The sequence below is a fragment of the Misgurnus anguillicaudatus genome, chromosome 8 (genome assembly GCF_027580225.2).
Source record: "Misgurnus anguillicaudatus chromosome 8, ASM2758022v2, whole genome shotgun sequence".
NCBI lineage: Eukaryota > Metazoa > Chordata > Actinopteri > Cypriniformes > Cobitidae > Misgurnus > Misgurnus anguillicaudatus.
In genome coordinates, this window is record NC_073344.2 from 29,999,421 (window position 1) to 30,256,540 (window position 257,120).

Sequence of the window (257,120 nt, forward strand, 5' to 3'; positions counted from 1 at the left end):
ACACACAGTTCCAGCAAATAAATCAAATTTACTTGCTTCTCATTAAGACATATATTCAGCAAATATTTTATATATTAAATCATTTTAATGTTCAGTTCAGTTCAGTTTATTTCAGCACATTTAAACATGGCCACAAGCCAACCAAAGTGCTGCAAAGATATAAAAACCGATAAATACACACAAAAAAAAAAACAGGATAAAGAAGCACAGAAGTCTATTAAGAATATCCTTTAAGAAAATAAAAACGTCAATCTAATCGAAGGCAGCACAGAACATTTGAAGTCAAGGAGGAAGCTGATCTAATATGAAGTGAGAGTCTGTTAAGGTTGGGCAGTTTTTAATTGAGTACAGGGAATTTTAAGGAGTTTTGATTCCGATCTGAGAATTCTGGAAGGGAGTATGTATAAGGAGAATTTTAAACGAAATCATAACATTTATAGGAAGAAAATGTAGAGATTTCATAAGAGGGGTGACGTGGTCAAATTTCCTCTTTCCCATCAGGAATCTAGCCACAGCATTTTTAGCGATCTGTAGACGAGCCATTTGGGATTGCAGAATGCCAAAGTAGAGGGAGTTCCAGTAGTCCAAGTGAAACGTGATGAGGGTGTTTTGGCATCCTATCTTAACTTTTTTCCCTATCTCGTCAATTAAGAGAAAAAAATTGCATAAAAAACGTGTTCCTGATGAATTTTTATGTTAATCTGCAATACCGTGATTATCCACTAGATGGTGGACTTACCCAATTTATGAAAAAAAACTGAAGCCAAAAACGTTATTTACTAATTTTAAACTCTGTTTATGTTTTGATAATCATTCTGAATCTGATCTCTAACAAAATTCATTCACAAAAATGCAATTATTTCAGCTTCCTAAAAAAAAGTTATTTTTAAAGAGAAATATGCCATATTGAAGAGTGTTTGAGCAGAGAAAAAAAATTAGATAGGATGAAATGTTTTTTCCATTTTGTTTGTTTGAAAGCAGAGGGTCTGTTGTTTCATTTGATATATGTGTAAGTTTATATATTCTTTAGAAGAAAATTTTCCTGGAAGGCATTTTGTGAATCTTTTGTGAAAATCACAAAAAATGCTGGTGAGCAACTTTTCAAAAAATGGCTGGCTGGGAATGAGTTAATATTTCTCAGTCCATCTATTAGAGAATTGTGGAGGTCTGAAACACAGCTGGCCACATTTTCTTTCTTTCTTTCTTTCTTTTTTTTTTTTTTTTTTTTTTGAAGGGGCTTCTTGACCTTTGACAAGGAGGCTGAAGGTCCCCTTATTTCTTGATGATCATGTTGTTTTTTATAGTATTTATTCTATTTGTCATTATTGCCATTAAATATGTTTAGTGGCATAAAAAAATGTATTGGCATGAAACTATTGTCATATGTCAGAGCAAGTTACATTATGATTAAAGATTAGGTATTACGGAGCCCCTAAGGGGACATGGAGCAAAAATTAAATAAAGTTTAGTTTTGCGTACGCGCGTGAAACTTTCGCGTGCAGACTTGAAACTATTGCGAACTATGCGAAGGTTTCACGTGAGCACACGGAACTAAAAGCGATAGTTTCACTTGCGCACGCGATAGTTTCACGTGAGCACGCGAAACAAAACTTTTACAAAAATTCAGCACATGAAAGCTTCGCGTGAGCACATGAAACTAAACCTTACTTTTTTTTACTCCAATGTCACCTTAAGGGCTCGGTAATACGTAAATATACTAAAACTGTGATAAACTACTAATAGCCTTAAGGCAACATCTCATATAATAGTTCATTCTTATGCAAGCAACAAACCCTTTACTTAAAGACTTCTTGTACTTCAACCGCAAACAACCATAAACTGAAAAATGTATCTAAAGCCTTAACATTCCTTAAAGACAAATTAACCAATATATTCAAAGGACGAAGGGATGATATTTCGCTCTCATGTAATTGTTATGGCCGTGAGTGCAGAGGAGGACAGAACGATGAGAGAAAGTGCATTAACATCCATATGACCCCTTAAACCCTCTGTGGCCCACTTCAGCGAGCTGTCAGACACAATACCATCAACACATGATCCAGCTCAACTCAGTGATTTGATCAAACACAGCCCTGTGGATGAATCGAAAGCCAACTACAATCACATCTGAGAGGAGCAATCCAAGAAATCCTGCAGAAGGTTGGAGAAAGACAAATGACATCATTTCTCTTTAGTCACACTGAGTTAGTGTGTAAGTGTGCATGCATGAAACGGTGAGATCATGACTTTAAGCACTGAACTAGCGACACACCCAGACAATCACACGCACTCTTACATACACCATCACTTTAAAACATTCTTTACTTCATCCACACAATAATCCAGCATGCATGCAGTTTGGACGTCTCTCATTGGCCAATATGCTTATTGTGTGAAATACTTAATTGCATAACATAAATATTCTGTCTAACATTTGAAACTTCATGGGGGGAGCATACAGTATATTTTTTGCCCTAGAATGCAATAAGTAGCACGCTAGGTTTTGGATCAAAGTCAGAGAAAAAAAGTCTTTAAAAAGTACTTAATTTTCTTTAAGTATAATATAATGTATTGTTGATTCTTTTGAATAATTTTTTTGGTGCAAATTATGGCACAACTATGTTCTGTAAGATGTTGTACAGGCATTTTCACATGCGATACTGTAGGGAATGTGTTTGCTTTGGCTTTATTGTGGCTTTGTGTTTACATTCTCTCATGATTTGAAACATTCATACACACGTTCAGAAACAAATGTTCACGCACGGTTTCTTTCAAGAAACAAAACCAATAGAAATTCTCAATCAGAAAAGCTTCAAACTGTCTTCAGATCTGTGATGAATTGTAAACAGTGTAAAGATGGCAAGCTTGTGGTTGTCAATCTTTTTTTATGATTGACTGCTCATGAAGATCTGTTTTAAATGAAAGTTTAGAGAATGGGGTTATTATCCTGCCAGGCATTTTTAGTAAACTTTATCACGCAATGACTTGCTGCAGAAATTATAAGGTTAGTTTCAATATGCATCTGACTGCATATTATATGATTGACAGTTCAATCTACAACGTCCAGCAGCACTTGCACATTTACTCTCTTTAGATCTAAAATGTCTCATTTTGGACTGACATAAGCGCATGGGCTTATTGTGATGGACTGTTTCTGATTTCCAATTTTCCTCCAGTTTCTCATGTCTCAGGATTGTAAATGAGTCTTGTGTACTGCAACATCTTACATTTTGCATTGCATGTAGGCTAATGCATGCATCATTTATAGATCCAGTAATATTTCTTTTTGCTGATGCATTGAGTGTGTTAATAGTGGAATCTATATTACAATGTGTATGCCTGAAGGTGTCATTTATCATACATTGCATCATGTCTGAGACAGCATTAAAATACATGCAGTAATTGCAGTGTTTAAACTGCACACACCTGCATCAGTTCCCTTGAACCAACTTTGAACCATAAATTAATCATATTAAATCCAATAATCAAACATATTTTTAAATTTGGATTAATGGGTAGTTAATCAATTTACCAATTTTACACAACGTTTTCAGTAGGTTGTCACATATATAATGCATAACTTAGCTTCTGTCTTACCTTAAAAATACGTTAAAATACCTAAATAAAATATTTAAATATTAAATTCATGTTGTTTTTGTTGCTTTGATTCATGTTGTGTTTTGGTCACGTAAAAGCGAATTTATATTATATTTAATTATAATAAATCATTGTTATTCATAATTAAAACCACAGCCGTGAAAAAGTTAAGAGCCAACGTCAGCAATCACTTATTAATATTCAAAATTAACGCTCGCTCACAGCCAGGATTGGAAGCAACAGCGGCAACTGATTAATATTCAAACGTAGCTCTTGCTCATAGGCCGGTTAGGACGCAACGGCAGCAACTGATTAATATTCATGAGTCGAGTAGTGGCAGTGTAGATGGACTCGATCCGCGTCCCGGACCGGTCGGCGCGAGAGCAGATGCCTTCACAGATTTGAGGAGAATTTTCCTGATCACCCGAGACTGAATTACCAGAGCCAAGATCAGACTGGAAAGGTAAGATCACTGTTGTTGTGCGATTATTGTTGCAGGCAGAAGTGTGCCCTCGGTGCATGTTGTGTTACGTTAGTGAGTTGCAGAGAAAGTTAAGCAGGTTCAGTCTGGTTACTTACGTAGTGTGAACGCTTTTCTTTATGAATGCTGATGAGTTGCATTAAACGCGGTCGTTGCAAACCACCGGAGAGAAATTTGGGAATTTTTAAGTACCAACTTGCATTCAACAAAGATGTTATTGCAACGATGCACGTGCACATATACACACATATTGTGTATTTATTTGTTTATTTATTTATTTGAAGATAACTTTGATGCATTTGCATTGATGCAGTTCTGTGAAACGTTTACGCTTTTTAAAAAGACCCTGAAGATTGGGCAACACAACCTCATGGATATAGCGAACCAAAAGTTTTGTTTAGTTTTTTCTTTTATTTAAGCATGGCTTCTATCAGCGTAATCGTGTGTTGTTGTTTTTTTTGTTTAATGCCCGTTTTTTAATGCAAATGAATAACACTGGTTGATTGTACTGTAAATATACGTATTGTGATACTGTAAGCGACCACAAGGGGCGCCAGTGAGTCTCCCTTTATTATAATTCTGGCTCTGACTTTATCATTTATCACCTGTCAAGATTTACAAATAGTCTGCAATGGTTTTATTACACATAGCCTATACTTGATGAGCATTAGACCCTCTTTATATAAATCATCTGATCTGAGAAATGCCTGCCCTGAACCGAAATTCATTTGCAACACTGTGACATTCAACATTCTCATTAATAATATAAATCTCTGGCCTTGCCATAATTATTTTTTGTATTTGATCTGTTTTTTCATTTGTTATCATTCTTAACTGAAGTGTGAAGTGTGTTTTGTAAAGTCTTCTATTCTAATTATTTTTTATACAAACTTCCTCTTTTTCCGTAATACTTCTTAACTAGCAGTCGTAGGGATTATATAAAAACCCCTATATATATATGAATCTACATCTGGACTTTGATCAGCACTGATTGGATGTGATTTGGGTTAAGTACAGAGGTTATTGGTTAAAGAAACATCCCAGATGTTGACTCTCTAATGGCCATCAGCACCGTTTTGTTATCAAACATTTAAAGGGGCATTTTAAAAGTCTGTTACATAAATTATTTCTGAAGCAAGAAAAAAGCAAGTTAATGATTCATGTTGTGTTAAACGAACAGAACTGACCAAATAGTCCATAGTGTTGTGCAATGCAAACCTCCTCTTGCATCTCTGAGGAAATGTTTGTCACATGGTGTGTTTACGGTGTAAGTGACTCTATTGAATAAACTCAATAAACTATTGACATTACCAAAGAAATAATGCTATGTCATCCCATACAATTTTTGGCAGGTACACAAAAGTGTATTGCGGCAGTCACAGTGTATCCTATTTATCATAAATGCTACATTTTTGGCTAATTTCCTCAACACAGGGTAAGCAAAGGTACAGTTTAAATGCATTTAATGTTTCAAAATTATTTCCTGCACCGGCCTATTTATTGTTGGATTGTCTATATAAGCTTTACCCAACCTTAAAGGGATAGTCCACCCAAAAATGAAAATCATGACATTAATGACTCACCTTCATGTTGTTCCAAACTCGTAAGACCTCAGTTCATCTTCAGAACACAGTTTAAGATGTTTTATATTTAGTCTAAGAGCTTGTTGGCCCTTAATTAAAAATCTTAGTATGGTATACTGCCCATGTCCAGAAGGGTAATAAAAACATCATAAAAGTAGTCCATGTGACATCAGTGGGTCAGTTAAAATGTGTTGAAGCATCGAAAATACATTCTGGTCCAAAAATAACTAAAATTATGACTATATTCAGCATTGTCTTCTCTTCCTGACATGGCTGACGTGTTATCTGGTGCGCCCCAGCTTTTTTTTGTTTTTTTGTGCGCCCGGGCTTCATTTACAGTCTGAGGGAGACGCACGCTGTAAGTTTAAAAAAAACTTTGCAAACATGTCTGAGGATAACACATCATCCGTGTCACGTGACCTTAGTCTTGCGCGTGCGCCCCACAACAGACACGGAAGAGAAGAAAATGCTGAATAGGGTCGTGATTTTTGTTATTTTTGGACCAAGGTGTGTTTTCGATGCTTCAACACATTTTGACTAAGCCCACTGATGTCACATATTGGACTACTTTGGTGATGTTTTTGTTGCCTTTCTGGACATGGACAGTGTGCCGTGCGTGGATTTTCGATGAGGGGTCAGCCGGCTCTCGGACTAAATATAAAACATCTTAAACTGTATTCTGAAGATGAACGGAGGTCTTATGAGTTTGGAACAACATGAAGGTTAATGACATTATTTTCACTTTGGGGTGAACTATCCCTTTAAATATCACATTAAAACAAATCAACTTTTGATTAGTCACTTTACCTGTCAATCAGAAAGTCACTTCCTGTCTAAGTGGGTGGTTCTTGGCCAAAATCAGCTTCAAAGGGTACCAGACTTTACTCCATGAGACTGCCACAGTTCATTTCCACAGAAATGAATGAAACACCACATTTTTTTATTTATATTAATTAATATAAATACAACACATTTCATGCATGTGCTTTGTAGGCTGCATGACACAAAAAAGTACAAGAACAGAACTATTAAAATAGTAGTCTGACGGTCACCTTTTGAAAAATAATACTGAGGACTTGACAGTTCAATTAGTATCCTAGACATGACCCTTCACCCCTCCCTCCCCCCCTCTCTCTCTCTCTCTCTCTTATTGTCACTAAATTGAAGACATGGAGTTTAGGAAAAACATGCCTTGCGATTTTGAACAAGGATGTTATAGAAAACTTGTTCTTAGAAGGTGTTGTCAACCCTAGGTTATTTCAGGGACATTATTAAACCCACTATCTTCATTTAAATAATGACAATATGCTCTGAGCTAGATGCTGAAAACATGAAATTATTTTGTACGATTTGAGGATTGAAGGATTTCAATCTTCTCTTGGAGATCATTATGAATCTATAATAAACCCTGAATATACAGTAGTATATTATCTGTATAGTATTGAGAAACGTTGGTCATTATTAATGGGCCTTTTGTGATATTTCACTTCTGTTTCCAATTTATATTTCAACGTGTAATGTTGTTTCTAAGAAAAAAATATCTATTTTTAAGGACAGTTAATGAGATTCACAGGATGGTAGTGAATGTGTATAGATTGATCTTACAATCTTACAACTATTTTTCTTGGTTGTTGTTCACCGCAACTAAAAACTTCTAAAGATAATGAATACGTCGTATGTATATGAAAATCGTGCATACGTGTCTTGGTGAACAATGTAGAGATTATACATGGACTCAGAGTAGGTTATAATGGGATGTAATCAGGGCAATCAGAGGATTATCAAGTTGTTCACCTAGATGAACGATTATCAAGAAACCGTACGAAACTACACACAGATTTAGGATAATTATGACAATTAGGGCTGCACAATAAGAACAAAAACCTTTTAGTTGCTGATTATTTCCTTTTATATGGTTATTAGGATTGTAACAATATATCCATATGGAATAGAGATGAAACGGTATGAAAAGTTATAGTGCCCAAAATCACCACGTTTATCGATATCATCATGGTTTTGCGAACAATTTCTAGAAATGTAAAAAATAGATCCAAACCAAATTTTAAATTGGTAGCAGCGAAAAGTCTGTCGGGTGCTGTTTAAATATCGATAATTTGATCTATATATCCCTGAATCTAATCGAAATTAGGGATGCACCGATATGGAAATTTTGGCCGATACGGATAACCGATAACTCTTTATGTTTGGGGGGCGATAACCTATATATATATATATATATATATAGGCCGATAAATATTCATATTATTTTCACAATGAAAAACTCCCAGACCGCGGACATCTTGTCTTTGTGCTAGACTAGCATACTCTTCTAAAGCCCGCAACACGTGTCATCTTCATGCTATGTCACAGAAAGCACCAATCAAAACTCCACATGGCCAGCAATGGGCAAGTGAAGTGGTTCAACAAACCAAAATAATCCATCATTTATCGGCTTTCATTTATCGGCCTAATTTTCCTATCAGACCGATAACCGATAATATTAAAAATAAGCAGTTATCGTCCGATAACGATATGTCGGCCGATATATCGTGCATCCCTAATCGAAATCATGTTGCAGAATTTTTTGAGCTATCAGAATTCGGAAAGATGATCCTATCGTGACAAGATGTCCAATTTACACCCCTTATTGTTATTGTGATTAATTTGTATAAACAACATTCAATTGACATTAAAATATTATGTGTGTGGAGTAATCGTAGAATGTTGTAATACACACTTTTATTTAATCACAGTAGCCGTAATTGTATTTTTAATAGTTTCTACTACATCTTCATCCCTAATAGGGAACACAACCGGGCTAACATCAACTCATAATCCTTTTATAACCTTCCCATAACCTCAGTTTTTACCTCAGACTGCTTTTACCGTAATCTAGACCATCGGCTTAGTGCTACATCTCCGGTTTGACCGTAACAAATCTCTGCATACTACTCTTTCTGTTCTCCACTTCAATCTACATCACCTGTGGTCAAGAAGTTGAGGCAAAGATGCCCAAAAGAGAGAAAGACAGCATGATGGATAAACTGGGAGTAGACCGACACCTGTAATGGGGAACTGTGGGTTTTCCATATCGACTGGCTCAAGGTTAAGCGGGAGGGTGAATGGAGGGATTGGGTTGGAGGTGTTGTGTTTGGGGTTTGTGTAAACCACAGGAACTGAAGAGGAAAGCTGACAACAGTGCCAGGCTTGTGTGAAATGGGTCAGGCTAAATGTTTTAAATATTAAAGAAAATATTGCTGTTCCCTATGCACGGGGCCACACAGTGACGTGTTCTGTCAGGCACAAGACATTCATTGAGGCGTCTCGTTGAGGTGGGGTGTGTTGTGTTTTAAGGGGGTTTTACCCCTCGAGGGCCTGTGCACCATGAGACTGGGTTAGTAAAACAAGCAGGTCTTTTGTAAGAGGAAGGTGTTTTCTTAACAAGAAAAAAACCGATTCCTTCTTTCTCTAAACTGCCCTGACTGCTAGGGCAGTCGTAGCCTAATGGTTAGAGAGTCGGATGGTAACCCGAAAGTCACCAGGTTAAGTCTGCTCTAGGTGTGTGTTCACTACTCACTTGGATGGGTTAAATGCACATGTAATTGTGCATTCACAACAGATGCGAATGAAGGGAATAGATTGTGATATTTCGCGCATAGTTGGACGCTTGAACTTTTTGAGCTCGCTGCATCCGCGGCTGAAGTTCAGTTCATTCGTGTAAGAAATTTGATTACCTGGAATTCAGAAGTGAATATGTTCAATTTGTCGGCTTTAGATAGCTTGTAATTTTAATATGGGTATATATTGTTCCCACCAGATTGTCCGATTTCCTCACTCACTTTCTTCTAAGCAAGACCTTTTTATTCCTGTTTCTATAAGGAGTATGTGTCGTACAGCTACGGGTGTCCACATACAGCGACAATGATTTTCTCCTTGATTTGTGTTGTATTTCTGCCTTAGCTTGCTACGTCGTAATCACGTCACTACTAGAGCAACTCCTGATTGATTAACACTAAAGTTCTGCAAAATATCGGCAAAACTTCAGATTTTTGAACTTGCGCGATTCAGGGGCAAACACCCGAAACGCTTAATTCGCACTGCGTAATTTGCAGGAGCGCAAACCTTAGTAAATTGCTTTACGTGATTCATCTAAATACTCTCCTCCTAGAAATTTTGCGTCTGAAAGGGAAACTCCTTCAAATAGATAGGCAATAGTCAGTGGCAAAAATATCTATGTCGATGCCTTTTCAGAGCTAATTTTTCTTTATTTGTCTTTAGTAAATTCTGACAGTAGTTTCTTACGGCAAAAGAGGCGCTGGCGCAAGCTGTTAGTAAATCTGGCCGTATAGACAAACCTACATAAGATTCGTTATGTACACTGTAAAAAGTTGGATCAACTTTTACAATGACTTCAATTGGTAACACCTAAAAATTTTAGTTTTTTCAACTTAAAATTTCACTTTAGTTTCACTTTAGGAAAAAAGTTTAAGTTGAAACAACTAAATTTTTTCGTGTTACCAATTAAAGTAGTTTTTAAGTTGATCCAACTTTTTACAGTGTAGAGTCGTTTGTTGATTCGTTACAAATTTCATCCATTGCCGCTCGAGATTGTTTCAAAAGTTACGACTTGGTGGTGAGATTCATACCTTTTTTTATATTAGTTCACAAGAGATTCACAAGTTTTATTTACATTATGATGTATAGTGTGTTCACGAAACGTTGATTAAAAATAAGTATTTACACAAAGCACAAATGGAGAATTTTTAAGGAAACTTTGTGACTTTTTCACCTAATTACAATTACCGAAAGCTAGTTATTATAGTTTATTAAATTTTACATATGGATAGTTTTATAACAAAATCTCATTGATTACCCTTAAAATGCCTTCATTAACCAATTGATGCCATGTGGATTACTTTTGTGAGGGATGGATGCACTTTTTTGGATGCACCATTATAAAGCTTGGAAGAACCAGGACATTGTGCTTCAGTCTTGAGCAAAGTTACTTTTATAAGTAATGTATTACAATATTAAGTAACTCCCATAAAAGTAACTAATTGTGTTACTTAGTTACTTTTCATGAAAAGTAATCCTTACGTTACTTTTTAGTTACTTTTGCGTTAATTTTTCTTGTCTAAGACTTGATCTCTTTCAGGCCTTTTGACTGAAAAGTTCTGCATTCAGAAATTGCATATTTTATTATGCACTGTCGAGCTCTGGACTTCAATCTTCGTCTCTGACTCAAACTGTTCCCGCACAGGCGTGTACGCATAGAGTGTATAATGTGATTACTTTCAGTTTTATTCAGTACATAATTTTTTTCGAAGTAATTAAACTAAAAAAAGTAACTTGCTCAAATATTAATGTGTACATTTAAAAAGTAATGTGTTATTTTACTCGTTACTTCAGAAAATAATATTATTACGTAATATTATAATAATAATATTTTATTTGTAAAATGCACCTTACTTGTAATGCATTACCCCCAACACTGGTGCTCGTCTGAAAGATAATGGGGTAAATTTCATTTCTCGGTGAACTATCCCTTTAAGTGCAGAGGTACAGTGAGTTCAGTGTGAGGCAATGTTTTTATAGGGGTGGAAAAATAGAGCTAAATTCATTACGTTAAAATAGCCAGGCCCAAAAGTTGTACATTTAAGTCCCAGTTGGTGTGACTCAACGGTAACTGTAGAGTGACCGAGCTCTCCAATGATCAAAGTATCCTTGATTAAGAAATGAATGATAAGTGAAGCCATATCGAGTTCTGAGAGTCTTAAGTTGGAACCTAAGTCACTGTGACCCATGTGACCTGTAGAGTAACTGAGATTTCCAGCAATTATTATGTGCTTCTTGATTAAAGCACCCAACCTCTGCTCGCCCCAAAGCCTACTGCAAATCAAAGTGAATGAAAAGTATCCACCAAAAATATCTGTTGTTCTTGCTCTGCCGTGTTGTGTTCCTCACCGCAGGTTCAACTTTCCTCTCCACATTCATCTCAATCCTTGTATGTCGCTCAAATTGGTTTAACATGTATCTCTCTTGTTGAGCGTCCCACTGTTTTGTCTGTTTGTGGAGCTTTGCAGAAGATGAATGGCGCTCTCGCTGATAGCTTTAAAGGTTAAGAAAATGTCAGAACAGCAGTGCTATTAGTCTCCGGTGCTCTGACGGACCCTTGAGGGGGCCATTGACTTCCTCTCGAGATTTGGGCCATGATCTATGTGTCCGGGTAATTGCTGTCTTGTTTGTTGCGTGCGATGGTTACACCAGGCCCTCTCTTGCTCTTTTCTACCATCAGCCATCTGGTTTTAAGATTGACATTTAATTTGGTCACTTATTTGGTCCAAGTCATGCTGGGATGTGGTGGCAAAGCAGATTGGCCGGTGCAAAATGGGAAAGAGTTTTATGTGATTTTTTTGTAAAGTGTTTCTTGTTTGCTGAAATGTAGGCAGTTGCTTTGGATTGTTTGTTTGTAGAGCATTTTTTTGCACGTTTGTGACCCTGGAAACCAGACAAAACCAGTCATAAGTCACACAGTGTATAAATACATATATAGCTCAAAATTAAACATTTTATGCCAAAAAGCATTAGGATTAGGGATGTCACGGTACCAAAAATCTAGTAGTCGGTACCAATACCACAAAAAGTACACGGTACTCGGTACCTAAGTCGGTACCACAGTGTGTAAAAAAAGAACAATTATACTTAAACATTTTTTTTATTAAAACATTTCAACATTATAGAAAACTTTTAAGAGCTTCTGTTTAGGTTGTCTGTGTTAATGATTGTTGACTTTTCTCCTGACTCTCCTGGTGTACATCCTCCTCTGGCTGATACTGTCAAAAAGAGAGAGAATAAGAAAGATATTTTATTTATTTAACATACTGTCTGTCTGACAATGACTAATAAATCAGCTAAAGCTACAGGTGCTAAGGTGCACTTATAAACACACGCACGTGCACATACATACACATACTCTGAATGCAAGCATTAGTTTAATATCACTCACATTGTTGCAGGATGAAAATAGTTATTAAAAACCCTTAACATTTTAATACTTCATCCAGTGACATTAGGCTACATTTTGCTGACAGGATGACTAAATGGCAATGCATGGTCGCCCATTTATAGATAGTTTATAAAGTTGCAAATGCAGTGTCATTACAAATAACTGACTTACACAAAACATTAACATATAGCATAAAGTTAGCTGGTTACACGGCATTAATGACAGCTGCCTCAAACAAACATAATATTGGGTCTGGGTTTCAAGTGTAAAATTAAAGTTTTACAGTTTGTATATAATGTTAATGTGAATTAAAACTTACCTCGAATTCTTTAAAGAGATCGGGGCATCTGTCTTTCAAGAGCTTTGCCAAATTCTATGTTTGATAGCGACAAACTACTTTAGGAAACTACTTTAGAGAGATTCCCGTGTGCTCGTGTGAGGCGTTCTTCCTCTTCTTTAACTCTTGTGGAGCGTCTCATACACACGCACGTATATGCTGCCTCCATCAGTCCCGGAAGAGTATTGCAGCCTCGGTACCTCCGGTACCAGAGAAAGCAGGTACCGTCATGTTTAAAATTTTTTTGGTATCGACTTGGTACCGAAGTATCGGTTCTCGTGACATCCCTAATTAGGATATTAAGTAAAGATCATGTTCCTGAAAACTTTATTTATCATTAGTAATATGTGTTGTTAAGGACTTTATTTGGACAATTTTAAAGGCGATTTTCTCAATATTTAGATTTTTTTGCACCTTCAGATTACAGATTTTCAAATAGTTGTTTCCATTTTTCAATATTTGCAAAAAAACAAATGCGAATTAGGTGCTTGTTCATCATGGTAGTTGGAAAATGCATTTAGTTATGATTAGGCAAGTTATAAATTTACTAGCAGTGCAACTTGTAATTGCCAAACTGAATGCTATGCAAAGAAGAAGTAATGCAGCATTTATGATGCAGGCACTAGCAGCAAGGGCATTGCGACGACGTCGAGCCCCATATAAGGGAAAGACAACGTCAGCTGATACAGCTAAACGAGCAATCACATGAGTTTAATGTTCGCTACGTCAGAATTTATCCGGCAAATGCGTTTCCACCTCCGATTATTCGCATTTACTCTTTTTCGCATAAGTAAAAAAACCTTAAAGGAATAGTCTACTCATTTTCAATATTAAAATATGTTATTACCTTAACTAAGAATTGTTGATACATCCCTCTATCATCTGTGTGCGTGCACGTAAGCGCTGGAGCGCGCTGCAACGGTTCGATAGCATTTAGCTTAGCCCCATTCATTCAATGGTACCATTTAGAGATAAAGTTAGAAATGACCAAACACATCAACGTTTTTCCTATTTAAGACAAGTAGTTATACGAGCAAGTTTGGTGGTACAGAGTGAGGCGTGGCGCTTTTCTGAGCGGATTTGGGGGAGGAGCTATGTTTTGTGGCGTAGTGGCACTTTTGGGAGTACTTCGACTCGCCTGAAAATTCCGCTCCCCTTCTCACTCTCATAATGGGAGTGGGAGGGTGTTACTGCGCCGAGTCGAAGTACTCCCAAAAGGCTATTACGCCATAAAATATAGTTCCTCTTTTAAATCCGCTTAGAAAAGCGCTACGTTTTATTTTGTACCACCAAACTTGCTCGTATAACTACTCGTCTTAAATAGGAAAAACGTTGATGTGTTTGGTCACTTCTAACTTTATCTCTGATTGGTACCATTGAATGAATGAGGCTAAGCTAAATGCTATCGAAGCGTCGCAGCGCGCTCCAGCGCTTACGTGCACGCACACAGATGATAGAGGGATGTATCAACAATTCTTAGTTAAGGTAATAACATATTTTAATATTGAAAATGAGTAGACTATTCCTTTAAGCAAGCCAGCATTTTTAAAAAAAGTTGCCAGCCAGCACCAGCATTTTTCATGATTTCCACAAAAGTTTTATGCCTTACAGAAAATGTTCTTCTTAAAATATATAAACAAACAATATATCAAATGAAAGAACAGACCTTCTGCTTTCAATAAAATAAAATAAAAAAAACTTTCATCCTACCTTCATTAGTTCTCTTTTTATCAATTTGGGTAGGTTTCTTCAAAAACACCTATATTGGCAGGGAAAGAGTTTTTTGAATTTAAATTAGAAATTTTTCAGTTCCATGACTTGTTTCCCATCGGGGTGATGGAAACCCAGCTATGGTCTGTTCCATATGGATTTAGGGATATTTCATTCACTTATTATAATATATGCTCATGTATAATCTATTCTGCATTATGAATCAACATCTATATTGATAGATAGGTCAGTTGTGTCTCATGAGTAAATCATTCATCCCATGTATTTTGACGTAAATTTCTGCGGTAACAATAACTTCACACACATTTGTCCAAATAGGAACTGTTTTCGACTCTCTGAAGATGTAAGTCCAATGGGAGTCTTCATTTTAACAAAAGTATTTTCTTTTTACTGTTTTCTCTCGCTATCTCTCAATCTCTAAAGTATCGTAGGTTGTGTATTTTCTGTCTGAGAACGTCTCTGAGGATTTTTTCTCTCTGGCAGAGAGCTGAAGCCTGACAGGAGCCCACCTGAGGGTTCAAAATTGCCCCATCATTTAGTTTCACCTTCTGTTTTTGTTTGGTTGCTCGCTAGAGGATAAAAGATTGCTCTTCAGTGGACTTGACTTAGTTCTCAGTTATGTTTTATTCATGTACTGACTTCAGATTCTGTATCAGATGTTTTATTTTAACCAACATAGACACAAATGAAATGTTTAGAGTATGGCAATTAGCATGGATTATTATAGCGCAGATTATTTGTGTTTGAGTTCACATTGAAAGAGTTTGGATTGAAGACTTTGGTATATTGCGAAATCTGAGCTCTTTTTTGAAGTTCCAGATGGATAAATATGATATTACTGTTATCTTCTCTCAAAAGAAACATCTCAGAAGCTGGAGAAAAGTTCTCCATTTGTGATATATTCATAAGATCCTATATATTTTTTTTTTTGCTGTGGATCCCAGTTACGAGTGGGAGATGATGGACTTCTGTATTTATCTGATCACCTGAATTGTGCTTCATGGACCTGAGCTCTCCGTTGAATGTTCAGCTTTGTGAGGTGCACAAAATAAGCTTAAATAACAACTCTGTATATGAACCAAAAGACTTCTGTTCTCCTGTTCTGAAAATATCAAACCACGGCGTGCACAAACACGGAGGCATTTTATTTAACAGGAGTAATCATTTTATTTTTAAAATATCCTGTTTGGGGAAACATTCCCAAAAATTACCTGTTTTCAATCTTGTATTCTTTCTTTGCAAAAAGTTCCTACAGAGAAGAAACATTGTACATGTCCAGCATGTGTTTTCAGAACGAAGGATTTTTAGAAAATAGTTCAAATTTGTGAGGAAAATAAAGTGTTCTGGATTGAGTTTATGTATTACATCATGCATGTCACAGTGAGATCATGTTGGCTAAATCTGCTGTGTTTTTCTTCAGATTGTGCTCTTACATGACTTGCAGTCCTGGCATGTGTTCAGATGTGTTCAGATGTGTTTATAGTTAACCCAGCGAGAGGAGACACGCCCGTGAGGGGCGGAGCCAAGACTAATTAACACCAGATACTGAGTGCTAACACTCTCATATCATAGTGTAACATGTATTTCAAGCATTTTTTCTAGTAGTATCTCTGTTGTGTTGACATTAGTGTTTTCTGTTTAATGTAGATTTGGGACTGAAATGGATTTGGTTGGTGTGTATTAAAGGTGCAGTGTGCAACTTTTAGAAGGACCTCTTGAATGAAATGCAATATAATATGCATAACTATATTAATAGGGGTGTTTAAAGACCTTAGAAAAAAAACTGTATTGTTTTTATTACCTTAGAATGAGCCATTTACACCGTGGGTCCCCTTACATGGAAGTCGCCATTTTGCACCGTCATGTTTTTACAGTAGCCCTAAACGTACAAACTGTTTACTAGAGCACGTTTTGTTACTATGTTATCTCAGATGACGTCATGTTTGTCCTGTGGCGGATACCGTAGCTTCTCTATGCGTTTTGAAATGGAGGAGTGAGATGTGGACTCAGCTATTGGTTGCAATTCACAATCTCACCAATAGATGCTGCTAAAAATCTACACAGTGGACCTTTAATGTATTTTTTATCTTTTGTGTAAATCCTAGATAGCTGGCCAGCTTGTCCATGTCCAAATCAAACATAAACATTTTGTGCTATTTTTTTCTTTGCATACTCTCTCACTGTATTGCACAACTAAAGAACGCAAAGCTAACATTAAGCTTATTAACTCGTTCCCCGCCATTGACGAGTCAACTTGTCAATTAAGAGAAAATGCTTTCCTGCCAATGACGAGTTTTTACGGCAATCTGTAAACGTATAAAACCTGAAACCAGCCCCTTAGGGCAAACAGTAGGAACTCTGTGTATGTTTTGATCAACGTTCTGAATCTGATCTCTAACAAAAAGTCCTTTTACAAAAATGCTATTATCTCAGCTTTTTGCTTAAAATGTGGTTTATTGAAAGAAACCTATGCATATTTGAGAGGTGATAAAAGAAAACCAATTTTTTTCATTTGATATATTATATGTTTATATATTTAAAGAAAGGCTGGCAACTTAAAAAAAAATGCTGGCCAGGAAAGGGTTAAGCTTACATTTCTGTGTTGCGTCAACAGATATGTCATGTAAGATCACAATCAATGTGTTTTTGTCCATGTTTAATAGTTATGAAGAGTGGATGTTTGGTCCAACGAGCTTGTGAGTTAAAAGTTGGTTTTAGTGTGGTTTGTTCAAGCTGGTTTGGTGCTGGTTTTGCTAATGGATCAGCATAATAGTGAAACTGATTGACCACCATGATGTTTGTAGTGAAGTTTGTAGACTACAATGTGTTGCTGGTATCCATAAGAAAAAAGAATCACATATGAGATCTCCTTAATATCTCGGCTATTTCTCCAAGACATCAATGAGATTAAATGGGAAACAAATTAAAACTTTGAAAATATTACAAATGTCTCCATTAGCATTTCAGAAGAGATCTCAACAATGTTATAAACTGAGCCAAGATCTGCCAAGTCTGCAATCAAAAGTCAGAATTATTGTAGACTCAAACATTTCTCAAAAATGTACCCAAATTGAGATTATACATATCAAAGGTCTCATTTCATACTAATTTTATTTCTCTAAAAGAAATTTCAGGAGAAACATCTGACACAAATTTGAAAAATACTTGAAACACATCTGACAACACCATAAAATCTCCTGGGCTATGAAAGAGCAACCATTGAGCAAAACAATATTTCTCTGAGTAAATCTAGTGAAGTAACAGAGACTTACACGTTTATCATGAATTTATACTTTGTTAAATTTTGTAGACAAGAGATCCTGGATAAAATCAAATCATTGTTCGTCTCATTCATCTCATATAATCTCCGTTCACTGAATTAAGTGGCCCAAATGAATGGAGACATAGATGAATGGATGAATAGCTGGATGAATGAGTGAATAGATTGATTTCAAGAGAGGGAAGTACAAAAGTTGAACTCAGGATCAACCTCCCTGTTGTGTATTGTGTTGTTTGTCGGTCCTTTGTGTGCGTGTGTGTGAAGGGGGTTGTTACATACAGAATAATGACAGAGTAGATCGAGTGAATGTTTCGTGATCTCTTTTCACTTATTCTAACTGCGAAATGTCAAATTTGAATTGATTGAAAGGAAAATTGCAGATGAATTATGGGATGCAGTGGGGGAGGGGCTGTTACCATAGAAACAAGACTATTCAAAGTTGTATGCTTAGGTAATGAGTGGGCAAGGGTCTTAGCGGCCCCCAAAGGTATTTGAGCAAACTTAAACTCTCTGAATGTCATTGCTACTCTTTTATCTAATGCAACACAAATGGTGTTTATTAAAATAAAGAAACACGAAAAACCACAAGCAACTTATGAGGAATGTTTGTTAAGAATGAAATTATAAATGAATGAGAATAAGTTTGTGTACTATTAATGAGTTGTACTGTTTTAAATATTTGGGTCATATCCAAGTTTTTGTCCCCTAAAATTTTTTTAATTTGCGTAAAATTTATTTTGTCGTCTACACTGACTAAAGTCGTGTATGGCCCTGTCCCAAATGGCACACTCTGGACTTGTGGACCTCCTCAGAGTCCACACTTTGTTGACATTATGTAGTGCAGACCTTAGGGACCCTTGACGCAAGTCCACGAGGGTGCACCAGAGTCGTATTTTGGGACAGACTCGAGCATCACGCCGGAAACAGGAAGAGAAGTTGTCCGTCGGTGTGAACTCCCATCTGTCATCTGATTGCTCTTTCGCGAGGACTTCTGGGTTGGTAAAGTGTGCGAAGCCTGCTGCAGTGCGGGCTTCCCCGAAGAGCGTAAAAAAACAAATGGGACACCCTACGGAATTGTAGACTAAGCGAACATGCGCAATTTAAGGCCACAAGACCAAAAGTCCACATGAAGTGCGCCATTTGGGACAGGGCCTTAGTGCAGACCTGAGGGACCCTTGACGCGAGTCAACGAGGGCACGCCGGGTTGTATTTTGGGACAGACTCGGGCGTCACACCGGAAATAGAAAGAGATGTTGCCCATCAGTGTGAACTCCTCCCATCCGTCGTCTTATTTGTCTAATTGCTCTTTCGTAAGGAATTCTGGGTTGGTAAACTGCGTTCAGACCTGTTGCACCGAAGACCGCATTATGGGTTCAAAGGGGGCGCTGATGAGCACACTTTGGAGCGTAAAAATGACAGATCGGACACCCTACAGACTCGTAGGCTAAGCAAGCATGCGCAATTTAAGGCCACAAGACCAAAAGTCCATATGAAGTGCGCCATTTGGGACAGAGCCTTAGCGCAGACCTTAGGGACCCTTGACGTGAGTCAACAAGGGCGCACCGGAGTCTTATTTTGGGACAGACTCTAGCATCACGCCGTAAATAGGAAGAGATGTTGCCCATCAGTGTGAAATCCTCCCATCCATCGTCTGATTTGTCTAATTGCTCTTTCGCAAGGAATTCTGGGTTGCATCAAGTGTGCAAAGGGGGCACTGATGAGCACACTTTAGAGCGTAAAAAACAAATGGGACACCCTACGGACTCGTAGACTAAGCGAGCATGCGCAATTTAAGGCCACGAGACCAAAAGTCCACATGAAGTGCGCCATTTGGGACATGGCCTTAGTGCAGACCTTAGGGACTCTTGATGCGAGTCCAAAAGGGCACACTTGAGTCGTATTTTGGGACAGACTTGAGCGTCACGCCGGAAATAGGAAGAGAAGTTACCCATAAGTGTGAACTCCTCCCATCTGTCGTCTAATTTGTCTAATTGCTCTTTCGTAAGGAATTCTGTGTTGTAAACTGCGTGAAGCCTGCAGCACCGAAGACCGCATCAAGGGTGCAAAGGGGGGTGCTGATGAGCACACTTTGGAGCGTAAAAAACAGATGGGACACCCTACGGACTCGTAGACTAAGGGGACATGCACAATTTAAGGCCACGAGACCAAAAGTCCACATGAAGTGCGCCATTTGGGACAGGACCTTAGTGCAGACCTTAGGGACCCTTGACGCGAGTCCACGAGGGCGCACCGGAGTCGTATTTTGAGACAGACTCAAGCACCACGCCGGAAATAGGAAGAGACATTGCCCATCAGTGTGAACTCCTCCCATCCGTCGTCTGATTTGTCTAATTGCACTTTCGCAAGGAATTCTGGGTTGGCGTTCAGACCTGCAGCATCGAAGACCTGCAAAGGGGGCGCTGATGAGCACACTTTGGAACGTAAAAAGACAGATGGGACACCATACGGACTCGTAGAGTAAGCAAGCATGCGCAATTTAAGGCCACTAGACCGAAAGTCCACATGAAGTGCACCATTTAGGACAGGACCTTTGTAGACACAAGACTGTCTTATGCCAGTCTGTAACTATTTTACGCTTCAGCATATTAGTGTCTAATTTTGTACGCATCCATTCGTACGTTTTCTTACACTTTGCTTTTGACCAAGTGACGGTGTCACTGCCACCTCATAAAATAGATATGTTTTGCGATTAAATAAGGTTGGTAGGCATAAGGTTTTTACTAGATTTTTTTACAATATTTTATTTGTTAAATATTACTTTATAACACTAGTTGTCAATTATACACAATTTCTATGTAAGTAAATAGTTAATCTTCGAAAGGTTAAACAGTAGGGCTGATGTAATAGATTAGTTAATTATGGAGAAAACCACCCAGCCATATGGTATATGCATGTATCACCCATCTGATGTATACCTTTACTTAAAGACAAAAAGTATCCAGTCTTTCTGGTGTCAGATGTTTAGTGGACCAATTCTCATAGTTAATGTGATGAATTACATCTGTGTGAACTTTACAGAAAACGATGTTAGGTCTGAGAAAAGTTACAGCGTATTTGTCTTCAAGCATCCCTTAGTGTGATATTTCATTATGTAATGCAGAGACATTTATACATTTTTAGGTGTGACTAACATTTGAATACTTTGCGTATGAGAGCAGTGCAATTTTAACACTCGCGTCCCCTCCGTCTGCATGCGTCTAACACGCACATGACCGTCGTGCCCTCAGCAGCCTCCCTCCATTGAGAAAGTTAACAGTTTGTTTTTCACAGGACTGAATGCTTCACTGCACACATCACTGAAGAGCCCCCCTTCACGCTGGACCAGCCCGTCCGTGAGAGGCTCACCAAAATAATTTCACTCCCCGGTTGCGTAAAACAAATCCGAAGTCTCTGCGGGATGCCGTCTCCTGATATGAATTCTTGGTGACACCTCGGTCTTGGTGAGTACGCTGCTGTTTTCTCATCTGTTCACAAAACTGTCCACTTACTCTAAACCATTTCATCCTGTTGCACTCTTCATTCTTTCATCCTGGAAGCAGTTTTGTCCACATGTCTCTGTTGTCTTTGTGTTATTTTGTATCGTATGAAATTTCTTCTTCTCTCCACACTTGCATCGGGATCTTTTGTCTTCTCTTTTGGTCTCGGCGCGTCTATGTTGAGATATTCTGATAAACAGTTTGGCCGTCATCTCCAGACCTCCCCATTGTGTGTCCAATTCTCTTTGTTCTCTCATCCTATGGCGTTGCCCCCTGTGTTTATGTGTGTGTGTGTGTGTGTGAGTCTGACAACCTCAAGTGTGTCTGTCTGGCTCTGAATAGATGGAGATACTATGCGGGAATTTAGCAATATTGTTTATGGTGTCACGTTTTGTTTCTTTACATTCGTCTGTCTGTCAATCAGTCTCACTTCCCATTCTTTGTCTTTTCTGTTCAATTTGTTTGGGATTAAACCCAATTAAATTCAAATTATATGTTTAATTTATATTAAAATTGATGTTATTGTACATTTCTGTCTGTTTAGTGCAGTTTACCCATGTAATGTATCTTGATTCATTTTTAAATTCAGGTTTAAATGTATACTTCTATATATATTTATATTGTTTCATTTCACTTTGGTTTCACTTTATTTTAAATGGGTTCAAAATGAACACACTTTTGTTGTCACATGTTAACAAATACAAACATACATAGAAATTTACTTACACAACAACATTTTCTGCACTTCAGTACAAATATCTAAAGATTCTTAAAATAATAAGTCTAGTTATTAGACAAAAATATACAACTTAAGTGAATTTGTGCTTAAAACAAGCAAAAAATCTGCCAATGGGGTAAGAAAAATTTTCTTAAAAGATTTTTTTTCTTACCCCACTGGCATATATATCTATACACTGCAAAAAAAAAAAAAATTCTTAGTATTTTTGTCTTGGTGTAGGTATTAGACCAAAAATATCAAATTTAAGTGATTTTGTGCATAAAACAAGCAAAAAAATCTGCCAATTTTTCTTGAGAAAATATTTTTTTGCTTACCCCATTGGCAGATTTATACTAAGTGTTATATTCACAAAATACTAAGATTTTTTTTTTATTTTCAAGAAAAAATTTCTTAGTATTTTTGTCTTGTTTTCAGTTAAAATATCAAAAAATTCTTACATTAAGATGCTTTTTCTTGATGAGCAAAATGATCCAAGAAAATAAGTCTAGTTTTTAGACCAAAAATATCAAATTTAAGTGATTTTGTGCATAAAACAAGCAAAAAAAAATCTGCCAATGGGGTAAGCAAAAAAATCTTGAATTTTTTTTCTTAAACACTAAATTCAAGAAAAATCAAGAAAAATTCAAGAAAAAATTTGTTTACCCCATTGGCAGATTTTTTTGCTTGTTTTATGAACAAAATCACTTTTTATATTTTTGGTCTAAAAACTAGACTTATTTTCTTGGGCCGTTTTGCTCATCAAGAAAAAGCATCTTAATTTAAGAACTTTTAAAAAAAAATTCTAAAAACAAAACAAAAATACTAAGATATTTTTTTCTTGAAAATCATTTTTTGCAGTTTATTGAATTGTTTTAAACACAAATTTACTTAAATTGTATATTTTTTGTTTAAAACTTAGATTTTCTTAGGTCATTTTGCTCATCAAGAAAATGCATCTTCATTTAAGAATTTTTTGATATTTGTACTGAAAACAAGTAAGAAAGTATTTTTTACAGATTGTGTTGGCTTGTTTGTATAAAAAGTGAAGTAATACTTCATTAGTTTTTCAGAAAATATATAGTAAGAAATCCTAAACAAATTATAAACAAAGTATGCAGAGTTAATGCTAATATTAAAGGGATAGTTCACCCAAAAATGAAAATTTTGTCATTATTTACTCACCCACATGGTGTCTCAACATTGCTTGTTGTGCTGAACACAAAGAAAGATATTTTGAGCAATGTTTGTAACCAAACAGTTTGGAGCACCAGTATTTTTTTCCTACTATGGAAGTCAATAATGCTTTAGAATGGCTTGATTATAAACATTGCTCAAAAATGTTTCCTTTAAAGGAATTTATACAGGTTTGAAACAACTTGAGGGTAAGTAAATGATGACAAAATGTTTGTTTTTGGGTAAATTTAATTTCTAGAAAATCTAAACTATCATAATAAATAAAATTTAAAGCGATAGTTCACCCAAAAATGTTTTAACAAACTGGTTTTTGCTACTGTACCTTTAAGGTTTTCATATTTAAATGATTATGATTGTCAAACCTTCATATTCCGGCATAATTCATCAGGGTGGGTCAAGTTATGGTTGTGATGTCATCAATTTTTTTGTAGTACTATAAAACTAGTGTCAAAAATGGCCTAGGTGTGTGACTTTGAATTGAAAATATTTGAATGTCTCTGCATAAGTATGTTTGTAACCTGTTCATGACCCCTATTCACTTCCATCCATAGTATTATTTTTTCCTACTATGGAAGTAAATGAGGCTCAAGATTGGTTTGGTTACAAACATTCCTCAAAATATCTTCCTTTGTGTTCATCAGCACAAATAAATGTATCCAGGTTTGTAACAACATGAGATTGAAAAAACGATTTTTGGTGAACTATCCCTTTAAGGTTCTGAAAACTTTAGTCTACGTGTGCACATCATTGTCCATTATTGAAAGGCAGCTGTTGATGTACAGCGATAAACAAATATGCAAATATATTATACGCAGCTGTGTCCTGGTATTGTATTGTATTCAAAGCCTTCAAAGTTAATTTAAACGTTCGCTTTCATCTGCTTTAGTTTCATTAATACACAGATTTATGTGATCATACACTGTTTGGGCAGATGCTTCCATCAGACTTTCTTTACGGCACAAAGGAACTAAAGATATTCAGAGAAAATGAGAAGATTGAGAGAAAAACGAGTGAAACGTGAAAGGAGTGAGGATGGACGCGGTGAAAGGCTCGTCTTGTTGCCGTGCTGTTTAAGATTCTGTCCGGTGCGCGAGTCCTCGGTCAGGGCTGAACGAGAGCGCTCGGCTTTGGCGCACGACCACGTGCTCGCTCACAACGGCTGTGTCGCTCAACGGACTTCATTCACGTGCTAAAGAGCCTTCGCTTTGGCAGATAGTTGGCCGGTCGCACAGAGCGGCCTTTCACACTGAGACGGTGAAGAAGTGGAAGTCGTGTAAAAAATAACATCTAAAAGAAACTGTTTCAGAGATACAACAAATATCTGTGAAAACATGGTTTTTCTGAACTTGGTTTTCGTTTTGGATGGCCGGGTTGGCGTGATGGTCGGCTGACTTGCTTTTGAGTTCAAAGATCCAGAGTAGGGCTACAGTTCATTCTGGGTATCTGTTTTGGGGATAAAGGTTTTGGTTGTCTGACCCCTTTTTAGGGCTCTGGGGAATTGAAAGTGGCCAAGCTGTCTTGGGCAAAAGTGAGATATTATCTAGTTTTTAGGGCAATGAAAATGTTTTTTTTTTTTGATCAGGTATCTTCATCAGAGAATTTGGCAAATTAGCTGTTTATGCTTGTTAGATTTTCAATCTGGTACACAACACATGACAGTACAAGCTTGTCACACTGTGCATTTACAATCTGACATTTTCGTGTTATTCTTGTATATGTTTAGGGGTCTAGAACAAATTTCCATTAAAGTATTTTAAAGTAAACCTATAATGGTTCTGAGATAGTATAGATAGTTCATCGAACGCATGTGTGTTGTCATGGTTAGAACAGATGTGTTAAAAACAACACAATCAGTGTTAGTTTAGGCACAACACACTAAAGGAGGTCGCACACGGACGCGCAGCTCAGCGCCGCGGGATGCGTCGAGTCCCGTCTAGGACAACTCGGAGGTATTGTAAACCGGAAGTGCACATTAAATAGCGTGAGCTTAGTCAGATAGCATCTACTTCAAAATATACATTAGCAGCCAATGTTCATCGTTAATGATTTGGGACAAATATGATGTCATTTAATGTTAAACTATGTGCCGCTCTGTGGCGTGACAGGGATTTAAGCAACTTCCTGAGTCAAAGCTGGGCGCCGCGGACAGGCGTCACCTGTCGGCACCGGGGTGCGTATACTCATAGAAAACAATGTGTTCGATTAATGTAAAACGGCGCTGAGCTGCGTGTCTGGTGTGAAACCCCCTTAAATGCGTTGTCCCAGAATCCACACATCTCTGTCTTTAACACAACTTGTGTTATATTTTAACACAAAATCAACACAAAATAATACATAATGTGTTAAAAGCTTAACACACAAAGATGTGTAAATCCTTTTTAAGAGTGGCGCGCCTTAAACGAAGTGAGCTTCCGGTCCGTTGTGGCCTTGCACACACTGCATATTAATTCGGTTGTCACTTCACTTTTTAATCCTGTTCTGTACACACACAGTTCAGTAATTTACGGGACTGACAACCACATTATACAACCGAAATGACTCTCTCAAAATGCAGGAAGTGACCATCTTTACATTTTTTTTTACAGAAACTCTGCATAGTGTGTACATAATCGAACTGAACAACTAGTTGTTGAAGTATTTAAACGTGCATCATGGATATGTCATGAAAAAATAAATGCCTATAAAGGGAAAAAAGTCTTATGGGCGGTGCAAAAAATGGCAGAGGGACGAGCGTTTGCTTTCCAGTGTTGCCAGATCTTGCACAAAAAAAATTTGCGAACAAGAAAAATAAACGGAAATAAATTGAAATGCTTTACCTCAAAGATCAAAATATTGGGACCGGCACCTTCACACTTTAATAATATCAAAATTTGATTGCTTCATGAGCCAAAAGCCATAAACGGTTAAGCTCCACAACGGTATGTAAGCAAAAAAAAGACATGGCAACACTACAAGACAAATGCGTACAACACACAACGCCAAGAAGGAGGTTTATTGCAAAACATAACGCTGTAATATTATTTTGGTCAAAGCTGAATGATAAACACGCGAGACAGCAGAACGTTGCTATTGTTACCTCTGTGTCAATGATCGCATTTTCCGGAGTGAGAAGCTTTATTTGGGGATTTACTCCCGCATTTTAATGTGGTTGTCACTCCCGAAAGTTTGTCTGTCTGGCTAGTGGCTAAACTGATCTCGGAACAAATACTTTGTCGAAAATAAAAAATTTGGTTGGTTAAAGAAGAGAGGAGACGACGAGCATCTACTGCTGAAACCTTAGGTCTATAGATGGTTTCATCGGACACACTTGTGGTGACGCGATTACGCATCTGAGCGGAACTTAACCTCCGGTCTTTGTAGGTTTAATGGTCTGACTAGTTGCTAAACTGAACTCTGGAACAAGTACCTTATTGAAAATAACAAATGTTTTGGTTTGCTAAAAATGAGGGAAGGCGGTGATCATGGATTACCGCTATTTGATTGGAGGTTTGGCAGCCGATATGTATTATTAACATAATATAGTACACATTTCACACAGTAACGTTAGCTCAGTGTCGTTTTTAATACGCTTTAGCTATGATTTGAATTAAGGTAATCTACTTGTTGTTTATTTTGCTTATTATCAGAAATAAACTACTCTAAAAGGACTATATTATTGTTATTTATTCTTAGCTGAGTTTACCGGATGTTACGTGTGTTCCACGAAAGCCGTTTGTTTATGTTGTTACTGCTATACATTTTTACACTTCAAGAACTTTTGCAAAGTAGGAAGCCAAACTTAATAGTGTTTAGATGCGATTATTCTGTAACATCTGGACTGGATTGAAGGCTCCAGCTGTCTCGGCGTACCTGAGTTCACCTTGAAACATCTCTGGTGATTTCAGCTACATATTTTCGCTTTTCTTGTCTTTCTCACTCTTGCCTGGATCAGTACCCAGCAAGCAATTTTGGCTAAAACCAGGCTAAATTTGGGCTGTCAGTGAAAGTCTAAAAGACGTCTACCATAGCCCAAGAAAACATGATACGTATAGTTTTAAAACAAATGAAAGCAAACACCTTGCACACCTGTTGACTTTGCATATATGTTGGAATATCATACATCTTCAAGTTATTTTGGCAAAAATGTCATGTAACCAAATTCAAGGTTATTCAGGGTAGTAGTGGGTTACTTAACTGGACTATATTGAGTCTATAGTTAGCTGTCATTTCAATGTCTCGGGTTTTGCTTGCTGAATAGTTACATTCCATTACCCTTCATAATTGTGCAAATTGAAATTGGGAGTTGAAAATTGGCCTAACCCTTACGAAAATTAACCATGGTTTTACTACAAAAAAACATATTTTTTTGTTTTATCTGTAGTAAAACCATGGTTTATTTTCACAAGGGTTAGGTCACAAAATAACTGGTTTTGACAGCCATGGTTTTCAAAAACCATACACTATAATTTTTTACACATTGTTTTGTGTTATCCTACTTTTTAAACACATTTTGTGTCATTTCGTTTTGATTTTGTGTTCAAATAAATTAAAGGGACAACACAATGTAGAGTGTAGTTAAACCATGGTTAGTGTAGTAAAACCATAGTTTTGCTGATAGTAATCAATACACCAAAAACCATGGTTCCTACACTTTTAACGCAATTAAACCATGGTTACTTTTTGTAAGGGAATAGAAACACGTCAATTTCGCAAAACTCCCAAACAGTATATTACAAAAGTTTTTGCACCCACATGAGGTGGTTTTTCAAGCTTTTTATAAGGTAATACGTTGCGAAACTACAATCTGCTTTGCTAAAAAAAATTGGCTAGCGCAGTGGCTGCGATATACGTAAACCTACCAACATCAATCGCCATGAGCATTGGAATAACTTATCGCAAGAGGAAAAAATTACTTTTCAATCCCATAACATCGCTTAATGAAAACGGCGTCATTTCGCAATAGTTTTTTATTGATATTTAGAGAATATTGCAAAAGTTTTGCGCAAATCTGTAACCAGGCTAGTGTTTTGATGTTGCAGGGCTTGTAAAGCATTAAGACTGTGTTTATCTGTGACCTTATACTACAGATTAGCATTGAGTCTTGTGTTTATAGCAGACATTTTCATGGATTAGTTGCCTTTCGCTAATGTGCTCAAGAAAAGCCTCTGAGATCAAAAAGGGAATTTCGGTGGAATTTAGCTCTACACCCTTCATATTTGCCATCATTATTCATGTTACACGCAAAACTTCAAGGGGTTCATCATTGAATCATTGCATAAGCTATGATTGTAACATTTTAACCCAACCGTCAGTATACCCAACCATTGTAAGTATATGTGGCAAGACAAAATTAGAAATGTAATATAGCATTATTGTGAAATATTAGAATACCCTTATGAAAAACTCAAAACAAAACTCAAAAAAAATCTGGTATACTAACACGCATTCTTTGAATTTTTCAGTCACAATCTAAATTAGTTAGATAAGTTTATAACTCTCAATGACCCTGTACTAAGATAAGAGTTGTGTGTGATTGTTGTTTGTGTTTATGTATGACTTGGCAACAAACTTTGACCTCATTTATTCACTCCTCTTTTCATATCTCATCTATTAACCCAGCAGTAATGGGTCCAGACGGGTCGGCCCACCTAGTCTATCCATTGTCTGACCCTGGACTCCCTTTGGGTATATTTGTCATTGCCATCACTGGCTTTCACGGCCCTCACTCACTCTCTCGCTCTATGTCAGCACTGATGAGACTAAGAAGGTGGGCATGAATAGGATGAATATGGGGGTATTAGGGGGATTTGGGGGATTGAAGGGTCTTTTGCTATTGAGTTGCATTAGACACGGTTGGCGCTGAGCTGTCCGCTGCACCACGTCGTACCCGGAGCCAAAAAAGAGCAACAGTCTGCCGGCATGAAATCTGTGCCCGCCAAATAATGTTTATGCGTTTATACTGATAAAAAATTCAATATGCACTTTGAATGCAATTTAAGTCGCTTTAGATGAAATCAGTACACACAGGAAGTGTAAAATCGACATAATTTTGTGAATGACAGGTGTTTAGATTCTGTGTATATCTTTGAAGTTTTCTGCAAAGTTCTGCGTGTCCATATGGGCCTGTTGTAAAACATCAGACCGGACGATGTTTGCCGTGTGTTTAAGTAAAACCAAGACAGATGCTTCATTGGTTTCAGTGGGACGTCAGGAAGTGTATGTTTAAGTGTGATTAAGCATGTGTTTTTACATGTGTGTGTTTACCAGAGGGCTAACAGGGAAGTTTGTGTTAACTTAAAACTACATCAGGCTTATGTAAGATCTCAGATGAGTGTTTACATGATGATTTTAGCTGTGCTGCCACACGTCTAATGGAAAGATTAACTATCAGAGGTCTGTAAGGTCCTGGCGGGACACCGCAGGATCCTGTTGATTTTCATGACGAGCTGTGAGTTTATTCAAAACCTCTTTCTCTGAAGTTTATTGGCCTGTTGTTTCATGAATGCATACGCTCCTCCTCATCTGATGGTTATACCAAAATCAATGTCATGTTTTAGAAATGCATTGATTGTATTAAAACAGCCACAGGTTTTGGATGAGCTCCAGTCATCTGCACTATCACTGATGAGAGAAGAGAACTGAAGGTTAGAAATAAGAAAAATAACACATTGACAGGAGACTACAGGAGAAAAACAAAGACATCTCTCAGCTTTCCTGTTATAATGTATATGGCTGTTTTCTTAAATATCTGTCGGTCTGATTATATGTCTGTCTGACTTGAAAAGTAATTGTTTGATTATCTAGCTGTTGGTCTGTCTGATATCTGTCTGTCTGTATGTATGTCTGATTATCTGTCTGTCTAATTATCTGTCTGTCTGTGTGATTGATTGATTGATTGATTGTCTGTCTGTCTGTCTAATTATCTGTCTAGTTATCTGTTTGTCTGTCTAACTATCTGTCTGATTATCTGTCTGACTGTCTTTCTAATTATCTGTCTCTGACTGTCTAATTGTCTGTCTGATTATCTGTCTGTCTGTCTGTCTGTCTTTCTATTTATCTGTCTCTATCTGTCTGTCTGTCTGTCTGTCTGAATATCTGTCTGTCTGATTATCTGTCAAATTGTCTGTCTGTCTGTCTGTCTGTCTGTCTGTCTGTCTGCATATCTGTCTGCATATCTGTCTATTGTTTGTCTGTCTGATTATCTGTCTGTCTGTCTGACTGACTGACTATCTGTCTTTCTAATAATCTACCTGTTGAATTGTCTGTGAGTCTGATTATCTGTCTGTCTGTCTAATTATCTGTCTGTCTGATTATCTGTCTATTTGTCTGGTTATCTGTCTGCATGTCTTATTATCTGTGTGTTTCTTGCTGTCTGTCTGTCTGTCTGTGTGTCTGTCTGTCTGTCTGTCTGTCTGTCTGTCTAATTATATGTCTGATTATCTATCTGCCTGTCTGATTATCTGTCTATATGTCTGATTATCGGTCTATATGTCTGATTATCTGTCTGCCTGTCTTATTATTTATGTGTTTCTAACTGTCTGTCTGTTTAATTATCTGTTTAATTGTCTGTTTGTCTGACTAATTATCTGTCTGATTATCTATCTGCCTGTCTTATGTATGTGTTTCTAACTGTCTGTCTGTTTAATTATCTGTTTAATTGTCTGTCTGTCTGTCTGACTAATTATCTGTCTGCCTGTCTTATTATCTGTGTGTTACTAACTGTCTGTATGTCTGATTATCTGTCTGTCTAATTATCTGTCTGTCTGATTGATTGATTGATTGATTGATTGTCTGTCTGTCTGTCTAATTATCTGTCTAGTTATCTGTTTGTCTGTCTAACTATCTGTCTGATTATCTGTCTGTCTGTCTGTCTGTCTTTCTAATTATCTGTCTCTGACTGTCTAATTGTCTGTCTGATTATCTGTCTTTCTAATTATCTGTCTCTGTCTGTCTAATTGTCTGTCTGATTATCTGTCTGTCTGTCTGTCTGTCTGTCTGATTATCTGTCTTTTAACTTATCTGTCTCTATCTGTCTGTCTGAATATCTGTCTGTCTGATTATCTGTCAAATTGTATATGTCTGTCTGTCTGTCTGTCTGCATATCTGTCTGTCTGATTATCTTTCAAATTGTTTGTCTGTCTGATTATCTGTCTGTCTGTCTGACTGACTGATTATCTGTCTTTCTAATAATCTACCTGTTGAATTGTCTGTGAGTCTGATTATCTGTCTGTCTGTCTAATTATCTGTCTGTCTAATTATATGTCTGATTATCTATCCGCCTGTCTGATTATCTGTCTATATGTCTGATTATCTGTCTAAATGTCTGATTATCTGTCTATATGTCTGATTATCTGTCTGCCTGTCTTATTATTTATGTGTTTCTAACTGTCTGTCTGTTTAATTATCTGTTTAATTGTCTGTTTGTCTGACTAATTATCTGTCTGATTATCTATCTGCCTGTCTGTTTATCTGTCTGATTATCTGTCTGCCTGTCTTATTATTTATGTGTTTCTAACTGTCTGTCTGTTTAATTATCTGTTTAATTGTCTGTTTGTCTGACTAATTATCCGTCTGATTATCTATCTGCCTGTCTGATTATCTGTCTGCCTGTCTTATTTATGTGTGTGTTACTAACTGTCTGTATGTTTTATTATCTGTCTGATTATCTATCTGTCAGGCTATGTTTACATTAATGCGTTTATCCTTTAAAACGCGTTACTTTTGCTACGTTTACGCCTTTCATCTACACTACATCACCGTTTTCGACCCTCATAAACGGATTCGTTCGCAAACGCTGAAGACCCTGTTTTAGTTTGAGAACTCAGACGTTGCTCTGAGTGTAAATGAACGTAGACGGAGTCTTATGTAAACGAACAGCTGATGTTAACGTGACAGCGCATCATTTTCAATGAAAAAATATTTTTATTCAGGTAAATGGAGGTTTGCAACGGAGGTTTTGCCAAAAATAGTAGGCTAAACATCTACCAACCAGCTATTATAAACGCTATATCGGATTGTTTTAACATGCATCCTTATAGATAATGACAATGTCTGTTTTATATTAATGTTTGAGTATTGTTGGGTTTAATGTGTTTATGTTTTGTTTAAATTTAGTTAGCTTACGAAAGATAGACTGTAATTTTAAACGCCATATAGGGCGTTGCAAAGGCCAATATGAAGGGAGAATTGTAATGGGTCAGACATTATTTTCCAGTTTAATGTAAGTTTTGTTTGCTACTTTAAAATGAATTTCGTTTCAGATAAATTGTCTCTTAATTTTAATCGATGTTTTGTTGATAAGTTTTGTGAATATAAATTAATAAAAACAATAAACTCAACGTCATTAATATAATGCTTGTTTAGGCGCTTGCGCTTTTATTTGTGTGTTGCCACCGGAGGACGTGCACAGACCTCGCACACTTATAAAAATTAATGCAATAAGCATTTCGGGTAGGCTAAAGCAACACTTCACCTCTTACTATGTTTGATTGAAGTTTGCATTTGCTGAAATTTATTTTTGCTTTAAGTTTGCTATACTGTTTAGTACTGTTTACTTGAATGCTTTCTTTTTAAATCATAAAGACCTTTCTGTTTAGTTATAAAATCAAAATTAGCCTATTAATCATATTAATATGTTGTAGGGGGGATAGAACAGTATAAGTGTTTATGTTTTGTTTAAATTTAGTTAGCTTACGAAAGATAGACTGTAATTTAAAACGCCATATAGGCGTTGTAAAGGCCAATATGAAGGGAGAATTGTAATGGGTCAGACATTATTTTCCAGTTTAATGTAAGTTTTGTTTGCTACTTTAAAATGAATTTCGTTTCAGATAATTTGTCTTTTAATTTTAATCGATGTTTTGTTGATAAGTTTTGTGAATTTAAATTAATAAAAACAATAAACCCAACGTCATTAATATATAATGCTCGTTTAGGCGCTTGCACTTTTAGCTAACCTTATTCTGTGTTGCTAGCGGAGGACGTGCACGGACCTCGCACACTTTTAAAAATTAATGCAATAAGCATTTCTGATAGGCTAAAGCAATACTTCACCTCTTACTATGTTTGATTAAAGTTCGCTACTGTTTAGTACTGTTCACTTGAATGCTTTCTTTTTAAATCATAAAGACCTTTCTGTTTAGTTATAAAATCAAAATTAACCTATTAATCATATTAATATGTTGTAGGGGGGAGATAGAACAGTATAAGACTTTCCCAAACACATTTCTATAGGTTCAAAAATAGTGTCTGTTATAGTTGCCAGCAAAGGACCCATGTATGACTTTTTGTCAATATCGCACACCCCCTAGGCTGCGTAAACGCGCAAAGGTAAGCTATTATTAGAGTAATAAGTTATTTTACACTTTTATGCGCATGCCCAGTTACATGATTGGTCATGTTTCATGCGTTTATGGTGGTGTATAGTGTGGATGAAGATTCTTTTTAAAATGCCAGTATAAACGAGGATCGTTTTCATTTTAAAATGCCGTTTTAAAACGCAAATGCTCTAATGTAAACATGGCCTCAGTCTGATTATCTGTTTGTCTGCCTGTCTGATAATCTGTGTGTTTTTACTCATCTGTCTGTCTGATTATCTGTCTTATTATTTATGTGTTTCTAACTGTCTGTCTGTCTAATTATCTGTCTGATAATTTATTTGTCTGTCTGTCTGCCTTTCTGATTATCTGTGGGTTTCTAACTGTTTATGTCTGTTTGATTATCTGTCTGTCCATCTGTTTATCATGTTGTCTTTTTGTTTGATTGTTAACATTTGTCTGTTTAGTTACAGTTTTGGAGAAGCTTCTCAGAATTTTGTAGTTTCCGTAGTTTACAGATTGTTTTGAAATGGTTCATTTACGGTCATGCTGGCCTTTGGGAAAACTCTTTGTTCAAAAATAGAATCGGACACAATTTTATCATTATTAGCTAATGTCTCATATAATAAACTTTGTCTTTAAAATCATCATCTCTCTTCAGGACCCTTGCCTCATTCCAAAGTACAAGAGTGCCTGATGCGGTAACCATGACAACATCGCCGCCACAGATGGAGCGACTGTGCTTCACAGGACTATTAGTACACCTTGTCCTGCTATCTTTCGTCACATCACAGACCTCATCATCTTCACCGACCTTTGACCCCAAGTCTTTGCCCTCTCTACCTGAAGAGTGTCAGAGAAAAATGCACCCGGTTACGTCCTACACAGGTGGGTGTAAAATACCTCATTCTTCTCCGCCCTTTATATCACTCACATTCAAAGTCTACAATCTGAGCTTTTAAGATCTTTTCCCAAAACATCTTGCTTTTTTTGTTCTGCATAATCAGATTTTTTTACTGTCAACCAAACCCCAGTAAAACCAGCAAACTATATCTGTTCTAAGGTTGAAACTAGTCAGCTGTCAGCCTTAACAGTCAAACCCGTGTGTTTTCAGCAGGTTTGAGCATCTGCTGTTCAGATGTAAAGGTCTAACACAGCTGTGTGTAATGTCAGGATAAAGCAGATGTTGAAGCTTACTGCTATATAAGCAGAAACACAAGCTGCTTTGTGTGTTATACCACTAAAACCTTAACAGCTTTGCTAGACTATGTTGTAGACATAGTGTCTAATGTGAGCATTTGTGAATTAAAGCAAAACCGAGGCAGATGTACCTATACACCTTATTTAGTCTGCCGCCATGTTGATTTCAAACAGAGGCTGTGAGGGATGGATGTCCAGAGCGTGCGCTTTAAACCTATTGTTTGTATCAGGATGCTGGTCATTCAGCCATCAAAACAGAAAATACATAGTTTTTAAAATGTATACAGTAACGAAGATAACCCAGGGTTGGGCACATTGTGAAAAGCCCTATTAAGAGTTGTGTGTCAATGATTTTTGGGTAATGCAGTCTGTGCTACTAAAACAGTGTGTGCAAAAAACCCGATAAAATGCTTTTTAATTCTCATTGGATTTCCCTCCTGTGCTTACATCTGTCAACGCTGCTGTCTCACCGCTAACTGTGGTGTGTGCTCTGATCTTCTGTTCTGTAGCTCTGAGCCCGTGGATGTTTTCTTTCTCGCTACCTGGAGTGAACGATTACTCGCCCCTCACGCTTGACCTCTCCAGAAACCAGCTGATAGTTGGAGCCAGGTAATACATAGACACAACGCACACATACAAGGTTACCTCATCTAATGTGTCTGTCATACCTAAAACATCTTTTTCTGTGTAGAAACCATCTCTTCAGGCTGAGTCTGAGCAATGTCTCTCTCCTGCAGGTACGATATCTCTCTCTCTCTCTCCATATTCTCCTATCCGTATGTGAATGCAGTCATCCTCATTTGGAAATGGATATGAAGCAGCTGTTTAGATCTACTCATACCAGACACACACATACAAAAACAATCACCTGTAGCACCACAAGTCGCTTTGGATAAAAGCGTCAATAAAAATGCTTAAATGTAATGTTGGTATTGACGCATACACCTGTGTTGTTCGTATGCAGCTCAACAGTATTATCCTGATTCAACCCTGGACCACAAAACCAGTCTTAAAAGGATAGTTCACCCAAAAATGAAAATATTGTCATTAATGACTCACCCTCATGTCGTTCCAAACTCGTAAGACCTCCTTAAACACAGTTTAAGACGTTTAAGATTTAGTCTGAGAGCTTTCAGACCCTCCATTGAAAATCTATGTACGGTATACTGTCCATGTCCAGAAAGGTAATAAAAACATCATCAAAGTAGTCCATGTGGACATCAGTGGGTCAGTTAGAATGTGTTAAAGCATCCAAAATACATTTTGGTCCAAAAAAAAAAAAAATTACGACTTTATTCAGCATTGTTTTCTCTTCCGGTTCTGTTGTGAACCGCGTGCACGAGACTGCAGTGACGCTGCTGACATATGACGCTGCTGATGTACGACGCTGCTGACGTGTTATCTGGTGTGCCCCAGCTTTTTTTTTTGGCGCTCGAGCTTTGTTTACAGTCTGAGGGAAACACGTCATCCGCATCACTGCAGTCACGTGACTTTAATCTCGCGCATGCGCTTCACAACAGATGCGGAAGAGAAGACAATGCTGCATAAATTTTTGTTATTTTTGGACCAAAACGTATTTTCGATGCCTCAACAAATTCTAACTGACCCACTGATGTCCACATGGACTACTTTGATGATGTTTTTATTACCTTTCTAGACATGGACAGTATACCGTACATAGATTTTCAATAGAGGGTCAGAAAGCTCTCAAACTAAATCTAAAACATCTAAAACTGTTTTCCAAAGATGAACGGAGGTCTTACAAGTTTGGAATGACATGAGGGTGAGTCATTAATGATATTATTTTCATTTTTGGGTACACTATCCCTTTAAGTCACACAGGTATATATGTAGCAATTGCCAACCATAAAATTATAATTTTTTTAAATGCCAAAAATCATAAGGATATTAAGTAAAGATCAAGATTACCATAAATATATCCAAAATGTATCTATCATTAGTAATATGTGTTGCTAAGGACTTCATTTGGACAACTTTAAAGGCGATTTTCTCAATATATTTTTTTTGTATCCTCAGATTCCAGTTATTTCAAGTAGTTAATAGTATCTCAGCCAAATATTGGAAAAGCTTATTTATTCAGCTTTCCGGTGATGTGTAAATCTAACTTTTAGAAATTACCCTTTCAAATACTTTGAAATAGACAAATAGTTTGCATCGACAAAGCGGTTTATTAAGGTTAATTCAGATTTTTCACCCTGTGGTTTTATTTTCATGAAAGTAAAGCACATTTGCCCCTCAAATTCTCACAAAAAACTCATATACCTTTTCATTACAGTAGAATAAAAAATATTTTTAATATTGCACATAAAAAATATTACTTCCTTTAACTTATGGTGGTCTTCATCATTGTATTACAGCAATGAGAAACAGCACTGAAAATCATTGGCGGCCAATGACTTCTCTTTTAAAATATGTGTTCGTTGTGTCATGTGAACCTATGTGCCTCATGTCAAAATAAGTGCCTGCTGCACACGCGTCGAAAGTGTTTATGATAAAAGGGACGCTCACATTCACAAAATACTCGCAAGACACTAACTTAACACTAAATTCTGATTACACATGAGATTAAGCAAGTATCTGGCAAACGTAAGCGTCTCTTTTATCATAAACCACTTTGAAGGGTCTGCACAAGCACGTATTTTGACATGACGCGTGATGCACATAGGTTCACATGGCGTGCTGAACACATATTTTGACATGATGAGGCACACACATAATGGGCTAAATACATGTTTTGACGAGCTTTGCATCGTGCGCCCTCGAAAGCAAAGTCACTGGCCGCTACTGCTGGGAATACTGGAAATAACAAAAACAATATAAAGTCTTGATGCATGATGTTAATAAGAACATTGGAGGGAAACTTTGGAAAAATTGTCCTGAAATATGCATAATAATATATGTTTATAAGTGTGGAAGAGATAATTTTTAAGTCTTGTGTCATGATGTTTGTGTTGGTTGCCAAAAAAATAGCAAACTTATCTGAAATAGGGTTTCAACTGGCATATATTTTACTTTGAAGAATGATTTGCTGCATGTGGGAATGGTGAGATACTTCTCCGTTTATGTGACATAACCATTGAAGGCTTTGAGGTGTTGTGTGATATTTAAGAGGGACTTCACTGGAGCCTGTGAAAGACCCTGCCGGCGAACTATCCAAACGTTCACGGTAAACGTAAGAGGGTTTCAAGCCTGGGGACAGATCTCACAGGAATCTGTCAGAATCCAGTGATTTAGGGTGATCTCGTGACCCTGTGTCCACAAGAGTGACCCACGGTCACCCTTTTGAACACACACACACTCCTTTTACGATGCACTCCTGTATCTCTGTTCTGCAAAAGATCCCTTAAATTTCATTCAGGATTCACAGGATACATAGAAAAACGGCCCAGTGCATGAATATCGTAGATTCTCAAGGATGCTCGTAAATACTTAAGCAACCACTTTTATGTGTTTTAGAAAATCAGCCATGATATCAGTAAGTCAGATTGTGTGGTTGATTTATTATATTTAACCTGAAATCTTTTGGGTTAAATGAAGGGTCTGGTTTAGACAAGATCTAAGCAGACGCAGAGAGAGAGATAGAGAAAGCAGATAAGAGCGTTTTAGTCGAGGTGAAGGGACCGTGCCTGGTAGTGAAGATCTCAAGTGTGTTCGAGGAAAAACACAACCCCTCTCAGGATCCAGGGGTAAACAGATCTGACCCCTGACATTTCCATTCATCTTCTCTTCCAATGAAGCGTCTTTCATGTGTTGTTTAGTGAGGAACAGACAGATTGATTTTTGCTTTCTGAACTCTTGCTCTTGTGACGCTTAGCTTGCACAACAGTAAACAGAGCAGATGTTAGTTTTGTCCGAAATGTGTTTATTCGGCACCTTTTGTAGTTTGGTGTGTTTAGTCTGATATTTAACCTCTTACTAAGATGTTCCTGATAACTCAAGATTTTTGCTCGAATTAAAGTAAAAAATATTTTTTTTTAGGCTAAAGCAGCGGTTTTCAAACATTTTGCATTAAATAAAGAGCAAATAAAAACTTTTGCATGTCCTGCGTAGGAGATGTAAAGAGTTTTTATTTGCTCTTTATTTAATCAAAATGCAAAATGTTTGAAAACCACTGCTTTAGGCTAAAAAATAAATAAATGTTTTACTTTAATTCAAGCAAAAATCTTGAGTTATCAGCTACATCTTAGTAAAAGGTCAAATATCAGACTGCACACACCAAACTTCAAAAGGTGCTGAATAAACACACTTTTTTCCTGGAAAAAAAATCCAGAATGTCTCAGAAGAAATATCAATAGTGTCACAAACTGAGCTCAGATTTGCCAAGACAACACTCAAGTCAATATTATTGAAATCTCAAACATTTCTCATCAAATTTACACAAATCCGGATTATTTGACCTACCGTACTTTCCAGACTATAAATCGCTCCGGAGTATAAGTCGCATCATTCAAAAATTTGTCATGAAGACGAAATAACATCTAAGTTGTAGTGGACTATACATCGCATTTATTTAGAAAATTATTTCTCAAAATCCAAGTCGAAGAACAGACATTTAATCTGGAAATGCAAATTATTCAACTAAACAATAGCACTTAGAACAGCAAGCTGGAAAGGTGTCTGTACGTTAAAGTAATATTATCATTTATTTACACGATACACAATAGCATACAGAACTTACCTGGAAGGCTGAATAGGCTAAATTAACCAAACAAGTGTCAAAATTAATTCATGCTGACTTACAAGGCGCACCTGACTATAAGACGCAGCACTAGCCAAATTATGAAAAAAAAAAAACGATTTATAGTAGAGAAAATATGGTATATAATCTACATAATTTTTTACAACCAAATACTTTTTACTTAACAATTGTCTCATTTGTTTATTTTTATATTTCTCATAAGCAATGTTAGGATAAATATGAAAAAAAAAACACTTGCGCAGTGTGATATATATTTAATGCAGTTGTGTACTTACATTATAGCAAAAGTTCCCAAGGATTTTTAGATTCCAGAGAAATTCCTGTTTTAAATAATGACTCGTCCCTTGTCTCCCTAGTCATTTTTGCCCTTTTAGTTATTTACAGTTTTTCTGAATTGCTAAAACACATTTTTAGAAACCATCACTCATTTTCTCAAAACCTAAAACACAAATCCCAATTTCAAACAAAATTTAAAGAACCCCTGACTCTTCCAGCAAAATCAAACAATTCCTTCAAAACCATTTCACTTGTACTCAAAATCAAACTAAGCTTTCAAATCATACACACATAAGTTTATAATATAAAACACTACAAAGCATCCATTAGACACTACCTTAAAAAATGGAAAACACAACATCCAGGACATCTGCTTACAGAAAAATACATGTTTATTGTACATAACAACACACTTGACAAATACTGTTAAAATCTATATTACTGTAATCACAAGTTTAGTTCAGTGAATATAGTGACTACTTTACTCTAAGTACTGCAAGTAATAGTAAGTTTTCAATATTACTGTAAGCAGCACTTGTATTTTGTAATAAGTCAGCAATCCAACTGCAAATTTTGCCAATTGCATCGTCTCTGGTGTCCTTTTCTTCCTCATACTCTTCATTTGCCTCTCAGACTGTTTCCAATTCACACAATTGGTAAAAATATAATTAGATGAAAGTGTCTGAAGAATTTTGAGTTACTCGATGATAACGGTGTTGTAGTTGTGTTCAACTTTTGCCTGCCTGTGTTTAGCATTTATAAAACAAGTGCATTGCAGTGTGAAATGTGTGTTTTAGTGAGAAGTTTGTGTTTAGAATTTTTAACAAATAGGTTTAGGCCACTATAAATTTGGTTTAGAGATTGGGTTTTAGTGTTTTAGCAATTCAGAAAAACTGTAATATCCGTGCTATCCTCAGTTTCCAGTTGTAGAAACTAGGGCAACACGATTGACAAACGCGAAAGTGGCGGTTATAAGAACTCGATCAAATCTTCTGAGCTTTGAAAAATAAACCACTGACCAATAACATTTCTCGTCTGACTTAATACATATGTATAATGTTCAAAACATTTTCTATGTCCTTGAAATAGGCATCACTTTCTTTAAGCAAAATCTAATTTCTTATTTCTTTCTTGTGATCTTGTGGCTAAATGTGAGGCGGATGTGTTGGTTTGTCAGCTGTAATGTGTGATTCTCTGGCTCTAAAACGTCCTCCAGCGCTGTTACTAATGTGGAAAGAGATTTAACGTGACCTCTCCATCTGTTCAGCATCCGTTGGAATTGTCACTATTGTTCATTTGGTGCCTTCAATAAGGGTCACGGCCAAAACAAATACACAATAGTGTGTGTGTGTGTGTGTGTGTGTGTGTGTGTGTGTGTGTGTGTGTGTGTGTGTGTGTGTGTGTGAGAGAGAGAGAGAGAGAGAGAGAGAGAGAGAGAGAGAGAGTCTGTGCTAGATCATTACTTGTAAGGTGATGACAACACAGATAAACATGACAAAGCAGTCTGTCAAAATTAAGAAAGAAACAGAGGAAGAGTCTTTAAAACAAATGAAACAACATGAACAATGACAGCTTACATCTTTGTACTTAAAATAATTTATTTTTAAATATTTATTTTTTATCTATCATGACTTCCAATCAGTTGTAAGTTGACTTATTTACAAATGCTTTTCCAATTGGTTTGACTAAATAATTGAGGAAAAAACAAACAAAAAGAACTTTAAGATCACCAGTGTTTCTTTAATGTGATGTTTACATAGATATACACTGCAAAAAATGATTTTCAAGAAAAAAAATCTTAGTATTTTTGTCTTATTTTCAGTAAAAATATCTAAAAAAAAAACTTAAATTAAGATGCTTTTTCTTGATGAGCAAAACGACCCAAGAAAATAAGTCTAGTTTTTAGACCAAAAGTATCAAATTTAAGTGATTTTGTGTATAAAACAAGCAAAAAGATCTGCCAATGGGGTAAGCAAAAAAATATTGAAAATTTTTTAAAACACTGAATTGAAGAAAAATTTGCTTACCCCATTGGCATATTTTTTTGCTTGTTTTATGCACAAAATCACTTGGTCTTAAAACAATTAATATTTTTTTGGGCTGTTTTGCTCATCAAGAAAAGGCATTTTAATTTAAGAATTTTTAGATATTTTTTACTGAAAACAAGACAAAAATACTAAGAATATTTTTTCTTGAAAATCATTTTTTGCAGTGTACTGTATTATTTTCATCTGCAGTATGATTGTATCAGCTGATAGATCCATGTGAATTCAAGACAGGATTGTATTTATGTATGTTTTGTTAGCTTGATTTCTTAAAGGATTAGTTTATTTTCTAAAAAGAAAAATCCGGATAATTTGCTCACCACCATGTCATCCAAAATGTTGATGTCTTTCTTTGTTCAGTGGAGAAGAAATTATGCTTTTTGAGGAAAACATTGCAGGATTTTTTTAATTTTAATGGACTTTAGTCCAACATTTAATACTTAACTCAACACTCAACAGTTTTTTTCAACAGAGTCCCAAAGGACTACAAACAATCCCAAACGAGGCACAAGGGTCCCATCCAGCAAAACGATTGTCATCTTTGACAAGAAAAACAACAAATATACACTTTCAAAGCACAACCTCTCGTCATGTAGATCCGGTCGTGATGCGCCAGCTGACCTCACGCAATACGTCATGACGTCAAGAGGTCACAGAAGACGAACGCGAAACTCCGCCCCAGTGTTTACAAGTGTGGTGAAAGAGGACCGTTCCTACGTTGTTGTATGTCAACTGATACTAATTAATGTCGTTGTGTCAGTTTATTGTTTAAAATGGTCCACAAATGTGCGTTTTATATATGTAACACGTGACCTCACTATACGTCACTACGCATTTACGTTAGGTCGCGCTGGACTGGACCTAGACGAAAAGTTGTGGTTTAAAAGTACATATTTTTTATTTTTATTGTCAAAAATGACAATCGTTTCGCTAGATAAGACCCTTATGCCTCGTTTGGGATCGTTTAGAGTCCTTTGAAACTCCGTTGAAAAAACTGTTAAGTGTTGAGTTAAGTATTAATTGTTGGTGTCTATTAAAGTCCATTAAAATGAGAAAAATCCTGCAATGTTCCTCAAAAAACATAATTTCTTCTGGACTGAACAAAGAAAGACATCAACATTTTGTATGACATGGTGGTGAGTAAATTATCTGGGTTTTTCTTTTAAGAAAATGGATTATTCCTTTAATGTTAATGATTTATTCACTGCAGGCCACTGAGTGGGGCGTCGATGCGAACACCAGGAGATCTTGTCAGAGCAAAGGAAAGACTGAGGTGGGGCGCAAGAAATGTGTTTTCTGGATGAATGTGTGCTATAAAGTGTATAAAATACGAAAATATCTCTTTCTTCCCTTTGGTCCTCATAGGATGAGTGTCAGAATTATGTTCGTGTCCTTCTGCTGAACGGCAGCCGCTTATTCACCTGCGGGACAAACGCTTTCATGCCCGTCTGCACGACTCGCTCCGTTACTGACATCGCAAACGTTTTGGATTCTGTCAGCGGAGTGGCTCGATGTCCCTACGACCCGCGGCACAACTCGACAGCTATGATAACCGAGAGCGGAGAGGTATACGCGGCCACGGTGACCGATTTCTCCAGCCGGGATCCGATTATTTACCGCAGTCTGGGGAATATGCCACCTCTGCGGACAGCCCAGTACAACTCCAAATGGCTTAATGGTAAATGATTTATGCCAGGCATGTCCACTCCTGCTCCTGGAGGGCCGGTGTCTCTGCAGAGTTTTATTCTAACCCTAATCAAACACACCTGATCCAGCTAATCAAGGTCTTACTAGGCAAACTAGATACTTTGAGGCAGGTGTGTTGAGGAGAGTTTTAGCTAAACTCTGCAGGACACCGGCCCTCCAGGACCGACTTTGGACACCCCTGATTTATGCAGATTAAAACAATTAGGAAAAAGAGTCATTTTAATTACAATACTGTATATAACTTTTTTTGTACTGTAATACAGCAAAAATATTGTAATTCTAATATTTAGACACTCCCTACTGGTCCCCTAGCCTGATTTTAGCTGGTTAAGCTGGTGTAGTAAGCTGGTTTTTAGAGGGGTTCTGGAAACTTTAGCTGGTCTAAGTAGCTGGAATAAAAGCCTGACAAAGCTGGTTAAGCTGGTCTTCCAGTTTAGTCAAGCTGGTGGGTCAGCTGGTTTTAGCTGGTGGGTCAGCTGACTCACCAGCTTAAACCAGCTTGACCAGGCTGGAAAGTTGGCCAAACTGGTTAGCTGGTCTTAGCTGGTTTAAGATGGAAGTAGCTGGTATAAGCTTGTCCTCCCAGCCAGGTCTTCCAGCCTAGTCAAGCTGGTGGGTCAGCTGGTCTCCAAGCCTGGTTTTAGCTGGTTAAGCAAGCTGGTTTAAGAGGGGTTTTGGACACTTTTTAGCTAGTCTTAGCTGGTCAGGCTTAAAGACCAGCTGACCCACCAACTGGGCTATGCTGGTTGGCTGGTCTTAGCTGGTTTATGATGGAAGTGGCTGGTATAAGCTTGCCCTTCCAGCCTGGTCAAGCTAGTGGGTTAGCTGTTTTCGGTTGGTGGGTCAGCTGGTCTCCAAGCCTGGTTTTAGCTGGTGTGGCAAGCTGGTTTTAGAGGAGTTTTGAACACTTTTTAGTTAGTCTTAGCTGGTCAGGTTTGAAGACCAGCTGACCCACCAGCTTGGCTATGCTGGTTGGCTGGTCTTAGTTGATTTAAGATGGAAGTAGCTGGTATAAGCTGGTCCTCCCAACCTGGCAAAGCTGGTCAAGCTGGTGAGTCAGCTGGTTTTAGCTGGTGGGTCAGCTGGTCTCCAAGCCTGACCAACTAAGACCAGCTTGACCGGCTAAAGAAGTTGAAAAACCCCTCAAGGTGGTCCTGTGACCATGTCTTTATTAGGATTATTGTTAGACGTCTCTCTTTCTCTCTCTGTCCCAGAGCCTCATTTTGTCTCGGCGTATGAGGTGGGCCGCTTCACCTACTTTTTTCTGAGGGAGAACGCTGTTGAACAGGATTGTGGGAAGACAGTCTTCTCTCGTGTAGCCCGCGTGTGTCAAAATGATGTCGGAGGTCGTTTTCTGCTGGAAGACACCTGGACCACCTTCATGAAAGCCCGACTGAACTGTTCTCGCTCTGGAGACGTTCCCTTCTACTACCATGAGCTCCAGAGCACCTTCTACCTCCCCGAGCAAGACCTCATTTATGGAGTCTTTACCACCAACATGTGAGTGAACCTTTGATGTTATTAAAAGCAGTCTCTTGACCGAAATGTTTTTCGTGATCTTAAATACCTTTTGATATAAAGGAAAATGTTTGAATGTTTTAAAAGCAGCCAGTTAAAGCTTAGACTAGATGGGATTTTTATTGCTGTCCCTGACTACATCTTCTCATTTCTTCTCACAGAAACAGCATTGCTGCATCAGCCGTGTGTGCGTTTAACCTCAGTGCCATTACACAGGCCTTTAATGGGCCGTTTCGTTATCAGGAGAACCCCCGGACCAGCTGGCTTTCCACTCCTAACCCCATCCCAAACTTTCAGGTAAAGAAGCGAAGTTGCTTTATGCTGAAGACCTGATGCTGTATTTTTAATGAGATGCTGTTTGTGTGCGTTTATAACGCTCATCTTCTGTTTCACATCATTTTATAATCTACTGATAGATGACTTGTTTATCACGCTTACCTCGCTGTGGCGTTCATAGAACAGGTTTTATTGCAACCATTTGACATAATGTATAGTAATGAAAAACAAAATGGCAGCCTCCAATTAAAAGATATTTTTTTAAGTTTATTAAAACTGTGACATTTGTACTGTTTTTATTTTCACATTCATATTGCCAATCCCAGTGTTAATCTATTAAACCATACATGGGTACCTTTTAACCTGCGCATGGTTGTGACATCATCATTACTCTCTGTCTCTGACCTCATCTCGGTTAATCTTTCCGTCAGTGCGGGACAGTGAATGATTCGGGTCCGGGTTGTAATCTAACCGAACGCAGTCTTCAGGATGCTCAGCGACTCTTCCTCATGAATGACGTGGTTCAGCCCATCTCCACAGATCCTCTGGTCATGCAGGACAACATCCGTTTTTCCAGACTGGCTGTTGACATTGTGCAGGGGAGGGACACTTTGTTCCACGTCATGTATATCGGCACAGGTTAGCTTTCCGCAAAAGGGATATGCTTAAAAAAAAAAAATTTCAGCTTGAATCTATATTATGTATAATCATTAATTTATCGGGATGATGTACAGTCACCTGATCATTTCTCTTGTTTTAAGACCCTGACAACCTTGTTGGAATTGATTTAGCGATAAAGACGATTATAGCGATTATATTTGTTGCGGAGATACACAGCACTGCATTGATATAGTCATAACAGTTTCTTTCTCCACCAATCAGAACGCGGTACCATCATCAAAGCTCTGTCCACGAGCAATAAGAGTCTACGTGGATGTTACCTGGAGGAGATGAACGTTCTCCCAGAAGGCGTGCGAGAGCCGATACTAAATCTGCAGATCCTTCAAAGCGACCGATCTCTGTTCGTGGGACTTCCCAGCAGGGTGTTAAAAATCCCACTGGAGAGATGCTCCAACTATAAAACCCAAGAGTAAGTCGAACTATCAGGGGTTACACAGTCATTTACTTTCTTATCCTAACTCATTGTCAGGAAAAGCTGGGAAACTAACCTATACTTTTAATTTAAAAATTATATATATATTTGAGCTACAGCAACTAAACCCCCACATCATCTAGAATGACAAGTAAACATGAGGAATAATTGCTTTTTCAGATTTGTCAGCAGACTTTAACAGAGGTCAGGTCGTCTTAACATCAGACATGCGCAATGTTAGTATCAATAGGAAACTCTTCCAGTAATTTTTCAACCAAGCTATTTGCTGTAGCTGATTCGCTGTCATTTTGACAATAGATCCTATCTACGTGTCCTCTAAAAGGATAAATGCTCTTAAATGATGACAGACTTGTTGAAGCATTTGACATGACCTTCTCAGTCGCCGCTGCCCTTGGATTCAGACAGAAAGTAAAGCTGAGAGATAAATTGAATGAGGGTACTTATGAGCAGTCAGAGATATTATGTCCTTTAATAAATCCTCTGCTATTGGTTGAGAGACAGACGAACTAGGTCATTTAAAAAAATCACTGCATCCTTTTCTCTGACGTTGATATAAATAGAACGCATATAAATTGTCTAGCGCCATTAAAATATATAAAGCATGCTTCACATTAACCAGGAAATTACCACTTTCGCATTACAAATGAAGTAGGAGATCTGTAATGTAATCGCATACGAGACTTCTCTGTAGACTAAAAGGCTTGTGATAGCTAATGTGCCGTCTTTGATGTACTAATGTGCACTCTGAGGCACTAATGTGCACTCTTTGGGGTACTAATGTGGACTCCTTGAGGCACTTATGGGCACTTTTTGAGGTACTTATGTGCACTCTTTGGGGTACTAATGTGCACTCTTTGGGGTACTAATGTGCACTCTTTGAGGCACTAATGTGGACTCCTTGAGGCACTTATGGGCACTTTTTGAGGTACTTATGTGCACTCTTTGGGGTACTAATGTGCACTCTTTGGGGTACTAATGTACACTCTTTGTGACCAATATGCACTCTTTGAGATACTAATGTGCCCTCTTTGATGTACTAATATGCACTCTTTGGGGCACGTATGTGCACTCTTTGAGGTACTAATGTGCACTCTTTGGGGTACTAATGCACACTCTTTGAGGCACTAATGTGGACTCTTTGGGGTACTTATGTGCACTCTTTGGGGTACTTATGTGCACTCTTTGGGACCAATATGCACTCTTTGAGATACTTATGTGCCCTCTTGGATGTACTAATGTGCACTCTTTAAGACAGAGGCACTAATATGCACTCTTTGAGGCACTAATGTGCACTCTTTGTGGTACTAATGCACACTCTTTGAGACACTAATGTGGACTCTTTGAGGCACTTATGTGCACTCTTTGGGGTACTTATGTGCACTCTTTGGGGGAACTTATGTGCACTCGTTGAGGTACTAATGTGCACTCTTTGGGGTACTAATGTGCACTCTTTGTGACCAATATGCACTCTTTGAGATACTAATATGCCCTCTTTGATGTACTAATGTGCACTCTTTGAGGCGGAGGCACTAATGTGCACTCTTTGAGGCACTTATGTGCACTCTTTGGGGTACTAATGCACACTCTTTGAGGCACTAATGTGGACTCTTTGGGGTACTTGTGTGCACTCTTTGTCACCAATATGCACTCTTTGAGATTCTAATTTGCCCTCTTTGATGTACTAATGTGCATTCTTTGAGGCAGAGGCACTAATGTGCACTCTTTGAGGCAGAGGCACTAATGTGCACTCTTTGAGGCAGAGGTACTAATGTGCACTCTTTGAGGCAGAGGTACTAATGTGCACTCTTTGAGGCACTAATGTGCACTCTTTGGGATACTAATGTGCGCTCTTGGAGATACTAATGTTCCCTCTTTGATGTACTAATGTGCACTCTTTGAGATACTAATGTGCACTCTTTAAGGCATTTATGTGCACTCTTTGATGTACTAATGTGCACTCTTTGAGATACTAATGTGCACTCTTTAAGGCACTTGTGTGCACTCTTTGATGTACTAATGTGCACTCTTTGAGATACTAATGTGCACTCTTTAAGGCACTTATGTGCACTCTTTGGGGCACTTATGTGCACTCTTTGGGGTACTAATGTGCACTCTTTGTGACAAATATGCACTCTTTGAGATACTAATGTTCACTCTTTGATGTACTAATGTGCACTCTTTGAGGCAGAGGCACTAATGTGCACTCTTTGAGGCAGAGGCACTAATGTGCACTCTTTGAGGCAGAGGCACTAATGTGCACTCTTTGAGGCACTAATGTGCAGTCTTTGGGGTACTAATGTGCCCTCTTTGATGTACTAATGTGCGCTCTTTGAGATACTAATGTGCACTCTTTGAGGCACTTATATCCACTCTTTGAGGCACTTATATGCACTCTTTGGGGTACTTATATCCACTCTTTGAGGCACTTATATCCACTCTTTGAGGCACTTATATGCACTCTTTGGGGTACTATTGTGCGCTCTTTGGGATACTATTGTGCACTCTTTGTGACCAATATGCACTCTTTGAGGCAGAGGCACTAATGTGCACTCTTTGGGGTACTAATGTACAGTACACTCTTTGAGATACTAATGTGCCCTCTTTAATGTACTAATGTGCACTCTTTGAGACAGAGGCACTAATGTGCACTCTTTGAGGCTCTAATATGCACTCTTTGGTACCAACATGCACTTCAGAGGTACTAATATGTACGATTAAGGTACTAATATATGCACTCTTTGAGATACTAATGTGCCCTCTTTGATGTACTAATGTGCACTCTTTAAGACAGAGGCACTAATGTGCAGTCTTTGGGGTACTAATGTGCCCTCTTTGATGTACTAATGTGCACTTTTTGATGCACTTATGTGCACTCTTTGAGGCACTTATATGCACCCTTTGAGGCACTTATATGCACTCATTGGGGTACTAATGTGCACTCTTTGGGGTACTTATGTGCACTCTTTGTGACCAATATGCACTCTTTGATGTACTGATGTACTAATGTGCACTCTTTGGGGTACTAATGTACAGCACACTCTTTGAGATACTAATGTGCCCTCTTTAATGTACTAATGTGCACTCTTTGAGGCTCTAATATGCACTCTTTGGTACCAACATGCACTTCTGAGGTACTTATATGTACGATTAAGGTACTAATACAAACTAAGTTTAGGCGGTGTACTTTTTGAAAGGTTACCACCCCAGTGACAGCTGGGACCATTTTTTCTGACAGTGTAGGATGATTACCGGTCACCTGTCATCTGTCTCAAAAATTTGGCTAAAAATAGTTTAATTATAGATATATTCTTTCTAAGAAGGTAGCTGTCTATGTAGGAGACAGACAGCAGGGCAGCTCACTAGTTTTCAGAAAGAAACTACAGTATTCTGTGTATGTCGAGTCAGAAGAGGTTTTCCAGGAGATCTGTCAGGTTTAATAGCAGGAGTGGTTATACATACGTGTGCTGTTGACAGGAGACTGGCAGTCATTTACAGTCACAAGAGGGTCTATATATGAGAAACACAAACTCTCTCTAACCTTCTGTTGCTGCTGATGCTGATGTTGAACACACACACAGGTATGTAAAGTGGATGCAACATAAGAGGTTGTTTTTGGATGTGCTTTCTGACAGGAACGTGTTTGTGAAAGCCGCCAAGTGTTTAGAATATCAATGTAATGGAAAGACACGTTTCCTCGCACGTACACATACACACAGGTGGCAAAAGGTCAAATCTTTCACCGCAATGAATTTTAGAGATGATTAATTGAGCAAAAAATTGACGCATTTGATTTCAAGATCATCATAACTGAAAGTCCTGTTATTTAATTTTAGTTCTTATCTATTGTGTCTGATTAAACTGTAAAGGTGCAATCACATAAATCACATCTTTTATAACCTTTAATGTTTTTGAGATTGTTAAGGACTCAATGTCTATGGGATTCCTTGTGTGTGCAGTGGGGGATAAAGAAAGTCATTAGCTAAGATAAAAACAAAAAGTCAATTATGTAAAGTAAATTAGATTTTGCACAAAGAACATTAAGCCTATTTTTAGGACTATTAAGTTTTAAGCACCATTAAGAAACACATTTCCCTCCTTCAGATTCTCATCACTTCAATGAAATCCAGTCTAATTACTGTCATGCAAAAATATTGTAGTTTTGAAGTTTTAAATAAAGATGTTTATACAACATAATGGTAATTGTAATACTAGATTTAATTTATGCTGTTGTCACAATGTCAAAAATGTTTTCTTTTTTACACGTGTGCATCTTAAGAATTAACATTACATCACTAATATAGGAAATTGATGCAGTCTGAATGCATAAGACATATTAAATCTAAAGGCTATGATGTCAGAATAAATCTCTGCAGTTGCTGTCAAATGTTTTTCCTTTAGCAGTACATGATGTGTGATGTGTCGTCCTTATAGATTTACATTACAGGTCAGATTCATTATCAATACACTTACAGATCAATCATAGACGGCAGCGCTTAATTTGCTTAGATTAAAGACTTATTATGGAGAACGTGAGGTTACGACTCTCTAACCATTAGGTCACGACTGACATGTGCTAGCAGTTGCCAGATTTACTTCAATTTTGTGTTCCCCATCTACAGGAAGAGCTGTCATGCCCCGTCAATCAAATCCCTTCCATTGGAGGAATGCCCTTATAAAGCTATTGTTTAATTAAAAGGCGCAAGAAAACAAACAAATGGCAAATGTTTTGGACCCACCCGGGTGATTCTCACGAAAACTTGGTTTTAACAATGTCAAGCATGAAAATGTAAAAATTGCTTAAATTTACTTTTTTTCCCACCAGACATTGAAAAACAAAGTCTGGAGTAAATGGGAACATTAATTTTAAAACTTTTACTTATCATTTAACACTTTTTGTAACATAATTAAAAAAATTAGGCCTAAAAAATCTCATTACCGCAACAGTCAGAAAACATCAACACTGACATATTTTCAAAATGACATGACAAACCTGAAAGTACATGATGTGGAGATTCTGCACATGCATTTAAAATCAAAGTATTATGCTTCTATTAATTAAATTAACATTTAATAAGCATCTGTTGCGGTAATGATAATCAAAAAGTCGTGTAAGCATTCTGACAAGTCAATATTTCAAATTAACTGTAAAAAAATGATCTTACCTGGTAGCCATCTTGAAGTAACTGGTCCATGTGCTGGGTCACTCAAAATCAAACTTGATTAAAATTCTGGATGTGTGCTTAAACTGTTTTCAAAAAGTGTTGCGGAGGATGAGAACATCAGGCATGGACACATCATTTTCCTAATTTTTCTTCATTATTATTATACATGAATATTCAGTAAATGTTTTTTCTGTCATCTAAAGTAGTCTAGCAAAACATCCATTTATTTTTTTCTTAATATTTTTGTGTTAATTTGATTAAATTACAACATAACGCATGTTCAAACACAGCCGGACACATTGCGGTAATGAGAGTTTCAGCAGAAAATGAGATAAAATTTACAATTATAAATTCTTATGTTGAAATCACACATTGTTCAAGGTAGAACACAGTATTGTGTTAATTCTGATGCTTTTTAATGTTACTATATTACACATTTTAAAGCTAAAATCATTAGTGCCGTGGTGTTTCAATGGTTTCGTGAGAATCACCCACCCACATTTTTTTGGAGTTTGACGCCTATGTGTATAAGACACCTCCTTACAGTAGTTTTATTGAGGATGTTGTCATAAATTTATGACCCTGTGTTTTTGTAGAGACTGTCTGGGTGCGAGGGATCCATACTGTGGATGGGACCGGAAAGAGAAACACTGTTCGACCATCGAGAACAGTTCAAACATGAGTCAATGGAGCCAGAACATCACAAAATGCCCAGTGAGTGACAGAATGATGAATCGCCAGTTGAGATCTCATGAATATTTTATCATGGACACCTGTGAACAAATAAAGATGTTTTGATTTGTTGATCTCGGAAGAAAACACTGTTTCAAACTGTGCTCAGATTTGCTGGGATACTGGAGAATCGGCAATAAACAAAAATGATTTAATTATCAAGTCATATATTTTTTAACAAATTTTTCTAAAACCAAATTATTTAATATATGCCATCTGCATTTCTATTCAATTTAATTCTATTCTATCTCTAATTTATTTCATTCTGTTCTATTTTATTTAGGGATGCTCGGATCAGGATTTTTGCAGCCAATACGATTACCGATTTGTCCGATACGATTCCGATTTTTTTTTTGCTGATATGCAACCTCTTTGATGACTGTAACTTTTAACATTTTTTCTAGATAAAGTAAATCCACAGATGTTTCCTTTGTTATATTACTTGCAGTAATTAGGTATATTATTGTTTTAACAGAGAATCAAATAAATAAGCACAACAAATATTTATTCTGCAAAGAGATATTTAATATCTCTTTAAAAAGGTTTATAATGAAAATAAAACACTTCACAGTCTTTACTGTATGAGTTAAATATACACGCATTCGTATGAAGTATATCAATTTCATAGTCAAGAGCGGAGAGTGATTTTATTGAGAAATTAATTAGGTTACTGAAGCTTTAAGACATGAGAGAGATTGCTCTGATCATGTGCACTGATGACAGGATGATGTGTGTGCGCGCAGCGGGTGTACACGGACAAGAGCAGCTGTGAGGAAAATTAAAGTTTAAACGGCCAAAACTTTAAAACGCATGCAAATAATTAGAGCTGCAACTATCGACTATTTTTTCAACCGATTAATCGATCAATTATTTTTTCGATTAATCGAATAGCCTAATGATTTTTATACATATAATTCACCAACAAATTATAAATGTAACTTCTGCCATTAATGCCAACATTTTATTTAAGCATTTTCTCCATTAAACAAATACACAAATTTTCAATATGAAAAATAAAGTAACAGTGCCAAGGAAAATATAACAAATCAGATAAAAACAAGTCCAACATGCTGTGTTATGCCATTTCAGTTTTATACAGTATGTGTATTATTTTGTCTCTGCTTAAAGTATTCCCACACTTTTGAACGGATTCTGGCTTTTTGGATAACACTTATATCACCCGCTTGGAGCTGTAGCCGCCTTCATTTAAAAATGTAAACAGTGTGGCGCATCAACGCATTTCTGGCAAATCGACGTAATTACGTAATCGACTACGTCGACGCGTCGTTATAGCCCTACAAATAATAAACTTTCTGCATGAGGATGCAATTGTCCGTGATAGATATGTGTTATATATGCCGTTTGATGGGGATGTGAAGACGCGTCACGCTGTTGACCGGAGTGCATCCTCATAGAAAATACGCATATCTCTGGCAAAGCAACGTGAGCAACAGGTAAAAAATGCTCGCACGAGGTTAAAATTGTCTCTAATTGCAGCCGCATTCATGATCCCTATAATGACCAAAGTAAACAGAAAGATCGGTTCACAAGATCGGCAAATTTTGCAAGTAGGCTACCGATCGAGTCATTTAATGCCGTTATCGGCCGATCTATTATATCTCTAATTTATTTCTATACTATGTCTATTCTTTTATATTCTATAATCTTTATTCTAATCAGTCTCTATTTTCTCTCTGATCTATTCTTTTCTATTCAATTGTATTCAAACATTATTGTAGCCTCTTAAAGCACCCCCTATCCAGATGCAAAAATCATTTACTTACATTGACTCACCAAAGAGATTTCTGCTGTATTTAAAGTCGTGACTTAATCATGCAGAATCAAATCTCTGATGAACAGGCTTGAAACGGATCCGAGCGTCTGACCCGTCTAAACTGAACTTTCCATCTAACAGTGTCAATTACACACTGATGTTCTGCATGATGGCTGCTCAGTGTCACTCCTGTTCTTCATTACATCCATAATTACACATTTCTTCTGTTTCATATTAACTATAAAAGTTAATAATCCAAAAGGGACTATCAACTTTCAATATAACAAAGAAGCATAATTTCACTGGATGCTTTGGCATTGGTTTGCATATTTTTACTACATGTATACTAAAAGTAAACACTTCGGTTGTAGAACAATTTATATACAACTTAATTTACAAACACTGTAAAAAAAAACAATTATGAAATTGCTCTTGATTTGAATTTTTTTCTAGGAACGGAAACTAACACAAGATGGTGGCTTCGGCGATTGGTCATCGTGGCAGACTTGTAACCATGATGACGGAGGGGAGGGCACCAGTACGTGTCAGTGTCGAACTCGGTCCTGTGATAACCCACGGCCGCAGTGTGGTGGTCAGAAGTGTTTTGGGGCAAATATAGAGGTGGCCAACTGTTCCAGGTACACTTGCTTCAATGGGCTGAATCACCTTTATCTTTGCTTAAAAATGCACACACTTTTACTGAATTACGTTTTAATATCATTTATGCATTCCTGTATGCCGTTTGATTAATGGAAATGTTGCATAGGGCGTCATAATGCCTTAAGCCTGGAGGATAGTCTTCTTTTTAAGTGTACCCGAACGTACGTGCACGGTCAAATGCATATAGTTTTATGGGTAAACATTGCGACAAAAGGCAATGCATTTCCTGGGCTGTAGGTGTATGCACGACCTAAGCATACAGTGTACGCTGGGTTTAAAAATCTTCTGATGACGAAAATATGCACAGTACGCGGACCCTTGGGTATGTGTAAAAATGAACCATATTTTGGACTTTATTATTAAAAGATCTGGGCTCTCAAACCCTCTGAACTCTCAGCGTTGTGCTCTTGAGCTCAGGTTACTTCAGCGAGGCTCTTCCTGGAGATTTCTTTTGATAAATGCATCTTCTTAATTATTTCCAGATATGCAGTGACTGGTCTTTGTGAGTCATGAAGAGCTATCTATCACAAGTTTTTTTTAACTCTTACCCAAAAATCACGTAAGCTACATTTTCAAACCCCACGCGATGCATCTGTATGTGCAGTTTTATGGCTCCTGCAGATACTCCATATGGCCTTTATGATGTCATCATCACTTTATTGCAATCAAACAGCAGCTTGAATATTTCACCTCTGCGTTGCACAGAAGACAGATAATCAGACAGGCTTTGAACGTGAGGGTGAATAAATGAGGAGAGAATTTTTATTTTTGGATACACTGGAAGGTGAATCGACTGATTTATAAAACCCAAAGGAGATCAGAGACCACGGAATGAAATCTTCAATCAAAGTGTCAAAGCAAACTTTGTGCTTTTATATCATCAGATATGAGTTCTTCTGGGAGAGAAAAGCTAAAACTTCAGTCAGTCAGTCAGTCGCAAACCCTCATCCAGATGTTCTGCGTGCAGTGGTTTATATGAAACCACTTGGTGTTAGCATGTATCACTTGCTCTCAAGAAACAGGTCATAATGTTTCATGTAACCAGAGTAAAGCAGTGAAGACTTCAGCCTCCTGCAGCATTAAATGTAGCGTAAATAACATGCATTTTTAAAATGTAGCTTTGAAGCTGATGAACTCTGCGGTTAAAGTTATTGTGGTTATGTATTTACCAGTTCTATTAACCTGATAAGGAACACTGTGCCGTACACAGTACACCTCCCTTACACGTGAGGCTGCATTATGTCATTGTAACTTTGAAGCATTAAATCTTCAAAATATACGGTCATGCAGCACATCGTTAGAAAGCTTAGACTTTAGGGATTCCATTAAGCACACACACAAAGCATAATATGATTTTTAGCAGTCATAAAATTGTAATCTAGTTGTTAGTTACCTGAACCGGGCGGCGCCGATTTAGGATATTTACTTTTACTTACCTTCAAAATCTTCCCTTTATCCGCTTCGGTGAAATTGTCCAAAACAAATTGTTAATAAATCCCCAAAAGTAAGGAAATGGAATATCCAAGCCTTTTAATCCAAAACGATTTGTTCATCTCACAATCTTGACGTTTCTGACCGAATTACGATATAAATAGTGTATACAATTAGTTCACTAATGGACATTCGTTCGAATCTCACTTTTCATTCACGATTTATAATGATTATATTCGGATGTCACGTTTATTGTGCAACATCTGAGGAACAAATACGCCCCCTTGTGGAATTTCAGCCGTTCCATAAGAGGCTACCCCATGCTTGTGTAGTATAGATAATAGATTAGGGCTGCAACAACTAATTGATCAAATTCATATTAAATTGATCATGTTGTCAATGAATCGACCAATTGTTGTCAACGAATGTCATTATTGATTAGTTGGTCTGTGACGTTACCTGCTCATCTTTTTAAAGCCTAACTTTTTCACTTTTTAAAGTATACTACCATACAAACATTAAATCCCAGATTTAGGGTTTTATTTAGCTGTAATTAGTAAAAAAAAATCTAGTTGAATAGATGTTTAGATTTTATTTAATTATAACAAAATAATCGTCCGATTATTTATTCATGAATATAATTGTCTGATTAATTGATCACTAAAATAACCGTCCGATTAATCGATCAATAAAAGAAAAGTCTGATTAATTGATCATTGAAATAACAATCCGATTAATCGATCATTGAAATGACTGTGTGATTAATCAATCATTGAAATAACCATCCGATTAATCGATCAATAAAAGAACAGTCCGATTGATTGATCATTAAAATAACAATCCGATTAATCAATCATTGAAATGACCGTGTGATTAATCGATCATTGAAATAACCAATCGATCAATAAAAGAACAGTCCGATTAATTGATAATTGAAATAACAATCCGATTGAACGATCATTGAAATAACCATCAGATGAATCGATCCGTGAAGTAATCACCCAATTAATCAATCATTGAAATAACCATCAGATTAATCGATCATTGAAGTAATAATCCAATTAAACTGTCATTGAGATAATCGTTCGATTAATCGATCATTGAAATAACAGTCCGATTATCTGATCATTGAAACAACAGTCCGATTAATTGATCATTGAAATAACAGTCCGATTATCTGATCATTGAAATAACAGTCCGATTAATTGATAATTGAAATAACAGTCCGATTAATCGATCACGAAAATAATTGTCTGATTAATTGATCACGAAAATAATTGTCCAATTAATCAGCCACGAAAACAATCTTATGATTAATTGATCACTCGTTAACATTCTGTAAAATAGGACAGTGGAAGGAAACTTGTCATTCAAAACTAAATTCAGAATATTGTATTTTTCTGTAGTAAAACAAATGAAAGTTGGACTTTTATATGCACGTTTACTTATTTAAGGTTTTTATGCAAAGCGACCTACATAAAGAATACAACATAAACAATTCAGTCACATGACCTAAGCAATCAGAAAATTCAAAGATTGTTTTAAGACAGATCAGATAAAAGATCAGAAAATGCACTGATCTGCACAAAATGTTAGTGTGTGGCATCCATGAGTAATTCTTCTTCCTTCGATCCAGGAATGGAGGTTGGACACCGTGGTCCTCTTGGGCCGAGTGCAGCACCAGTTGCGGGATCGGATTTGAGGTTCGTCAGCGGTCCTGCAACAATCCAGCTCCTCGACACGGAGGCCGAGTGTGTGTGGGTCAGGCCAGAGAGGAAAGGTGAGATTCAGGACCCGCTGTCTGTGTGTTGGTGTTTGTTAAAGTGATTGAATGATGATTCAGTTCATTTTTTGTTTGTGATTTAGATTGTGTAATGAGAAAAATCCATGTCCCGTTCCTGTGTCCTGGGCCTCATGGAGTGCCTGGTCCAAGTGTACTGTTGCCTGCGGAGGTGGAATCCAGTCTCGCGTTCGCACCTGCGAAAACGGCAACACATGTCCTGGTTGCCCACTGGTAGGCTCTTAAATTGAGTCGTATAACATCAAATACAAATATCTTTAAAACAAATCACAGGAGTATCAACCAAGTAGCCAGCAGTGGTAGGCATTGGTGACTCATGTTCCTCATTCTGTGAACGACAATTTCCAGGAGTACAAGGCGTGTAATTTGGATGCATGTCCAGAGGTCAGGCGGAGCACCCCGTGGACACCCTGGTACCCTGTTAATGTCACCCAGACGGGTGCGAGACAGGAGCAGAGGGTCAGGTACACCTGCAGGGCTTTGCTCGCAGACCCTCACGATCTCCAGCTTGGCAAACGCAAGACTGAGTCGCGCCTCTGCCCCCCCGCTGACGGAGTCTGCGATACTGACGGTACACAACATAAACTCAAATACAGTGTTTATTATAAGTGGGATTTTAGACCAATGAGATTGTACTGCGGGTGGAGCTACCAATTATAACGTGACCATGCAACCAACAAAATTTCGTTGTTCGTTAATCATTGCAGCTGCTTTGGGCAACGACTCGCGCTGATGTGCTTCGATTTATAATACACAATACATTTCAGACGACGTCCTATAACAGCTTTCTGTCTGTAGGTCTGGTTGAGGACTTGTTGAGAATGGGTCGACCCGTCACACGAGTGCAAGGAGCCACCTGGTCGTCATGGGAAACGTGGTCCACGTGTTCTAAAGAATGTTCCAAAGGTTTCCGGACACGCAAGCGCTCCTGTGCCACGCCCGACGGGAGGAGCACCCCATTCGCCTGCAGCGGCACGCCCGTCGAATATCAGGATTGCAACGTTCAGCCGTGTCCAGGTCTGATGCATATCACTATGCCACTATACACTATGTGTATTATACAGTCTGCTATAAAATCAGTGACGTAATAAAGTATATCCACACATATCAGGGTTGTACGGATGAAAGCCAAGATGCGATCAAATCAGAACTGCCGCACGCAAAGTGAAGTCAAAACTTCGACCCCAGGTGGCTGGCTGCAGTATAGGTCATAAGCCCCGCCCACTCCATATAAATCAATGGGCCAAACTTTAAAGTCAAATTTCACTGCAAATGCATTTTTCCCAAAGATGGTTTCTGTTATTTAAGTTATTTCTCATCACACTGACATACTTTTTCTAGTTGCTATTAAAAAAGGGTGTGATGATATAATTTGTTTATCTGTGATTGGGTCAAACAGGATAAATATCCTATATTCCTAAAATAAAAAACGTACGTTTGCCAACAATTTCAACCACTTTTTAAAAGTTTTAAGTTTATTCACAGAGAATCGTGCTCATGTTTTTCAGTAAAGGGGGCGTGGTCATGCTGGTCTTCCTGGTCTCAGTGTTCCACTTCCTGCGGTGGCGGTCACTACCAGCGCTCTCGCACCTGCTCTAACCCCGCCCCTGCTCATTCGGGTGATATCTGCATCGGTCTTCACACAGAAGAAGCTTTGTGCAACACACACGAGTGTGAAGGTCAGAATACACACACAGTCCAACTACAAATTTTAGCATCAACATAAAACAATGTTAGCCAGAACTTTTTCCAAACAACGACACTGAATTAGACAATCACCGTTTTCTTCAAAAATCTGCACCCCAGACTTACATGCACAAGCTGTGATGAAATGATATTCCCAACATGAAAACTCTTAACTTTAAATATTTACTGTATTTGTGAACAAATAATTAGTAATTATTGCGTATATTGTATAGCATAAGGTATCATAAGCATGTGCTCTTTTGTTTCCCACACCTGTGTCAGGTGGATGGGGGGCGTGGTCAGAGTGGGCGGAGTGTAATGAGGAAGGGCTTCAACGTCGTATTCGGGTGTGTGAAATAAGCCCCGCCTCTTGTCAAGGAAACCGCACCGAACAGAGCGAGTGTCATCCCAATGAGAGTGCAGGTTAGTTTCACTACTTCCCATTTGTTCATTTTTCAGACACTTTTATCCAAAGTGAGACCATTTGTGTGAATATTTTTCACATACACTTCATCTGTTTCTCAATTTTAGTGCTCTCAGGAAAGAAAAGGAGTGCAAATTGTGGAGGTAAATTTAACCTGAACTAACTAGCATGCACGGGCATACATCTTTGCATGTATAAAGAATGAATGTCATTGCACACAACAGACAGTCTACAGTACCATAGTACTTTACATGCAAAGCTGATTTTAGTTTTGAGGTAATTATGCATGAAATGCGTAACATCTGTCTGATTTCTCTACCTGCAGGATTCTCTCTCTTCCACATGGTGTTGACGGGCGCGTGCTGTTTTTTGGGAGCGGTTTTGCTATCCGTTCTGGTGTACGTGTACTGCCAGAGACTCCGCAAACCTCCTCAGGAATCAGCTGTGATCCATCCCAGCACCCCCAACCATCTGCACTATAAAGACAACAGCTGTGCGCCCAAGAACGACTTGTATACGCCGATGGAGTTTAAGGTATCCCATCATGCCTCAGTGCCAAGTGCTTTTCTGTCTTGATCTTGAGCTGTGCTGCTTGTTGGGTGGGCCAGCAGGAAAAATAGGGTCACGCTTGTTAAACTGTTTGCTTTAAATGCTTATATCTTCTGTATGCGAATGTTGATTCATACCAAAAAGCTTTTTTGCATAGTTGTGTTTGACACATGAAAACGTCTCGGGTTACATAACTGTTGTTCCCTGAGAAGGGAATGAGACGCTGCGTCTCCCTTTCCATACTTTATGAGTCCCTGTAATGCTGTCTTTGGCAATATTTCAGATAGCGATATACTTCCTGACTCCTGCGTCACCCTGTATTTGTCATTAAGCCTCACCATTGGTTGAATTTGATATACACATTCAGACGCACTTACCCCTGGAGGCATCCCCAAAGTGTCACTACAGTGACGCAGCGCGAGTTCCCTCGAAAGGGAACTGTAACAATGTATCTTAAAAGGTAACGCAATGTAACCTTGCTCTCACTTTTTAACACGCTCGTTTTTTCTCTTTGTTCCCCGCAGACCCTGAACAAGAGCAACCTGCTTCCACCGGAAGAGAGCTGTAATTTCTTCCCGTCGCCCTTGCCGCAGACGAACGTCTACGCCACCACGTATTACCCCACACCTTTAGGCAAATACGATTTCCCAACTATGGATTCTCCCTGTACCTACATGCACAGCTGATGGACACGTCAACACGTTCGCGAACATCTCATGCCTTTATTGTGTGTGTGACGGTGGTTACACGCGCGCATCTGTCCATGCAGATGCAACGGAAATGCACGGACATACAGGAAAATCGGGATGTTTTTCACCCGAAATGTTTTCCTTTTTGTCATTTCTGTTAAGAAAATGAAAAGTGACGGGTTTAATCGCTCAATACGAACAGGTTGACGCTCACAGAACATGCACACTTCTTAAACGAGGATGTTACCGTCAGCGTGGAGATGTAATACACGCCCGGGCATCTTTAGTCATTTTATGCGTTTTCTTCTTGAACTTCTGAACTTGTTTCAGTCGATCAAATATGAAGGAATTGGACATCTGTGATGAGCCTGAACATCTGTTGCTCTTGTTTTTTTCTGGTTTATGCGTTTTTGTGGGGTTTTTATTGGTTAATATCAGTAAACCAGAGCAGAGTGCTACTGTATGTACATTATGGAGGATGGTGCCTAATATGAAGACTTTTATATGGGCGCTTTATTCACATGGCCGTTCACCTATCAAAACATCACGTCAGTATGGATACATCTTACAGCCATTTGCTTTGAAACTGCACACACTTTAAAAAGTAAGTGGATTGATTTTAACTGGAACATGATGGTATGAAACGGCGTCGTATGAGTTTTACTGAAGAGAAAGAGAGAGTTTGTTATTTTTCTGTATATTTGTAGTTAGTGTTATATATTTATGAACAAATTATCATTTTTGATGGCATCAGTTTTTCTCATTTAGAGACGATCGTCTGCAACAACTCCTCTTGTGTATGTGAATAATTTACACTGTCCATTGTATGATTGTTGGGTTTTACTATTCAGCTTGTGTGTGTGCGTGCGTGCGTGTGTGTCTGTGTGTGCATGCTTGCGTGTGTGCTTTTATAAAAGTGTATTATTTTCTATGAGCGCAGATGAACTTTATTGCAACATTTTCTTCTGGGATTATATTTTGGGAGGTTAAAGCGGATGTTGTTTGAGCTGGACACTGATGTTGCATTATCTGAGGTGCAGACAGTTGTCTATGCAATAAAAAAGTCAAATGAATTCACACCACACGATCACTGCCTTTTTAAAATTTGCTATGTTTTGTATGTTGTACATTGTAAACATAAATAAATAAATATCAAGTGCAAAAATGTGATGGGTTTTTAGTAAAAATGGGAATACAGGTAATCTGTATCTCTGTCTGTCTGCCTGTGTCTGTCTGTCTGTGACTGTCAGTCCCTGTCTGTCTGTCTGTTTGTTATCTGTGTCTCTCTGTCCATCTGTGTTTGTCTGTCTATCTGTGTCTATCTGTCTGTGTCTATCTGTCTACCTGTGTCTGTCCATCTGTCTCTGTCTGTTTGTCCCTCTATCTGCCTACCTGTGTCTGTCTCTGTCTGTTTGTCCGTCTATCTATCTATGTCTGTCTGTCTACATGTGTCTGTCTATCTGTGTCTGTCTGTCGATCGTTTGTCTATCTGTGTCTGTATATCTGTCTGTGTCTGTCTGTTTATCTGTGTCTGTCTGTCCATCTGTGTCTGTCTATTTCTGACTGTCTGTCTATCGTCTGTCTGCCTGTCTGTCTGTCCGTCTATTGACTGACTGACTGTCTGTCTGTCTGTTTATCTGTGTCTATCTGTCTGTCTGTCTGTCTGTCTGTCTGTCTGTTTATCGTCTGTCTGTCTATCGTCTGTCTGTCCGTCTATTGACTGTCTGTCTGTCTGTCTGTTTATCGTCTGTCTGTCTGTCCATCTATTGACTGTCTGTCTGTCTGTCTGTCTGTTTATCTGTGTCTATCTGTCTGTTTATCTGTGTCTATCTGTCTGTTTATCTGTGTCTGTCTGTCTGTCTGTCTGTTTATCTGTCTGTCTGTCTATCTGTCTGTGTCTGTCTGTTTATCTGTGTCTGTCTGTCTGTCTGTCTGTGTGTGTCTGTCTATCTGTCTGTGTCTCTCTATATGTCTGACTGTGTCGATTTGTCTGTCTATCTCTGTTTGTCTATCTGTCTGTCTGTCTATTTATCTCTGTCTGTCTGTCTGTCTATAGTCTGTCTATCTGTGTCTTATTGTCTATCTGTGTCTGTCTATCTGTTTGTGTATGTCTGTCCATATGTCTGACTGTGTCTGTTTGTCTGTCTATCTGTGTCTGTCTGTCTATCTGTCTGTGTCTGTCTGTCTGTCTATCTGTGTCTGTCTGTATGCCTGTCTGTCTATCTATCGTCTGTCTATCTGTGTTTGTCTGTGTCTGTTTGTCTATCTGTGTCTGTCTGTCTGTCTGTCTGTCTGTCCGTCTGTCTGTCTAGCAGTCTGTGTCTATTTGTCTGTGTCTGTCCGTCTGTCTATCTGTCTGTGTCTGTTTGTGTCTGTCTGTGTCTGTCTGTCTGTCTGTCTGTCTGTCTGTCTGTCTGTGTCTATCTGTCTGTTTCTGTCAGTCTGTCTATCTGTCTGTTTGTCTATCTATCTGTGTCTGCCATTTGTGTCTGTCTGTGTCTATCTGTCTGTGTCTGCCTGTCTGTGTCTATCTGCGTCTGTCTGTCCATTTGTGTCTGTCTATCTGTGTCTGCCATATGTGTTTGTATGTCTGTCTGTCTGTCTATCTGTTTGTTTGTGTCTGTCTGTCTGTCTGTCTGTCTGTCGTCTGTATGTCTGTCTATCTGTGTGTGTGTGTGTGTGTGTGTGTGTGTGTGTGTGTGTGTGTGTGTGTGTGTGTGTGTGTGTCTGTCCGTCCGTCTGTATCTGTCTGTTTGTCTGTCCATCTGTGTCTGTATGTTTGTTTGTCTGTCTGTCTCTGTCCGTGCCAATCTGTCTGTCCGTGTCTATCTGTCCGTCTGTCTATCTGAAAAGTGAAAGTTAAGTAATTGTCAAGTAGTTCCATACTTAAAACTGTCTATCTGTCTGTGTATGTCCATCTGTCTATCTACCTGTCTGTCTATCTGCCTGTCTGTCTGTCTGTCTATTTATGTCTCTTTTTAAGCTATTGGTGGAGTCTGTCTTTCTGTCTATGTATCTGCCTGTTTATCTGTCCCTGTGTTTATCTGGTCTGTCTATCTGTCTGACTGACTATTTGGTCTATCGGTTGAGTCAGTCTGTCTGTCCATTCTGTTGATCAGTCTCTCTCAACACTGTATACATCTTTTGTCTGATCTGTTGCTTGAGTTGGTCTGTCTGTCTTACTGTCTATGTAACTATCTGTTAGTATGTCTGTCTGTCTGTCTGTCTGTCTGTCTGTCTGTGTGTGTGCTGGTCACGACTGCAGTCAGTACGTGAATCAATATTATGAATGGCAGGACACCTGCAGTGACAACAACATTCTTATCTTGTGCTGTATATATTTACTCAGAAAGATCTTTCAAACAGAGAAAGGTAAAAAAATGATCTGCAGCAGTTTTGTTTACAGAACTTTCAATCCTTCAAGCCAAACGTGTGCAGATGAGCATTTAAAGCGTTCAGGAGGCGAGTGTGCGGTGCGAACAGCATCTGTGTGATGAATGATGTTTGTGCTTCTAACAGTTGGCCTCTGATATGGCTTTTTAATGAGCTGTTTGGAGGTTTTGCCCACTAATGGGAGGAAACTAGTAATTTCCCAGCAGCTGGTGAGAGTTATAAGAGCAGAAGGGCTTTTTAACTCAGACCTATTATGGTCTCCAGACACACTTCACTAATGAAACCTGTACAGAGACACATTACACCTCCAGAACAAACATGGCAGGTGCAAGAGGTAGCATTCAACTACTCAAAATTATCAAAACAGACGTTACATACATCCAAACATTTCACTTTTGACTCTTTTTTTTTTTTTTTATTCCCAAGGTGATGCTTATTTGGTCCCTAGCTGTCACTGGGGAATTACCCTTTCAAAAAGTATACCTTATACCTTAAAAGTGCATATTAGTACTTCAAATTTACATAATGGTACAAAATGTATACATATCTGTACCTGATGATACATATTAGGACCTTTTAAAGGGTATTGACCCAGTGACATATTGGGACCATATTTGACCATTTTTTCTGACAGTGTGAATGTTTGTAATGTGCTTAAGTACTAATAAATTGAATTATGCCATCTCATTAAAAGTTCAGGAAGATCCAATCCTGTCAGTAACAGCCGCTAATGTGACACTTTCATTGTCTATTAGTTTTATACACTATACAGAACTGATGACTTCAGTCGGAGCCGATGGTGTAGTGGGCAGCGCTCCGACATGTGGTGCTTTCACACTTTCGGCGACCCGAGTTCGATTCCCGGCTCGTGGTCATTTGCCGATCCCCTACCTGTACTTTCCTGTCCTCTCACTGTCAAAATAAAGGCAAAATTGGCCAAAAAAAACCTGACGACTTCAGGCCAGATCCACACCGAATATGCACCAGAGCAGCTGACTTCGGTGTGGATCTGGCCCAGAGTCATCTGCTGTATGGGGGATTACTTTAACACCCACGTTTGTGTCAAAAAGGGACAAATCCAACCATCGGTTTAAATCTGTACTTGGTCCAACCAAAATTTGGTCATCATCTACTCCAAATTGCATGAGTTTCTTCTGTGGGTCACTATTCACTTTCACTGTATGATGTGAATGCATTAAACTTGGATGGTGACTGTTGCCCCCTAAATTCTGCCTTTTGTGTTTCATGTAAAAAAGTTTAAAGCAATTTCAATTTCTGGGTGAACTTCTTTTAAATGGAATGACTGGAATAACAATTTGCATTAAATGGTCAATTAAATGAAATCGTTCCAGAGTCTTGGACATGAAAGTGGGAGACATACCAGTCTGTAATCCCTGATATCCGAGGGGTCCATGATGGGTTTTTGAGGCTTGGATGTGGTTTTACAATATGTTGAAATAAACTGACACAGGGTCACAGATGTGCTGATGACAGAACACAGATGAGATGAAGTGGACAGCACTCACATTAAGCAGATTTCTCAAGAGCATTGTGTGGATTACAAGAAAGATTTTTCATTGTCTTGATTTTAATTCATTGTGCAATCAGAAGGTATGTGAGGTTTGAATAAACATGAAAACTGATTTCTTACATCAACGAGTTAAATAAACACTGGCTTAAGTAGAAAGAAAAGAGGTCGAGAAATGATGTCAACATCAGTGCTCATAACTTCCCAAACATGTGTAATAGGTTATACACATTCAAACACAAAAGTCCTGCTTGGAAAATCAATGATATTTAGTCATTAGATACTGTAAATGATCCATTAACGTGAGTAAGGATGATTACCTTGTCTGATTATTTAATGATTTATTGATGTACTTTATGTTCTGGTGATGTCATGTTGATGTTTAGTTTGTAAATGTACAAAACTTCATTTATTGCTTAAGTAAAACTCTACAAATAATGTAAAAGTCATAACAGGATGTGTAAACGCTGGGGATTTTATGCTCAGATAATTAAATGCAAGCTCATAATAACCAGTAATAATCCAAAGCTGGAAATAACCAGTATTAACACAAGACTGTGAGAGGTTTTAATTTAAGCACCTGTCATGTAAATTGTGATTAATGAGTTACATGTATAGTAGTTCATTAAACCAATTAATAAATCATGTTAATGAGATTCAGTAAGGGTGAAGCTCAGCTGTCGATGTGCACTCATGAAAGTCCACTGTGTAGATTTTTAGCGGCATCTAGCGGCGAGACTGTGAATTGCAACCAACGTGTGGCCAAAACGCCTCATTTTAAGGGATTAAAAGCAATACAGTTCATTTTGTCAGGGTTTATACATCACTATATTATATATGTATATTAAGATAATATAATTATGTATATTATATTGCACTTTTGTCAAGAGATCCTTCTAAAAGTTACACAGTGCTGAATGCACCTTTATTAACGTTTTTATTTTTGCAGTATTCCCGAAAAACATTTAATTCAAAAAGACAACAAAAAACATAAGAAAGAACATTAGAGTGTGTATAGATTGTTTTTATTTTATTATTATCAAATCATGTACAATGATAAATCACACAACACAATAGGAGAACATTTCAGATGCTTAATAAAACATTGTGAATTACAAAAATGATAAGAAAGAGGGTACATTGTTATATAAGCAACATTAAAATCCTTTTATATAAAAAATGTAAACAAAAAATGCAGCTGTTATGGTTGTTTTTAGATTTAAAAATTACGACATTTTGATCTCCTTCTCGTGTACTATAAAATAGTCTTGACAATTAGCATTTGAGAATATAAAATGTACTTAGAAATAAAATCTAATTTATGAAACCAGCATCTTTTGACAAATGATAACTGTAAAATAATAATTCAAGATAGTAATAATTTATGATTATATGATGAGGGGAAATGTTTCAAACTCTTGCAGAGAGAGCATTTCATCAAAACTGGTTGGATAGACTCCATGAATTATTCTGTATTTATTTTAAATGACTTATAGTATGAGATTTCCCTAATCTTAAATTTGAAGTTCAGGGGCAACAAATTAAACTGTAAAAAAAATAAATAGCATTATTAAAGAGAGATATTATTTGAGTTAATAATAAATGAATATAGAGAAAAATAAGGATGTATTTTTATAGTTACATGTTCAACACTGCCACCTGCTGTTAAGTCTGGTATATAAACTAATTCGATAACAATACCACGACTATCGATACCTTCGATTGTCTGCCAAAGGGGCGGGGTTTATGCTGCGTGACGTCAACTGGAGCTTGTTCTAATTCTTAGGGTTTTACGTTGCTGCAAGGAACTTTTTAACACCTTTATTTTTAAGAATGTTGCATATATATCCTGACAAAAACTTAAAATGTGAAGGTTTACATGATTATAAAGTTTTTTTTTAACTTGAGCTGATTTATAAAAAAAAACCCATAACTCATTCTGGTTGGCGAGTGAATAGAACTAAGGCTATACAGATAAATAGCCTGCCCTACACAATAAAAAAGGGTGACTTGAAAATAAAAAGTAATGATAGATTAATAAATATTATGATTATAATCAGTTAGCTTATCTATGCCTATATTGCATTTCTTTTTATTTTAAACTCTGTTTCTTGTATGCGCTATTTGGTAGTGCAGACAGGAATTCTCACGTGGGCCTGATTTTCTCCCCAAACCTGCTCAGTGAGTGTCTCACCCAGTCCCGGTAAAACCGGAGAGACGAACACCAGTAAACCAGTTAACACCCGGACCAGTCATCATTCACACGACATGTGTGAAGAATAGAGAAGAGTGGATTAAAGTAAACTTTATTTAAGCTGACCCGAGGGCATCAAAAATTAACCCTTTGTGCTTTCATCTGAATCTATATTCAGAGGAGGATGAGTGCTCGTATGCTCGAGGAGCAGTTTAACTGCCCCGTATGTTTGGATTTACCCACGGACCCCACGACCATCCCGTGCGGTCACAGTTACTGCATGGCCTGCATCGTGGATTACTGGGATAACGAGGGCAAGAAAAACAACACCCACAGCTGCCCGGAATGCCGCCAGACCTTCAGCCCTCGACCCACTGTCTGCCGGAACACCATGCTGGCGGAGGCCGTGGAGCAGCTCCGCCGCGGCAACCTCAGCAACTCCGCACGAGAATCCATCAAAAGCGCCCGGCGGGCGGCGACCTCTGCGTCCGAGCGGGGGCGCGCGCGTAAAGGTGGGCCCACGAAACGTCTGCCGGCGTCTGCGGTGCCCTGCGACCGCTGCCCGGAGCCCAGAGCCGCCGTGAAGACGTGCCTGGCGTGCATGGCGTCGTTCTGCGAGGCGCATCTGAAACCCCACGACACGCAGCCTAAGCTGAAGAGCCACGAGCTGATTGCGCCCACCGGAGACCTCAGTCAGAAGATCTGTCCCGAGCACAAGTACCTGCAGGAGTTCTTCTGCCGCACCTGTCACCTGTACGTGTGCTGGCTGTGCACCTCGAACCAGCACAAGGGCCACGAGAGCGTTTCCACGCAGACCGAGCGCAACGAGAAACAGGTGAGAAAACGCGCAGATGTAGCGCACTGATGCAAACAGCGCGTTTACGGGGACAGAGCGCACTGAGAAGCAAGTGAGTGAGCGCGTCCACGTAGATCGAATTAAAACAGCTGAGAGAGCGCGTTCACTCAGGTATAGCGCACTTAAAACAGGTGAGAAAGCGCGTCCACGCAGATGGAGCGCACTGAGCAGGTGAGGTGAGACAGCGCGTCCACGCAAACAGAGCGCACTTAAAACAGGTGGGAGAGCGCGCTTTTACGCAGACAGAGCGGATTACTCCAAGTAAGACGCTACTCGATTGGTGGGAAGCAGTGGAGACAGCGCACTGGGAAGCAAGTGAGCGCGTCCTTGCAGATAACATTGAAACAAGTGAGAGGGCGCGTCCACGCAGATAGTACAAAAGGACTGGTAATCAAGCTCGACCACAAATTTGAAACAGGGGAGAGAGAGCGTCCACGCAGATTGAGCGCACTGAGAAGCAAGTGAGAGAGCGCGTCCACGTAGATAGCATTAAAACAGGCGAAAGAGCGCGTTCAGAGCGCACTGAGAAACAGGTGAGAGAGAGAGCGACCATGCAGAAAGAGCGCGCCCTGCTGAAATAAACCATCACAGAAATCTCAAAAGGAATGTTAAAGTTCACACTTTACTGAGCACGCGTGACGTGTGGTGTGTTGTGTTTAGTGTGGTGGTGGTTTAATGTTGATGAACTCTGTCCAATCCACATTCCAGTCTAATCCAAACACTTCACTGTCTTTCTATTGATGAATTAGAATCAGCTGGGTGCAGTCCTGTCTGAGAATCATCAGAGATTACAGGACAGAGAACGAGAGCTCAAGGACATGAAGAAAGTTTTAGAGACACTCACGGTAACAAACCCATACTTATATATTGCATTCCTTCATACAAAACACAAGTCAAACTGGTCTGACAAAGATAAATATAGATGTGCCTGTAAAAATGAGCAATGGCCGGTAGGCTACAGTCAGTCCCTAATCTTCATCTGTGTGTGTTTGTGTGTAGCGCTCCTCGGAAACGGTGAAAGATGAGGCAGATGTTGTCCTCTCTGAGCTCCAGGAGTCTGTGCAGAGGATGCTGGAGTTACTCCAGGACTTGATGCTCTCTGCTGGGCAGGAGAAGATCACTGAAGCCCAGGATGTGGTCACCAAATTGGAGACTGAAGTCAAACAGCTTAAGAAGAAAGATGAAGAGATGAAAGATCTTATCAACTGCCAGGATCATATTTACTTCCTGAAGGTCTGATGATGGCTTGATCATGTGTTCAGGGGAAATGTGACGTTTGGTTTTGGATGAATGTTAAAAAAATACAAACAAATATCTGTCAAAATATCATAGTAAAAAATAAGAATACAATGTTATCACTGCAATTTCAAATGTATATTTTTTAGATTTTATTTTTATAAATAACCCTAAATAGCAACAAGTATATGTTCTTTATCAGAGTGCTTTTTTTGTTCGCAAAATTCTTATTTTTAATTAAAACTTCTACTTATTTACTTGAGTAAAATTAAAAGAGCACTAGATTTTAATGTAAGGTATTAAATACAATTTTATGAAATGTAGTGGAATAAAAAAGTATGATAGTATGTGGAAGTAAAAGTTTTCCAAAGAAAAACACTATAGATACACAACTTAAGTATTGTCCACCTCTGCAAATAATTGAGAATAATTTATGTAAAAAATAAAGTGACTTCTCTCTCCACAGACGTATCAGACTCTGTGTTCTCCTCTGGAGGGGGGCGAGTTGGGGGCCATCACCGTGAACCCAGAAACCACATTTGATCCCTTGAGGAACGTCATTGTGCAGCTCAAAGAGAAAGTAGAGGAGATGTGTGACCAGGAGCTAGACAAGATGAACAAGACAGGTGATGACAGAAATACACACGCATGCACGCACGCATGTACACACACACACACACACACACACACACACACACACACACACACACACACACACACACACACACACACACACACACACACACACACACACACACACACACACACACACGCACACACACACACACACACACACACACTAGACTGGTGCTGTGTAATGATGAGTCTGTATCTGTCTTTACAGTCCACAACACTACAGCGTTCACAGTGGCTGACCGTAATGAACAAAAGACAGGAGGCATTATGAAACGTAAGTGAATTTTACTATAGTACTCTTACAGAAATGATTTATTAAATAACTGAATTATTTGATCATGCAGCATCATTTCAATGTAATTATTGAAACATACGTTTCTGAAGTGGGTTCGATCCCTGGCAACGCATACTGATAAAAGTTTTTTATAATAACAAAAATGTACAGCTTGAATGGACTGTAAGTTGCTTTGGATAAAAGCATTTGCTAAATGCATTGTAACTGTCGCCCGTCCCGTATATGGGACACCTATGTTTACTTCAATGTTTTTGATGTACATTTTTATCTATCACGACAAACTATATATCGTTGGAAAGGTCGAAGCCTCCACAATACACATTTCTACAGTGTTTTATAAATAAATTATGTAGGGAGAGTAATTGATTAATTTATAAAGAGTGTGCCTTAAAACATTTATATCCTGCTTACAGTATATGCCAGCAGGACGCCTAAGTTTACTTCGGTGTTATGCATGTGAATTCGTATCTAATTATGACAAACTATATATCAAAGCTCTAAGAGTGTAGTTTTCATATTTCAAATCAGTTTCATATATTTTTAAGCAGTAATAATAATGCAGTGACAGTAATTTATTAATTTGTGACAAGAGTATGCAGCAAACTATTGCCACCTAGTGGCTGTTGTGGTTAAAACCACTAAAAGTGTAACACAAACCTAATTTTTTTGTGATTTTAAAATGAAATTTGTATCACAACTACTTGAGACTTTATTTATTTTGTGTAATTTTTTACATTTTTATCATTTTAATTATAAAATTAATATGTTATTGCATTATTTTATTTATTAAAATAGTTATATTAATTTGAAGATGCACATCAAATTTACACCCCCCACTCAAAAGGGGCTGGGGGGTTTAAAAAGTTATGTAACGTACCGTATTGTCCCGAATATAAGACGACCATGGTTGTAAGATGACCCCCGGCCCTTTCAAAGTGTACCTTTTGGAAAAATGTTTTTTTAAGACTTACTCTTGTCTTTTATAAAGAAAATGCGGTAACACTTTACAATAAGGTTGTATTAGTTAACATTAGTAATTGGATTACTAACATGAACAAACAATGCACAATATCATTTCAGCATGTATTCATTCTTGTTAATGTAAAGACCCTCTGCTTTTAAATAAAATTTAAAAAAGTAAATAAAAAAAACATTTCATCCAATCTTTATTTGTTCTCTTTTATCCCATCTTAAATATGGGTAGTTTTTTTTAAATACAAAATTTTGAGATTTTTGTAAAGGACTTTGCTAGAGATCAGATTCAGAAAAATGATCAAAACATACACAGAGTTTTTACTGTTTTTGGATCAGTGGATGCTTTAGTGTTTTGTAGGTTGTGTAAGAGTGCCACCAAGTGGACAATAGCGGAAATATGGATTGCCGTAAAAAAAATTGTAATTGGCAAGGAAGTGTTTTCTCTTAATTGACGCGATAACTTGTCAACGGCAGGGAAAGAGTTAATATATGTTAACAGTTAATAGACTTTAACTAATCTTTGAAAAGATTTTATAAATGTAGTTAATGCCGAAATGAACTAACATTAATAAATGCTGTAGAAGTATTGTTTATTATTAGTTCATGTTAGCCAATAATAATACAACCTTATTGTAAAGTTTTGCTGAAAATGCTTTAATTTGAAAAACTTTTTATTAGTGAAAGGTAACCAGTTTGATTCCCCTTTTAACTTTGGCATACAGTACCATATAACCTGCCGTTCATCTGGATTTAATAACATTTAGCCTAGGCTGTCCATCTCATTGTGAAAAAACACGTAGCCTATTAAAATTTTATTAACAGTAGAAGTAAACGACTTGTTTATGTGTATTTGGTGCCACCTACCACATTTCTGCAGGTGTAGAATATGATTGGCATGTAATCATCTAAAGCTTGAATATAAGACAACATTGTCTATTGACACGCATTTCCGTGAAAACAAATGTTGTCTTCGGGACGATACGATATGTAAAAAGTTTAATTGTTTCATATACAGTATCATCTAAGTCCACTCTTTTATATCACAGTGTTCTCCGGGAAGGGATCAAAAGCCCCTCGCGCACAAGGTATGTAAACTCTCACTAAAAGCAGTGCATTGTGGGATTGTTTTCATCAGGATTCTGATGTGATGTCAATGTGTTTCAGGACCGCCACCGTTGCCCTCAGTGAGAACACGAGGATCAGGTACAACATCACACAACCCCTTACGACTCATTTCACGTCAAACGGCAGGTTTGCAATAATGGTTATTTTTTTCTACAGTTGGAACCACACGCACACAAGCCGTAAAAAACAACGAACCGCGAGGTGAGATTGTTTGCTCACAATGTAGTCATAGTTTTATGATTATAACTGTTTTATGAACTTAAAGATAAAAAATTTTATGCAAGTTAACCGAGCAGTCACAAGTTCTCCAAGACCAGAGCCTTCCTCAAGAGACAATAGAGATGAATGTAAGTCATACACACTCCTAAAGTCTTTAATAACCTGTAGTTTGTCATGTACTGTAGTTTGTTTGTTTCGCTCTTCAGCTGACAGAAGTCGTAGTTCATTGAGACCAAGAGAGACACAAAGACGAGACGAACGAGAACAAAATGATGGTAAGAGATTTATGTTTAGATACAAAATATTTTTCTTAAAGAAAATTGTTTCTTTATCAGGGCTTATATTAAGGGTGCATTGTGTAACTTTTAGGAGGACCTCTTGACAGAAATGCAATGTAATATACATAACTATATTTTAAAAAAAGTACCTTAGAATTATACATTTGTATTTACGTAGACCGCAGATCCCCTTACATGGAAGTCACAATTTCATGTCGCCATGTTTCTACAGTAACCCTATAGCGCGTGTGTTGTCACTACATTCGCATGCGCACGTGAAACTTTCGCTTTTACCTGCTCATGCGATAGTGTCACATGCACACGCGAAAGTTTCACATGAGCACCTGAAACTAGTGTTGTCACTCAATGTGGTCCAAAGTGGACGAGCTTAAAACATTTTGAACACCGTTTACACCTGTCTTTAGCGTCGTCCACTTGTGATCCAATCGACGAAAACACATCTTAATACCAAATGTAAACAGCCTCTCAGATGATGACATGTTTGTCCTGTGGTGGCTACCGTAGCTTCTCTATGCGTTTTGAAAGGGAGGGGTGAGCTGTGGACTGAGCTGTTGGTTGCAATACGCACAACCGGCGCAACGTCATAGAATGTCTCTGAACAGGTTCACGCCCACTTTTGGGGGAAATCAGACTAGACCTTCCATTGGCTTCCATTCAAAATAGTGGAACAAAGCAACCTTCGTACACAGCCGGCAGGCGTAAATAACTTATGAAATCACTCAGATTAAACATGTTGAGTAATTATCTGTCCACCCTGCCGGCCATAGAGCGCGAAAGATACATTAACATATTTAATTTGGTCAATATAAAAACATGTCTCTTTCATTCTCCCAGCATCAAATTTGTGTAACAACGCACCCTATTGGCCAGAGGTGTCTTACGCGGACATTTACTCCTACCTCATCGAGTCAACAGGGAAGCAAGTGAATGATTTTACTTCGTATTTGAAAGTTACTTCGTATTTATTTATTATGTCTTTATATTTAGAGTAATGAGTGCACTTTTCCGTCGAGTCATACAACTAACTGGCTTAGCGATATTTCCAGCAATCACTGGATGGCGTTGTTACACAAATTTGACGCTGTGAGAATGAAAGGGACATGTTTTTATATTGACCAAATTAAATGTGTTAATGTATCTTTCGGGCTCTATGGCAGGCAGGGTGGACAGATAAATACTCAACATGTTTAATCTGAGTGATTTCATAAGTTATTTACGCCTGCCGGCTGTGTAAAACGTTGCTTTGTTCCGCTATTTTGAATGGAAGCCAATGGAAGCGCTGCTTTTTTAACCCCCAAAAAGGGGCGGTGACGAAATTTACAGTCAAGTTCCCGGATGTGCCGGTAGTCCGTATTCACAATTATACCACTAGATGCAGCTAAAAATCTACACACTGGACCTTTAAATAAGAGAAAAAAATCTACTGATTTTTTACAGTTTAAAACGTAAGTTTTAATACTGAATAGATTTTTGTAGGTTTTGGAGTGTTTAATTAAGACAACGTAAAAAGTGTCCAGCATATAAAAACTCTTTTTGTATCATTTTATAGGTTTGAAGACTTTACTACTAATTAAATGTGGAAAATAGCAATTTTGAAGAATAAAAGGTGTCCAAACTATTGTGCAATGCAGTTTTACTTACTGCTTGTTTGTTTTGATAGCAGACACATGGAGTTTAAGTTCAGTGAGATCGAGAGGTCAACAGAGACCAGAACAAAGAGATCAGGGTGAGATTTACTTACATGTCATGTCCTGGTTATATTTTACAAAAATAAAATAAAATGAGGAAACTTGTTAGAATTTAAAGAGCACCTATTGTCCGATTACACGATTTTTACATTTCCTTTAGTGTGTTAGTGTGTATTAGTTCATGTTAACGATATGCAAAAGGTACAAACCCCAAAGTAAACGATGACGCGAGTTATCGTCTCCAACCTAAATCTCATTTCTTGGACTACAACAAACACACGGATTGTAGGCAACAGTTTACTTCCTGGGATTGATGTAGTAAGACCAACATTATCATAATTCCTCCCGCTGGGACTCACAGCCTGTAAGTTAACTCCTGTTAGCAACCGAATCTTTCAAACATGGTAAAAAAAACATGGAGTAAAAAGAAATCTAAAGTTTAGTTTTGCGTGCTCATGTGAAAGTTTCACGTGCGCACACGAAACTAAACGCGAACGTTGCACGTGCGCACGCGAAACTAAACTAAAACTAAAATTTTTGCTCCGTGGTATTCAGACCAATCACAACGTACAGATTAGCTGGCCAATCAGGGACACAGCGCTTTAAAAATCTGTAGAGAGTAAAATCTGGAGCTACAAAAATGTACAGTATTTGGAAAATAATGTGTTTTTTCAACTATAATAAACCACGCAAACACATTGTATTATACCAAATACACAAAATAACGTTGTTTTTAACAATGAAATAAGTGCTCTTTTAAACCGTTTCATACCAAATATTTGTTACTGTATTGTGTTAAAGGTGCAGTGTTTAAATTTTAGTGCCTCTAGTGGTGAGGTTGCAAATTGCAACCAACGTTTCAGTCCACCGTTCATTGAAACGCATAAAGAATCTACGGTAGCCGCCACCGGACAACCATGTCATCGTTGGAGACAACTTAGTAAAAAAAGTTTGTCCGTTAAGGGCTTCTGTAGAAACAAAATGGTGACTTCCATGTAAGGGGACCCTCTGTGTATATAGATAAAAACTTTTCATTCTAAGGCAGGGGTGGGCGGAATGGCCAAAAATCTATTCCACGAAATAAGTCATTTTATTTCACGGAACGGAATATTTCACGGTATAAATGTTTTTCAGTTTATATTGTTTTTTTATTATTATAAAAATGTACAGAAATTTGCCACTCACTCTAGCTTTTGACTAAATGCTCACTGCATTTTTAAATTATGAGCAATTTAAAGTTAATAATGTTAAAGTGAAAATGCCCAGAAGATAACAAAAGATTAAGTCTTGATAAGACAGAATCTTGTTTATAATTGAGTTATTAATTTTATAGACTATTGAAGCTATAGTATGCCTCCATTGTATTTTGTATTTATGCATACATTACATTAAAAATAGGCAATATGTTAAATGAACAGGTATAAATATATGCAAAAACCTACAGACAGGATGAATACCTATATAGCCTATATGAAAGACAAAGCTCTAGATATTATAAATATGACAGGTGCTATGATGTGATGATCATGCAGTCTGTTTTAAGGTCTTGACAACCTTTACTTTCTATAGACCTTAACATTTACGTCTCTTTCTCGTCTTTCTGATCAAATAGGCTATGTTTGTATAAGCAAATGGCGCGTCAAACTGCATCGCTCCAGCAGTGCACGTGTCACTGATATTTAAACGCGAGTTTGTTGTGGCTTGCTTAAAGTTGAGAAAACGTTACAACTATTAGCATTATGTGCGAGAAGAACTCTTTATTATTTGGCATCGCAGCTCCTTGCGCGTCCCTACAGTAGAGAGACCTTTGCACGTGACGCGAGAGACTGGACGGCTGCTGCATGAGCACAGAGAGAGAGAGAGAAAGAAAGAGCGAGCGAGAGCCTCGCTGCGAGACCCGTGGTGGATTCACGGGCAGTTATTATAAAAATTACAGAAATAACTCGTTCATTTTTAATAAGTGAATTATTTTACATGTTTCTCCGTCACACTCAGTCTAACATGCAGGCGGGCAGAGTTAGCCACGCCCACTTATTTGCATTCCGCGGAATAGACGGAATAGAAAAATCTGTTACGTCTGACATTTTATTCCGCGGTAACGGAATATACCGTCATACCGCCCAGCCCTATTCTAAGGTAATAAAAACATAACAGTTCATTATGAAAGGTCTTTATACACCCCTGATAATATAGTTATGTATTTTATATTGCATTTCTGTCAAGAGATCCTTAAGTTACACATTGCAACTTTAAGATGCATTTTCAGATATAGTAACTTACTGACAGAATGCATAGATGTACCTGACACTTCATTGTCTTTTTGTATTTGAATTTTTACACGACTGTATTGATCATCACATGATTCTGTTATCTGATCTACAGAAAGAGAAAATCCCAGCTCTCAGAGACGTCAAAGTACAAAAAGTACACAAAGCAGAGTGACACATGATGAAGAACAAGGTAAAACACAGATGCACAGATGCAACAGCTATCTTTGTAAGGACAGTCATAGACATAATGCAATCCCCACCCTAACCCCAACCATCACAACTAAGTACCTAACCCAAACCATAACCTAATTCAAACCCTAAACTCAAGTCTTTTTCCCTCAAACAGCCCTTTAAAAGGGTGCCACAAATTAAGGACCAGCTAAAATGTCCCCGCTTCACTTTCTTTACCTCACTCCGATGGTCTCACAAAAAATTGTTGGTCACAAAGATAGCTGTACAAGTACTCACAGAACTCTTAATCATCCTGATTTCTTTTTGGTTGTGTTGTCAGCTGACAGCAGGAGTATCGCTTCATTCAGATCCAGACAAACACAACAGGGAGGAGAAGAGAGAGATCAGGGTTAGAAATATGACATACAATCGTTCAATTTATCTAGTTAAAGGTGCAGCGTGTACATTTTAGCGGCATCTAGTGGTGAGGTTGTGAATTGCAACCAACGGCTCAGTTCACTGCTCACCCCTGGGTTTTGAAACACATAGAGAAGCTACAGTAGCCACCACCGGACAAACAGGTCATCATCGAAGACAACTTAGTTAAAAAAGTTTGTCCGTTAAGGGCTTCTGTAGAAACATGGCGCCCCAAAATTGCGACTTCCATGTAAGGGGACCCTCGTGTATGTAGATAAAAACGTCTCATTCTAAGGTAATAAAAACATAACGGTTCATTATGAAAGGTCTTTATACACCTTTGATAATATAGTTTTGTATATTATTTAGCATTTTTGTCAAGAGATCCTTCTAAAAATTACACACTGCACCTTTAATGCTATAATATTGTGAATATAAATGTATTTTTATGTTTTCATTGTGACGTTTGAACCCTACTGTACACAAAATGCTGACATTCATTTACACGGATACAAAAACACATTCATTCATTTCAAGCGGCCTTGTTTTATTTTTAAGTGTCAGCGGATCGCTGGAGTTTAAGTTCGCTCAGACCGAGACAGAGAAAAGACGACCGGGAACAAGGTGACGCCTGTTTCACGTCTGATTATTGAAATATAATGAAATCTTTAAACAGTCGTGTGATGTTTGTGTGTTTGCCTTTTTACAGCCAATGGAGAGACACTTAACTCACAGAACAAAACAAACACAACAGACAGACAACAACCCGCTAGACAATGTGAGTTACTTATTTCACATTGTGCCATAGAATGAAAGTTGTTTTTATATATAAATCTGCTTATTTTGTTTTCATCAGCGGATAGATGGAGTCTGACCTCTCTGTTACCCAAAAACAGGAAAAAGCGACAGGACTCAGGTAAAGAAACACACATAAGCACGCTACTTTATGAACTGCTGTATTTAATGTTTATAATAATTTGCGCAATAGAACCAAATTTTGTCTACTATGATTTTCAGATTTATTGAATTTATGTCAACTGCCTTTTTGAAGGTCTCCTAATGTGAGAAATGCACTTTTTTGTATTGTTTGAACGTAATTGTGTGTCTCTTGTGTGTATACACAACCACCCTGTATTGATAAAAAACACTCCTTTTTTGTTGGAATGTTGGAATTTTCTGAGCAAACTGACATCACATTGCATAGGCTCCGCCCACAACCATCCACAGGCTGCAGTAAAGAGGCACTTTTCCTGTACATGCAAAAATGGACCTTCAACACAGGATAATAAAGGATCTATATTGATATTTAGACCTAAAACTTCACAGGCACATTCCGGGGAAACCTGAGACTAATATTCAGGGTTCCCACGAGTTCTTGAAGTCCTTAAAAGTTTTTGAATCTGGGGGAAATAATTCAAAGCCCTGGGAAGTTTTTGAAAATATGCATACATAGATGTAAGTCATTGAAAGTGCTTGAATCTATTTTATGCAAGAAGTTTTCTGAAAAAAAATTCATATTATTCCCTGTGTAGTGTAGGATTATATCATAAAAATTCTAGACTTTTAAGCACACATGCTAAATTGTTCGCTTTAAATGCTTATATCTTCTGTATGTGAATGTTGATTCATACCAAAATGCTTTTTTTGCATAGTTATGTTTGACACATGAAAATGTCTCGGGTTACGTATGTAACTGTTGTTCCCTGAGAAGGGAACGAGACGCTGCGTCTCCCTTGTCATACTTCCTGCGTCCCTGTAACGCCGTCTTTGGCAATATTTCGGATAGCGATATACTTCCTGGCTCCCGCATCACCCCGTCTTAGTCGTTAAGCCTCATCATTGGTTGAATTTGATATACACATTCAGATGCACTTACCCCTGGAGGCGTCCCCAAAGTGTCACCGCAGTGACGCAGCGCGAGTTCCCTCAAAAGGGAACTGTAACAATGTAGACAAACACGATGTCACCTTGCTCTCACTTAAAATGTGTCCCCACATTGTTCCTTGAATTTGAGGGGATTGGACCTGGAAAGTCCTTAAAGGGTCCTTTAATTTGAAGTTAACTAAGGTGTGGGAACCCTGAAAATTACATTTTGAAAAATGTACATATTAGGTGACATTTAATTTCACAAAGCACAATAATTTGACATAATTGTGAAAAAAGTATGTGAAATATCTTTCTATAGTAAAAGAGGCCACACCCACTATACAGGAGGCGGAGTCTTTAAGTCGTAGGCCCTCCTCTGTCAGCGCCAGCGCCTGTAAGTTAATCACCAACACGCATTATAAACAAATGCACTCCTTTTGGTAAAATATGTTTCCGTCAAAAACTCTTAAACTCTCTTTCTTGTCTCTTTAGGGGGAGAGCCAACAGAAGGTAATGTCTGAGAAAAATGTTTTACATAGCGATTTTATTTAAACAAATTAAGCTTATTAAACTTGTCATCAAGGTTACATACACACTCTTGGTGATCTGATAAAACATGCCAGTTTTTTTTACTTTTTTGTTTGACCTAAATTGTTTACCTGGTATTTTAAATAAATATTTAATAGCACATTTGCATGTGTAACTTCAAAAGCATTTAGTTTTTTTTAGTAGTATTTTACATACTAGTATTTTTGCATACTTTTTTGATATATTGTAGTGCGTAATGGTCACATTGCATGCAGAATAAACAAATAAAATTTATTTATTTTTTAATAAGTAGTTATTTAGTTATTTTTTTATTTTTAAATGATTTATTAAAAATTATATGATTTAATTGTAATTAATATATATTTTTAATCAACTCATAGACCCTGTGCAATACTCCCACGAACCACCAGGGGTTGAAAACATGCGACGTAACATTCAGTAAAAAATAAATATATAAATGAGCTAAAATATTTTTCGAAGTAAAGCCAGTAATATCTTCAGAAAAGTTTAAATAAACCGTAGGTCCAGTCCAAATTTGTGATAGTTAAGGTCTGATTTGTTGTGTTTTTTATAATCTTACCTTTATTACTTTCTGTCTTTCTCTCGGCACAGTGAATCCCGGACTCTTCCTGGATTCGCCTACAGAGGATCCCATGATAAATCCAGCTTTTCCTACATGTCAGCATCTCATCTTTATTTTTTACATTACGCATATCAAATCAGATGAATGTTAAATAGGCCTGTTGAATGCTTTATTCTGATTGGCTGAGAAATGTTTCACGGGTGTTGATTATTTTTTGTAAAACGCACACCTAATCTGTCAAATGTCTTAAAATAACCACCAGAGCAGTCTGTGGTAACCGTGGTATAAGCAGGATAAATGACTCCCATCCTTTGAATTATTTAAAAATAATGCACATGAGCTTTGCGTCATGCCGCATTATTTTCGAATAATTCAGTGGCCCGTCGTCAATTATTCGTTACATATATAACAGATAGAGTCACTGGCTTATCAAAATAAGTTTAAAAGATATTTAGTTAATATCTGAATGATCACATACCTTAACACCTTGCGGTACTCTTTGTATTTTGTAGTAAGAGAAATTAACATTGACAGCATACAGGCTGCAGAACCCAGAACCCGAGATGAGTTCCTACAGTGTGAGTTTATTGTCCAATCATCTCAACCCATTTTTTGCTTTTTGTACAATATTTCACATTCACCTTCTCATCTTTTCTGCATCAGATGCGTGCGATTTGACCCTGGATCCAAACACGGCCCATCGGCGTCTGATTCTGTCAGACGGAGACACTGTAGCTACCCTGCATCAGACGTCTCAGGGTTACCCCGACCTTCCCCAACGCTTTGACGGATGGACTCAGGTTCTCTGCATCCAGCCCCTCTCCTCCGATTGCTGCTACTGGGAGGTGGAGTGGAGGGGGCGTGGCTCTTCTCTGGGCGTGGCCAGCAGCACCATGGCCCGCAAGGGGGCGGATGCCGGGGCGGGATTAGGATATAACAAACAGTCGTGGAGTTTGGAGTTGTCAGACACGTGCTGTGCCGCCATGCATGCCAATCAGAAAGTGGAGATCCCTGTGATGTACAGTCCTCGGGTCGGGGTGTTTCTGGACAGAAACGCAGGAACTCTGGGATTCTACAGCGTGGATGACACGTTGGTTCCATTATACACATTTCGCGGTACATTTCCACCCCAGCTGTATGCTGCGTTCGGGGTGGGCTGCGGGGTTGGAGTCGGGCTGGATTTTGCCATGGGGCAGTTTAGTTCCACATCAGACAGCATTAAAATCTGCTCTTTGTGAAAAACAGTCATAATAATCCTAAAATAAAATATATTTTGGAAATAGGAATTTAAAACACTTTACAATAAGATTTAATTTGTTAACGGCCAACACTATATTATGGCAATTTCGTATTTTATGAGGTGGCTAATTCGTATGAATTAAAATGACCACATTCGTACATTTTTGCACGGTTTTATTATTGTTTTTAAGATAATCGTACATTTTTGCACAAATTCATACGAATTAGCCAACTCGTAAAATATGTACACATCCTCGTGAGATGAGGCTGTAACGTCATACTTATCTACATTAGTTAATATAAACTAACAACAATAAAATACAACTGCATCATTTATAATTGAAGTTAATTTTAGTATTTATTAAATTAAAAAAATTAAATCCTGTATATGGGTAATTATATATTTATAAATAAAAATTATAATCATTTAAAAATAGCATACAAAATGACTTTGGAAACCAAATGGACATGCAATTATATCTACCATTTGTTAACATAATTTAATGCACAATTATTGGCTTTAAATTAAACATTAAAGACCGAAGTATGGTCCATTTTTTACGTGTATGCGAGGGTCCGTTACAGTGCACGTTACGCAATTTTGTCATCAGAAAAGTGTGCGCGTACTGTTCGCGCAATGCCGGATTTTTAAAAACCCTGCGAACATTGTACGCCAATATTTTATGCGCAAACAACACGTCATTGATGCATTGTTAACGTGTAAAAATTTGCGCAATTTCGGCCCTCGTGGCCTTCCATAGCATTGCGTCGAACTCAAACTATACTTTGCAATGCTGTGCGTTCGACCATACGCTTATATTTGCGTACACGTAAAAACAGACTATACTCTGGGCTTTAGATTAACAAATGCTGTTAAAATGTTACTCATTGTTAGTTCATGTTAGCTAACGCATTAACTAACGTTAATAAATGAACCCTTATTGTAAAGCGTTACCAATTTAGTTTGCATAATGATTCATTTGGATGCACAATGGACATATTGGCTATTTAATAGGCTTCATTTTCGTCATGCAATGTACAATTTTATTTATTTTCCATCTTTAAGATGAATTATAACATGGATGTGTGCTTAACAAATTTCGTGTTAACGTTTTAGGGTTTAAATTTATTTTTTGCATTTTATTTATTTTCAGAAATACAATCAATTTAATTTAAGGGTCATCATCAGTCACTATAATAAATATGGAGTTATAAATAAATCCTTTGTACATTTATCAAACTTGCAAGAACCAAATACCAAGACGCATGATGTTTTTTTGCTTTATTATAAAAAACAACGACATAAGGCTAATACAAGGCTCTGACAGCAGCTAAACACAGGGAAAACACAACCATCATGGTTACATGACATCAAACTATATCTATTTAACTGTCATTATCACAAAACAGATCACATGGTGTTTGGTGTCACTACAAGTGACATCGTCTTCAAGCATTAACATTTGACCTGATTGGCAGCGGAGAGCTCGATGACATCAACGACAGCAAGAAGTAAATAAGGACACTTCAATACGTTACTATTAAACCATGCATGAAGCAGTACCGTACAATTCATCTTGCAATAAAAATGTATATAACACAAAGCTGTTGGTGTATATGCAGAAAATGTTTTGATATATATATAAGGTTTGTACAGTTTGATGTAAAATTGCAAGAAATATGTATGTATTGTGCGTTATGTAATGAAGCTGTAGTCTGAATCATGTTTGGTTTGTATTCTTGGCATCTCAGCTCACAAATGTCTCTAAGCCAGACGATTTTCCCTGTGTGGTCACCATTTACCACCAAAAACAAGCACAACATTTTAGCTTATAAAATTACAATTTAGGTGCAAAAAAAGGACAAATAAATTTGGTTTATTTCCATAACACAAGGTGTTTGAGTCCCTTCTCAAATTCCACAAACACAAATATATTAAAAATCTAGTTTCTACATCAGATACTAGGTTAGTAAATAATACATCTTAAGTTATGACCTTAAATAGTTTGTTAAATGTTAGGTTAGGCCTGTTTAGTAATAAAACACTAAAGAGTTAAAAATCAAAAGTGCATTAAATGAAAAAAAGAGGAGAAATGAGGGTGAGGAGAAAAATGATGTCACTAAGGGGTCATTCAATCTAATATCCCGAAACCACATAACACAGAAATCAGGACTTGCTTGGTAAATAACAGTTCTGTTATATATATATATATATATATATATATATATATATATATATATATATATATATATATATATATATATATATATATATATATATAAAAAAAAAAACATGATTTGTATGTTAAACGACTCGGGGATGTACTAACATAATAAAAAACCTAGTATAAGGATGCAAAAAAAATTCCCTTTGGAATTCTGCCGTGGCATCGTCTTAAACCAAATCAACGTGAAAATTTTGTTCCCGTCCGAAATCTGAAACAACACATCTAGTGCACGTGAACACAACACTTCATTTACCTTAATTACAATCCCTGAATATTATTTCAAATAAAAAACACAACTGAGACAAACAATGTAGCAAACAAAACAAAACTCACAGTAACAAATCCTGAGCGATCCACTTCTGTGACTGACTTTCCCAAAAATGAATCAATTCTGTGCGAAATAACAACATGTGATTTAGACGGGTTAGGATATGTCCAGGTGCATGCTGGGAAACAAAAGGTTTGACTTTACAGAAGTATATGACAAACCATACAAGGATACAGGCAGACAGACTAGACATCTGAATGATCTAGTTTTGGGACTCATCATCTACAGAGAGGAACTTTCAGGAACCTCTTAATAAAAAAAACGAACCCCTCAGAGGAGGCTGTGGAGATGCGACCTTTAATTTCTCTTCCCTACATTGCTTTTCTCTTCATTCTTGATTTCAATCCTGTGCTTCACTTTTAAATCTCTTAATGCAAACCATCGTGACTCAAAGTGACCAGATTTTCGATAAAACTTACAGAAACCTTCATGTTTTCAGCATACCTTTAGACTTCAATCCTTTCTTCCTTATATCCGTTCACACTACATTCAACAACCTTCTTCACTTACGTTTGTCTTTCTGCACTACTACTGATACCATCAGCATCTCCACAGCCCAGAAAACAAATGCACAGATAAATAAAAGAAACAAAGACTTAAAGATAAGGAAATTTGATGGAAATGCAAATAGAAAAAGTTAAAAATATATTGTTTAAGGGGGAGAGAGAGATAAAAAGAATATATATATTTCCTCTAGAGTGCTATAAGGCCTTTGAATTAGGGATGCATAACGATTAATCGCGATCAATCTATAGCAGAATAAAAGTTCTTGTTTACATCATACATGTATGCGAACTGTGCACAACAACTTTGCACAGATAAATGCACACACATGCATGTATATATTTAAGAAATGTGTACATGTGTATATACATTTGTGTATTTATGTATAATTTATATTATATATATAAATACTTAATATATAAATATATATTTTTTCTTAAAATTATACATGCATGTGTGGACATTTATATATACATAATTACTACACACAGTTCACACACATATATGACGCAAACAAAAACCTCCATTCCGCCATAGATCAATCGCGATCAATCGTTATGCATCGCCACTTTGAATACATCACTGTTAAACATTTACTTTATTATTGTGCTTTAAAAACATCCTGTTTTTTCTCAAAGTCATTTTCCTTTCTGTTTATGTATGGCAGGAGGGAAAACAGATGGCATTATTAAGGTTATGCGGGGTATAAAGTATATAGTTCAGTCTGGACCACGCCCACATCCTTATGAATTATGTAGGTGGGCCGTGGCCTGAGAAAGAGAGGCGTGTCTACGTGTGCGCCGTGGTTCATTTAGGTTCCCCCAGGACGGAGTAGGAAGGGCCAAGGAAGTAGGGTGTTGGGGCGGTCCAGGATAGGAGGGACTGGTGAGCGATGCGCTGCGCCGACCGACCATGGCGGGCAGACTTTGATTCCTCCGAAGCCCGTCCAGTAAACTCCCTCCTCCCGTTGCCAGGAACGTGGAGGATTCCTGCATACGGGTACCTTCGGCATCAGAACTTCGGAGAACTTTTTTATCCAAGCCTAGCTTACGAAGATGCTCAACGAGGTTGACGCCGTGCCGTTCGGGTTTGTTTGCCTGCTCTTGAGGGGATCGGTCGGGGCTCAGGAGATCCGGTCTGGGGGCTCGACCGAGTTTCAGGCCGTAAACATCTTGTAGGAAGAGCTCGGCGGGGCGGGACGCAAGGAAGTTGTCAGAAGAGGTGGTCCGCGAATCGAAAGGCACCGGGGAGGGGCACGGCGAATGCGAGGGGGAGTTGGGTGGGGTACTCGGAAGACGACGTGGAGAAAGGGGCTTTTTTGGTGCCGCTACCACAGTGGGACCTTGAGCAGAAATGCCTTTCTCAAGCAGAAGTTTAGCTAGGCCACCGGGGGGCGCTGCAGGGCGGCGGATGGGGAAAGAGTCGCCCAGACTCAACCTGCAAGGTGTGACTGGAGTACTGGGACCGGTCCGAAGAGAACTTGGGGTGTAATCACCGATTGAAGGACTACATGCAGAGCTAAAAAAAAGTTTAGTATAAAGTTTAGTATTTCAAAAATGTAGTATATAGCTAACCATATTTACTTATTAGCTAGACGTCTTACCTAGATGTCACCTGTGTGCTGTCACAAGGGTGCAGGATCCGGCAGGTAGTGAAGGTGTATGTGGAAAAGGTGGAGCTCTGATATTTTCCGGGATTAACCGCTAAACACGAAGAAACGTAACAATAAACATACATTCAGTAGTTCAACCTCCAAAACAACTAATTGTTGTGACAGTTGTTTACCTGTAGAGGGCGCTTTAGACCCGAGGTTCAGGTCAAGCGTGGGAACCATTGGCACAGAGATTCCAGAGCTCCCTGCCTCGCTTGAACTAGCCATCTGGTTTACTGCTGAAGCTAAAGAAACCACCGCTGCTATGGGCACAGGTGAGTTCCTGAGGGACGCAGGAAGGGGCGGGACATTGTTCGGGGTCTGGGAACGACTTCTCTCTCTCTTCTCCTCAGGAGTGGATGATGACTGTACATTAAACGTGATCCCTCCATCTTCCTCCTCTTCCTCATCTTCCCCTTTGAGGTCTGTAGAGGTCTTTGCACCCTGCACCATCTCATCCCATCTCTTATGCTCCCCTGATATCTTCTCTTGGTCTTCATCTTCTTCAAGATCTGTAAGCTGGTAGACGGCGTCCTGCGGGAGAGGACGAAAGCCTTTGGTGACGACCCCTGGATGGGGGTCTAGAATAGTGGCCAGATGCGGTCTAGCAAGCTGCTGCCAGTGATGAAGGGTAAGAGATCCTAAAGAAGGGGTGATCAAGATTTTTTGTTAACAAGAGAAAACAATATCTTATCAGCAGGTCTACATGGCACTTCTGGGCTTTCTAAATTCCCTACTTGATTCAGTAGCGATTAGTTATTTCATTTATTATGATAATTAAGCAAACATAGAATCCACTTAATGCAAATAAAAATGCAAGTAAAGGGGCTGCAATTAATTGCGATTAGAAGCAGTTATTCATTTAATTTATAATGATAATTTTGGAAACATAGAATCGACATGTACATAAAAACCCAAGTAAGGAGCTGCGATTAAACATGATTAATTTGGATTAGTAGCGATTAGTAATTTTTATAAAAATTAAAATTATGTAAATATAGAATCCACGTGTAAATAAAAATTACGATTAATCATGCGATTAATCACAATTTATTGCGATTAGTATCGATTATTTATTTTATTTATAATGGTAATTTTGCGATCATTGAATCCACATGTAAATAAAAATGCAAGTAAGGGGCTGCAATTAATCACAATTAATTGTGATTAGTTATTTCATTAAAAATTATAATTTTGCGATCATTGAATCCACATGTAAATAAAAATGCAAGTAAGGGGCTGCAATTAATCACAATTAATTGTGATTAGTTATTTAATTAAAAATGATAATTTTGCGAACATTGAATCTACATGTAAATAAAAATGCAAGTAAGGAGCTGCGATTAATCACAATTTATTGCGATTAGTATCGGTTATTTATTTAATTTATAATGGTAATTTTGCGATCATTGAATCCACATGTAAATAGAAATGCAAGTAAGGGGCTGCAATTAATCACAATTAATTGTGATTAGTTATTTCATTAAAAATGATAATTTTGTGAACATAGAATCGACATGTAAATAAAAATGCAAGTAAGGAGCGGCGATTAATCACAATTTATTGCGATTAGTATCGGTTATTTATTTAATTTATAATGGTAATTTTGCGATCATTGAATCCACATGTAAATAGAAATGCAAGTAAGGGGCTGCAATTAATCACAATTAATTGTGATTAGTTATTTCATTAAAAATGATAATTTTGCGAACATTGAATCTACATGTAAATAAAAATGCAAGTAAGGGGCTGCAATTAATCACAATTAATTGTGATTAGTTATTTCATTAAAAATGATAATTTTGCGAACATTGAATCCACATGTAAATAAAAATGCAAGTAAGGGGCTGCAATTAATCACAATTAATTGTGATTAGTTATTTCATTAAAAATGATAATTTTGCGAACATTGAATCTACATGTAAATAAAAATGCAAGTAAGGCGCTGCGATTAATCACAATTTATTGCGATTAGTATCGATTATTTATTTAATTTATAATGGTAATTTTGTGATCATTGAATCCACATGTAAATAAAAATGCAAGTAAGGGGCTGCAATTAATCACGATTAATTGTGATTAGTTATTTCATTAATAATGATAATTTTGCAAACATTGAATCCACATGTAAATAAAAATGCAAGTAAAGGGGCTGCGATTATCACGGTTAATTGTGTTTAGTTGCATTTATTTATTTAAGTTATAATGATAATTTTCCGAACATAGAATCTACATGTAAATAAAAATGTAAGTAAGTAGCTGTAAATTATGCACACATAAATGATGCAAACAAACTTTCATTTTGCATGTGATTAATCATGATTTATTGTGATAAGTAGCGATTAGTTATTTCATTTAAATCATAATGATGCAAACATAGAATCCACATGTAAAAAAATTAGCAAGTAAAGGGGCTGCGATTAATCACGATTAATTGCGTTTATTTATTTAATTTGTAATGATACATTTTGTGGACATCGAATATGCATGTAAATAAAAATGCAAGCAAGGAGCTGTAAATTATGCACACATAAATGATGCAAACACAAACTTATTTTGCATGCGATTAATCGTGATAAATCGTGATAAATCGACAGCCCTAATTTTCTGTAAAAAGTGCTTTATGTTTTAGGTTTTCTGAAAAATCTCGATTTCCTGTTGTCCGAATGTTCTCCTTCACTCACCTTCCATTGGTTTTACAATCTGCAGTTTTTCAGGGAGAAAGGTTTTGAAACAGTTGGAAGAGAAGGAGAACTCTGATAGGTTGGTAAAAGAAGAAACTGTGCTTCCCATCGGTGAACTGCATCCGCTCCCGCCGCCTTCCGACTCGGCGGCCGCCAGCTCCTGCAGCTTCCGTTCTCTCTCGGCCTGGAAAAACTGACGCTCGCACAGGAAGTTCTGTCTCCGCAGAGACAACCGATGTATGGCGGACGTTAAGTCGTTTCCTCCGGTAGAACCAAGCTGACCCAGATGAGAGCTTTCTCTGTGGCATACACAGATGTTTGTTATGAAGAGAAAATGCATTCTGGATATTTTCAATACTCTGTTACCTAATTACTCGTATAAACACTCACTTGGTGCCGTCTGGATGTACAGCTTCATCCTCCATGTGTGACTGATGGGGCAGCGCTGTCATGATGACACCGCTGTGGGCGGAGCCAGGGATCGGTGGCCCGGCGGCTTTCATCACAGACTTATTCACTGACTTCACGGTCTCGAACACGCGTTTATGGGCCGACCTCCAATCAGAGAGCAGAGGCGGGGTCATTTGATGTGGAGGGGTTATAGAGGTGTGACAATCATGTGAATAAAGAGTCTCACCTTTGGTCCTGAAAGGTGATCTCCTCCTCGACGCTCACTTCTCTCCTCATCGAGCCTTCAATCTCAGCTGCCAAAGAATCCTGCAAGACAGACAAAACACAGATTAACACAGAGTCATGACTATTAAAATAGTCAAAAAAGACTTTTAAATAGTTTCAATTTGTTTTGTTAGTGATGTCACTTGAAAGGTTATTAGGTGTAATACTTTAATATAAGCTTGTTTCCATCAAGGCATTCTTAATGCATTATAAATAATACATTATATATCTGTTTTTTATATTCTCGACAATAAATAAAATGACATAATGTGTGTGTTTGTACACGAGGGAGGGAGTTTTAGAAAAAGTGAACTGTGTTTCTCACCATAGGGTACAGTCCATAAGGCAGGTGTCTGCGCAGGCCTGCAGATGGCGTGTTCTTACTGCGCAGCTCCTTAACCTCCTCCTGAGATTCGTGTAGCATTCCCACACATTCTGCATTTCTGTCTACCAGCTCCTTTAGCTAACACACCAACAAACACACAGACTGTTAGGTGGTGTCATCGTAAAGCAGTAAAATGCATAATACTACATAATAAAACAATAAAGTCAAAACACAAAGAGATTATACACTACCGTTCAAAAGTTTAGAAACATTTACTCATTCATCAATAACATGCATTCCCAGATTTACAATGATAGTAACTTTAAATATTTAAAAAAAAGTCATCAGTGTATTCACCATATGCCTAAATTTTATAAAAAAACTGTTTTCACTCAGCTTCTTGACGTTTACCCAGAGATCATTTTTAAATAATATTAAAGGAGTTCACATCTGAGGTTTTGCTGGCTGATTTTTCTTCATTAATTTGCTCAAGTCATGCATTTCAAATATAAACATTTTAAATAAATGAATGTCACCACAACTATATTTCTGTCTCCCTACTGAAAAGACCATCTTAAACTAGCTTAAGATGGTGAGTTGGTTTTGGCTGGTGTAGCAGGCTGGTTTTAGAGAGGTTTTGGCCACTTTTTTAGCTGGTCAAGCTAGTCTTAGGCTAGCCAGGCTGGAAGACCAGCTAACCAGCTTTGCCAAGCTGGAAGGACCATCTTAGACCAGCTAAGACCAGCCAACTAGGGATGAAAAGGTATGAACATTTTACATCAAGGTTATAGTGACCAAAATCACCCCGGTTATCAATATTAGCGGAGAGCAGAGGCGAAAGTTTTGGTACACATTGTTACTTTTGACCCTGTCAGGAGGGATGAAAGTAAAACAACAGAACAAGATAAGATTTTTGTGTTACACTTGTTTTTAGCTAATATACATGACTATGACCTCGTTAATATGTAACTGCAAACATATATATTGTCATTTATCTTTGCAAAAAATTATTACATTTTCATTTTAAATTTCAGTTTCATCAAATGTTTCAAAAGCAACCCGACAGTACCAACTTAAATTGTTGAGAATAATTTTTTTAAACAGTATGTTCACTATGAAAATTAAATTAAATTAAATTAGAATAATGTTCGACATAATAAAACAGTATTAGCAGTAACAAGTGTTACTTTCGTTCCGACAGGAACTCCTGACATTTAAACCCGATTTACTTTTATTCTGAAAAACTCTGAAAAGGCAAACTTCAGGATGTGTTAGCGCACTAAATAACCTGTATATTGATCAGTACTTTAACACCTAAAACAAAATGACCGTTTTAGGAATTTACTTATCATGGTCGAAAACAGCTTTCTGGACCTACACGCGCAAAACGGTGACGAAATAAAGTGATATGTGTCAGCTCGGTCAAGGGTTGCGTGCCAAAGATGCTGTTATAGTTTGAAATGCAAATGTAATCAGGGCTCAGAGAAAATTGCTTTGTTACTTTCGCCTCGCATTACTTTCGCCCCGGGTTTCCACTATCATGGTTTTGTGAACAATTTCTAGAAATGTAAAAAAGTACTGATGCAAACCAAAGTTAAAATTTAACTGCAGTTCCGTTCGCATAAACATCAAATAAATAACATTAACATTAATCATGGCAGATTTGGGGTCGTGAGATAATGTTCATTTAGTTCATATAAAACACAAGTGAGTAAATCAGATTTTCTTTTAAACAGGACAAATCAACAAGTCATCTGTCTGCATCTGTTGTGAGAAATTAGGTGTACTTTAGGACCCAGGAGTAAAGCTGCACAACACCTGCACTCACAGAAGAAACAAACAGAATCGAAAGGAGCTTTAAACTCATCAGACCACATAATTCAGGGATTCCCAAAGTGTGGTACGCGCACCCCCAGGGGTACGGTAGCTGTCACCAGGGGGTGCGCGAGAGGAAAAATGTAATGGCGGTCTGTTTCTTTAAGTGGGATTTTACCATACAATAAATAAATAAAAAACATGAACCTTTGTAATCGCTTTTATTTTAAATAAAAAAATTATAATGTATTAGTTTTTGATAGAAATGTAGAAGATAGCTGCTGTCTTTTTCTACGCTCTTCTCTTCTGTTATGCACTGCAACCGCTATATGCGTGCCAACTAATATATATATATATATATATATATATATATTTGTTGCGGGGTTTTTTTTTTAAAGTGGGGATTGGGGGTGCGCCAACCTGGTTGGGACATAGAAGGGGGTGCGCAGGAAAAAAAGTTTGGGAACCGCTGACATAATTTAATGGAAATTAATAGAAAAGATGGATCTGAATAATTCAATATTAAGTAAACATGCATTAGTACAACTAGATTTTCCTAAGTGTGAAAATATTTTGGATTTAAAATCAGTCAGTGAAGCACTGTCATCACAAACACATAGGAGCAGACGTGACTGAATGTGTTTGTCTCATGTTATTGCTTATATTAGTTGATGCTGGACAGGGGTTTTTGAGCAGTGACACTGGCACGGTTAACCCTTTTATTGTGTTCGATTTTTGTGACGATTTTGATGGAGCGGGTCAAATTGACCCGCATTGGATTCAATGCAATTCCTTAAATATCACATTATGAAAAACAAGAAGGAATTAGGTATGAACAGAACCATTTTAGTATCATTCTTTGTCACACATTACAAACACTTAAAATTAAAAAGTATGATTTAAAAAAAAATGCATTTTTAACATGTTTGTTTTAACAAATGTTGCACAAAAACTGTTGCAACATTTAACATTTTAATTCAACATGTTTTTTTAACATATCTATGTTTAAGACATCCTAAATGAATAATTTAATATTGCTGTGAAATGAAGCTTTTCTTTTTCTAAACAGGGTCATCTTTTGTTCTTGCGGATCATTGTACGAATTCAAGAAATCACTGTTTACATGATGTGCACACATCAAGCATGTGCTTTCTGACTTCTTGCATTTTACACAAATGGTGCTTATTTTGGTGTCATGTTTTATGGGGCACAGCTGGCATCACCTGTATTCACCTCTGGATTTTCTGTGGGTCTGAATTCATCTGCTTTACATAGTATTTCATATACATTGAAAAAAGAAATGATAGTTCACATTTACTTTTCTGTATCTGAGGAAAGTCTTTATCAGTACTGAAAATAGTGAGGAAAAGCTCACTTTTCCCTTTCCAGGGTAGTAAAACACCAAAATATACTCAATAAATGTATTTTGCCTTGGAACAAACAAATATGGGTCAAATTGACCCGCGAACATCAAAATCGTACCAAAAATCATCATTTGTGCTAAAAAAACCCACTTCAATACACATCAGTCTATCCTAACTTTGCATGCATGTTCATGGCCCTAAATGAGAAAAAGTGACAAAATGTCTGGAAGAAACTGTAACTTAAGTAGTATTTCATATACATTGTAAATAGAAATGATAGCTCACTTTTACCATCTGTGTCTGTAAAAGTCTTTTTCAGTACTCAAAATAGTGAGGAGAAGCATTTTTACCCTCATTTCAGGATAGTAAAACAGCAACATAACAACAAACACTAAAAAATATATATTTAATTTAGGTCTATATAGTTGCTTTGGAGCAAAACAAAATGCGGATCAAATTGACCCGCGAACCTCAAAAGCGTTACAAAATTATTTGGGTACACTTCAAAACATATCAGCATGTCTAAACTTTGCATGCATGTTCATGACCATAAATGAGAAAAAGTCACAAAATTTCAAGAATAAAATCACAGGTTAACTGGTTTATCCGACAGTTTAAAAATCAAAACGGGTCAAATTGACCTGGAACATAATATGAGGGTTAAACGGCAATAAAAACAAATGACGTGGTAATACTAACCATTGGACATTTTTATCAAGGTTAACCATTAAAAACGGCAATCGTTAAATCTCTACAGCCAACCAGCATAGCAAAGCTCCCAGCCTGACCAGCTAAGACTAGCTAAAACGTATCTTAACCAGCTTTCCCAGACTGGGAGGACCATCTTAAACCAGCAACTTCCAACTTAAACCAGTTAAGATCAGCCAACCTGCATAACCAAGCTTTGAGCTTTACCAGCTTAAAAGCGTCCTCTAAAACCAGCCTGTTATACCAACTTAACAAGATAAAACCAGGCTGGCTAGCTGACATACCAGATTGACCAGGCTGGAAGACCAGCTTTGCCAGGCTGGGAGGACGAGCTTAAACCAGCAACTTTCATCTCCTCCGGCCTAAAACCAGGCTAGGATACCTGGTAAAACTAGCAAAACATACACTTTTAATTAAGTGTCACTAAACTTTTGACCCGTAGTGTATGATCTACAGCTGCTGGAATGTGATGTAATAAACCTGAGGTTTACTATAACCAATATACGAAAAAACGAAAGATAAATCACTGCACTTCTGACCCCGTCATTATTTATTAACTAACACATCCTGTGACCGCGGTATGACACTCCGACCTTTATTGTCTCATTTCATAAGTCTTTCATTATGGGTAATGACCATAGAGCTGGTCTCAGATAAGACTCGAAGGCTTTTCAGAATCATAGTGACTAAGCTGGTTTGTCCTAAACCTTTAAAACAACTCTCATAAGCAAAACATCTTAAATCAAGTGGATAAATCCAGACAAGGTCTTTAACTCGAAGAAAACCACAGAATTATAGACAGATTTACTAAAGCCAGATTTGTAAATCAATCTCAGTCTGAGTCTGTTACATCACATAGTTATTACACACGAGTTTGTGTAAGTGTGTGTGTTCACCTCAGCAGTCAGTTGTCGTTGTGCTTCCTTTGATGCCTGCAGATGAACTCTTAACTCTTCCTTCTCTAGTGCCAACTGAAAACAATAAACACACACAAATAATTTGGCAAAATATATTTTTAAATATTTGATACACATTGTATATCATGTACTGGACCACAGATATTTTCGCAGCATTAGACAACAATAAATTGTATGAATCAAAATTATAAATTTTTTTAATGGTAAAAATTAACATTAAAGGGAACAATCTATAAGTGCTATAATTGGGTCCCCAGTGCTTCTATCAACCTTGAAAATGTGAAAAAGATCAACCCAGGCAAGTAGCTTAGTTTTAGTAAACCATTCTCTGCAAGCATGTGAAAATATATGTAATTGAAACTTGGCTCCGCTTGTGATGTCAGAAGGGGATAATACCGCCCCTTAATCTGCACTATCCAACCAGAGCACTGTCATTTAGTGCAGAGATCAACTCATTTGCATTTTTGCTCGCACCTACAGTGTCAATTTTAACATGTTATAATAAATTATCTATATGATATGTTGAGATAAAACTTCACATATGTACTCTGGGGACACCAAAGATACAAGTCTTGTGAAATGTCCCCTTTAATAATAATATTAATTAAAAATAAATAATATCCTAATATTAAGATATGAAATAAAGATGATATTTCATGAAGATATTTGGTAAATATCCTACAGTAGAGATATATATATATATATATATATATATATATATATATATATATATATATATAAATTGTTTTATTTATCAGTAATCTGTTGCTAAGGACATCATATGGATAACCTTAAAGGATTTCATCCGAAATGTTGATGTCTTTCTTTGTTGAGTCGAGAAGAAATTACGCTTTTTGAGGAAAACATTTCAGGACCCTTCCCATTTTAATGGACCTTAATGGACCCCAACAGTTTTAATGCAGTTTAAAATTGCAGTTTCAAAGGACTCTAAACGATCTCAAACCAGGCATATGGTTCTTATCTAGTGAAACAATTGTCATTTTTGACCAAAAATAAATAAATAAAAAATATGCACTTTTAAACCACAACGTCTCGTCTATCTCCGGTCCTGTGACGTGCCAGCGCGACCTCACGTAAATGCGTAATTTGTGAAAGGTCACGTGTTACATATGTGAAACCCACATTTGCGGACCATTTTAAACAATAAACTGACACAAAGACATCAATTAGTATCATTCCAGATACAACAAAGTCGGAACGGTCCTCTTTCTCCACACTTGTAAACACTGAGGTGTAGTTTCGCATACGTCATCCATGACCTCTTGACGTGATGACGCATTACATGAGGTCATGCTGGCGCATCACACAACTGGAGAAAGAAGAGAAGTTGTGGTTTAAAAGTGCATATTTTTTTATTTTTCTTGCCAAAAATGACAATTTCGCTCCTTTGAAACTGCAATTTTAAACTGCATTAAAACTGTTAAGTGTTAAGTTAAGTGTTAAGTGTTGGGGTCCATTAAAGTCCATTAAAATGAGAAAAATCCTGAAATGTTTTCATCAAAAACATAATTTCTTCTCGACTGAACAAAGAAAGACATCAACATTTTGGATGACATGGTGGTGAGTAAATTATCTGGATTTTTTTAAGAAAATGGACTAATCCTTTAAAGGCGATTTTCTTAATATTTTGCACCCTCAGAATCCAGATTTTCAAATAATTGTATCTCTATCCTAACAAACCATATATCCATGAAAAACTTATTAATTCATCTCAATTTAAAAAATACCCTTATGACTGGTTTTGTGCACCAAAAACCAGTTTTGAGATCATGAGTAACATTTCTGTCAGACGACCCTAAACTTTGGACTGGTAGTGTAAATTAAGGTGACCAAATGTCCTCATTTACTGGGGACAGATCCGTTTTTTGGTGTTCTGTCTTCCACAAACCCTCATTCAAAAAGGTTTGTCCCTGTTAGGAACAAAACTAGGAAATGTCCCCATTTTATTTAAAAAATCTGGTCACCTCACTGTAAATGCAAATACATTAGTGAAATTAAAATCTTTTATGCAAAAAGTCAAATTGAGGCACAAAAAGTTGTCAGATCATGCTGAGGTGACAAGGATCATCAAACTTGTGACATCTATTCATGCAGTGCATAATCAACTGAGATGTTGTGTATATCCTTAATGCTCTCTGACCTCTTTGATTCGATGCTGGAGCTCTACGATCTGTGAGAGTAATTGTGCAATCTCCTCCTGATGTCTCAATAACTCCTCATTCTTATGAGAGAGCTCCTCTGTCAGGGTCACCATCTGACTGCTTGACTCGCCTGAAACACACGTACACACAAATAAAAACAATGAATTAATATGTCAAGGCTATCCCAGAATGCACTGCAAATGAGCTCAGTCTTAGATGAAGCTTCCTATGAAGATGGCTCGCTGAGCACGAACGTCCAGATACTCACGCAGCTCTTTCACGCAGTCGTTCACCAGTTGCTGCTCCTTTTCCTCATACGTGAAGGTCTCTTTCTTCAAGTGACATGCCTGCAGAACATCAGAACACATGATCAGACGGGCTCTTATGTAATACTGCTTAATCTGAAAAAGTAAAACACATTACACACCTCTGATCTCAAAGCGTGGTTCTCCTCCTCCAGGTCCTGCAGTTTGACCTGCATCGCTTCCAGCTGGCCGAGGGCGAAAGCGGCTCCTGTAGACGAGGCGTGACGGAGCGGCGTGGAGCAACTGGAGTCGGTCTCGCTCTCCTCGCTGGCGCTCGCGACCATGCGCAGGAGTTCGTCCTTTTTACCCAACTCATGCTGAAGCTGATGAACCTGAGAGAGAAAGATAAAAAGTCATTCGAAGAAACCTGTAAATTGCTACGCCTCTAAAACAACTTTTCTTCTTAAGCCCTTACTATTATCCTTCCCTTTAACCATCTTTCACAGAAGTTTTTTTTTAAAACCAATTAAGTGTATTCAACTCCAAGACATCAGTCACATTACGAAGGCAAACCGAGTGCAGATTCATGTTGTACCTGATCTACAGCTTGTGTGAGCTGCTCCTCCAGAGATTCGTTTCGTTCTTGAAGCACATGATTCCTCTGCAGTAGAGACTGACCAATCCGAGCGGCCAATTCCAGATCCCGGTCCCTCTGGAATGACATTACGCAACCAGACAACCAATCAGAAACAACCCGAACAAAGCATGTTAACCCTTACTGTGCGTTCACACCAGATGCGAGAGAGGCGGCAAAAATGCGCTATTCGTTGGACGCTTGAACATTTTGAGTTTCCTCGCTTCATTCGCGTGTGAATTCTAGTCATTCGATACATTCACGTGAAAATTTGCGTCATGGGAGGGGCTGCTGCAACTCCGCCCGCTTCCTGTAATTACGTCACTACTAGAGCAAGCTCCTGATTGGTTACCGCGGCGCGAATATCGGCCAAAGTTCAGATTTTTCAACTCGTGTGTTTCCCGCGGCAAAGCTCAATTAGCGCGAAACACGCCTTTCGCGCCATTTGCGCGTACCGTACCGCAGGATGCCCATTCGTGTCTTTGCATTGACTTTACATGTAAATCCTCGCGTTTGCCGCCTCTAGTGTGAACGCACAGTTATAACCAGCTGACGGATTTACTTACTTCAGCCAGAAGATGTGTGACCACGTCAATGTCATTGTACGTCTTGGTCATCTGCTCCACCCGGTCAGAGCTGAGAACTACAAAACAAGACGCAATAAATAAAATGCTAGAAATTAAAACTATTTCAGCAAAAACACCAAAACTGGCATACAGGTAATGGGTCTCTTTATTGAACATAAAGTGTAAAAACATCCATATATCTCATTTACAGGTGTACCCGCATGCATGCATGCACAATACTACATGCACGCTGCCTAACATCTCTACAACATCATGCACGCATTTAGAGTGCCATCATAAATAAACACATTTATTCAGATTCACTCTGAAATGACAAGCGTTTACTAAACACATAGTAAAATAGGAAATCTTACTCTACAAAGTCCTGCAGATCTACATCCCAATAGTTTTCTACAGCATTCACTTGATCTTTAAAGGGGTCATACTCTTCATGATAACATATATGGTGAAAATAAATATAATGTAGTCAACCTGTAAGAATAGTCCAGACATAAGCCCTATTCGGATAATTCGGGTAATTTTTTGTTTTGGGGACCATAAACTGTATAAAACATGGACGTAGTGTCTGTGATGTCAATGGTAGGTTTCTAAAAAGCGACCAAAAGTGGGCAGAGCCGAACATCCCATCTTGGCAAGCGCGTTACCGCGGTCACTCCCAGATAACTGAAAATGGCCAAAATAGGCGGAATGTAGGTGGAGCTGAGCGGATAGCAGCAGCAATCCACCTATTACCCAAGCGGCCACCCCCTTAATTATGCATTATTTTGAGGCTTAATATAAACAAATGAGTTACAAAAAAATTCACCCACCTCACAGTTAAAACAGGAAAAATTAGCTTTATAGACAAAAATCAGGCTGTAAACATTATTTTCTGCTGTAAAGTTGGGCATTTTAACATAGGGGGTCTATGGGATTGATTTTCTTTTGGAGCCTCTAGTGGCCCATCTATGAACTGCAGTTTAAGTCCCTTCCGTGTTGGCTTATAAAAGTGATCAAATGGTTGCCCCTTGGTGGTGATGTAAGGTATTTTCATCATTTACAGGGGGTGGTCAATAATTCTATTTGGTGTCCGAATCCAAAATGTCTGTGTTTTTCTCGTGTAAAAATTAGCTACTGGACGAATTAGCTACTCTTTTTCGACAAACACCAGAGTTGGGTAAACCAATTATCCGGATCATGTGAACGATCATGTAATTAAACACGTGAGCAATGCATTTCCAGGTGTTTTGAATTATAAACTCACATATCCACCGCAAATTTATTTTCAAGCGAACACATGAGTTTTATTGCAGAGGAGGCATGCAGATACTGTATATTTTTACAGACATCCTCATGAGAAACAATTATCGTCCGAATAGGGCTATAGTCTAGTTTTTCATTGAGGTTTTGAATAATGGTTTAGTGGACAGGATGCTTTGAGTTCTGTTATCATTTAATAAGAGCACCTGTTTAACATCACATGACCCCTTTAACATGAGTTTTGGAAAACTATAAAAATTAACAGGCATCTAAAGTGAAAATGCTGAGGTCAAGTACTAATAGATGCAGACACTAGCATATACATAACAAAAAATGTAAAACAACAGTGTTAGAAATAGTAAATAATAGAGAGAGAGAGAGAGTGAGAAAGAGAGACAGTGTGTTACCTTTAGATTGACTGTTAGAACCATTATGAGGAAATGAAGAGGAACCCACAGCTAGAAATGCTGCAGAATGTATGAAAGAGAAATAGAAAACGAGAAACTGAGAAAGTTAACTCTTTCCCCGCCATTGACGAGTTAACTCGCCAATTAAGAGAAAACGCTTCTGTGCTAATAACGAGTTTTTCCGGGAACAAATGTTTTCCGCTATTATCCACTAGATGGTGCTCTTAGCCAACTTATAAAACACTGAAGCAAACCCTTAGGTCAAATAGTTGAAAATCTGTGTATGTTTTGATCGTCGCTCTGAATCTGATCTCTATCAAAAGTTCTTCACGAAAACGCAATTATCTCAGTTTTGATCAAAATTCTGTATTTTTGAAGAAACCTACCCAGATGTGATAAAAAGAAAACAAATGAAGGTAAGATGAAACCTTTATTTGATATATTGTATGTTTATATATTTAAAAAATTTTTGGAAGGCATTAAACTTTTGTGAAAATTAAAAAAAGCTGGAGGTGGCCGACAACTTTAAAAAAAAAATGCTGGTGGGGAAAGAGATAAAATAGGGGTAAGATAAAGATAGGAATAATTAGGTGAATACATCCACAAGAGCGAGAGAGAGAGAGAGAGAGAGAGAGAGAGAGAGAGAGAGAGAGAGAAACAGAGAGAGAGAGAACAAGAGAGAGAGCGAGAGACACAGAGAGAGAGAGAGAGAGAGAGAGAGAGAGAGAGAGAGAGAGAGAGAGAGAGAGAGAGAGAGAGAGAGAGAGAGAGAGAGAGACATATTTAAGCACCTGACAGCAGTCAGCAGTCATGAGCTCACCTGAATTAAAATAAATTATTTTTATTAGTTTTAACAAACACACACAGACACACACACGTTTTTGTGTTACTTTAACTTAAGAAATTAACAAGTTTTGTTAAGTTTTGTGTACACTGTAAAATAAATACAGCAACCCATCACTAGTCAAGATAAAAAAATAAAGTTGAAATGACTTATAAATCTAAGTAGATTATACTTAAAAATGTAAGAGCTTAAAAATGCACAAACAGATCCACAAACATTAAGTATCTTTCTTAGCGGGCAATTATCAGGTCCTGCGCTTTCTAACAGATATGATCGCACACACACTGAGATATGTTTGAATATTATTACTCAATAATTCAATATTACTATATCATAGATAATTATTCATAAATAATCATTTGTTTTCACAGCAGATATCTAACACTCACACAAAGAGGGTAACATCTCTTGGCTTAAAGTCTTAATGTGAGGACTACTTAAAATCATCTTGACGTGTTGACTTTGTGAAGTCATGTTTAAAGATTTTACCCTCACGAGTACAGCCAAACCTGTAGTGTACACACACGAACACAGAAACACGTGTGCTTACCTGAGGTGAGAATGTGAGCAGGAACATCATCAAAAACCCACAACATCCTGACAGACGTAATCTTCTACCTCAGACTTTAAAACGCCCCACGTTCACACTTCAACTGAACCTCCATTGAAGCACAAAACTACAAATTGAATAAAGCTGCAGAGCCTCTTCTCTGCTCTATCTGTTCCCCTACACAAACAGTGTCATGATGCGGTCCAGCAGAGCTCAGCAGAAAGTGATGCATTTGTTATCACAGAGACACGTGAAGACCTTTGATCGCCAGTAAAATATCAGACTGTGTCAGTGCGGCCGTTTCACTTGCACTTTTACAGCTGGCCTTGCAAAAACGGTGATTTACGTTTATATACTATTATTATATAGTTATTATGCAAGGAATAATTGACAAATTGAATTATTTTCTATTACATTATATTATATTATATTACTGTATGTTATATCATATAACTGTATATTATGTTATGTTATATTATTGTATATTATCCTATATTACTGTATATTGTTATGTTACAAGTTAAATTACTGTATGTTAAAGTATATAATTATATAATATTACTTTTTATATTATATCATATATTATATTACTGTATATTGTTATATGTTGTATTATTGTTATGATATATTACTGTTTGTTATAGTATATCATATTAGAGTACTGTATATAATGTTATGTTACTGTATATTATGTAATATTATATTACATTACTGTATATTAAATTATATTCTAATACTTTGTTATATCATAAATTATTATATTACTGTATATTGTTATGTTATATGTTATATTACTGTATGTTATAGTATATCATATTAGAGTACTGTATATAATGTTATGTTAGTGTATATTATGTTATATTATATTACTGTATATACAATTATATTATACTCATTACTTTGTTATATCATATTATATTACTGTATATTGTTATGTTATATTATTGTTATGTTATATTACTCTATGTTATAGTATATCATATTATAGTTATGTTACTGTGTATATTATGTTATATTATATTACTGTATATTAAATTATATTATTTTACTGTATGTTATATTAAATCATATTATATTATATTACTGTACATTACATTATATTACTGTATCTTATGTAATTTTATATTATGCAATACAATATGTGACCTAGGACCACAAAACATTTAAGGGTCAGTACATAAAATTTTTCAAAATAATTTTTTTTTCATTAAGATTTAAACAACACTTGAACGCTGAATACAAAGCTTTCCATTCGATGTATGGTTTGTTATATGACAATATTTGGCTGGATAAAATGTATTGTTTGCTGCTATTGCTACAAATATACCCGTGTAACATTAGCATTCGTTAAAATCCTAGTATAACACAATCATATATTGTTTTATATGAGGCTTTAAAGAAACCAACTATACATAGATCTAAACATTATCAAGAGGACCAATCGTCTTTTCCAAGAATAGTCATTTTTGATTGATCCTGCTAAAAATATTGTGTATTGGAGACTTTGACATCGGTCTATTGTTTCATTCCGTCTTATATGACATTCAGCTCACCAGTTATAAACTTTAAATAGACCTTAGTTGCCCTCCTCTCTGTCTCTGGTTATTTTTAATATCAGCATCATCACACAGCTGTAAGAAACGAGGGCAAACTCTCGACACGTCTCTGGCTATGTGTCCCCATCATTTCAGAATGACCCCAAAGGCACCCTACCCCTCTTGGCACGTACGCCCGACAGCCTGCACACCCGGATTCCCTGCTATCTGCTTCCTATTGGGCCCTGATTCCTCTCTGCTGTGCCCGGTCCAAACCCAGGGATAGTTATTAATATCCACTGCATTATCTGATATATAATACCAGACAGTACAGAAATATAAACTCTCGTGTTGTGTGCCAAAAAACGTCAACAGTGTTTCCAGGATCACTTTTGAATCTACAGGACTGACTGCTGTAATAGAAATTACATTTTAGACTCACAAACTCAAGATTTTTTTTATTTAAATCAGCCAATCTGAATAACTGAATTAACTGTGTTTATTTTGCAAAAACAAGCAAATGGTATTACAACTTAATAAACAGTATATAGTTTAAACTGAAAGTGTGTGTGTGTACACCACCATAACATTTCTTGTAGATACCTCACATGCCAATAGGCTCCTAAAAATGACATCAGCAAAACATGAGCACTCGCAGACGACATCAACACTGAGAAACACGACCCTTCACTTCCTGTTCTGCAGAGATGAGCGCACGCCCGAAACAAAACTGGCACAACAAAGTCAAAGGAAATGTTTTACACTCCCACAAACATAAATCTCTAGCACGTGTTCACCTTGCATGTCCTCTTTACTCTTATAGATGACCTTGCATTGCATGAAGTCCCGTAAGTACACAAATACTTCCAACACGAAGCCACGCGCACGAACATCCAAACTGCATTTACAGTTCTCACCTTCCACAGCGAATTGATCATAGAGATCTTCATTCAGTATGTTTAAAACCGGCATGATTGCTCGTCTCATGTCTTTGCTCTCTATCCGTGCATCTGTCTCTACCGGCCCGCCCCGCCCCTCCGGCTGCCCGGCTCTGCCGTCAGCTGCACTTAAGAGATCTGCATACGGAATTCCTGTACCCTTGCCAGGGGTGGACAACACACTCCCTACAGCATACAAACACCGGTGTCGGGGAGTAACTTTGCTAAATGTAGCCTCCCAAACAATTTATTTCAGTAAATTGGATGTAATGGGTTCAAAACAATACTCCCGAATCAAATTTGAGCTGGTCTCATATTGTATAACACCTCCTTCGTTTATGCATTTTGCAGATGTATTCGTGTCTTCCCCGAGAATCGAACAGGTGAGCTTTGCACTGCTAACGCAAGCTCTTTCAGTTAACCCGCGTCCCCAAATCTGACCCACTGTATGCATTTGTGACCTGACAGAAATAGCATCTAGGCAGTCGCGTGCACATGTTTGGGTGACTTACTCATGTAGCGAAAAGTTTCCTCGGCCAGCATTGGTGAGAGAGCGCTGGGTTCCACCGGAGAACAGGCGGGCGAGATGACCCAATCCTGACCCTCATACAGATATAAAGAGTCTTCATCGCAGGCGCTCGTGTCACACACCTTACTGCCCTCATCTGCACGAAACAGACAAAACCAAAATAATTATTGAGCACTTAATAGTTTTTTTCAAAACAAAAGTGAAGAATAAACACAGACTGGTAACGCAAGGTCACACTGACAGAACGATGCAACGCCATTCAAGTAAATACAGATATATTTATATTTATCTATATGAAATATTTTAATCTATAAAGTACCAAGAGCTTTAATTACAGCTGTCAAAAGATTAATCACATACAAAATAAAAGTATGTGTTTGCATAATATATTTGTGTGTTTATTGTGAGTAATTATTATGTTTATATAAAAATAAACATGTATAAATGTAAGCATTTTTTTGTTTATGTATAATTTTAAATTTATATATAAAAATATATATATATATATATATATATATATATATATATATATCTGTTTATATATATCTGTTTATATATATATATATATATATATATATATATATATATAAACAGATATATATAAACAGATATATATAAACAGATATATATATATATATATATATATATATATATATATATATATATATATATATATATATATATATATATATATATATATATATATATATATATATATATATATATATATATATATATATATATATATATATATATAATTAAGATTTTGTAGTAAAAAACTATTTTGATGTATTAAAACTAGGGCTGTCAAAAGATTAATCGCGATTAATCGCAAACACAATAAAAGTTTGTTTTTGCATAATATATGTGTGTGCACTGTGTGCAATTATTTTGCATATATAAATAAAAACACATGCATGCAAAAAAATTATTTTCAAGAAAAATAATTCTTAGTATTTTTGTCTTGTTTTCAGTAAAAATATCGAAAAATTCATAAATTAAGATGCTTTTTCTTGATGAGCAAAACGACCCAAGAAAATAATTCTAGTTTTTAGACCAAAAATATCAAATTTAAGTGATTTTGTGCATAAAACAAGCAAACAAAATCTACAAATGGGGTAAGAAAAAAAATCTTGAACATTTTTCTTAAACACTAAATTCAATAAAAATTTGCTCACCCCATTGGCAGATCACTTAAATTTGATATTTTTGGTCTAAAAACTAGACTTATTTTCTTGGGTCATTTTGCTCATCAAGAAAAAGCATCTTAATTTAAGAATTTTTACTGAAACCAAGACAAACATACTAAGAATTTTTTTCTTGAAAATCATTTTTTGCAGTGTACATATAAATGTTTCTTAAAAACATACATGCATGTGTTTTTATTTATATATGCAAAATAATTACACACAGTGCACACACATATATTATGCAAAAACAAACTTTTATTGTGTTTGCGATTAATCGCGATTAATCTTTTGACAGCCCTAGTTTTAATACATCAAAATAGTTTTCTTATTTAAAAAATAAGTCACATTTTTTACTACAAAATCTCATTTATACTCAGCACTGTATGTATGTTTTAGTTTCGCTTTATAATATTATTAATTTATCGTTATCACATCACCGTTTATGGATTACATTTATGACAGATGTCATAACAGTAAAGATGTCATAACAGAAATGTTGTAAAAAATATTTTTGTTGTTATGACCCTGTCATATATAGCTTTGCAAGGCTAACATGAATATGAAAAATGAAAATATGTGCACAAGGTTTCTAAAAAAACTGATTTGACTTTCTCATACACACCTGTTCCCACAGCTGTTTCCTTCTTCTCCACACTCATTGGTTTCACCTCGAACATTCTGATTGGTCAGTCGGGCGAATGAGGGCGGGGCTCCCCACTCATGCCCAAACCGCACAAACAGAAGACTTACATCTGCTGATGTCACATCCTGTCTTGCATCACAATATTGTGGAGATGCAGACTCCAGTCTTCACCTGAAAGACACACAATACTTTGATATAAACAAAATGTCCAGACACACAATGTAAAACAATGCATCTACACAGACGGTTTGGTGGAACCTCCCTTCACAAAGTGGTGATACATGATCACCGTCTCCCCTCGTCTTTAGGAAACCAAAACATTTGTTATTTTTGACGAGGTATTTGTTCACTTTAGCCACTAGTCAGACCAGTAAACAAACAGAAACCGGAAGTAAAGTTCCAACCAGACGCGTAGTCGCGACAACGCACTTATTTCCGACGAAACTGTCTATAACCCCATCTATATAATGCAATATATTAGTGATGCACCGATGTATCGGCCGCCGATATTTATCGGCCAATTTTTTATGAATTTAAAACCATCGGCATATCAGCAATAGCACGAGAAAGGCAGATACCGATTGTTTATTAATTTATGAAATCCATTATATGTAAAAAATGAGTTAATGTTGTTAATAAAATAAATGCTGAATAGCAAAAACCACCTTTGAAGGTTGTCATGCTGTCTTATTATATTTGTTTTAGCTTAATTTATGCCTCTCTTATTATGTTGGTCAGTTGAATGTTAATTAGATCCAATCCATGTTCAGGAAAAATTATTTGATGCAGAAATAAACTAGCTAATAGACCAACTGTATAGTATTGTATACAAGTGTTTAATATCGGTATCTGCCAGAAGTTGTCTGTTTAATCGGTATCGGCCCAAAAAAATCCTATTGGTGCATCCCTACAATATTTATTAAATGTATACATCAAATCAATTACATGACTTAATTATTTAATTAATTTAGTTTACATTGGAACCATTATTAAAGAAAATTTTTGTGGTTATGAAAACTTTTTAAAACCTCAGTATACCTTAAAACCGGTAACCAGGCTCTGCCTAAGCAAACTTTTAAAACAAAACATTTCCTAAACTAAATAAGAAAATATATTTTTGGGGGGGTTAAAGTTAATGTGAGTAAAGATTAGCTAAATGGTCTTTTTGGTCTGTAGTGTCCACGTTGCAGACGTCTGGGAGGGGAGAGCGAGTGGCACTTCCTGTTGTTCAATGACTCAATGACTCCAGTGCGACTTTAAGGAGCACACATTCCCTTCCTGTCTTGATGTCTAGTGGGAAAAAATTCCCACAATGCCGTACATCACGATGTTTACAGAACAAGATAATAATCATCTGAGAAACATGCTTAACATGAATCAAAGCTCAGCCCATTTATACAAAATATGATTTGGATATGTAGGCAAACAAGCAAAATGTGTAAAAATCTTTTAGTTTAATGGTGTGTTTTGACAATGTTGACCACAGTCATATGGTACTAAAATTTGTTATAACTGTGGTATTGTGGTCGACACTGAATCACCGTGTTGCATTTTTGCAACGGCTGCAGACAAACTAGTAAACACAATTAAGTGTAACAGATTCATAACCTTCACGTGTTTGTAAAACTAAAGAGGATTTGTAATGTTTGTTTGAGCACAGAGACAAACGCTCGTCTGACTGCAAAACACTACAGAAACAAAAGTGAAAGTTATACATCTGCACGGTTTTGCATTGTTTATAAACCTTTGAATGAAACTCAAACACTGACCTTAATGCGGTTTATGTCATTTTCAAATGAGAAAACAACTCTTTAATCCCAAAATATCATTTCCAAATAATATTCAAATAAAATGTAAAACATTCGACTTATTTATCTCCAGTAATTGTATGGCTGACTATATTATTCACCCGTCTGTAAAATTTACAGGCCGATATGTTAAATAATTCACTATATCTGCAATGGAAAAGCAATACTACTCTTCTGCTTTTTGTTTTTATTCTTCTTATATTTAAGGAAGTAATCCTGTGATGACAACCTCTGTTCTATTATTATCATCCTGACTTTAACCCACAATGCATTGGGCCAGCCCATGATAAGAGACTCTGTAAAGAAGTAGCCAATAGATGAACTGCAGATATTTATAACCCTTTTTATCAATCAGATGCTTAGTGAATCTGACCACAAACATCTAAATTTCTCAATCTGTGAGATTCACAACACAACAACTTTCGTCCAGCAGACAAGAATATCAAGAAACTAATTTGTAAACATTATTCAAATATAAAGTAATATTTTTCAGGGTGCGGTACAGGTACTGTTGCTCAAATGCGTGTCTGTCTATTTAACGGCATGAATTCAAAACATCTGTGTAGCAGTAGTTTAAGAGGTTCAGTAAGCTCAAGAGATATAAATTGAAACCCCACGACACCTGTCACTCACATTATACCTGTGTGACCTTCGATTCAATTACGATTCATGATTTATCTTAAAGGTGCAGTGTGTAAATTTTAGCGCCATCTGGTGGTGAGGTTGCAAATTGCAACCAATGGCTCAGTCCACTGCTCTTCCCTCGCTTTGAAATGCATAGAGAAGCTACTGTAGCTGCCACCGGAAAAACATGTCATCGACGGTGACAAATTAGTAAAAAATTTGTCCGTTAAGGGCTTCTGTAGAAACATGGTGGCACAAAATGGCGACTTCTACATAGGGGGACCCTCAGTGTATGTAGATAAAAGGTCTCATTCTAAGGTAATAAAAACATAACGGTTCATTAATAAAAGGTCTTTTTACACCCCTGATAATATCGTTTTGTTTATTATTTTTAGCATTTCTGTCAAGAGATCTTTGTAAAAATTACACACTGCACCTTTAATGTATCTATACAGTATTTTCATATTGTCTCTCTCTCTGTTTGCTCTCAAGGGCGAGAAATGTCAATATTTTTCTATTAGTGCTATGTCACGCTCTCTTTCCATCTCCATTTCTTTCTCTGACTCAAAGATAATGCCAATTATGCTGTCTTCAATTATCTTAACCGTGAAGAACGGGAACTAAACAAAACAACATAACAAAAAACACGAGATGGGTCGAGTGAAATGAGGTTATGTTTAATATGAGTTTGTTATAATCCGTACCATTTAAACACGCGTGATGATCCCTGGTGACATACCTTACAAAAATTAACCATAATTTTTTGGCATATTAAGCACCACAAGCAAAAACATTGTTTTACTACAGTAACAATTGTTTACTTTAAGGCAACACTATGTAGTTTTTTTTACCTTTAAATAATGTCTCTAAAATTATTTCAGTGATAGAACAACTTTTAACTGGACAAATTGTACTGTTGCTGCAACCTGAGCAGCCTCCTAGCTGCTACAAGCACACTCTGAAAGTGGCGGTGGAAGGTAGGAAACACAGCTCCGCCCCTTCCCCTGCCTGCAGAAGAGTGTCTGATATCAGGCACTGTTGCGCTTTTCAACCACATGGGGGAGCTGTAAGTCATTTTTACATGGAAACTACATAGTGTTGCTTTAAAGGACACCACCGTTTTTCAATATTTTACTGTGTTCTTACCTCAAATTAGACGAATTAATACATACCTATCTTTTTCAATGTGTGCACTTTTAATCTTTGTACAGCGCCTCGTGAATGTGTTAGCATTTAGCCTCATTCATTCCTATGGCTCCAAACAGGGATGAATTTAGAAGCCACCAAAAACTTCTGTTTTCCTAATTTAAAGACTGTTACATGAGTAGTTACACGAGTAAGTATAGTGGCATAAAATAAAACGTTTGTTTGGAGCCATTGGAAAGAATGGGGCAAGGCTAAATGCAAACTCAAAGATTAAGTGCACGCATTGAAAAAATATAGGTATGTATTAATTTAAACGTTGAGGTAAGAACATGGTAAAAGATTGAAAAACGGTGGTGTTTTCCTTTAAACATGAATTTGTGGTAACCACGGTTTAACAGTAGTACAGTGTTGTGTATCGTCAAGAATATGGCGAGACGATATTTATCCCGATGCAATGCGATACATTTCGGTGCCATGAAGCAAGGCGGTATATTGCGGCATTTCTTGTTTTGTGAGATAAGAAGACTGCTATTTTGCGGTCGAAACGTAAACAAGAAAAACAAACAATTGGCATAAATCTTGTATTCTAATTTTTTTTTTGCCATTGCGTTATTGAAAACCATATCTGTATCGTCAAACAAAACATCCCGATATGCACATCAATTGGGTCTTACAACCCTACTATAATAACCATGTTGTTTGGTTTTAACTTTAGTAAAACCATAAATAATTTTCGTATTAAATTTATTCACTACTGACTATAAGATTCCCTAAAGGCATCAAAACATGGCTTATGTAAATATGAATAATCTTACATTGAATACAGTAAGGTTTATAGTATACATATCGGGTTCAGAGGAACATAAGTACTACTAATTGGTGATTTTTTTACCTTGTTAGTTATTTTAGGTGAACTATAACTTTATTTACTTTGAGGTTGAAGTACTTATTTTGTCTGTGCAATGCAGTATAAAATATAAATAAAATTTTCTATAAAAGGTATTTATGACATACATTTAAGCATGTGATTTCTTTGGGATTTAATCAATGCAATCAAATAACTGAAATATAATAAATTATTTTAATAACATTTAAATAAAATTAATCAACAATTTAATAATAGAATAGTAAAAAATCTTGTTGTGAAATCATAAAACATGTTATGGAAGTCTGTGGTGATGCTGCACATTAATTTTATCTGGAATAAATAATCACATGTTTATACTCACTGTTAAGTCAGACATTATAAATAATAAAAATGCTAAATTATAATTCATTTATTATTTATGATGATGTATGAAGCCCTGATGAAAGTCAAGCTAACCCGTTAATCAGCTGATTCAACAGATTTCACAACCCCGCATATGTCCGCTTATCCAGTGCCTAATAGACATACAAAACCATAACAAAATTGAACACTTATTGAAAACATGCAAAAAGGTAAAATAGATATTTATTACACGCCGATCGTTCTGCGCACCGCCTTGAATCCCGATGCACAAGAGCCAATCGCAATTTGAAGGCAAACGAGCCTCCCCTGATCCGTTATTATCATCCACTGTGACCCATCTAATTCACCCACTCACACTTACAGACCAACATCAGGTCATATAAAGATTAAAATCATCCTCTTTCTTACCTTCTGTTTACTTTAAACGCGTTTTCCTGAGCGCTATGACCTCATGTGGCTTCTGTCAATTCGAACGGTAGAAACAATAGTGAGAAACGCGCGGAGGGAGGGGTATAAGGGGCGGAGTTCTGGGAAGATCGTGGCTTCCTACATTTTAATGACGTCACTTATTATGAGACGTAAATTTCGTGATAAAAGTCCGAGCGAAGTGATTTTTTTTATTTGCAGATATTTAAACATTACAAACTTTAGAGAGCAACTATAAATAACAAATAGAAAGACATACACATAGAAAAAAAATATAAATAATTAGATAGATGGATAATAAATCAACGCTTTTTTATTGGAGGAGATATTTTGAAGGGATGGTGATAATAATATATTTAAATCAGAAGCAAATCTTCTTATTTTCTCATCACACAAAGGCCGAAGTCATTTTCTCCACGGTGTTTATAAACGACTGTTTATTGTTTGTAAATTATACTTGTACAAACAATGTTTAAGATCAAATAAATATGTTTTATTTTGTTAAATTAAAACAAAACAAAATTTATATTTGCTACTGTACAGTTTATATGAAGTATACATTATTATGATTTTGAAGGAATGAACATGTGTGTACTAGACGAAATGTACCATTTCCCTAAATTATATTTTTTAAATGTTATGTTAGGTAATTAAATAAACTTGAATTATGAGTCTCACAATGACAGTATACAAGAAAGTTGTTTTATTATGCACAATTTACAGGTGCGTCACTTATTAATACAACACTAAAATGCAAGAATCTGAGGGCAGATCCTATGTCGTTAATGTAAATAATTTAATCATTAAGTGCGCTACAATTGCAAATTACTTCCAAAAATTTTCCGGAAAAAAAATCTTACTATTAATATTTAAATGTTTGGGACGTGATCTAGTTGCGTTATGGAGCTGTTTGAGAGGAAGAGACTCTTATTATGTAGTTGCATCTATACGTCAGACATGACATGAAATCAGCTGGGACCCTGAACAAAAGCTTTAGCAAGTCAAGTTCGAAATGTTATTTAGCGTGAGTGGAGCCGCGTGATTTTTTTCACGCAATGAAACTGTGATTAAATCCGTTGTAACTGTAACAATTAACGCTCACTGTGAAGTCAACAGAGTAAGGTCTTTATACAGATGATCCTTTATCCAAATGCATAACAATGGTAAGTTATTGTTGTATCTCGTTTACTTCATTTTAATTATGCATAATGTTATAAAAGGATCGTTTTTACGGTCAAATTATGTAAACCCTGCATTAACAATTCAAAGTGAAGTCAAATCATGTAATGCAAAACTGCTTAATTTAAAGCTAATGCATATGAAGCAATGTGAATTAAATACTAAACTCCGGAATATATCAGATTATAATGGACTCTTACAATAAAAATACAGGTTTTTTTGAGCATATGTTCATTTTTGTGTGTGCAGTCACTGTCAAGGACTAGGAAGGGCACGTGCTGTCACAGGCACTATTAAATAATTGATTAATATTGCATATAATATTTTTTCAAATGCATGTATTTCGATTGCAATACTGCTTTATGCATAAATATGCATTTATTTTGCAAATTAAATGTAACCATCTTCTTTTAAACAAGGACGTGGTTTATTATTATTTAATATTTCCTCCATTAATATGATCTTGCATGCATGACCTCATTCTGATGTGACTAATGTATTTATTAAAACACAATATGAGCAGTGGTCTTCAATGTCACCTATGGTGATATCAGGCCTGATATGCCTTGACAGGAGCGACAGTCCATCACCGGAGATAAAGCGATGATGATGATGGCTGAGAGGAGAGGAGAGCCCTCTAGACTCATTCAAACCGTGCCAGACATTGACTCTGGCTGCTCTGTTCATAAACACAAGCCCTGATGCATGCATAAAGTCAAATAAAGACGCTAAGGATTATTATGGGCACAATGCATTTGAAATCAGCATTTCTAGATCAATAAAATGCAAAACAAACATAGATACATGCATAAGGTTAAAAAGACTGAAATAGAGATACTATGCTATAAGGATTTTTGGGCACAATGCACTGTGTAAGCTCACCAGATAATAGAGAAGTGTGCACTTGAAACTGTCAGGTTGGTTGTTATTATTATTAATCTTGAATGATGATTTATATGAAATGGAAGTACCAGTGGATAATGTGTTTGAAAGCATTTCTGTTTTATTGGTTGATGTGTACTGTAGGACTCTAAAGGAAAATTGCATGCAGAGATGAGATGAAGTCAATTACCCAGAGGAATCCAAACAAAGCCAGGTAAGCGGGAAAAAAAACCCTTTATTCAGCGTTTCGATGTTGTTGCAGTTAGAAATGCAGCATGGTATCTTGTGCTTATGATGTTTGTTGATTGTTTTTCTTTGTATCCAGATGTGCTTCTCTACAGTCGAATAAATGAACACCAGTGAAGCATCCATACAGCCAAAAAGACCTCATGTCATTTCTGGTGAGAGTCGGATCTGTTTTGAGCATCTGTGTGAATTTCATTGCGTTGTTTGTGTTCATTTCTGGACTCCAGTATTTCCGATCGCAGAGTGCATTTATTATTTAGTATGATATTACTGTGTGCTCGAGGGTTTGCATGGGTAGATGATGTTCCCCTTACAATACTCCTGGCCTGATTCTTCTCTAGTCTCTAGATATCAAAACATTTAATAATAATTGCCCTCATTAATCTTCTCCTGTCACCACACAGTCCCCCTCCTTATGTCCTACTATTAGTGAATATGGTCATATCTCACAATATTCTTGATAAAAGGATGTTTTGGGTTCAGTATATGATTAGCATTTGTAACATACTGTGTTTATTGAATATACTTTGAATTTATCTTCAAGGTTAGTAAGCGATTCTTATGGTTGTAAACCATCAGAACAATTAAAACATGCGTTCTGGTGTAATGAACTGTAGATTTCTATTGTTGCATTTCGGTGAAATCCATTTCGGTGGTAATGGACGGCAGACTACAGATTCTGTCAATAAATCTTAAAATCTTAATTTTTTTTGCTCGCTTTTATTCTGTTTTACTCAAAAATATGTAACTTGATAAAAAATTCAAATAGTTTGCGAATGCTATTTGACGTTGACTTGTTTTTGTTGATTCCTGAACATTCTTTAATCAAGCTTTCATCTCCTCTAACCTGTCATGTGGCACTTTGCCATTGCATAATACCCCACGGTTTGGTTTGGGTCAGGTCGGGTCAGCTCACCTCACTTTGGCTTGTCAAGCTTTTCCATCGAGTTTAGTAACATTTCAGAGTGGGAGGGATTATAGGCGTGACGTTATATTTGCGCTGCCTACTGATGTGACATCATACAAGTGAAAACGTTGTTGTACATTCCCATACATTCATTTATTTCTCAGTCCGACACAAAATTAAAATTGACCACCACAAATTGCGTTTATCACTACCTCTTTCTCACACGTCGGTCGACGCGCTCCGCTGAGCCTCATTTAAGTTGCATTTAAGCATATATGTGGACGTGTGCTTCGCGAATGTGCCGCCACAAACTGCAAGTCTGAAAAAAAACTGTTATGGTGTTCCTGATTCTCAACCTGTGGATGTTTTTCATTGCTAAAATGGAGTTTGGGAACTTGCAGGAAAGCACAGATGACAACAGGTTTACTCGAGACAGCGCAGGCTAGCATGAAGGTAAAGCTAATCTTTTACATTATAGCGATGACGCTGGTAGTGACGATTCTCTCAGACCAATCAGTGATCTGCAGTGTTTTCACGTCACGTTTTGGTATCATCTCGGGTCTTTTGAAACCCAAAAAGTATCGGGTACTACGTACTGCACCCAGTGGAAAGCCCCCAAAAGTAAGCTGACCCGACCCAAACCATGGGGTACTATGCAATGAAAAAGCGCCAATGGTTGCATGTGCATCACAACCATCATCATCACCTCCAGCCCTTCCTTGCATAATCAGATTATGCATGTTTATACATCATCCGCATATTCATATGTGGGGTGGAGGGTGTGTTTCATTTCTCCTCCCCTTTTCTCCTCCCCTCAGGACTGCACCTGTATCTCTACCCACTCACACGTCCAGTCCATCAGCATAGAGGAGCAGTATGAAGACATCAGTCACCAGGTCTCGGTCAGTATAGTCTCATAGAAGATCAGGGCTGTAGATAAGAGTCACAATCTATGTATAATCTATGTAAAGCAAACATTTTTGGAAATCAGAAATTGAAATGATATTCTCAGTTCACTTTGTGAATGAAACCCTGATGGCTAATAATGATCACATGAGCACTGTCTACACTCCCATTGGACGTGGACACATCGTGTACGCTTTCCATGTTGCATAAGATCACAAACTCTTTCAGTCACTTTGTCGCTGCACGATTGACGTCAGTGATCGTCCCTTTAGGATCTGTCCCTTCGGATACGTCAGTTTCGGTCTTACGCTCTGGTGTGAAGGACAGAACATGAATCTAGTCGTGAAGTGCAAGCACTGAGGCCAGATTGTTGTTTAAAGCTCTCAATGGATCCGTTGTGCCGGTCATCACAACAGTTTTTCTGTTTCATCCATTTGGAAGAAAGGTCACTTTTTTACCGTTGAAGGATACATTTGTGGGCTGACTTTAGAAATTCCTCTCATTGGGCAAGAAAAGCTGCTGTGTTTTTTCTCAGTATATTATTAAAGGTTATCTATAATTTTTTAAAATAATTTAATATTTTACTTGTGTAGTTTTTAAGCTCTGACACTTAAAGGTACAGTTAATAATAAAATTAAAATAATCCATAATGGACTAACCCTGATGCCATCCTAGGTGTTTATGACTTATAACAAGATTAAGCACTCCTATTACTTTGACAATGCAATGCTTAATATGGATGCTCTGGTGCTGGAAGTCCCGCCTTCCAGTTAAAAGAACCAATCATTAATCGATAAAGACTGAGGATTCTCTGGGGGAGGGGCTCTGTACAAAGTCATGTGAGGAGCTTGCCGACCCGTGTGCATGCGCAGTAGCTCAAACAATCCCGAAATTGAATGTCTTTTTGTGCAATTCGAGCTTAATAAACATAAGTTATAATGACTGAAATAACTGCCCGGAGGCATTGCAAACATGGCCGCCCAGTAGCGCGACTTCACTAATGGGACTTTGGTTATATTAACTCTTTTCCCGCAAGCGTTTTTAAAAAAGTTGCCAGCCAGCGCCAGCATTTTTTATGATTTTTACAAGTTTAATGCCTTCCAGAAAATTTTCTTCGTTAAATATATAAATATACAATATATCAAATGAAAGAACAGACCCTGTGCTTTAAAAAACAACATTTCATCCTACCTTCATTTGTTTTCTTTTTATCACCTCTCAAATATGGTTAGGTTTCTTCAAAAATACAAAATTTTGAGCAAAAAGCTGAGAGAATTGCATTTTTGTGAAGGACTTTTGATAGAGAACATATTCAGAGCGATGATCAAAACATACACAGAATTTTTACTGTTTGCCCTAAGGGGTTGCTTCTGGGTTGCTTTCCTGGTGGATAATAGCGGAAATACGAATTGCCGGAAAAACTCATCATTGGCAGGGAAGCGTTTTCTCTTAATTGACGAGTTTACTCATCAATGGTGGGGAAAGAGTTAAATATCTGGGGTCTTCCAAGGTTTGTAATTCCATGATGAATGGTGCTCAATGTTTTAAAGCTCCAAAAGTAACGTACATTCATTAATAAAGTAATCCAAATGACTCTAGTGAAGGTCCACTGTTACGATTTTTAGCGGCATCTATAGGTGAGATTGTGAATTGCAACCAATGGCTTAGTCCACAGCATAGATATATACACTAGATGTCCCCTTGGGGTTCTAAGCATGCGTCAAAACCGCCGCCATCCTGAAACAGGGGTCTTGTCGTAGGAAGTAACTAGGTAACGCTGCTATCTCTGCCTGTACTTCGAATTCATGGACAATGCCGGACTTTTGTGCTGCGTATGGATGTTAGGGCTACTAGCACTATGCATTATAGTTAGAAAACGTAGATATTCAAAAAATCAAAACGTTAATTTTTTTCTGGACTCAATGCTAAATACATGTCTGACTGTTGAAACGAACCAAAAGAAAACCTAGAAAATCCCATTCATGACGATGTATGGTGACATTTTTTCCGTCACACCATTGCCTACAATGACGCTGATGTGGGGTTCCGATGAACTGCCGTAGCCAAGGCAACATCTATTGTACATATCTATCAGTCCACAGCTCACCCCTCCCTTTCGAAACGCATAGAGAAGCTACGGTAGCCGCCACAGGCAACATGTCATCGTCTGAGACAACGTAGTGATGAAATGCTCTCTGTAGAGCAGTTTGTTCATTTAGGGCTACTGTAGAAACATGGCGGCACAAAATGGCAACTTCCATGTAAGGGGCGGTTCACATTTCATGTCTAAAACCACGACCGTGCCATTTTCCTCGTCCTTTCCTACGCGCTTTCTATGCGGCATTCTGAAAAGTTGAAGTACTCTCAACTGGCGCGGCTACATTCGGAATTACGTATTTGCTTGCGCAAAAGACACGAAATGTGAATCGCCCATAAGGTGACCCACGGTCTATGTAGATACATACAGCTCATTCTAACCGTGGGTTCACACCAGCCACGTTTGAGGCATAAAATTTGCGTCTACCGCGTCTAGTTTGCCGCTTGAAAGTTTTGAGTTTACTCGCTTCATTCACACGTGAAAGAAGCGCGTGAAATTCTAGTTATCGTGACATTCACGCCGGAAATTTGCGTCATGGGAGGGGCTTCTGTGACTCCTCTCGCTTTCTGTAATTATATCATTACTAGAGCAAGCTCCTGATTGATTAATGCAGTGGTTCTCAACTCCAGTCCTCGGGACCCACTGTTCTTCACAATTTTGGATGTCTCCCTTATTTAACACACCTGATTTAGATCATCAGCTCGTTAGGATAGATTCCATGAACTGAACTGAGTGTGTCAGATATGAGAGACATCCAAAATGTGCAGAGCAGTGGGTCCCGAGGACTGGAGTTGAGAACCACTGCATTAATGCTTCGCGTTTTTCCGCCAAAGTTCCAATTTTTCAAGCGCGAATGAGGCAGAGTCGCGTCTACCGCGCCACGCTACATGCCTCATTCCCGCCACGAGACCTCCAGACGCACGTCAACGCGTCTTTACATTGCCTTAACATTGAAATCACTAGTCTGAACGCAGCATAAGGTAATAAAAACAAAACTTTGTAAGGTCTTTATAAACCACTGATAATATAGTTATGAATATTATATTGTATTTCTGTCAAGAGATCCTTCTAAAAGTTACACAATGCACCTTTAATAAATGTCCTTCTGATATGAAACTATACATTTTTGAGAGAAAATATTTAAGATTTTGAGCTTATTTTTTAGCAAATGATTTGTTGCATATTATTATAAGCGTACAAATCAACTCTGTAAATTCAAATAAGGCAGTACGTTGATAACGCTGAATCCCATCGCATACTGTGATGAAACATGCATATGACAACTAGTCACTGCAAATAGTAACGACATGCTTCAGCGAGAGTTTTGGAGAACACGAGGAACAAAACAATTTGTTTTACAGCAGTAAATGGCTTTTCTGGAAGTTACGCTTGTTCTTTATAGTGCATCAAGCTCATTTATTTCAAACGATCAGGGAAAATTGGTTTCCCATTTCATGCCTTTTTTGGTGTCGAGTACATATGTGGTCATTTTCTTTCCAATTTTCTCCTGCTTTAGAAGAGATTGTCCAATCTGCAGTCAGGATCAGTGTTTTTCTGTCAGTGCTATTAACTGATCTGAGTCCAGCTAAAAGAGACTATTTCTTCTGTGACCTTTTTATTTCCAGTCAGCTGAATCTGCAGTTTCCTCCAGCATTGTATCATTGTTATTCACTAGACAGGACGTTTTCTATATACACACATTTCTCCTTTCCAGCCCTTCAGCTTTTTCCTGATGATGTGCTTTTAGTCCCAGACAATTCAAGATGTAACGCATATATAAGACATCGTTCGCCTGTGGTAATTTGAGTTCTGAAAATAACCGCTTGTTAAAGGGACAGTTCACCCCAAAATGAAAATGTGTTCGTGTTGTTTTTAACCTGTACGAGTTTCTTGTTGAACACAAAAGAAGATATTTTGATAAATGATGGTAAGCATGCAGTTGACGTACCCATTGACTTTCATAGTATTTGCTTTTCTTACTGGGTACCATCAACTGTGTGCTTACCATCATTTATCAACAACATACCTTCTTTTGTGTTCAACAGCGTATAGAAATTCGTACAGGGTTAGAACAACACAATGGTGAGTAAATGATGACAGAATTTTCATCTTTAAAACACAAAATTCATTGTTTGTCCAGTGTTTTGATGACTTCCGTGTTTGTGATACGTGTTTGTTCAAACGTGTGCGTTTGTGTGACAGAGCAGTGATGTCTCTCCTTGTTCTGTGTTGATGGATGACGATGACGTCACAGGTCTTTCCACTGACCCCGCCCACTATCAGCTGCTGTCACGACTGGGTAGGGAACCTGACCCACTTTATATATGCGTGTTAGCTGTTCCCTTAAATGAAATATCAAACATATTGTCTGTGAGTGAATGAAGAATGTAAGAATGTAATGTAAGTGCATCTGTACGTCATGTTTATGTGTTTGTGTAGGGCGGGGGTTCAATAACCTGAGTCAGGTGAGCGTAGCGCGTCATACTCCATCCGGTCGACTGGTGGCGGTAAAAAACACGAACCTCGATGAGTGTACAGAAGATGAACTCCTACATCTGATGGTGTGTTCTCAATTGAAATTTGCTCACTGCTTAGTGAACAGTATACACTTGCTATTAAATAGTATGTAAAATATGCCAGGAGAAATGTAGCGCACCACAAGATTTCTGCTTTAGATAGAAGCTAAGTACCTAACTGTATGTTAATGTGTTTGTGTATTGTTTGCAGAATGAGGTTTTGTTGTCCAGACTGTTTCGTCACCCAAATCTTCTGACGTCCAGACTGGTGTTCAGTTCGTGCTGTGAGCTCTGGGTCTTGTCTCCCCTCATGAGCTATGGTTTGTGTCCTGTATCATCTCTGTTTTTGATCTGGTCACTATTGGAAACTAAACATGCTCTCAATCAGGTTCTGCAGACTATCTGCTCAGGCAGTATTTTCCGGATGGAATGAGTGAGTCTCTCATAGCGTATTTGCTGTATGGTGTGTTGAGAGGTCTGGAGTACCTGCATCACATGGGTTATGTGCACAGGTAAGAATCTGAACACAGATATACTGTAAGTGTTATGCAGTCTCATCTTACATCACCTCATCTTGTCTTCCCATCTTGTCATCTATTCTTGTCTTGTCACTTCTTATCTCTTCTCTCGTCTTCTTGCCACGTCTTGTCTCATTTGTCATCTAATTTCCTCTCTACTCTTCTCCCTCTCTCTTCTATTTTCTCTTGTCTTGTCTCGTTGTCTTATCCTCTCTTGTCTCCTCTCATCTTTTCTCTCAACTTGTGTTGCTTCTCCTCTCTCTTTGTCTCTTGTCTCCTCTCATCTCTCACCTTGTCTTGTCTCTCTTCTATCTCATTGTCTCTCCTTTCCTCTCGTCTTCTATCCTCTTGTCTGATCTCAATCTTGTCTCGTCCACTCCTTTTCTTTCATCACGTCTTGTCATCTTATCCTCTCTTGACTCCTCTCATCTCTCCCCTCATTTCTCACCTTGTCTCATCTCTCCTCTCGTCTACTCTTCTCTTGTAATCTGCCCTCCTCTGGTCTTGTCTCAATCTTGTCTCGTCCACTCCTTTTCTCTCATCTCGGATTGTTGTCTTATCCTCTCTTGTCTCCTTTCATCTCATCTCTCCTCTTCTCTCCCCTTGTCTCAATCTGATCTCGTCCACTTCTTTTCTCTCCTTTCATTTAAACTCCTCTTATCTTGTCTCAATCTTGTCTCGTCTCCCCTCTCGTCTACTCTTCTCTTGTCTTATCTCAATCTTGTGTCGTCTCTCCTCTCATCTATTTTCCTTATGTCTTGTCTCAATCTTGTCTCGTCCACTTCTTTTCTCTCCTCTCGTCTTGTCTCAATCTTGTCTCGTCTCTCATCTCATCTACTCTCCTCTTGTCTTGTCTCAATCTTGTCTTCTCTCTCCTCTCCTCTACTCTCCTCTTGTCTTGTCTCAGTCTTGTCTCGTCCACTTCTTTTTTCTCATCTGTCTCATCTCTCTTCTATCTCCTTGTCTCTCGTTTCTTCTCATCTGCCCTCCTCTGGTCTTGTCTCAATCTTGTCTCATCCACTCCTTTTCTCTCCTCTCGTCTTGTCTCAATCTTGTCTCGTCTCTCATCTCATCTACTCTCCTCTTGTCTTGTCTCAATCTTGTCTTCTCTCTCCTCTCCTCTACTCTCCTCTTGTCTTGTCTCAGTCTTGTCTCGTCCACTTCTTTTTTCTCATCTGTCTCATCTCTCTTCTATCTCCTTGTCTCTCATTTCTTCTCATCTGCTCTCCTCTGGTCTTGTCTCAATCTTGTCTCATCCACTCCTTTTCTCTCCTCTCGTTTTGTCTCAATCTTGTCTTGTCTCTCCTCCTGTCTACTCTCCTCTTGTCTTGTCTCAATCTTGTCTCATCTCTTCTCTCGTCTTCTCTCCTCTTGTCTTGTCTCAATCTTTTCTCTTCCACTCCTTTTTCTCATCTGTCTCATCTCTCTTCTATCTCCTTGTCTCTCCTTTTTTTTCCTCATCTATCCTCCTCTTGTCTTGTTTCAATCTTGTCTCGTCCACTCCTTTTCTCTCATCTCATCTTGTTTTCTTATCCTCTCTTGTCTCCTTTCATTTCATCACTCCTCTTCTCTCACCTTGTCTCATCTCTCCTCTGGTCTTGTCTCAATCTTATCTCGTCCACTTCTTTTCTCTCCTTTCATTTACACTCCTCTTATCTTGTCTCAATCTTGTCTCGTCTCTTCTCTCGTCTACTCTCCTCTTGTCTTGTCTCAATCTTGTCTCGTCCACTTCTTTTCTCTCCTCTGGTCTTGTCTCAATCTTGTCTCGTCCACTCCTTTTCTCTCATCTCGTCTTGTTTTCTTATCCTCTCTTGACTCCTTTCATCTCATCTCTCCTCTTCTCTCCCCTTGTCTCAATCTGATCTCTTCCACTTCTTTTCTCTCCTTTCATTTACACTCCTCTTATCTTGTCTCAATCTTGTCTCGTCTCCCCTCTCGTCTATTCTCCTTATGTCTTGTCTCAATCTTGTCTAGTCCACTCCTTTTCTCTCCTCTCGTCTTGTCTCAATCTTGTCTCGTCTCTCATCTCATCTACTCTCCTCTTGTCTTGACTCAATCTTGTCTCGTCCACTTCTTTTCTCTCCTCTGGTCTTGTCTCAATCTTGTCTCGTCCACTCCTTTTCTCTCATCTCGTCTTGTTGTCTTATCCTCTCTTGACTCCTTTCATCTCATCTCTCCTCTTCTCTCCCCTTGTCTCAATCTGATCTCGTCCACTTCTTTTCTCTCCTTTCATTTACACTCCTCTTATCTTGTCTCAATCTTGTCTCGTCTCCCCTCTCGTCTACTCTTCTCTTGTCTCATCTCAATCTTGTGTCGTCTCTCCTCTCGTCTATTCTCCTTATGTCTTGTCTCAATCTTGTCTAGTCCACTCCTTTTCTCTCCTCTCGTCTTGTCTCAATCTTGTCTCGTCTCTCATCTCATCTACTCTCCTCTTGTCTTGTCTCAATCTTGTCTCGTCCACTCCTTTTCTCTCATCTCGTCTTGTTGTCTTTTCCTCTCTTGACTCCTTTCATCTCATCTCTCCTCTTCTCTCCCCTTGTCTCAATCTGATCTCGTCCACTTCTTTTCTCTCCTTTCATTTACACTCCTCTTATCTTGTCTCAATCTTGTCTCGTCTCCCCTCTCGTCTACTCTTCTCTTGTCTCATCTCAATCTTGTGTCGTCTCTCCTCTTGTCTATTCTCCTTAGGTCTTGTCTCAATCTTGTCTAGTCCACTCCTTTTCTCTCCTCTCGTCTTATCTCAATCTTGTCTCGTCTCTCATCTCATCTACTCTCCTCTTGTCTTGTCTCAATCTTGTCTTCTCTCTCCTCTCATCTACTCTCCTCTTGTCTTGTCTCAGTCTTGTCTCGTCCACTTCTTTTTTTCTCATCTGTCTCATCTCTCTTCTATCTCCTTGTCTCTCGTTTCTTCTCATCTGCCCTCCTCTGGTCTTGTCTCAATCTTGTTTCGTCCACTCCTTTTCTCTCATCTCATCTTGTTTTCTTATCCTCTCTTGTCTCCTTTCATCTCATCTCTCCTCTTCTCTCACCTTGTCTCATCTCTCCTCTGGTCTTGTCTCAATCTTATCTCGTCCACTTCTTTTCTCTCCTTTCATTTACACTCCTCTTATCTTGTCTCAATCTTGTCTCGTCTCTCCTCTCGTCTACTCTCCTCTTGTCTTGTCTCAATCTTGTCTCGTCCACTTCTTTTCTCTCCTCTGGTCTTGTCTCAATCTTGTCTCGTCCACTTCTTTTCTCTCCTTTCATCTTGTCTTGTCTCAATCTTGTCTCATCCACTCCTTTTCTGTCCTCTCCTCTCGTCTTGTCTTAATCTTGTCTCATCCACTTCTTTTTTCTCGTCTCGTCTTGTCTCAATCTTGTCTTGTCTCTCCTCCCGTCTACTCTCCTCTTGTCTCATCTCTTCTCTCGTCTTCTCTTCTCTTGTCTTGTCTCAATCTTTTCTCTTCCACTCCTTTTTTCTCATCTGTCTCATCTCTCTTCTATCTCCTTGTCTCTCCTTTTTTTCCTCATCTATCCATCTCTTGTCTTGTCTCAATCTTGTCTCGTCCACTCCTTTTCTCTCATCTCGTCTTATCCCCTCTAGTCTCCTTTCATCTTGTCTCTTCTCTGCCCTTGTCTCTTTTCATCTCTCCTCTCCCTTTGTCTCTCCTCTTCCCTTGTCTCCTGTCTCATTCTCTCATCTCTTCTCTTGTCTCGTCTTTTTGTCTTATTCTCTCTCGTCTCCTCTTATCTTTTCCCTTGTCTCCTCTCATCCTCTCTGCTTGTCTCTTCTCTTTCGTCTTCTTTCATCTCTTACCTTGTCTCGTCTCTCCTCTACCCTTGTCTCCTCTCTTCTCATTGTCTCTCCTTTTGTCCCGCCTGCTCTCCTGTTATCTCATCTCTCCCTGCTCTCTCCCTTGTCTCCTTTCATATCTCTCCTCTCTTCTGTCCCATTTTCTCCTCCAGTCTTTCCTCTCCCATTGTCTCGTTTCATCTTCCTTTCCTCTTGTCTCCTCTGACCTTTTCTCCTCTTGTCTTTCCTCTACAATTGTCTCATCTCTCCTTTCCTCTTGTCTCGTTCTCCTTTCTCCCCTTTTCTCCTCTCGTCTCTCCTGTCCCCTTGTCTCTCGTCTCATATCATATCTCTTATCTGGTCTTGTTGTCTTATTCTTTTTTGTCTCATCTCTCCCCTTGTCTCCTTTCATCTCTCCTCTGCCCTGGTCTCCTCTCATCTATCCTCTCCCCTGGTTGCTCCTCTTCTATCTCCTCCCTTCTTTCTCGTCTCGTCTTGTTGTCTTATCCTCTCTTTTCTCCCCTCGTCACTTCTCTCATCCCGTCCCTCCTCCTTACTTTGTATCCAATCATCTCTGATTTGCCTCCTCTCCCCTCCTTTTGTCGTCTCTCCTTTCATCTCTCATCGTCTCATATCAAGTCTCTTCTTGTCTTCTCTCATTTCTTGTATTCTTGATTTTTAATCTGAGCTTTTCTTATTATTATTGTTTTCTTGTCTCTTCTGCAGGGGTGTTAAGGCAAGTCACGTGTTGTTGTCAGCAGAAGGTCGGGTGTGTTTGTCAGGGCTTCAAAGCGTATACAGTCTAATGAAGGATGGCAAGAGGATGAGGACGGTATATGATATGCCTCAGCACAGTCCATCTCTTCTGCCATGGTTGAGTCCTGAGCTACTGCGACAGGTGACGCACGTCACTGCTGCTTAACATCAGAAGCTACAGAAAATCAAAGCTTTGAGCATCATGAGAAATTAAGATGAATCTTTGTGTGTCTCTCTTCGTAAAGGATCTCCATGGCTATGGTGTGAAATCGGACATCTACAGTCTGGGAATTGTGGCTTGTGAACTGGTCAGTGGCAGGGTGCCGTTTCAGGACATGCCGCCCACTTTGGTACCCCGGTTATTTTATTTCCTACATCATCGCTTGCACCTGCCAGCACAAAACTCCAAATGACCAAAAGCATGTTTTCCCCTTGCAGATGCTGCTACAGAAGTTGCAGGGGTCTCATTCTTGTCTCCTCGATGTCTCTCCTTACCCACTCGGAGACCTCGGTGCACTCAAAGTGTCCCGTTCCGGTGTGGATTCAGGGATCGGTGAGAGCGTCGCGACCGGAAGCCTGACTCGTACGGCCACCGCAGACAGACCCCAGAGTCCCGCCCCCAAAAACCACTCGGCTACACTGCACAACCTGGTCCAGCTCTGCCTGCAACAACAGCCTGAGAACAGGTAGTGATGGAGAGACTCTCCAAATCAAATAAATTGAGTTATGATATAACTGAATCCCGTGTGTGTGTGTTTCAGGCCGTCTGCAAGCTCTCTTCTCAACCACCCCTTCTTTAGACAGGTAGATTTATCTTTTCGTGTTTTTACTGAAAGCAATGCAATTTTCTGTGTATTCTACGTTTATAAAATACAGTGCATATAGATTATTTTTGATGTATTTGTGTGTATCTTTTAGGTTAAGAAACACACAAAAGACTCTTTCCTCAGTTTGATGTATCCGGCCGTACCGATGTCCTGTCCTCCAGACACACCACCATCCGAAACCCCAACCCACACCTGTAATACTCCCTCTCCCACCAACACTGAGCCAGAAGATGGGATGTGGGACTTTTCCTAACCCCCTTCACTACCCCTGTCCCGAAATACCATGTCCTTCTTTTCTTTCCTTTTTTCCCTGCCTTTACACTGAAAAAAATGATTTTTAAGAAAACAAATCTTAGTATTTTTGTCTTGTTTTCAGTAAAAATTCCTAAAAATTCTAAAATTTGGATGCTTTTTCTTGTTGAGCAAGACGACCCGGGAAAGTGGGTCTAGTTTTAGACCAAAAATATCACATTTGAGCGATGTTGTGCAGGAAACAAGCAAAAAAATCTGCCAATAGGGTAAGCAAAAAAATCTTGAAAATTTTTCATAAACATTGGCAGATTGTTATGCTTGTTTTGTGCACAAAATCGCTTACATTTTTTATTTTTGGTCTAAAAACTGGACTTGTTTTCCTGGGTCACTTTGCTCATCAAGAAAGAACATCTTAATTTAGGAATTTTTAGATATTTTTACTGGAAGGGACAAAGGTACTAAGTAAGAAAGTCATTTTTTGCAGTGTACATTTACCATTGCATGGTGAAATCCATTCTTAATGGAAATGCGTACAAGGAATTTTGTCTTTTGTGGACTTTCAGATGCAGAAATTTGATGTCACGTTTGGTAAACTTTGACACCCATAGCTATAGCAAGCAGATAGGTTTGACGGTGACCTCGAACTACAATAATGATTCAAAATGTCCAGCGTTCTTTGTCTGCAAAATCTCATTGTGCAATGGTAAAAGTGGCTGTGCATTTATTTTCTCACGTTTAAAAAAAGATACTGTATATGTTTGCATTTAGTATCTGTGAAATCTGATAACTATGTCTAATATCAGACAATGGATCAGTTATCACCCATTTACTGTGCTGTATTTACTCTCTGTCAGCTGTACGAAGACTTTACCAACCACTCAGTTTTAATTTGCTATACACTCTCAAAAAAGAGGTACAAAAGCCATCCCAAAGACGTACCTAATATGTACCATTTCTGTGCAGATATGTATATGTTTGGTATATGTACCTCTGACATTACAAAAATGATTTTCAAGAAAAAAAATGTCTTAGTATTTTTGTCTTGTTTTCAGTAAAAATATCTAAAATTTCTTAAATTAAGATGCTTTTTCTTGATGAGCAAAACGACCCAAGATAAAAGTCTAGTTTTTAGACCAAAAATATCAATTTTTGTGCACAAAACAAGCAAAAAATCTCCCAATGGGGTAAGCAATTTTTTCTTGAATTATTCTTGAATTTTTCTTGAATTTAGTGTTTAAGAAAAATGTTCAAGATTGTTTTGCTTACCCCATTGGAAGATGTTTTTTGTTTGTTTTGAGCACAAATTCATTTGAATTTTATGTTTTTTTTTTGTCTAAAAACTAACTTATTTTCTTGGGTAATTTTGCTTATCAAGAAAATGCATCTTAATTTAGGAATTTTTAGATAAATGTACTGAAAACAAGACAAAAGTACTGAAAACAAGACAAAAATACTAAGTAAGAAAGTCATTTTTACTGTACTGCACTGTAGTGTGTGTTGCACAACAGCACAATGCATGCAACATCATTGCTCATAATGCAAAGTGCTCAATTTACGCCACAATATTTTTTTTATAAATTATTTGATCAACCTGACAAAAATATGTTTACACAAACTTGACTTCAAATGATAAATAATTGTTTTAAAGTTCAAGTTTATTATTTCAAGATGATAACTGTAGACCCCTTACTAAATTAAATATTAAGCATACTACATTATTGTTTATTATTGCATTATGTATACTCATTATGCAATAAGCAGTCCATTCCTGACATTGCTGTACATTAGTATTGTGATCACACCTTCTGTTTGATGTTCAAAGTCCACAACCAGCCAATCACATTAAAGAAAAAAAACAGCAAATCACTGGATATGATCCTATCTCAGATGAGTGAGGTCATCAAACTGAGCCATGAGTGCTGTGAAGGGCTGTGGGGTTCCTGAAGTACGTCCCCTCGTGCCAGTGAATTTTTTAAAAGCCTGTGTCCATGTACATGTTTATGTGAGTGTGCGTATTTGTTTTCAACTGGCATTTCCAAAATCTTCCTCTGGCTCTCTGTGAAGAAACTGCACAATTTTAATCCTGTGAAGAAAACCGAACCTTTAATGCTGTGCTGTTCACCCCACATTTATACTGCCTCAATATACTGTACGCTCTGAATGGGATTTTAATGAATCCTGGTTTAACTGATGGACTGAGCAGCTTTAACTGTGACTGTGATACTATTTGCCGAAGACCTTTTATGTTTTTTTATGTTACCTGTATGATACATTTAGATTTATGATAAATATATTCTTACTCTGATTCCTAAATCTTTGGTGTCTTGTCTTCTTTTCTATTAATAACCAATGTGGCATTTCCTAATACATTTAATAGTTAACTGTAATGTACAAATGCAAAAGCACAGTAAAATATAAATGTATTTCCATTCTTTATCCACCAGGGGGCTGTCATTAACTTTCAAATGACTGTGAAGAGTTTTATATTTGAGTAAAAAATATAAACTTACAAAATAACTTATTGGCTGAAAACATTAAGAAATGCTAATTCATTTTTTTACACACTTCATATCATTTTAATGTTATTTTACCTGTTTATATTTTACTCAGTTTATTGCTGTTTTGTAAATACTGTATTTTATTTGTACTAACTTGTAATCGTAATTACTTGTAAAAATAATTAACCTAATAAAATGTAATAATAAAATTATGTTTATTGCACCACAGATTGGTCACTTTGACAGTTTCGGCCACGCCCACGAGCTCCACATAGGCAACGTAAACGAACGCGTACTGTCGTAAAACATGTAGGAAGGGAAGAAAACACAACTCCAGGCGGTGCTGCGCCGAGCGCTCAAATGATATCACAGCCTCGCGAGAACGATTCGAAACCACTGCTTCTGAATTGCTCTCGCGGTACTCTGATGTCATAGTCTGCGCAACACCGCCTGAAGTGGAACGGACTTACTGTAGCGAATACATACGTACACAAACAGACAGACACACACACATACACACGATCCGATCCAGTGCCAGTCCGATGATAATCGTCATGTGTATGTGGGCTGTCAGGATGAACTGGTTACAAGATGAGTTGAAATCCAGTTTGGCTTGTTGAATGTGACATCTGTGTTTTCGTCTCGTGCAACATTCCTGGATCATTAGCGTTGGGTCACGACCGAGTTTCGACGAGCTGCTTTTGTTCAGTCAGGTGAGTTAAGAAACTAAAACATTAAACATTGTATGTTAGCATCCCCGAGTAAGCTAATATCGCATATTTTTACTATTTTGATCTTGCGTTAAGGTATAAATGACGATTTAGCAAGATTAGCACATTTATTTGCGGTATAACTTATAACACTAGCTTACAACATTTACACCTAAAGGCTTTTATATATATAACGTTGCTGTATGCATAAAAATTTGTTGTTTAAGGATAAAAACAAATGTTAAACAGTCAATGTTACTTGATATTATGTAGTCAGAAATTTGTTCATGTTGCCTCTATTTGGACACGTTGAGTTGTCATGAGATGATGTCACACTCAATTCACGCGTGTCTTTACTGTCATATTTACATGACATGAAATGTGTTTGCATGTATGCAGTATCTAAATACATAACTGTTTTTCATATCCATACACAGGGGATTGGACAAACTTGTTTGCACTTTCAATATCAAAGACCTGGTGGAAAACTGCAGATCCAGTTCATATGGGATTCATGTCATTCACGCCATGGATTTGATTTCACCGGGATATGTGGATTAACACAAATTCATGATCTGCTGGGATTTATCATCCACGAACGAATGTGGCCGGATGTTGACATCATGAGACATCAGGGATATTAATTGTTATAATAACTGTAACATTGCTGCCTACATGCCCGGTGCAGAATGGCATCGACCGAGAGACTGTATGAAGTTTGGATGCTATACTGCAGTAAGGTAAAGAGTTTAGTGCATGCACAACCATGCATGTGACACGCATTTCATGTCATGCACATCATATCACTGAGATGCAATAAAGCGCTGTAATCTCTTTGCAGGGTTGGAAAGAGAGCATGTGGCGTATGCTTAGTAGCTTTATTTAATAATTTTGAACTGTGCATGCGGCGACTTGTGTATCTTGGTACACTGTGTTCTGGGTTTGATAGGTTGGCATGAATGTCATGTCAACCCCCGTCATAATGTTTAATCTGGATAGAGATACTCAACCTGAAATGGTTTGAGATAATTCAGCGCCTGTGCTGTACTTGATTGTTTTCTTGTAATACTTAAACAGAGTAATGTGAATGGTGGGGTACAGCGATAAAATGGTACTTTGATGTGGTACTGCAAGGTTATGCCTGTTTGTCATCATTGCTTTTAGCCGTGATGTTTTAGGTCAGTAAACACAAAAGCTTTCTTAATAATTACCAGCTTAGGAAAGCGTAATAAAGCATTATTGGTTGTAATACTTTTACAATTTTAAGATGTGTCTTGTACGGGCCTGTTTTATGTATTTGACTGTGTGCTTCAGGCTTGTCCTTGACATCATTTCCGTCCTGAGGCGACAGTGGCAGGTCCGCTGTGGTTTAGCTGAAACCGGAGGCCGATCTGCCAGAACGACCTTTGCTTTTGTTTATAGTTCAGCTCTCATACATTAACCAGCTTGTGGCCCAGCGTGAAGTGAATTTTCCTCTAACCACCGCGCTAATGTGGACTAATGAGTGTGCTCGTGTCTCTCAGCCCAGTTTTAATTTGTGACCCATCTACCCAAAAAAGAAAATGGAACCTACATATTTTTTCTCTTTTAAGAAACAGATCAAATGTGCAAGTTTGTGAAATTTTGGGTGATCAATAAACGATGGATCTAAACCATTCCTGTAAAATACAAATATTTGCGATCTTCATAACTATGAGTTTATACTGAGAGCCTTCATGTATATTTTCCTGTTTAACATCCTGTTTAAAGTAGTGGCAACAAACCTTTGACCTCCAGACGCTTGAGTTTTTGACTCATATATGTTTGGTTAAATATGAACTGGTGCCCTCTGCTTTCGTCGGGTACAGAATCAGAATCTAAGATTTGTTACCCCATAGTATTATGTTTAAGACCATGTCGATCAAGGATTTGGGGCTGTTTGCATTCTTGCATCGAGTATGTTTTTAGGCTAAAACAGACACCCTTGTATGCGGCAGTCAGTGTTATGAATGGTCTGTCTGTGCTGCCAATATAATGGCCCTTGTCCAGGTTAGAGGTCTAGAGTTACTTTCACTTTTTTTCTGAATAAAATCTGGTATTCGTATGTGTAAAGGTCACCATCACAAAATTAATGAGGTTTGGTTGGTTACCAGGGTGTTGCTGTGTGTTTCCTAAGGTGTTCTTTATGGTGCATTGATGTCCTGTTGCTAAGGAGTTGTTAGGGTGGTCCGAGTGGTTGCCAGGTCAGCGTAGTTCACCCTAATGTCTCTATGGTATTCTCACTTGTAGATATGGCTTGGGTCCTCCTTCAGTTTAGTTGGAATATCCTCAACTGCTTGAAGGGTTAGTTCACCCCAAAATTAATTTTTATCATAAATCACTTTCCCTTGTGTCATTCTAAACCACCAAGTCCTTCGATTGTCTTCAGAAGACATTTTCAGATATTTTTAATGAAAACCAGGAGGCTTGTGCTCGAACCTTATGTCTATCGCCGTCTGCTCCATTCGGCCCAGTACAAGTTTCCAAAGATGATGGATGGGTCTAAAGTATGGGAGTACTTCCTCGGTAAGGTTTTGTTAGCATATCATGGGTTTCCTGCAGAAAATGTGTTAGTTAAGGTGGTAGGGTTGGGCGGGTCCGGGGGCGTAGCAATCAAAGGGGCGGGGTGTACGCGTAATGATAAAAATGAAAATATTTTTATTAAAAACACTCAATTAAAACTTATGACTGTAAATGAACACATACTAGATTATTAATGAATTAAATGTTTTAAACAGATACCTCTAAAGGGAATAGCTGCGTGATGAAGTGAAACTAAAGGGTTAATAAACACAAACTGAAGCAGATGTTGTATAACGTCAGGCGAAACAATGATAGATAGCGCGAAGATTGTAAAAACTGATTATTTCCGACTATTAATTACATTATCTTAAAGGAGTGTAACTACTGTAGCATGTAAATAAATAATGTGAGCAAGAGCGCTCCAAAATTATATCGAATCAACAGGCACGTGAAACCTAGCTAGCAGGTTGCTCAAACAACAAAATCACCAACTTACTTTAAATTTGCCAGAACTAGACTAATACAATAACAGGCTTAAAGTAACCCAAATGTCCACTTACAGTTCCACGGACACACATTTTATCAACTGGCTATCCTCCAGACAGTGATGGACCACGTCTTTTTTTCATCACGGCCGTGTGGCGCACGTGCACGCTCGCGGGTGAAGTGCGTCCGCGCTATTCTCCGATCAACTGGCTAGTTATCCTCCAGACAGTGACAGACCAGGTCTTTCTCTCATTTGAACTTTTGTGCAGCGACATTTTTTTTGTGGACGACCTAGTTAAGGTGGTAGGGTTTCCCAGCTTAGGCGGGTTATCGGTATCGGCCAAAATTTCCATATCGGTGAATCCCTAATTTTCATTTTTTTTTTAAATGTATGTAGATTTATAACACTATATTGTATTATACTACATATGAATTACATTACAAAAAATACTATAGTTAACGCTGATACAAGGGTGTTTTCTTATACAGTGTCTCTGGATGACACAGTAAATTTGACACAACGTTTTCTCTTTTGCCTGCCGTTTTAAGGACATTTAATTATGTGACGGCATAAATGACATAATGAATAAGAATACATTATAAATACAAATATTTATTACAATTATGCCACGCTAAAAGAACATTTTAGCATTAAGGAATGTTTGATTGAATGATTGTTGATTTTTGGTGCTAAATTATTTAGAATAGTCGATTATTCGACAGATTAGTTGATATAAAAATAGTTGTTTTTGAAAATATTTGTGCCCGTATGAATGCACAAATTACCGGATTCTGCCAATGTATTCTGTGTCTGTACGCTGGCAACTACGACAGCAGGTCGCGGCGCATGCGGCGTAGTCTGCTTGTGAACGCGCACTGAACGATCAAGGAGTTCGTTGTAAAAAAGTTGCATGTTTCAAAGTTTTCGGTCGATGCAGATACCAGAGAGACTGGCTGCAAAAATAATTTTTTTCACACATCGCATTTTCCTTCAATATTATGCAGCCCTGGTAAAAAATCATATCTCGATAAAGTACAGCTCTAATCTCAACTATCCGCATTGTGAGAATTTAATACTTAAATACAGTCTGTAAAAGCAAAAAGAGCCGGCTACTTGAATTTTAAATCTCTACATATGTTTCCAGTAGTGGTATAACCACATTGTTACTTCCAATTTGCCAAGTAGCATCTAAAAATGCTTGTTTCGTTTCGTTTCCCCATAATAATTATTATTACTTGACTGTGGCTAGAATTTCAATGATCCATGATGGCAGTTTCATGTAAAATGTTTTTTTGTAAGATGGAAAAACCAGCCAGATGGACACGTGTCGTGCTGGAAGATGAGCGGATAAATGAGAGCTGTTGGGGAAATGTGAAAACAATTAAAGGATGGACAGACTGAACGAGGCGTTAACAGTGTTTCCCTTAAATATGATCTGTTTGCTCGAGCTGTTTAACAAAAGGCTGGCTGCGTGTTTCCTGGTTACAGTCACGGCCTCATAAACACACGAACGACTTGTGTGTAAAATGATTGACTCGCCGTACACACATTCATCTGGAGAGACACTGCAGCAGTTGTGTTTTGTAAATGGGATGGAGCTGCTTGTGTGGTGACCTTTGACCTAGTTAAGACCTATACTTATCCTATACTTATCCTGGCTAGTACTTCAGTGCTGGCTTTAGATGGCTTTTAAAGAGCTGGACCCTATTTATACACACATGCAATGCACATGCAACAGTCCTGCTTAGGAAAGCGCGATAAGGAAAGTCGCATTTCTTTGTTTTGGTTGTTGGTTTGTGTTTCTTGCTGAAATTAGTTATTTTGCAAACCTGTCCTCGTTCTTATATATGGGTGATTCTAGGATTTCATTATAAACTTCAAGTTTGCTTGCGCAGTTGACATTAAAGGTCATATTAGCGAGCTGAATAAATGGAAGGCCCTGTTTACATTAGTACGTGTTTTTTTAAATGGCATTTTAAAATAATAAGATCGTCTTCCATACTTGTGACCATTCACACACACTGAGCATGCGCGTACAAGTGTCTTTTGCGCATGTATGAAGGCGCAGTGTTATAACGCCGCTTTTTTCAGGTAGCACTTTAGCGGAATAAAATCACTTTCACTTTAAAAACAACGCTCTTGTCATGTTAAAGCCGGCTGTCACGTTATATGTTCTCATTAGTGATGAAAACATTTATCGTAGTACTTATGTGCTTGTTTTGGTTGTTTGTGTCATGCATAAATGCAGAATGTGTTTACAAAAGTGTCTGCAGCTTCGTTTCCATGTTATTGTTTACACAGTCGTTGTGGCTGGTCATTGTTATCTTTTGGTAAAGTAATGGTTTGTTTTTACGTGTACGCGAACATACACGCACTTTTGAACGCACAGCCTTGGTTTATTTGACTGGTACGTGTTCAACACATGCGACATCGCCTGGGGTATATATTACATTATCCTGTACGCGCATTCGTGACCATTCATTACAAAAATCCAGCGTGGGCATACTATTCTGATTATGAAATTTGTCTCACATGCATTGTATGTGTCGTGAACCCTCGCGTAAAAACGCAACTATATTTCTAAAACGTTTACGGTGGCTGGCGTATGTTTTCAATTGTTTCCAATAGAAGCGTGGTGCTTTTCAAAAACAGGGGGTTTCGTCTTCGCTGATCACCAGAAAAATTTTCCACTTTGAGTAAAACGCTCAGCTCGTCAATGTCACTTTTTACTCTGCTGTCCAATCAAAGTGGGATTGAACGGCTGGTGGGACAGGGCAGGGGTGGGACAAATATTACAACAACCAACCGGCGCATTCATAGCAGAAGATTCATAGCAACCAAAGCTGAAAAAAGCTGTCGGCGTCCACCTGCATTTTGAGCTGCGTTTAATTGCTTTGGTGTGCAGGCTACCTAATGGTCATATGATAGAGGCTTGACGTGTCAGGGAAGTAAACACAATAATGCAGAACACCCAATCAGGGAGCAAATGTAACAAAGGTCTTTATTTACGAGGGTCAAAAACTATGGAGTAATGAGGATGCCAGGTGTTACTGTCGCAAAGTAATGCATTTTTAAAGTAAATGAAAGTGCACTAATGGAAGGGAGTCCAAGAGAGCTAGCAGCAGATAAGGATAAATTGTTATTAAAATTCAGTGCAAAGGAACTAAAACACACAAGATAGCGACTGATGGGGCGAGAAAAATGGCAAGACCAGAAACTTGTTAAAGTCTCAGAGATGGAAAAGTGTAGTTACTAGGCAGGGTTGTGCTGACTCTTACAAATACCCTTTCTCGTCACCATGGTAACAGTGCCTTCCGACCCTCACGGGAGCTTGGATTCATGGTGTGAAGATTATTACAATGTTTGACTTCTGAAACACAAACATATAATAGATCTATTAAACACACGAAAGGAGAGTGACCCGATTTGAACTGCCATAGATAAACCTAGTGAATTTTTTTCTGGTTTTAACATCAATCTGTATTATTATTATTAGAAACTATAATTCAGATGGATTCCATTTGACCTGAAATAAGACCCACCAAAAGTAATTTTTTGGTGATTTACTGTTTTCTACCTAATGTAAAGAACATTGTGTGAAAATATAATCTTGGTATCTTTAATATTGACTAAGTAAGGTCAATAAGATGCTCTTAATCTCAAAATAAGTTTAGCCTGGCTTTCACAGGCAGGGTCACAAATATTCAACTTTATTAGACTTTGAAGTAATATATGGCATTACGGTCTAGATTTGTATTTAAACCTAAATTATAACCACTCTCTTTTATGTGCTTACGTAATAAAACACAACCATGTTTAGTAGCGGATCCACACTGAGATACATTTAGGTATACATAAAATTTTTTATTGTATTTGCGTTTTGGTCGCTTCGCTTTAAACTGCTATCTTGTGAAACCGGGTCCCAGAGTGGATAAATCTGAGCACAACATCATTGCAGTTTCGTGTGTACAGCCAATCTGTATATTTGGTGATATGATAATGTAAGGCTGCACAATTAATCGAAAAAGTAATCGAGATTACTTTTACGAGTGAAACAATTACATAACCACCAAAAGCCTCAATTTACAGCTGTCCATTTTTTGTGGTTTTGGCAGTATGGGTTCCAAATACAAAGGTGAATCAGTGACGTGTCCTTTAGCCATTAGTTTTGGATTTTTCACTAACATTATTACTAGGGGTGTCACGATTCTCCAAATCCTCGATTTGATTACATTTTCGATTCTAATGCCACGATTCGATTCGATTCTCGATTTTTAAATTTTTTATTTTTTTGCATGCTTTTCCTGGCATGGGGGTTTGTGGGCTTTACTTTAGCGAGAGAGCTTGTATTGAGAGGATTCCTTCTTGCACGCACATGGACTTAATGTGCACGTCTTGGACTCCTATCATCTGAAATAAAACCAGTGCGTCATAGGCAGCTGCGCTTTTCTCTGTCTCACGTGCACGCGCTCTCGCATTTCATTCTGTCCAAAGTCTTAACATAAACTAAAGTAGTAATCTTGCATCTTGGCGGCTCTCTTGTGCACATGCAGTAAGCTGCGCTCTGTCCGAAGTCAGATCACTAGGTAGTAATTAGGGCTGTCACTTTTGTGAAAAAATCATTTTCGATTTTTAATATATAAGTGTTCATTGAATCGATTGTAAAATCGATTTTCCATGTCTAAAAAAGACGTTTCCATTTAACACCAAATAACAGACAAATGTAAAGAGAGCGCCTGAAACGCACAAGTCAGCAATATTTCTTATTCATTGTCATTAAGTTTCGTGCAGAATAAAAAACAGCAACAGTAGTGCAACATTCTCTAAAAAATATGCAGAGTGGATGCCATAAATGAAAAACATTACTGCAGGTTCAACCGGCTGCTTTTATGATTTAGGCAATTCAAAAATTATTTTAAATAATGATTCGATCCATTTCAAACAACTGTTCAAAAATGAAACTTTAAATAGATTTACTTGAAGTTGAGAACATGCTGTGCATTTTTTTTTATTAAATGTAACCGACACTTAGGCGGCACTAGGCAGGCATAATGAAATGCGCAAAAGACTAGGGCCATTACAAATTATTGGTCAGGAAAACAAGTCGATCAACATTTTAGGGGTCAAGAGCAGAGCGCTTTTCATTCACTATATGTCCATCTGTTGAGAAGACGTACTCCGACCGCACTGATGTCCCAGGGAAACTCGGGTACTTCGTTCCCAGCTGCATATTTCGTACTGCCAATCTTCCATCTCAAAAGCGGGTCGCTGTCAGCTCGCAAGGGTGGCTCCTTGTCATAACTCATCATCTCCTGTAAGGTCACAATTTCGACGTTGTCTCGTGTTGCACAGGTTTATTGACGTTGTCCTCCATTTTCTTTGCAAAACACTAGATGCAGCGATTGAAAGCGTGAAACTATAGGTGCGTAAAATTGCTGGGTATTTTCTGTCTAGCTTACGCTAACCTGCTGCACTTTCGGAATTCTTTATTTTCTTTTTCTGCTTGTTTGTGAGTTTTGTTACATCTATATTTTAACTGTTTAATTCTTTTAAAATTAATAGTGTACATATTTGGTTAAAATCGATTGCCTATTTTCGTTTTCGAAACGTTTTTTGGTTGGTCCGATCGATTGTGCAATCGATTTTCGAACGAAAAGTGACAGCCCTAGTAGTAATCTTGTTCATGATATGCATTTCAAGGAGTTGTAGCAATACATCCCTCGTGTTTAAAATATAAATCGTGTTCCGCTGGACCAATGTTTTTAAAGGCACTTCTAAAAGGTTTATGTTCCCCCGCTTGGCAAGCCGACCGGACGTGACATGGGGGCGTAGCAGCATCGACGATTCCATTTTTTTATTCGAAGTTCGAGGTTGTGACTTAATTTCGAACGATTTCGATTTAAAATCGAAATCGTGAAACCCTTAAGTATTACATATTATTTAGTTTTGTTTATTCTATATAGGGTTCCCACGGGTCCTTGAAATCCTTGAAAGTTTGTGAATCTGGGGGAAAAAATGTAAGGACCTGGAACGTTTTTAAAATAAACATACATAGATACAGGTCATTGAAAGTGCTTGAATCTATTTTATGAAAGAAGTTTTCTGGAAAAAATCCATATTATTCCCTGTAGTGTAGTGTAGGATAATATCATAAAAATTCTAGACTTTTTAAGCACACGTGCTAAACTGTTCGCTTTAAATATCTATGTCTTCTGTATGCGAATGTTGATTCATACCAAAATGCTTTTTTGCATAGTTGTGTTTGTCACATGAAAACGTCTCGGGTTACGTATGTAACTGTTGTTCTCTGAGAAGAGAACAAGACGCTGCATCTCCTTTGCCATAATTCCTGCATCCCTGTAATGCCGTCTTTGGCAATATTTTAGATAGCGATATACTTCCTGGCTCCCGCATTACCCTGTCTTTGTTGTTAAGCCTCACCATTGGTTGAATTTGATATACATATTCAGACGGACTTACCTCTGGAGTCGTCCCCAAAGTGTCACCGTAGTAAGGCAGCGTGAATTCCCTCAAAATGAAGCTGTAACAATATATCATAAAAGCGATAACACTATGTAATCTTGCTCTCACTTGAAATTTGTCCCCACATTTAGTCCTTGAATTGGAGGGTATTGCACCTGGAAAGTCCTTGAAAGGTCCTTGAATTTGAAGTTAACTAAGGTGTGGGAACCCTGTGTGTGTATATTATTTAGTTTTGTATGTTTAGAATTTACCATGCAGCTGCGTCACAGAAAGTTATAAAACATTTCAAAACTTCAGTGTAAAGTCTATTAACTGACAATAACAACAGCAATTGCAATATTAAGATGAATAATCGTGAATTATGATTTTTGCCATAGTCGTGCAGCCCTACGATGATGTCATCATCCCACAGTTTGACCCTAGTCAGACACTGCTACATTACATAATGGCAATGGTCCAGTGTGATCATGCAAAGGAGAAATCATGGTGTCCCCAAGGTCCCCAAAAATCTACTTGAACTCAGTGTTTGCCTCTTTAGAAAACAGCCCTGATGGTTTCAATTGGGACCTTTGAGCGACGAGTAGTTGAAAGTTCACATCACCTCACACCCTCACAGCTGGTAAGGCATCAGGGCGAGGCTGTGCCCGTTCTGAGCTCTAAATAAACAGGGTGTGCCCTCTCCGACCAGATTCAGGACTCAGTAGAGATTTGTGTCTTGCCGCATGAATGGGGCTTTTCATTGACACACACACACAAACTGACTGAGTTATGTTTCACTGGATCTTTTGTGATCGGTCAAGTAAAAAAAAAAACACAAAGCACTTTTGGTTGTTGTGTCGTTCTCATCTCCTGATGGTCAGTTTATTGTGAGTTTTTTTTGTTGGACATGCACGAAATCTACTGCGATGATCTCATAGAGAGGAATTTTTGAGCATGATTTCCTGCTTTGAGTTTTTGTATCCACGGCGTGCCAGTAACACAGTTTAAACATTGACCACACAAATGGGCGCTTTCATTCGGGACACCCTCTAGCCACTTCTGGTGAGTGTCACATGTTTCTTCTAAGCATTTTGTCTTCGTAAACACGCATGCAGAACACACCAGCAACTTAGCAGATTGACTATTGATGAATGTTTAATTCAGAGATGTTTCTGGAATCTTGAGTGTAATAATCCGGGTGAAAGATCACCTCTTTGTGGAACGCTGGAATGTCTCGCAGGTTGGTGGTTCTTGTTGGAATGCAGACCTGCCGGCTTGTCAGGCGTCAGGTGTCATGTATCTGTTAAGACAATAGGCCCACTGAACTTTTCAACACACCTTAGATAAATAAATCAAAGAAATGTGCCTGATAGATGACATTACTATGAATAATTCTCTCCATGATTAATACGTAATTTTTCTCTGTTTGTTGTCTGTAACTTACAGAAGGACCCAGACTACCTGAAGCTCTGGCTGGAGGTTTTCATCGGATCCTATGAGAGATGTCTGGATGTGGACTTCGAGAAACCGCCCAGCAGGTAAAGCCAGACACATAAAAAACTCTTTACCTCCGTCAGCAGAGGAAAATGGTAAACTTTATAAATGTGAACAGTCACGTAGCCAACAGTATGTGAATTTGTTCATTATTGCTAAAGCAAACACACTGTGCCACAACCCTTTAACTTTGACTGGCCCACAAATTAGCGATTTCTGGTCAAACCCAGACACTTGGACAAAAAGTTGTTCATTTAGACAGAAAGGCCCACCCACTTGGACAGGAACACACACACACTTAGACAAGAAGTTCACTTTTAATGGGTGACCTCGTGCATTGCCGAACTGAATTGTTGATCCGTCAACGCTGCGTCAGTGTCGTTGCTTGCGGCAGAAGTTGAACATTTCTCATATGCAAATAACCCAGGCAGCCAGCCAATTACGTTTATGGAAGACCGGAGCATGTGTTGCGGCCACCGTGATTGGCGGTTGGCCACGCTTCAGACAAGCTTTCCGTCACGCATTAACGCTTTCGCCACTTCTGAATGTACCGTTAGGCCGGAAGGTCTGCCCACTTAGGTCGGAAGATCTGCCCACTTAGGCTGGAAGGTCTGTCCACTTAGGCCGGAAGGTCTGCCCCCTTAGGCCAGAATGTCTGCCCACTTAGACAGATGACCCGCCCACTTAGACAGATGACCCACCCACTTAGACAGAGGCTCCACCCATTTTGACAGAAGATCTGCCCACTTAGACAGGAAGGTCTGACCACTTATCCAAGAAGACCCACTCACTTAGCCAGGAACACACAGCTGTCAAGCTCAGAAGACCTACCCACTTAGACAGGGGATCCGCCCACTTAAATAGAAGCCCCGCTCACTTAGACAGGAAGACCCACTTACTTCGCCAATAAGACCCACCCACTTAAACAGGAACACACAGCTGTCAAGCTCAGAAGACCTACCCACTTAGACAGCAGGTCCACCCATGTAGACAGAAGCCCTGCCCACTTAGACAGGAACACCCACCCACTTAGACAGGAATGTCTGCCCACTTAGACAGATGACCCACCCACTTAGACAGAGGCTCCACCCATTTTGACAGAAGATCTGCCCACTTAGACAGGAAGGTCTGACCACTTATCCAAGAAGACCCACTCACTTAGCCAGGAACACACAGCTGTCAAGCTCAGAAGACCTACCCACTTAAACAGCGGGTCCGCCTACTTAGACACAAGCTCCGCCCACTTTAGACAGGAAGACACACTCACTTAGCCAAGAAGACCTACCCACTTAAATAGGAACACACACCCGTCAAGATCAGAAGACCTACCCACTTAGACAGCAGGTCTGCCCATCTAAGACTGAAGCTCTGCCCACTTAGACAGGAAGACCCACTTTCTTAGCCAATAAGACCAACCCACTTAGACAGGAACACACAACTTTCAAGCTTAGAAGACCTACCCACTTAGACAGCAGGTCCACCCACGTAGACAGAAGCCCCACCTACTCAGACAGAAAGACCGACCCACTTAGACAGGAACACACACCTGTCAAGCTCAAAAGACCTACCCACTTAGACAGCGGGTCCACCCACTTAAAAAGAAGCCCCCCCCACTTAGCCAAGATCACCCACCTACCTAGACAGGAACACACACCCGTCAAGCTCAGAAGACCTACCCACTTAGACAGCGGGTCTGCCCACTTAGACAGAAGCTCCGCCCACTTAGACACACGCCTTGCTCGTGCAACCAAAATCCTGTCTCTTCTCCGGACATGGCACTTCATGCAGGCGCTGTTAAAGATAAACATATTTGTACTAAATGCTGCACAAAACGCTTCCGGAACAAGAGAAAAGCTGGAGCCATGCCGCGATTTGCCCACTTGCGGAGATTTGCCCACTCTTGCGGCATACCGTGTGAAACAGCATTTAGACAGCAGGTCCGCCAACTTAGACAGAAGCTCCACCCACTGAAGGAAGAACCACTCACTTAGAAAGGAACACACACCCGTCAAGCTCAGAAGACCTACCCACTTAGACAGTGGATCCGCCCACTAAGACAGGAAGACCCACTCATTTATGGGTGGTCACACCACAGTTTTCGTTCCATTGAGTTCCATTTATATGCATACGAACACGTCAGACCAAAAACGCCAGTGCCTGCTACGTTATTTCTCATTCCCCTGCATACCAAAGTTCAAGTCTGTTGAACTTTGACCTGCCAGTTCGTCTCACATGGAGACCAGTAGAAAACCAGTATGTCATGATGTGACTTTTCTCTACTTCCATAAAGCAAATATAGACGAAGCGCTCGCAATACATATTTGCAGCAACCTTCGCATCCTCAAACACTAGCAAGGTTTTGGCTTTTTGTTTACTAAATCGGCGTTGACAAACATGAAGGTCACGTTCTGATGCAAGACGACAGCAATACAGAGAGAAAATCCAACCAGGCCTGCGCGTGTGTGTGTGTGTGTATGTGTAAAGGATTTATATGGCTGTGAGGTAGTGTTGCATGAGAAAATCACTCTCGCTCTCCCGGCTGTGGTCATGTGATCATGAAGTGCTTAGTCTGTCAGATGATATTACGTAATGCAGTGAGAGAGAGATTGAATCGAATCGGTTTTATTCGTCTTTGCTCTCTCTTCACAGCTGTGCTACTTTCACACACAAAGCATAAATTCATTCCAGTACCAGAAGATTCCTCAGATCTCATAAGTGTCTCTCTCTCTCCCTTACTCTCTCTCTCTCTCAGACATCTGTCACTCATATTGTTACAGACCCATTTTGCTGCTGATATTTTTTGTGTAATGAAGAGAGATGTTTCAGTTTTTATGCATAGTACATGGGGAACACAGCTGTCAAACTCCAGAACGGATGAAAGCACAGGAAGTTCATCCTGACTTGTACTATTTTCCTCTGAAGCTGTGCGATAGATTCGTGTGAGAACATCCACTCTGTAGTTCATTAAATTTTTTTTTTCTTTCTGGATATTTGATCTCACGTGAGACTTTTAGTTATGACACATGAATAAGCAAACAGAGTTTGGATTTAACACGTCAAACCAAGAGCTATCCAGTCTTGCTGTGATGTCAGCTTAGTTTAAATAGAAGCAAAGCAGCTTTGAATGGTGACTATACTAGTATGATATATGATGTATTTAGCGTGTTGTACGTGACTGTGTGTGTGATCACTGCAGGCTGGAGGACACGCCCCCCGTGATGTCACTGCTCCCAGATAACATCCTGCAGGTCCTGCGACTGCAGCTGCTGCAGTGCGTGCAGAAAGCATCTGAGGGCCTGGAGTCTGAGCAGCAGGCGCTGGCTTTACTGCTCCTGAAGTTCCTCATTGTCATCTGCAGGTTAGACTTATGTACACTTCATAATGCACAATAAGCCGCTTTGGCATCTGCCAGTTACATAAATGCAAATGTAAACCATAAACTCGTACATAAACCACATACAAAATAATGTCCCTTTAAAAAAAATGTCTACAGAAAGGTAACCAAAAGTGGCTAACTTTGTTTAGCTCTTATTTCTAATAGATCAGTGTTTATCCAAATCAAGTACATTTTGAATCTTAAAAGAATAGTTCACCCAAAGATGACTCACCTTAAGCAGAAACTTCACTTTTTTTTTTTTTTGAAAATAGGCTCATTTTCCAGCTCCCCTAGATTGAAACATTTGATTTTTAGCATAGTTTAGCATAATCCATTGAATCTGATTAGACCATTAGCCAAGAGTTTAGATATTTTTCCTATTAAAAACTTGACTCTTCTGTAGTTACATTGTGTACTAAGACCGACAGAAAATTAAAAGTTGTGATTTTCTAGGCAGATATGGCTAGGACTATACTCTCATTCTGGTGTAATAATCAAGGACTTTGCTGCCGTAACATGGCTGCAGCAGGTGCAATGATGTTACGCAGTGCCCGAAGATAGTCACTTTGGTAACCTTTAATAGCAGGGGACTATTTTCGGGAACTACGTAACATCATTAATAAAATATCCGAACTCTTTGGTCATTTATGAGCGCAATGCTAATGGTCTAATCAGATTCAATGGATTATGCTAAGCTATGCTAAAAGTGGTAGCGCCAGACCAGGAGATCAGCTGAATGGATTCCAAAACGGTAAAAATCTAATAAAGATTTGTCTCTTTAAAGTCCCTGTATACCGGAAGTTGCGATTGACTTTACTTACATGTTGTGACATATTTCCAAATGAAATATCACACGAGGAAAATAGTGGGCGTTGCCTATCTTTTCCATTGTAAATTGATTGGATATAGAAAAGTAGGCGTTTCATTTAGAAATGGGCAGCAGAATGACAGTTGCAGGGGGTGGGGTTAAAAGATGCTCCCGCCCAAGCCGTCTAGCTGATGTCATCAGAGTATGATAGGCACAAGAGGGTGGAAATACATTTTCAGATGTTGATTGAAGTTTATGAGGGCACATGAATAAATAAAAAAATTACTTTAACGTATCAATTGCTGGCAAAGTTGTCTCCACGTCACTATGTAAGACAAGTACTGTTTCTCGCGAGTCTTGCAACTGCGTTTTTCATCATGATGCGTATGACGATTAGTCACAAAACTCACAAGGACCAATGATGGTCTTGCATACTACTGTGAAGCGAGAGTGCCGCCATTTTGGATCATGCACAACTTACAATGTTGTTTACATTTAAACACGAATTAACGATCTCCAAAAAAGCTTGAAATACCAATCGTTTTCCCTCACAAATGTATTGTTTTGCTTCAAAAGACATATTTAGCCACCGGCGATATATGGATTAGTTTTTCTGATGATTTTGGGGGACAATAGTAAACAGAAAAGTCAATAGAAATTTACATAACATACAGTTAAAAAAACAATTACTTAGATTTATATTACTAAGTAAAACAAACAGCATTAGCAGTAAAGATATTACTATTTTGTTACTTACGAAAAATATGTTTCTGAGACATTCATGTTCCGCTACTAGATCTACAGTAAGATTGAATTTGATGATAACCTCAGTGTGATTTATACAGGAATTAAATATTTGATCATAGCGAGTTGTCAGAGAAAATACCTTGATACTGGAAAAGCTACATATTATTAAAAACAGCTGAGTTACTAAAATATTGTAGTCGGTAACACATAAGTTCTCTTATGTGTAGTCGGTAACACATAAGTAAACTGGTTAGTTGAGGTGAGCTGTCTACAGTATGTATCCATTTCTCAATCCAAAGGCTGCAGCTGCAGAGGTCGCACATGCAGGCTGCATACGTCATCAAGTTTGGTTTAATAAAGTTAACTGAGCATTACATTCGCATATTATAACAATTTACTATTAACTTATTCGAATAAGTGTCAACTTTAGAATTGTTAATATTCTGAAATAAGACTTATGCAGCCTACAAATGGGACCTCCGGACGCTGCAGCCTTCGGATTGAGAAACAGCAACGGTATGTTTTGTGACAGAGGTTGTGGTTGGATGTCAGCTGTCAAGTTTGTTTATGCTTTAAACAAACTAAAGAAAGTCTTTACATTGTCTCTTCCTCTACAAATATTCAACAGACATGGGACAAACAAAATGTGTTATACATTTGTGGTGACGGTTATGGAAATATGAAGTACATTTCACGATCTCGGTAATAGCAGAAACTGGACACATCATCACTCTTTAATGTTTCATGAGTCCTGTGAGCAACTGCTGGTGAGGGATTGAGAGAGGTCTCCACTTGCAATGTTAAAGTGTTACTTCACAGACAGCTGCTGCCCGCGAACACACACATACATACAGTATACACACACATACACACACACACATATACATATACACATGCACACATACAGTTTTTTGCAAAATCTTAGGTCACCACCAGATTTGTTGTTTTAGCAAAATGACCATACATATTTCTTAAACATATTTCACATGGACGTCCACCTGCGGTTAAATATGGACATAATTTAGCCCCTAGTGTGTTTATACACACACTGAATCACAAGTGTGTTTGTAAGTTATTATACATTTTGGCGCTGAATCTTACTGACAGCTCGAACGAATGCTGTCACACGGCAGTCTATCCAATAAAACCAAAACACACACAAAAGCAGTGTTTGGACTGACACCCATGTGTGATGTTTCTGGCAGGAACCTGTCAAACGTGGAGGAGATCGGTGCCTGTTCCTACATCAACCACATCATCACCATGACAACGCTTTACATCCAACAGGTCTGCTATATCTTTCTTCTTCCTCTTGCTTTTATTATGTGAAACCTTTTTTGGGATACCAAATAATTGTGTAAATTCATGCAAACGTGCATCTGTTTCTGTCTTTAGCTGAAGAGTAGGACTAAAGAGAAAGAGCTGGCAGACCAGACGCAAGCCGAGGAGTTTGTCCGTCACGCTTTGGCCTTCTGCGAGAGTCTCTACGATCCCTATCACAACTGGAGGCATCGCATACACGGGTGAGAAATGCGACCAATGCAGAGTCTCTGATACGCTGCCAAAATTTTCACTTTCAAAGTGCATTATACCTCTTACATAAACTTCTATTGTTTTGTTTATCTACGTTCCTGCAAAACTTCTAGCTGTCAGTTGCATAAAAATGCATTCACACATGCATGTGACGCATTAAATGCCAGTCATGCTTTAATGAGGGTAAAACACACAGTGTAGTTAATTTATTTGTGTAAACGAACAGTAATCTAGAAGTGTTTTTCCTTTAGCACCCTAACAGTTCGATCTATGTTTGAAAATATGGAAATTAAACCTGTTTACACAGCTTTTACACATAGATTCAACATGAAATCAAAATGACTATTTACTTTTTCAAATTAATAATTTTTTTTAGGTTAAAGCGGAGATCTGATTAGGATAGGTACATATTTGGCCGAGATACAACTATTTGAAGATTTTGAATCTGAGGGTGCAAAAAAATAATCGAAATATTGAGAAAATCGCCTTTTGAAGTTGTCCAAAAGAAGATTTGAGCAACACATATTACAAATGATAAATATATATTTTTAAAATATATTTACTGTAGAAAATGTACAAAATATCTTCATGGAACATGATCTTTACTTAATATCTTAATGATTTTTGACCTTAAAAACTATAATTTTGACCCTTACTACACTATAAAAAATACTTTGCTGCCTTAAAATTTTTTGATGAATCAACTCGGATTTACAAGTCATTTCAACTTACTATCATTTATCTTCACTAGAGATGAGTTGTTATAACTACAGGTGAGTTGACTTTTCTCAACTATATTTTATAAGTTGTGACAACTCATCTCTGTTGACATGACTTGTAAATCTGAGTTGATTTAACAAAAAAATGTAAGGCAGCAAAGTTTTTTTAAAGTGTATGTATTTTTGGCTATTGCTACAAATATACCGTCTACCTATGACTGGTTTTGTGGTCCAGGGTAATATAAAGGTTGTCCTACTATAATCTGTCCTACGTGGACACACATTTTGTAAACACACAATGAGACGCACAGCTGTGTTTGACATGTAAACATGTCGACTGGTTCTGCAAGTTCTGCAAAGAGATTTTTTTACCCACCTAATGTGATTCAGAAGTTATTTGAGGACAGGTAATATTGCTTCAGGGGCCCAATTTTAACAGGACTCCAAGCACACATGCCACCGAACATGACAAAAATACTTCACATATTTTAGTTTCCTTTATCGAGTCAAGTAAAAATTTTTGTATATTTATACTAGTATATTATTTGTTTCATTGCCTCAAAGCATCTTTACAAGAAAGACAAGAAAAGAAACATTGAAAAACAGCGAAATAGTTCAATATTAAAGCAGTATCGCTCAAGTAGGAATGTGATATACAATGAGGCTTGAAAGTTTGGGCACCCTTGATGATAAATATGAGCAAAGAAAGCTATAAAAATAATCTATAATGTTTCTTCTTTTAAGCGTGAATAAAAAAAATCACAAAAATATAATGTTTCATTGAAGTAAAACAATTGACAGTGAAGAGGACATTACATTACAAAATAAATCATTTTCTCTAATACTCACTGGGCATGAATTGATTGACCTTGATTTTGTGTCAGGGACCCATTTTGTATTTACTTTGATGTTTGTTTTGCACCAATGTCTTGATGAAAGATTTTACCATGACCCATTATAAGATTTCTAGCAGAGCAAGTCAGGTTTTGACTTTTTTATCTGTTGTTATTTGATATAATCCATGAAACCATGTGTCTGAATAATATGTCAAGGAAGTAGGTTCAAAACAATGAAGATCCAGCAGTATATTTAACTGCAGACATGAGCACTTTTTAATCCAATATCATATTGTGGTGCTACTGCCAAAAATACTCCTCTACGTTTCATATGTCCGCAAAACCAAGTCCTATTTAAAGTTTCAGTATGGCAGTATGATTTTTTTTATTAAAGCTTAAAAGAAAAAACATTAGATAATTTTTTTATAGTTTTCTTTGCTCATATTTACCAAGGTTGCCCAAACTTTCGAGCCCCACTGTAGCTCTATATCAGCACAGCTGTGCCGCTGGAATGCGTTAAACTTCTGCAGCGCTGCGTAGACCGAACGGCGTATGATGTCAATTATACAAAACCAGTGCTTATTAATCACTCGCATCGCAGAACTTCACGTAGGCTTGATCAAACCGCACATCGCTGTATTAAAGGAATACTCCAAAAAATCTGATAATTTACTTACTACCATGCTATCCAAGATGTTTATGTCATTCAAGATGTTTATGTCTTTCTTTGTTCAGTCGAGAAGAAATTAAGTTTTTGAGGAAAACATTTCAGGATTTTTCACCCTATAGGGCACTTTAGCGGACCTCAATGGTTTGAAGCAGCTTCAAAGGGCTCTAAACGATCCCAACCGAGGCATGGTCTTATCTAGCAAAACAATTGTTTAATCACAACTGCTCGTCTTGCATTAGCCATGTGACACGCCAGCGTGATCTTGCGTTTTACGTAATCGCTTCAAAATGTAACGCATGTATGCTAGCCTACCATTACGGTGTTTACAAGTGTGGAGAATGAGGACTGTTTCGATGTTGTTGTTGTTGTTGTTGTTGTATGTGTAATGATATTAATTATTGTCTTTGTGTCAGTTTAGTGTTTAAAATGGCCGCAAGTGTGCGTTTCACATATGTAACGTGTGACCCTTCAACGTGATTACGTAATATGTAGAGTTGCGCTGGCGTGTCACACGGCTAGTGTAAGATGAGAAGTTGTGGTTTAAAAGTACATATTTTTTATATTGTTTGGCGAAAATGACGATCGTTTTGCTAGATAAGACCCGTATGCCTCGTTTGGGATCATTTAATCAAGTCTTTTGAAGCTGCGTTAAAAAACGCAAACCGTTGAAGTTCACTAAAGTCCACTATATGGAAAAAATCCTGGAATATTTTCATCAAAAAAATTAATTTCTTCTCAACTTCTTTTATGAAAGTGGAATAATCCTTTAATGGCGCTTTTCCATTGCATAGTACCCCATAGTTTAGGTCGGGTCAGCTCACCTCACTTTGGCTTGGTTAGCTTTTCCATTGAGTTTAGTAACACTACGGAGTGGGAGAGATTATAGGCTTGTCATTATATTTGCGTTGCCTACTGCTGTGACATCATACAAGTAAGAGCGTCGTTGTACATTCCCATACGTTTATTTATTTCTCAGTCCGCCACAAAATTGAAATTTGACCACCACAAATAGATGTTTGCACATCGCGTTTATCACTACATCTGTCTCACAAGTTTCTGTACAAACACCCGTGGCCTCAGTCGATTCGCTCCGCTGCGCCTCATTTAAGTTGCATTTAAGCATATATGCGGACGCGAATGTGCCGCCACAAACTGCAAGTCTGGAAAAAACTGGTATGGTGTTCCTGATTCTCAACATGTGGATGTTTTCATTGCTAAAACGGATGACAACAGGTTTACTCAAAACAGCGCAAGCTAGCATGAAGGTAAAGCTAATCTTTTACATTATAATGATGATGCTGGTAGTGACGATTCTCTCAGACCAATCAGTGATCTACAGTGTGTTCGCGTCACGTTTTGGTATAAGCTTGCGTCCTTTGGAACCCCAACCGAGGTGGTCCTAAAATAAGTATCGGGTACTACGTACTGCACCCAGTGGAAACGCCCAAAAAGTAAGCTGACACGACCCAAACCAAACCGTGGGGAACTATGCAATGGAAAAGCGTCATAAGTCAAATGCGGACTTGCCACCAACAGGACAATGCTGGGAATTACATTAACAAGTTACAATAAATTAGCCTCAGTGTAATCTATTATAATTAGTAATGACAGGCGACTTTCAGACCAAGCTTAAATGTTTCAAAGCGTTTCCTTTATGATTTAGTAAGTGTGAAGAAACAAGAATATGAATGTCAAGCTAAACCCAGGCTAATATTTAAAATATTTTTAGCATAGAATTTCTTTTTCAAATTACAGCAACGTTTTTGATGTTGAAGTAAATGTGCTTTCGCATTTAATGTAGTACAACTTCAGTTTGATTTCTTTCAGAAATAAATGCGTTTGTGAGGCTTGAAACTGCGCAGTATGATCCATGACTGTATGATGTTACATTTACATGTCGTGTTGAGTAATGCGTCTGCTTGTTTGTTTTTACAGACAACAGCTCAGTGCGGTGGAAAAAAGCAGACAGAAATTCAAAGCCGCACCGCTTACTGTAGAGTTTGTGCCTTTCTTTTACCGTAAGTCTTTTGTTTTTCTAGATTGTGTGTTTTGCTTTTGTTTGTTTGTTTCTAGATTAGATCTTCTGGTAATGTCTTTATCATTTGGCCTTCAGCGATTGCATATAACAGCAGGCCTTCATGTTTCTGTGGTTTATCCCATAATCACATCCAGTATACCTTCAATGTTTATTCCCTGTGTCTTTTAGAGTGTTTTCAGGAGAGCGAGCATCTGAAGGACAGTCTTAAATGTTGTCTCTTGCACCTTTTTGGAGCCATCGTCGCAGGTGGACAGGTAAGCCCTGAAAAAGCAAAGATGATAGACAAACTCATAGACAAAAAAAGAAATGTTTTGTTAGAAAGTAATTTCCACAAATATAAAATACTTATAAGCAAGTTGACCAATCACAATTGAGTATTTTATTAAATACAATGATGTCATGGCTGTTAGTTACTATGTGAGATGCATTCAAAACATTCAACAGTATAATATTTAGGATCTGTCTTCTGTTTTGTCAGCGTAATGCTCTGTTGGCCATCTCGCCGGCCACGATGGAGGTGCTGCTGGGAGTTTTGTCTGGAGGCGAGTGTCTGAATGGAGACGGAGAGGATTGGGACAGCGAGGCTCCGGACAGGAAAGGGCTGCTGACGCTGGGCTGTTTGAGAGAGGTGGTGCACAGCCTTCTGGCCAGCAGCTCTGATCAGAGACAGGTGGAGATCAGCTCTGTGCTGGAGAGCTACTTCAAACTGCTCAACTCCGACCCTGCCGCAGCAGCACAGGTCAAAGGTCGGCCGTCCCCGCACCGCTCCCGACACTGGGAGAGCCGTTTTGTGGCGTTACAGGTGAACATGCTCGGTAAGTGTTGCACGTTTCTGCACAATCACTTTTTGGAGTGGGTGTACGGCGGCTTAGTAGTAAGTCAGCACAATATACTGATTGAAATGTCCAAATGCAGTATGCATATCGCAATGTTCATATTTATGTATAGTCAAAGTTTGATTATTATGATAATATTCAGTTCAAATTAAGATTAAGATCTTTTACCACAGTGATGTTTTTCACTCAAAAAAATGTGTGACCCGCGCTGGCAAAATGAGTCTAACGGTCTAATTTTGAGCTACAGGCAAAAAAAAGTATAAATATCGATTTTAATTGAAATTGAAGTTTAAAAAAAAAATAAGTACGTTAAGCACTCATCTAGCAATCCCAATGCTTTAAATAGTAATTAAACATCTAAATGATCTTTATTTGATGTTGTCTGAGAGGTGTACCATCCTAAATTCTTAATTTGATGCAAAGAAGCGTGTTCATCCACATGCGGATCTGACATTTCGGTTTCGATTTGTAACATGCAGGAATTAGAAAATGAAGTGCAGGACTAGCTTGAAGTTAAAATAACTATTAAGAGAGATAAAGTTCAGGGCCTGTTGATGTTAAAAAAGTTATTAGGAGCAACAAAACTTGAAAACTATCTTCCTCGCGCTGACTGACAGATCTGAAGCATGCACACGCGCACAAGCCCGCGACCCGATAATGACAAAAATGGTTTGGCAAGATGAGAAATTCAAAGATCTTTTTAAAAAACTTGTTTTTAAAGCATGCGTCTGGTTTATTTTAATGCACATAGCGTATTTATTTTGATTTTATGCAATAAAAAAATTACATTTGCACCATTTTTATGAAAGTTAAGATTGAATTGATCTGAAATGTCAAATGGTGTAACCGCCAATTGCGCCAAAGAATGAGAAATATTAAATATTTTATCCACTTTGATGGCATAAGCGTAATCATAAAAAATATTTTTAAATATAATTTTATTAGTTATTTCTTAATGTAAAGTTTAATGCATTTTTGTAATATTTGTCCCGACAACAGCTCTGTTTTCTGAATAATCTTTGACAAATGATGTAAAAATGTTAGTGCTGGGCAAAGATTAATCGCGATTAATCGCATACAAAATAAAAGTGATTTTTTGCATAATATATGTGCGTGTACTGTGTCTAATAATTGTGTATATTTAACCACAAACACATTCATATGTTCATTTCAGAATTGTTTTACTTATATATAATTGTTTTTAATTTATTTTTAATATAGTATATATAAAAATATAAATAATATATATAAACATGTAAATGTTTCTTAAATACATACATGAATGTGTGTGTATTTATTTATACATAATAATTACACACAGCACATACTCGTATATTATGCCAAAAATCACTTTTATTTTGTATGCGATTAATCGCGATTAATCTTTGCCCAGCACTAAAAAATGTATGTCAAAAATTCATATTACACTAAACTAGATGATTATATTTTATTCCACATATTATTATTTATTATTTATAATTATATTTATTTATTCATTTATTTAAAAAAAATACTTGTTACACCACCAGTTGATACAGACCGGTTACACCACATTGACATTTTTGCAATTATCCCCCAAATATTTTTTCTAAGTGAAATAAAACCAGAAATGTTTAGACTTGGTCCTTAAAATTCTCTTTTTTAAGCACCAAGTCTAAACATTTCTGGTTTTATTTCATTTAGAAAAAATATTTTTTCAGTGTGTATGCAAGTAATCTGCAAATTTATTTTGAAATTTTAACCTTTTTACATTTAATTGAACCATACGGACACAAAATAATTAACGTCATGTCATTGACCCATATACACATGTACCCAGATTTATAGTTTTAAATTCTGTCAAAAATATCTGTTTTGACAAGAATTCACGCAGGTATAATCTGTTATGTCTTAAGTGAATATTTGGTTAACTGTTTGGCTAACTGGGAAAATATCTGTTGTGTAAGATTATATTAGATCCTTGCATTACAGTAAATATTAAAGCTGTCTGTCTCAATGTCAGTCAAACAATAAAAGAAAGAAAAAAGTTGAACATATATTTCTATAGATATTTTTTTTGACTTTGTGTGCTAAATCTATTAGTTTTACCAGTGATTTTAAGGTATGGATGCTGTGATTTTGTTTTTAAACCTTCAAAAAAAAAAAATTCTCAAAAATTGAGACTTTTCTGACTCTATCTTCAAACAGGTGTAGCTCTGTCATTTTTTTTTGTCAAAATCCAACAAATCATACATCATTTTGAAGTTAGTTTTAAATACAGAACGTCAAAATATAAATAACTTAAGCTTATTTTGACTTAATTTACTTGCACGGGTCACATTTACTGCTGTTCTTGACTGAACTCTGTTCTCCGTTTTCATAGAAACCATCCAGGACATGTTTGAGTGCTCGGACCGGCCCGTTCTGCAGGCCATCTTCCTCAACAGTAACTGCTTTGAGCACCTGACCCGACTTCTGCAAAACAGCAAGGTGAGATCCGGTTACAGCCAGTAACATTCCTGAAGCACTCTGTGAAAGTTTTACTATCGTTGGTTTGGTGTACACAGTCCTGAATCACAATAAAGCCCCACAATTATCGCCCACTTTTTAACAACCTTTCCTCATAACGTTTAAAAACAGTGATAATGGAGACGACAGAGACTGTACTTGAGAAAGTTGTTGAAATGGTTTATCATTACCAACCTGAACTAGGTTGGTTTATTTTAAAAGGTTTATGCGGTATCAGTTTATCTGGGTACATTTTACAAAGTGTTTTCACTTCCAGACTGTTTTGCTCTATTTGGTGATGTATAGAGGAAGTGCATGACCTTCGTCCTTCTGCCACAATGTGGCGATTAACCTGAACATCCGTGTGTGTGTGTGTGTGTGTGTGTGTGTGTGTGTGTGTGTGTGTGTGTGTGTGTGTGTGTGTGTGTGGTGTATTCCTGTCAGAATAAAGAATATGATAGATTGGTTCATTGTTTAACTAAGTTGTCTGTGAATTTGTCTTGCCAGTCAGTTTCTTGCGTAAATGTTTACAGTCTTGTGTTTGGTTTAGATATTTAAAAGCCCCCTTGTAATCGATAATTTTATCTCTTAAAACTCATCTTTGCGCATATGTATTGTGATAATAATTTCTTCATGCTTTAAAATAGCTTAAATGAAAATCTCGACCCTTGCAATATTTAGTATACGTGGATCTATAAATATGCAAATTAGTCCCCGCCTCAGGTCGCACTCAGTCGCACCAGCTCAGACCATAGATGCACTATAAAAAATCAATTTCTTAATTATTTTTTAAAAAATCTGCCAATGCACTGCAAAAAAATGATTTTCAAGAAAAAAAAATCTTAGTATTTTTGTCTTGTTTTCAGTAAAAATATCTAAAAGTTCTTTAATTAAGATGCTTTTTCTTGATGAGCGGAGCAACCCGGGAGGGTGGGTCTGGTTTTCAGACCAAAAATGTCGAATGTACGTGATTCTGTGCATAAAACAAGCAAAAAAATCTTGAACATTTTTCTTAAACCAAATTCAAGAAAAATTCAAGAAAAATTTACTTACCGCAGATTTTTTTGGCTTGTTTTATGCACAAAAGCACTAAAATTTGATATTTTCTCAGGTCATTTTGCTCATTTAGAAAATACATCTAAATGTAATATTTGTTTGTAATCAGTACTGAAAAAAAGACTAAAAGACTAAGTAAGAAAATAATTTTTTGCAATGTTTGAATATGCGAATTAGCCCATGCCTCCAGCCCTCCACTCAGTTACCCTAGCTCAGAACATAGATATATATGTACATAGATTACACATTCGGCAGATCCAGTCTCATAGCTAAAGGTTTTACAATCCATATGTGAGTTGTGCGTTTGCAGCATGTTTTTTATGTTGTTTTTATGCATTCACACTGCACGTGTATCCAGTGAATGCTTGCGTCGCAGAAGTTTTCACACTGAGTCTATGTAGTGTTGCTTAATCCACAGTTGCATGTTCGTGACATTGAAAACCAAAGCGATTTTAAATTTTTGGAAAATTGCAATTTTATGGGGAGAATACTCAGCAATGGTGTTGAATGATGAATTTGCACATGGTTTGTCTTAAAGCATGTAAAAATGCACATAGACATATAAACAACAATGGAAATTTGTTTAATTTATATTGTGTGTGTCAGAATGTGTGCTTTTGCTAAAGTGTGTTGCTATTAAAACTGTGTCTATGTTTTTACCAATTTACAGCATGAACACCGCATCTAAATTGCCTTCTATCCATGCATGTGCCAGTCCTTTAGGGACGAGACACTTAGAGACATGACTTTTGACCTTCTAACCTTTAACCCTTTGCACTTTCCCCTTACCTGACTTTGTGCTTGCTGTGGTCGGCTCCGTCCGTCTGGCAGCTGGTTAACGCTACGTGCACAGCTGCAGACAAGGACCAGAAAGATTTAACCAACAGGTTACTGACAGGAGAGAGTGAGATTCAGGTACCACCCAACACTTCCCAACGCCACGCCCTCTTCACCTGCACAACCACTCCAGTACAAGTTTACCTGAGCAGGGTTGTTATGATCTAAATATATTGCCCTAGTATGGATGGGTAAAATAACAGTTCATTAGCGCACTTCATGTTTTGTAGACTAGCAGTTTAAATGTATGTAAATGTAGAATTTAAAATCTAATTTAAATATGGAAATAAAACAATGATTAAGGATGTACCAAAGAATTAAAAGTTATGAGCCAGATTTACTGACAGCTTGTGCCAACGCAAATGCCTCTTTTGCCGCTGAGGAACGAAAGGGTTTACTAAAGACACAGTAAAAATGAATGTTAAAAGGTTATTTTTGCGACCTTATTGCATATGCATTTGTAGGAGTTTCCCTTTCAGACAAAAATTTTATTGGAGGACAGTATATAAATGAATCATGCAACGCGATGTACTAAGGTTTGCACTCGTCGTTTTCCTGGTATTTGCGCCATTATTTAATTTGTGGAAATGAGATTTTTGCGCCTGTTTTCTTTAACATGCACCTTAGAAATCACAACATCATTTTTATTTTACGTTATTTTTAAATTGTGCATCTCACGTTAATTTGCCACGTTTAGTAAATCTGGCCGTATATTTTCGCTTCCGCTTTTTATCCGGGTCACCAATCAGATGTAAGTACATTTGTGACATTAACCTTCTTAAACTCTTTATATCGTAGACCACATAAAAATACTGAAATTCAAGAAAATCTAACTTTTTCTTTAATTGTTGGGCTGATTTTATTTTCAAACCAGACCAGAGGTCTGATTTATAAAATGCTGTGTTAATTTGATTTTAATTTCAGTCCCTCCAGAAAAACATGATCATGCGATCGCTGATTCAATGCATCAACATCAGCCAAAATCTGCATATTTATGCGGGGGGCACATTTTTTAAATACGCCGCACTTTCGCTGCATAAATTGCATATGTCTATAATTATAATAATTAATAAAATAATTTCTAAAATATTCGGGGCTTGCATGATTTTATAATCCCTACATTTTCGTAGCAAAAAGTCGTATATATCTTAGCAGAAAGTTGAAAAAATGTGCATTTACTTTAGGAAGTGACGTAATTACGCGACGTGAACATCAATGAAAAGCTGCAAAAAATGTTTTGCAAGTTCACGCAATTATGGCAAGTTCACACAATTTCATCGCATAAAATTGCATAAATATCCCGCTTATTCCATCGCATTTTTTAAGAAAACGTGCCACAAGATTATGGATTTTTGCCCGCAACAATCACAATAAAGCTAAGATAAAACGCATGTATGCAAAAAATTTTAAATTGTGAAATCTATAAATCTCAAATGATCTTGAAATTGTCGCAGCTGAACAGATTCAAATCTCCACCTTTAAACGATGCACTACGCACTTAAAACGATTGTTTTCATAAATATGAACTTTGCCGTGAATTTTTGCGTACGCAAACTCTACGATAAAATCTGTGCATACGCACGTTTATAAGAGATGAATGTGAAAGCTTGTAATGGAGTGGTCTTTAGTTTATTTACTATGTCAATCATTTCATTATATTTATTTTGCTTTGCCTGTTCCCTTCCTTTCCCTCTTCAATCCTCCTCTGGTATTATGGTTATGGGGTTGCAATGCTGTGACATCAGCAGCTTTGTGTTTTGTGGTGGAGATTATCGGCCTATAGCTGTGTGATTATTGGTCATTTATAGTTTCTCAGTGTTTGTCCCTCTCCAGCCGGGCCTTGTCTTGTTTTTATGTGTTAGAAACTAGCCAATCAGGATAGCTATATGCTGATTATGTGATTTTGCCCTCAGCCAATCAGGGGTTTCACGACAAGGCATGGCTGGACAGAGATATTTTGGGCTGTGGATGGTATACTTTTTTTTATATGTGTGTATATAAAGTTTGTGTGTATGGTGTTGGTAATGGGGAGAGATTTTATTTGTCGTCTCTTTATCGTTCATGTTCCTGCTTTAGAAACCGGTGATCTGAATTTTTACAGGAACAAAGCCGTGTGACGCTCTTCTTTGGAACACAAAATGAAAAGTTTTAACGTTCACTTAAAGACATAAGATTTGTGTATTTTTTTCTAAAACCATACGATAGCTTTGAGTGTTGTAAATTTTCATTCATTATGACATTTAATTCAGATTTGATGCAGGCCAGGTTTGGTGTCAGTCTTGTCAGTGGCGTTGGTTTTCATGTCTAGTCCATGATGCCAAACCTGGTTTTACGTTCCTGCACTTCACTGTTGCTATCAAATCCCATTTAGTAAATAATGGCTGAAACTTCAGTCTACCCAAAAGACTTTGTATATAGCACGATCATGTAGACTACTTATTTTGTATTTTTTAGTTTGACAATCCTCGTATAAAGTGCTCTGGCAATTTTGCTAAACATCTTTTGTGTTCCATGATGAGCATGTCATCCCTACTGAAGACTTAGGCTGGTATTAGCTGGTGTAGCAGGCTGGTTTTAGAGGTGTTTGGCCACTTTTTTAGCTAGCTTGATTAGGCTGGAAGACCAGCTTTGCCAGGCCGTAGGACCAGCTTAAACCAGCTTCTGGTCAAGCTGGTGGGCCATACTAAGACCAGCTAAAAAGGGTTAAATACCCCTCTAAATCCTGCCTAACCAACTAAAACCAGGCTGGGAGACTTGGCTGGTCTTATCATTAGGGATACGGGTTTCTAAGCTCATATTCTTTTATCTTCTTCAGATGAACTATTAATATTGATATTTATTTCACAAGCACTTTGAAATGAATGATGGTCACAACACCAAAGCTTTAAACTGATACTTTACAAATGTTTTCATAAAAAAAAAAAAACGATTTCATAATATACCTGATTCTCTTCCTGCCCATTCATGTAAGCATGCTTCTGTTTAATAAAGAAATCTCATCTTGGCCTTTCTTTCATGATTTGCATGATAAAGCGAGCAGATCTGCAGAAAGGGCAGGAAGAGAGCAGGTCGCACACTCCACCATTGGTTGTATCAGTTGAGTGACGTTTTTTCCTCCAATCAGGTGTTCCAAGGGAGACTCGACTCGCTCGCAGTGGCCACCATCAAAACTCTGATGACGGTGATGCACAAGTCTCCTGCCGCAAAGGTTTGTTATGGTCAATGATTCCTGTTAACCAGTTACCTAGTTCATTTTCAGAAATTTCTGGTTGGATAAATTTCTTCTGTTGGGTCTCAGAATTGTAATCTTATAAATTTATATGATAGAGATCGCCAAAGAATTAAAGTCTTATAGATATATATTTTATATTATTAGGTATTCTAGTGGGTCATTTTCCAAGTCTTATAGAAATTCCAATGAAAATCTGTACACATTCATTTAAAGGGCCAATATTATGCAAATTTTAACAAGATGTAATACAAGTCTCAGGTGTACCTAGAATGTGTCTTTGAAGATTGAGCTCAAAATACCCCACAGATAATTTGTTATAGCATGTCCAAAATGTCCAAATTTGGGTAGGAGGAAAAAAGTGCTGTTTTAATGTGGGTACCTTTAAATGCAAATGAGCTACAGCTCCTCGCTCACTTGCCAACAGATAATGCGCAATTTTGGTTAAAAATAGATCTGATTCCTGTGAATACAGTCTGAGACAAAAGTATATTTAGCCGCATTAGCGCTAAAAATGCTAACAAACACATTTAAAAAAGCTTTTGGGTAAAATTAACCAGTCAGTCAGTGGCAGTGGGCGGAGCTATATCAATGTGATGTCACATTAACAAGAGAATTAAAACGGCATGGGGATGAAATTTTTCATTTTTTTTTATTTGTAGGGTTGTTGTGTTCACACAGTGTCAACACACATTTATCTCCAAAAACCTTTTGCATAATATGTGCCCTTTAAGGGGGTCATAGCATGAAAATATGCCTTTTTCCATGTTTAAGTGCTATAGTTGGGTCCACAGTGCGTCTATCAATCTAGAAAACCCAGATCAACACAGTAATTTTGTTTTGGTAAAACATTTCTATACAACCACGTAAAAAATTAGGTAATTCAGATTTCGCCTGTTTTGTGACATAGGTAGTAAGTCTTATTACAATAATACCACCCCTTAATCTGCATTAACCAACCACGGCACTGCCATTTAGTATAGAGAGAAAAAATATTGTTTGCATTTCATCAGCTCATTTGCATTTTAAAGGACACACCCAAAAATGGCACATTTTGCTTGCACCTACAAAGTGGCAATTTTAACATGCTGTAATAAATTACATTTAAGCTAATTTAAATTAAGCTAAAACTTTACATACGCACTCTGGGGACACCAAAGACTTATTTTACATCTTAAATAAATTTCATAATTGGACCCTTTTAAGAACTGGCTGAGATCGAACTCTTAATTGAGTGAATTATTCATGTAATAAGTTTGAATTTATAAAATAACAATCAATCTTGTTTAAATGAATGTAGGAAGTGTTTAAGGAGCGGATTGGCTACACGCAGCTGTACGAGGTGCTGATCTCGCTGGGCCAACCGTCAAGACACCTGCTGAAGGAACTCATGAATATGGTGAGATGAAAACTCCCATGTTTCCTGTGAGTCGGCTACATCTGAATAATACCACGCGTCTCACTTTCTTCCTTATCTTGGTCTTCCTGCAGGCAGTCGAAGGTGAACATTCCTCCGTGGGTCTTCTGGGCATCAGCAACGTGGACCCTCTCTTGCTGCTCATTCAGTGGCTCCCAGAGCTGGACTCTGCCGAGCTGCAGATTTTCACCGCCGACTGGGTCCGGCGCATCTGCGGTCTGAACCGTCGGACGCGGGCCACCTGCGTGAACTCCTCCATGACCTTGAGAGTTCTGACGGCTTTGGAGAGGCACGATCGCCTGCACCGGGTCTGTGTAGAGAGCCTGGTGGGTCTGCTGGGCTCGCTGGGCAGCCAATCACTGAGCTCCAATGAACTCCAGCACCTGCTGAGGTTTTTACGTCAGGACGAATCGGGTCGAGCTCACCCGTACGTGGGCCCCGTACTGCGGGCTCTCCTCGGCATGGTGCGCAAACAGGGTGTAGAGAGCGCAATGCAGTATTTTGACATGTCGCCGCCAATGGCTGGCATCGCCGTGCCGACCATTCTCCGTTGGCCAGGCTCCGCCTTTAGCATTTTTGCATGGCTTTCGTTGGACCAAGACCAGCTGGGCCCGCAAAGTAAAGGAGAGAAAAGGAAACAGTTGTATAGGTACGTAATAATGAGAGTGAAGAAGTCATTGTTGGCAATGATTTACACAAATTAGTATTTTCTCTTTGTCCTGCAAAAAACATTTATGGTAAGGTTTGTGTACTCATGTAGCTTTTTCACCCCGGGTGGAACCGGTTTCGAGGCCTTTATCAGTTCGGCTGGAGTGCTCGTCGTTGCCGTGTGCACCAAGAAGGAGTACGTTACCGTCATGCTACCCGACCACTGCTTCTGTGATTCGCTGTGGGTGAGTCACATGACCTTTTTTTGTACACATTAAGAAAGGCATTCTGCAGTCCCTCCAGAAAAACGCAATTATGCGATCGCATGATTCAATGCATAATCAGCCAAAGTCTGCATATTTATGTGGGGCTGAATTTTTTTAATATGCTGCATAAATTGCAGATTTTTGCCTGCAAAATTTGCCTGGCTTGCATGATTTCATAATCCCTGCATTTTCGTAGCAAAAAGTCACATATATCTTAGCAGAAAGGTGAAAAATGTTGCATTTACTTCATACATGCGCAGCCATGTCCCCTGTTGTCATGGGAATGTTAGTAAGTGGCGTAATTACGCGAACATCAATGAAAAGCTGCAAGTTCCCGCCAATTTTTGCAAGTTCCCGCCAATTTTTGCAAGTTCCCGCCAATTTTTGCAAGTTCCCGCCAATTTTTCCAAGTTCCCGCCAGTTTTTGCAAGTTCCCGCCAATTTGGCAAGTTCCAGCCGTTTTGGCAAGTTCCCGCATTTTTGGCAAGTTCCCGCAATTTCATCGCATAAAATTGCATAAATATCCCGCATATTTCATAGCATTGTTTAAAAAAACGCGCCACAAGATCAAGGATTTTTGCTCGCAACAATCACAAAAAAACTTATTTTTCTGTAAGGACTGATTCTGGGTTATTGACTCTAACTGGATGTTTGTATTCAACCTTCAGCACAGTATTGCCGTAGTTCACGTGCCGGGGAAGAGACCGTTTGGCCAGAGTTTGGTTTATATTTATGTGGATGGACAGCAGAGGTTATCAGCACCTCTAAAATACCCAACTATGACTGAGGTAAGAGACAGACCTGTTCGCGCTGAGTTGTATGTCTTCCTTACACATTAGTGGGGCTTGCTTTAAAACCCTCTTTTTTTCTCCAACTCAGGCCTTCACGTCATGCTGCATTGGTTCCGCTGGTCACCGCACCACAACCCCACCCCCATCTCAAATCCCAGACCCTCCCTTCTCGGCTGGTAACGCCTCAGGCCGTTCGTCATTTGGCGGTATCCTCCCGGGCTGGGGCGGGCTGTTAGGGACCAAGCCCGAATCAGTCACCAAACTAATTTCCGCTGGTACTCAGGACAGCGAGTGGGGCAGCCCCACCTCACTGCAGGGACAGCTGGGAAATGTCATGGTGTTTCATGAACCCCTTCAAGCCAGTCATATCAAAGCTCTCTGCAGCGCAGGACCAAACTGTGTCTCTCCTCTTAAGAGCCAAGACGCTGAGCTCGGAGACTTGGCAAGCAAACTTTTACTATACTATTCCCCAAAGGTGAGCTATGTCTTTATATCTGTATACATTAAAGGGATAGTTAAGCCAAAAATGATATTAAACCCATTATTCACTCACCCCCAAGCTGTCCAAGATGCATATGTCCATCATTTTCCAGACGAACACATTTTCAGTTATTTCAGAAAATGTTTAGATCTTTCAGTTAATAAAATGTCATGTTATGGGGTCCAGCTCCTTCAAGTCCTAAAAATGTGCATCCATCCTTCACAAATTAAATCCAAACGGCTCCAGAATGATAAGTAAAGACCTTCTAAGGGTAATCCGCGCGATGTTGTTTAAGAAATATCCATATTTAAAACTTTATAAACGAAAATAACTAGCTTCCGGTAATGCCGCCATCTTAGACTCCTCTGTATTCAGGAGAGAGTATTAGCATAGTGTACACACTTTGCTTAGTGACGTATGACCAATTCGGAGGCCAGGGGCACAGAGCCGCAGCAGAGAAACCTCCGTAAACTGCGTACGCTTTCATCTTGAAGATGCCGGCGTTACTGGAAGCTAGTTATTTTCGTCTCTGTTTTGAGATACAGATGCTCTAGCATCATAAATGTAGAATTTTGTAAAAGAAGTCCAGATGACAACATGCAAAATATAAACGGGACTTCTTACCTTTGTGTTGATATAGCGATCGCGAATCGAATCCAGTCTGTTTCAGATGTGTGAATAACTCGTGAAAACTGTCTAATAGAATATATCCAATGACTATTTTTGTCCACAAATGCATATAATCCGTGAAATATAGATGTATTGTCCATTGTTTACATCAGATTTCGCATGAACGTCTTGTAATAGAATATAATATACAATTTGAGGACTATTTAAGTCGTAACACTGTATATGAGATTACACCTGCGTTCAAACTTTGTTTTAAAAAGTAGGCAGGAGTATAATACATAATATCCAAATAGCGCTGTCATATATCGTGACGTCATTTGACTTTCTCATTTCTCCATGACTTCATGAAAAATATTGATAGACAGAATGTGTAGCCAATTAGATAACAAGTCCAACGATCTTTGTGTGACGTTTTATTTCCTGGTGTGGAAACGGCATTATATACGCTTACATAAGGATAAATAATATTAAGAATGAACGTGTATACATGTAAACAAAAGACTTTTATTTTGGGGCTGACTGGCACTTAGAAAGGGCACTAGTCTTAAAAACCCCATTTTTGGGCCTATTGACCTCAAACGTGAAACAAAACTTCTTAAGACTTTTCTAGGTTTCACACACATATTTATCATTAAGATTTTTAGTATTTAAAAAGATGTTATCCAAAAAAAAAAATGATTACAATGTACTTCAGCCTCTCTAACTTTTTTAATTTTTTAACTTAGTTAAAAACTTAGTTTTAACTTAAGTTCAAAGTGTCTACATATATCTACATTGAATTGAAATTAATAAAACATTCTTTGGTAAAATGGATATACTATATTACAATATATAAATATAAATATTTGACAGTAATGCATACATGTGTATGTACATCACTGATCATCTTCTGATCCACACAGGCATGTAGGAACCCAATATGTCTGGATTTATCTCCTAATATGCTGCATGGGCGTCTGACAGGAAATAAAGTGGTTAACTGGGATATCAAAGTATGTTTTGCATGTTTCCTTATAATCGTTCTGTATTTGTTTCATTAGCTTTAAGTGTGTGTAGTCTATTAAACACCTGCTCACACGATCTCTGTATATCAGGACATGATAAACTGTGTCGGAGGTCTCCCTGTGTTGCTGCCTATACTGGAGCAGTTGACGTTGTTAACCCCCGAGTCACATCACGTCGAATCCTCAGGGTCAGAGTTTATCAGCCCTGACTCCTCCACGCCGGGTGATGGAGACTGGGTTATTCTGCCCTCCAGCAGGGCGTCAGGTGAGATGTAACACATTCATGATTTTATTAAGCTCTCGGTGGATGAAGTTGTTGTATGAGATGGCAAGGTTTTTGCACATTAATAATAACAATTGTATATGCATTTATCATTCAGAGGCCAGACTGGAGAAGAATCTGGTGGCAACATTCTTGCTAGTGGTCAAACATTTCCTGCAACGGCACCCGATAAACCAGGAAACCCTTCTGCACTCGCATGGTGTGGCCACATTAGGAGCGTTGCTTCAAAAGTTACCCTTCAAATTCGAGTGGCCCAACGCAATATAACCCATTATAATCAGTGATGATGTCCACACTGGATGCAGTGCCATGCAACAAAATCCCTGAATGCAAACTGAATGTTTTTTTTTTCTTTTGTCGTGTCGCATTGTGCCGCTTGCATCCGGTGTAGGCACGTGTCAGTATCTTCTCAATCTCGGTTCTAACTTCCATGTTCTTTCCTACTATCTGTTGGTTTATTTACCTTGACTCATCTGTCCCTGTTTAGTTACCTGCGTTCCTGGTGGATGTGAGCGTGCTGGTGGCCGTTCAGCTGCTGATCGAGCAGTTAACGTATGAGAAAAACCCGCAGCTTCTCCAGCAGATACATACGCACCTGCTCTTCAACTTCAACATCTGGAACCAAGGAGATTTCCCCCTGCGCATCGGTCAGTCTCTACACGTCTGTGTTTTAATGTCAGGTGTAGTCCTACTTCGCTTTCCGTGTTCGCTTCGTCACACGCACACATTGCAGATTATATTTCATTGAGCTGGCAGACCCAATAGTGTAGTGGGCTCTGAAACGTTGGAACCCTTTGCCGTTCCCATTCCCTTTTCTCCACCCTGTACTGTAGCTGAAAATGCCTTAAATTACAAAAAAAATGGTCATACAGACCGAAGCTATAAATTATGCACGTACCAAAGTTGAACACGGAGATGCAAAGTAGACTTGGGCTCAAGACGTCAAGTTAGGACTGTATCTGCTGTTTCTTCATAAGCAAACAGTTTTGTTCATTCATATAATTTTTTATTAGACACATGCATGTATATCTGTGGTACATACATGTAACACGCACATAAGTGAATATGAGACAATCGTGTGCTATTTTGTGATGCGTGTGGTGTTTGTGTCGTGGTGAAGGTCACATCCAGTACATGTCCACCGTCATCAAAGACAACAGGAAGCACTTCAGGAAGAAACATGGAGTTCAGTTCCTCCTGGACACCATTCGCTTTTACTATGGGTAAGACTACATCTCCCACAATCCTGTGTCACTCTCATAGTGTCGGTGTTATTGTGATGGTTATTGGTCGTTCCTCCCCTAGTTCATCACTCCAACTTTTCTCTTTTCTAGTTGTGGAAGTAAAGATGGAGGTCTGAGTGAAGATGACATTAAGACAATCCGAGCGTCTCTCTGTGGCCTTCTCAAGTATTACATTGGCAAGGGCACCACTCATGATGAGATCCAGAGCATTCTGGGATATGTTGCTGCTATTGGAGATGAGGAACAGGTGAGATATTGGCTTGGGTGACAGGGGGCTTTGCCCCTCTTGCAATGGCAGTATGGTGAACATGAGGCTAAACCAATGTGTGTGGAGAGCTTTCCTAGTATTATCTAATTGTTCAGACTGTTTACAAACTGGTTGATTTTCAAAATGTAGTTTTGCATGCTGCTTAAGGTGAAAGTCTTACTTGATTCCTAGTGTGTCCAGGAAAGAAGCACTCTCCTTTATTGCTATTGATCGCCCCTTTTAAATCAAATGTTGTGTCAACTTGTCTTTCTCAACCTTGATTATTATTGTTGAACTTCAATTGACTTTAGCGCAAAGTGAATTGGCTCTGCCAATTAATTTGATGTGCGACGTTTGAAATTAGAATTAATGACTGTTCAATTTCCGTGCAAGGGCTGTGGTGTCTATCCTGTTGAAAGGGTTGTTTTCTGTGAAGCTACCTGTGTTGTGACTGTGCCAAAGTCTAAGTGTGCTCTATTAACTGTACTGTGACTATAGTATGAATATCCCAGTGAGTGCTGTTGCCTGTGCTAATGTCTGTACTGTGTTGGTATATGTTTTAATGTGTTTCTGTTGCCAATGTTATTGATTTAAACATACTTTGTCCGTATCATCAGAGTATATCCCGTTGACTGTGCTGTTCGTGTCATTAACTTTGCTCTAGTCTCTGTGTTTGACTGTTGTATGTTATGTCCTGTTGACTGTGCTGTTATTCTCTGTGCTGTAATTGACTGGACTGTGCTATCTGTAGCATTAACTTTGCTGTAGTCTCTGAGTTTGACTGTTGTGAAGTATGTCCCATTAACTATGCTGTGCTGTTCGTATCATTAACTTTGCTCTAGTCTCTGTGTTTGACTGTTGTAGAGTATGTCCCGTTGACTGTGCTGTTCATATCATTACCTTTGCTCTAGCCTATGTGTTTGTTGTGTTTGACTATCGTATGATGTTATTCTCTGTGCTGTAGTTCGCTGGACTGTGCTATCTGTATCTTTAACTTTGCTCTAGTCTCTGTGTTTGACTGTTGTGTTCTATGTCCAGTTGAATGTGTTGTGCTGTGCTGTGCTCTCTGTGTACTTTACTGGACTGCTCTCCGTATTAGTAACTTGGCTCTAGCCTCTGTGGTTAACTGTTGTATGCTGTGTTCTGAGGACTGTGCTGTTGTTCTATGTGCTATACTTAACTGGACTGTGCTATCTGTATTATTAACTTTGCTTTAGTCTCTGTGTTTGACTGTTGTGTTCTATGTCCCGTTGACTGTGCTGTGCTCTCTGTGTACTTTACTGGACTGCTCTCCGTATTAGTAACTTTGCTCTAGCCTCTGTGGTTAACTGTTGTATGCTGTGTTCTGATGACTGTGCTGTTATTCTATGTGCTATACTTAACTGGACTGTGCTATCTGTATTATTAACTTTGCTTTAGTCTCTTGGGTTTGACTGTTGTGTTCTGTGTCCCATTTACTGTGCTGTTATTCTCTGTGCTGTACTTTACTGCACTGCTCTCTATATTATTAACTTTGCTTTAGTTTGCTATGTTGCATTGAGTGTGCTTTTATTCTCTGCGGTGTACTTAACTGGACTGTGCTATCTGTATTATTAACTTTGCTTTAGTCTCTTGGGTTTGACTGTTGTGCTCTGTGTCCCATTGACTGTGCTGTTATTCTCTGTGCTGTTCTTTACTGCACTGCTCTCTATATTATTAACTTTGCTTTAGTCTCTTGGGTTTGACTGTTGTGTTATGTGTCCCATTGACTGTGCTGTTATTCTCTGTGCTGTTCTTTTCTTGAGTGCTCTCCATATTATTAACTTTGCTCTAGCTCTGTTTGAATGTTGTTTGCTATGTGGCATTGACTGTGCTGTTATTCTCTGTGGTGTACTTAACTGGACTGTGTTCTAAGGTTATTTTCTGTGCTGTGTTGTAGCTGTGTGCGATATTGGAGCTGATGTTGACTCTGCTGCACACCAGCATTGCGCGGGATCAGCTCTTCCTGCTGCTGTTTGAACCCGGAGCGGCCGACACCTGCTACGCACTGCTGCTCAACAACAAATACTCTGACCGCCTCAGAGAGCTCGTCTTTAAGGTGTGTGAAATTTTTACACTGGGTAAAAACACTTCATTGCTACAAATTGCATTAGATCATGCTTAACAGATCTTTGGTCAACCTAAATTGAGATGTAAATGTATTATTCTGATAATAACATTATATAAGTAGTACAATGTGCTGTCAATTGGTCATTATTATATTACGTTGGGTTTTTAACCCCACTATTGAAATAAATAAACATGAAATATTGTTTTCAAAATAAAGTGTGTGGAATAATACAAAGTTTTTTTGAAACAAGCACAGCTACGTAGGAAATCAGTATCCTGGGACAATTATTAGGGTGTTTTAATCTTTAAAATCTGTTTGCAGTTGTTTGAAAGAATGCTGAAGTGTGACCGTGTTTATGAGAAGAGTAAACACAAGTTACGTTTGAGGGACGTGGGGTATTCTGGGCTCAGTCTTCTGTTCTCAGACCTGCACCTCACATCCATCCTCATCAAGTGCCTCCTTAACCAAGTGCTTAACACCGGTCAGTCTAAATATAAAACTGCAGTCACCTATCGCTGGACATACAACAGTACATGTGAAATTAAGGCAATATTAGTATGAGCATTTTTTTGTATGTTAGCTCATTTTGTCTCTTTGACCATTAGATACTGTGGTGAACTATAAAGACCTGCTGGCTCTGGTTCAGCTGACCCACAAAGCCGGGCCCAGCGTTCGACTGATCGTGTGCAAGAGGGTGAGAGTTTGCTCTTTTATGTCTTATTTCATGGATGCACCAACTTTACATTACACCCAGGGCTTAAATTGGGCCTACACCCAGTCTACATTAACAATAGTTAGTAATATTTACATTTAGGCATTTAACAGACGCGTTTATACAAAGGTACTTACATAAGCGAGGAAAACAGCAAACCAGTTCGTCACAGGAAATAGGGCTGTCTATCTGCAAGAATCTGGCGATATGCTACATATAACTGTGTATGGGTTGCGATACATTATGGTACTATAAATGATGCGACATATTGGCGTATTCCTTAATTTGTGAATATGATACAATTTTAGGAAAACTATCATCAAGAACACACCACCATATAACAATACTTCTATCCGACATTACTAGCAGCAAACGCTAACATTGCGAGTACTTCCTGTCATTCTTGAAGTTTAGAGATAAAAAGACTGTTATCTAGCGGTTGAGATGTAAACTTAAAACTAAACGACTGCCATTAATCTTAAATTATTTGTAAAAAATCAATATTTTCGTTTTTGAGAATTAGTACAGTTTGAGCAAACTAAATATCCCGATACGCATGCATATCAATATTTTCTTACACCCCTAGAAAGCAATAACACGAGAAGTGCCAAACAAAGTCAACTTCTCGTTATTCTCATTATATATAAAATTAGCACATCGAAATAAATATACGATAAATACCGCATTCATCAAACATTTTTGTGTCGCTATGTGGCATTACAAGTTGGAGCTATTATTCCAAATTTGCAGGTTGTCATTTCAAATTTTATGACGAAATGAAAGGTTTTTACATCTCATTATTACAATATTGATCTCAATTTTTTTGTGTTGCCATGTGGCATTACAAGTCAGAGCTCTCCGAATATTCCAAATTTACAGGTTGTCATTTCGAATTTTATGACGACATGAATGCTTTTTACATCTCGTTATTATGATATTGAACTTACCTTTCTGCCCCTCCTCATGTGATTCACACATGCGATTCTTTTTCTCTTCCTGCAGCTATATGCACTGTTACAGTCTCAGCAGGATGCACCGCTTCAAATCTCCAAGCAGATGTGTTGGCAAGACTCTCTGATGCGTTTGTTTGTCCGGAGCCCGGGGAGCGACGGAGGTTCAGGTTCTGGTCGTAGTGATGCGGCCAGCCTGGGGAGTTTCGAACTGAGTCGCGGCAGCATAGCGAACCGACTCGAACCTCCGACGGAGCGCAGATCTCTGTTTGACAGCATCGGGAGGTCGAACGAAGAGAGAGAGAGCGTCTCAGACGGTGCTGGAGATAGTAGATCCATAGACAGTCTGGATAATGGAGAGCTGATGTCCCTTTCTGACACCCCGGTGGATGCACCAACACCCAAACCTTGGGGCGGGAAAGCGGGGGTCCTGAGTTTGGATCTTTCTCATGTGCATTTGTTTGATCACGGGGAAAGCGGCAGTCAGACCCCTGGGAGCATGCCCAGCACACCGTCTCCCGTAGAGAACGCCAAGCCTTTTCCTGGAAATTCCTCTCTGAACGATGACAACTTCCTGTTTAGTGATAACGTGTCCTTAGGAGAGTCTTTTAACAGTGTGGAGGTGAGTTTATTTTTGATAGTGAGTTAGTAAAACTTCATTCGGATGATGGATAAATTCTTTACAATAGTTAAGTTTCTCTCTTGCCATTCAGCGCACAGAGGAGGAACTGGCTCGTTTGTTGCTGGAAATCGTGTTGTGCGTAATGTGGAGGGGAGTGGAGGGGTCTGATGATGCTGCCTGGGTGGAGAGGGGTCAGGTGTTCTCTGCCCTCACCAAACTGGGTACTGCCAATGAGCTGATTCTGCCCGTTGACCACATCAAACTCAGGTGAGGAAAAAAACGTTCGCTGTCTTAAGTGTGAGGTTTAATTTTATTTTCTGTCTCACTGTGTCAGTTTTTCCTGTCTCTTATCTAGTCTAATGGAGAGGATGTTGGAATGGGCCGTGACGGACAATCGAGAGGCGACGACTGTCACGTTGCCCCAGCACACAGAAAACGCAGTGCGTCTTCTGCACGTGGTCCAGGACTTTCTGCAGGCTGAAGGTCTGGTGAACCCCGCGCTGTGGACGGAGAAGGTTTTGGAGGAGACGGTCACTCTGATGGACGGGCTGATGGTGTGGTACGCTGCGGGGACGCAGTGGCTTCAGCTGTCTCAGGTGGGGCTAAGACTGCTGCTCGGATTTATGGCACAGGACGACCCACAGGTGAGAAATGCTGATGCAGATTTCTGTTGATATAGATTTTTGACGAGATGGATTCATGTTGGTACAGATTTTGGTATTGGTATTAGTGATGCACGGATCTGTGTTTTTATAAAATTATTGGGCCCGCCCGCACCATATCTAAAAAATATATTTATTTTGACAAACTGCTTTCTTGATGTGAGGTCAAAGGTTTAAAATCATCACGCAAGTTATGTTGCTACGTACGCCTACGTGTACTGTAACCTTATCAAAGAACCTAATAAAATATGAAAATATATATTTCCCAATATTTTATATAAGCTATAGGGAATTGCACGCAGCATACATGTTTTTTATTTTGTTTTTAATGACCGCCTTGCAAATAACAGATTCATATTGATACAGATTCATAGTAATAAAGATTCATATTAGTAAAGATTCATATTAGTATAGATTCTGGCATTGGTACAGATTCATATTGGTATAGATTCATTGTAATAAAGATGTATATTAGTACAGATTCATATCGATACAGATTCGTGGTAATAAAGATTCATATTAGTATAGATTCATGGTAATAAAGATTCATATTGGTACAGATTCATGGTAATAAAGATTCATATTGGTACAGATTCATATTGATACAGATTCATGGTAGTAAAGATTCATATTAGTATAGATTCATATTGGTACAGATTCATGGTAATAAAGATTCATACTAGTATAAATTCATATTGGTACAGATTCTGGCATTGGTAGAGATTCATATTAGTATAGATTTATGTTGGTACAGATTCTGGCATTGGTAGAGATTCATATTAGTATAGATTTATGTTGGTACAGATTCTGGCATTGGTACAGATTCATATTATTATAGAAAAATTGTAATAAAGATTCATATTGTTACAGATTCATATTGATACAGATTCATGGTAATAAAGATTCATATCAGTATAGATTCATATTGGTACAGATTCATATTAATACAGATTCATGGTAATAAAGATTCATATTGGTACAGATTCATATTGATACAGATTCATTGTAATAAAGATTCATATCAGTATAGATTCATATTGGTACAGATTCATATTAATACAGATACATGGTAATAAAGATTCATATTGGTACAGATTCATATTGATACAGATTCATGGTAATAAAGATTCATATTAGTATAGATTCATATTGGTACAGATTCTGGCATTGGTAGAGATTCATATTAGTATAGAAAAATTGTAATAAAGATTCATATTGGTACAGATTCATATTGATACAGATTCATTGTAATAAAGATTCATACTAGTATAAATTCATATTGGTACAGATTCTGGCATTGGTACAGATTCATATTGATACAGATTCATGGTTTTAAAGATTCATATTAGTATAGATTCTTATTGGTACAGATTCTGGCTTTGGTAGAGATTCATATTAGTATAGATTTATGTTGGTACAGATTCTGGCATTGGTACAGATTCATATTATTATAGAAAAATTGTAATACAGATTCATATTGGTACAGATTCATATTGATACAGATTCATGGTTATAAAGAGTCATATTTGTATAGATTCATATTGCTACAGATTCATGGTAATAAAGATTCATACTAGTATAAATTCATATTGGTACAGATTCTGGCATTGGTACAGATTCATATTGATACAGATTCATGGTTTTAAAGATTCATATTAGTATAGATTCTTATTGGTACAGATTCTGGCTTTGGTAGAGATTCATATTATATAGAAAAATGGTAATAAAGATTCATATTGGTACAGATTCATATTGATACAGATTCATGGTAATAAAGATTCATATTGGTACAGATTCATATTGATACAGATTCATGGTAATAAAGATTCATATTGGTACAGATTCATATTGATACAGATTCATGTTAATAAAGATTCATATTAGTATAGATTCATATTGGTACAGATTCATGGTAATAAAGATTCATACTAGTATAAATTCATATTGGTACAGATTCTGGCATTGGTACAGATTCATATTGATACAGATTCATGGTTTTAAAGATTCATATTAGTATAGATTCTTATTGGTACAGATTCTGGCTTTGGTAGAGATTCATATTATATAGAAAAATGGTAATAAAGATTCATATTGGTACAGATTCATATTGATACAGATTCATGGTAATAAAGATTCATATTGGTACAGATTCATATTGATACAGATTCATGGTAATAAAGATTCATATTGGTACAGATTCATATTGATACAGATTCATGTTAATAAAGATTCATATTAGTATAGATTCATATTGGTACAGATTCATGGTAATAAAGATTCATACTAGTATAAATTCATATTGGTACAGATTCTGGCATTGGTAGAGATTCATATTAGTATAGATTTATGTTGGTACAGATTCTGGCTTTGGTAGAGATTCATATTATATAGAAAAATGGTAATAAAGATTCATATTGATACAGATTCATGGTAATAAAGATTCATATTAGTATAGATTCATATTGGTACAGATTCATATTGATACAGATTCATGGTAATAAAGATTCATATTGGTACAGATTCATAGTGATACAGATTCATGGTAATAAAGATTCATATTAGTATAGATTCATATTGGTACAGATTCATGGTAGTAAAGATTCATACTAGTATAAATTCATATTGGTACAGATTCTGGCATTGGTAGAGATTCATATTAGTATAGATTTATGTTGGTACAGATTCTGGCTTTGGTAGAGATTCATATTATATAGAAAAATGGTAATTAAGATTCATATTGGTACAGATTCATATTGATACAGATTCATATTGATACAGATTCATATTCATACAGATTCATATTAATACAGATTCATGGTAATAAAGATTCATATTGGTACAGGTTCATATTGATACAGATTCATGGTAATAAAGATTCATATTAGTATAGATTCATATTGGTACAGATTCATGGTAATAAAGATTCATACTATATAAATTCATATTGGTACAGATTCTGGCATTGGTAGAGATTCATATTATTATAGAAAAATTGTAATAAAGATTCATATTGGTACAGATTCATATTGATACAGATTCATGGTTATAAAGATTCTTATTGGTACAGATTCATATTGGTACAGATTCATGGTAATAAAGATTCATATTAGTATAAATTAATATTGGTACAGATTCTGGCATTGGTACAGATTCATATTGCTACAGATTCTGGTACTGGTGCACATTCATATTGTTACAGATTAATATTGGTGTAGATTCATATTGACAGATTCTATTTTGTAGTTTAATGTAGCTCATTTTTTTGGATATAAAGTTTGTGTGTTACGCTTTTGTATTCAGCTATATAGTGTCCTGTATTATTTAACGATTAAAGACAATGTCTTCAAATCCTCAATCAGTCTTACCTTACTTTACTTGAAGTTGCATAATACATAAAACATAATACAAGTATCAGCGAATGCCAAATGTTATGGTATTTGATAAAGATAAAAGTACATCAATTGTTTACATATAAATTGGTGTTAATACCATTTCTTCATTCGGTCAGGTGTGTGCCATGGCCACGGCTAAGCTGAACGGCATCCTGCAAACAAAGACCATAGAGTCTCAGGACGAGGCGTGTTATCTTCTCGGTCGCATTGAGGGGATCCTCAGACGGGCCGTGAGCGAGGAGAGGACGGGGGAGACGTACTCATATTTAGTGCCTCTCCTCCGAACTCTTCTGTCTAAAGTCCACCGGCTCCTGTACATGGAGCTACACCTCCCATCTCTCCCTGACACCAACGGGAGCCCGTCGTTCTTCGAGGACTTTCAGGTCTACTGTAACTCTCCAGAGTGGAGGGTCTACCTGGACAAATATGTAAGAACCCCTACACCCGTTTTTGTGTCTTGTCCTGTCAGAGTTTTAAATTACAATGTTTTTAAATGTTTGTCAGATTATCCCCTACATGAAGCAGTATGAGATTGAGATGTTCAGTCAGGGTCATGAGAACATGGCTCTTTTCTGGAAGGACTGTTACGAGACCTTCATGCTCAACCTGCACCGCAGAGATCGAGAAAGAGGAGAGAGCAAGATACGCTTTCAGGTACATAAATAGCTCATGAAGAAAAATTTGATGTCTCTTACATACAGTATGTACAAATAAATACATTTTCTCTTGATCTCACTCAAACTCAGGAGCAGTTTGTGGAGCCGTTCAATCGTCGAGGCCGACAGGAGAACCTGCGGTACAACAGCATGGTGAAACAGATCCACACGCAGAACAGCGCCATCCTCAGGCAGTGGAGAGCGGCACGCCGAGGGCTCTTCTGTGAAAGAGGACCATGGGTGGACAAGTGAGTCATTCTGTTATCTGTGTGTAGATGTTGCGGGGATGTGAAGTTCTGTTTAGGTTTTTACATACCAAAAAATTATATGATTTCACCAGGTGCATTGTGTTGATGGATCAGCGCGTAAGGTTTCTTATCAACCAATCAGATTGCAGAAGTAGGTTTAAGGCCAGTGTTAGATTTTTGACTGGGTTAGTGGGGGCTTGTATTTTCTTATCGACCTGCAGTATTATTTTCCTCCGATTTAAAGGGGGGAAGTCATGGTTAGGGTCATGGGTAGGGTACGGGTTAGGGCGTTTCTTTGACTGGGTTGTTGTTTCAGGGCCAAAAAAAAAGATATTATTCCAGATACCATCTTGCTTGCTAAAATAAAAGTGACCTTATGAAAATTATGTAGAGTAATATAATTTATAATAGCAGATTAAATATAGATATTAATATCGTTCCCACATGTAAAAAAACATTTAACATCAACTAGCAATAGCAAGTAGCATTTCATAATTCAATGGTGTGTGTCATTGGCTTTGCCTGCCCTACTAAAAGACCAGCTAAAACCAGCCTAAGCTATTGTAGCAGCCTGGTTTTAGAGGGGTTTGGGACACTTTTAGCTGGTCAGGCTGGAAGACCAGCAGACCCACCAGCTTGACCAGGCTGGAAACTTGGGCTGAGCTGGTTGGCTGCTCTTAGCTGATTTAAGATGGAAGTAGCTGGTAAGGCTAGTCCTCCCAACTTGGCAAAGCTGGTTAATTTGATCTTACAGCCTGGTCAAGCTAGTGTGTCAGCTAGTTTTAACTAGTGGGTCGGCTGGTCTCTCAGCCTGACCAACAATGACCAGCTTGATCATCTAAAAACAGACCAAATCCCCTCTAAAACCAGTTTAACCAGCGAAAACCAGTCTGGGAGACCACTACAACCAGCCTAAGCTTTTAGCTGGTCTCTCAGACTGGTCTCCCAGCTGGTCCCTCAGCCTGACCAGCTAAGACTAACTTGACCAGCTAAAAAGTGATCAAAACCCCCCTAAAACCAGCCTGCTACGGAAGTTCAACCTGCTAAAACAAACCTGGTCTCTCAGATGGTCTCCCAGCCAGACCAGCTAAGATCAGCTTGACCAGCTAAAAAGTGACCAAAACTCCTCTAAAATCAGCCTGATACAACTGTTTAACCAGCTAAAACCAGGCGGTGAGACCAGCTAAAACCAGACTAAGCTTTTAGCTGGTCTCTCAGTCTGGTCTCTCTGCTGGACTCCCTGCCTGACCAGCTTAAACCAGCCAGGTCTCTTAGATGGCCTCTCAGCCTGACCAGCTAAGATCAGCTTGACCAGCTAAAAAGTGACCAAAACCCCTCTAAAACCAGCTTGCGACACCAGTTTAACCAGCTAATGCCAGAGTGGGAGACCAGCTAAAACCAGCCTAAGCTTTTAGCTGGTCTCCCAGCCTGGTCTCCCAGCTGGACCAGCTAAAAAGTGACCAAAACGCCTTTAAAACCAGCCTGCTACATCAGTTTAGCCAGCTAGAACCAGGCTGGAAGACAGCTAAAACCCGCTTAGGTTTTTAGCTGGTCTTCCAGCCTGACCCGCTAAAACCAGCCTGGTCTCTCAGATGGTCTCTCAGCCTGACCAGCTAAGATCAGCTTGACCAGCTAAAAAGTGACCAAAACCCCTCTAAAACCAGCTTGCGACACCAGTTTAACCAGCTAATGCCAGACTGGGAGACCAGCTAAAACCATCCTAAGCTTTTAGCTGGTCTCTCAGTCTGGTCTCTCTGCTGGACTCCCTGCCTGACCAGCTTAAACCAGCCTGGTCTCTTAGATGGTCTCTCAGCCTGACCAGCTAAGATCAGCTTGACCAGCTAAAAAGTGACCAAAACCCCTCTAAAACCAGCTTGCGACACCAGTTAAACCAGCTAATGCCAGACTGGGAGACCAGCTAAAACCAGCCTAAGCTTTTAGCTGGTCTCCCAGCCTGGTCTCCCAGCTGGACCAGCTAAAAAGTGACCAAAACGCCTTTAAAACCAGCCTGCTACATCAGTTTAACCAGCTTAAACCAGGCTGGGAGACCAGCTAAAACCAGCTTAAGTTTTAGCTCGTTTTCCAGCCTGACCAGCTAAAACCAGCCTGGTCTCTCAGATGGTCTCCCAGCCTGACCAGCTAAGATCAGCTTGACCAGCTAAAAAGGGACCAAACCCCTCTAAAACCAGCCTGCTACACCAGTTTAACCAGCTAATGCCAGACTGGGAGACCAGCTAAAACCATCCTAAGCTTTTAGCTGGTCTCTCAGTCTGGTCTCTCTGCTGGACTCCCTGCCTGACCAGCTTAAACCAGCCTGGTCTCTTAGATGGTCTCTCAGCCTGACCAGCTAAGATCAGCTTGACCAGCTAAAAAGTGACCAAAACCCCTCTAAAACCAGCTTGCGACACCGGTTTAACCAGCTAATGCCAGACTGGGAGACCAGCTAAAACCAGCCTAAGCTTTTAGCTGGTCTCCCAGCCTGGTCTCCCAGTTGGACTAGCTAAAAAGTGACCAAAATGCCTTTAAAACCAGCCTGCTACATCAGTTTAGCCAGCTAGAACCAGGCTGGAAGACAGCTAAAACCCGCTTAGGTTTTTAGCTGGTCTTCCAGCCTGACCCGCTAAAACCAGCCTGGTCTCTCAGCCTGACAAGCTAAGATCAGCTTGACCAGCTAAAAAGTGACCAAAACCCCTCTAAAACCAGCTTGCGACACCAGTTTAACCAGCTAATGCCAGACTGGGAGACCAGCTAAAACCATCCTAAGCTTTTAGCTGGTCTCTCAGTCTGGTCTCTCTGCTGGACTCCCTGCCTGACCAGCTTAAACCAGCCTGGTCTCTTAGATGGTCTCTCAGCCTGACCAGCTAAGATCAGCTTGACCAGCTAAAAAGTGACCAAAACCCCTCTAAAACCAGCTTGCGACACCAGTTTAACAAGCTAATGCCAGACTGGGAGACCAGCTAAAACCAGCCTAAGCTTTTAGCTGGTCTCCCAGCCTGGTCTCCCAGCTGGACCAGCTAAAAAGTGACCAAAACGCCTTTAAAACCAGCCTGCTACATCAGTTTAACCAGCTTAAACCAGGCTGGGAGACCAGCTAAAACCAGCTTAAGTTTTAGCTCGTTTTCCAGCCTGACCAGCTAAAACCAGCCTGGTCTCTCAGATGGTCTCCCAGCCTGACCAGCTAAGATCAGCTTGACCAGCTAAAAAGGGACCAAACCCCTCTAAAACCAGCCTGCTACACCAGTTTAACCAGCTAATGCCAGACTGGGAGACCAGCTAAAACCATCCTAAGCTTTTAGCTGGTCTCTCAGTCTGGTCTCTCTGCTGGACTCCCTGCCTGACCAGCTTAAACCAGCCTGGTCTCTTAGATGGTCTCTCAGCCTGACCAGCTAAGATCAGCTTGACCAGCTAAAAAGTGACCAAAACCCCTCTAAAACCAGCTTGCGACACCAGTTTAACCAGCTAATGCCAGACTGGGAGACCAGCTAAAACCAGCCTAAGCTTTTAGCTGGTCTCCCAGCCTGGTCTCCCAGCTGGACCAGCTAAAAAGTGACCAAAACGCCTTTAAAACCAGCCTGCTACATCAGTTTAACCAGCTTAAACCAGGCTGGGAGACCAGCTTAAACCAGCTTAAGTTTTAGCTCGCTTTCCAGCCTGACCAGCTTAAACCAGCCTGGTCTCTTAGATGGTCTCTCAGCCTGACCAGCTAAGATCAGCTTGACCAGCTAAAAAGTGACCAAAACCCCTCTAAAACCAGCTTGCGACACCAGTTTAACCAGCTAATGCCAGAGTGGGAGACCAGCTAAAACCAGCCTAAGCTTTTAGCTGGTCTCCCAGCCTGGTCTCCCAGCTGGACCAGCTAAAAAGTGACCAAAACGCCTTTAAAACCAGCCTGCTACATCAGTTTAACCAGCTTAAACCAGGCTGGGAGACCAGCTAAAACCAGCTTAAGTTTTAGCTCGTTTTCCAGCCTGACCAGCTAAAACCAGCCTGGTCTCTCAGATGGTCTCCCAGCCTGACCAGCTAAGATCAGCTTGACCAGCTAAAAAGGGACCAAACTCCTCTAAAACCAGCCTGCTACACCAGTTTAACCAGCTAATGCCAGACTGGGAGACCAGCTAAAACCATCCTAAGCTTTTAGCTGGTCTCCCAGCCTGGTCTCCCAGCTGGACCAGCTAAAAAGTGACCAAAACGCCTTTAAAACCAGCCTGCTACATCAGTTTAACCAGCTTAAACCAGGCTGGGAGACCAGCTAAAACCAGCTTAAGTTTTAGCTCGTTTTCCAGCCTGACCAGCTAAAACCAGCCTGGTCTCTCAGATGGTCTCCCAGCCTGACCAGCTAAGATCAGCTTGACCAGCTAAAAAGTGACCAAAGCCCCTCTAAAATCAGCCAGCTACACCAGTTTAACCAGCTAAAACCAGGCTGGAAGACCAGAAAATGCTTAGGCTGGTTTTAGCTGGTCTTTTCAGTAGGGTGCACATTTTACTTTTCTATATATCTGGTACTGGCAATTACATTCATTTTTAAGTGTGTCCATAATGCTTTAGCAATATTCTTCATTTGTTACATGTCAAGTGTTGTTTTCAAGGCTGTAACATTCATTTCATCATTTCATTTATTCATTTATTAAGAACTTTTCCACAACTTGTCATTGAACAAAGTGCTGTACAAACACATAATCATAAAAGCATACATCATTTACACCACATTTAAATAACAGTAAAATAAAATAAAGCCCCCCATTTAATAACCTAGAAATTCAAAATACTATACCCTATTAAATGCTAAATCTAGAAGGTATTCTTTAAGCTTATGTTTAAAAGCAGTAAAAGTACGTTCCAATCTAATAGAAAGGGGTAGAGCATTCCACAATTTAGGAGCTATAGCTACAAACGCTCGATCTCCACTTCTCCGCTTTGTTCTTGGAGTCGATAAGACCAGCTGGTCAGCTGACCTCAAGGATCGTTTTGGTTCGTATTTCTTAATAAGATTTGTCAGATACAACGGAGCCATATCATACAGTGCTTTATAAACGAAAATTTAAATTTTAAAATGTATTCTGTAGTCGATCGGTAACCAGTTTAAAGAGCTCAATACTGGAGTAATGTGGTCTCGCTTACGAGTACCTGTCAATAGTCTCGCAGCAGCGTTTTGAACTAATTGTAAGCGTTTAATCAGTGTCTTATTTATGCCGACATATAGCGCATTGCAGTAATGTAATCTTGTAAATATAAAAGCATGAATGAGCTTTTCGAGATCACGAGTGGACAGAAATGGTTTCACTTTCGCTATTAATCTCAGGTGATAGAAGCAAGACTTCACGACAGAATAAATTTGTCTCTCAAAACTGAGATCACTGTCGAAAAGAACACCTAGATTTCGGACTAATGGCTTACAAAAGGGGGCTAAGTCACCCAGATCGTCAAAATTATTTGGATCTCCAAATCACACAATTTCAGTTTTCTCTTCATTTAGTTTTAAAAAAATTTGAGATAACCATGATTTAATGTCATGTATACAATTATGCAACAACTCTATTTGGTTCCTGCTGTTCTTTTTTAAAGGGAGATAAATTTGCATATCATCTGCATAAAAGTGAAAAGGGATTCCATGCTTACTAAAAATTGACCCAAGGGGTAAAAGATACAAAGAAAACAAGATTGGGCCTAAAATCGATCCCTGTGGAACCCCACTAAGCAGAGAGGCAGGTTGTGAGTACTCTCGACCGATATTTACTGAAAAGGTTCTATTTAAAAGATAAGACTTAAACCATGCAAGCGCTGTACCTTGAATTCCTACTACATTTTCTAGGCGTGAAAGTAAAATGTTGTGGTCAATAGTATCGAACGCAGCGCTGAGGTCAAGTAAAACAAGAACTGCTGAAGACCCTGAGTCGACTGCTGTCAGTAGGTCATTTAAAACCCTAATCAGGGCAGACTCAGTGCTGTGAAAAGCCCTGAAACCTGACTGAAAAACTTCAAAGATATCGTTCTGAATCAAAAAACTATTTATTTGATTCAAAACAACCTTCTCCAAAACCTTGGACAAAAAAGGTAACTTCGAGATTGGCCGGTAATTAGATACAACAGCAGGGTCCAAATGAGTTTTTTTCAAAAGGGGCTGGACAAGAGCATATTTAAAATTATTAGGGACTACTCCAGTTAAAAGACTGTTATTTATAAGAAGTAAAATACTATGGCCAAGAACATCAAATGCTTCCTTTATCAATTTAGCAGGAATAATGTCTAATGAGCAGTCAGTTATTTTTGACTGCTTGATTATCTCAGCTAGTGACTGCAAGGAGATCATTTCAAAATGGTCAAATGTAACGGATGATGACCGAACAACAGAAGGATCAAACAAACTAGGTGTAATTGTGGTTCTAATATCCGAGATCTTTCTAACGAAATAATCCAAAAAAGTCTCACAAGTATTGGATGGGAGACGTGGTAGCACATCTGAATTTGGGTTAAAAACAGAATTTACTATATTAAATAAAACTTGCGGCTTACTACTGTTTTTTGTAATTACTTCAGCAAAGTAACTCCTCTTGGCCATCTGTACGGTATTCTGATAGTTATCTTGAGACTCCCGTAACATTTGAAAAGATACCTCTAGCTTATCTTTTTTCCATTTTCGTTCAAATTTCCTACAGGTTATCCTCAACGCACGAGTCACATCATTTAACCAAGGCTCAGATCTAAATTTGCACTTTTTGACACGAAGTGGGGCTACTGAGTCCAAGAGGGATAAACAAACAGAATATAGCATCTCAAGTGAGGAGTCCACATTAAGAGAAAAACTATCCATGAAATAAAAAGGGTTTATTTCAAGAAATAAATTTTTAAATTGCTCTGTTGCATCAGCATTTAAAACCCGTCGAAGTTGGCTTTGAACTCTAGGTTTATCAACTTGACGAGGTGTCAACATCTTAAAAATAATTGACTTATGGTCAGAGAAAGCTTGATCTGATATTTCAACATCAGCAATAGACAAACCATAAGTCAAAAGTAAATCTAAATATAATCTAAACATAAACCGAAGACACTTTAAATGAACCTGATCACCGTCTTTAATATACTGTTCTCTCCAGCTTTCTGTTTCACATCAACATAGGAACATGAATTGTCCTCTCAAAGCGTTTCACAGGATCTTTAAACAATTTTTATGTGTGTGGACAAGCAGCAAAAGGACGTACGTTGGAAACTTTCTAGCGCTGAGAACTATTCGCGTATGCGACTGAAACTGGTGAGGAACTACAACTTTGACCTTCACAAGGAAGCCAGCGCCCTGAGAGACAACCTGGGTGAGACACGCAGTCGAGCAGAACTCGTTCTGTGGTCTGTCATCACACTGGAATCGAAGAATAAACATCACGTTGTGTTTTTCACCTCAGGTGTGCAGCACCAGCGGGTAAACACAGAGTCACTGTTGTTAGAAGTGGTGAAACAGGTAAAGGTCAGCGATCTTGATGATGACATCCTGGAGCTTCTGGACGAGGACCCGGCGTCGGCCAATCAGTAAGTCTCGGTTGAGATAAACGGGAGCGGTAGCCAATCATTTGTTTATAATACAGACACATATATTTTGTATTTATTTGTGTTTCTCTCAGGGCTGATTCTGAAGAGGCAGGTCAGAAAGAGAAACTGGTCATCTCTGAGGACTGTCAGCTGGTGACGGTGGTCGACGTCTATCCAGGCCGTCTGGAGCTCACCACGCAACACATCTACTTCTACGACAGCAGCGCAGAGAAAGAAGAAGGTGAGAGGGGAACATAAATGAAATGAATTGGATGCTGGGATATTTGATGGGTTAAAAAGAAGAAAGGTTTGGTGACTGACTGTTTGGTTTGTTTCTCAGGTGTGGGTCAGGACTTTAAATGGCCTCTGTCTCAGATCAGAGAGATCCACCTGCGAAGGTACAACCTGCGGCGCTCCGCTCTAGAGATCTTCCTCATCGATCAGACCAATTATTTCCTCAACTTCACAAAAGAGGTGGAAAATAATTCATTGTCATCTCAATCTAACAAAAGTGTTGATCTCTGCAGACGTGCTGTCTGACATTTTTGACTTAGCAAATAGTTTCTTGCGACAGTAGCTTGACAGGAGATGTTATTTATTGTTTGACGCTTGATTGTGTGGTATTCGTGTACGACATGTTTAACCAGTCAGTGTACTCATCTCTTGTTCTGTTTCTTTTGGATTTGATTGACAGGTGCGTAATAAAGTCTACAGTCGGATGCATCTGTTGCGATCCCTTTCTCTTCTTGACACGCGTTCGCCTCAGGACCTGCTCAAAGCATCTGGACTAACTCAGGTGATTACAAGAAACCGTTTCATTTAGTATGCATTAGGGGTGTAACGGTACACAAAATTCACGATTTGGTACGTAGTTAGTTTTTTTTTAAGTCGCAGTTTGGTTCTGCTTCAGTATAGTTAGGGGGAAGGAATGCAAAACATAAAATTACTTGGCGTTTATTATTAACATTTGTAAACATAAACAACAATCAACATATAGTAAAAACGCCTTACATATTTTATTTTTCACTTTTTTTGAAAATAGGCTCATTTTCCAGCTCTCCTAGAGTTAAACATTTAATTTGTACTGTTTTGGAATTCATTCAGCTGATCTCCAGGTCTGGCGGTACCACATTTAGCATAGCTTAGCATAATCCATTGAATCTGATTAGACCATCAGCATCGTGCTCAAAAATGACCGAAGAGTTTTTATTTTTTTTATTTAAAACTTGACCCCTCTGTAGTTACATCGTGTACAAAGACCGACGAAAAATTAAAAGTTGCGATTTTCTGGGCTGATATAACTAGGATCTATACTCTCATTGTTTGACTTTGCTGCCGCAACATGGCCGCAGCAGGCGCAATGATATTGCGCAGCGCCCGAAAATAATCCCATTGGTAACTTTCAATAGCAGGGTACTATTTTCGGGCACTGTGTAATAACTACAGAAGAGTCAAGTTTTAAATAGAAAAAATATTGAATCCCTTTGGTCATTTATGAGCGCGATGCTAATGGTCTAATCAGATTCAATGAATTATGCTAAGCTATGCTAAAAGTGGTACCGAAAGTTGAATTTCTTTTAACTTGACACCAAAGCTTGACACGGCGTCTTAAAACACTGCGCTTGTGCATGAGACGGTGCTAAAGACGTTAAACACTTCCGTTTAGTACATGTTTACATAGAAAAACAATGAAAAAGTAGCACAGTTGAATTAAAAAAGTTAACGGCTTTGCTAAACAAACTTGCCGTCCACCATTTAATATGTTTGTGGGAACTCAGATGTGAAGTTTGTTCCTTGTGTAAAAGCAAAACTGTTTAAAAAGTACTGTTTAAAAAAACACTGTTTAAAAAAACTGTGTAAAAGTACTGTTTAAGATTGCATTTAGTTCACATGTGCACAGAACTGGAAGTCCTGTACCAAAACGTTAGTGATGGGAGAAACAAAGCCTTTTTTACTATAACAGTATTAACATCAATTGATCCAATTTGCTTCCAAAATTAATTCAGTTTTTCGAAGCGTTCGAAACACCACACATGCTGCCTGGCGACACCTGCTGGTCAAAATAGTGTAAAAGCAACAAGATCTTTCCAAACATTTGACACTTTTTACAAAATAGCAACAAGATCTTTCTAAACATATGTTTTTAAGGAAAATAAATTATTTAACTTAAGACATAATTAACAGTGTTTTCTGTGTTTTTAGTTATATTTAGGCAAAATAAATCATTAAAACAAACTCCCCTTTTAATTTTGCACTGTCTATAAACAAAAAGTAGACAGAATGGTTGTGTTCCCTACTGAAAAATCCAGCTAAAACCAGCATAAGCTGGTAGCTGGTTTTAGCTGGTTTACGCTGGTCCTCCCAGCCTGACAAAGCTGGTCATGCTGGTGGGCCAGCTGGTCTTCCAGCCTGACCAGCTAAGTCCAGCTAGACCAGCTCAAAATGTGACCAAAACACAGCTAGACCAGCTTGCTACACCAGCAAAACCAGCTTCCTACACCAGCAAACCCAACTCCCCAGCTTATGGTGGTCTTAGCTGGATTTTTCAGTAGGGTTATTAGTCAGAAGGATGAATGTTTTATGAACTGACCTGAGTTCACTTAACCATATTAGACACTGGTCATTTGTGATCAACTCCCCCTAGTGGTGAATCATCAGATTTTCAAAACGTTTCGACACAGTAATGACGTAATGAAGCCTCGTTTGATAAAATCAAGTGACATGGCCAGTTTGAAACACGCTCCGAACAAATTATTAGAAACAAACGATTTGTAAAGGTTTTGTAAAGTGCTTCGAAAGCGACCGTCACTACAAAACGTTTTCGGTATGAATCTGTGTACTGTTACACGTCAGTATGAGTACATTTTACGGATACCTTTCTTTAATGAGAAACTGATCTTAATTATTTTGATCTCTCCTTTTTTCATCAGAAATGGGTGAACAGAGAGATTTCGAACTTTGACTACCTGATGCAGTTAAACACCATCGCAGGAAGAACGTACAACGATCTGTCTCAGTATCCTGTGGTAAGGGACATTTTCGCACGTGACCTGGATTGTGTTTATGCTACAGCGGGACCTTCCAAAAAGATCTTACATGGTTTACTTTGGTATTTGTAGTTCCCCTGGATCCTGTCTGATTATACGTCAGAAGAGCTGGATCTGTCTGACCCTCGTGTGTTCAGAGATCTCTCCAAACCTGTAGCGGTGTTGAACGAGAGGAACGCCAAAGCCGTACGAGAGAAGTGTGTATTATTGTTTTCATTTATATTATGTGTTTAAACTGTAGCTCTAGTCCTAGTATTAGTTAGCTGCCTTCCTAGGTGATCCCGGGTGCGCTCACAGGGTTAATTGCTAATTGAAAGTGATTTTGTGGCAGTAGTGAATGAATTTGGTGGTTGGCTTTCTGATGTTCGACTGGTACTTTGATCCGTAGGTATGAGAGTTTTGAAGACCCCACGGGCACCATCGACCGTTTCCACTACGGCACTCACTACTCAAATGCTGCGGGGGTCATGCATTACCTCATCAGGGTCGAACCCTTTACCTCTCTGCACATACAACTACAGAGCGGAAGGTAAATTACCTTAAATTTTCTGTATCACTGAAGTGAAATTCATTTAAAGATGCTGCAGTATATTGTAAATTTTTAGGCAACTCGTGATTCCTCTTCAGTATTGTCTGTGTTCTTCTGGATAGTCTCATAAGGTTGGTTTGACATTGGTCTGACTTTATGGTTTTGTGCAGATTCGACTGCGCAGACCGTCAGTTTCACTCAATTCCTGGCACCTGGCAGACGCTCATGGATAACCCCAATGACGTTAAAGAGCTCATCCCGGAATTCTTTTACTTTCCAGAGTTCTTGGAGAACCAGAACGGTAAGTAGATGTAGCAGTTTTTCAGAAAAAAATGCTCCTCGGACATGAAGTGTGTATTATATTGTGGCAAGAAAATCGGTAAAGCCATTGTTGCTTTGTTGAGTGACTGGATACTCAAACACTATATTGTTTTGATAGTATTTACTAATGCTGGGCAAAGATTGATCACGATTAATCGCATACAAAATTAAAGTGCTTTTTTGCATAATATACAAGTGTGTGTAATTATTATTATGCATAAATGAATACACACACACACACACACACTCATGTATATATTTGAGAAACATTTACATGTGTGTATATATATTTATTTATATTTTTCTATATTAAATATACACTTTAAAAAATTATATATATATACAGCGGGGAATATAAGTATTTGACACATCAGCATTTTGTGTCATTTCACTTAATTTATTATGACTCAAGTTGTATACTTAAATGCTGATATGTCAAATACTCATTTTCCCTGCTGTATATTATGCAAAAATTTACTTTTCTTTTGTATGTGATTAATCTATGCCCAGCACTAGTATTTACCCTTAAAACATCAACCAATGAATAGTTGTCTATGTATATTAATCAGAGAAAAAGAAAAAGTACCTTTTAATACATTTCCACCTTTATATTGTATCCATCACGTTGTAGGTTTTGACCTGGGTCGTTTGCAGATCTCTAAGGAGCGAGTAAATGATGTCATCCTGCCTAAATGGGCCAAATCTCCAGAGGATTTTATCTACAAGCACCGCAAAGCCCTGGTGAGTCCATTTCTAATGACCTCATCACGGTTCTTTCCTATTAACCTTAATACAGAACCTGCAGAGGGGAGCGGGGAACGATTGTACCATCTATATATGCTACATCTGTTTCTCACTTCATCTCAAATCTCCAGACACTTCTGGCCTAATAAAAGGTGGAGGGAATAATAGTCCTGTGAAAGGGTGCGAAACTAGAACGACAAAATATTTTAGAAATAAGCTTTGGCAATAGATTCAATGTAATATCAATTCAATGTCAAAAATTCAATACTTGAATTGGTGTCATTTAATGTTAAAATTTTGTAAAAAAAAAAAAAAAAAACTAAATGAATTTAATTGGATAAGTGTCCAATTAATGAATCTTACAAGCCAATGCATTAATTTTTATGCTTTACACCACAATGCTTGAAATGATGAAATAGCACACGGTCATCTGGGTCAAGTGCCAAAATTTGCAAAAGTTCTGCTGTAAATGTTTGGTACCTCAGTATTTTACATGCATTTACAATTTTAAGTTTACATGCACCCACATGATGTGATTATAATACAATTTTGTATATATTGCGATTACAATTTATCTCATGTAAACAAAATACTTGGATCAAAATAATGCAATTATAATCATACAAGTATAATCGTATTAAAGCTTGGCAAATGTTGATTTTAATCGCAATACACGTCCATGTAAACACTTTATTTGCATCTATACTGCACTTACTGAAGTGCGTGTGTGTTTTTGTTGCGCACCTTGTGCAGTTTTCACTAAGCTCTGTCAACACGACTCACTGTCAGCAGACTTGCCTTGATCCAGAAACAGCTCAAATAACGCGACAGCGGCATATAAAACTGTTATATTAAATTCATAATATTTCATGGCACAGAATAACGGAAAACGTCTATAGGAATGGAAAAAATACATTAAAACAGTGGACAGTAACACACCAGGGTTTCCCACAGCACTTTTCAGTTCGGGCGACCCACCTAAGCTGGGAAACCCTACCGCCTTAACTAGGTCGTCCAAAAAAAGAAAAAAATTTGCTGCACAAAAGGCCATCAAGTGCATCTCGGAGAATAGCGTGGACGGGTTTCACACCGCGAGCCCGAAATGAGAGAAAGACATGGTCCGTCACTGTCTGGAGGATTACTAGCCTGTTGATAAAACATTTAATTCATTAATAATCTAATGTTCATTTTCTATCATAGTTTCTTCAAAATTGAGTTTTATTTGAGTTTTCAATAAAAATATTTTTATCATGACACGTACGCCCCACCCCTTTGATTGCCACCCCCCGGCCCGCCCACCTGCACAACCCTACCACCTTAACTAAGAAATTTTCTGCGGGAAACCCTGCACACCTATATGTGAGTTTATTAGTTGTGCTGTGGATTGTGGTTTGTGAAAATGAATAATAACCAGCAAAAAATCAGAAAATAAAAACTCCCTGGAAAGAGGATTGAAGAGGTTTGCTGGAGTCGATTAAGTCCTTACAATGATTATTGGAAATAATCATATTATTGGTGTAACGTAGTCATTGTTTTACATTTGAATCCTATGCATATCATGTGTTGCTGTACTAAATGATGTGATGATGTGTATCTCTATGTGCAGGAATCAGAGTATGTTTCTGCTCACCTTCATGAATGGATCGATCTGATTTTTGGTTATAAACAGAGAGGCCCAGCGGCAGTGGAGGCTCTTAATGTCTTTTACTACTGCACATATGAAGGTAGGACGTCCTACATACTAAACATTATGGCATCAAGACGCTTCAGTGCACTTTAGTGACATTTAACTGTACATGTTGGATTTTTCTGTAAGCATCATGGATTCATTATATTACAATTATTTATATATATGTATTTGTTGTTAATATTTTTTAATAAAAGCTGTAAATTGTATGGGTGTAACAATACATCGTTATGGATCGATACATCGATTTTATTTCTGACGATACGACACAACGATGTCACATGTAAAAAATCGATTTAAGGTACTTTTATTTTGACACTCTCCACGTCCTCATTTCTTGACATAGATCCGTCTACGCATTATCACCATAGCACTGCAGGTGATATTGTTCATGCAAAACGCAGTGTCCTCTCTCCTAACCATGTTTTTTTTAAGAAAAATCTCTCAAAAGAGACCACTGCAGCACTTGTTTGACTGTAAGATCTGATGTTGTGTAACAGATCAATTGCTTAAACTGTTAAGCGCCGCCGTCCTGAATACGGGACACCTAAGTTTGCATTAATATTGTTCATGTAAATTTTAATCCATCACTACAAACTATATATCGTTGGAAAGGTCTAAGCCTCCAGAATAGACATTTCAACAGTGTTTTATAAAATAAATTATGTAGGGAGAGTAATCGATTCATTTATTAAAACATTTATTTTCTGCTAAATGTCACTGTCCCACCAGCAGGATGCCTACATTTGCTTCAATGTTTGCATATGAATTCTTATCTAATCATGACAAACTGTATATTGTTTGAAAGCTCCAAGAGTGTAGATTTAACTCAATATGGTGGGGTGACACTTAAAAGGTTAAGTTTAACAGCTTTATTTTTTATATTAATTTATATCGTAATGAACTGTCCGATTTACACCCCTAGTAAATTGTATTGATCTAGCAGCGGTAATAAGTCGGGATTTTATTATGCTGTAAGTACAATACCAAAGATAATAGATAAGATTGAGCACTGCTGTTACTATAGGGGTCAATGCAACACTCAGTATGGCCGCTCTGGTGACGGAAGTCCCATCTTACAGTAAAAGTTATGGTACATGGATATCGGTCCTTCCCCATTTAAATAGATAGAACTAAAGTTTTGCATGGCTGAAATAACTGCCCAGATGCGTTGCAAACATGGTTTGTCTACTGGCACGACTTCCCTAAACGGACTATGCAAAAACTATAGGAAATGTAAATGCTAATGTAAATGTTTGTGCCACTACCAATATATATACAAACTATATATCTATATATACTCGATATACTATTTACATACATTATTTTGGCATAACTTCTCTCTGTAATATTTGATTGATGGCATTCTTCGGTCAAATATTTTTAATATGACTGGTAAACTGTGGTCTTGACCCAGACAACTGATGTCCCTTGTATCACTTTGTGGTCTCTTTCTTCTTGCATACTAAAGTTGGCTGGTGATTACCAAGGGCCCAGGAGCTGACTGTACATATTCACTTGCATAATTTAAGAAGCTCACGGTGTACATAAATAGTTTGGGTAATGTGAAATTGAAATACTTGTCTGATGTTTTAGGAGCTGTAGATTTGGACGCCATCACAAACGAGAAGGAGAGGAAAGCTCTAGAAGGCATGATCAGTAACTTTGGACAGACACCGTGCCAGTTACTGAAGGTATCGCACTGTGATTTCTCTCCAGACATGCTTACAGTACTATTAGAAGCTTAAAAACCCATTCAGATCATAACAGTATGTTGCAGTATCATTAAAGGCCACATATTATGCCCATTTTTACAAGATGTAATATAAGTTTTAAGTGTGCCCAGAATGTGTCGGTAAAGTTTCAGCTATAAATACTACACAGATCATTTTTTTATCATGTCCAAAATGCCCCTATTTGGGTGGGAGCAAAAGCATGTATGTACCTTTTAAATGCAAAAGAGTTACAGTTCAAATATATCTGATTCATGTGAATAGAGTCTGAGAGCTGCATTAGCACTAAAATATGCTAACAAACAAATTTAGAAAAGCTTTTAGGTAAAACTAACCAGTCAATCAGTGGCTTCAGGGCTTTGTTTGTGTGACATCACATTAACAAGAGAATCAAAACAGCATGTCTAATTGTACTGCTTTAGTTTAATGAGGATTAATTGTAGGGTTGCACACACTGCCAACACATAATATTTGCATAAATATAGAACAATTGTTTCTATCAAACATGTATAAGTTTGGCATAAAGAAATGTAGGATTTTATCTAATATATATATATATATATGTGTGTGTGTGTGTGTGTGTGTGTTTAGGAGCCACATCCTGTACGTCTTTCTCTAGAGGAGTTAGAGAAGAGAAGGTCTCGTCTGGACTCATGTCCTCTCAACATCTTTGAGCATCTCACTGAACTCAAATCATTTTTCGTTGAGGTTTGTGTTTACTCTTTTGGGCGTTTCACACGGTACGCGGCAGCCGCGAGTGTCTAGTTCATTTTCAATAGTAGATGTGCAGAAAGCGACAAAATGGGGCGACTACAGAGGTGAAGCGGAGACGGTCTGCTTTGCTCGTGCACCCAAAATCCTGCTCTTTCCGCGGACACGGCTCTTCACGGCAGGTGCTGTTGAAGATAAACATATTTGCATTAAATGCTGCACAAAACGCTTCCACTACACGAGAAAAGCTGTAGCCACGCACGATTTCGCAGCTCGCCGTGTACCATGTGAAACGTCCATTGCAGTTTTTAATAAATTTTGGTTTAACTGATAGAGCAGGGTGATAACTAAGCTAACAGCATAAGTTTGATGAATTGCATTTTGTTTTCTTACATTTTAAATCTGTGTTTTAGGGCATCAGTGACAAGGTTCCTCTGGTTAAAGCTGTCGTCCCCAAAAACCAATCGCATTCCTTTATCTCACAGGGAAGTCCAGATACTCTGGTAAGTTTACTGTAAACAAATAAGCTTGTTGCAGCCCGTCACCGTGAGATCAAAAGATTTCTGGTTGCAATTCGATGTTAAATACTCTCACTGTGTTTTCGGTTAACAGGTAACAATAAGCCAGAATTGTTTGATGGGAACACACGGTTGGCTGCCGTATGACAAAAACATATCCAACTATTTCACTTTCATCAAAGACCCTACAGTCGCCAGTTCAAAGTGAGTTTATCTGACGTACTGCTTTTACCTGTAACTCACATCGTTTTTGTCTCACAAGTGTATTGCATATAAAACAATTAGAAAAGATAACATATTTAAACTAGAGACGCACTGATATATCGGCCAATAATCGGCATATAATAGTTAATGTAACCATCAAATTCTCGATATCGGTATCGGCAGATATTAGTCTTAATATTCGGTATCGATGGGAACTTGTTTATATCAGTGCATCTCTAATGTAAAGTAGAGATGCAACAATATATCGCCCAATAATCGGTATTGGTCGACAAAAGCCATTTTTAACACTATCGGCCGATAGTTTATAATCCACTGATGGCCGATATATCCTGTCAATCAAAAGTGAACAGGAAAATGCAATGAATTTGAGCTCTGTGTGTAGAAAATATAAAGGAGGATCACTAGTTTAATGTTCAAATGTAACCTTCAGAATTTAGTTAATGGAAGTTCATTTAACTCTCGGTATCGGCAGATATCAGTCTGAATAATCGGTATCGGTGGAAATTGTTTATATCAATGCAATTCTAATGTAAACTAGAGGTGCACCAATATATCGCCCAATAATCGGTATTGGTTGATAAAAGCCATTTTTAACACTATCGCCCGATAGTTTATAATCCACTGATGGCCGATATATCCTGTCAATCAAAAGTGAACAGGAAAATGCAATGAATTTGAGCTCTGTGTGTAGAAAATATAAAGGAGGATCACTAGTTTAATGTTCAAATGTAACCTTCAGAATTTAGTTAATGGAAGTTCATCTAACTCTGGGTATCGGCAAATATCAGTCTGAATAATCGGTATCGGTGGAAATTGTTTATATCAATGCAACTCTAATGTAAACTAGAGGTGCACCAATATATCGTTCAATAATCGGTATTGGACGATAAAAACAATTTTTCCAAACTATCGGTCATGGCTGATATATCCTGTCAATCAAAAGTGAACAGGAAAATGCAATGAATTTGAGCTCTGTGTGTAGAAAATATAAAGGAGGATCACTAGTTTAATGTTCAAATGCAACCTTCAGAATTTAGTTAAGGGAAGTTCATCTAACTCTGGGTATCGGCAGATATCAGTCTGAATAATCGGTATCGGTGGAAATTGTTTATATCAATGCATCTCTAATGTAAACTAGAGGTGCACTAATATATTGTTCAATAATCGGTATTGGTCGATAAAAGCCAATTTTAACACTATCGGACGATAGTTTATAATCCCTGAGGGCCGATATATCCTGTCAATTAAAAGTGAACAGGAAAATGCAATGAATTTGAGCTCTCTGTGTAGAAAATATAAAGGAGGATCACTAGTTTAATGTTCAAATGTAACCTTCAGAATTTTGTTAATGGAAGTTCATCTAACTCTGGGTATCGGCAAATATCAGTCTGAATAATCGGTATCGGTGGAAATTGTTTATATCAATGCAACTCTAATGTAAACTAGAGGTGCACCAATATATCGTTCAATAATCGGTATTGGACGATAAAAACAATTTTTCCAAACTATCGGTCATGGCTGATATATCCTGTCAATCAAAAGTGAACAGGAAAATGCAATGAATTTGAGCTCTGTGTGTAGAAAATATAAAGGAGGATCACTAGTTTAATGTTCAAATGCAACCTTCAGAATTTAGTTAAGGGAAGTTCATCTAACTCTGGGTATCGGCAGATATCAGTCTGAATAATCGGTATCGGTGGAAATTGTTTATATCAATGCATCTCTAATGTAAAGTAGAGGTGCACTAATATATTGTTCAATAATCGGTATTGGTCGGTAAAAGCCAATTTTAACACTATCGGCCGATAGTTTATAATCCCTGATGGCCGATATATCCTGTCAATCAAAAGTGAACAGGAAAATGCAATGAATTTGAACTCTGTGTGTAGAAAATTAAACTAGTTATCCTTCTTTATATGTTTAAATGTAACTTTCAGAATTTAGTTAATGGAAGTTCATCTAACTCTGGGTATCGGCAGATATCAGTCTGAATAATCGGTATCGGTGGAAATTGTTTATATCAATGCATCTCTAATGTAAACTAGAGGTGCACCAATATATCATTCAATAATTGGTATTGGTCGATAAAAGCAATTTTTCCACACTATCGGTCATGTCCGAAATATCCTGTCAATCAAAAGTGAACAGGAAAATGCAATGAATTTGAGCTCTGTGTATAGAGAATGTAAAAAACATCATTAGTTTAATGTTCAATTCATTACATAAACGAATAACATTCAGAAAATTGAATCTTCAGAATTAAGTTAATGCAAGTTAATATAACCACCAAACTATCAGCATTGGTATCCATCTGAATAATAGGTATCGGTGGAAAAAAGTCATATCTGTGCATCTCTAATATAAACCTATAATAACGTTCTCTTTGTCTGTTTCTATTAGGACTCAGAGGTTTGTAGCGGGGACGTTCGCTCCAGGGATTGAGGTCTCTGCTCAGCTATTTGTTGTATCTCACGATGGAAAGCTTCTCTTCAGCGGAGGCCATTGGGACAACAGCGTAAGAGTGACGTCTCTTGTCAAAGGCAAAACAGTGGGGCAGCACATCCGTCACATGGGTAAGACGATCTTGCGGTCTTTGTTTTATATCACATGGTTCAAATACACCGTGTTCTCATTTTATTTTTCTCTCTCCTGGCAGACATTGTGACGTGTCTGGCCACGGATCACTTCGGGATTCACCTGATCTCTGGCTCCAGAGACAGCACCTGTATGGTGTGGCAGGTGCTTCAACAGGTGCGTTCTGTTCTTCTGGAAAATCCCCCTAAAGATGTCTTTTACTGTACTACAGCTGTTGGGAAAATTAAAATGTGTCCTGTGTGTAGGGTGGTGCTCCGGTGGGACTGTCCTCTAAGCCAGTGCAGGTGTTGTACGGACACACGGATGAAGTTGTCAGCGTGTCTATCAGTACGGAGCTGGACATGGCCGTTTCTGGATCAAGGGTTAGTAACCTCGCATGCAATCCCTTTAAAAAATACACTGCCCACAGGATGATATAACACGTTTACTTTTTTTGCACAGCATTAGAAGTGGACTTAAAGGCACAATATATAATTTTTGCAACTAGGGGCCATCGTATAAAACAAAATCACAGCTATGAACATGGAATGATGCAAAAGTGAAAACTAATACAGAAAGTATAAAATACAAAACATTGAATATGAAATTATATGTGTAACAGGATGGAACTGTGATTATTCACACCGTGAGGAGGGGTCAGTACATGCGCTGTCTGCGGCCTCCGTGTGAAAGTTCGCTGCCCATGTCCATCATGCACCTGGCTGTGTCCTTCGAGGGGCATTTATTAGTGCACACTTGCATTGAAGGCAAAGCCACACTAAAGGTATTCATCACAGACCCACATTTACCCACCCCGTTTCTCTCTGTACGCATGTAAACCGATCCTCTCTGTGTTTAGGACAAGAACGCTCTGCACCTGTACTCCGTTAATGGGAAACACCTGTGCAGTGCCCCGCTGAACGAACAGGTGACAGACCTGTGTGTCTCAGGAGAATATGTGGCTATCGGCAGTGAACAAGGTTTCCTGTCTGTCAGGGATCTTTACAGGTAATACTTCTGCCGTAAGGTAACATATGGTGGCTAGCTCCGCGCATCGAATTACTGTTGTACTCATTTTCCTAAAATAACTACAGTTGACACTTCCTAAAGCTACGAGCAATGACAGACACTCGTCGACTCGTTCCTTATTTGAGAAGTGACATCACTTGTCAATCAAGGCTCCATGTAGACACTGCATGTTAAATATTTAAAACAAATTGTAAGTGTTATTGATGTAATGCAATCATTTCTAGTAATATTTATCTTCAATATGTCCCTTAACAATCAAATCACTCAACAAATGCAAGAAATATAAACATTTTTCTTACATTTTGAAATGAAGCATGTGTGTTTCCTGGGATCAAACCCACAGTCATTGTGCTATGCTCCATCAATTGAGCTAGACATTATATGAATGTATATTTTTTATTATGAAGATGATAACATCATTGGTACTGTAACGCTCTCTCTCTTCTGGTTGCCGTGACAGCCTGACTCTGTGCGTTGCTCCGATGGCAATGAGGGTGCCCATCCGCTGTGTATCCGTGACTAAGGAACAGTCTCACGTGCTGGTGGGACTTGATGACGGAAAGCTGATCGTGGTGGGCGTCGGAAAGCCAGCGGAGGTAAAAAGCTCCTTCAGGAACTACATCACTCAGAGGATGGAGGGCTCGCCCCTCATGAACACGCTTCGGGTTCGATCGCCCGCACACCTGCTGCATCTCAGAGACCAGAATACTTTCATTTAGGAAATGTGGAATTTAAAAATGTCTAAAGTTTTGTATTTATTTTACAATTCTCCCTATACATATAAAATCACTTTACATACACGAGACACAATAGCAATGGATTGAATTTGATCCCGAGCAATTAGTTAAAAATATAGTATAAATCGTGTTTCCAGTGTTGTGTGAAGTGTAACTGTAGTTTGCAAGTTTTCGATTAGCAGTGGGAGTTGTAACCTAATCTTAGTGATGCTAACAGTAGTGAAGATGAATAATTTTAAAACTGTGAAATTAAAGGGCACCTATATGCCCATTTTTACAAGATGTAATATAAGTCTCAGGTGTGCCCAGAATGTGTCTATGACGTTTCAGCTAAAAAAAAAACACAAAACATTTATTAAAGCATTTCCTATTTGGGCGGGAGAAAAAAACGCTGTTTTCGTGTGTGTACCTTTAAATGCAAATGAGCTCCTCGCTCAAGAGACAGTAGCTGCATTTCAATTACCCTTCAAATTGCGCAATTGCGAATTGAAAATTCAGCCAATTTCGCCAAAACGCCCATATGTCCCATAAGCTTTTTACGCTCGCATGAGGTGGTTTTTCAGGCAATTCAAAAAATTAGCTTTTTTACATAACTGCACAAAATGCGAATAATAAATTATTAGATGATGCGGTATGTATTAAAACCTCCCAGAAACACCTCAATACGTGTCTGCTCCCAAGAATGAGATACTTTCCTGTTTGGATTACACTCCTACATCTCTTTTAATTTAAAATAATGTACTATTACCTCCAAGAAATATTTATATGTTGCCGCTCCTACGTATAAGGGCCTTTCCTTGGCATTAATGTTTCAATAATAGTCTTACGTCCCCTCCGGTTAAAAATATTACCTAGTGTGGTGGATGTGATATTAGTAAACCTATCAACATTAGTCGATGTGATGTGGAATGACTTATCGCGAAAGGAAAAAACTAAGTTTCAGTCGCATATCATCGGTTAACTCTTTCCCCGCCATTGACGAGTTATCTCGTCAATTAAGAGAAAACATTTCCCTGCTAATGACGCTTCCCTGACAAGTTTTTAAAGTAATCTTTAATTCTGCTATTATCCACTAGGTGTCGCTTTTACCCAATTTATAAAAACTGAAGCATCAGCTAGTTCTACAACATTGTAAACTCTGTGTATGTTCTGAATTTGATCTCTTAACAAAGTTTTTTTTTTTTTTACAAAAAATGCAATTATCTCAGCTTTTTTTGAAGAAACCTACTCATATTTGAGATAAAAAGAGAACAAATGAAGATAGCATGAAACTTTTTTTATTTGTTTGTTTGTTTAAAAGCAGAGAATCTGTTCTTTCATTTTAAATATATTGAATGTTTATATATTTATAGAAGAAACATTTCCTGGAAGGTTTTTTTGAAACTTTTGTGAAAATCACAATGAGTAAATGGAAACGCCGTCATTTCGCAATAGTCTTTTGTTGACATTTAGAAAGTAACGCTAAAGTTTTGTGCAAATCTGTAATACCGTATATACCCGAATATAAGAGGAGGTTTTTGTACTAAAAATAGACAGAAAAATGGGGGGGGGGTCCCTTATATTTGCGATATAGACAAAATCACGGGGAAACAGTAGAGGGCGCCAACGCGATAGGTTAGATGTGTTTGATTTAAAGCAGATGGTTATTTTCTATCTATCTTCACAGTACCACAGTTACATACATACATGGGCCTACATAATTATTGATTTTTTGTGAAAAGGTTATTCATTTTTGTCACTCATTCATTCATTTGTGAACTTATTCATAGACAGAGTGCACTTTATTTTGTGACAAATTATTCCAAATATTTAATGAATGGTGTTAAAAAGTATATAAATAATAAAGTATCACTAGAATTTTAAAATAAAATAATTTTCTGATTTTTTCCACAAAATCTCATCTTTCCCAAAAATAAGTCTGGAAAATGGGCGGTCGTCTTATATTCAGGGTCGTGTTATATTTGGGTATATACGGTAATTTAATACAGTAAAAACAATAGTATCTCACCATTGGGATATGACTGACAGCGTACAATTTGCTGATGGCGGAAAATATGGTAATGCACTACTGTCAGTCAGCAGCCGTGGGTGGGGCTTTATCAGTGTGACGTCACATTAACAAGAGAATGTAAACGGCATGTCTAATGAGACTGCTTTGGTTTAATGCGGATTAAAGAAGACTGAGTGGGTGGATTTTTTTCATTGTAGGATGGTTGTGTTCACACACTGCCAACACACATTTATGTCCAAACTATGAATTTTGCATAATAGATGCCCTTTATAGGTGGGGAGCTATTGATTCTTTGGGGAAAAAAAAATTATTTTCCATGTACAAAATAGAGGAGTTGCTTGTTGATATTGGAAAAAATAAATTAAATATCGTCATATTCCGACCAGACAAAAAAAGCAAAATTGGCTAAACCAATGGTGTAAGAGATGCGACTGTATGGCAATCGTGGCAATTGATTATTTGTTAGAGAAACCTGTTTGAAAACAGTCATTATATTTCCAATGTTTGAACTGCGACCTTGCAATGCATTGGCCAAACATTCCTAGTTTCTTACTTTAGGTGACAGTTCATAACTGGTTTGTATAGTACATATGAAGAGTTTGGTTTCAAAACGCTATAAATCTATTTTGACTAATTTGTAAAAATGTGTTTTCTATACCAATTATTTTTTTGTTACAAACTTATTACAAATTTACTTTTTTAATACTGACCAGATACAATACTGATTTTTTTTTTTATGCCGTTTATCACGTTTTGGAACCAAAGTCTTTATATACTTCCCTTCAATTATCATTTTCTTATCTCTTTTTTTCAAGATTTTGATTTATCTGCCATTTGATTTTGCACTAACCTCAATGAATCAAACAGACGATCACACGCACTCATGGATCATTTTTGTTTTCCCACTCTTCACTTCCTCTTTTCTCCTTTATCCTCTCCTCTGTTCCTCAGATGCGTTCTGGCCAGATTACGCGGAAACTCTGGGGCTCCAGTAAACGTCTCACCCAGATCTCGTCTGGAGAAACAGAGTATCACACCCAAGAGCAACCCTGACCCCACCCCCTAAATCACAGCCCTTCTGCCTGATTGGCCCACTGTCCCGTCAATCAGCACAGTCTCCCGAATTCATTGTTTCTGTTTGGAGGACGACTCTCCTCTTGCTGAAACAATACGAAGGACTTTTTATAATACAAACATCACGTGTATGCATATCTGTGTGATGTGTGTTACCGTTTGTGTGTTATCTGTATAGTCCTGTGGTTGGACTGGTGCAGGCACCATCTAACTATGCGTGTCGACCACACCCACACATGCCCCGCCCATTTTCCTGGTTGTCATGCATTTTAATCATCATCAATGCCATTATCATTTGTTCCATTCTGTGTCTTGCATACATGTTTTGTTTATTTTTCTAGTTGTTATATTTCTTTGGTTTCAGTGGCCTGATCTTATGTTTTGTGATATACAGTCAGTATTTATTTGCACACAGACAAAAGGTGGACGATAATTTTCACCAACGCAAATTTGTCATAAGCATAAACTATTCCAAAAGATCAGCACGTACGGCATTTTATTTTCTAACAAAACGTTTATGGGGTGTAAACTGTTGAATGTGTTGTTGTCTTGAATTACTTGAATTGTGGTGTAGTTATTTCAATGAAGAATGACACGTACGTTTTTATTTTATTGACTTTGATTTAAAGATTTGTTTTGTTTTGTTTTGATGAACACTACAACTATAGAAATGGGAGAACGCTTCGAAGGGCTTCGTGAGAAATGACAGTAAGCAATACAGTTATTGAATCAATCCCAGGTTATTGAAGCATTCCACTGTAAATCACTGCTATTCGAAATCCTCCAGTCTTCCTAGTTTCCAAACAAAGCACTACAAATGGGATTGAAGGTACTACACGGGGGACAGCTGTAATAGATGCTGCATAGTCCATTAGTCAGGTGAAGCGCTGTGTTCCTTCCTTTTTTTATATTGCAAAGCCATGCAGTCGTTGTTTACTATGCAGGTAAACGTCCAAGCCTTCTAGAGAATTCGCCCGACGTTTGAATTCTTGCTCGTTCATATGCAGTTTATTTCTTTATTGTTGACTAGACGTGTCGTGTACACGTGTGCGTATGCATGTACTGTTTGTCAGCATGTTGCGGCCCCTAACAGAAATTACATTGGGGGGACCATTTGTCCCACGAATAAGTTTGTCAATGTTACTACTCTAAAATCATAATATACATATATAGGATCATCTTTAAGAAATTTTGGAAACTGTTTGCCGCTGTTTTATTTTAATAACTGTAGTGACTGTGGTGTGTCGACAGAAAGTATGTTTACTATAGTAATTTTCTATAAGGGTCTTGCGAGTTTGTTTTTATCACCCGTGTCTTTGAGTCAAATTTTCATTCCTGTACTGAAAGCCTCATTGTTTTAGAAATGTAGATATTAATGAAAATATTAATACCAAAAATGACGGATAATCAGGATGTTTATTTATTGAGATTGTGTTCTTCCATATATATACTGTATGTGCTTTTAGTTTGCAGTGGTGCTGATGTCCTAAAGTTTAGATTTGGGATGGGGTGTGTTTGCCTCAGATGGTGTCACCAAGTGCTCCCACTTGTTGCTATGGACATTATACCATTTTTTTTTCTTTATTCCCAGATTGTTTCTTTAAAAACAGGAAATCCCTGCAGATTGCTGTTTTTATATGCAGATGTGTGCGTTTTATTTTTGGGATAAAACAAACGGAGTGCCTTTTTATTCTCTGTTGTCATGGGGTTTAGACTCGATGATTTAGACTTTAGCATGACACTTTGTGACCCCTTGGGAACAGCGGCGGTTTCAATGGGACAAACTTTAGCAGTGACTGTTTTGTCATATCAGACCTGTGACTTCCAGTAGCTGTCACTAATGTGTGTGTGTGTGTGTATATCTGTGCTTATTTATAAATGTACAGCATGAGTTTTATTTCCGTGTACATGAATTGTATTTTTTGCACTTTCCGGGTACGACGAATTGTAAGAAATTGTTTTAAATGTCTCCTTGATCTGTACAGAGAAATTGCTTTGTATAAGTGAAGATTTAACAATAAAGCCCTGTTGAAAATTTGAAAAGTGTTTCTTCAAAATGTCTGTAATGTATATTTTAGATGAAAAAGTTCATTCGATTTTGGGTTTGTTTATCCCTCTTCTATAATTCATAATTAATACATGTCGTACATGACTGTTTTTAATTAGTTTAATACGTTGCTTAAAAGATGTATTAAGATAAATAAATTGCTTTAAGGTTTTAAGTTAGTAATTTGTGTGAAAAAGTAATGATGCATTAACGTTTATAACTCTTCTTTAAGTCCTTTCTGCCTTTACAACTAGTATTTGCTATTTTGCAAAATATAAAATTTAGTATTTTGCAAAAATAAGCTATAAATAAAAAACAGTATAAATAACTAGTATTAAAATGAATAAAAATGTCTTTATTAAACCAGGGGTCTCCAACCTTTTTGTGAGCATGGGCTACCACAGTGGATAAAACAATCTGGAGGGCTCCTTTTTTTAATATCTACTAAAACTTTTTTGTTATTTTATTTGACTTGTTAATAAGTTTAATTGTTTAAAATGTTAACATACATAAAAGAAGCCAAGCTAATATAAAAAATATACAAGAATAATGTTGGAGACCACTGTAGTAACAATGAAATAAAGTTTTTACATTTTACTGTAAAAAGTGAAAGTTGGATCTACTTAAACAAATAACTTCAACTGTTTACACTTAAAAAAATTAAGTTTTGTCAACTAAAATGTTTAAAGTAAGAAAATTTAAGTTGAAGGTGTTAGGTGTTACCAATTGAAGTAATTTTTTTTAAGTTAATACAACTTTAACTTTTTACAGTGTACCTCACAAACAGAAATCAGGTCAATTTAAAAAAAATATTTAAATTAATTAATTACATTAAATATAAATATATTGTACATAGTTAACATGGTGTCGGTTTCCCGGAAATGGTTTAGATTAATCCAGGATTTTAGGACAATGAAGTACTGTTTACAAACAAACCTTACAAAAAATAAAAACAATACTGGTGTGCAACTTAAGACAAAACAACGGCACTGATATATGTTAAGACATGTTAGTGCAAGATGTTTTTAAATAAAAATGGCAAAAAATACATTTCTATTGTATAAATAAATACATTTTGCAGAAAGTAAAGCTAAATTAAATTTGCATTTATTTTAAATTATTTTTTTAAATAAAATTAATTCCTTAATTTGAAAATACATTTAGTTTTAACCTTAATATATCAACATATGTTTAAATACTGTTTTTAGGGCAATATATAAAGTATATTTTTAAAGTTGAATATATACTTTAAACCTTTTCAAACCTTTTATGTTTACAGGTTTGTAACATAAACATAAGGTTTTTTCTTCCAGAGCGATGTGAATATAAATGCTTTAAAAATATTTATTTTTTTAAATATATTTCAAAATATATATTTTGCTGAATGGGACAGCTCAAACATGCATTTTAGTCTTGGACAAGACTTAAAGGGATTGTTCACCCAAGAATAAAAAATCTGTCATTATCTTCTCATCCTTCTTGTATGTAAATTTTTCTGATGAACTCAAAATATTTTGACAAATAATGGTATGCACACAGCTTATTTTAACCATTGACTTCCATAGTAGGAATAAAAATATATGATGGAATTAAATGGGTACTGTTATCTGTGTGCTTACCATCATTTATCAAAAAATCATCTTCATCATTTATCACAATACTTCAAAAATATTTTTTTCCTGCTATGGAAGTCAAGGTTACAATCTGCTGTATGCTTACCATATTTTCTCAAAATATCTTCTTTTGTGTTCATCAAAATAAAAAAATTCATACAGGTTTAGAACAACATGACGGTGAGTAAATTATGACAGAATGTTCATTTTTTGGTGAACTATACCTTTAAGCCCTGTATCTGGGAAACTGCCCCATAGTGTTCATGTTGTCTTTAATTGTTTACACAAATAAGTTTTGCCTTTATAAATATTAAGCCATTATAAACGTTAAATAAAAAACCCCAAACAAATGACATAAAAAAAACAGAATTAATATATAATGTAAAAGGGTCTGTCCACTCCAGCGCCCCCTTTAAGAAACTATCTGGAACTCTGACCGCTATCGCGAGATCTGACGCGAGAGTAAACAGTCGCCATTTCTGGAAAGTAGGAAAGAGAGCAGAAAGTGTGGCGGACCCTTCGTTCGCATTTAACCAAAACCCATACCGATAAATCTTCAGAAAAGGCCGAATCAAAGCTCTCTGTTAGCGGCTGTCTTCCACGGCGGCTGTGTAATTGTATGTGTTATTCCAAGCGGGAATTTATGCGCGCGTGAGTGAGTGTGAGGCCTGGCACCCTCACTGGACCATAAACACCCTGCAGTTGATCACTCACAGACAGGGCAGAACTGCAGAGAAATATCCCTTCACTGAAAAATGATCATTGAAAACCTTGAAGCTTTGAAGACATGGCTCTCAAAGACCCTTGAACCCATGTAAGTGAAGCTAACGATGCGATGCATCAGTGTGATACCTGTGCACGTGACATTCAGTTTTGGTTTGTTGAATTTCGCATTCACATTTTCCTAGATGCTTAACAGTTACATGTTGAACATTTGATATTGTTTTTATAAATGCATTTTCTTTTTTGAGTATTGGTCCTTCATTAACAATAATGCTTAAACTTGGTTTTGTTAGCTGTCATGGGCTATTATATTGTCTATTGCTAGTTATTGAAGGTGTAACAGAAAGGTGGTGTCTGTCGAGTAATTTGTATTTAATGTGTGCATTTAATGTAAATATGTGTTCAACCTGCAGATGCGATGCCGACCCTTCTGCACTTGCAAAATATGTGGTTGCCTTAGTGAAGAAAGACAAATCAGAGAAGGAGTTGAAAGCACTATGCATTGACCAGTTGGATGTATTCCTTCAGAAAGGTAAACATTTTCAAGAAGTAACTAAATAAAGCGTTGTATCGTTAATTTTTCAAAATGATAAAACCAACTATTTAACTTATTAACTTTTACTTTATTGATTTCATAAATGGCATGTCTGCTTATCAATCTGTCATCCCTAAACATACAATATGCAATGCAATACAAAAAGGTGATTCATTCTTTATCATTTACCAGTAAAATTTGTAACTGGGGCAAGATGATTTCCCTTAAGGACAAAAAGCAGGATTTTCTAAATGCTAACCATTCTTATAATGTGCGTATGCAATGCCCCCCGAACCACTAGGGGGCCTCCTTTTTCTTAATTTTATGCGGCGCTGCAGAGAACGATTGGCGAACTGTCTGATCTCACGGTACTTTAATGTTAATGACATATTGCACTGTACGTCTTGATGTAATGGGTATGGTTTGCTAACAAAAAAGCGCATGCCTGCATGATCATATCACCGTATTACTTACTGCCATGCGAGCCACAAATGAAAGCTTGGCGAGCCGCGCAATGAGTAATGCTGCATTCACACCAGTCGCGATAGAGGCGTCAAGCGCCAGTGATTTCAACGTTACGTGAATGTAAAGACGTGTTTACGTGCGTCTGGAGGTCACGCTGCGCGAATGAGGCGTTTAGCGCGGTGCGGTAGACACAAATCTGCCTCATTCGCACGTTTAGTTCACGCAAATGACGCGGGAAACACACGAGATTGAAAAATCTGAACTTTTGTGGAAAAACTTGCTGAGTTAACCAATTAGGAGCTTGCTCTAGTAGTGACGCGATTACAGGAAGGAAGCAGAGTGGCAGAATCCCCTCCCATGACGCACATTTCCACGTGAATGTCTTAATGACTAGAATTTCACACGCGAATAAAGCGAGTACACTCAAAAGGTTCAAGCGTCCAACTAGGCGCGGTAGACACGAATTTGACGCCTCATGAGTTTTTTGTCACGGGTGCCGTCCCCCGCAAAATGCGGTCTGGGCCGGTGCCTATGTCATTTCATTTTTTGAATCGAGTAACTCGATGAATCGTTTCAGCCCTAGTCTGGAGGTCTCGCAGCGCGAATGAGGCGTTTAGTGCGGTGGGGTAGACGCAAATGTGCCTCATTCGCACGTCTAGTTCACGCAAATGACGCGGGAAACACACGAAATTTGAAAATTCTGAACTTTTGTGGAAAAACTTGCTGAGTTAACCAATTAGGAGCTTGCTCTAGTAGTGACGTGATTACAGGAAGCAAGCAGAGTCGCAGAATCCCCTCCCATGACGCACATTTCCACGTGAATGTCTTAATGACTAGAATTTCACGTGTGAATGAAGCGACACTCAAAAGGTTCAAGCGTCCAACTATGCAAGGTAGACACGAATTTGACGCCTTATGAGTTTTTTGTCATGGGTGCCGTCCCCCGCAAAATGTCGCCCATGTCTAAATCCGCAACCGCACACAGATCTACCTGTCTTTCAACATGAAATAACAAACAAATTTGCAGGTTGCACATGCGCAAGTACTAGAAAAAACAATGCTTGCGATGTCTCAAAAACTGATCGCAAAATGCGAACGTTTGGTCGCAGTCTGTAGCCCTGCACGTACAATATAAGTGTTAAACATGATGTGTATTTGTGGATTGATGATAAAATACACTTTTTAAAGATCAAATCAATCTTCTATTTAAAACATAATTGTATTAAAAATCATCTAAATGTGCTTTTGTGGTTAGACACGAAACTACAACACTGTGTTTTTGGAAAGTCATGGTGACGCTTTTATGGTGATGCTTTTAAAGGGGACATATTATGAAAATCTGACTTTTTCCATGTTTAAGTGCTATAATTGGGTCCCCAGTGCTTCTATCAACCTAGAAAATGTGACAAAGATCATCCCAGTAACTTGGTTTTGGTAAACCATTCTCTGCAAGCATGTGAAAAAATAGCTCATTGATATTTGGCTCCACTTGTGATGTCAGAAGGGGATAATACCGCCCCTTAATCTGCACTATCCAATCACGACACTGCCATTTAGTGCAGAGATCATCTCATTTTTGCCTACACCTACAAAGTGGCGATTTTAACATGCTATAATAGATTATCTTATGTGCTATTTTAAGCTGGAACTTCACATACGTACTCTGGGGACACCAAAGATTTATTTGACATCTTAAAAAAGACTTGTAAATATCCCCTCTAATGTAAACTGTGATTTTTAGTGTCAATTCAATGCAATTTTACTGAACGTGAGCAATTCTCTCAGTGCTTATGTGGATTGAGTTCGTTGAATCGCATTATATAATGTGCCCTGATCATTAGCCTTTTTTGAAAAATCTCCTAATAGTGAAAAAATGTGCTTTTATATGACAGTATTGGCTGATACGTCGGTGCATCACTAATACAAGCATGTCTAGAATCAGCATTTCAACAATCAATCTCATATGGTATGATCACAGTCTGGATTCTTTAACAAAGAGAGAGAAATGAGGAGACGAAACACAAATACATACAGCCATCTCTCAAGGTGAAGCTCCTCCAGGGAGTTGCTGTTATCTGGCTTTTAACCACAACAGTAATGATAAAGGTGAACTTTCAGCCAGTTAAAAGTATTATTTAATAAAATAGGAAAATAACATCTCAAGCAGTGAAATAATTCGACAGAGGTTACCAAGCTCACAGCATGAAAATATGTGCAGACAAGACGATGAAACTGTGTAAATCACGCTACACACTTCATTTCAAGTTTAATATAAAAACTCAATGTAGGATAAAAGTTAATAAATAATTGCTAATTAAATATAGATCATAAAATAATGATTTATTGAAGATGAAGTAGCACAGGTGCCCATCCCTTCAATGTCAAGTCATTTTAGATATGAGATTCATTTTAGATTTGAGTTAGTTGACTGCACCTACAATTCCCTCTTTCCTTGCTAGCGTTTTTTTTTAAGGTGCCAGCCAGCGCCAGCATTTTTTATGATTTTCACAAAAGTTTAATGCCTTCCAGAAAATTTTCTTCACAAAATATATAAACATGCAATACAGCAAATGAAAGAACAGACCCTCTGCTTAAAAAAACAAAAAATGTTTAATCCTACCTTCATTTCTTTATCATTCATTATCACCGCTTGAATATGTGTAGGTTTCTTCAAAAATACCAAATTTTGAACAAAAAGCTGAAATAATTAGAGATCAGATTCAGAACGTTCAGTTTTTACTGTTCAGGGTTTCTCGCAGAAAATTTGTTAGTTAAGGTGGTGGGGGCGGATGATGAAAATTAAAATATTTTTATTTAAAACGCTTAAAAAAAAACTTAACTTTGAAGAAACTATGACAGAAAATGAACACATATTAGCTTATTAATGAAATAAATGTTTTTAACAGATACCCTTTAACAGGAATAGCTGCGTGATAAAGTGAAACTAAAGGGTTAATAAACACAAACTAAAGCAGATGTTGTAGAACGTCTGGCGAACGATGATAGATAGCGCAAAATTTTTAAAAACAGATTATTTCCCACTATTAATTACATTATCTTAAAGGAGTGTAACTACTGTAGCATGTAAATAATGCACATATATAACGTGAGCAAGGGCGCTCAACAATAATATCTAATCAACAGTCATGTGAAACCTAGCTAGCAGGTTCCTCAAACAACAAAATCACCAGCTAACTTACTATGCACATGACGGCCTTTTGTGCAGCAAAATTTTTTTTTTTTTGGACGACCTAGTTAAAGGAATAGTCTACTCATTTTCAATATTAAAATATGTTATTACCTTAACTAAGAATTGTTGATACATCCCTCTATCATCTGTGTGCGTGCACGTAAGCGCTGGAGCGCGCTGCGACGCTTCGATAGCATTTAGCATAGCCCCATTCATTCAATGGTACCATTTAGAGATAAAGTTAGAAGTGACCAAACACATCAACGTTTTTCCTATTTAAGACGAGTAGTTATACGAGCAAGTTTGGTGGTACAAAATAAAACGTAGCGCTTTTCTAAGCGGATTTAAAAGAGGAACTATATTTTATGGCGTAATAGCACTTTTGGGAGTACTTCGACTCGCCTGAAATGTCCGCTCCCCTTCTCCCTCTCATAATGGGAGAGGGAGGGTGTTACTGTGCCGAGTCGAAGTACTCCCAAAAGTGCTGTTACGCCATAAAATATAGTTCCTCTTTTAAATCCGCTTAGAAAAGCGCTACGTTTTATTTTGTACCACCAAACTTGCTCGTATAACTAATCGTCTTAAATAGGAAAAACGTTGATGTGTTTGGTCACTTCTAACTTTATCTCTAAATGGTACCATTGAATGAATGGGGCTAAGCTAAATGCTATCGAAGCGTCACAGCGCGCTCCAGTGCTTACGTGCACGCACACAGATGATAGAGGGATGTATCAACAATTCTTAGTTAAGGTAATAACATATTTTAATATTGAAAATGAGTAGACTATTCCTTTAAGGCGGTAGGGTTTCCCAGCTTAAGCGGGCCGCCCGAACTGAAAAGTGCTGCGGGAAACCCTGCTGTTTTTGGATTAGTGGATGCCTTAGTATTTTATAAGTTGGATAAGAGCACCACCTAGTGGATAATAGTGGAAATATAGATTGCCATAAAAACTCTTCATTGGCATGGAAGCGTTTTAACTCATCAATGGCGGGGAAAGAGTTAATGTGACACCTGGGCCTTTACGTATGTATGCCTTTAACACACCTTTACTTTATTTGCACAGATACGCAGACGTTTGTGGATAAACTTTTCGAAGCTGTGAACGCAAAGAGTTACCTACCTCAACCAGAGCAACCAACTTCCATAAGCAGAACTGCCACCGAGCCTCACCAGCGCACAGAGAAAGATGAATCCAAGAGAGAGGAGGTAAACTAACTTTCATTTGTAAATTTATCGTGTGCCGAAATTTGCCCTGAATTTTTTTTTTCGCGAACAGCCCAGTCGAGATGAAGACAGAGACAAGAAATTCTCCAGGAGAATAAACCACAGTCCCCAGCCTAGTACGAGATACGGCCGAGACAGCAGGAGAGATAGCACTAAGCGTTGTTTAAATTAATACTAATATTGTTTTCTATATTCATTATATTTTTTTATATCAATGTCATCCTCTTATCAAGCTAATCGTTGTTTTACTTATAGGAGAGGAGAGGAACGCAAAAAAGACGACCGCACTCGGAAACGAGACTACGATCGCAACCCACCCAGAAGAGACTCGTACAGAGAGCGTTACAACCGCAGGAGGGAGCGCAGCCGCAGTTTCAGCCGCAGTCGTAGTCGCAGCTGGAGCAAGGACCGTGCGCGAGATCGAGACCGAGAGAGGGACAGAGATCGCGATAGAGACAGAGATCGCGACCGCAGCCGATCGCGAACTCGCTCAAGAACTCGCTCAAGAAGCAGAGGTGTGTGTCGCTATTTCCTATCACCTCACACTATAATATAGCTCTATTAATTGAATTTATGAATTAAGCGTTGGTCTTTATCTTCTAGAGCGAGATTCTGGAAAGTTAAAATATGACCTCAGTCGTCCAGAGCGTCAGGAGGGTGCAGGCACTGATGGATACAACGCAACGCCTGTTACGCCCGGGGACTCCTCGGCTCATTTTCCCGTGCCTGCCCTCAGTAGCACTATTACCGTTATTGCCCCTACTCACCATGGTAACAACACCACTGAAAGCTGGTCGGAGTTTCCGCAGGACCACACGCCGTTCAGCAGAGACGGCCCACCGCGAAAACGATGCCGTGACTATGATGGTAAATAGCATCCATACAGTGCACGAATCTTATGGTGTTGACTTTGTAAAATTAATACTTAAAGTATTAATTGGTTTCAAATCTATTGAGTTACTCATTTAGGTTTCATTAGTGCCCTTTTTTGTGATTTACTGCATGTTTAAACAACTTTCTTTATTGGTTAATGTTCTGATTTTGTTGTCTGACAGAGAAGGGTTTCTGCATGCGAGGGGACATGTGTCCTTTTGACCATGGAAGTGATCCAGTTGTGGTGGAGGATGTCAATCTACCCAGCATACTTCCCTTTCAACCCCCGCCACTTCCTGTGGTAGACGGTCCACCGCCCCCTGGCCTGCCACCCCCTCCATCACTCCTGGCCCCACCAGTGAACCTCAGACCACCTGTGCCCCCGCCCGGCACCATGCCACCTAGCTTACCACCTGTCGCAGGTAAGAAATGCTTTCACTGTTTGCACAATGTTGTATCAAAAGTAGAGAAAATAATTCATTTGTGACCTGTAGCTTTGGATTTTGGAGGTCTCGAGAGTATTTTGTTCTGGTCTTTTTCAGGTCCCCCTCCTCCTCTCCCGGCCCTGAAGCCATCTGGTATGGACGCACCTCCAAACTCCATCACCAGCTCTGTGCCCACTATAGTCACGTCAGGCGTCCGGCCTCTGCCCCCACCGCCCCTCTATACCTCGGGTATGTGATCAGAGATGTAAAGTAATACAATGCTGATCGCCTTTAAGGGTTTTATATATGGACTATCATGTATGAAACCTGCACATGCAGTCAGTTTGTTAATATCACTTCACATCTGGTTTTATTTTGTGACACTAGCTGTTTCCAATGCCCTTTACATTGCACAAATCGAAGTTTTTTTTCATGGAAATGCTAATTTTGCGATAAAATCCAATGTGTTCTCACAAGGTTCCGTGGTATAGTAACGGAATATTTTGCTCATTTAATGTGTCATTGTCACGGATCTCCGCGTTTTTCCGTGTCCGTACCACGGACTTTCTTTTCAGTGTCAGTTTCACGTATTGTTTTTCTTATTTTTAAATTATTGTCTCTTGGGTTTGAGGTTAGATTTGGGGTTTGGGTTAGGATGTCATTTTAACTATTGGTTTATACTTTTTTTTTATACTTTTTTTTAAACAAAATTCGCCTGACGTTAGGGTTAGAGGTGGGTTTGGGTGAGGATGTCATTTTATGTAACAAAGTCGTTCTAACCCCAAACCAAAGCGAAAATGGTAAAAAAAAATAGGAAAAACAATTGGGTAACCAGTACGTGAAACTAACACGGAATGAGCAAAATATTCCGTGACTATAACATAGAAATTTGGGAGATCAGGTTGATAAAATCGTATGTCGGCAAAAAGTTTAAGGTGGTTTTTCATGCAATTTGAAAAAGTTATATATCATATGTTTTTCGAGATTTGCAGGCTAACTGGAGCTGGAGCGGACACATTCAACCGCATGTGCGTTTGTGTGTACAGAAAGCTGCTCACTTTAGCGCCTTTTTGCGTTTAAATTGTTTTAAATTAGTCCGTATTAATCCGCAAATTGCATGCGAGTCAATTTCGTGTTCCGTACTGATTCACGACCTCAGGAGCTAGGGAATTAATTGAGACTAGTGATCGACCGATATATCGGCCGGCCGATACATCGGGCCGATTTTAGCAGATTTCAGGTGTATCGGCATCGGCCGATTCGCGGCTTGCGTTCGCCGATAGTTTTTCCCCCGGCATTAATTACAGACAGGCGCCCACAGGCAGCTCTGTGTTGCTGGAGGCTGCCTGCAGCCCGTGCACTGCCCCTCCCCCCACTAGCAGAGCGGAGCGCTCCAAGCCTGCGCTGGTAAGTTTTAAACTTCAAAGCATCTTTTAACTGTTTGACTGAAATATTGCCATATACTTTGAAAGTGTTAACACGTTGCTCTATATATGCGTGCAACCATAGTTAAGAAAGTTTGGTGGTCCTAATGGAAAACGCGAATGCCTATAAAACTGCTTGCCATTGTATTTAGGGAGCTTCAAATAGCTTTTAGGCTAACCGTATGCATACGGCAGCTGTTACGAACACTGGTCATAGGATTAAATAATGCTGACGTTGTTCCGTGATTTCGTGGTATTTATAGGAGTTTTATTCAGCGACCAACAGTCTGCCGTTTGGACGCGACGCGTGCTCATAATGCCGCAAGCGAACGCAGGTCATGTGATCAGCCGAACAGCTGATCATAGCTGGACAGGGTGGGTTTTTAATTCTCATCTCCATAAATATATGTAGTAGTAAAAGGCTAAAAAATCAATATCCATTGCTGATAGTTTCTCGTCATTGTGGAGAGCGCAGTTCATGGTTGCATACGTTTATGGTTGTTAATGTGGAGTTTCGCTGAATTTTCGTCAGCGAAAAAAATTAAGAAATTCGACCCAAAGCACTTAGTTCCAAACAGTTCCCACATGACTTTTATGTGACCGGAGAAGTGGTTTTTTGTAAGTTTTGTCAACATTTCCGTTCACTGGGAGCGCAAAGATACATGCACTCTCTCATCCATGTCTCACTGCACCTCTCCCACGTGCACGCGCTTTACTATCTGACTGAAGTCCGTACACAAATCCTCATGTATTTGTTCAGTTTTATGCGTTTTAAGCGAGCTGAGGCAAACTAACTATCCCCCGCATTTATTATAGGGCACTAGGGTGTGTGAGGTACAGAAGTGGGGCAATTGGCATGTTATTCAGAATTCTTTTTAAGTTGTTTTTTGATCAGTATTGCTGTTTACATTTTCCTTGTCTTCTTATTAAAGACATTTGCTCTACAAGAGATTAAGTTAAGTGCACTAAAACTTAGACCTAAGCATTAAATAGGTTGTAAATAGTTGGTTACTTTCATGGATAAAGTAAAGTGTTGCCCTTGTTATGCTGCTTGGTTGCTGCTACTGTGTGCAATGGTGTAATTATTATTTTATTTATGTATTTTAAGCAGCACTGAATTTTCTTACTTGTTCTACCTCACCTTTTTTTTACTATTTGCTAAATATAGTTCAGTAAATGCTCATTTTTTAAATTAAGAGTTGTAACATTTGGTTTTATCATTGTTTCATTTTTATGATATAAACTGAATGAGAAAAAGCAGTATCGGCTCCAAATATCGGCTAAAGAAAATCGGCAGCCTGTATCGGTCATCGGCTAAGGCTGATGGAAAAAAATCGGTATCGGCACAAAAAAATCTATATCGGTCGATCCCTAATTGAGACACGGATAGCCTTCTGAAATACGTCCACACCTAAGACTTGTTGCTTCAGACAAGCACGTGCAGGTCGCAGTTTCTGTTTGCGTCATCACAATATTTCGGCCGTATTAGTTCGGTGATAAAAGTCTTTGGGCCATTTTCGGCCGAAAAATTTCAGTGGCCGAATATTCGGTGCATCCCTAATTTTGTTATACAAGATGAGACTGCTGCGTTTTTCATAAGATGGAAAACTAGCACAGATATTTGTCCACTCCAATGCCAGGTGGATAATAAAGTTTTATGTTTGGGGCTTTAACCAGAATCAAGTATTTGAAAAAACTATTCAACAACAATAAATATTTTAAATGTGTTTAATGTTGGTTTATCAATGTTATAGAGCTCTTATTTTCATTGAAATAATCTGCAGACTCGTTTGAGCCGGATGTGTACAATCCTGAGGCTCCCAGCATGACTTCACGGCCCATGTACAGACACCGGGTCAACACTCAGCGGCCCAACCTGATTGGCTTAACCATGGGAGAGGTGGATCTGCGCCCTAGAGGTAACAGCGAGCACCGTGTACTTTGTATTATTAAGAATAGTGTATATGGGGTGCATATTGTCTGAATTTGTCTTTCATGTGATTCTTTCAGATAAAATGTCAAACAGCAACAGTATGAGGATTGTTTTAGAGTCTGAATCCAGGAAGAGAGGTGCAGGACTGATGGATGGAGTGGTTCCTCCAAAGAAACCCTGGTTTGACAAGTAAGACCATTATTATTATTATTATTATTATTATTATTATTTACTATTATTGGGCTGTCACAGTGATGATTTTACATCACCACAATGATTGCATATCTCTTTAAAAAACACAAGGTGGAGCTGCAGCTTCTGTATAAACCAGACTGTATCAGATGGTGCTTTTTAACTGACAGTATAACGCGATTAGACGGTGGGCCGAGGGGAGATTTCGTGTTATCAGACGATCTCTTGTGATGGATAACCCAGTTTTTTATATGTAACCGCTACGCTTTTCAACAAAGCAAATAAAAATTGTTGCCACTTACACACCTTGCACATTACTATAATATCGGTAACTTTCTCCAGGTTATTTTCCCGGCGAATAGAGCAAGCAGCTACGTTTGGGGTCCGAAGTTCATGACGTTTTGTTGCCTTCATCCAATAGCGTGCGTGGAAAAGTGATGACGCGTCTCAACAAACTGGCGAGTTTCGCTGGAAAGATTGAACTTGTTAACTAATTTTAGCCACTAATGCAGTTTTAATATTCAGTTTGACACAAAATGTGAATGTAGAGGTAACGTTGCCCATTCTTACTGTTTTTATTTTATGTAACCATCTTTGTCATGTCCTGTCATTTTTTTGTAATCTTTAATAAATTCACCGTTCTATTTTTTTTACACCGTTCTGATGTCTGTTATCGCTTGGAAACACAACGTCATAAAGCAAGACAGACAATTATTTTCCCTGCTTTATCATGTTTACTGGAAAGAAATGTCAAAAAATGAAGTGCTGCATGCATGTATTTGAGGATAGTGGACCCACCATTCCCTTCACAGGCACAAGTTGGCAGAAATTTATTTAATCAGTGTTTCTGTGAAAAAAGACCTTGAATGCAGAGAAAGCAGTACACAAGAATAATACAGGCATATAAGTTACAAAGCCAGGAACCGACGAACAAGTTAATCAAACTAGCTAACACTAGCTACCACAGGCAGTGCTACAGCCATTTCACAAATATCACAAAGATAAAAAGTGCACAAAGGAGAAGAGAGGAAGTTTTTATTGAAGAAACTGCAAAGGAAGGTTGGTAGTATATTGTATAGACATGTAGTGAAGAAAGTAGCATGGTTTACAGTAGTATAAATTAAATATGCAATGTTTAAGCAGTAGCCTTTAAATAGCAGAGCAAAAATGCATCTAAGACAAATGGTTTAAGATTATTATAACAGTTACATAGAAAATCGCTGGGGGGTGGCAACATGTACAGTGTATATACATACACATGTGCAGTGTAGTAAAAGTATAAGAGTAGTACAAATGTAGATGCAGTGTATTAACAGTAATATAATAAAAACAACCTACAAAATTTTCCTTTTCAATTATGGCATGATTGGCATCGTTATTATCAACAAAACCAGACACCTGGGGTCTCATTTATAAATCCTTACTAAAAGTCTACGTATGCACAAAAGCCAAAAATGGCACACGGCAAAAAACACCAAGACAAAACAAAGCACTGTTCCCTCTACAAACCACAGATCACCTGCAACTGCTCACACATGAATCACTCCCAGGTCCCACCCCGCAAGCCCATTCTCCCATCAAGTTCGGTTCTGTATAGATCACAACCTTTGTGTGGGAACCGGCGCACGCACAAAACGGGGCTGGAAATGTGCGTACACCAGTTCCCACACAAAGGTTGTGTTCTATAAAAGAAAAAACTTGATGGGGGATGGGCTTGCGGGGTGGGACCTGGGGATGGTTCATGTGTGGGCACTTGCAGGTGATCCGTGATCCATAAAGAAAACAGTGCTTTGTTTTATAGGTCTTAATATTTTTTTGGTGTATGCCATTTTTGGCCTCTGTGCGTACGCAGACTTTTAGTAAGGATCATACGCACAGTTTTATAAATGAGACCCCTAAACGATGTGAAATTGGTTTATTACCCATGTTAAGGGAACAGGTGGAACCAATATATGTAGCATGAGTTTTTCACTGCTGAAAGTTACAAATCATTTTTCTTCAATCAGTGATGTGCAGAACCTAAACCTATTGTTTTGCACTTTTTTAGTGATAGAGGCAGAGGATGGCGAGGCAACGCCAGTAAAAACACAGGCTCTAAGGTCTTAAGCCCATGGTCTTTACACATCCAAGCAGGCCCCACACCTTGCATTATCTGCAAACATAAGAAGTATAAGGTTCAGAAAAACAGCAGTAAAGAGGTTTTATACTGTTAATTTTATTTAAACAGTATAAAACAAGGTATCACTTCACCTGCCCTTACAAAAATTAACCATTGTTTTTCTACAGTTAAAAAATGGTAACGTTAACTGTAGTAAAACCATGGTAACCACAAAACAACTATTGTTTTGACAACTATGGTTTTTAAATCGTGGTTAGTGTAGTAAAACCATAGTTTTGCTGATAGTAATCAATACAACAAAATACCTTGGTTACTACACTTTTACCACAATAAAACCATGGTTAATGTTCGTAAGGGTGCCATCGAGATTATACCCGGTACCTCACCACACAAAAACACAAGAACATTAACTAACATATGCAAATGGGTACAAGCACTTATACAAAACAGTCATTGAGGAGAGGCTGTTAACAACGTGAACTTTGACTGTCAAAGCTGAATTTACTTTTTAAAAAAAAACCGTGGAAGAAACAGAGGGAGTGAACATTGCAGCTTATAAAATCTATAATACTGTGAAAAGCATAAATTATATCGAAATGTACATTTCCGCTGCTCTACATGTCTACACCCAAGCAGCTGTCGAAGTGTGGCTTGCCCACCGGTCATTTTAAAGCGCAGTGGGCGCGAACTTAATGAAATATTACTAGAACAACCGGCTGGGGTGTGTCTCTCTTAAACGGAGATGTAAGAGAAATGAAGACGACACATATACATATTTTGTGTATGACCAATCTGCGGTAAAAGTTAATCTGCACGGAACATCGTTGTTGTACGGAACGGTTAACGTTAGTCTATGCCTACGTAAAACGACACTTACGAGACGCATACATACGTTTGAACAAACCAGTGTACACAACAAACATTTTAAATAGATATCAATTAAATCAAATGGATACTTACAATCACACAAAGAATGTCCTTGGCGATGGTCAATTCCGCTGCAGCTCGTGTATGAATCCGTAACAGTTGTTCTACTAACATACATCTGATTGGTTAATAATAATCCTATGTCAGTATCTTGCCGCTCTATTGGTTCGACTGATATAGTAGGCAACCGCGTTTGCCTGCATATTTACGGGGACATTTTATCATTTCGGGGGGAAATGTGCAATAAATGCGAGTGGCAACACTTTTCATATCGTTGAGAATAAAACAACCGTCCAAACTTTACAAATTCAGGTTGTCCCTCCATGGGGATCATCCATTTCGAAAAGTAAAGCAGATACGGAGCCTCGGCCCACCGTCTAGATACATTGCAAAGCCATTTAATGCGAAATTTAAAGAAATGCTGCAAAACTTTGGTAAGTAGTATGAACTGCCAGGTAGAACATACATTTCCAAAGCAGCAATTCCAAATTTAGGGAAGTGAAGGATGCTTTTCTTAAGGATCTGTAAGGAATTGATTTTTTTTTGCAGCCACTACAGACATGTGGTCCAGTACTAATATGACCTTAGTAGGATTGGCTACTATCTAAGGCCTGTTCTTTCTGTAGTAAGGTGATTTTGATTTTGGATTTTTCAGACACTTTGTGTTTATTTCTTATCAAAATTTTCAGTTTTTGAAAGATATATTCATTAAGTAATTACTTTTAAATATGTGTTATGTGTATTAATATTTACTACCAGGTAAACCTTGCAAAATATTTAACTTAAATAATTACAACAATGTGTAAAAATTATTTCATGAACAAACAAAAAATGTATGAGAATTAAATGTCAAAGCAACAAAACAGACAATTAATCATCATAATAAATCGGCAAAGTCCTAAAACAGGCAATTAATCCTCATAATCCTCACAATTTATTAGGCAATTAACCGTCAGCCAAATTTCATAAACGTTCTCTGATATTACACCATGAAATTTAAAAAATTTTGTTTCATCCAAGATTTAGTCAGCTGAAGACTTTCTCAGCTTTGAATTAAATTTTAATATCAACCTAAAATGAGAAATAAATATTAAATATGAAATCTCTCTGGCAATTTTATTGTATGTATATACATACATGCATATGTATGTTTGTTTATATCAGGGGTCACCAACGTGGTGCCCGCGGGCACCAGGTAGCCCCCACAGAGTCTGTGAGGTGCCTGCCAAAGCACATTCTATTAATAGTCTCAACTGTAATATTTATTCATTACATATTTTTTTATATTAGCTTGGCTTGGTTTACGTATGTTACAATTTTAAACAATACTAAAACATATAAACAAGTAAAATAAAATAAAATAAAACAAAAAAGTTTTAAGTAGACTATATCAAAAAGTAACCCTCCAGAATGTTTTATCCTTTGTGGTAGCCCTTGCTCATAAAAAGGTTGGAGACCCCTGGTTAATATTATGTACTTGTCTGCTCCACAGGCCAAACTACCAGCCCAACCATCACGGATTTCACCGAAAAGTTCCTTTCTCTTCCCCAAATACAAAACTGGCCATCAAACAGATTCCTCCTGAACTCAACAATATCAGCAAACTCAATGAGCACTTTAGCAAGTTCGGCACCATCGTCAATCTCCAGGTACTGAAACCCAAATCATCAGTTTAAACATCTACACAATAACAGCAATAATGTTACAGTCTCATGATGATGTGCATGATCACAAAAAACGGCTGACGGACACATTTCCTCTTGTAAAGGTGGCGTATAATAATGACAGAGAGGGGGCGCTGATTCAGTTTGCATCCCCTGAGGAGGCCAGACGGGCCATGCAGAGCACCGAGGCAGTGTTGAACAACCGCTTCATTAAAGTGCAATGGTACAGAGAGGATGCACCTGAGCATGCATACGCCACACAACCTGTGGTACGTAAATACACACTAGCTTGCACACTACCCAAGTATGTAATGAAGTTTTAAAGCATATAAACAGCTTTAAAAATGCATGCATAGCCCCTCGTCGTAATTTCTGTACAGCAACACGCCTTCACATTTGTTTGTGCAAAGTGCATATTTGTGTGTACAAATTTGTACAACTCTTGTTTCTCTAAATTTCTGATTTGTGTAGAATGTACAGTTTAAGCAAGAGCTTGTAGTGAACACACTGAAACAGTCGGTCAAAGACCGACTCGGTCCCCTGCCAACAGCCCACACCGAACCCGTACAGGACCCCAGCAGCGCTCCACAGGTGAGTGTTTGTGTGACTTTATCTGTTCCTGATCATGTGTGTAAAGCAGTTAAATAGGTGTCACCTTAAACCTGACGTCTCTTTCTGTTGTCTACAGAATGCGATCAAGTCTTCAGTGAAAGACCGTCTGGGCTTCTCCACCAAACCAGCGGCCCTTGGAGGAAAGGTTAGTTTAGTTAAAGTAGCTTATCATGCAGTCCATGACCCCACTGGCTACTTAAGACAAACTAGACTGAACCGAGAACATCTTCGGGAAGCATTATTTCTCTGTGTAGCATGTATTATATTTATAATATTTTTCTTTACAGGCATTTACTGGCCTGACAAAGACGGTTTATAACCCAGCAGCGTTCAAAGCCGGTCAGAAGGCTGCACCGTTCAGTCCAACTGTCAGTCCAGAAGATGCCTTAAAAAGGAAACAGGTTTGTGTAGATATGCTTGATAAAGATGCCTGTTTTAGCACAGTGTTAGATTAAAGGGCACCTATTATGCAAAAAACACTTTTTCAAGGGGTTTGGACGTAATGTGTGATGGCTATAAAAAATCACTCCTCCTTTATTAATCCCTGTTAAACAAAAGCAGTCACATTAGACATGCTGTTTTGATTCTCTTGTTAATGTGACATCACACAAACAAGCTCTGGGCACAGCCACTGACTTACTGGTTAATTTTACCTAAAAGCTTTTCTTTAGCTAATGTGGCTAAAGATATTATTGTCTCAGACTGTATTCACAGGAATCAGATCTATTTTAACTAAAAGCGCTCCATGTCTGCTGGTAAGCTACTGAGGAGCTGTAGCTCATTTGCATTTAAAGGTACAGATATAAAACAGTGCATCCATTTTTTTGCATCCACTCTGGTCCAAATGGGACATTTTAGACATGCCATAACAAATAATCTGTGAGATCTTTTGAGCTAAAACTTTACAGATACATACTAGGAAGACTTGAGAATTATATTACATCTTGTAAAAATGGGCATGATATGTGCCCTTTAGTAGAGCTTTAAAAAACTTGCGATTCTGTATTGTCTGTTGTTCACATGTTTCTCTAAACTTTTGTTTTGTGATTTGTGCACCAGGAGGCGCTAAAGCTTCAGCAGGACGTCAGGAAGAAGAAACAGGAGATTCTGGAGAAACACATTCAGACTCAGAAGGTGCATTATTAATTGTTGCCTGTGTTTTATTGTTAGTACATTTCTCCTTTATAGATTCAGATTTGTGTGCCAGACTGAATGGTGGTTTTAAACCATACTCTTATAATACATACAGTATATATACTCGCACACACACACACACACACACACACACACACACACACACACACACACACACACACACATATATATATTATATAAATTATTGTTATTATCTTGATTATTATGAATTATCTTGTGTAGTTGCTGATATCCAAGCTGGAGAAAAACAAATCCATGAAGGCGGAAGATAAAAGTCAGATCATGCAGACGCTCACCACCCTCACCAACAGCATCACTAAACTCCAGGAGGAGATCAAAGGTCTGTCCAGCGCCAATGTGCTCAAGACGACGGTCAAGAGTAAAGCACAGGTACACACATTTGCACCCAAACTCACATATAAGAGTAATAAAGAAGTAAATTTTTTCTTAAATGTCTCTCTGTTTGTTCACAGGCTCAGAAGGAACTTTTGGACACAGAGTTGGACCTTTATAAGAAAATGCAGGCAGGAGAAGACACAGCCGATCTCAAGATTAAATATACTCAGCTGCAGCTAGAGGTATTTCACGGCTTACTTTCTTCATTACTCTCACAAATTCTTGGAACATGAAAATGAAAGTGAATTCATAACATTTGTAATGTGGGACTGAATTTTTTAATAAGAAATATGGTAAAATAGGACTGTATCTTATCTTGCAGGATTTGTTTTATAATAAAAAATGATTTTGTGATTTTGTTGGTTAATACTATATTTCCATCTTGGTTAGTTTTCATTTCCCTTCAAACTGTGCAAATAAAAATAACAAATTAAATGTGCGACCAATGGAAACACGTCAATTTCCCAAAACACTCACGGTACATTCACACAGTGCGAGAGCGTTAACGCTTCTCATTCACTTTTAATGTATGACGTCATCCTTTGCCAAACTGAATTGTGGATCTGTCATCGTCGCGTCACTGCCGTTACTTGCGGCAAAAGTTGAACACTTCTCAATTTTTCAAGCGCCAACACGTACGTCAGCCAATCAGATCACCTTATGCAAATAATGCCAATTACGTTTATGAAAGGCCGGGACATGTGTTGCGGTCACTGTGATTGGCTGTTGGCCACGCTTCAGACAAGTCTTCCGTGAAGCGTTAACGCTTTCGCCTCGTGTGAATGTACCGTCACATTTTTAGGCTCGGGTGAGCTGGTTTTTCAGGCTGTTCAAAAAAGGAATACATTACAAAAATGCAATGGAAGCAGTTTCATTTCGCATGTACAGGTCACCTGACATAAACATGCGTAAAATGTCACATGATCATTCTTTAACTCTTTCCCCACCATTGACGAGTTATCTCGTCAATTAAGAGAACAAATTAGCATGAAAAATAAGTGTTCCTGATGAGTTATGATGTTAATATGTAATACCGCGATTATCCACTAGATGGCCAATTTATAAAAAAAGAAACCAAATAATTGTTACTAATTTTAAACTCTTTATGTTTTGATAATTGAATCTGATCTCTAACCAAATTCCTTCACAAAAATGCAATTATTTCAGCTTTTTGCAATTTTTTTTTTTTAAGAAAAATACCCATATTTAAAGGTGCAGTGTGTAATTTATAGAAGGATCTTTTTTACAGAAGTGCAAAATAATATACAAAACTATATTATCGGGGGTGTATAAAGACCTTTCATAATGAACTGTTATGTGTTTATTACCTTAGAACGAGACCTTTTTATCTACATACACCGAGGGTCCCCTTACATGGAAGTCGCCATTTTTTGCTGCCATTTTTCTACAGAAGCCCTTAACGGACAATTTTTTTACTAAGTTGTCTCCAACAATGACATGTTTGTCCGGTGGTGGCTACTGTAGCTTCTCTGTGTTTCAAAAGTGAGGGGTGAGCCATGGACTAAGCCGTTGGTTGCAATTCGCAACCTCACCATTAGATGCCAGTAAAATTTACACACTGCACCTTTAACCCTCAAACGCTCCTCGTTTTCTGTTTACACTTCTGGCCCTTGGGGTCTATATGACCCCAAAATTGAAAGCATAATTGTAAGAAAAATATACATTTTCAATAATACAAATAATATATCATTTTTTTTGTTTACTTCTCATCTATACAATAAAGCTGTGTTTTGAGAGATTTGAAGTAGTTTTGTACCTGTTTACCACTGAAATCCTCAACTACACAATTTGCTTTCCTGAAAAATATCAAATTTTTATGAAAATTCACATAAATTATTATCTAAATTTGATTTAAATTGTTTTTAGATATTAATATAGGTGTGGGGTGTTGAATTCAGGCATCGGTTTTAAGAAAAAAACATAAGAGAATTACAGTGTAGGAATTAAATCATTTAGACCGGCAGATTCCCATAGAGACCCATTCATTTTCCTGGATATGGACAACTGCTCAAATCATTACTTTTGTGATACATTTTGTAAATTTATGTTTATATAAACATTAGAAAGGATATTTAAAATAAATATAATTTCAAATAGTATTTTTTTTATAGTTTTTTATGCATTTTGAAATGTCTGTTTTTACAAAATGCCATAGAAATTTGACTGAGTGTAAGTGTGTGTGTCTGTGTGTGTGTGTGTGCACGCATGTGTGTGCGCGCACGTGTGTGTGTGTGTGTGTGTGTGAGAGAGAGAGAGAGAGAGAGAATGAGGGAGAGAGAGAGAGAGAGCCAAGCATGTGTGCTTGAGAGAATGTGTGTGAGAGGCAGAGGGAGAGAGCATGTGAGTGTGTCTGTGTTTGTGTGTGTGTGTTTGTGTGTGTGAGAGAGAGAGAGTGTACATGTTCGTGCATTAGGTTACACCCCTTTGTATCCTTTTTCTACATTTGTGACTGATTTTATTTGCCAAATTTTATAAAAATGCTCTCTGTGGTAGTCATGCGTGTGTGCGTTTGTCTGCGTGTGTTTGTATGTGTTTGTGTGTGTGTGTGTGTGTGTGTGTGTGTGGGTTTGTATGTGTGTGTGTGTGTTTGTGTGTGTGGGTTTGTGTGTGTGTGTGTGTGTGTGTGTGCGCGCGCATGTGTGTGTGTGTGTGTGTGTGTGTGTGTGTGTGTGTGTGTGTGAGAGAGAGAGAGAGAGTGTGTGAGAGTGTGCATGAGAAGGAGAGAGAAAGAGCATGTGTGTGTGTTTGTGTGTGTGTGTGTGTGTGTGTGTGTGTGTGTGTGCGTGCGTGCATGCGTGTGTGAGCGTGTTTGTGTGTGTTTGTGTGAGCATGTGTTTTTTGCATTGCATTTGTGCACAAGTACCAGGCCTTCATTTCTGTGTCAAAATTTTCAGATTTATGCTGGATTTATTGATATTTATTTTTTGACAAATGGAAAAAAAGTACATTTTTTTGCATTTCCCATTCACTTTCAATTGGGGTCATATTGACCCCAAGGGACAGATTGATAAAAAAATTTTTTACATACCTTTAGAACAACCGAATCAAGCCCAGTTTTTTTGTGCATGTAAAGATAGATTATTTAGGAAAAGTCACAAAGTTTTACATCTCTGAGATGAAGGGAACCTTTTTTGTTAACCAATGAAATGTCGTTTGGGGTCATATTGACCCCAAGGACCGATTGAGGGTTAAGAGTTTATAAGCATAGAAAAAAATATAGATAGTTTGAAACAGGTTTTTACCGTTTTGTTTGTTTTTTATTGTTTGTTTGAAAGCAGAGGGTCTGTTCTTTTATTTGATATAATTGTATGTTTATATATTTTTAGGAGAAAATGTTCCTGGAAGGCATTTTGTGAACCTTTTGTGAAAATTACAAAAATACTGGTGGACAACTTTTCAAAAACAGGCTTGCGTGGAATGAGTTAAATATGGTGCGGTATGTTTGCTTGGAGGAAGAGACACAAGAGTCGTGTTCGACTTCATGCCGCATCGCAAGAACAGACAAGCACATGACATAGACTGGTTTCCATTAAAGAAAACACAAAAATGTAGCGTTATTTTCTAAGTGTCAATACAAACTATTGCAAAATGACGGCGTTTTCATGAACCGATGTTATGCGACTAAAACGTAATATTGTTTTCTCGCGACAAGTCATTCCAAAAACAAGGGGAAGGGTGAGTTTGCAGTAGTTTTTATTGACATTTAGAAAAAACAGCTACGTTTTGTGCAAATCTTTAACCAGGCTACTGACTGACAGTCTTTTTGAAGATAAAATTTGCAAAAGATTATGAAGCAACTTTTTTTTAACAATATTCATAAGATCAGAAACATTTATTAAGAAAACAAACTGGGAAGTTTTGATTGACAGCATCTGATGCACAGTGCAGGTTACTTGGGTCAAGAAAGGTCAGTTTTTGTCTGATAGAGACTTGTATGAACCCATGGAGTCCTAGACATTGTATAACAAGCCAAACATAAAAAAGTGCATTAAAGTTTTGTGCACAAAGTCTAACATCCTGTCCATGCTTATAAAAACAAAACAGATTTTTCAGACACAATGTAAAGTAAAACCTTTTTTAAGTAAACATGGCCCACTTTGAATTATTGTGTTGTACATAAAAACCTCTTGCTCCTATTCTCAAACCTTCCACTGGGTGGCACCATATGGTTGTATTTAAAGGACCTATCCTGTGTTTTCCTCCAGGCAGCCAAAAGAGGCATTCTCAATCCAGGACGTGGGAGGGGGGCCCACACCAGGGGTCGGGGGGCCCTGAGGAGCCGGGGCAGAGGCATTCGGGGCCGCGGCAGAGGAGCTTCAAATCACTCTGTGGTTGATCATCGGCCCAGAGCTTTAGAGATCAGCGGCTTTACTGAAGCGGATCGAGTCGACCTGCTGCCACACTTTGCAGTAAGTCCTGTTGAATAGAAGCAAAGCTGTAACTGTTGGATTAGATGTTGTCTTAACTGATGCTTCCTACACCCACCAGCAATTCGGAGAGATTGAGGACTTCAAAGTGGACGATCCTAGTCTTAGTGCCATCATTACGTACAGAAGTCGTGCAGAGGCAGAACAGGTACGGACAAAAAAAATATACTGCCAGCTCATATGTACGCACACACACTTTGTGTGTCTAAATGTAAATGCTTTGCCCCGCAGGCGGCGGTCCATGGCATCCGGATAAATAATCAAGAACTGCGCTTGGCTTGGCACAAACCCGCGGCCTCACTGAACACGACGGACCCGGATGAGAACGAACCTGATGATGAAGAGGTATGCTTAATGTGTGATCGCCTTGTCATCTTTGTGTTTGTATTAGTTGTGGGCAGGATGATCCACATGTTTTGTCACAGTATAGGAAGGGATAATGTATAGGCAGCCGTTTGTTATCGCAAAAATAAGCCCTCACAGTCTTATTTCACGATAACAACCGGCTGCCTGTACATTATCCCGCTTATTACACGTTAATTTACCTCATAAGTAAAGTAAGGTACATTAAAGGCAGGGTGCACAATTTCTAAAAAAAACGCTTTGGAAAGGGGAAGTCGGGCCGAGTACCAAAACACACTTGTAGCCAATCAGCAGTAAGGGCGTGTATACTTACTGACATCGTTTCCTGGATCGCATATGTGTGAAGCGGGTCAATCAAAAGAAGATCCAGATTCTATTGGGGTAGGGGCGTGTTTGTTTAGGTGATTTCAGATGTCAACATTGCCTTTCAGAGATCATGCTTCATGTCTTTAAATATTGATTTGAAGAATTTTATTTGCAAATTTTTAATGAATGCAGATTTTGTCCCCCGTTGACATGGTAATGTTAGGAAGTGGCGTAATTACATGACGTGAACATCAATCATCATTGAAAAGCTGAAAGGTTCGCGCAAGTTCTCGCAAGTAAGCGCAAGTTCTCGCAAGTAAGCGCAAGTTCTCGCAAGTAAGCGCAAGTTCTCGCAAGTAAGCGCAAGTTCTCGCAAGTAAGCGCAAGTTCTCGCAAGTAAGCGCAAGTTCTCGCAAGTAAGCGCAAGTTCTCGCAAGTAAGCGCAAGTTCTCGCAAGTAAGCGCAAGTTCTCGCAAGTAAGCGCAAGTTCTCGCAAGTAAGCGCAAGTTCTCGCAAGTAAGCGCAAGTTCTCGCAAGTAAGCGCAAGTTCTCGCAAGTAAGCGCAAGTTCTCGCAAGTAAGCGCAAGTTCTCGCAAGTAAGCGCAAGTTCTCGCAAGTAAGCGCAAGTTCTCGCAAGTAAGCGCAAGTTCTCGCAAGTAAGCGCAAGTTCTCGCAAGTAAGCGCAAGTTCTCGCAAGTAAGCGCAAGTTCTCGCAAGTAAGCGCAAGTTCTCGCAAGTAAGCGCAAGTTCTCGCAAGTAAGCGCAAGTTCTCGCAAGTAAGCGCAAGTTCTCGCAAGTAAGCGCAAGTTCTCGCAAGTAAGCGCAAGTTCTGAAATCAATAGTTTTTATAATTAGTTGTTTAGTAGCTTGGCTTTTTGTTTAAAAGATCCCAATTTTTTTTAAGAAAACAAACTGGAATGTTTTGTTTGACATCATCTGATGCTCCGTGCAGGTTACTCGGGCTCAAGAAAGCCATGGGTTCGCACAGTTTTTGCAAGTTTGCGCAGGTCACACAAGTTTGCGCAGTTTACGCAATTTCATTGCATAAAAATGCATAAATATCCTGCATATTCCATCGCATTTTTTAAGAAAACGTGCCGCAAGATCAAGGATTTTTGACCGCAACAATCACAAAATAAAAACTTTTTCTGGAAGGACTGAAATCAATAGTTTTTATAATTAGTTGTAAAGTAGCCCGGTTTATTGTTTAAAGCAATGATCACTTCCTATTTTGTGATATTTTAACATAAAAATGGCATAAAGCATTGCATTATCGTACACTAATGTATGATTGGCATCTTACTTTTGTCTCTCTGTCTTCTGATTGGCTGTAGTTTCCAGAGGACTCACTCGTGGATGATTCGCTGCTACAGGACGATGACGAGGAGGATGACGATAAAGAGTCACGCTCGTGGCGCAGATAAGGACGTCCAGGCCGCCCGAGCTCGTCCCATCACGTGTTCATTTCAGAAATTGTTTTTAAAAATCTAATTTACATTTCATTGATATTTTTATTTTACTTAAAGCTGTAAACTCCTGTGAATTTGAACGATGTTAAATAAGATTAATTTGTTTTTCGTTCTCAGCAATTTTGTATTGTGTCAATAACCAAAAAAACTTCTGCTGGCTGCCTTTTTTTGTTTTTTGGTCAAAAATGTCGACCAATTTGATTTCTTTTCAGTAATTCGGTAAAATGTTACTGGTTGGTTGAGAAAAAGCGGTATGTTTGACGAAACTGCAGAAGATTTTTGTTACGAGAACGTGTTTTATGCTTTTCCTAGTATAATCGGTCTGATGAGGAAGTAGCTTTTGTGTACATATTTTATGTATGAATTTTAATGGTTTGTATTAATTCTCTGCTTCTGGATTCCTGGGTTTCATTATGAAATGTAAAAAAATAAAGAATTGAAATGGTCTAGAAAAGATATCAGCTGACAAAAAAAGAAAAAAAATTGACAGCTTTGCTGCATGAGCAGTGTTAAACAAAAAAAACAACAACAGATCAGCTGAATAAAGACCATTTCATACCCCCCACCCCCCAATCCTCACAAAAAGAGCGAATTTCCAAACTTATTTTATTTGTTTAACACGGTAGCAGCAGGTGAGTATACTGCATGAGCAAACAGGTAAGCAAATGTGCTTTTATTCGTTTAAACATTTGAATATTTTTACTAATGATTTTGAACTAATTTTATTATTGCATTAGTAGGTTGATGACAAGAAGATTGAATCAACGCTGAGTACAGAAAGCCAAACGCAGGTAATATTCCCGTCGATCTGAACATACATTCTTGTATTTTCCAGCAGGACACTAAAGCCAGTTTTTACAATATTTGTTGACCCTCGATGCCCTCGCACGCCATCCAGGCTCCATGCATCCGGCCCCCTCGCATCACATTTGCATGGCAGAGAACAAATTACCCAATCAGAGCCGTAGCAGTCGGTGATGTCGCGCTCCCACCTCGGCGCTTGTCACGGAAGCGCAGCTAATTGTGAGAAATTCGATTTGCTCTCCCACCTTCTAAACCTCACCCGGCCCAGCGAGGGGGCCCTTAAATGGACACGATCCCCACCCTGCACGGCCTCATGCTGCACTCCTGTCGCAACAGCCAACCTGATCTCTCTTATATACACCATCAGTGTGTGTTTGTATGCCTTAGTTAAAAATTGACCTTTGACCTCTTTCGCATCGTAATATAACATTTTAATAAGCTGCGGTGGGTCAGTTAGTGCGTGCCGTTGCTATGGAGATGGTCTCAAATCCGAATGGTAGGTGTAAAAAGGCATTCTTAAATGGGTGTATTTAATCTGGAGGCCGCAGTATTTCGGACCCCCGCGGCACAACTACTTTGTAATGAAGTGATGTATTTGTTAAGCCGAGTCTCACCGTGTGCCGAGACGTGTTTGTTGCAGAATAAACCGCGTAATGCATTTATGGCAGAAAACATCAGCTAACAAGTTTAGCACGCGTCGGCGAGCTTCGGCTAACGTGTTTACACCGCTGCTGTCATTTGTAAAGACTCTGTAATCTGTAATTTGTGTCAGTAAGATAAATGTGTTTATTGCTTAACAAGTGAAGTGAATCGTGTGCGACTGAAAGGGAAACTTCACCCATTTGCATTAAGCTTTGTACCGTTAGAACCCCAGTCATGTTTTTAAATGGTCGTGCACCATTCCCTCAGTTTCCCCTGAGAGGGGAGAAATACTGATTTCAGTGAGGCACTTCCTTCTTTCAATGATGTAAAAATCGTCATTTTGCGTCATTGAAAGAAGGAAATCCTGTATCTCTATTGAGTGTGAAAGACTACAGACACTCATTCCTCATTTTTCCAAGGTGGGGGCTATGGGTGGGACCCACTCACGCTTCAGACCAATTACAGATAAGTGGGTGGGACTTACGAAAATATACGAACACAGACCGAAAAAAAACGACCAGCCGCCATCTTTATGCTAAGCTAAGCTAAACAGAAGTTGTGGAGCGAGCCAGAATTCATGTTACAATAACAGTGGAAGTTAATCAATATTACATGGAAGAGGGTGATTTTACAAGCGTGATGCTCTAATCCGCTGTTCATTGCACCTTTATGAGCCACAATACTGCAAAGAGCTGAGGCAGATGTAGGAACAGAAGCCCGAGGAGTAGGCCGGAGCCTGGGCGTCGGCTGGGTAGAGGAGCCCGGTGAAGAAGCAGCAACCATCGGCCTCTGCTGCGTAGAGATGCTTGCCTGTTCTCTCGCTGTGTGGCTTCTTTATAACATTTCTGCATCAGATAAGGATATGGACGTTTGTTTGGTGAAGGTTTCTATGCAAGAGAGGAACTTTGCGCGCGTTTGGAACGTTTATTTCACGGACATGTTTCGGTTTACGAGCAGACGCGCTGCGGAGTATATAAGCTTGGACGGACTCGCGCCGTTTGCTTTCGGTTTAACATTTCTGGATCAGATAAGAATATGGACGTTTGTTTTGTGAATGTTTCTGGTCGCGTGCTTATTTCAAAGACGTGTTTCGGTTTACGAGCACAAGCTCCAAGAGCTGAGGCAGCGCGTATGTGGAGATATTATGCAGGGGACGCGTTTGTGTGGAGGAGGATGGAGGGATAAACGGACGTCTAACTAAAGTGAGTGCTTCTATTTTCTTTGTTATACTAACGTGGCATTTATGTACACAATAGCATATCTGAGCGGTGTTTTATATGTCTATATTGTGAGAGCAGTGAGGCCAATAATAACACAAATGTAATTACAGTAAACAAGAGACAAAAAGAAAATTGGTAAAACTAAATAAACATTTAAAATGCATACACTTTTTTTAAGTACTTGGAAAGACATTTGTACTGTGGATCTGAAACCGCACGTTACTGTTTGAATAAGACTTTGCTACACACCAGGCCAGAGTGTTATTGTGTATACCACAATGTAACATCACGTTTAAAAGTAAATCATGATTGGTGTCAGTCAGACACAGTGGTGGTGGCTATTTTCTTTGTTTTACTAACGTGGCATTTATGTACATAATAGCATGTCTGAGCCGTGTTCCGAGTAATGGGAGTGGCTTGCAGAGCTGTGCATTGTGGTGCATAGTGGCAGTTGTAGTTTTTCATACAAATGTGCTCTAAAGTCACATTTTGTCTTTTCTCTGTCAAATAGGCACAAAATTCTACATTTATGTTACATTTTGACTACAAATATGACTCACTTTCCATAAAGATTAATGTTCCTATCGGTGAAATGGCCCTTGAAGAATTGTAAAAATATCCCCGACCTGCTAATATCAATCTAGATGTGACCTATATTCAGTTGCGATGAGTTTTATTTGTTTCATTAAAACCATCTCAAACACGCTCATCTGTTGGTTATCTCCGTTAATGGTCTGCCAGGGGTGGTGGGCCGCCTCTCGTACCCTCCTGCCAGCGCTCGCAAAAACTCTTTAATATTTTATGCGATCACGAGCCTCCATAAGCAAATTTCAGTCCCCGGCAAGTTCGGCCAAAACATGATTAATTTAGTGTTTATCCCCACCATCCTTTAAAAAAACAAAACCCCCTCGGCCAGACACGCAGAGCTCAGTTTGAGACTAAATTTCAAACCCTATATCATAATACACGCCTGAGGAGAAATCTTTGATTGGGCTGCGCTTTCTTATTTGGACGTCTAAAAATGGGGACGAATTACCCCGAGTAAACACTTTGGAAAAGAAAGCTAAAGCTTACATGATGATGTTTTTACAGGCCTGGGAAGGTAAAGGTGTCCTGCTTTGTGTCAAATAAGGCAGCATACGATCACAGTGTTATAAGGGTGTATGCCAAGCTGATAGGTTACTTGGACACATCAGATCAATGTTGTAGTGAATAAAGTACCCATTAAGAGGTCTTTCAACCAATAGAATTGCATTTGGGGTCTTGAAGCGGTGGGCTCAGTTGTTCAGGACACCTGTTCAGTTTCTTAATCGTGGATGTATGGTGGTTATTGTATGCTGCCATTGACCAATCAGATTTTGAGTGTTTCTGAGAGCATTTACAAGAATAAAATGTCAAGTTACTGTTTCAGCGGCAACAACATAAACAGACAAATTTTGTGGCCTAGACTTCCACAACTACACTGCAAATGATTTTCAAGAAAAAACTTTTTGTCTTGTTTTCAGTAAAAATATCAAAAAATTCTTAAATTAAGATGCTTTTTCTTGATGAGCAAAACAACCCAAGAAAATAAGTCTAGTTTTTAGACCAAAAATATAAAATTTAAGTGATTTTATGCATAAAACAAGCAAAAAAAATCTGACAATGGGGTAAGCAAAAAAATATTGAATTTTTTTCTTAAACACTTAATTCAAGAAAAATTTGCTAACCCCAATTTTTTGCTTGTTTTATGCACAAAATAACTTAAATTTGATATTTTTGGTCTAAATACTAGACTTATTTTCTTGGGTCATTTTGCTCATCCAGAAAAAGCATCTTAATGTAGGAATTTTTAGATATTTTCACTGAAAACAAGGCAAAAATACAAAGACATTTTTCCTTAAAAATCATTTTTTGCAGTGTACGGTATATTTTTTCTATTAGTGTAAAAAATAAATAACCAGTAAATGATATTAGTTCAAATCATAGCTAATGCGTATCAACTGTTACACTAAGCTAACGTTATTGTGTAAAGTTAATGTATACAATATTAACTGCAGATCCTTAAATTTTTTGCCTGGCTGCCAAATCTCCCCTCATCCTTAGGAATCCAAAACATTTTTATTTTTCGACAAGGTATCTATTGCATAGGTCACCAGACGTGCACAGACCAGAAGTTACACTGCAAAAAATGATCTATTTTTTTCCTTGTTTTCAGTAGAAATATCAAAAAATTCTTAAATCAAGTTGTATTTTCTTGATGAGCAAAATGACCCAAGAAAAGAAGTCTAATTTTTGGACAACCAATATGCAATTTAGGTGGATTTGTGCTTAAAACAAGTAAAAATATAATCTTTCTCACCCCATTGGCGGATTTTTTTTTGCTTGTTTTAAGCACAAATTCACTTAAATTGTATGTTTTTGACTAAAAACTAGATTTAGTAGTTTTCTTAAAGACACACTATGCAGTTATTTTACCTTAATATAACAGCTTCAAAGTTATTTCAGTGGTAAACAAAGTCATAGTAAGGCGAATCATCCTCCTGTTGAAGCTCGGGGAGGACGCCGCTAGCAAAACCAGCAATGCAAGCTTGAGAGAACCGCCCCTGACAAATCTCGCGAGAATCACAACTTGCTTTACGGCAACGACGTCACACACGTTAGGCTTGTTCGACTTCGTGTGGCGCTGCAAGAACCGACCGCCGGATGACGTCAAAGTACGGCGAGAATGATCCGAGACGGCACTTTGACGTCATCCGGCTGTCGGTTCTTGCAAAATAATGAATGTTTTCGGTTCCTATGTAATCTATGTGTTGTTTATTTTGCTAATATTTGTATGAAATTGTGAAACATTACCTGGTCATTATCTTTGGAGCACTAGAGTGGGATATTACGACAGTTGCAAGTATTCTCCAGCGACTCTAGGGGTCGCTGTTTGACAAAAACGCCGAAAATGCATAGAGCGGCTTTAAGTCATTTTGCTTATCAAGAAAATGCATCTTGATTTAAGAATTTTTAGATTTTTCAACTGAAAACAAGAAAAATACACTAAGAAAGTCAACTTCAGGCCACCCGCATAAAGCCGAAGGTATACTACAGGGCCATCTGCGTACGGGCACCGCCCACATGACGTCAATGTCATCATCAGGAGGGTCCGCGGTCGTCCGCACGCACCATTGTGTGCAGCAATATTTTCTGGCCCGACGGATTATTTTGGAAGTTTTTTTTATTTACAATAACGGCTTACAAATAGGGCCCCGTGTATCATTCCTTCAATCTTTTTTTTTTTAATTTAAAACAAAAAAGAAAATTAAGAAAAACGACTTGTTTTTCTATTATTTATTTACTGAATTAAAATGATAAAACGAATAACGACTTGTTTTCCGATTTTCTGATTCAGATCAAAAATAGAAAAAATAAATGAAACAGGTTTAGACAAATTTTAATTTAACACCTTAGCAGACATATATGAAATAATTTTAAACAGATAGGCTACTATTGTGGTAACAGATTACATCCGTTTTAATAAGGGTTTGAATAGCAACCATGCTCTCCTGTAAGTCTCATTCGCTTACAGTCTGACTTTTGAACTTTTTCATTTATTTTAAATAAATAAATTATATGTATTATCTGATAAAAAATGTGCACTAAATGCGCTAATTCGCAATACACACACATATATGATGTAAACAAAAACTTTTATTTTTCGTTGCAAAACGAGATAACTCCGTTTTTAAAAATTTTGTCAAAACATGTTTATTATTATGTTATTATTTTGTTTTATGGTGCTACTTAGCTGTATTTTTAAGTTATAAAGGTTTCAATCAAAACAAACCAACTGCAGTTGCATTGATATTAATTGTAATGCACAACCAAAAAACGAGATTTCTGGAAAAAAACGGAGTTATCTCGTTTTGCAACGAAACTCTTCAATTACTGATATTTGACTTAAAGAACTTTACATATTTATTTTATTAACTCTTATAGACGGTTTCAGCAGTAACAACATAAACGCGCGGCTTTCGTGGTCATCACGTAACTTCCGGTAAACTCTGCAAAGAATAAATTAAAAAGTCCTTGTAAAGTAGTTTATTTATATAACAAGCAAAATAAACAACACGAATAAACATTCGTTATTTTCGACAAGGTATTTGTTTAAGAGTTCAGTTTCAGCAACTAGTCAGACCATTAAACAAACAGAAACCGAATGTAAAGTTTGGACCAGATGCTTATCGCGTCACCGCACGTGCACCTTTATAATATAACGTGAACATTTTGCTACTTTAGAAATAGATTTGACTGCATTATATGCTATAACCGATATGCCAATAGCACCAAGCACAATGTTTTTACATCAGTCCTGACTTCTAGCTTGTACCCACAGCTGCTCTCGGCCGCTTTTATTTTGGTTTTATTTTTTTATTTTATTTTGGAACATGTCTCTCTTGTCTACTTGTGGTCCGATCCACCAAAACGCATCTTAATACCAGGTGTAAACAGTGCCTCTGTCTATAACAACTGGTAGGTGTTGCCTAATGTGCCGAGTGTTTATGAAATACAATGATTTACACTGTACGTGAAACAAATTTATTGGATAACATTAAAGAAATGAAATGGGATTGTAATGCTGTTTGTAATGACAGATGACCCTAGGTGTGTTTTTAGCTCGTTTGCAATTTCGTTCCCCTCTGCGCGAGTTGTCAAAAGTCTCTCTATCCGTCTCACTCTGTAGCGTCAGTAAAGGTGCTGACCGAAGCTTTCGCTGTTTGAACTTTACAGTGGCCCCACCGTATAGACGACCGCCCTCAGCCGAACCACAAATCCCAGACTCCCCAGCATCACGGCGAAATTAGCTCCATAAATCAGAGGGGCCTCTGGGAATCGGTCCTGTGTTGCCGTTGGCGATGGATCATCCTGGATACCGGTGTCATGGGTACATGAGTGTCTGTGCCGTAGGACTGAAGAAGACAGCGGGCAGATCCGGCCATCACTTATGTTAAAAATACTCTTGATGTGTATGAATGTATGCGCCTGCTCATGTAGACGAAAAGCTGTCTTTTATTTGTTGTGTTTTTTTTTTTGCTTTGTGAGGTGCATTTCTGCTTAATAAGAGATGTTGAGGAAAATTTCTGACAATAATATTGAAATGTGCACTTCATTGATTGACGGATTCATTGATAAAAACGCTTTTTGTGATTTTTATTCTTCTGTTTTTATATGTATGCATATAAGGTTTTAGACTCACAGAAATAAATGCATTACATTGTTGCCTCATTTTGTACTTTTGTTTAATAAAATGTATCAAAGTTATGTGCTTTGAACTTCAGTTGCTTTATTACCATGTTAACAGACGTGAGATATATATATGGAGATGTTTAAAGCATTGATGGCGTATATTTGGAGCACCTAATGAACCCCAATGATGTATTGACATTGTGATTTGTACAGATGTGGTTTGACAGACTGTAAGAGAGGTTAAAGATGTCGATTTAATTATGGGTCAAAGGTCACATTACTTTACAAATGCATTTTAGTGGAAAATAAGACAGATTGGACCAATCTTGAGTTGTTTTGGTGCCTTGCAATTACAAGCAATAGAAAATGGAAATTTATTTATGTGGTGTAATTATAAAATTGTACGTTTTTAAGGGGATTGTTTTTTATATGTGACCCTCGATCTCAAAACCAGTCAGTCATAAGTAAGTAGGTACGGATATATATGTAGCAATAACCAAAAATACACTGTTGGGGGTCAGAATTATAATTTTTTTGTCAAAAATCATTGGGATATTAAGTAAAGATCATGTTCCATGAAGTTATTTTGTAAATTTCTTACTGTATATATTTTAAAAATGCACTTATCATTGGTAATCTGTCTTAATAAAGACAATTTAAAAGACGATTTTCTCAATATTTGGATATTTTTTTGCATACTCCAATACCAGATTTTCAAATATTGCATCTTGACCAAATATCGTCCTATCGTAAACCCTACAATGAAAAGCTTTGTATTCTCTCAGCTTTCAGGTGATGTATAAATCTCAATGTAATTTTTTTGTGATGTTTAGCTAAAGTAACTTTAAAAACGTTTTAAAGTAAACAACATACGGTATACGGGTGATTCTCACGAAAACTTAAATGTCAAAAAAATAAAAAATGTCAAGCATGAAAATGTAAAAATTGCTTAAATTTACTTTTTTCCCCACCAGACATTGAAAAACAAAGTCTGGAGTAAATGGGAACCTTAATTTAAAAACTTTTACTTATCATTTAACATTTTTTTTTAAAAAAAAATCTCATTACCGCAACAGTCAGAAAACATCAACACTGACATATTTTCAAAATGACATGACAAACCTGAAAGAACATAATTTGGAGATTCTGCACATGCATTTAAAATCAAAGTATTATGCTTCTATTAATTAAATTAACATTTAATAAGCATCTGTTGCGGTAATGAATGTGTAAGCATTCTGACAAGACAATATTTCAAATTAACTGTAAAAAAAATGATCTTACCTGGTAGCCATCTTGAAGTAACTGGTCCATGTGCTTGGTGTTGCGGAGGATGACAACATCAGGCATGGACACATCATTTTCCTAATTTTTCTTCATTATTATTATACATGAATATTCAGTAAATATTTTTTCTGTCATCTAAAGTAGTCTAGCAAAACATCCATTTATTTTTTTTCTTAATATTTTTGTGTTAATTTGATTAAATTACAACATAACGCATGTTCAAACACAGCCGGACACATTGCGGTAATGAGAGTTTCAGCAGAAAATGAGATAAAATTTACAATTATAAATTCTTATGTTGAAATCACACATTGTGCAAGGTGGAACACAGTATTGTGTTAATTCTGATGCTTTTTAATGTTACTATATTACACATTTTAAAGCTAAAATCATTAGTGCCGTGGTGTTTCAATGGTTTCGTGAGAATCACCCATACACTACCATTGAAGAACTCCACCATAATATAACCTTTACAGCGTAATCATTTCTAGTTCACTTGCTTTAATTACTTTTTTCTCAACTTAAATAAATGACCTTCTGTTACAGACCTTTGGTTGTATTAGTGAACCTTAACAATAAACAATACATCTGCAGTATTTATTTATTTTAGTTCATGCATTTACTAATGCATTTTAAAATCAAAAGTTGTAACAATTGTATTGGAATTAACTAACATGAACAAATATTGCTTATTTGCATTTACTAATGTCAACAAACCTACAGCCTTATTGCAAAGTGCTACCCAGACCTCTTGCTATATGTTGTGTATCCAGGATGAGGCTTTTATAACACACATGCCCACGGTCAGATGGAGGGATCAATCCTGCTGTACTCCTTTAAACTCTGAGCTGAAATAAAGCGACTGTATCAGGTCCCCAGGGGCCATTCAACATCCCACCACCGAACGCTGCTATCTGTAAATTAGCTGACTTTGTGACCCTGCCTGTAATTGCATTAGTTTATCAATGTAGCACACAATTTATTATCCCCAGCAATAACAGCACACACGCACAGGACTCATGTGTGCGCTCTCACACCTTTACAGTAATTAGAGAGGAGACGCAAGCTTTGTGCTTTAAAATATGCTGGTATACAAAAGTATTAGGCCCTGTTTACACCTGGTATTAATATGCATTTCAGTCGATAGGATTACACTTGATACACTTGACTACAGTAGCTCTTAACGGACAAACGTTTCTATAGAGTGCGTTTTGTCACTACGTTGTCTTATGTGGCGTTCACACCAGACGCGGAAGAGGTGGCAAACGAGAGTGATTTACATGTTAAGTCAATGCAAAGACGCGAATAGGCATCCTGCGTTGCGAATGGCGCGGAATGCGCGAATTGAGCGTTGCAGCGGGAAACACGGAAGTTTAAAAATCGGAACTTTGGCAGATATTCGCACCGCGATAACCAATCAGGAGCTTGCTCTAGTAGTGACGTGATTACAGGGAACGAGCTAAATCGCAGAAGTTCCTCCCATGACACAAATTTCCACGTGAATGTCTCGAATGACTAGAATTTCATGCGTGGCTTTCGGGCACGTATGAAGTGAGTAAACTAAAAATGTTCAAGCGTCCAACTACGCATGAATAGCGCGTTTTTGCCGCCTCTAATGCGGCTGGTGTGAACGCACATTCAGATGATGGCGTTTTTAGCTTCTCTATGCATTTTGAAAGGGAGGGGTGAGTTGTGGACTGAGTCGTTGGTTGCAGTTCACAGTCCTACCACTAGATGCCGCTAAAAATCTACACAGTGGACCTTTAAAGGCGGAGTGCACAATGTTTGAAAAACGCTTTGGAAAAGGGAGTCGGCCGACTAACAAAACACACTTGTAGCCAATTAGCAATAAGGGGCGTGTCTACTAACCGACATCCTTGCTGGGGTTGCGTATGTGTGGGGCCGGTCTATCAAAAGAAGATTCTATTGGGGTAGGGGCGTGTTTGTTTAGGTGATTTCAAATGTCAACATTGGCTTTCAAACATTGTGGATTTTAAATATAAATGAAATGAAATCATTATTCTAGTTTTTGCCAATGATAATCTATTTGGCAAAAAACTTATTTTTGTAGCTGTATGTGGAATGACTGTATCTCCATCTAAAATCTTGTATGTTATCATGGGGTTTTTTTTTTGACCGGACTGCATATTTACTCACCCCAAGTCATCCGTTCAGATTCAATCTTGGCGTCTCCTGTCTCTCCTATCCGCACTTTCAAGCCGTTTAATTAAAGCATGTATTATTAATATGACTATATTTGAGTAGTTTTTCGTGTCCCCGTGCAGACGTGACCGTTACATTAAGGGTAAATTGTTTTGCAGTAATTCCCATTTAATGTTTCTCTCATAATCCGAGGCGTTAGTGCAGCGGGAGGCACGGGACCGAGAGGAGAGCCAGGACAGAGGAGGCCGTTACTGTAGCTTAACGTCTGATGGGAGAATCGCATATCTGGGCTCTCTAATTAGGTCTGTTTTACAAGTCAAATGCAGCGGGGATGACAGTCGCAAAATATGAGCTTAATAAAAAGTGCCAGCTGAGATGCCGTCTCTCTCCCGCCGACCTCGCTCAGAAAATATCAGCTTCGGTCTAAAGTCAGCTCAAGGCCAGTAATGATTCTTTCTGACTTCACATACCGCAATTGTTCATTTTAATATACGGCCAGCCACATCTCCTAGATATTAAGATTAGGAGACCACAAAGCTCATATATTCGGATGTGCCGGAAGCTGTATTGGTACCAGACATTGGCACATGATTACAATGCATTCATTATAACCGAATGGGAATTGGGTTGAGACGCTATGATTAGTTAGTTAAAACAGAGTTTAAGAAGTAAATGATGGGGACATTTCTTGAAACTTTTTTGAAAATTAACTTTCGAATTTCATGCAATAGGCAACTTTGCTAATGCAAAAATGTAAAATGTGCCATAAGCAGTGATTCATGTACGCTATACATTAGGTTTGTGCTTACTGAAAGATCTCCTTACCCCACCAAGGCTTGAACCGGGGACATTCTTGCTGTAAGACAACACAGTGGTCACCCCAAACATCTTTATTAGAAGGGGCGTATTTCATGAGCTAACATGTCAGACATTACAGAGATAAAGTAGTATATAAATGGTCACATGAGCTCAAAATAGAAGCCCTTATGACAGTGGTTCTTAAACTGGGGGCGGGCCCCCCTTGGGGTATATGAGATGGTGCTGGGGGAGGGGCTAGTTTTTATGACATTTTATTTATTACACACAAATTCGGTGTAATTAAACCTAAAAAAATAAGGCTACTTAACAACAGCACTACATTGTATCATTTAATATGTTTTGTTTAATTTAAATTCTAAGTTTGAGATTTCTTGAATTTTCTTTGGAGGGGGAGCGAAGGTATGCCCCCCCCCTGGTGGAGCAGTATTTTACATACTGTAAACTAAATATCCAAACTATTAGTATTTATGGAGTCTTCATCCCAACTGATAGTACATAATATCAAACACATTGTGTAGTACACAATGTAAAACAACACTTTGGGGCGGTTTCCCGGACAGGGATTAGACTAGTCCTAGACTAAAATAAATGTAAGAGCTGTCCAAACAGAAAACAACTTGCACTGACATATCTTCAAATACATCAGTGACCTTTGTTTTACCTCAAAATGCATGCCAGTAATGTTTTTAGTATATAGACATGTTTGTTAAAACTAGTTCTATTTCCTAATTAAACTAAGGCCTAGTCCTGGCTTAAGCTAATCCCTGGCAAGGAAACCACCACATAAAAACATACTTTTTAATCCAGTGGTGTTGTTCTGTCCAATTTTACCCAGCATTGGTTAAAAACAACATTGGTTTTAGGTGTGAAAGTTTGAGAAAGAACACCTTTATTAAAGTATTTCTTTAATAAACAGGAAGCCATGGGACTTTTTAAAGACGACACTTTAAGGTTTTTTCACAGAAGTGAAAATATTAAATTAAAAAAATTGTTATAGCAGTTTACATGCATTGTTATAAATAAAAATAATGCAATATGGTATATATTTGATGCATAAAATTGTCAAATAAATGAGGCTTGTGTTACACTTTAAGTGGTTTTACCAATAACAGCCACTAGGTGTCAACGGTTTGCTGCATACTCTCTTCACAGATCAATAAATTACTGTCACTGCATTATTATTACTGCTATAAAAGTTTTGAAATATGAAAACTTCATTCTTTGATATATATTTGCTGTGATCGGTGTTGGGGGTAACGCATTACAAGTAACGCGCATTACGTATTACTTTTCTGAAGTAAATAAGTTGCACGCCAGCATTTTTAGTGATTTTTTACAAAAGTTTTACAAAATGCCTTCCAGAAAAATTATTTCTAAAAATATATAAACATACAAATATATCAAATGAAAGAACAGACCCTCTGATTTCAAACAACAAACAAAACAGGAAAAAGACATTTCATCCTATCTATATTTTTCTCTGCTTGTAAACTCTTAAATATGGGTATTTTTCTTTAAAAATTAATTTTTTTTAGCAAAAAGCTGAAATAATTGCATTTTTGTGAAAAAATTTAGTTAGAGATCAGATTCAGAACGATTATCAAAACATACACGGAGTGTAAAATTTATAAATATTTTTTTTGCTTCAGTTTTTTTATAAATTGGTTAAGTGCGCCATCTAGTAGATAATTGAGGTATTACAGCTAATCATAAAAACTGAAAAAATCAGAAACACTTTTTTATGCAAATGTTTCTCTTAATTGACGAGATAACTCGTCAGTGGCGGGAAAAGAGTTAAGGAATAAATATAAAATACACTTTATATAATGTGTGTACACAATGCCAAATGGTGTAGAATATTTTTAAATTACATACAATATGTGCACAAAAAGCATCTTTTGGCAGGTGCATGATCAGACAAAACACTTTACTAATAAAAAAACCAAGAAATATTAAAATACAGAATATTTGTATCACAATATTACACACCCATGTTTGAATGTTTTATTCATTTGATTTAAAATACACTTTATACATAGAGAAAGAGATACAATAACGTGTTTATAAATGTATTTTTAGGAAAGACAAGATAAAGATTAAAAAAATTGTATTTTAACAAATCAGACGAGAAGAAGACCCCGGGCCGGATCCACACCGGAACTGCTGACTTTGGCACGGATCCGGCCAAAAAGATTAAATAAACTTAAGGATGAAAAACATATTACAATTTATTAAGCATAAGTGTTACCAATATGGTTACACAAATTACCAATAAATAAAAACATTTATTTTTTTATTAAATTGTATTAAAACATAGCATGAATACAGACTTCTAAGCACATTTAATCTAAATGATTTAGTGACATTAACTCAGGATGACCCTAATATGAAGTGTGCACATTCTTCTTGTCGCTCCTTTAGGTCACTCTAAACCTGTTAAAAAAGAGAGAAAGTACATTCAGTTTCCCGAACTCTTCAATATACTCCAAACCTTCAACAACATTTTCCCGAAGCAACTATTGAGTTTCCTGCACCTTAACTTTTCTCTCACTATAACATGCGTCTGTTTGACCGTGTCGCTTTCTTCACATCTATCGATTCGCCGTCATTTATTCGGACACGGCAGCCTCGTCCGCCATATTGATTCTATAGAGGCGATTTAGTGAGAAACGGCCGTGAAAGAGGATTTATTGTGCATGCACTTCATTGTCAGATGATGGGTGTAAAATGTGATGGTAACGAGGGGAATGAGGTGGGCCGCTCCTCGACTCTCTGTCGTAAATAACTCGCGGCCCGTGCAGGGCGTCTCGTGCATTAGCGGCTCTCTGATATCCCACGGTGAGGATGGATGAGTATTTAAAGAGGGCCGGCAAGAGAAGAATCTATCTGATGTGACGTATTTCACAATCCACTGTAGATAGATATACTTTAGGTATCCCCGAGGGGAAATCGATTTTCACTTCAGTGCTATATTTCCAGAATAAAGCAATAAACTACAAGACTGCTGAGATTTTACCATGGTTTAGATGTAGACATTGAGAGTTTGTATTTAAAGATGATGATGATGGCAATTTTCATTATTGACCTGAAAGGTCCTTTAGCTTTTGGGAAGTGCATGTTTTTTAAAGTTCCCTAAAACTCCAACGTGCACACATGTGTCGAGCTTTGCCCTTCCTCTGATGTCGTCTGTCTTGGCGTTGACGGATGGGCCGTGTGACTTATGGCCGTCACATTACCCCGAGCGTGTCACTCGAATAGAACTGTCAGCCGTAATGGCTGCGAGCTCCACGCCGGAGGTGAGAGAACCGAGAGAGATCGGATGATGATGATGGCGGTGATGAGATCTCTCTCGTAATATCATAAAGCAGTGTTTAAATATTTTAATTTCATTTGTCAAACCGGCGCCTTGCCGCACTCCATTACTCCGCTAACCATCCCTCATCAGCCGAATCAGTGCATTATTCATCGGCACTAATTATTTTCACATAACGTCTGCCCCGATATATTTAACCCTCACATTATATCTCCCCGTAATGGCCTTGTAAAATTGAAGTGGAGTTGGAAAGCTCATTTAAAGAACATCAAAGAGCGGAGAACGAGTGTGATGGGAGGGTGCGGAGTTAAACACTTTGGGTCGAGGGTCCCCGCTGATTCGGGACATTTGTTCATGTCTGATTTGCATGGCGGAGGAGAGAATAGTGAACGAGAGTGTGCTTCGGATCAACCACCAGCCCACTTATAGAGCTACATCTGGATCACACTCTTAAAAATAAAGTTGCTTTGTGATGTCATAGAAGAGGCATTTTTGGCACAGAATTTGGTGAAATTTTGTTAAAAAAATGTTTTCACTCAGATCTACCTTCATCTCTAACTGCACGGTAAAAAAATGTTAGCTCAACATAATAAAGTAAGTATTCATGCTACCTTGAAATTTTGAGTTAATTCAACTTAAATGAATATTCCACACAAAGTTCGCAAAACCTTGATAATTTCTTTAATAGTTTACTCACCCCATCAAAGACGTTTATCTTTCTTTGTCATTCGAGAAGAAATTAGATTTTTTGAAGAAAACATTCCACACTGCAAAAAAGGATTTTTTAAGAAAAAGTCCTTAGTATTTTTGTCTTGTTTTCAGTAAAAATATCAAAAAATTATTAAATTAAGATGATGAGCAAAACAACCCAAGAAAATGAGTCTAGTTTTTAGACCAAAAATATCAAATTAAAGTGTTTTTGTGCATAAAACGGGCGGGGAGATCTGCCAATGGGGTAAGCAAAAAATCTTGAAAATTTTTCTTAATCACTTAATTCAGGAAATATTCAAGAAAAAATTGCTTACCCCATTGGCAGATTTTTTGCTTGTTTTATGCACAAAATCACTTACATTTTATATTTTTGGTCTAAAAACTAGACATATTTTCTTGGGTCATTTTGCTCATCAACAAAAAGCATCTTAATTTAAGAATTTTTAGATATGAAAACAAGACAAAAATACTAAGAATTTTTTTTCTTGAAAATCATTTTTTTGCAGTGCAGTGCTGCTAAAAATAATTTTTTTTACTTAGTATTTTTGTCTTGTTTTCATTAAAAATATCTAAAATTCTTAAATTAAGATGTATTTTCTTTATGAGCAAAATCACCTAGGAAAATAAGTCTAGGTTTTAGACAAAAAATATTTAATTTAAGCAAATTTGTGCTTAAAACGAGTAAAAAAAATCTGCCAATGGAATAAGAAAAATTTTCTTAAATTAAGTGTTTATGAAAAAAGTAAACTTATTTTTATTTATTTTTTGCTTGTTTTAAGCACTAATTTACTTAAAGATTATATTTTTTGTCAAAAACTAGACTTATTTTCCTAGGTCATTTTGCTCATCAAGAAAATACGTCTTAATTTAAGAATTTTTTTGATGTTTTTACTAAAAACAAGACAAAAATACTAAGTAAGATAGTCATTTTTTGCAGTGCATGTATGTGAAACTACCACTTCAGTGTTTACAAGTATGGAGAAAGAGGACCGCTCCGGCATTGTTGTATGTGGAATAATACTAATTAATGTCTTTGTGTCAGTTAAGTATTTATGTGCGTTTCACATATGTAACGCGTGACCTTTCGACGTGATTGCGTAATACGTAAGGTTGTGCTGGTGCGTCACATGGTTAGTGCAAGACGAGAAGTTGAGGCGACAAAGACGATCGTTCATTGAGGTCCACTGAAGTCCACTATATGGAGAAAAAACTGAAATGTTTTCCTCAAAAAACTTAAGTTCTTCTCGACTGAACAAAGAAAGACATACACATCTTGAATGACATGGGGGTGAGTAAATGAAATTGAGTAATCCTTTAAAAATATAAGCTGACTCAACATTTTCACTAAGGTAACTAATATTTTTATCCAGCAAAAACACTTAAATTTTTAAGTTGAAGCAGCAAATCATTTTTTACAGTGTGGGGTTAACACACATACAGTGTTTTTATCTGATCTTTATTTATTCATGGCTTTAACGTTCCACGTGTTCAATTCAGACCAGAGTAATGCTCATAGACAGAAAATAAACTTTATTGCTCTCACAAAATAATATTCAATCCTGCATTAAAAATTATCGTTTTTGGATCTAACATGTTAAAAAAATGTGATTACTACATACATTATAAATATTCTGTCAAAGATCGCAGATTCATCAGCTTTTATAATGTAAAATTGTGCTCCTGTATAGCTCTGCGATGGACTCATAATTGAGTCACAAGATTTATACATCATAAAAAGTTGAATAAATAAGCTTTTCATTGATTTTTAGGATAGGACAATATTTAGCAGAGATACAGCTGTTTGAAAATCTGGAATCTGAGGGTGTGCAAAAAGAAAAAAATTGAGAAAATCACCTTTAAAGTTGCCGAATGAAGACCTTAGCAACACATATTATTAGTGATAAATACATTTTTGATATATTTATGGTAGGAAATGTTCAAAATATCTTCATGGGACATCATCTTAATATCCTAATGATTTTTGGCAAAAAAATATAATTTTGACCCATACAATGTATTGTTGGCTATTGCTACAAATATACCCGTGCGACTTATGACTGATTTTGTGGTCCAGGTTCACATTTGTATTTTGCTGGAAACTATGGTACAAAGCTATGGTAGATTTTTGTAAAATAAACTGCAATGTATACACAAAAAAAAAAACGTCTTTGCATTACAGGCAACACCCTGCAGTCTAGCTGAACTTCAGTGGTGTCATTAAAGCAGACAGAGCTTTAAACAAAGAGTTCAGATGCAAAACCCTCTAAGTGCATCTATCATGTTTTCTTGTAAATGAGCATTTTTTATGTTTAGGTTCTGTAATTTCACTTTAATGGCAATGAAAAGCCTTAAAATACCTTGTCACTTTTGTCATTGATATTGGGTCTTTCACTGCAAAACTCTCTAAGTGCATGCATGCTCTTTGGAGAAGAAGAACTAATGAAAGTCAGATTTCAAAATGTAAAAATAATTAAAAAAAATTAAATGTGATCCACAGTCATTTCCCAATCCCTGCACCCTACTGTCCTTTTTGAATACAGGTAAAAGTCTGAAAAATGTGGTGAAACTTTGTACATTTCCTTGTCAATGTATATGCACTTGACAGTTTTTGGATTACAGGCAACATTTTGCAAATGTTCAGTGTTGCAAATTATGTAACTTTAACTACAGAGACTTACATCAGTTCAGTTTGAGAGCAGTGAAACAGATATTATGATAGCAGGTATAAAGCGATGGTTTGTTAACTCGTATCACATCAAACTGTGGTGACAAACAACTTTCCACTGTGAAGAGCTGCAGTGAAGATTAGCATGAGATTTCCAAATGATCTCTAATTCGAGGAGGGGATACAGATGATCAAATATTCTGATTTAATTTTCCCCCGTCAGTCATTTGAAATAGTCATAATTACAGCAGGATTCACATTGAGAACAAAAGTCATGCTGGAGATCTCTGTATGATATCAATAATTCACTGATGGGGTTCAGGGTTTGGGGTTCTTTCTGTTGTTTTATAGGCATTGGAAGAAAAAAAACAGATTAACTTTACAGGGCAGTTTCCCGGACTAGCCATAGTTATATCAGGACATTTAAGTCAATTTTACAAACAAACCTTACGAAAAACATTACTGGTGTGTATCTTGAGACAAAACAATGGCACTGCAAAAAATGATTTTCAAGAAAACATTTTCTTAGTATTTTTGTCTTGTTTTTAGCAAAAATATCTAAAAATTCTTGAATTAAGATGCTTTTTCTTGATGAGCAAAATTACCTAAGAAAATAAGTCTAGTTTTTAGACCAAAAATACCAAGTGATTTTGTGGATAAAACAAGCAAAAAAATATTTTTCTTTAAACATTCTTTAAAAAATTTTCTTTAACACTAAATTCAATAAAAATTGAATGCTTACCCCATTGGCAGATTTTTCTTGCTTGTTTCATGCACAAAATCATCTAAATTTTATAATTTTGGTCTAAAAACTCGATTTTTGCTCATCAAGAAAAAACATCTTAATTTAAGATTTTTTTTTATATTTTTACCGAAAACAAGGCAAAAATAATAATAATTTTTTATAGACTTTCTTACTTAGATTATTTGTCTTGTTTTCAGTAGAAATATCTAAAAATTCTTAAATCAAGAAATCAAGTTATTAGACAAAAACTAAACAATTTAAGTAAATTTATGCTTTAAACAAGCAAAAATATCTGCCAATGGAGTGAGACAATTTTTCTTGAATTTTTCTTGAATTAAGTGTTTAAGAAAATTTTCAAGATTTTTTGCTTACCCCATTGGCAGATTTTTTTTGCTTGTTTTATGCTCAAAATCACCTAAATTTGATATTTTTGGTCTAAAAACTAGAATTATTTTCTTGGGTCGTTTTGCTCATCAAAAAAAAAGCATCTTAATTTAAGAATTTTTACATATTTTTACAAAATATTTTGACAAAAATACTAAGAATTTTTTTTCTTGAAAATCATTTTTTTGCAGTGTAAGCTGCACATGTATTGCTTGATTTTTAAGAACATTTTAACCAAATGCTTTCAAAAAGTGGTGGGGACAAAATCAGCCATTTCAAAAAGTGGTGGGGACATGTCCCCAGCATCCCAGTGTAAATGACACCTATGGGATAAACCCTGTCTGGGAAACCACCCCTAAAGCCCGGAATACACTGCAGGATTTTTGCACTCCTATAAGATCATTACCTTATCACACTTTGTGACATGGATAGTTTAAACTCGGGTACGACAAGCATTTAGACTGTACGATGATGACACGGAAGCTTCGGTGGCTGCGTCACACGTTAGCGCAACGTCACCAGCATGCGCTCGTGCTAAACAAATAGCAGTACGCAGATCGTAGCAGCAAACACACTGTGCGTTGATTATGCTGAATTTCTGACACTGTCAGAAAACTATTGTAGGCTATCTTTGGACGCAAGACCGGGAAAACGGCCGTCTTTGAACCTCTCTCACTGTACGACATAGGACCACCGATAAAGAGCACAGAAATCGCGACGTTTGTTTTACGATGGCAATCTTTCGTCTGGGACAGCCAATAATCACGCAGTGTATCCCGGGCTTAAGATGTGGTAATCCTAGTCCCAGACTAAAATGCATGTTTTATCTGCCTTTATAAAAAAAACATCTTGCACTGACATAGCTTAACACAGTGGTTCCCAAACTTTTTCAGCATGCGGCCCCCCTTGTGTACGGTGCATTCCTTCGCGGCCCCCCAAAGAAAATTTGTGACAAAAAACTGTTCTAAAACTCTACATTTTAATAAAAAAAAACATTACATTATACAAAAAAGGAGTGATTTTGGTTAGTAGCCTTATTTTTTTAGGTTTAACTACACATAATTCATGATAAATTAATGTATTTCATAAAATGTCATAAAACTGGGGCCCCCCTGGCACCATCTCGCGGCCCCCAGTTTGAAAACCACTGGCTTAACATACATCAGTGTCATTGTTTTGTCTCGAGATGTATATCAGTAATGTTTTTTGTAAGGTATGTTTGTAAACCTTGTCCAGGACAACGTTCCCAAAGGTTTAAAATGATTACGGCAGAAATTAATCGCATTACATAACCAAATATCAAACCCAGTGGCATCTTTTGTCTTGTTTTCAGTAAAAATATCTAAAAATTCTTAAATTAAGATGCTTTTTATTGATGAGCAAAACGACCCAAGAAAATAAGTCTAGTTTTTAGACCAAATATATCAAATTTAAGTGATTTTGTGCATAAAAACAAAAAAATTATTACCATTGTTCTTACCACAAAAAAAATAAATCTGAAAAAATAGTATAAAACAGAACTTAAAGTGTCATCCTAACACAAACACCAAATTTAACCCTAAACCGAAGCGACAATGGTTTGAAAATAAGAAGAAGCAGTTGAGTACCAATATGTGACAATGACACATAAACAAAAATTTGTGTTATGATCATGAAAAAACGTGGAAATTCGTGACAGTATCACGAAAAAGAATAAAAAAAATGTGACTATAGCTACGTAATTTCGTGAGACTGGATAGTTTTTGCAATAAATTTTAACCAGCTGTGTTTTTTTGCAATTGACACTATTTTTTGTCAGTTCTGTAGTATATTTTGAGGAATGTTTGTAACCAAACCAATCAGAAGCCCCATTCACTTTCATAGTATTCTTTTTTCCTACTATTGAAGTCCATGGTGCTTCTGTTTCCTGCTTGATTACAAATATCTTCTTTTGTGTTCATCAGAACAAAGAAATATATACGGGTTTGTAACAACATGTGTGTGAGTAAATGATAACAGCATTTTCATATTTTGAGTGAACTGTCCCTTTAAGACACCGCCATCGCCATGTCCTCGGAGGAGCATCATTTAAAAGCTTTTAAAGCTCAACATCTGTCTGTTACGCGGGTGTAAAACACACTGAGATTATTTTAATGACACGTGCGTGAAATGTGACCTGTGAGGTAATATAACATGACAGCCTTAAAGGGCAACCCATCACAGATGATTCTGCAGCTTTATAGCCTCGCGTTAAATCCGATCAACGGCAAATTGAGTTTTTATGAACTCCAAAATGTTTGCTTATCGCTGAGCTGCTCATAAAAAAGCAGGAATGATTCTCTTCTCACTGTGGAAGATGATTTTAGATTTGAGTTGAAAGTATTTTAATTTAACAAGCATAAATGAAATGTATTGAACTGTAAGACTCGAATGCAGTTAGTTTGGACACATAATACTTTACTATATATATCACAGTGAAGTTAGTAAACATAATGAAATTAAACCAAAGATTTTATTTTCAACCCAGCGTTGGAAACCTAAGCCGTTGGGTTCCCAGTCAGCAGATGACTCCGGGCCGGATTCACACCAAATTCGCACCGGAATTGTTGACTGCGGCGCGGATCCGGCCCGGAGTTGGGTCAAATATAAACAGTTTCAGGGTTCATTTAAACCAACTACTGGGTTTGTGACTTTATGACCAAACGCTGGGTTGAAAATAACCCAAATTTTTTTGTAAATGGGCAATCAGACTGCAACTATTATGCTGCGTTCAGACCAGCCGCAGAAGAGGCGTCAAGCGCGAGTGATTTCAATGTTAAGTGAATGTAAAGACATGTTTGTGCGAATCTGGAAGTCTCGAATGAGACGTTTAGTGTGGCGCGGTAGACGCGAATCCGCCTCATTCGCATGTCTAGTTTGCGCGAAGTAGTGACGTGATTACAGCAAGCGAGCGGAGCGGAGTCGCAGAAGCCCCTCCCATGACCCCTCCCATGACGCGAATTTGCGCGTGAATGTCTCGAATTACTAGAATGTCACGAGCAAATGAAGCGAGTAAACTCAAAATGTTCAAGCGTCCAACTACGCACAAATAGCGCGTTTTTGCCACCTCTAGCGCGTTTGGAATCCAGCATTATATTTTGATGTGATTACTGTTCTTGAATTATGTTTAACGTTCTGCTTTCTGTGAAAACACAACACAATTGAAGTGTTTATAAACGTACACCTGACAGCACAATGAAGATCAAAACAGAGACACATCCCATCATTTAATGTGCGATTGGTCTAATTGGCAGGTGCGTCTGTAATATTTCACATCCGCTCTTCATATCTGACAGTCAGTGGGACTGATTTTATGCAGAGGGCGACGACGCTTCCCTCTTCGTAATAAAACCCTCATATGCTTCATTCACTATCACTGCATGATAAATCAAACCGGAGATATTTCAGAAGAATTTAGCCCTGGGAAAGGTAATTTAAATAATATCTCTCGCAGAGCTGCTTCCGAATAAAAATGATGTCTCCGGCGATATTTCATCCAATATGATGCCGAGAAAATGATTTTCTTCCTAAATAACTAAAACGCAGTCATTCAAATAAGCAACCTTTCTATAAGCAAGGTTAATTACATCTCAAGATGAAGGGAGATTACCACAGATGTTGTGCTTTTCTGGATGCCTGATGCGTTTCATTAGTCATGTCGTGATGGAGCAGATCATCTCGTGTTACATTAGACCAAACATCCGGCTAATGCCGTATCGCTCATCATATCTGAAATTATTTTGGGTATCACAAGACTCTTTTTTTGACCAATCTGCTCTCAATAAAGATAACACACATCACTGGATCGCAGTCATTCACAGGAAAGCTGTGAGAGTTCAGTCTGGATGAAACTGATCAGCAGTTATAGGACTTTATTATTACATTGAATTATTCATTCTCAAGTAGACTATTGATGAACTTTGGTTATTAGAAACTTCCCATGTTCATAGTACAGGATAAAATGAGGCGTTGGATAATTTCTCTGTAGACTAAGATTACCCTCAAAAAAATGTTGGGACAAGCCCAGCAGATGGGTTAAATTAACCCAGAAAATGTTTATATTTGACCCAACAATGGGTTAAAACAACCCAGCATAGGTTGAATAACCCAGCATTTCTTGTCCTGTTAAAGTTATACAGTAAATATATACACACTTTAATGGTGCGTTCACACCAGACGCGAATAAAGTGTTAAGCGCACGTGATTGACATGTTAAAGGAATAGTCTACTCATTTTCAATATTAAAATATGTTATTATCTTAACTAAGAAGAGTTGATACATCCCTCTATCATCTGTGTGCGTGCACGTAAGCGCTGGAGCGCGCTGCGACGCTTCGATAGCATTTAGCTTAGCCCCATTCATTCAATTGTACCATTTAGAGATAAAGTTAGAAGTGACCAAACACATCAACGTTTTTCCTATTTAAGACGAGTAGTTATACGAGCAAGTTTGGTGGTACAAAATAAAACGTAGCGCTTTTCTAAGCGGATTTAAAAGAGGAACTATATTTTATGTCGTAATAGCACTTTTGGGAGTACTTCGACTCGCCTGAAAAGTCCGCTCCCCTTCTCACTCTCATAATGGGAGATGGAGGGTGTTACTGCGCCGAGTCGAAGTACTCCCAAAAGTGCTATTACGCCATTAAATATAGTTCCTCTTTTAAATCCGCTTAGAAAAGCGCTACGTTTTATTTTGTACCATCAAACTTGCTCGTATAACTACTCGTCTTAAATAGGAAAAACGTTGATGTGTTTGGTCACTTCTAACTTTATCTCTAAATGGTACCATTGAATGAATGGGGCTAAGCTAAATGCTATCGAAGCGTCGCAGCGCGCTCCAGCGCTTACGTGCATGCACACAGATGATAGAGGGATGTATCAACAATTCTTAGTTAAGGTAATAACATATTTTAATATTGAAAATGAGTAGACTATTCCTTTAAGTACATGCAAAGATGCGATAAACATCCTGCGGCGCAAATTGAGCTTTTCGGGCTTTTGACGAGGGTAATGAGTCAAAAAATCTGAACATTAACGTTTATCAGGAGCTTGCTCTAGTAATGACGTGATTACGACGTAGCGAGCTCAGGCAGAAATAAGAAACAACAGTGAAGGACAAAATCATTGTCGCTGTATGTGGACACCCCGAGCTGTACGACACATCTTCGTTCTTTTATAAAAACAGGAATATAAAGGATCTTGCTTGGAAGAAAGTGTATGAGGAGGTCGGACAATCTGATAAAATGTCAAATTTGAGATATATACACATATTGAGACTACAAGCTAGCTTAAAGGTGGAATAGAGGATGTTTGTTTAATACATTTTTGCAATATTACTTGAAACTGTCTTTAAATGATAAAAGACTTAAAATTAAAAAAATATTAAAATTAATATATGTCATGTGTGCATAAGGTAGGGCCTTAAAAACATCAGTCAATCGTTGACGCAATCATCGCATCAACGATTGGCCCTCTGGCTTGTCAATCACTGCCATTACGTTCCTTGTGAGAGACGTGCACACTCCAGTAACTTTACACGAGTGACGCATGCGCATAAGCGCATGAAACTCCGTCTTTAGTTTCGGTTTGTTTTCATTGTCGCTCTTGCTTTCCTCCTCGAATTTGCACCATGGAAGAGAAGAAACCCGAAGGAGGACGTAAAAGAAAGAGTTTTTAAGTCGCTGAGAAGAGGAAAAAATTGTCAGAATAACGTAATCTAACCAGAGTCGTTCTTGGAGAAACATTTCAACGCTGGAGAGCAATGAAGGAACAGAAAGGTGTCGAGACAGACGCACATGTCACAAAAATTCTCTTCGACAGGTAACAGTGATTATTCTTTCTTTGTGGAATAATTATTGTTGTATTGTTATTCAGGTATGTTGACGTTGTTCTTGTACTGTAGTTGTAAGTGACCAGTCTACTACATGCTAGTTGAAATGGGAGTAGCGTCGATTGATCTAGCTTTACGTCTTATGTGTTTATTATCATATAATTTCACATAATGAATCCACTGACGCGACACAGCATATGCTAGTATATGATAATACACTTGTGTTCAAATACTCGTGCACGAGTTTTGGAAGGCATTCCCTAGAAATTAATCTTACGCCTGCGCTTATTTAAAAAACTCAGTAACGGTCTTTAGATTCTCAGTCGGCGGAAACATCCTCTTTTGCGCCTTTAAGCCGGCAAATTGAGCGTATTCGCATCTGAATTTCACGCGCAAATGAAGCGAGTTCACTCAAATTGTTCAAGCGTCCAACTTTGCGCATATAGCACGATTTATTCGCTTCATTCGTGTCTGGTGTGAACACTCAGTAAAAAATGCTGCTTTATTTTTAACCCATGCTGGGTAAATGTTGGACAAAACACACCGCTGGGTTAAAAATTACACAATGCTGGGTTGTGGTTAATAATAATCCAGCAGTTGCATTGAAATAACCCAGAACTGGGTCATTTCTAGCGGTGTGCTCGGTTCAATATTATTATGGGTTCATAATGATAAACCCTTAAAGGATTACTCCACTTTCATAAAAAAAATCCTGATAATTTACTCATCCCCATGTCATCAAATATGTTAATTTCTTCTCGACTAAACAAAGAACGACATAAAGTTTTTTGATGAAAACATTTTAGGACTTTTGTGGACTTTTACTGGACCACAATTTCTCGTCTTGCACTAGTTGTGTGACGCTCCAGAACAACCTTATGTATTACGTAATCACGTCGAAAGGTCATGCGTTACATAGGTGAAACGCACACTGGCAGACCATTTTAAACAATAAAATCAATTAGTATCATTTCACATACAACAACGCCGAGTGGTGCTGTTTCTCCACACTTGTAAACACTGGAGTGGTAGTTTCACATACAAAGGCGTGACCTTTCCGTGTGATTACGTAATATGAAAAGTTGCCCTGGCGCATCACACGGCTAGTGCAAGACAAGAAGTTGTGGTTGAAAATAACTTTTTTTTTGATGATCATTTCGCTAAATAAGATCCTCCTTATACTTGCATTGAAACTGTAAACTGGTGAGGTCCACTAAAG

The 257,120-nt window shown here is 37.9% G+C and overlaps 6 protein-coding genes across 12 annotated transcripts; 5 read left to right on the forward strand and 1 right to left on the reverse strand.

Moving 5' to 3' along the window:
* Window positions 1–3,909: 3,909 nt before the first annotated feature.
* sema5bb (sema domain, seven thrombospondin repeats (type 1 and type 1-like), transmembrane domain (TM) and short cytoplasmic domain, (semaphorin) 5Bb) lies at window positions 3,910–62,648 on the forward strand. Its single transcript, XM_073870695.1, has 22 exons — window positions 3,910–4,060; window positions 21,307–21,476; window positions 34,381–34,607; window positions 35,429–35,528; window positions 35,611–35,656; window positions 43,171–43,233; window positions 43,326–43,638; window positions 44,882–45,167; window positions 45,347–45,482; window positions 45,893–46,100; window positions 46,344–46,551; window positions 52,334–52,451; window positions 54,697–54,881; window positions 57,971–58,114; window positions 58,201–58,348; window positions 58,484–58,706; window positions 58,934–59,152; window positions 59,644–59,814; window positions 60,104–60,244; window positions 60,353–60,388; window positions 60,571–60,779; window positions 61,319–62,648. The coding sequence occupies exons 3-22, from the start codon at window positions 34,427–34,429 to the stop codon at window positions 61,478–61,480; spliced, it is 3,297 nt and encodes a 1,098-aa protein (XP_073726796.1). The 5' UTR covers window positions 3,910–4,060; window positions 21,307–21,476; window positions 34,381–34,426; the 3' UTR covers window positions 61,481–62,648.
* A 5,984-nt stretch (window positions 62,649–68,632) lies between these two features.
* trim25l (tripartite motif containing 25, like) lies at window positions 68,633–83,528 on the forward strand. Of its 3 annotated transcripts, none has more exons than XM_055213067.2 (21): window positions 68,633–69,433; window positions 70,204–70,299; window positions 70,454–70,687; window positions 71,157–71,316; window positions 71,535–71,600; window positions 73,643–73,681; window positions 73,761–73,799; window positions 73,878–73,922; window positions 74,006–74,068; window positions 74,147–74,215; window positions 75,900–75,965; window positions 78,310–78,387; window positions 78,709–78,777; window positions 79,344–79,409; window positions 79,495–79,563; window positions 79,642–79,701; window positions 80,971–81,045; window positions 81,144–81,161; window positions 81,813–81,878; window positions 82,296–82,361; window positions 82,447–83,528. In XM_055213067.2, the coding sequence occupies exons 1-21, from the start codon at window positions 68,783–68,785 to the stop codon at window positions 83,019–83,021; spliced, it is 2,670 nt and encodes an 889-aa protein (XP_055069042.2). In that variant the 5' UTR covers window positions 68,633–68,782; the 3' UTR covers window positions 83,022–83,528. The 3 variants fall into 3 exon arrangements, with proteins under 3 accessions (XP_055069042.2, XP_073726797.1, XP_055069043.2); XM_073870696.1 differs by having other exon boundaries at window positions 75,903–75,965; XM_055213068.2 differs by lacking the exon at window positions 78,709–78,777.
* A 1,772-nt stretch (window positions 83,529–85,300) lies between these two features.
* trak2 (trafficking protein, kinesin binding 2) lies at window positions 85,301–113,066 on the reverse strand. Of its 4 annotated transcripts, XM_055213064.2 has the most exons (17): window positions 112,942–113,066; window positions 107,704–107,895; window positions 105,875–106,027; window positions 101,496–101,555; window positions 99,829–99,905; window positions 99,224–99,340; window positions 98,811–99,020; window positions 98,652–98,730; window positions 98,383–98,513; window positions 96,201–96,275; window positions 91,418–91,555; window positions 91,055–91,134; window positions 90,808–90,972; window positions 90,418–90,716; window positions 87,868–88,374; window positions 87,686–87,785; window positions 85,301–87,600 (listed from the first exon to the last, which is right to left on the reverse strand). In XM_055213064.2, the coding sequence occupies exons 2-17, from the start codon at window positions 107,756–107,758 to the stop codon at window positions 86,826–86,828; spliced, it is 3,021 nt and encodes a 1,006-aa protein (XP_055069039.2). In that variant the 5' UTR covers window positions 107,759–107,895; window positions 112,942–113,066; the 3' UTR covers window positions 85,301–86,825. The 4 variants fall into 4 exon arrangements, with proteins under 4 accessions (XP_055069039.2, XP_055069040.2, XP_073726798.1 ...); XM_055213065.2 differs by lacking the exon at window positions 101,496–101,555; XM_073870697.1 differs by lacking the exons at window positions 101,496–101,555; window positions 105,875–106,027; window positions 107,704–107,895; window positions 112,942–113,066 and adding an exon at window positions 105,342–105,772.
* An 833-nt stretch (window positions 113,067–113,899) lies between these two features.
* Window positions 113,900–128,260, forward strand: stradb (STE20 related adaptor beta). 2 transcript variants are annotated; one of them, XM_055214095.2, is made up of 13 exons: window positions 113,900–114,122; window positions 115,165–115,234; window positions 115,346–115,421; window positions 116,992–117,075; window positions 121,380–121,476; window positions 121,617–121,738; window positions 121,905–122,013; window positions 122,082–122,205; window positions 126,710–126,881; window positions 126,985–127,089; window positions 127,178–127,425; window positions 127,501–127,543; window positions 127,658–128,260. In XM_055214095.2, the coding sequence occupies exons 3-13, from the start codon at window positions 115,410–115,412 to the stop codon at window positions 127,817–127,819; spliced, it is 1,278 nt and encodes a 425-aa protein (XP_055070070.2). In that variant the 5' UTR covers window positions 113,900–114,122; window positions 115,165–115,234; window positions 115,346–115,409; the 3' UTR covers window positions 127,820–128,260. The 2 variants fall into 2 exon arrangements, with proteins under 2 accessions (XP_055070070.2, XP_055070072.2); XM_055214097.2 differs by lacking the exons at window positions 121,380–121,476; window positions 121,617–121,738.
* Window positions 128,261–130,794: 2,534 nt separating this feature from the next.
* nbeal1 (neurobeachin-like 1) lies at window positions 130,795–204,025 on the forward strand. Its single transcript, XM_073870698.1, is given in 54 exon segments — window positions 130,795–131,029; window positions 131,464–131,766; window positions 141,963–142,054; window positions 145,207–145,368; window positions 148,147–148,228; window positions 148,337–148,464; window positions 152,635–152,717; window positions 152,906–152,991; window positions 153,216–153,552; window positions 155,936–156,042; window positions 157,948–158,031; window positions 161,078–161,161; window positions 162,483–162,581; window positions 162,674–163,248; window positions 163,360–163,492; window positions 164,182–164,301; window positions 164,393–164,779; window positions 166,318–166,407; window positions 166,510–166,684; window positions 166,800–166,931; window positions 167,188–167,349; window positions 167,823–167,925; window positions 168,037–168,193; window positions 170,112–170,270; window positions 170,604–170,763; window positions 170,888–170,976; window positions 171,997–172,566; window positions 172,658–172,833; window positions 172,922–173,210; window positions 176,737–177,048; window positions 177,125–177,274; window positions 177,367–177,528; window positions 184,708–184,828; window positions 184,919–185,042; window positions 185,135–185,283; window positions 185,383–185,516; window positions 185,737–185,838; window positions 187,973–188,068; window positions 188,162–188,286; window positions 188,478–188,618; window positions 188,789–188,919; window positions 189,571–189,680; window positions 191,290–191,407; window positions 192,967–193,064; window positions 193,695–193,811; window positions 194,228–194,317; window positions 194,427–194,536; window positions 196,958–197,130; window positions 197,214–197,308; window positions 197,398–197,514; window positions 197,754–197,915; window positions 197,991–198,139; window positions 198,621–198,756; window positions 201,860–204,025. Coding segments are annotated over 53 exon segments (8,196 nt in total). The 5' UTR covers window positions 130,795–131,029; window positions 131,464–131,715; the 3' UTR covers window positions 201,962–204,025.
* A 2,063-nt stretch (window positions 204,026–206,088) lies between these two features.
* On the forward strand, window positions 206,089–230,659 carry rbm26 (RNA binding motif protein 26). The gene is made up of 22 exons (XM_073870699.1): window positions 206,089–206,456; window positions 206,779–206,897; window positions 211,620–211,762; window positions 211,833–211,929; window positions 212,044–212,295; window positions 212,384–212,647; window positions 212,836–213,075; window positions 213,196–213,327; window positions 216,287–216,421; window positions 216,513–216,624; window positions 221,166–221,322; window positions 221,442–221,606; window positions 221,809–221,928; window positions 222,026–222,094; window positions 222,237–222,350; window positions 223,009–223,083; window positions 223,327–223,494; window positions 223,578–223,682; window positions 227,727–227,930; window positions 228,010–228,096; window positions 228,180–228,293; window positions 229,952–230,659. Exons 1-22 carry the CDS (start codon window positions 206,398–206,400, stop codon window positions 230,039–230,041), a joined length of 3,021 nt encoding a protein of 1,006 aa, XP_073726800.1. The 5' UTR covers window positions 206,089–206,397; the 3' UTR covers window positions 230,042–230,659.
* Window positions 230,660–257,120: the final 26,461 nt, after the last annotated feature.

Coding starts and splice junctions, on each gene's coding strand:
- sema5bb (XM_073870695.1), top strand. CDS start 34,427: ATGACAACATCGCCGCCACAGATGGAGCGACTGTGCTTCACAGGACTA. Junction 34,608..35,428: donor CCCGGTTACGTCCTACACAG/GTGGGTGTAAAA, acceptor TCTGTTCTGTAG/CTCTGAGCCCGTGGATGTTT. Junction 43,234..43,325: donor AGAGCAAAGGAAAGACTGAG/GTGGGGCGCAAG, acceptor TGGTCCTCATAG/GATGAGTGTCAGAATTATGT.
- trim25l (XM_055213067.2), top strand. CDS start 68,783: ATGAGTGCTCGTATGCTCGAGGAGCAGTTTAACTGCCCCGTATGTTTG. Junction 71,601..73,642: donor GACAGGAGGCATTATGAAAC/GTAAGTGAATTT, acceptor TTTATATCACAG/TGTTCTCCGGGAAGGGATCA. Junction 79,564..79,641: donor ACAACAACCCGCTAGACAAT/GTGAGTTACTTA, acceptor TGTTTTCATCAG/CGGATAGATGGAGTCTGACC.
- trak2 (XM_055213064.2), bottom strand. CDS start 107,758: ATGTTCGAGGTGAAACCAATGAGTGTGGAGAAGAAGGAAACAGCTGTG. Junction 99,021..99,223: donor TCACACAAGCTGTAGATCAG/GTACAACATGAA, acceptor TTTCTCTCTCAG/GTTCATCAGCTTCAGCATGA. Junction 90,717..90,807: donor GTACATCCAGACGGCACCAA/GTGAGTGTTTAT, acceptor TGTATGCCACAG/AGAAAGCTCTCATCTGGGTC.
- stradb (XM_055214095.2), top strand. Junction 117,076..121,379: donor ACATCAGTCACCAGGTCTCG/GTCAGTATAGTC, acceptor TTTGTGTGACAG/AGCAGTGATGTCTCTCCTTG. Junction 121,477..121,616: donor TCAGCTGCTGTCACGACTGG/GTAGGGAACCTG, acceptor GTGTTTGTGTAG/GGCGGGGGTTCAATAACCTG.
- rbm26 (XM_073870699.1), top strand. CDS start 206,398: ATGATCATTGAAAACCTTGAAGCTTTGAAGACATGGCTCTCAAAGACC. Junction 216,625..221,165: donor AAGAAACCCTGGTTTGACAA/GTAAGACCATTA, acceptor TCTGCTCCACAG/GCCAAACTACCAGCCCAACC. Junction 221,323..221,441: donor GCACCATCGTCAATCTCCAG/GTACTGAAACCC, acceptor CCTCTTGTAAAG/GTGGCGTATAATAATGACAG.